Source organism: Vipera ursinii, assembly GCF_947247035.1.
Source record: "Vipera ursinii genome assembly, chromosome: 1".
Lineage (NCBI taxonomy): Eukaryota > Metazoa > Chordata > Lepidosauria > Squamata > Viperidae > Vipera > Vipera ursinii.
This window is the reverse complement of record NC_139512.1, coordinates 2,824,176-3,112,533: the sequence shown is the minus strand read 5'-3', so window position 1 is coordinate 3,112,533 and position 288,358 is coordinate 2,824,176. Positions and strand designations below refer to the sequence as shown.

General features: G+C 43.1%; 7 protein-coding genes across 13 annotated transcripts in view; 2 read left to right on the top strand and 5 right to left on the bottom strand.

Annotated features, from left to right (window-relative positions):
* Nucleotides 1-2,911: 2,911 nt before the first annotated feature.
* Nucleotides 2,912-34,210, bottom strand: YJEFN3 (YjeF N-terminal domain containing 3; the record flags this gene model as incomplete). Its single annotated transcript, XM_083350113.1, has 6 exons — nt 2,912-3,111; nt 7,114-7,264; nt 12,213-12,326; nt 18,104-18,214; nt 21,960-22,068; nt 34,146-34,210. 6 exons carry the CDS (start codon nt 34,208-34,210, stop codon nt 2,912-2,914), a joined length of 750 nt encoding a protein of 249 aa, XP_083206239.1.
* An 18,717-nt stretch (nt 34,211-52,927) lies between these two features.
* On the bottom strand, nt 52,928-95,353 carry CNN2 (calponin 2). The gene is made up of 7 exons (XM_083349980.1): nt 95,201-95,353; nt 68,466-68,587; nt 67,723-67,789; nt 64,589-64,726; nt 61,193-61,309; nt 59,011-59,157; nt 52,928-56,987 (listed from the first exon to the last, which is right to left on the bottom strand). The coding sequence occupies exons 1-7, from the start codon at nt 95,261-95,263 to the stop codon at nt 56,730-56,732; spliced, it is 912 nt and encodes a 303-aa protein (XP_083206106.1). The 5' UTR covers nt 95,264-95,353; the 3' UTR covers nt 52,928-56,729.
* Nucleotides 95,354-107,825: 12,472 nt separating this feature from the next.
* ARHGAP45 (Rho GTPase activating protein 45) lies at nt 107,826-171,862 on the top strand. Of its 3 annotated transcripts, XM_083350732.1 has the most exons (23): nt 107,826-108,082; nt 123,456-123,762; nt 133,742-133,885; nt 140,126-140,210; nt 141,942-142,014; nt 143,756-143,834; nt 145,247-145,384; nt 148,841-148,905; nt 150,072-150,182; nt 151,977-152,057; nt 154,036-154,218; nt 156,105-156,242; nt 156,638-156,828; nt 158,761-158,918; nt 163,155-163,241; nt 163,898-163,978; nt 164,899-165,062; nt 166,604-166,792; nt 167,711-167,848; nt 169,119-169,345; nt 169,807-170,056; nt 170,167-170,260; nt 170,754-171,862. In XM_083350732.1, exons 1-23 carry the CDS (start codon nt 107,993-107,995, stop codon nt 171,128-171,130), a joined length of 3,450 nt encoding a protein of 1,149 aa, XP_083206858.1. In that variant the 5' UTR covers nt 107,826-107,992; the 3' UTR covers nt 171,131-171,862. The 3 variants fall into 3 exon arrangements, with proteins under 3 accessions (XP_083206858.1, XP_083206859.1, XP_083206860.1); XM_083350733.1 differs by lacking the exon at nt 151,977-152,057; XM_083350734.1 differs by lacking the exon at nt 163,155-163,241.
* Nucleotides 171,863-175,663: 3,801 nt separating this feature from the next.
* POLR2E (RNA polymerase II, I and III subunit E) lies at nt 175,664-185,191 on the bottom strand. The gene is made up of 8 exons (XM_083350138.1): nt 185,093-185,191; nt 183,515-183,689; nt 182,202-182,317; nt 180,782-180,862; nt 180,127-180,185; nt 179,479-179,557; nt 178,709-178,793; nt 175,664-176,372 (listed from the first exon to the last, which is right to left on the bottom strand). The coding sequence occupies exons 1-7, from the start codon at nt 185,147-185,149 to the stop codon at nt 178,728-178,730; spliced, it is 633 nt and encodes a 210-aa protein (XP_083206264.1). The 5' UTR covers nt 185,150-185,191; the 3' UTR covers nt 175,664-176,372; nt 178,709-178,727.
* Nucleotides 185,192-201,891: 16,700 nt separating this feature from the next.
* FGF22 (fibroblast growth factor 22) lies at nt 201,892-211,424 on the top strand. Its single transcript, XM_083349682.1, has 3 exons — nt 201,892-202,176; nt 210,338-210,441; nt 211,220-211,424. The coding sequence occupies exons 1-3, from the start codon at nt 201,909-201,911 to the stop codon at nt 211,412-211,414; spliced, it is 567 nt and encodes a 188-aa protein (XP_083205808.1). The 5' UTR covers nt 201,892-201,908; the 3' UTR covers nt 211,415-211,424.
* Nucleotides 211,425-225,316: 13,892 nt separating this feature from the next.
* On the bottom strand, nt 225,317-260,342 carry RNF126 (ring finger protein 126). Its single transcript, XM_083349964.1, has 11 exons — nt 260,231-260,342; nt 259,401-259,509; nt 259,046-259,260; nt 248,797-248,855; nt 243,848-243,911; nt 240,278-240,522; nt 237,525-237,593; nt 237,173-237,242; nt 235,270-235,363; nt 231,244-231,359; nt 225,317-225,527 (listed from the first exon to the last, which is right to left on the bottom strand). The coding sequence occupies exons 3-11, from the start codon at nt 259,118-259,120 to the stop codon at nt 225,366-225,368; spliced, it is 954 nt and encodes a 317-aa protein (XP_083206090.1). The 5' UTR covers nt 259,121-259,260; nt 259,401-259,509; nt 260,231-260,342; the 3' UTR covers nt 225,317-225,365.
* Nucleotides 260,343-263,340: 2,998 nt separating this feature from the next.
* Nucleotides 263,341-288,358, bottom strand: part of ARID3A (AT-rich interaction domain 3A) — an 82,911-nt gene continuing 57,893 nt past the window's right edge. For 4 of the 5 annotated variants that reach the window (XM_083349763.1, XM_083349764.1, XM_083349765.1 and 1 more), the window contains 5 exons: nt 280,455-280,638; nt 277,097-277,344; nt 274,868-275,179; nt 273,463-273,552; nt 263,341-270,631 (listed from right to left, as the gene is read on the bottom strand). In XM_083349763.1, coding sequence (XP_083205889.1) covers nt 270,444-270,631; nt 273,463-273,552; nt 274,868-275,179; nt 277,097-277,344; nt 280,455-280,638 — 1,022 coding nt within the window. In that variant the 3' untranslated portion in view covers nt 263,341-270,443. The remainder of the gene's footprint in view (nt 270,632-273,462; nt 273,553-274,867; nt 275,180-277,096; nt 277,345-280,454; nt 280,639-288,358) is intronic. The other variant, XR_014490868.1, reaches the window with a different exon arrangement.

Genomic DNA, 288,358 nt, shown 5'->3' with positions numbered 1-288,358 from the left:
AATAGCTTTGTGGGGGGGGGAAACTGAACACTTTTTGAAAAGTTTGTGTCAAACTATCTGGACAGCACAGCTCCATTGTGATGAATTCTCTCTGTGTTTTGCAAGGAGGATCCCTTCTGAAATGCTTCCTATCAAATAGAAGCAATAGACATAGATGATAGACAGACAGACAGACAGATGATAGATGATAGAGAATTAAAGAAATACAGATGATAAACAGAGATGATAATAGGATAAATAAATATAGATGATATATAAAGATGTTAAAGATAGAGATACTATAGATAGGATAACTAGAGATGTTAGATGTTAGAGAGATAGATACAGATGATAAATAGAAAGGAATAACAGAGGATAGATAGATAGATAGATAGATAGATAGATAGATAGATAGATAGATAGATAGATAGATGATAGATGATAAAAATAAAGAACTACAGATGATAAACAGAGATGATAATAGGATAGAGAAATAAATATAGATGATATATATAGATGTTAAAGATAGAGATAGATAGGATAACTAGAGATGTTAGAGAGATAGATACAGATGATAGATAAATAGAAAGGACTAACAGGATAGATAGATAGATAGATAGATAGATAGATAGATAGATAGATAGATAGATAGATAGATAGAAGAGAGAACCAACATTAATATGTTACCTAAAATATAACATTATTTAATTGATGGGATCCAACTTACACCCACTGTCAGAGATAATCCAGAGAAGCAGCAGGGCAATGAATACTAGCTAAGGTCACATTAACCGAATCGTGCAAGTCTGAAAATATTTCTCCTCTCCTCTCCCTCCTTATCTCTGGAGTGTCCCTTCTGAAAGGCTTCTCACAACTCCCCTGTCTCTTTCTGTGGACTGAGATCACTTTTACATGAAAGTTGTCTAGTCTGTGGCTCTTCCCTCATCTCCCAAGATTATTCCCACGTACTGTTAGGCTCATCCTGCTGAACCAGCTGGGTAGGCAGAGACAACTGGAGATAAGCTGTCTCTCAGATAGCCCCCCACCCACCTACACCCACCCCAAGTCCAGATACAGGTAGTCCTTGACTTACAACCACAATTGGAATCAGAATTTCTGTTGCTAAGCAAGGCAGTTAAGTTACACTCAATTTTACAACTTTTTTGCCACAATGGTTAAGCAAATCACTGCTATTATAAAGTGATTCAGATGGCCATTAAGTAAATCTGGCTTCCCCCAGTGACGTTGCTTGTTAGAAGCAGGCTGGGAAGGTCGCAAATGGTGATCATGTGATCCCAAGATGCTGCAACAATCATAAATACATGATGGTTGCCAAGCACCTGAATTTCGATCACATGATTTGGAGGATGTTGTGAAGGTCATAACTGCGAAGACTGGTTGCAAGTCACTTTTTTTTCAGTGCTGTTGTAATTTTGGTCACTAAATGAATGATCTTAACTCGAGGTCTACCCCAAACTAAAGAGACATGGAGACACTATGAATCCTTATTTCATTCCTTGTTTGTTGTGAACTACTCAAATTCTCCAAATTCAGTTTTTACAATAGCTCCTTGTTCATTATCCCTCAGGAGAATAAGTGTTCTGTTACATCTATTAGTCTTACCATATTCCTCATTCTGGCATGAACTACACACAGATTTTGTACTGGTCTATTTATTACTCCATAACCCAACTTTATTATTTGTACAATTCAAGAAAGCACACGTTACATTCGCTCCAACAACAACCCTTGTAAGCTCTTGAGGAAAATTTACACTCTCTGGCTCAGTTTTGGCAGCAGCTACTCAAAGCTTGACAAAGTTGCATCTAGACAAGAATCTCTTCTGAATACCAAAATAAGCGGTTGGTTGCCTCTCTCTCTGGGAGAATGCAGTTTCTCTGTCATACTCATTTCAGTTTAAATTCAGAGCTTCCTTTTCCTACTTTTTGCACAGTTTAATGGCTTCTTGCTTTGCTCAACTTGACTTGGTGCTGGATGTTTTGTTGGTTGTGGTCTTAATCAGCCTTCCCACAGTTAAACTTCCAACTGTGCAATTCAGTAAATTCTGCACAAAAAGAAGTTTTGTTTTGTCTAAAAAAGAAGAAGAGAAGAGCTCACATCTGTGATATTTATGTTTGAAAAGCTCGCATTGGGAAAAGTTTACAAATCTGACATCAGGAACGTTTGTGTTAACAAAGTGTTTCTCTGGGAAATTCCATTACAAACCACGCACATTAAGGTTGTGTACAAAAAATATTTTGATATTTTGGGGAGAGTTACAGATGTAAACAGATGCAAATCATCCCGAGACTGCCCAACTGAAGGATATTTCTGGAAAGCCTTTTAAAACTCCAGATAAATTAGATCCTTTTAGATTACGGTATGTGCTATTTGTAAGAACTATTCTGAGAGCCTCAAATTTATTTGCAAAAAAATAAAATGATCACTAGATGGAAGCAAAAGTCTTTTTCCATCTCTTTACTTGCAGATTATAAAAAAAATTGGCTTGAATTTTACTGGGTTTCATAACAGTTGTTTGAAGAGGAATTTATGTGTGTCTTTTAATTCACGTTTTCCAGAAGGGTGCCATTAGGTGGCTCAGTTGTCTGAGCATTCCCTTTCTTCCAAATAGTTTTGCCAGATTTTTTTACAATGGATTAAACAATACTATTATACATTCCAAACCTTAGATATGGAACTAATTAATACTGGGGATCTCATTTTGATATTCAGGAGAAGCAAACCAGGGAGTTCTCAGCAGGGCCAAGATATCCAGAAGCCACAAACTGCTGGACGATTCCAAGCTCTACAGCAGGGGTGTCCAACCTTGGCAACTTTAAGAGCTGAGGACCTCAACTCCCATGGCTGGCTGGGGAATTCTGGCAATTGAAGTCCACAAGTCTTAAAGTTGCCAAGGTTGGACACCCCTGCTCTACAGAGAAACCACACACTCTGTGCCAGGGTATTCTGGCAAATTCAGTTCAAATTTTTTCTGCACATCGTAGGGGAGGAAGCGCCCAGCCACCAGGTGGTGCTTGCCCATAAATCTTGTGGCACATTGCTTTGGGGCCGCCAGGGAGACCAGAACATCGGGGCTGATGCCATCACTGCTGCCCATCTCCACATCCCAACCTGTAAAGAAAGAGCAAAAATAATGCAAAAACCAGGAACACCCCCTGATCTGAGTTCTAATTATCCAGATAGTCCTAGCGGGGGTGGGGGGGTGGGGTGGGGGGTGGGGGGGTGGGGGTGGGTTGTTCTCTATTTTTCTTTCAATAACTCATTTTACAGCTTTAATTAAAGGCAACTCTAGTTGCTAAAGTTTTGTTGTACTATTGGCCTTTGCACATCCCATGTGGGGGCAGACCTTGACAGTAACATCCGTCAGACAGTAGAATTGGTGATTGCATGGAATGGTTTCTATCCCTTCACTGGAGATTTTCAAACAGAATAGCAGGGATGGTGTAGTAAGGCGTGTTTCAATCTTGGTCATTTCCAGATGTGTGGACTTCAATTCCCAAAATTCCCCAGCCAGCTTGTTTAAAAACAGACCAAAGCTTTGTGCCGATGGATATCACATTTCTTGTTCCATTAATTTAACTTCAGTTAAATTAAGTTCTGATTATACCACTGTCAGTGGAAAGAAATTTGAACATTTAGGGGGGGGGAGAAGTTTATTCCCATTCATGTCTCGTCTGCCTGTTTGTTCTTCCACAGAAGAAATTCCTTCCCTTGATGGTGAAAGCAGGTTTCAGGCTACTGCACTCTCTAGACACAGCAAAACGTGTCTGAAGATGACATCATGTCTCATTTTAGGAAAACTGATTCCTTCTTGCAGCAAGCTCTGCCATTCAAAAGAACTGCCTCTTCAGACAGCCACCGCAGATGCCAACGAGCCAAGCTGGAACTTGGCAAAGGGATGGAAGTAAGAAGTGGAAAAGGGATTAAAATGATGATGAGGGAGAACCAGGGAATGTCATGTTTTGAAAGAACAGGGAAGTGGGGATGGTGATTGGGAAGTGGGGCAACATTAATAGAGGCTCCATGTTTGTGAAATTTATCCTCTCAAGCAGCTTTCCTCCTACCTGGTATTCAGAAGTGTTCAGACTACTTCTCAGAATCTCTAGCCAGCACTGAGCATTTTGTCTTAATTTAATTTAATTTAATTTAATTTAATTTAATTTAATTTAATTTAATTTAATTTAATTTAATTTAATTAATTTAATTATTTAATTTAATTTAATTTTTTAATTATTTAATTTAATTTAATTTAATTATTTAATTTAATTTAATTATTTAATTTAATTTAATTTAATTTAATTATGGGACTTATATGCCGCCCTATCTCCCAAAGGACTCAGGGCGGCTAACAACAATAAAACAACAATAAAAACAGTAAATACAAATATTAAAAAAGATTAAATTTACAAAGCCCCATTAATTATTTACAAAACCAATAAAATTAAAACAATATTAAAAACCCCATCTTCAGTCCAGGTCGGCCAGTTGGAAAAGGTATGTCTTTAGGTCGCGACGAAAGGACCGGAGATCTGGGGCCATCCGAAGTTCTCGGGGGAGCTGATTCCAAAGGGCAGGCGCCCCTACAAAGAAGACCCTCCCCCTGGGGGTCGCCTGCTGACATTGTCTGGCCGACGGCACCCTGAGGAGACCCTCCCTGTGTGAGCGCACTGGGCGATGGGAAGTCGTTCCTGGCAGCAGACGGTCCTGTAAATTTAAATTCTTCCACATCTATCAAATGACATTAGTGAATATGGCAAAACTGAAATTCTATGTACAGGAGTAGTCTACCATCAGTTTTCAAACATTTGGGACAAATGATATTTGTCTTCATGTCACTTTGGATTATTATAATGAGGCTACTCTTGAAGACTATCAGCTGGCCCAGAAGCAGTGGCCCAAACATTTAGGGATACCTGATGATTTTTTTTTTACTGCAATTCAAATTGTCACCTTTAAAGCTCTTTATTGTTTAGGATCTGATTACTTGCAGGACCACCTTCATCCAGTAGTTTGTGCCCAACCTGGAAGAAGGGCTTCCTTCAGCTCCTAATACATAAGCCTTTAAAGCAGGGGTCTTCAAACTTGGCCCTTTTATGACTTGTGGACTTTGACTCCCAGAATTCTTCAGCCAGCCTGGCTGAGGAATTCTGGGAGTTGAAGTCCACAAGTGATAAAAGGGCCAAGTTTGAAGACCCCTGCTTTAAACTGTTATCTTTCCATAAAATAAATAAGACTGGTTGTTTTACCTGAACTTCAGGTTCTGAAGTGTTATTCTTGTTTCTGCAGGTTATTGAATCAGTATATGAGTTATGTTCCTTGGTGTTGAATGACTTATATAGGTATATCGTACTTGTTAGCTTTTAACATTATTCTTGACTGGAAATCTGTATGCTACTTAGAGTTAGACATGAGAGGAACACCAAACAGATAGTCCTCAATCTACAACCACAGTGGGGACCAGAATTTCTGTTGCTAAACAAGGTAATTGTTAAGTGAGTGGTGCCTGATTTTTCAATTATTTTTCTTTTCAATGGTTGTTAAGGGAATCACTGCAGCTATTAACCAAACCCGGCTTCCCCCATGGACCTTGCTTGTCAGAAGCAGGCTGGGAAGGTTGCAAATGGCGATCGCATGGCTCCAGGACACTGCAATCATCGTAAATATTTGCCAGTTGCTGAATTTGGATCACGTGACTATGGAGAGGCTGCAACAGTCATAAACATGAGGACTGGTTGTAAGCCACCTTTGTCAATGGCATTGTAAGGTGAAATGATTACTAAATGGATGGTCGTAGGTAGAGGAAGATACCAGAAGATAGGCTTAAGATACAGAAGGATCTGGACAGACTCGAACACTGGGCACTATCTAACAAAATGAAATTTAATGGTGAAAAAAGTAAGGTTCTACATTTAGGCAGGAAAAATCAAATGCACAGGTATAGTATAGGTGGTACCTTGCTCAATAGTAGTAACTGTGAGAGGGATCTCGGAGTCCTAGTAGACAATCACTTCAATATGAGCCAGCAGTGTGCTGCAGCTGCCAAAAAAGCCAACACAGTGCTAGGCTGCATTAACAGAGGGATAGAATCAAGATCAAGTGAAGTACTAATACCACTTTACAATGCTTTGGTAAGGCCACACCTGGAATACTGCATCCAGTTTTGGTCACCACGATGTAAAAAAGATGTCAAGACTCTAGAAAGGGTACAGAGAAGAGCAACAAAGATGATTAGGGGGCTGGAGGCTAAAACATATAGGGAACGGTTGCTGGAATTGGGTATGTGTAGTTTAACGAAGAGAAGAGTGAGGGGTGACATGATAGCAGTGTTCCAATATCTCAGGGGCTACCACAAAGAAGAGGGAGTCAAGCTATTCTCCAAAGCACCTGAAAGCAGGACAAGAAGCAACAGAGGGAAACTAGTCAAGGAGAGAAGCAACCTAGAACTAAGGAGAAACTTCCTGACAGTTAGAACAATTAACCAGTGGAACAACCTGCCTCGAGAGGTGGTGAATGCTCCAACACTGGAGGTTTTTAAGAAGAGACTGGACAGCCATTTGCCTGAAATGGTATAAGGTTTCCTGCCTGAGCAGGGGGTTGGACTAGATGACCTACAAGGTCCCTTCCAACTGTTAGTACTTCTTCTTCTTCTTCTTCTTCTTCTTCTTCTTCTTCTTCTTCTTCTTCTTCTTCTTCTTCTTCTTCTTCTTCTTCTTCTTCTTCTTCTTCTTATTATTATTATTATTATTATTATTATTATTATTATTATTATTATTATTATTATTATTATTATTATTATTGTATAAGCCTAGCAAAATGAATGAATGAATGAATGACTATGGCAGCAAAGGGCGGGATGGGCAATTGGGACATAGCCACCTACTTCCCAAAAGACCAGCTGGATTGAACTCCAAGAATCTGAAGAGGCTTAAATGATTGTAGTACCTAAGTGGGACCCCCACCCCCTCCATTATTTAATGTCCAACAAATGGCTGCCCATCAAAAGCAGATACCTAGGCTAGTGGCTGCCTCCCGGTGCTTCATGGCAGGGCCAGCTGAATGCAAATGGCTGAGTTCAGGGGAACAAGGGGGGGATCAGAGCTCCCATCTACACACCTGATGGGACATCCAGGCTGACAAGAGGAATCCGAATTTGTTTGAGAGTGGCCAAGATTGTGCAGTAGGGCTCGGACAGTTCCCCCAGGCTGTCTTCTACGCCAAGCATGGCATCAATCACCAGGTTGTATGCATCACTGATTAGCTGAACCTGCCAGAAGGAAAGGAAAAAATTGTATTCAGTGCCATATTAGCCTTCCAAACTCTTCCATATTATTTCCTAAACAAGCTTACTCTGAATTCATTGTGCAGGGTTTTTTATATATAAAAAAATGCATCCAGTTTTATATTTAACCCTTTGCACAGGAAACTTAACATCTGTTTCTGTTTGTTTTCTTACCTTCACATTGCGTTACATTGGCTACACTACAAATAAATTCTGATGTCACTGTTAGCATTCAGCAAATTTCATTTCAGGAATGTCATCACCAAGCCAAACCTGAAATCTCTCTCTTGGGCCGTGGTATCACTATAATGTATGTCTATTGCATTGTAACATCTCATGGGGAAGGGAGACTGTGACAACTCATTACCCCAAATATCTTGAATTCCTTTGCACTGATAAGAAGATCTGAAGACAAAATGTAACTTGATCAAATGCACCCACACAGTGCAGGAAATAGCATCTCTGAATGCTTGAAGAGAACGTCTGTAATTCCTGATTACCTAAGGATCATTCTGGGTTCAGTGTTTCTCAACTTTGGCAACTTCAGCATGTATGGACTTCAAGTTTCAGAATTCAAGTTCCAGAACCTTTAAGATGTGTGGACTTCCAACTCCAGCCAGGGAATTCTGGGAGTTGAAGTCCACACATGTTAAAGTTGCCGAGGTTAAACAGCTATAGAATATAGCTGTTAAACAGCTATAGAATATAGACCCTTCATTATTTCGTAGCTCAGGCAGCCTATTTCTTAACTCAAGCAACTCACATGAGGAAAAACTTGCTCACTACACTGCCTTGAACTCTTGGAGGAAAACTGGACATGAATCCAATGAAGGAATGAACAGGGAAATGCATAAAACCAAACTAGCTTGTCAGTCAGTGAAATTAGTGCGATAAATTAGATGGCAGGAATATTTAGCAGATGCATTTCTGCAATTCTCTTTGGATAAGAGGAAAAACAGAGCAAATGTTTTGCGTAGCCTGGTATTATTTTTTACCATTACCAACAGTTGTAAACTTTTATTTGATTTAAGATCTTTGTATTCTCACAAAACTTGTTTTTCACTTGACTTCTGGGTGGCTTCTATACCACAACATTACAGAAAGGAAATTCAGTTTCATGAGGTGAAGTAAAATTGCAAAGCCAAAACCTTGAAAACAATTTTCTTCCTCTCTGCCTCCCTTTGCATGGAGGCATCCATGCCAGAATCAAGAAAACATTAGAATCCAGCAATCATTCAGAGGATAATGCTTTTGGAATGCTTTAAACTGAATCCATGGTCAAAACCATTTTTCCTGAAGTTTCTCGCCAAGAAGGCACAACTAGCAGCATTAGACAAAAGAGATTTGAAGAAGCTGGTTGGACTCTGGTTTGTTTGAGAAATCAAATAGAAATTGTTGAGTTGAAGTCGGATACATTGTTTATTTAGAAAATTTATATGGTTGCCCATTCACACTTAGTGACTCTGGGCAGCTTACAAAAATAAAAACCTAATCTATAACCATAAAAACAATAACTCGCCACTCCCCTGACAGGCTTCATCCCACTCTGGATTTGTCAGGCCCATTGGCAACATTGTTCAAGGGGGTGCCATATTTACATGGAGATGCAAAGAAATTGTAAGGATTTCCTTAACCCTTTTTGGTGGTTTCCAATGCATAATAAAATTTCAGGTCCTAAATGGACATGATTTTACCAATTATTGGAAGCAAAATATCAGGAAAAATAATAGCTTGCAAAATAATATATAAGAGAATGAATACAATATTTATAAGATAGATAGATATCCATGTGTATTTTTTAAAAGGCATGAAATGCTAATGAAGCTTTAAACGCATGAACCCAACATTGAAACTGAGTGAGTAGGCAGCCATATACAGAATTCTCTCAATACATAAATAAAAATAAAAATTAAGTGATAAGTTACAATACTCAGAAGTGTATACAGGGACACGGGCTCACTGATCACAAATACCCATTAAAATGGATGTGTTTCAATTTTACACTTTTCAGTAGCATAAATATTGAATCTGTTGGCTTAACCACAGCACAGAATAAAGGAATCAGTCATGCTAACATAATAACCCTGAATTAACAGGAGAAAGAGAAAAGATAAGAAAGCAACTGCTATTACATCCTCAAGTCTGGATATTTCACACAAAAGGCATCCATTTCTTCAAAGAATTCAGAGCAATTAACAAATTATCTACAGAGCTATAGACTACAAAGCTTACTCAGAGCAAAATAGGTCATGAAAATTCTCTCCTGATGCTAAAATCCCATACAATTTGTTTAATATTCATTTGTTTCAAGCACATTCTCCCTCTTTTTATTGGTCCCATAGCATTCAAGTTTATTAGAAGTAGAGGCGTGATAACACCAAGAAGACTTTCTATAACGGTCCTTTTCCCAGCAGATCCAGACCAGTGATAACCTGCAGGTAAGACCGGTTTTGGTATGAGAAGAACATCATGTAAAACAGACATATGGAATTAAAATCTAAGTCAGAGATAACTACTGTCAAGAAATATTTTTCAGCCTTAAGAGGTCTCAGGAAGATTCAGGTATAAATTATAGGTAGTCCTCATTTAGCAACCACAATTGGTACTGGAAACTGGATCATTAAGCAAAACAGTCACCAAGAAAACTCACGACTGTGCTTAATAACTGTAGAGATTCTCAGTCATCTAGGTCATCATTGTCTCAAAGGTGCTTTTTCAAAAGGCAACTGGACTGCCTCAAAAGCTCTCAGGGAGAGTGCTAACGATCAGATGACTGCAAAGAAATATGACCCTTCCAACCCAGCCGAATCCCCCATCCTGACAGAACTAATCCTTCCATCACCCCCACCATCCTACCAGAAGCAATGAAGCTTCTTGGATGAGAAGCGAAATGTCTTCCTCACAGAAAAAACAGTCCAGTTGCCTTTTGGAAAAAAAAACCACACCTTTGACACGACTGTGATTATGATATTATTTCAGCTTTGCTTTGCTTTGCAGATCTGCAATGGTAGTCATGCGAGGATTGGTCTCAAAATTATTTTTCATAAAGTCTTTACTGTGAACAATCACTAAGCAAGGCAGTTGCTAAATAAGGAGTATTTGTACTGCTGGTGTGTTGTGCGGTCACGCATAAAAGAGTAGATGCATTGAACAGCTTATTAATATCAGTTTCAACCTTATTATCCTCATACATCTGTACCCAACAGGAGGAATTTACTAGATTGCACACTCCAGAAGACCATCCCAAACCACACAGCCATCTAGACTAGCACAGTCAATGCCTTCAGCCTCATATTGCAAGCCATGCAAGGCATTAGCCGAAGTACTAAAGGCTTTTTCTAATTCAGCAGAAACATTTGCAACTGCCTTCCCTAAAGAAATAATTCCAATATAATCCAAACATGTATAATTTAAATCCCAGGCCAGGTATCCCATCCCTCGCCTTCCAAGGGGACACCAAAGGGCCTCCAAAATTCTGCCAATTTATCATTGTTTTTTTTTTTTCCGCAGCCCCCCTCTGCGCAGCCAGAGGGATCTTTTTTTTTTATTGAAAAGTTTTAAAGTACAGTTTTCCATTAAAAAAAACCCCCCTTCCCCCTCCCTATACCCCCCTACCTCCCCCCAACCTCCCTCCCTCCCCTCCTCCCCCCACCCCCCCTCTCCCCCCCGACTTCCCAGAGCTAAATACAAGGTATATGTATATAAAAAAGCAATCATAAACAACCATATACTAAAAACTATAGATTCTAAAATCCATCACTCTCTAGCAATAGGGTAAGATGATATACTTATTAAATGTAGAGAAAGTAATGTTGAGAATGACTTAATCTGATGAATTACTGAGAAACCAGGATAATCATAATAACTAGATTATCTGTGCTTATCCTTTAATACTTCTAAAACTAATTCTGGAAGTGACATCTTAAGGTTCCCTTGAAATCCCTTTTTGGGTATTTCTTCCACACTGCCATTTCAGGTGTGCTTTGCACTATAGATTCAGTGATGCAGAAGTGTGCACTGAAACAGCAACGATGGGATCATACGTATGATTGCACTGAGGTGAGTACTATAATTTGGGGAAATCAAACACGTGCAATGAATGCTAAAATATAACCAAAATACTCTTGAGTCAACCTCAAATTCGGATCACATGAAAACTGCAGATTGAGGTGGAAATGATGGCTCAGGACATATAACGAAGACAATGAGCTTCTATGATACACAGAAAGAGAGAAACATACTCTACATCCCCAATCTGGTGCTCTTCAACTATGTCTTACTTGCAACAGCTTTCACCTATAGGATGATGGAAACTGTAACACATCCAGAGGACAAAAGCTGGTGAGATATCCATCCTAACTTCTTTCTAATCAGAAGCTAACTACAGATCTTTTGAAAAAGAGATCTAGATCATTTTACAGGTAGTTCTTGACTTACGACCACAACTGAGCCCCAAATTTTTGTTGCTAAGCAAGACAATTGTTAAGTGAGTTTTACCCCGTTTTATGACCTTCCTTGCCAGTTTTTAAGCAAATCACTGCAGTTGTTTAGTGAATCTGGCTTCCCCATTGACTCTGCTTGTCAGGTCTCAAAAGATGCTGATGATGTGACCATGGTACATTGCAACGGTCATATATATGAGCCAGTTGCCAAACATCTGAATTTTGATCACATGACCATGGCCATGCTGCAATGGTGCTGGGGAAAAATGGCCATAAGTCACCTTTTTCCATTGCTGTTGTAACTCTGAACAGTCCTTAAAGAAATTGTTGTAAGTCAAGGACTGTGATTGCTGAGATGCTAAAATGTAAGTCTCGGCCCACATAATTCTGAAGGTAGAATAGAACCATTAATACGTGTGAAAGCTGGAAATAAGAGGATTTTTACTGTAATTGGCTTCCTTTCCCAAATGCGATTAAGTGTCTCGCCTTACCTCGGTTGGCAAGTAGGAAAGGAAAGGAATGTCAATCTTTTCACATTGTGTGGTGAAATCTCTGTAGAGAGGATTAGAAGACTTTTTGGGATAGAAAATGGTTGGCTCATATTCCTGGAACAGAAAACAAGAGATGACTGCAGATAAGCATCATGGGCAATCACTTCCCTCATTATAACCAAAGCTAATAATAATAATAATAATAATAATAATAATAATAATAATAATAATAATAATAATAATAATAATAATAATAAGAAGAAGAAGAAGAAGAAGAAGAAGAAGAAGAAGAAGAAGAAGAAGAAGAAGAAGAAGAAGAAGAAACAACAGTTGGAAGGGACCTTGTAGGTCATCTAGTCCAACCCCCTGCTCAGGCAGGAAACCCTATACCATTTCATACAAATGGCTGTCCAGTCTCTTCTTAAAAACTTCCAGTGTTGGAGCATTCACAGCTTTTGGAGGCAGGTTGTTCCACTGGTTAATTGTTCTAACTGTCAGGAAGTTTCTCCTTAGTTCTAGGTTGCTTCTCTCCTTGACTAGTTTCCATCCGATGCTTCTTGTCCTGCTTTCAGGTGCTTTGGAGAATAGCTTGACTCCCTCTTCTTTGTGGCAGCCCCTGAGATATTGGAACACTGCTATCATGACTCCCTCACCCTTCTCTTCATTAAACTACACATACCCAATTCCAGCAACCGTTCCCTATATGTTTTAGCCTCCAGTCCCCTAATCATCTTTGTTGCCCTTCTCTGTACTCTTTCTAGAGTCTCAACATCTTTTTTACATCATGGTGACCAAAACTGGATGCAGTATTCCAGGTGTGGCCTTACCAAGGCATTGTAAAGTGGTGTAATGTGAATGTGTTTAATCCCAGAAATCATTCCAATTAAATTAAAATTCAAGAGGCAGGAGACAGAAGAGAATATAGGTGAGGAAATAATGAAAGAAGAATTGCAAACTGCTACTGGGAAATTCCTAATGAGAGTTTCTTTATGCACCATCAGGTGTATTAACTGGATATCAATTCAAGCAGTTTTGTAAAAAATCCTGGAAATTATGCTCAATCCAGGAGTTGAAACTTCATAGAAACAGGATATTTTCAAGGTTCAGGATGCTATTGTTTTCAGCAGTCCTCTATAATGGTATCCAAATCATAAAACACAGAGTCAGAATCCTGTCCTTGAGAAAACATAAAAAAATTAGCTAAGTAATCAGAAAATATAAATCCACTCTAGCCTGGCAAAATTTGTACAAATTTATTTGTCCATGTCTACTCAGATATGAAATGGTGAGAAACTGGATTGACAGATTTCAAATACCAAAGACATTTAGCGCTCCCAAAAAGGAAAGATCATTCTCTTTAGTTTGTCTCAAAGAGATATTTTCCAGAGGACTGCAAAAAAGCTGATGAAGTTCCCATCTTAAAAAAAAAGAGGGGGGGGGAACGGATCCAGGAAACTACAGACTTATCAGTCTGACCTCAATACCTGGGAAAATTCTGGGAAAGATAATCAAGCAACAAATCAGCAAACACCTAGAGGCAAACAAATTCATAACCAAAAGCCAACATGGGTTTCTCAAAAACAGATCATGCCAGACAAATCTTATTGCATTCTTTGTTGTTGTTGTTAGCTGCGAAGTCATGTCCGACCCATCGCGACCCCATGGACAACGTTCCTCCAGGCCTTCCTGTCCTCTACTATCTTCTGGAGTACATTTAGGCTCACGCCTACTGCTTCAGTGACTCCATCCAGCCACCTCATTCTCTGTTGTCCCCTTCTTCTCTTGCCCTCAACCTTTCCCAGTATTAGGTCTCTTCTCCAGTGAGTCCTTCCTTCTCACTAGGTGGCCAAAGTATTTGAGTTTCAACCTCAGGATCTGGCCTTCTAAAGAGCAGTCAGGGTTGATCTCCTCTAGGACTGACCGGTTTGATTGCCTTGCAGTCCAAGGAACTCGCAGGAGTCTTCTCCAGCACCATAGTTCAAAGGCGTCAATTCTTTGGCGCTCAGCCTTTCTTATGATCCAACTTTCACAGCCATACATTGCAACTGGGAAGACCATGGCCTTGACTATACACACTTTTGTTGGCAGGGTGATGTCTCTGCTTTTTAGTGTGCTGTCTAGATTTGCCATGGCTTTCCTCCCCAGGAGCAAATGTCTTTTAATTTCTTGGCTGCAGTCCCTGTCTGCGGTGATCTTGGAGCCCAGGAAAATAAAATCTGTCACTACCTCAATTTCTTCCCCATCTATTTGCCAGGAATTGAGAGGGCCAGATGCCATGATCTTGGTTTTCTTAATGTTTAGATTCAACCTAACTTTTGCACTCTCCTTCTTCACTCGCAACAAGAGGCTCTTTAGTTCCTCTTCACTTTCTGCCATTAGAGTCGTAACATCTGCATATCTTAGGTTGTTGATATTTCTCCCGGCAATCTTAATTCCAACTTTTGATTCATCTAGCCCTGCCTTTCTCATGATGTGCTCGGCATATAAGTTAAACAGGCCGGGTGACAGTATACAGCCTTGCCGGACTCCTTTCCCAATTTTGAACCAATCAGTGGTTCCGTGTCCAGTTCTCACTGTTGCTTTTTGACCAGCATATAGGTTTCTCAAGAGACAAATAAGATGGCCTGGTACTCCCATCTCTTTAAGAACTTGCCACATTTTGTTGTGATCCACACAGTCAAATGCTTTAGCATAGTCAATGAAGCAGAAGTAGATGTTTTTCTTGAACTCCCTAGCTTTCTCCATGATCCAGCATATGTTGGCAATTTGATCTCTAGTTCCTCTGCCTCTTTGAAATCCTGCCTGTACTTCTGGTAGTTCTCGATCCACATACTGCTGGAGTCTAGCTTGTAGAGTTTTAAGCATAACTTTACTAGCATGTGAAATGAGTGTGATGGTGCGATAGTTTGAACATTCTTTGGCACTGCCTTTCTTTGGAATTGGAATGTAAACTGATCTTTTCCAATCCTGTGGCCACTGTTGAGTTTTCCAAATTTGCTGGCAAATTGAGTGTAGCACTTTTACTGCATCGTCTTTTAAGATTTTGAATAGCTCAGCTGGAATACTGTCACCTCCACTAGCTTTGTTGTTGCTCAGCTTTCCTAAGGCCCATTTCACTTCACATTCTAGGATGTCTGGCTCGAGGTCAGTGACCAGCTCATCGTGGTTATCAGGGACGTTAAGCTTGTTCTTGTATAGCTCTTCTGTGTAATTTTGCCACCTCTTCTTAATCCCTCTGTTAGGTCCCTGCCATTTTGGTCCTTTATCATGCCCATTTTTGCATGAAATGTTCCCTTCATATCTCCAATTTCTTGAAGAGATCTCTAGTCTTCCCTATTATATTGTTTTCTTCTATTTCTTTGCACTGTTCATTTAAGAAGGCATTCTTATCTCTTCTAGCTATTCTCTGGAATTCTGCATTCAATTGGGTGTATCTTTCTTTTTCTCCCTTGCCTTTTGCTTCCCTCCTGTCCTCAGCTATTTGCAAAGCTTCCTCAGACAGTATTGCTTTTCCTACTTTTATTGACTATGAAGGCTACTCCATTTCTTCTGAGGGATTCTTGCCCGCAGTAGTATACCTGATGGTCATCTGAATTACATTCACCCATTCCTGTCCATTTTAGTTCGCTGATTCCTAAGATGTCGATGTTCAGTCTTGTCATCTCTTGTTTGACCATGTCCAGCTTTTCTTGATTCATGGATCTTACATTCCAGGTTCCTATGGAGAAAAAATCTTTACAGCATCAGACTTTCCTTTCACCACCAGCTACATCCACAGCTGAGCGTCCTTTTGGCTTTGGCCCAGTCACTTCATTCTTTCTGGCGCTACTAGTACTAGCCCTCTGCTCTTCCCCAGTAGCATATTGGACGACTTCCAACCTGAGGGGCTCATCTTCCAGCGTCATATCTTTTTTCCTTTTGGTACTGTCCATGGGGTTTTCATGGCAAAGATACTGGAGTGGGTTGCCATTTCCTTCTCTAGTGGATCATGTTTTGTCAGAACTCTCTGCTATGACCTGTCCATCTTGGGAGGCCATGCACGGCCTAGCTCATAGCTTCATTGAATTACACAAGCCCCTTCGCCATGACAAGGCAGTAATCCATGAAGGGGATAACTGCTTATCTATCAACAAAGCCTTGTTTTGATAGATGAGTTTATCAATACTTTGATGATAGAACTATATATTAAGAATTCTAGCCCTGCTAGGTGACAGTATCTAAACCAGGATTTCTTAACCTTAGCAAGTATAAAATTAGTGGACTTCAACTTTCAGAATTCCTCAGCCAGCCATGTTGGCCAGGGAATTCTGGTAGTTGAAGTCCATTTGTCTAAAAGTCACTAAGGTTGAGAAACACTGATCTAAATGTTCTGGGCTAATCTCATAAATTTAAGCAGGGAAAGGTTTAATTAATATTTGGAGGAAGAGTAGCAAAAAGTGAGGGGACCACAGCAAAAATAAAATTTGATTTAATTGAAATTGTTTTACATCAGTTTCCCTGTGTATTTATTTATTTTCTTTTTGTCACATTAAAAATTTGAAATTGGTAGCATAGGAGAAGTTCAGAAGATCATTTCCAGCACTTTTATTGGTTACATAAGACCCTGAACATTTCATCTTGGTTTTAATCCAACAATCAGAAATCTATGTGTTAGATTCTGAAATATATCTGGGCCCTTTATACCGAGAAGAAGACCTCTTTGCCTCGGAAAATAAGATTCTGTAAAGACATTTAAAGCTAGGGTGTTGGTGGTGGTCTTCAGAAATTCTGTAATCCAAATTTTGTAATCTGTCCATTTAAGATATATTTTTAAATATTGTACAGGATGGCAGGAACATTTGTTTAATCCTTATTCTTAAGCAAACAAATCTAATTTTGGACTTCTGGAGTTACTAAATGCATGGGAACATCATGATCTATTCAATTGCCAAATCAATGAATTATGTGATACAATTCTTGGCTTAATAGCAACTGTACAAATGTAGGTTTTAAGGGAAATATGTACAATTAAAATAAATGTATCCTGTTTGGTCCTGAATACAGTATATGGACACCAAGGTAGTAGCAATCCTGCTAATGGGTGAGAAATGTTTGCCATTGAGCAAGTTACAAAGTTTGCTACAGCAGTCAGAAAGCCTTGGGCAAGCTTTCTCGATAGCATTGTTGGCTTCAATGCAGATAACTGCAGATAAATGATTTTGGAGGGAGTCTTGATTGGAAGAATCTGCATTTAAAAAGCTCAAGGTAGTGGGGCAGAGACTCAGCCAGGGGAACTCTTTGCAGGAATATAAATAGCTTGTGCACGGCAAGACCCATGCTGTTTGGCATCATCCATTCATTCACTGAAGCAGTAGGTGTGAGCTTAAATGGACTCCAGAAGATGGTAGAGGACAGGAAGGCCTGGAGGAACGTTGTCCATAGGGCCGCGATGGGTCGGACATGACTTCACAGCTAACAACAATTCATTCACTGGCCTAGTGGTGAAGGAACCAGGCTAGAAAAGAGGAGTCTGTGAGTTCTAGTACCACCTCAGGCAAGAAAGCTGGCTGGCTGGGTGACTTTGGGCCAATCACAAGGAGACTGTGAGTTCCAGTTCTGCCTTGGGCATGAAAGACAGTTGGGTGACTTTGGGCCAATCATCAGGAGACTGTGAGTTCTAGTTCCGTCTGAGACATGAAAGCCAACAGGATGGTCTTGGGCCAGTCACTCTCTCTCAGACCCACCTTGCAAGGATGTTGTCAGGAAAATAAGTGGAGGAAGGAGGATAGTATTAGGTATGTTCACCACCTTGAGTTATTTATAAAAATAATAAAAGCAAGATATAAATAAATCTGTTCCACGATCTATAGGTGGTTCATCCCCATGGCATTCAGAGTTAATTGGATACTTACAAATACACGCAGATGCCGGGCACATGCCAACCCGATTGCCCCATTCTGTTCACAACCACAGATCACCAGCAGTGTCGGCTGCTTCTTTGAGAGAGACTGCCGGGGAAAAACCTGAAACAAAAAAAAAAACAAAACAGCAAATGAAGGTGCACAAACCCCCCAAACCCACCCACCCCAAAAAGAAGAAGAAGAATATTGTTCAGGTTCACAGCGTTCTTAAAACTAAAGCTTAGATCAAGAAGAGGGCAGAATTACAACACAGGTCACAGCACACAAACTATATACTACATTTCTTCAACTTAGCAAATGAAAGAAGTTCATGAAATTGATAAAAAGTCTCCCAGTGTGGTAGGGAATCAGCCGGTATAACAAATTGAATTACCGGTATACAATTAAATAAACGATGATACCCAATTATACATTCTCCAATCCTGGCTAAACAGTTGATGCTGTTGCAATGCTGACTGAATACAGGTAGTCCTCCACTTACAACCATTCATTTACTGACCATTTGAAGTTATAATGGCACAGAAAAAAGTGACTTATGGCTGTTTCTCACACTTACAGCCATTGTAGCATCCCTGTGGTTATGTGATCAAAATGTGGACACTTGGCTCAACTTGTGGAACCACCTGCCTCCAGAAGCTTTGAATGCTCCAACACTGGAAATTTTTAAGCAGAGACTGGACAGGGGGTTGGACTAGATGACAGTTAGAACAATTAACCAGTGGAACAACCTGCCTCCAGAGGTGGTGAATGCTCCAACACTGGAGGTTTTTAAGAAGAGACTGGAGAGCCATTTGCCTGAAATGGTATAAGGTTTCCTGCCTGAGCAGGGGGTTGGACTAGATGACCTCCAAGGTCCCTTCCAACTTTATTATTATTATTATTATTATTATTATTATTATTATTATTATTATTATTATTATTATTATTATTATTATTAGATGACCTCTAAGGTCCCTTCCACCACCACCACCATCATCATCATCATCATATTATTATTATTATTATTATTATTATTATTATTATTATTATTATTATTAACTTACGAGCACAGCTGAACCCCAAATTTCTGTTGCTGTGTGAAATAGTTAAGTGAGCTTTGTCCCATTTTACAACCTTCCTTGCCACAGCTATTAAGTGAATCACTGCAGTTAAGTTAGTACATGGTTGCTAAGTGAATCTGGCTTTCCCCATTGACTATGCTTGTCAGAAGGTCACAAACGGTGATCAAATGACCACGGGACACTGCAACCGTCATAAGTACATGCCAAAGTCTAATCACGTGACCATGGGAATAGTGCAACGGTTGTACATGTAAAAAACAGTAATAAGCCACTTTTTTCAATGCTGTTCTGACTTCAAATGGTCACTAAATGGATGGCTATAAGCAGAGGACTACCTGTAACAGTTTCCCTACACGTCTCTTTTCTGCAAGGTGAAGCTCAGCAAATTTTTCTGATTTCTTTTAAATAGATTTTTTTTTAGTGATGCTGTCTTACCTTCCCTCCCATTTGTTTACTAACCACTGACCTAAATATTTGTACTTTACAATGGGCACTGAGCGCTGCGGGTTGCAGTGAATATCTGCTTAAATCATGTTATTTGTTATTTTTTATTGGTCTCATGACTGTCTTCTTAGAAATATTGCTCCAAATATCTCTATTTGTCTGGCTGTGTGTGGCAACTATGGGAGCTATTCATGCTTAAATTGAGTTAGCTTCTGTTATGGATATATAAACTGACAATTTTGCCATTGCTACTTGTCCTCCAATTTTGGTCTCCTGATTTTGTATTCCTCTGCAGAAGAAAACACTGTCATTCTCTGACAGGGCCAAGGCTACAGATTTCCCTGCCTCTCTCTCCAAAATCCAATAAACCCTTACCTTCCTAGGCTTCCAGAGATGCTTAAAAACAGAGATTTAAACAGTATTTGAATTAGAGATGGCTCCTTCTGGGTTTATTGCCTTTTGATGGACTGTATTATTATTATTATTTACTTTCAATTATTATTGATGGTTATAAAAATGCTTTGCAGTGGTTTGTGTTTAAGACTGTAACCTGCTGAGACTCTATCTATTGCAGGAGGTTAAATCAGGAAACAAACAAACATATAAAGAGATGGGGCTTTAATCACATTGCTGCGACCAACATCTTGCCTTTTTTGACCACCACTCCTGTGTATGCTGCTTGGAACCAGATTGGGTTTATAGAGGAAAATCTGGCAAGAGTTAGTTTGAAAATGGAGTTGATCAGCCTAGTTGAAGTGTTTCTTCAACTTGTCAACCTTAAGACATGTGGACTTCAACTCCTGCTGGGGAATTCTGGGAGTTGAAGTCCACATGTCTTAAAATTCTTAAATTTGATAAAGCCTAGCCGTGCACCTCTGTGAAAGAGGTGGTTGGGTGGTGATTTGGGATTTTGGCAATGGCTTCACTTCTAGTCGTGTGAGCAAAAGTAATAGGTGCACCCGCATTAGCAAGCACACCTACACAGATGCTACACATGCCTTGATTAGATGCTTGCAGACAAGCAATGTGTATGCATGAACCTTGATTAGGTCCTAGAAGGAAAGGTATAGGCACACGCTTACATAATCTTGTTATGCAGAAAACTGGAGAGGCCTCTTTATGGCCACTGTCGCTAAAGGGTTCAGAAAGAATTCCAGAAGTTTGGCTTGGCACACCTTGTTTTAGAATCTCAATGAGTCATTGGAAATCAATCATTTTTCATGTGTTCTTTGCTTGATGAAATTAAGGAAAATCGCAATTGCGTTGAAATGTGGCAGCAGTTTGTGTTTCCTACAGTCCTTAGATTATTTTTATCCAAGGGGGAAGGAACAAAAACTCTGCAATGGTACATAGGTTCAGAACTAGGAGGATCTACAGATAGTCCTCAACTTACAGCCATTTGTTTCGTGACCGAAGTTACACTTTTCAATAAGTCACTGGGAAAAATGACTTGGATCCAGTTCTCACACTTGCAACCAAAAAGGTTGTAAGATCACAGGCAACTCACTTAACAACTGCCTTGCTTAGCAGTGGAAATTCTGATCCCAGTTCTGGTTGTAAGTCAAGGTCTACCTATAAAAACTGATTCCCACAAAACAATCTAAATATTCTGTTCTATCTACATGCAGTCACTTTTCTCCTTAAACCTAAAACTATTTCCTCAACAACCCTGACTTGAAATCACTGTTGCTGTTTCCTAGATCTGTACTTTCCACCCTTAAAGGTAAAGGTTCCCCCGCACATGCGTGCTAGTCATTTCCGACTCTAGGGGCCGGTGCTCATCTCCGTTTCAAAGCCAAAGAGCCAGCGCTTGTCCGAGGACGTCTCCGTGGTCATGTGGCCGGCATGACTAGATGCCAAAGGCACATGGAACGCTGTTACCTTCCCACCGTAGTGGTCCCTATTTTTCCACTTGCATTTTTATGTGCTTTCGAACTGCTAGGTTGGCAGAAGCTGGGATGAGTAACAGGCGCTCACTCTGCTACACGGCACTCAGGATTCGACCCGCCAAACTGCCGACCTTCTGATTGACAAGCTCAGCGTCCTAACCCACTGAGCCACCACGTCCCTCCACCCTTACCTCCTCCTTAAAATATGTGGACTTCAGTTTCCAGAAAGGAAGTTGACCCCTGACTGGCTGGGGAATTCTGGGAGTTGAAGTCCACACTTCTTAAAGTTGCTGACATTAGGAAACTCTGGCCTAGATCCAGCTGCCCAGCTACCCTTACAGCCAGGCAGCCAACTAAGATTCTTTGAAGCAGGTCCTTCATAGTGAGGTTCCTTGCATTATATTCAGTAATCTGGAAAGCTTTCGTTAGCTATTGTGAATACTTTGAACTCACCTTGGTCACTGCCATGGCAGATGCATGACCCCAGATCTCAATTAACTGCTGATGTCCAAATTTAAACTCTTCTAGCAGCTCCTTCTCAATAGCTGTGGCTTCCGCTCTGCTGCAGAAGAAGGAAGGGTAAGGGGAACCACAGTTACATTTCTCCCGAAAATTCCATTTGCGTGTTCTTTCAAAAGCTAGGCTGTAATCAAAGCACTGGAGGAATAGTCTGATGAATTTCTTACCAAATGATCTGACAGAATGTCCACATTCAGGGATAGTTTAATTGTAAATTCCAGATATTAGGACAAACATAGGCAGTAACAGAATAACGGGAGGAATCTTGGAGGTCTTCTACTCCAACCCCCTTCTCAAACAGGAAACCCTATACCAGGGGTAGGCAACCTCAGCTCTTTTATGACTCATGGACTTCAACTCCCAGAATTCCTGAGTCAGCATAGCTGTCCATGAGTCATAAAAGAGCTGAGGTTGCCTACCTCTGCCCTATATACCATTTTAGACAAATGGCTGTCCAGTCTCTTCTTAACAACTGCCAGTGATGGTACACCCACAACTTCGAGAGGCAAGTCGTTCCATTGATTAATTGTTCTAACTGTCAGGAAATTTCTCCTTAGTTCTAGGTTGGTTCTCTCCTTGATTAGTTTCCATCCATTGTTTCTTGTTTTGCCTTCTGGTGCTTTGGAGAATAGGGTGACCCCGTCTTCTTTCTGGTAGCCCCTTAGATATTGGAACACTGCTTTCACCTCACCCCTAGTTTTCTTTTCATTAAACTAGACATACCCATTTCCTGCAACTATTCTTCGTATGTTTTAGCCTCCAGTCCCTAATCATCTTTGTTGCTCTTCTGTGCACTCTTTCTAGAGCCTCAACATCTTTTTTTCTATCATGGCAATCAAAACTGGATGCAATATTCCAAGTGTGATCTTACCAGGGCATCATAAAGTAGTATTAACACTTCATGTGATATTAATCCTGTCTTTCTGTTAAAACAGCCTAGGACCACATTAGCCTTTTTTGGCAGCTGCAACACACGGCTGGCTCATGTTTAAGTGATTGTCCACTAGAATTCCAAGATCCCTTTTGCAGTTATTACTATTGAGCCAAGTATCTCTTATTCTATATCTCTGCATATGTGGTTTTTTTTGCCCAAACGTAGGCAAGAAACATTTCTCAACATTCAATTTCATTTTATTAAATAGGGCCCATTCTTCAAGTCTGTCAAGATCCTTTTGTACCTTCTGTACCAGTTTATCTTCTGGAGTATTGGCTATTCCTGCCAGCTTCATGTCATTTACAAATTTGATGAGTTGTCCTTCTATCCCCTCTTCTAAATCATTAATGAAGATATTAAAGAGTCCTGGGCCTAAGACAGAGCCCTGGGGTATGCCATTGCATATTTCTGTCCATGTAGAATGCAGTTCCATTGAGGACAACATATTGAGTGCAGTTGGTTAGTGTTACAAATGTGGTAGTGATTTAAGTGTGGCCCACACTTAAAAAAAACTCTAAATGTTATGTTTAGTTGTTATTTTCCATATGATACAAGAAAGATTAAGTAGATTGTGAGTAATCATATTACTTGAATTTAATTCAGTTACATTTATTGACATCAGATTTAAAATAAATTTAATTACTATCGTCACTATCCTACTGACACTGGCCATTTCCTTGTCTTATCCATTTGCATCTCAACAACCAAATATGCCTCAACAACCAAATGCACTCTTTGCTTAAATTTCTGCTCTACATCAGTGTGGTAGACATTTGCGTTGGAAAGACACCACACACAAAAAAAACAACAACTTCAACATGATTTTTGTGTCTAATTGCTACCAGTGTCACCTTGTGTGCTGCTTTATGGCCCAGTGATCTGAATATGCCCACAGGTTGTCCTCAACTTACAACAGTTCCTTTAGTGACCATTCAAAGTTACAATGGCAAGGGAAAAAGTGGCTTATGACCATTTTTCACACTTATTTTTATTTTTAATTTTTATTTTAATTCCATTTATATCCCGCCCTTCTCCGAAGACTCAGGGCGGCTTACAAGCTTAGCAGTAGCCTTCATTCTATGTATATGCCTGCATATTAATTTAATTTAATTTAATTTAATAATATTTCTATACCGCCCTTCTCCCTGAGGACTCAGGGTGGTTCACAGGGCAAGAATAAAATACAAAGTTACAAATATTAAAAGGAAATTAAATAATTGCCCGATTTTAAAACAATTGATATATTACAATTATAAAACCCCAAAGATAATATTAGGGCTTTCACACACACCCCAAGCGGCATTATTACAAAGTCAGCTTATTGCCCCCAACAATCTGGGTCCTCATTTTACCTACCTCGGAAGGATGGAAGGCTGAGTCAACCTTGAGCCTGGTGGGATGCGAACCTGCACTAATTGCAGGCAGCTGGTGTTACTTAAGGAGGCATTAGCCCACTGCTCCACCAAGGCTTACAATCGTTGCAGCATCCCCATGGTCACATGATCAAAATTCAGACACTTGGCAACTGACTCATATTTATGATGGTTGCAGTGTCCCGGGGACACGTGATCACCTTTTGTGACCTTCGGCCAAGCAAAGACAATGGGGAAGCCAAATTCACTTAGCAACCGTGTCACTAACTTAAGAACTGCAGGGATTTGCTTAACAACGGTGGCAAGAAAGGACGTAAAATGAGGGGAAATTCCTTTAACAACTGTTTTGCTCAGCAAGAGAAATGTTGAGCTCAATTGTAAACGTAAGGACTACCTGTATAACGTATTTCTACACCAGCTATCCAGATGTTCACATACAGTACTATGTAATTTTGTTCAGTGAATGATAAAGTAACACAGCTGAAGACTCCCCCCCCCCTTATTAAAACAGTTGGGCATTTACCACTGGGTGAAAACGCAGCAATGGCTATCGTCCTGTATATATGCCCTCAATCTGTCATGTTTCTCTGTTCAACCTGTACAACTGACCTTTTAATTAGGCTGGCATTTAGGCAATAAAAAGCGTTTGGCTGTGTACGTGCATCTGTGTGTAATGTGTGTGTGTGTGTGAATATATTATACATATATTCATTTTAATTGCACAAGCCAAAATCAGGTCATCTGGCTTCTGGACAAAAACTGGTACAGACTGTTCCCCTCACCCCATTTCTCTTCCCTTAGAGTTAGGGAAAGCCTCTGGGCTTTCCATTTTGGAACGAGAGAAGCCACAGACAGGAATTTGTACATGGCAAAAATGGAGACAATGCTCCAATTGTTCTACTCCTGGCTCACAGCCCCCCAAATCCCTGGCAGGCAGTGTAAGGGCCGGGGTGAGGGATGGAAAGAATTGTTCATATATGTCAGTACATTCAACACAAGGGATCAAAAAGGAGAAAGGTCATATTACTAACCATCATTGTTAGGAAACAGTAACCTAAAAGGGAAAGCAAAATGAGCTGGGTCTGGAGGCAGCCTTGGGGACCCACTTCCGGAAGACTAATCTATGGGAACAGCGTTAAATAAGTGCAGAAGGATCAAATGGAAATCTGGGAGCGAAGATTATTTCATTGATCTCAAAGTGTGATCACCCAAACTGGTTGCATTTGCTTTCCTTCCGGAACTCACCGGAGAAGCCTCTGGTCCACAGGCCATCCATGCTCGAAGATTGATGTTTCTCAACCTTGGCAGCTTTAAGAGGTGCAGACTTCAACTCCCAGAGTTCAATTCTGAGACTTGAAGTCCGTACATCTTAAAGCTGCCAAGGTTGAGAAACACGGTCATACCGGTAGGTCTTCCCTATGGGACATGGGGGAGAATTGAGAAACTTTTCAAGGTGGATGCCACAAGCTTTCAAAGAGGTCCCAAGACTGGGCAATACAGAAGTCAAAGACTGTAGGAGGAAGAAACAAAAGGAGCTCACCGTGCCAGAGCTAGGAGCCTACTAGCCAGAAGAGAAGTGCTGAGATGAAATGGGAATGTAGACATGATGGTGGAAGGGCAAGGGGGCTGAAGTGGATGGAATGAAGCAGAGAAGAGGGTAGGCATGTGCATGGTGCTTTAAAATAAGAGGAGGAAGTTGATTTCTGTTTGATGTAATTTACATAGGAAAACACCTATTTAGGAATAAGTTAACCAAACCTTCAGAGATCAGAAAGGCCCAATCTTTTGTAAGGTCCTAAAAACGTGGCTGTATTCCCGTGCCTGAGCTGCTGAATGCGTTAAGGGCCCTGTTTCTTTATTGCCTCTTCTCCCCGAAACCTCCATCCCACAGTCTCTCACAAGTCTACAGTATAGTTTTCATGACGTTCTCATTCAGAACAGTAAAAAAACAAAAACACGATGCTATCAGTTTCCAGCCATCATGGTTTCAGGGAGATCTGATTGTAATGGTATGTGGGAAAGAGCATGAGAGTTGGAGAAAGAGATGATGCCTAGGGAATGAATAGACAAGAATGAGGGAGTCCTCAGCCACAGAAAGAACTCAGAGAAAAACTCAGGAAGAATCTTATCAGGCTGTGAAAAGAGTCAGTGGGAGATTTGTACTCTCAGACTTGCAAGATTCCATTAATGCAGGCTTACAATAAAGTACAGAATACAGAATAACAGAGTGGGAAGGGACCTCCGGGGTCTTCTAGTCCAACCCCGTGCAGGATTTATCTCATCTGGTTGGGTTTCTTGTCTGGTTTATCTTGGAAGGCTGACACTAATGGCTTCAACATTGGGGGTGGGGCAGGGGGAGGTGGGGCAGGCCTATAATTGCCAGTTGATCAACCCAGCCTCGCAAACTAGAGTTTGCCCGGGACGTGGAGCTGACTTTTGAACAAGGTTAGGTTTGCTTGTTTGTGAATGAGTGGCTAAGCCATAGGAAGTGCATTAATATTAAATGATTGAATGAAAACAATACATGCATGCATGTGTGAGAACAGAGAAAGCACACACACCCTCCTCCTACCCCCCCCCCTTTCTTGCCACGTACACAGCTGCTCCGTAAAGGACAACTGAGGTGGAGATAAAGGGGCAGAGCAGCAGATGACAACTGTCCATCTCCTCCTTCTCAGCTATTTACTAATGACCAACTAACAGAGTAATTGACGACTGACTGACTGACTGACTGACTATGTGCCATCAAGTCAGTGCAACTCTTAGCAACCACACAGAGAGATCTATCCCTAAGGTGGTCCCTTCAGTCTCTCAATGGTGGCCCCATTGCCACAATAACCGAGTCCATCCAATTGCCGCTGGTCATCTTCTTCTTATCCTTCCTTCCACCTTTCACAGCATCGGAACATTAGAGCACAGAAAGAAATCAGGGCTGCTGCTACAGGAACATAAGATGAAATCTTCTCTCTGCTTTAGGCTGGTTTACATTCTTCACACTGTCCAGGTGACCAGCAAGCAGTCCCTAAGCAGTAGTAGTCGTAGTAGTAGTACTAGTTGTTTTTTTTTTGTTTTTTTAAAATAAAGCTATATACATGGATGCTCTTCTCCACTATTTAGCTGAATGAGAGGAGGTAGAAGAGTTGCTGGAGGATGATTAAACATTGCAGACTTTACTGTGGTTGTTATTTCTGTGCCTGAGGCAAAACAAATTATTTATTGCATTTATAACCTGCTCACTCTCGCTTAAAACCAGCCTGCAGCAATTTAATGTTTCATTTTTTTTTTGGGAGATTATGTGTTAAGCAGGGAGTCTGTAACCATTGCCTGAATTAGGGACAAAATACATCAGAGATATGCACGTTCATCAAGACTTCCTAGAGATATAGAAGTTGACTGGGAACTTATAGTCCTCGACTTACGAGCATAACTGAGGCGGCACTTCCACTGCTGAGCGATGTGCGTGTTAAGTGAGGTGCACCTGATTTTGCGATCCTTTTGGCCACAATTAAGTACAGGTGAAACTCGAAAAATTAGAATATCGTGCAAAAGTTCATTTATTTCAGTAATGCAACTTAAAAGGGGAAACTAATATATGAGATAGACTCATTACATGCAAAGCAAGATAGTTCAAGCCGTGATTTGTCACAATTGTGATGATTATGGCGTACAGCTCATGAAAACCCCAAATCCACAATCTCAGAAAATTAGAATATTACATGCAATCAATAAAACAAGGAGTGTACATAGAACAATATCGGACCTCTGAAAAGTATAAGCATGCATATGTACTCAGTACTTGGTTTGGGCCCCTTTTGCAGCAATTACTGCCTCAGTGCGGCGTGGCATGGAAGCTATCAGCCTGTGGCACTGCTGAGGTGTTATGGAAGACCAGGATGCTTCAATAGCAGCCTTCAGCTCTTCTGCATTGTTTGGTCTCATGTCTCTCATCTTTCTCTTGGCAATGCCCTTAGATTCTCTATGGGGTTCAGGTCAGGCGAGTTTGCTGGCCAATCAAGCACAGTAATCCCACGGTTATTGAACCAGGTTTTGGTGCTTTTGGCAGTGTGGGCAGGTGCCAAGTCCTGCTGGAAAATGAAGTCAGCATCCCCATAAAGCTCGTCTGCAGAAGGAAGCATGAAGTGCTCCAAAATCTCCTGGTAGACGGCTGCGTTGACCCTGGACTTAATGAAGCACAGTGGACCAACACCAGCAGATGACATGGCTCCCCAAATCAACACAGACTGTGGAAACTTCACACTGGACTTCAAGCATCTTGCAGTGTGTGCCTCTCCATTCTTCCTCCAGACTCTGGGTCCTTGGTTTCCAAATGGGATGCAAAAGTTGCTCTCATCAAAAAAGAGGACTTTGGACCACTGAGCAACAGACCAGGTCCGTTTTTCTTTAGCCCAGGTAAGACGCTTCTGACGTTGTTTGTTGTTCAGGAGCGGCTTGACAAGAGGAATACGACATTGGAAGCCCATTTCCAGGATCCGTCTGTGTGTGGTGGCTCTTGATGCACTGACTCCAGCCTCAGTCCACTCCTTGTGAAAGTCCCCAACACTTTTGAATGGCCTTTTCCTGACAATCCTCTCCAGGCTGCGGTCATCCCTGCTGCTTGTGCACCTTTTTCTTCCACACTTTTCCCTTCCACATAACTTTCTATTAATGTGCTTTGATACAGCACTTTGGGAACATCCAACTTCTTTTGCAATTACCTTTTGAGGCTTTCCTTATGGAGGGTGTCAATGATGGTTTTCTGCGCAACTGTCAGGTCAGCAGTATTCCCCATGATTGTGATTCCTACTGAACCAGACTGAGAGACCATTTAAAGGCTCAGGAACCCTTTGCAGGTGTTATGGCTTAATTAGCTGATTAGAGTGGGACACTTTTGAGCCTAGAATATTGCACCTTTTCACAATATTCTAATTTACTGAGATTGTGGATTTGGGGTTTTCATGAGCTGTAAGCCATAATCATCACAATTATGACAAATCACGGCTTGAACTATCTTGCTTTGCATGTAATGAGTCTATCTCATATATTAGTTTCCCCTTTTAAGTTGCATTACTGAAATAAATGAACTTTTGCACGATATTCTAATTTTTCGAGTTTTACCTGTAAGTCCCACAGTTGTTAAGCAAATCCAGCTTCCTCGCTGATGTTGCTTGTCGAAAGCTCCCTGGAAAGGTCACAAATGGAGATCAGGTGACCCCAGGAGGCTGCAACGGTACTAAATACAGTCTGGTTGCCATGTGACCGATTTTTGACCATGTGACTGTAGGACTGCTGGAACAGTCAAATGAGGACCAGTCTCAAATCACTTCTTTTCAATGCCATCATAACTTTGAATGGTTTTTAAATGAACGTACCATAGGTCGAGAACTACATGTAAGCATATTTATCTTTTCTGTGCACAATATATGTCATTCCCTAGGAAAGCCAGAGGGAACGTACAGAATGTGCCAAGCTGTTAGTTGGACTATGCGTGTTGGCCGTTTAGTCAATATTCCGCCTACTCTAATATTTCTAATTAAAAAGCCTTGGGGCGGGGGGGGCTTACACAATTTTGCAAGAAATAGTAAGCTGAAAGTTGAGCAGTATGTACCTATACACACACTTCACACCAAGTCTGCCAGAACTCACTGTATCCTCCCCTCAGTGTAACTGTGTTGTCCCATGTCAAACTGTAGATCAGGGGTCGCCAACCCCATTCCATCGACCAGCACTGGTCCACGACCCACCAGGAACCAGGCCACGCAAGCAAGCAAAGCCCCATCCACGCAGGAGCGGGATCTGGGCAACACGAGAAACCACACACACACACACACCAGTCCGCAGAAAAACCAACCTCCATAGGCACTCAAAAGCTTAGGGGCTACTGCTGTAGATCACATTGTTACTGGATGTAAGCTGAGGGCATACACCGGTCCAGTATCTGATTTTTTTTTTCATATAAACGATGCTGCGCTTCAATGGTTAGATGGCCTAGACATTGGTATTTGAACATACTTTTTAATATTTACATTTTATTGTGTTTTATTAATCTAGGAGGAATCTAGCTAGTCCATGTATGATATGCCATACGCTGAACAAAATAAATAAATGTGAGATACGTTGCCCATAATTTCTTAACTATTCCTCATCATTTTCCCTTGTCTCCCTCCTAAACATTTGCCAGTCTTGTGAACCACTTATGGAGTAGCAGTGTTCCAATATCTCAGGGGCTGCCCCAAAGAAGACGGGGGTCAACCTATTCTCCAAAGCGTTTGAAGGCAGGAGAAGAAGCAACGGATGGAAACTAATCAAGGAGAGAAGCAGCCTAGAACTAAAGAGAAACTTCCTGACAGAACAATCAATCAGTGGAATGATTTGCCTCCAGGAGTTCTGGGTGCTCCAAAACTGGAAGTTTTTAAGAACAGATTGGACAACCACATGTCTGAAATGGTATAGGGTTTCTGTCTGAGCAGGGGGTTGGGCTAGAAGACCTTTAAGGTCTCTTCCAACTCTGTTATCTGCTTTCTATGACTACAAGGGGTCTTCTGTGACTCCCACATTCTCAAGTAAATTATTGTCACAGTATTGTCCTTATGATTGTCTATTTAATTTGCACATCTGTTGAGCAGGTTTCTTATTCAGGAAAGACCGGCTCCTTTGCCACAACCCTTGGGTGTTTAAGAGTTAAAGAGATGGTTGGGTGTGTGGAAAATGAAAATATTGGCTGTTGTTCTTTTATGCAAGGTTTAGGCCCAGGTAAAGTGAATCAGGCCTCATGGACAAAGTATTGAACCAGACTGTGCTATGCTTCATTTTGCACTTTGCAATTGTATTTTATTTAATATGATTTTTGCTAAGCTTGCTTGTTTCAAATATATTTCGAACATAAGGACTGGAACAGTAAGAAATAGGTAACTGAAAGTAGCTGATGGATGCGGGTTCCAATGTACACAGGTATATGTGGAAAGTTATATTCAGCAGAAGGTCAGTAAAAAGTCAGGAAAAGTCAGCGGAGCATCTGACTACAGTCTTAGAACGAGAAAGGGTATAAAGGGTTGGGACTGGACCTGATTGATTTGCCATTGGCTGTTCTTTTGGAATCTGCTATTGCCATTTTGTCCTCATTGCAATGGGTTATTAATGTAAGTGATGTTGTGTTATTATGCTTGCTATGTTCCAAATCATTAGCAAAATAAACCCCTGAATCTTAAAAGTAAGAATTATTGTTTTGTGCTGCTGTCTCTTGTCTTTTCCACTGGGTTTTTCCACGACAGGTGCATATCCATATGAATCAATGCTCATGGACTGTCAGGCATCAACTCATGCTTAGCCAGCCATGTTCATGCACTGCAGCTGATTCTGAATCACTGATAACTTCATTGATCATTGAATCTGTGGGCAAATTATGTTAAACGAATAAAAGTCGCTGTGGTTACAGAATAAACAGACAATTAGGGGGCAGGATGGAGTTTTCAAAAATTAGGGACTTCAAAATACGGTCATAACAATATGAGCATTAAAAAAAAGAATCACTGCTTTGACATGTGAAATGTTGGATGAAATGGTTACAAAAAATACAGGTAGTCCTCAATTTACAACCATTCAGTTAAGCGACTACTCAAAGTTACAATGGTGCTGAAAAAAGTGACTTATGACTGTTGCAACATCCCCACGGCTGTGTGACCAAAATTCAGGCTTTGGCAACTGGCAGCTGTATTTATGATGCTTGCAGGATCTCAGGGTCATGAGATCACCATGTATGACCTTCCTGACCAGCAAAGTCAATGGGAGAAGATGGATTTGCTTAATGACCACAACATTCACTTAACAACTTGCTTAGCAACAGCAATTCTGGTCCCAATTGTGATCATAAATCAAGGACTATTTGCACTAATGTTCATTTGTATATCATCGTCCCTTATCTGACTTTGATTCCCATAATCTCCAGCTGATGCAATTGGAAAAGAACCATCTGCACTCTTCTCTGTCACCCACTTCGCTGGAAAGCACTTCCAGAGACTTTTTTTTTTGTCTTTCTGAAAAAGAGTCCCCCCAAAACAAGTATTCCAGCTCGATAGATCTTTTGGATCTGTTGCTACAGTAACGGGGGAAACAGGAGGATTTTTTTTAAAGAGAAGTAATCCGATTCAAACAATGCAGCAGCAGTGCACAAGCAGATTCCTGATTGCTTCTGTTTGCTCTAAAGCCACTGGTTCTCTGTACCTCTGGATATCTAATCCCTGGGCTGCCCAGCATAACAGTAACACTTCATTTTTATTTTTAAAAGGAACCTTCCACCACAATGTCTCTTCCCTGAGCCCTAGAAGCTGTTTTGTAGAACTGTGAGATGTCCAGAGTGTGGTGGTGGGGGGTGTTTTCTCCCCATTTTGCTGCAAAACCAGGGAACCCTATCCTAGAATTTCTCCTAAAAAAAGATTTCTTTCTTAAGCTTCGTTGTTTGCATTTTGCTCAAGACTGTTTCAACGGCAGGGAGTTCTTGGCCCTCTTGCAAACTGCAGTCCTGCATGAAAGTGCATCTAACTGCATGGAAGTGCATCGACCTATTCTATATAAATGTGTGTGCTTTGGGGTGTCGATCCTTCTTCTTCTCCCTTGAAAGATATTTTCTTTTTGGGTTCCCCCCCCACCATTGCAGGTTTTTTTCTGGTTTGGAAACATCTTATTCTGGGAAATCCGTGGAAGACAAAATTCTAGCCAGCAGTCAAAATTAAAATCAACTCTATAAGCTTGGATTCAGAAGGATGCCAGCCTTCGCCAGCAACCAAACGGTTAAGCATTAGAAAGAAAATGCCCCCCCACCCTTCCTTGCACACCTCACCACCCACATTTCACTCATGAACGTGGCTTCCTGATGGTCACTATGGTGATCGGTGGCAAGGGGGTACACCAAGCTATTCACACAACTCTCCTGTCAAATTGCAAAGAGGGTGGAACAATTCTGGTTGCCATCCTGCTCCAGGAAATGGGGGAGGGGGGTGTTAAAAAGCCGTCTCCTCTTTTGTTTTTAGAGGTTTGGGGGATGTGTTTGTGGAGCTACTAAGCAGAGAAAGAAAACTTGCAAACAGTGACCGCTGCATCCATCTGCTCTGCACCGTGCATCGTTCATGAATGCATGTCAGGTGTGCAAAGAGACTTAACCAGTTATTTTTAGTCTGCATCCTTCCTTTCTACTCTGCTCAGCCTAGCTCGGTGGGGACAGGCCCCCCCCAAACTCAACAACAAACTTAGGGGCCAAGCGGGAAGATCCCCGGTCCTACTCGAAAATGTTAACCGCTAGCACAATAATGACACTTGCATCATGCAACTGTGTGTAAGGAAAAAAGTGGAGGGGGGGAGGGGAAAGAAGAAGGGGTCAGAGCTGATACTATCATATTTTACTGATTTGCTCATTCGTATTGGAGAAACTAACAACAATTTTGCTCTTCGTTCATCTCAACCAGTGCATTATCCCCCACTGCTCAGGGAATGACTATGCAACCCCAAAATAACATTCTCCCCATATGCAAATAGGATGCAACGTTCACCAGACTGATTTTCCTCTTGGTCCAAGCCCCGGTTTTCCATCAAGGGCTCCTCAATAACCCAGGTGGTGTCTGAACGCCCCTTTCCAGCTAGGATACTCCCATGCGGGGTTCGCCTGGGACAATGAGCATCCAAACTAAGATCATCCCTTTGAACTCAGAAAAACAGGCACAGTGACACCCCCCCTCTGCCTCCCATCCCAGAAGGCACAGGAGCCCTGCTGGGAGGGGGGGAAACAGGGCACTGGTTCACTCCTTTCAGTGCACAACCACTTACCTAAGATAATGAAGGGGCTGGATCGCCTTCTTGCTGTGAGTCGAGTTGCAAGTGGGTTTCTCCATGGCAGGAAGGCTGGCTTTCCAAGTTTACACCTGGGGAGCCTGCTCCCCCCCCGGGGCCCCCCAAAGACCCTTGACAGCTTCCTCCCTTCTCTCCTCTAGGGCTGACAGGAGATGGAGAGAAGTAATGAGAAGAGATTCGTTCCCGGCTGGCAGCTTCACCAATGTGGGCACCCCAGGAGCACAATGGCGCTTGATTGGCTGGCTTTTCCGAAGAAATCAAAGGGGGGAAAAATGCTTTGCAGTCACCCAATGGAAAAGCAGAGCTGGGGGGAGGGGAGGTAGTTAACCCTTTTTGTTCTCAAAAGGGGGGGATTAGGGTGGCTTATCTTCTGCATCCTCTGCTCTCTAACTCAGGCTGGCAAGGAAGATTTGGAAGAGAAGTTGGAGTGGCAGATGCCCAGGAGACCTCTAGTCTATGGGGTGGTCTTGGAAAGTTGCCCAGGTTTTTCAGACCATAACTTTGATGGAAATAAGATCAATTGCCACTCAGACCATTGCATAGGATCCTACGTCAGTCTAATGGTCACCCAAATGGCACTTTGAGACATAAAGAATTGATAGGGTTTTTTTAATTGGGGGCTCTACCTGTAGCAAGAACCTAGGAAATGATTTGAACGTCACCTTAAGGTGGCAGATGTGCTACACAACAGGTCTGAAAAAACTGACCCCCAAATGGAAATTTTTGATAATGTATTTTTTACTTCCCCTGGTTTAAACTTATTTATAGTAACAAAGGCATAATGTTTGTTTGAGTGTTCCACATTCTTAGACAATCTAATTAAATAGCCCTATATGTATTCTGCTTCTGTTCAGATGCTTCTTTTAGAACATCAACCTTTGCTATCATTATTATTGTTCTCGTTTCTGCTGATCAGTTTTTAACCAACTTGCTGCTTAATGAGAAGATTCAAGAAAAAGAATGAAGTAACAGTGCAATAGCGAGCAAAATGGGGGAAGCCAAGCAGCTGCGTTCAGAGAGAGAAAGATTCAGGTCAACACCACCACCACCCACACACACACACACACAGACAGTCAGCAAGCTGCAAAAATCACCAAAAAGAGATATTACAGATAATCCTCAACTCATGACTATAACTGTACCCAGAATTAGTTGTAAGCCTTTGCAGTTGTAAGTTGAGGCATCATTTTACTGCACCCATTTTTTTTTACTTTTTTTTTTGTGGTGGTGGTTAAATGCAATCAGCCATAAAGATCAACCTGTTGCAAAATGCCCCAAATGCAATGATCATGGTTAGTGGTGGGGGGAATGTGGCAGCTGTATAAGTCTGCATAAGTATTCTTCAGTCGGTATAAATCTGTGAGAACACGGTCCACAGTTCATCTGGCTTACGTGACACCTTGGTTCACTTGCAAATTGTTTTCTGACCTTGTCGATCAGAAGGTCGGCAGTTTGGCGGGTCGAATCCCGAGTGCCGCATAACAGAGTGAGCGCCTGTTACTCGTCCCAGCTTCTGCCAACCTAGCAGTTCGAAATCACGTAAAAATGCAAGCAGAAAAATAGGGACCACTATGGTGGGAAGGTAACAGCGTTCCGTGCGCCTTTGGTGTCTAGTCATGCCGGCCACATGACCACGGAGACGTCCTCAGACAAGCGCTGGCTCTTCGGCTTTGAAACGGAGATGAGCACCAGCCCCTAGAGTCGGAAACGACTAGCACGCATGTGCGGGGGAACCTTTACCTTTACCTTTTTACAGTTGATAAACTTTTTTTCTCCACTTCCACCATCTACAGGTATCCCTTATGTGTTCTTTTCACTTAAAGTGCTTATCTTTTTTTTTCTTTCTCTCTCTTTCTAGAACAAAAAACATATTTTTAAGGGCCAACCTGCATCAAAAGACAATCTGCAAGATAAAAAAGTACAAATGGCATCATAGGTCCGTGCCAATCAGAGCTGGGCAGAACATGTTCCTGCTACAAACTATGTGGATTAGTTTTCCCATGCTCAAAAAGTGCAGGGGGGGTAACCCATAAATTAGGGCTCTTGTTCAGTAATACATATGGTTTTATTCCAAACTGAGAAATCTGTTCCCTCACTTCTCTAAAATTCAATGAATGGGACACTGTCAGTCAGTTCCTACAACAGGTTGCGGACGAGGGCTTTAAAAAGGAGGGGGACTTCCTAAAATAGAAAGGTGAGGGTAATTAATCAACAGCACTGAAGGGTTTTATTCAGAAAAATCTCAGCTCTCTCTGAACAAGCAATGCTTGCAAATGTGTTCTTCCCAGCTGAATCCCAGCTCGGAGGAGACACAGACTGTGTGAGTCGCTGCTACCCATGGAGAAAGAATTGTGAATTGAGAGTGACTCCTGGTGGAAGGAAACAAGATGATTTGCACACGAGAAAAGCTTTAGAAATAATTTCTTTGAAGAGGTCAGGATGTGTGGATTTCAGCTTCCAGAATTCCCCCGTCAGTTGCAGCCTCTTGCTATCTGTGTATGTAGGCAGTTTGCAAAAGGTCTCGGGATATACATGGATGGAGTAGAGTAGAGTAGAGTAGGAATAAGAGTAAGAATAGAGCTGGAAGGGACCTTGGAGGTCTTCTAGTCCAGCCCCTTGCTCAAGCAGGAGAACCTATACCATTTCAGACAAGGGACTGTCTAGTAGTCTCTTCTTAAAAACTTGCAGTGATGGAGCGCCCACAATGTCTGAAGGCAAGCTGTTCCACTGGTTAATTGTCAATCTCTCCACAAAACATTTCATGTTCTTTATCAGAGACTTGCTCTGCTTAAAATTTATTTTAGCAATCTGCCTTTACTGTTGTGAAGCTTTTGTAATCTGTGCCCATGTCAGCCACTTCTTCCCGAGTCTGCAGGAAACAAAGATGGTCTGTACAAATCAGCCACCTGTGTTGTCTAGTTCCAGACAGGACCAAGATAAGCTCTGCTACAAGATCACAAACAACCCACAAAGAACATTGTTAGAAGATCTTAAGGGAATACACATGTGTAAAAGGGTAAAGTTTTGCTGCTTCTTCAACATGTGTGATTTCATCAGTTAAATGTAGTGAAAACCATCCTCCAGAAACTGGAGTTTCTACATTTATTCCATAACCTATAAATAGACAAGCTATTTTCTATTATCTTGATTTAACTGTCTGCAGTACATAATTGTTGGAGCCTGTTATGATCTTTAATGCATTAAATAATACACCTTGCTGCAATTACGATTTCTCTTTGTTTTTTATTATATTCTTCTTGGATTAAATTCCTTGATGCTGATGTACATGAGCAGGGACTATCCAGGATCACTTGTGCAGAATAATCTACATCTGTACCAACAGGTATCGGATTAGCCCCCATTTATCCTAGATTTTCTCTATCTTCACATATTGTGCTAACCCATCATGTTCCTTGAGTTCCAAACAAGATTGTATTGTACTGTACATCTTACGTGTTATCTGTGAATAAGATCCATCATAGTTTGCCTAAAATACCCTGGCTAAAAGAAACCATAGTTTTGCCTAACACATGAGCCTAGCCATTCCCTTCAGTGTTTGAGAGTTGACACTTAGAAAAAAGGTGTGGAAAGTATTTCCAGATCCTGAATTCAGGAGCTGCTTTTCACGATTTCTAAGGTAGGAATGGCTGTAGGAATGGCAAGCAAATTCTGCCGCACCACACTGTGGTCCAACCAAACTCTTTGAGTGCTTTTGAATATCAAGTCTAAGTTGACTCCTGGCAATTACAGACAGTCATTGTCAACTTTTCTTGTTGTAAAGTAAATGATGACATGGTGTAATATGTCATGCGTTGTTGTTCATCTGAGGTTCTATCTACCTACTTTTAAGAACTAAGGACCAGATGATTTTTACTGTGTCCTGATACATAAAATCATAGAACTCAAAGAGGGAGTACTTTCTTTTTCGTAGGACTGAAGATAGGATAATTTATTCCCAATTTGTCCTTCAGGTCTTCCAGTAGTGCATCTACTACCCCCATAATCAGTTTGCATTCCCCCTTGCTGCTGTTCATCCTCTTCTTTCCATCCTTTTTCTCAATACTATAGACTTCTCCACAGACCTAAGTCTTTGCATAATGTGTCTGAAGTAGAACAATTTTATGTCTGGTCATTTGTGCCTCTAAGTGAGAATTTTGAGTTGATTTGTTCAATGATTTGTTTTCATGACTGTCCATGATATTCTCAGGAGACTTCTCCAACATCAAAGTTCAAATGGCTCTACATTTTTCCTAAAAATAAGGATACGATTAAGCCGGAGTCCAATCCAGACTTTGTTGAATAAAACTCTTGACCACTTTGTGGTTGTTGTTAGTTGCAAAGTCGTGTCCAACCCATTGCGACCCCATGGACGACGTTCCTCCAGGCCTTCCTATCCTCTACCATCTTCTGGAGTCCGTTTAAGCTCACGCCTACTGCTTCAGTGACTCCATCCAGCCACCTCATTCTCTGTCGTCCCCTTCTTCTCTTGCCCTCAACCTTTCCCAGCATTAGGCTCTTCTCCAGTGAGTCCTTCCTTCTCATTAGGTGGCCAAAGGATTTGAGTTTCAACTTCAGGATCTGGCCTTCTAAAGAGCAGTCAGGGTTGATCTCCTCTAGGACTGACCGGTTTGATCGCCTTGCAGTCCAAGGGACTCACAGGAGTCTTCTCCAGCACCATAGTTGAACACTTGACCACTATCAAACTCTAATTGTTCCATATTTTCTTACCACACATGCCCCCAAATACTTAAAAGGGTCAAAAGCATTTCCTCAGCTATAATACAATGAATTTTGCCAGTAATACTCTAGCTCTAGATATCCCTCTAGTCTATATTAACAGAAGGGCGGGATATAAATGAGATAAAAAAAAATTCCACCAAGTGTACTATGTCAGCACAGGACTTCTTTCAAAGAAACGTCCTAGTTTATGAGGTCTCGTGGGTGTTAGCATATTCAAAAGCATTGGATAGCATCTGCTGAATCTCTCAGAAGACAGTCTTTGAAGTAAAGAGAAAGTTTACAGAAAAGATAAGTGTATCATGACAAATTCCAGATGACACCCTCATATAACTGGATCCCTATACAGTATTATTGTACAAAGTGCCCTTTCATCTTCTCTTTCATTAGTAAAGCACAGCAACACCACTGCGTGTCTTAACAAGCTACTTTAGTAAACAAAGAAAAGTCAAAGAATAAGCATCGGGGAATACAATCTATTTTGAGGGCAAGGTAGAATGAAGCGCTGGTGGAGTAAAGATAAGCAATGAGGCACCAGGGAGGAAGAAGAAGGGACTGCTCAGGAACCAGCTCAGCTCCCAGTTGGTGCCGCTGAACCCCATAATTTTCATAGCCTCCTTACAGAATAAAAGAATAACAGAATTGGAAGGGACCTTGGAGGTCTTCTAGCCCTGGGATAGGCAACGTTGGCTCTTTTATGACTCGTGGACTTCAACTCCCAGAATTTCTGAGCCAGCATGGCTCAGCTTGGAAACCTCTCCCTTTCCCCTCAGCATGGCTGGCTTAGGAATTCTGGGAGTTGAAGTCCACAAGTCAAGAGCCAAGGTTGCCTACCCCTGTTCTAGTCCAACCTCCTGCTCAAGCAGGAAACCCTATACCAGACATGTCAAACACAAGGCCCGGGGGCCGGATCCGGCCTGCGAAATGGTTTCATGTGGCCCGCGAAGCCATCCTGGAAACAGTGAGGGAACGGCCCCCACTGCCTTGGCCCTGGCCCAGAGACCCTCCTTCTGCCAGAGACCCTCAGATCTGTCCCACTCCTGCCCAGGCCCCCATAGGCACCCTTGATGCGAACGATGTAGAGCTGGCCACGCCCACCCAGTAGGCCATATGCACTCTAGCCACGCCCACCCAGTAGGCCACGCCCACCCTGGCCATACCCACCCGGCCCCCTGAGGGCAACCGCAATGCTGATGTGGCCCTCAATGAAATTGAGTTTGACACCCCTGCCCTATACCATTCCGGACAAATGGTTGTCCAATCTCTTCTTAAAAACGTCCAGCAAGTTGTTCCACTGATTAATTGTTCTAACTTTAGATGGACTTCCTTTCTCCTCAAGGACTGCCTCTTTAATGATCAATACTGCCAAACAGAACCAAGCCAAAGTCATGAAGGGGAACAGGGAACAGTTTTAAGACCTGCAAAGAGTTGCTCAACTGTGAGGTGGGCGGCATATAAATGTAATAAATAAAATACATACATACATACGGAGCTACTCATAACGGAGAACATTTGTAGCCCAGGGATGAAATGACAGGTCCTTGGTGCTCTCTGAGCTTGGATGTTTATTATCCAAATTAGATAACATTGTCAGTGCTAGTTCACAAGTTGGCACCTAGTTGCTACACAGTTGGGGTAAAGAAACGTTTGCAAGGAAACAAAGATCAGAGAGCACCAAGGTCCCCTCAAATAAGGAGCTAGATGTCTTCCAATATTTGAGGGGCAGCCGCAAAGAAGGGGTCAACCTATTCTCCAAAGCATCTGAAGGCAGGACAAGAAGCAATACATGGAAATTAGTTACAAAGAAGGAGAGATGTCCTGACAGTGAGAGCAATTAACCAATGGAACAGCTTGCCACCACAAGTTGTGGGTGCTACATCACTGGAAGTTTTTAAGAGGAGATTGGATAGGCATTTGTCTGAAATGGTACAAGATCTCTGGCTTGAGCAGGGGGGGCTGGACTAGAAACCTTCTAAGGTCTGATTTTCTGTTATCCCCCTGATAAATTAGCATGGGACCTGTGGAACCGCTTGCCGGTTGAGCTCCGGATGGCCCCCCCCGACCTTTGCTCCTTCTGGCGCGATCTAAAAACTTATTTATTCGAGCAGTCTGACCTGGTTTGATGGGTTAGGGTTGGGGTTTTAATATGTTTTTAATTAGTGTTTTAAACTTGGGCTTAATATTTAATCGTTTTTTAACTTTTGTATTCCGTTTTTATATTTATTGCCCTGTACACCGCCCTGAGTCCTTCGGGGAGAATATAATAAATAAATAAAATTAGCATGGGATAGCCGAAGGCTAGATCTCATGCAGAGGGGAGCGCCTCCCGTTCTTAAAATTAAAAATACAGAAGTCCATACAGTACTCTTTATACCTTGGACCTGTCGGGATTGTATGATAAAATACGCGTAAATATGAATATGCTTGTCCCTGCACTAGAGACGGAAGAGAACCTGGCTTAACCCACAAAATAATAACAAAAGACCGCTAAGCACACACCGAAGACCCGCACATTGGAACACGTTAGGGCAGGCGAACCCTCAGAGGTGCAGGAGAGAAAACGAGGAGGGGAGATTTTTTTTGTCCCCTTTAACTTCCTTTTAAAAAAGTGTCGTTTTAAGACGACTGTAAGCAGTGGCGTAGCGTGGGTTGTCAGCACCCGGGGCGGGGCAAGGCAACCGGAAGCGGAAATAGAGGGGCGGGCGGGTGGTGACGTCATGGCACTGCTGAAAAGACGCGCCCCGCAGCGGCGTAGACTTTCCAAGAAGAGTCGCGCGCATGCAGGATGCTTCCGGGTCCCTCTCGAGGGCGGCTGGGCGGGGCTCCGACCTGCAAGAGCCGCTGCATTCAAGCTCGCACGTGAGCCCCGCTAAATAAAGCCACGCATGCGCACGAAGCTAGGCCGGAGGCCGGCGGGTCCGTCTTCGCTCGGCCAAACCTGCCAGGGCGCCTGCGGGGCGCTTGCGGTTGGCCTGAGCCTGGGCGGAGAGTTGGGCGCTTCTATTTATTTTATTCAGTTTATGTGGCCGCCCATCTCACCTGCCGGACTCATTTCGCTTTGCAAGAAAGAGCAGCTCGAGAGCGGAGCCAAGCTGACTCTGTGCAGCCCTTGGGGCTCCCTGAGCAGCTCAGTGCGAGCGCGCCCCCCCAGATGTTGCGCCCGGTGTGGCCGGCCCCCCCTGCACCCCCCACGCTACGCCACTGACTGTAAGATGGCTTATCCTAGCGCGGCCCCGTTAACCCGAGACCTGCTTACAAAACAACCAGAGCGAATGTGAGTAGCCTCCAAGTCTTCTGACAGGCCACGCCCTTTCGCCGATCAACGACGTTCGAATTTGGAACGTTAAAGCAGCCAGCCTTCTGAGCTTACGAAGGTAACGCAAGAGGAGTTTATTAGCAGTCTAGTGACGTAGTTCGTCCCCTTCTTAAAGGAGCCGCGGCCTAACGGTAGGAGAGTTTAGTTCAGGGGGTCTTCAAACTTGGCCCTTTTATGACTTGTGGACTTCAACTCCCAAGTCCACAAGTCATAAAAGGGCCAAGTTTGAAGACCCCTGGTTTAGTTAATGAGGGAAGAGCCGTATGCATTGTTCTGGTTGAGGGGGGGGAGGAGGAGGGAGGGGGGGAGGAAGGGGGGAGGAGGAGGAGGAGGAGGGTGGGTGGGAGGAAGGGGGGGGATGATAATGACATTGCCCTTTGCTTTCTTTCCTATGTCGTTTTCAAGACAAGGGATGCACCAGTGTGCAAAAAGAATGCTAGTCTAGATTCAATCAGGGTTAGGCAACCCTGGCTCTTTTATGACTCGGGGACTTCAACTCCCAGAATTCCCGAGCCAGCCACGCTGAGGGAAAAGGGGAGAGTCTCCAAGCTGAGCCATGCCGGCTCAGGAATTCTGGGAGTTGAAGTCCACGAGTCATAAAAGAGCCAAGGTTGCCTACCCCTGCGAGTCTAGATGGATGGACCATTCAAATATGTTAAACCAAAATAAAAAAAAATCAAAACCAGGAATACATGAATACAATAAGTTATTAGCATAACTAGACTGGGCTGGAAAGATCACTGCAAAAGCTAATAAACTATAGTCAGTTTTCCATCTCTGTTTGCTGCTATCTAGTGATAGTCTGGATTTCTGCAGCCCACACATGGTAATTCTACAAAACATCAGGGCAAATCCTCCCTGCCATAACAGCTATCAAAATTCATAAAAACAACCATCCCATCCACCTTTCTGTATGCTAGTAAAATTCTGGTTCCCGTAACCCTTAACTGGGCAAAACGATGCACCATAAGGCAAATCCTTTTGAATTAAGGTACCTCACATGGGCTAATTTATAGAATGCATCCAAAATCCAGGACCCGGGACTCCTATGGAATTAAAATTTGGCTAAGTTTATAAAACTATCATAAAGCATACTATGACATAATACAAAATGTCATAAAATAGTTCCTGTGAGGATGTTTGACTGTGTTATAAAGTTCACCATGGGCTTCGTTCAATGCAGATCCATCTCTGAATATGTCTCAACTTTTTCAGTGAAGTTGCAGTACATAGGAAGTTCTGTCATTGCTGAAGGCCTTGAGGAATCTGGTAAGGAAATATCTCTGGAATGATGACTCAACAAGTCACTGGTTGTCCAGTCCAGGAGTCTCCAAGTTTGGCAACTTTAAGACTTGTGGACTTCAACTCCCTGAACTGGCTGGTTGAGGAATTCTGGGGCTGGCTGGGGAATTCTGGGAGTTGAAGTCCACAAGTAGATCAGATTTGAAGACCATTAGTAGATCAGATTCTTGTTTATAAAGTTTGTCAAATTTTAATTCCATGGGAGACGTGGGTCCTGGATTTTGGATGCATTCTGTAAATTAGCCCATTTGAGTTACTTTCCTTCAAAAGGTTTTGCCTTACGCAGGTGCACCATTTGGCCCAGTTAAAGGTTACAGGGAAAATTTTGGTAGCATATAGAAAGATAGACAGGATGTTTGTTTTTACAGATTTTGATAGCTTTTGTGGCCCTTGGTCTCCAAGATCACTGTAAAATAGGTAAGTTGGCAAATTTGGAGGCCCCTGATCTTGCCTAAGATAACTGTGTGCTGTAACCAAAGGACTACTCTGGGTTGTTACGTGAAGCTATGGCAGAGGCACTCTGCCATAATTAAAGGGTAACAACCAAGTACAGTTGATGGGAAAATCCACCTCCTTGCTTGTGTTTAAACCAGTGCTTTTTTTCTAAAAAAATAAAGGTGCTGGAACTCTCATCTTGGCGGGTGCAGGAGGCGGGGGGTGGGGGGGCGGCGCTGCTGCGGTCATAGGTGCAAAGGGTGTTGGCGGTGGGCTCCCCCCCTTGGGCCGGAGCCGGCGCGGCTGGTGCTGTGGGAGCAGCAGAGCCCGCTCTATATGGCGGGGTTGTGCGGGGCGGGCAGTGGAGGCGGTGCGGGTCAGGCGATGCAGGGCGGCCACTTAGGCACGCAGGGCCAGGCGACGGTGGCGCAGGTCCAGCACCAGGTAGGCCACCAGCCTGGCTGACACGGGTGAGCACAAGGAAGGTGTGCACATGGACTCCGCAGAACTTACCTCCCACTCCTTGTCCTCTCTTACTTACCTAGTTGAGATGGTGTAGTTGGGCAGCATGGAGGGATGCAAAGTTCCTGCCTACTTGCTTTCGCTGCAGACAACTAGCCGGTGCAACGTTTGCCAGCCAGGTCTTTTGGCGTGCTCAGCAGCAATTCCTATTGGATTTTGAAAGCCAATAGGCTTTTGAAAGCCAATAGAAAGAGTAGCATACAGTCATGGCCGAAATTGTTGGCACCCCAGAAATTTTTCCAGAAAATCAAGTATTTCTCACAGAAAAGTATTGCAGGAACACATGTTTTGCTATACACAGGTTTATTCCCTTTGTGTGTATTGGAACACAACAAAAAAGGGAGGAAAAAAAGCAAATTGGACATAATGTCAAACAAAACTCCAAAAATGGGCCGGACAAAATTATTGGCACCCTTTCAAAATTGTGGGTAAACAAGATTGTTTCAAGCATGTGATGCTCCTTTAAACTCGCCTGGGGCAAGTAACAGGTGTGGGCAATATAAAAATCACACCTGAAAGCAGATAAAAAGGAGAGAAGTTCACTTAGTCTTTGCATTGTGTGTCTGTGTGTGCCATGCTAAGCATGGACAACAGAAAGAGGAGAAGAGAACTGTCTGAGGACTTGAGAACCAAAATTGTGGACAAATATCAACAATCTCAAGGTTACAAGTCCATCTCCAGAGATCTAGATTTGCCTTTGTCTACAGTGTGTAACATTATCAAGAAGTTTGCAACCCATGGCACTGTAGCGAATCTCCCTGGTCGTGGACAGAAGAGAAAAATTGATGAAAGGTTGCAACGCAGGATAGTCCAGATGGTGGATAAGCAGCCCCAAACAAGTTCCAAAGGAATGCAAGCTGTCCTGCAGGCTCAGGGAGCATCAGTGTCAGCGCAAACTATCCGTCGACATTTAAATGAAATGAAACGCTATGGCAGGAGACCTAGGAGGACCCCACTGCTGACACAGAGATATAAAAAAGCAACATTACAGTTTGCCAAAGTGTACTTGAGTAAGCCAAAATCCTTCTGGGAAAACGTCTTGTGGACAGATGAGACCAAGATAGAGCTTTTTGGGAAAGCACATCATTCTACTGTTTACCGAAAACGAAATGAGGCCTACAAAGAAAAGAACACAGTACCTACAGTGAAATGTGGTGGAGGTTCAATGATGTTTTGGGGTTGTTTTGCTGCCTCTGGCACTGGGTGCCTTGAATGTGTGCAAGGCATCATGAAATCTGAGGATTACCAAAGGATTTTGGGTTGCATTGTAGAGCCCAGTGTCAGAAAGCTGGGTTTGCGTCCGAGAACTTGGGTCTTCCAGCAGGACAATGACCCCAAACATATGTCAAAAAGCACCCAGAAATGGATGGCAAGAAAGCGCTGGAGAGTTCTGAAGTGGCCAGCAATGAGTCCAGATCTGAATCCCATTGAACACCTGTGGAGAGATCTTAAAATTGCTGTTGGGAAAAGGCGCCCTTCCAAAAAGAGAGACCTGGAGCAGTTTGCAAAGGAAGAGTGGTCCAAAATTCCGGGTGAGAGGTGTAAGAAGCTTATTGATGGTTATAGGAAGCGACTGATTTTAGTTATGTTTTCCAAAGGGTGTGCAACCAAATATTAAGTTAAGGGTGCCAATAATTTTGTCCAGCCCATTTTTGGAGTTTTGTTTGACATTATGTCCAATTTGCTTTTTTTCCTCCCTTTTTTTGTTGTGTTCCAATACACACAAAGGGAATAAACCTGTGTATAGCAAAACATGTGTTCCTGCAATACTTTTCTGTGAGAAATACTTGATTTTCTGGAAAAATTTCTGGGGTGCCAACAATTTCGGCCATAACTGTAGCTTGTGCAAAAGCTTTTTGTGTGTGTGCAAAAAAAGGTGCCGGAACGCTATTCTGAGTGTTGTATGAGAAAAAAGCCCTGCTTTCATGTTTTAATCTTATGATTTTAAAAATATTTTTTTTCTATTGTAAGTTGCCCCAAACCTCGCCATGTGGATTGCATACAAATATTATATAATTGGTAAATAAAGGTAGATCATATGTTAAATATACATCAAATGATAATATGCTTCCCTACAAAGTCAATTCTTGCTCAATGACAGACCAAGGAGTTAACTCGGAAAGGCAAGAGGAAAATCTAGAAGAGATCTGTGCAACTTGTAAAAGGGAAAGGCCCACACTGATAAATTAAAAATCTTTGTGGTCTGCAAAGGAATGTTGGTGGGCTAATCAATGATTTGGTGACTAGAGGAGCATCTACAGTGTTGGAGCTCGTGGTCATGGTAAGCCATGGAGGCACTAGGCAACATGACTTTCAGGGCAGTGGTGGTGTTTTTATTACTTTTTTTTTAAGTCTATGCTCTGTCCAAGGGTGCTTGGTAGGCTGCATGTACAGGCCTGGTCTAGAATTTATTTTGGAGCATTCAACTATCTAGAGCAGGCATGTCAAACTCATTTTGTTTGAGGCAAATTCTTATAAAAGAATTGCCATTAATTTGTTTTAATAAAATAATTTAAATCAATTTTTCACTTGATTTCAAATTAAATTATTTATATTGGTTGACAATGAGATTATTATTTTTTTAGTACAATTGCCAAATGCAATAAACTGGTTTTAGGTATATGTTACTGGAAGGAAAAAGCAATCCCTGCTGTGTTACTGATCCCAGAGAAGCATTTGCATGTATGCAGGTATCCTTAGGGTGCCATAGTTATGGATGAGAAATATTGGTTGCAAAGTTGGCATTTCTGGATGTAATACAGATATTTTGGACTTATTTTTGTTTTTTTGCATGTTTGATATTTTTAAAAAGGCATATGCTACTGACTACGCTTATGCACATATATAACATCTTTTGCTAGGATACATGATCACTGCTTGTCCAAAATTTTAATATACAGATAATACCACCAGAAATTATTTTAGCCTTTTTAATAAATGTTGTTATTGATGTTAAGCTCACCAGGGAAAACATCATATATTGTTATGTATATACTAGGTTAATTATTTAAAGACTGAAGTGCAACATAACTAGATTCTAAATAATCTGTTTTTCAAAACACACAACAGTCCAAACAGTAAAAGTAAAGTCCAAATTAAGAATATTTCATTCTTAAGAATTGTTTAGATTCAAAATAGTTTTCAAGAGTGTACAAAAGATACTATTTTTTCTAGAATCAGCTAAATTAGACATATTACATTGAGAAAAATGTTTCTCATTTCTTTTCTGTTACCTTTGATTTCATTGCAGACACGTTAACATAAGAAATAGCTTATTTTGTTATCTAATTTTACCTTCCAAAAGACAGAAGCAGATGAAAAATGTGAGGTTCTTTCCTCTTTGGCTTTTTTGAATTAGCTGTTTTAGATTCTAAAAGTTTAGTTCCTAAAGAAGTAATCCTGTAAATAATTTTAATGTCCTCCTCTTGTGCAGGCTCTTTTATGACTCAGGGACTTCAACTCCCAGAATTCCTAAGCCAGCATGGCTCAGCTTGGAAACCTCTCCCTTTCCCCTCAGCATGGCTGGTTCAGGATTTCTGGGAGTTGAAGTCCACGAGTCATAAAAAAGGGCCAAGATTGCCTAGCCCTGCAATAGGCTTAGGAAAGCCAATAAGGGAACTGTGGGGTTTTTTTTGCAAAAAAAAAAAGGTGCCGGAACACCGTTCTGAGCGTTCTATGAGAAAAAAAGCCCTGGTTTAAACAAAGGAAATACTATTTCCCCCTGTGTTGTGTTTCTGCAAACAGGAAGCCCTTTTTTCCCATCTCAATCAGCAGGAAAAGTGAATTGTCCTTCCAAGTATACAAAACTTGGAAAAAGATACGCCATATCCTGAACGCTGCAGAAAGGCCAGCATCCATTTGATAATGACAACAAAGGGGGTTATTGGATTACTGCTGATTAGAATCTCAGTATTTTTAGATGTATTTCCCAGGCATGGATCTGTGTTCATCATGCTTTGCACAGGCATAATTGGAATACACTGAAAGAGTTTCTTCTTATCTGTTTCTCTGTGTTTTTGGAAAGCGGTTAAAATATCAGCAGTAATATGCCTCTGCTGACCATCCGGAGATGCTATCCCAATGTTGTCCCCTTTTGGAGAAGGACAAGACTTTAAAACTGTGCTTATGTTGGTTGCAGATATAGCCTATAGCTAGCGTCCAATGCAGCTATTCTGGTATAATTAAATATTTGAACTATTTTTTTTAATCCCATTTATATCCCGCCCTTCTCCGAAGACTCAGGGCGGCTTACAATTTAGGCACAAACTAATGTGCTTAGCAATAGCCTTCATTCTATGTATATGCCTGCTTATTAGGGCTTTCCCCCCCCCCAAGCAGCATTATTACAAAGTCAGCTTATTGCCCCCAACAATCTGGGTCCTCATTTTACCTACCTGGGAAGGATGGAAGGCTGAGTCAACCTTGAGCCTGGTGGGACTCGAACCTGCACTAATTGCAGGCAGCTGGTGTTACTTAAGGAGGCATTAGCCCACTGCTCCACCAAGGCTCAACAATTTTCACTTCTTGTTTCAGCACAGCATCATCCAGATGCATTGGGACTAAACCTGACTGGGAATTCTGGAAGTTGCATGTTAGAACAACTGGTACCAGGCTAGAAAAGACTAGATTCACACATGCTGCTGAGTCACAAGCTTGTTCACCCATTTATTGCTGTATATTATTTTAAACCTGTCCTGTCTGGGCTGCTGATCATCTGAATGATCACTAAAGGGCAGCAAAGTGATACAGAAAATTTGAATTCGTCCATCAGTATAGAATCCTTGGTACTCTCTGAGTATGGTTGTTTTGTGGTAGAGGTTTTATTACCCAAATAGATATCTTTGCAACTCAGATTTTAAGATCCTACATTTTACATTGCAGATCAATGTTTCTTAACCTTGGCAACTTTAAGAGCTGCTAGCTGTGGAATTCTGGGAGTTGAAGTCCAGAAATCTTAAAGTTGCCAAGGTTGACAAACCCTACCATAGACAGAAAGTCAAGTTCTAAGTCTATGTGTATATTGCCATTTTTGATTTGCAGGAAGTGGAATGTGGAATAGCAACTTGTGTCTCTGAATGTTAAGGATAATCAATTACACAATTTTCCAGTTCTCACCCAGAAGCCAATCGGGAATGTTTGAAGGTGTGATTCAAAACGCAGAGTTGACTCAAAGCATGCAAACTGATTTTTGAGGCTAAAGAATAATCAGCCTTTTCATATTGTTGCTGAGTAGGATAAACAGCAACACAGCAGAGAAATTTTGGGCTCAATTGTGTTCCTAAGTTGAGGACTACCTGTAATAGTATGTGGGAAATGATTTTAGGAGATTGATGGAAGAATTGCAGATTGCACAGTGGTCTTATTAATGAAATCTGAGTCCACAAAAGGAATGAGGGTATGGCAAACATCTCATGAGTTCCTAGTTTCCTAGTTTCATGGACTATAAAAGTGAGGAGGGAAGAGATATACTTTCAGATTTGCTAGATTCTGTTAATGTACTGTACAGAATGCGCATTAATTATCGATTAATGTGCCAACCATAAAGTTAGAGAGTTAGTAATTCTGGGTGTGTTTCTTACCTGGACTGCTTTGCAAGGCTGACAACCCAAGACTTCCATAAGTACAGCAGATTGTTCCACTGTATTAAAACTGTGTTTATACAACATAAATTTCCTGCACAGTGCAAGGATGATCTGCAAGGTCCCTTCTAATTTGCAGTTCTATAAACACATTTTTCCATGAGATAAGGCTGGCTCAATCTAATTTTCCTAGTTTGCACAACATATTGGACCATAAACCACCACCAAAGCTGGGTTCGGGCCCTTCCGTAAACTCAAACGTAGTCGGCTGAATTTGTGAACACAGTCCAGCACTGACTTTACAAGCATTGTTACAAGCCTACTGAATTAATCAACTTGGCTGAACTCATGCAACACAACCCTCCTTTTGCATAACACAGAAACTTCCCAAGCATACTTTAGCCCAGGGTGTTCAGGAAATCCCGCCTGTGTGGTTAATTTATGGCTTTGTGCGGTACAAAGCTAAGAAATTGCAGTGTTAGCATGGTGAAGCTTGTCAGGCAGAGTGCCACAAACAAACCATCATTTAGCCCAGCATGTTAGACAAATGCAGCAGGAGTAACCCCCAGTCGTTAACCAAAGTCTCTCTGCTGCTCCAATATAGAGCTGCTGAAAAACACTCCCAGGTGAATAGCTTCCAACACCTGCTTTCTTGGCTGCAAATTATGAGACAGATGCCTCTCCTGTTAAAATTTGAAAGGGTGGAGTTGCTGGCACAATTAAGCTGGAGCCTTGCCCCAGGCCTTGCCCTACTTTTAAACAGGGAGTAGGCAACAGGCAGCTGTGGCTTTCCAGGCTCCTCAAGATAAAACAGCAAGAACTATATTTTAGCAACATCAGGAGGAAAGACAGCCCAAAACATGTAATTCAGTTTAGGGCTTCAAGGAGCTATGGGAATTTAGCTGCTAGGGTTGTAAACCATGACTGATGGCTTTGTGTGCAGGCTCCATAATGCATTATTGAATAAGCCCTGGTTAAGTAAACCAGCTATGGTGGGTGGATAGCAGTTAAATGCAGGCAGTCCTTGACTTACAACCATTTGTTTAGTGACCGTTCAAAGTTACAACAGCACTGAAAAAGTGACTTACAACTGGTTCTTGCACTTATGTTCATCACGGCATCCCCATGGTCAGGTGATCAAAATTCAGGTCTTAGCCAACTGGCCTGTATTTACAATAGTTGTAGATTCCCAGGGTTATGTGATCGTCATGGCGAGGCAGAAGTTAGAATGCAATATTGCAAGCTAATTCTGCCCACTGCCAGGAGTTCAATCCCAACCTGCTGAAGGTTGACTCAGCCTTCCAAAGTTGGTAAAATGAGGACCCAGAGAGTTGGAGGAGCAATACGCTGACTCTGTAAACTGCTTAGAGAGGGCTGTAAAGCACTGTGACGTGGTATGTAAGTCTAAATGCTATTGCCATTTGTGACCTTCCCAACTAACTTCCGACAAGCAAAGTCAGTGGGGGAAGCTGGATTTATTTTATTTATTTATTAATGGGATTTATATCCCGCCCTATCTCCTGAAGGACTCAGGGCAGCTAACAACAAAACATATAATAAGTACAGAAATTAAGATAAAAATAAAATTAAAATCATCTGTGCAATAAATTAAAATTAAAAATAAAATTAAAAATTGTAAATATAATTAAAATGCCTGTCAGTCCAGGTCAGCCAGGTGGAAAAGGAGTGTTTTGAGGCCGCGGCGAAAGGACTGGAGATTTTGGGCCATCCGAAGCTCAGCGGGGAGCTGATTCCATAGGACTGGCGCTCCCACAGAGAAGGCCCTCCCCCTGGGGGTCGCCAGCCGACATTGCCTAGCTGACGGTACCCTGAGGCCTTCTCTGTGTGAGCGTACTGGGCGATGGGAATTCGTTCCCGGCAGCAGATGGTCCTGCAAGTATCCCGGGCCTAAGCCATGTAGGGCTTTAAAGGTAAGTACCAGCACCTTAAATCTCACCCGGAGGGCAACCGGTAGCCAATGCAGCTCACGCAGGAGGGGTGTAATATGGGAGTATCGGGGTGCTCCCATCACTACCCGTGCAGCTGCACTCTGCACCAGCTGAAGCCTCCGGGTGGTCTTCAAGGGCAGCCCCATGTAGAGAGCATTACAGTAGTCTATACGGGAGGTAATGAGTGCGTGGGTGACTGTACGTAGGGAGATCATTCACCAGTGCGACCAATGCCGTCTCCGTGCTATACCCGGGTCTGAAACCCGATTGCTACAGATCCAGATACTCAGGATTTGCTCAACAACTGAATGATTCACTTAAGAATTGTGGCAAAAAAAAGTGTGGCTCATTTAAAACAGCCTTGTTTAGCAAATGAAATTCTAGTTCCACTTGTCATCGTAAATCAAGATTACCTGTGTAGCAAAGTTGCTTGCGACTGCTACCAGCATTGCTTTCATGCTCAATCATGGGTTTTAAATTTCATTGAAGCTTAAAGGTAAATGGTGTGATTTGTGATTTTCATACTTTGACTCATAATGAGCCATGTGTTTGGTGTTCTGCTTATCATGTTGTCATGAACACAGACTGTTTTTATACAGCTTTTCTCAGCTGCTCTCCTCTCTCAGAATGAAACTGCCTGAATTACAAAGTGAAATGTTTCTTGGTGCACTCTTCGCTACCCTGATACACAACCTCTGCCGTTTGTGACAGCTGCCAAAAAAAAATGTTGGCAGCTGCAACCACACAACGCAAGCCCTGCCTCCTTTTTATGGCACACGTGAAAAGAGGTGGGACTTTGTATAGCTACAACAGCCAACTTTATTTCTTAAAATAAATACTCCTGTTTGCTTAATTTTGGATCCCTCCGGAAAACAAATCCCCACAAATGCACACAGGTTCTTTGCTTTTGAAGCCCTTTTATTTAAATTCAAATATTGTAGGTTCACATTTTGTCCATCAATCCTACCGCTATTTCTAAGATAAGACAGCATGCTTTCTGCCTTGGCTTCTCTGCCAGAGAAATGCATGTAGTAGCTCTATCTATATTGCTACAGAAGAGCAGATCCATTTTTTTGTTTAAAAGAAAGAACATAGAGGGAAGCTGGGTTAAAATACAGGCTTTTAAGAGATTTAAATACCTTCATTCACAAAATGCACCCCTGGGCAAGTCAAATGCCAGAGACCATTCGTACACAGACACTGTCCACAGTTAAAAGTTTTATGGCATCCAGAAAGTCTAAATTTTCTAATAAGTGTGTGCAAATTAGAGCTATCTCTACCTCTTGACCGACATATCAGCTAGGAATCAATAGAAGATAATATTTGTAGCTCAGGATTGAACTGTGGGGTCCTGGTACTCTCTCAGCTTGGTGGTTTTCTTGTAGACTTTTTATGACCCAACTAGGTAACATCATCAGTGTTAGGCACCACGAATATTGTTACCTTGTGTGGTAATGAAATGTCTGCAAAAAAACCACCAAGCTCAGAGAGCACCAAGGACCCCACACCTGGTAATCCCTATAAAACCAGAGACAGGTTTGATCAAAGAAGCATGCCTGTAGACCAAGTACTCCCATACTATAGTATCCTCCAGTACAGTTCCCATCATCCCTGCCTGCAGTGATGGGAATTGTAGTTAATAATTCCTGGCAGGCCCCAGATGGAGAAGGCTGCTTTATATCAATTAGCTCCTTGCACCAGGATAATATTCTTTGCCAAGGAACCTTTCAACTCTGAAAAAGGGAAGCCTCTTAAAAAGCAAACAAATTTGCATACATTGGCCCAATGGTTCTGATCATCCTCTTGGGAGCCCCAAATGCATCCAGAGAACTCTTACAAGTGAATTGCTGAGGAGTTCTGAACAGATGTCATGTTTGCAAGCATAGCACAGCTAGGAAGGAGGTTTCACAAAGCATTACATGTTCATCTTAACATGTTATGTAAATTCAATCTCTTATCACCACAGGCTGAAACCTAGGATAGGAAGCTAATTCATTTCTGCTAAGAAAGCTAGCATGACAAAGTGATTTCTCTTTTTTTCCAGCATATAAAAAATTAAGGCAACTATCCAATGTTTGAAAAAGCAATGAAGTTTAAATTATATCAGTCCCTAAGTATCTAGTCCCTAAGACCTTTATGTAGTATGCAGATACCTAGACTTAAAAACTTTTATTTTGGTCATGGTCCCTTGATCCGTTGTATAGCAGCAGGAGAAAAAAAATATTAAGCCCTATCAAACTCAGGAGGGGCCAGAGGAGAAAAATAGGACTTGACTTTTGAAAGTTTTTTTCAAGCTCCTAGACCTCAACAGGTTAACCCCACCCCCCCATCCTTGCAACGTGAAATCTCTACATCCCTAGGGATGTAGCCTGAGTAACAGTGATCCTTGCAGAATCAAATCTTAAAAATGAAGACGACCAATAGCTACTCGCTGTTAGTTTTCCAGTATAAGAAACAGTAAAAGAAAAAAAATCTAATCCAGCATTACCCCTGTGATATCAATAAGTAGCTAGCCTCTGAAAAAGTGGTCAACGCTCCCAGAATATAACTGAATATCAGACAATGGAGAGTTATCAAGTGGGCTCAAACTCCCTTTTGTAACAGCAGCAGGCCAAGAATGAATTAAACTAATTCATTCCCAGCTTAGGTGGCTGGGGAATTCTGGGAGTTGAAGTCCAGACATCTTAAAAGTTGCCAAGATTGAGAAAAGCTGAACCAAACCACAGAATTCTTTGAAACTTAAGTGCGATAAGTTAAAAAAAAATGATCCTTACTAGCATCTACTTTCTACACTTCCATCACCTTTGATTAAAAATCTGATACAGATTCCAAAGAGGGAGGGAATGAAGGTGAGAATGAAAAAAAAATGCCAAGGGTCTCTAGACAGAATTATGGGAATATTCTGGAAAGAAAAGCATTAGTTTGCTCACCAAACTAGTTTAAGGTAATCAGGGGTGTCCAACCGTGGCAACTTTAAGACTTGTGGACTTCAACTCCCAGAATTCCCCAGCTATGGAATTTGTTGGCTGGGGAATTCTGGGAGTTGAACTCCACAAATCTTAAAGTTGCCACGGTTGAATACCTTGAAGGTAATGAAGCTTCTACTCTCCGCTAGGCAGTTACCAACCCTTTTTCTTTCATATTCCAGTTTTATACCTTTAGTGCCATTTCCCTCCAGTCTAGTTTATTAGGCTGCAATTTACAGATTTCCCAACTGGCACAGGATTTTTCAGTTGAGCTGGCTGAGAACTGTGGGGTTTCCTATCCCAATAGTAACCAGGCTGGTGAAGGTAGCATATCCATTTCCCTTTAATAGCAGAGAAATATTTCTCAAGGAAGATTTCAGTGCTTGAATTAAAAGCCTATCAATATCCATTACATGATTTTGTTACAGCCACGAGGGCCTTAGATAAATTCAGACAGCAGTTAGACCGCAGCAAAAAGAGGAATTCCCCTTGAGCACTGGAAAAAAAAAGAATAAACTTTCCTCCTATTTCTGGATCTTATGGGTGTGAAAGCAGAATTGGAAATGTGGGGAAATGACAGTACCTTATCCCAGCTCTTGTTATGGGTCTATTCAGCCTGGTATCAACTATTCTGATTGGTTGGAAATTAAACGAGGAAAATTCTAGGCAGAACTGAATGGGAACCGTGGAAAATTTCTGGTTGTTGGAAAGGTGGTTTTATTTTCCCTTCGATGTCTCCTGATGTGACTTGGAAGAAGCAGGCTAAGGCTCCAGGTGAGATGAGGCATTACAGGTAGTCCTCGACTTACAACACTTCATTTAGTGACCGTTCAAACATACAGCGGCACTGGAAAAAAAGTGTTTTATCCCCGTTTCTCACACTTATGACCGTTGTAGCATCCCCATGTTTCTGTGATCAAAATTCAGATGATGGGCAGCTGGTTTGTATTGATGGTTGCAGTGCTCCAGGATCATGTGATCACCTTTTGTGACCATCTGACAAGCAGAGTCAGTGGGGAAGATTCATTTTACAACTGTGTTACTAACTTCAACAGCTGTAGTGATTCACTTGGCAACGGTGGAAAGAAATGGGGCAAAATTCACTTCATAACTCTCTTGTTTAGCACCAGAAATTTTGGGCTCAGTTGTGGTCGTAAGTTGAGGACTACCTGTATACAAACCCCGCCGAACCCAACAATACCAAATTTCACTCGGGTAATGCAAACTGTACAAGCCAGATGTAGGAGCATCGGAAAGTTTCCAGTGATCTCTGGCTTGTTCAACAAACCATGGTTTAAAAAAATTCTAAGCTAGGCATTGTATCCAACTACAGTTGTAAAAAAATGATTTTGAGATTTTGGAAATGGCTTCTCTTTCTGGACATAACGAGGTTAAATTTTGCAAGTCTCTCTCTTTTTTTTTTAAAGTGTGAAATCAAAACTGTATTTTTATTATTTCCAGTATCTAGAGGAAAGTTTGGGCATCAGGGAAAGTTCACACAATCTATGTCTAACCCTTGTAACATTAAAGAACAGCTTTACTCTCTTTCTTTAAAAAAAAGGATAAACACCTTTTATGTTTTCCTATCCTTGCAGGGTAGAAGGGAAATGCAGCTTGGACAACTTTTTTTTTCCTTTGAAAAAAAAGTTAAAAATACATACATGGCAGAATTGCTGGACTTTGCCAGGAATTGCCCAGCGATGGTTTTGGGAAAAGAAGAGAAAAACAGGGCAAGGGAAGGAATACATCCAAGTTCACTGGTCCTCCTGGTAGTAATAATAGTTGGCTGAGTTCTGATCCTCAATTGGGGCTGCGTTGCTTGCCACCCCAGCATTGCTTTGGGGGCAATACTTGGGGTCATAGATTTGGCGGCCCAAACCAAACACCTGGCCACTCTGGTTGGCACCCTGATTGGAGCCCATTTGGAGGGACATGGAGCTGTCATCGCATTTGTCTGTGCCCAGCTTGGAATCATAGATGTGCCGGCGAGTTCCTGGAGCCGTCATGCCCACCTGAATGGGAAGAGGAAAATAGATAAATGTTTATTGTTGTTTTCCTATATTCAGAACGGCACACATTAAAATGAAATTCGGACGCACCGCTCTCAAAAGAAGTGTTGTGATTCAGGGTCAGCCTGTGGGTTCGGCAGTTGGGTCGGACGACTCAGAGGAGGAGGGGGGTGTTGAAGACCTTGCTGAGGGGGTTGAAGATCTTGCTGATGATTGCCCTCAGGCAGGCCCCTCCCACTTGGTCACCATGGAGACCCAGCTGTGTGAGCCTGACAGTGTGGATGAAGATGACCCACAGCTGGCCCTGTTCAAGGACGCCCGACGCAGGAGGCAGTCAAGTAGGAGTAAACAGAGGAAGGCAATGGGGCTTCTCGGAAGGAGGGAGAGAGAAGCCACACCCTGAACTCTTTATAAAGGGAATGTGTGGGGAGGGCTGGTTTGCTGAAAGCAACCGCTCGGATAGTGTTTCAAAGCTCCTGTTTCTTGGTTCGTGTCTTGTTTGTTTTTGTAGTAATAAATGTGGCAGACGTTATTCCAGCCTCTTGCCGTTTGTAAAGGGGTCGTCCCTGCTTTTGTTGCAGGGCCGGGAGCAGGCTGGTACAGAACAAGAAGGAACTCCACCCACCAAACGACACCATCCCAAGGATAACTACAATAATATAATAGCAGCAGAATCCAAAAATGCCAAGTGATACCAAAACCTATATATAAAAATATTAATCACAGTCCATACCCCCAGAAATTGTGAGTGCTCCATCACTGGAAATTTTTAAGAAGAGACTAGACAATCACTTGTCTGAGATGGTACATGTTCTCCTGCTTGAGCAGGGGGCTGGACTAGAAGACCTCCAAGGTCCCTTCCAGCTCTATTCTATTCTAATTTTGAGTACATAGCAGGGGGGGGGGAAGAGTCCTGAGAGTTAAAAAGCTAAATATTATATGGTACAAAGCTATTACAGAATCTAATTGTTCTGCTTCAGGTACCACGAAGCCTACTCCCAGAAGGTAACAAGGAAAACTGGACATGGAGAGGAAGTGTACTGTCTCAGACAATGCTGCGGATCCTGGTCAAATACCGCTTATATGCCACGTCCTGGATAGAAGGATGTGAACTTCCAATAATCTTTTCCTTCACACTCACTGCTCTTTGCACAGCCTTTCAGTCTGAAGCAGTAATACTTCCAAACAATGAATGAATGAATCCATCAATCGATCGATTGGATGGATGGATGGATAAAATGAATGAATAAATGTTTATCACAACCAAAGGTAAAAGGTAAAACTGGAAACAACTAAAACATAATTAAATAAAAGTTAACTGATATAGGTAATTGTAACGCTTGAAAACAAAAAGTATGTCCCAGCTATGGGAGATCATTCATCAAGAGGAGAGAGACCAGGATTGCATTTTATTTGGAGCAGAAATGGCTGGCTTATCTGTAGTGCAAAGCCATAATGTGGTTTGCTTTTGACTTACAGTGACGTGCTAAACTATTTCAGGGAAAAGATTGTGGTTTGTCATTAGCAATTGGAAACATGGCTAGATTAGTCTACAAATTCTGGCCTGGTTGATGTCTGGGGTCAGATACCATGCTTTATTTCTGGCATGTTTTCATGTCTTGTCCAATTTTCCTAGGTAGCGTCAGCAGAAATGGAGAAAACGAAGAAATGACACAATAATTGAAAAATATTTTGCTAGTCAGAAAAACAGACATTGGGGGTTTGTGTATTGCACCAAGCCAAACCTTGGCTTGTAAACCTTGGAACAGGATTCATGGCAACATGTGAGTTTACCTGGCTCACCCAACAAACCATAATTAAATCATGGCCCAAAGCATGAAATGACCAAGCTGAGATATTCTTGTCAAGGTTTATCAAAAGGGGACAATTTGCTGATGCTGTATCTCTGCTGTAGGCATGGATCCTATAAATAACCAAGTATATCTTGGGGGGAGCCACCAACCTGCTTTAAAAAGAGTTTTAAAAAGTTGAAACAAAGATTTAAACACTTCGTAAGAGTTCTTACCTGGCTAGCACACTTATTGGTACCCATCTGCAAACTGATGGTGGAATGGTCCATTGGGGGTAGTATCTGGTTCTTGGGATCATAGAGATGTCTCCTGGTTCCATAGGCAGTCATTCCTGACTGGCTAGCGCACTTGTTGGTGCCCATCTGAAGAGAAACAGCAGCTTGATTAAGCCTTACTATGTCTGATATACTACATCTACAATAGATGTCTGGATTTCATCCACTTTGTTTTGTTTTGTTTTGTTTTGTTTTTTATTGTATTTGTATACCGCCCTTCTCCCGAAGGACTCAGGGCGGTGAACAGGGCATACATAAAAAATACAAGATACAAAAATTAAAAAAGAATTAAATAGTAGCCCAGCTAAAACAATCCGTAACAATATACAATATAAAAATCCCCATTAAAAATCCCCATTAAAACCCCAACATATCCCCATCAGGCCAGGCCGGCTTGTTCAAATAGATGGGTCTTCAGACCGCGTCGGAAGGAGCGAAGGTCAGGTGCCGTCCGGAGCTCGACCGGCAGCTGATTCCATAAAGCCGGAGCGCCCACAGAGAAGGCCCTCCCCCTGGGGGCCACCAGCCGGCATTCTCTGACCGGAGGCACCCTGAGGAGGCCCTCTCTGTGGGAACGCACAGGGCGGAGGGAAGTTGACGCCGGCAGCAGGTGGTCCCCGAGGTACTCCGGACCCATGCCATGTAGGGCCTTAAAAACCATTACCAGAACCTTGAATCTCACCTGGAAGACAACTGGCAACCAATGCAGCTCGCAGAGCAAAGGTGTAACATGGGAGTACCAGGAAACTCCCAAGACAACTCTCGCGGCTGCATTCTGTACCAGCTGAAGCCTCCGAGTGGTCTTCAAGGGAAGCCCCATGTAGAGAGCATTGCAGTAGTCCAGACGAGAGGTCACGAGCGCATGAGTGACCGTACACAGGGCATCCCGGTCTAGATAGGGCCACAACTGGTGCACCAGGTGAACCTGGGCGAAAGCCTCCCTAGTCACAGCTACTATATGATCTTCCAGAGTGAGCCGCGAATCTAGGAGGACTCCCAAGTTGCGAGCCCTATCTACGGGGGGTAAAAGCTCACCCCCCATAGAGAGAGGTGGAATATTCTGAATATCCCGGGATGCCGGAATGCACAGCCACTCAGTCTTGTCAGGGTTGAGTTGAAGTCTGTTCCTCCCCATCCAGACCCGAACTGCCTCCAGGCAACGGGACATCACGTCGAGGGTATCACTGGGGTGGTTTGGGGTCGAAATGAAAAGCTGGGTATCATCAGCGTACTGATGATACCCAACTCCAAAACCACGAATGATCTCACCCAGAGGTTTCATGTAGATGTTGAACAGGAGAGGCGAGAGGACCGACCCCTGAGGAACTCCACAAACGAGAGACCTTGGGGTCGACCTCTGCCCTCCTGCCAACACCGACTGCGAACGTCCCAGGAGATAGGAGGAGAACCACCGAAGAACTGTGCCTCCCACTCCCAATCCCCTGAGACGCCGCAGCAGGATACCATGGTCGATGGTATCGAAAGCCGCCGAGTGGTCTAATAGGACTAGGACAGAGGAATATCCCCTGTCCCGGGCCCTCCAGAGATCATTCACCAGAGCGACCAATGCCGTCTCCGTGCTGTACCCGGGCCTGAAACCCGATTGGCACTTGGTCCATAGACGTCCACAAGAGGGAAACAAGGGATGAAATATCCATCGCCCTGCAAACTCTGTCTCTTATATTCTTGCATGTGAAAGAGCAGAAGTTGTGTAATGATGCCATGACACACGTTTCTTCATTCTGGTGTCATCTAGCTTAGGAATGGACATCTATGACCAGTTCTTCAAGCTGCTAAAATTGTTTCACATTCTTCTGCAACCTGTTCCTTCTTCTAAGTCATTATGGCTCAGCAAATCTTTGGATACGTATAATATTCAAAAAGGATGCACTTGTTTTAAGGAATTGCAAACGGGTGCTACATGTTGCACGCTCTTCTGTTTTGCCTTCAAAACTAAGGTGCTTCACAACTTTACTAAGCAGTGGAAAGACTTGACAAAGGAAGCATTTTTACAATAGAAAAAGGTCTAAAAACTGATTGTGCAGCTTAGTCTTTTGGCCATATGCTACACCAGCTTAGATCTCCCATTGTTTCTCAAGAGCCACAAGGTCACGAAACTTACCTGTAGACCGATGACACAGTGTCCAGCCTTGAGTTTTTCATCGTCAAAGGCTCTCTCCTGTTTTTCTGAATATTTCACCCCAATGTCCATCCCACTTTCAATACCTTTTGTTTTTGCCTGTAACAAGAGGTTTAAAAAAACCCAACCTGAATTATTCCTGCATTCAAGTTTCAGGTCCTTCCCAATAACTTCACAGTTCTCATGATTAAGAACCACCTTACATTTCAGCTACATAAACTGGTTGAATTCCATACTCTGGTGACTGTTTCTGTCAGCTCTTTACTAAACTGTTTTGCAAAAAGAACACTGGAGAACAGAAGCACAACTCTAGATAAATCAAACATCTTGATAGCCATTGTGAAACTAGCACTCTCCAGGGGAGATCCCCATAGGGATATCTGAAAGGGAGGTAGGTGATAAAGGCAAGATGGCACCCACAATCATGGAATTAAAACCCTGCCTCCTCTCTTACGAGGCAGACAAGATTGAAGAAATCAAATGTCATGTAAATCAGTACTACTACTATTGTAACACCTATAGTGATAGAATCTTGCATGTCTGACTGCCCTTTTCCCCTCCCTCCATCTTCATGTGAACTAAGGCGGGCTTTGTCTATTTCCTCATGTTACTTAATTGGCCTGGACTCAGATCCCTTTTAACTGACTATTGCCTTGGTACAAGTAGTCTTCAACTTACGACTGTAACTGAGCCCACAATTTTTATTCTAAGTCAGGGGTCTTCAAACTTGGCCCTTTTTTGACTTGTGGACTTCAACTCCCAGAATTCCTCAGCTAGGCACAATGGCTGAGGAATTCTGGGAGTTGAAGTCCACAAGTCATTAAAGGGCCACGTTTGAAGACCCCTGTTCTAAGGCATGACAATCATACAGCAAGTCACCACATGACCAGACCTGATTTTATGGGGGTGGGGGGTTTGTGATAATTGTTAAACAAATGCAGTGGTCATCAATGTGGGCTGGTGTGCTGTCCTACTCACACACACATACACCTGTAGTTTAGTGTGCTTATTAATATTCCCCAGCAACTCCCTTCACCAAAAACCCAGACCTCCCCAATTAAGTCCAGCCACAAGCAGACCAATGCTAGTCCACAGAGCAATGGCCAATGAGTCCACAAAGCACTTGAAAGTTTCCCAATCTAAATAAACCCACCAGGCAGAATTAAATCCACAATACAAGAGGGTTCACAATGCACGATCCAAGTCAAGGCACAGCATCATTCCAAAGTGAGGCATTCCAAAGTGAGAATCACAATGACCAGAAAACACACAGCTAGGAAATGAACACATTCACAGCATCGCCTCCATCTATCTGCTGTGCTAAATAGCCAGCTCCTGGCGCAGCCCATCAAGAAGGGTGGAGCTTTCTCCTTGTGAGTAATCTGGCTGACTTTCTCTGCTCCTGCCTTTTCTCTGCCCTGTGTATTCTTGGATCAGGTACAGAAGGCAGTTCCTTTGCATTAATTGCAGCTGTGTGCTTTTCCCATCTGAAGCCTCAGGGCTGTCCTGCTGCACCTGTGCTTCAGCCAAATCCCTCTCAGACAGCTGCTTGGAGCCACTGACCAACTCTTCTCCAGACGTGCCTAGAAGTGGCTCATCCTCCTCCGAGGCAACATCTAGAGAAGTATCTGGGGAAGCACCTGGGGGAGTCATCACAGCCGGTTGCTGAGCCCACATTATGCGGTCATATGACTGCAGAGGTGGGGGGACATTGGAACTTCAAATCCAAGTCATAAGTCCCATTTTCAAGATCTGTCATAACTTGCAACTGTTGTCAAGCGACCGTTCATAAATCAAGGACTATCCATAGCAGTTCTTCCTCCTGTGCTTCAAGGTCATTCCTTCTGCCCTTTACATCACCATCTTGAACTTTTTGATGCCCCTCTGCAGATGTTCCCAATGGCAGTTCTACTTCAACCTCATCTTAAAAGATATGGAAAGGCTATACCAATCAGGGTCAGGTGTTTATATTTGTAAAGAGCACAACGTGGCTATCTGTTTCTTTTTGTTTCCCCCTTCCCCTTTCCTTCTTTCCAACTCAATGGAATGTTGGAAATATATCTGAGGGAGATGGGCAGTTAAGAAGTGTGAAATCTAAATAAATAAATAAAATTTATTAAATTGTGTATACAATTTAATATAAAAGGGACTTGGGACTCATCTTCTCCCTGCTCATCATCAGGATAACTGGATAAGCAGCAGCCATACTGGCTCAATCCAAGAGCCAAGTACACAGGAAGTCTACTTTTATCAGAAATGGCTTTAATGACAGAAACTCGTAAGTCTGATTGTACTGTGTCCCCCTGACACACACATGCAAATTAGGGAGGTGTCTGCCTGAGCCATTTATGCATGCTTCTTGCTTGTTTTGGACTTAAGCCAGGTTTTCCTCTTTGGCACTTTAGTAACGAATCTAGCCCATCTCTTGACAAAGTCATCTTTCTTACCCTCTGTGGCAGAGGTCTCCAACCTTTCTTGGCTCACGGACCGGAGGGAAGGAGAGCAGCTTTCAAATGGGTGCGTGCACACAAACAGGGACACGCACACTGGTGTGATAGTTCAAGCATGCGGCATGCACTGGCATGTGTGAACGGCCATGGCAGCTAGTGGCCCCATTCATGCATGCACAAATGGGCCATCCACACCCACCCAGTGGTAGCGGCCCCATCTGCGCCCGCACACATGCCCAAATGGGGCCGTGGGCGATAGCGCGTGGGGGGAATGCGCTATTTCCACGGCCCACTGGCCAAAAGCCCACGGCCCATAGGTTGGGGAACTCTGCTCTATGATAACTTTCCTAAAACAGAACTGGACCAAATGCATGAGAGAATGTGGCAAAAGAAAGAACGAGTCTGAAAAAAGAGCAGCTGCAGCCAATGGCTGTGGAGAAAATATCCATTAAAAAAATTTCCCCAATGTATTCTTAGGAGAGAAGCAGTATATCTTTCTTTCTGGTCATGTGACCCAGAGCAGAGCCTCTTTTTTAAAAAACAAAATGTTATTCTAATTGCAATACCAAAACACAATTTCCCTAGAGTGGCTCATTTTGAGGTTCTGCACATACCTTCTCTGTCTCCTAAATTTATTCTTGAGTAGCTGCGGCGGGGAGAAAACAGCAGGCTACATTTGGAAAAGTGAATTGGAATATAGAAGGAATTAAGCCTCCTCTCCTCTCGACGTGCCCTTGTCTTGATGAGCTGTGCATCCACACGATTACAAATTTGCCATCCTGCCCACACGGTATTCAAACCATATCATCAACAATGACAGCAGCAGCAGCCCCAACAGGCAGGCCAGTCACCTTCTGTACACATGCAGAGTTAAGATGGAGAACCAGCAGTCTGTCCACCAGGGAGGCAAGAGGATCTTTTTACTCACCATGCCTGCCAAAGCAAGGAGCGACACCTGCACCTGAGTCATGTTTCCGCTCTCGTACAGATCGTTGGCTTCAAACAGATCGACAGGCTTCAAGCCGTAGCTAAGTAGGGCCTTGATGAAGTTGGAGAGATTCTCCAGCTATGAGAAGAAAAGAGAGGAGACAGTGTTCTTGGATGAGAAGTGGAACATTTCCAAAGGAAAAAACCCAAGGAAGCCTAGTTGACTTTTGGAAAAAGCACTTTGGGGACAGTATAGACCAGGGGTAGGCAAACTTGGCTCTTTTATGACTCGTGGACTTCAACTCCCAGAATTCCCGAGCCAGCCATGCTGAGGGGAAAGGGAGAGGTTTCCAAGCTGAGCCATGCTGGCTCAGGAATTCTGGGAGTTGAAGTCCACGAGTCATAAAAGAGCCAAGGTTGCCTACCCCTGGCCTTGATGATAGTGGAACTGCCTCCAAAGGCCATCTGCTGGGAGACTATGGATTTCCTTGGGCAGTTGACAGTCCACTGTAAAAACAGACTGCTGGACTAGTTCTTATGTTGTTTAAATCTCATTTGTCCATAGCTTTGGTCTCGTGATCAATAGAGATAACAATAGCACTTAAGATTTATATACTGCTTCATAGTGCTTTTTTACAGCCTTCTCTAAGCAGTTTATAATGTTAGCATATTGCCCCCAACAATCTGGGACCTTACTTTACCAAACTCAAAAGGATGGAAGGTTGAGTGAACCTTAAGCCCCAACAGGATTGAGCTCCTGGCTGCGGACAAAATTTGCCTGCAATATTGCATTTTAACCACCGCACCGCCAGGGCTCCTAATGTGCAACCAATTTGCACACCCCAAAACCAAAACAAAACAAAACACGATGCAGTTGCTCTTTATATATGCAGAATTGCTCAGGCAACTTTTGGTAGCTGTGACCAAGTACAAAAGAATCCTCTAAAAATATGGGAAATGGTTCACATGACAGGGAGAACCTCTATCTGCAAGCAGAATCTGAATACCTGTATCCTGATGGGGTCATCTCAGTGTTTTGAATTTATCACAGAGTTTCCAAATTAGGCCAAGTTAAAAACCTTGACTGTATCAATTTGCTACTTCTGACTAGGCAGGGTGAACACTGCCTATGTTTTTTCAGACAGCTACCCCAAAGGAAATAAATAAGGATTAACCACAGGGTAAAACGAGGTTTAGATTTCAGTGGTTGTATCACAACCTTCTCTGACCTGGCACTCTCCCCCCCCCAGGTGTTGAAAGCATTCCCAGAATCCTTAGTCCCAACATAACATAGCGCACCTGTTTGGAGAAAGCTGATCTCACTCAACGAAACAAATAGACAAAAACAAATGTCTAGCTCGGTGGAAAATGCCTATTTAAAAAACCCAGAAGGCAGCCAGACCGTTGAACAAGGTTTTCAAAGGTGGGATTTCAGCATCCTCAGGAGCTAATCCTGGTCCCTCCATGAGTAGCAAAACCAGTTAGGCGGACCGGTTCAGCCCACGCCCCAGGCGTTCTCTTTTGGCTCTTGCTTACAAAAATAGCTCAGGAACCACAGAGACACACGGTAGTCTTAGAAGATTTGGCAGGGACGCTGCCTCCCAAATACAGCTTTCCTTCTCTGACAGGCCCAATTCATGAACTTGGCTGACCAATCTACAGATACATCCAGTTCAGAGTTCTGTTTCTAGTCCAATTGCCTGCAAACTTTCCAGCAAGAGCTTGAAGGCTGAAGTGGCTCTTTCCCATTTCCTGGTTTCCAGGATTTGGTTATTCAGTGATAGACTGTATCTGCTCTTGGAAGTTCCATTTAGAATTAACCACAGGCAGTCCTTGGCTTACAATCATTTGTTTAGTGACCAATCAAAGATACTAGGGCCCTGAAAAAGGTATTTATGACCAGTCCTTGCAGTTACAACCGTTGCAGCAACCCCAGGCTCACAGGATTAAAATGTGGGCCCTTGGAAACTAGCACGAATTTATGATGGTTGCAGGGTCATGAGATCACCATTTGCGCCCTTCCCAGCCATCTTCCCACAAGAAAAGTCAATGGGGGAAGTCGGGTTCACTTAATGACATGATTCACTTAACAACTGCACTGATTCGCTTACCAACCCTGACAAGAAAGGTCATAAAATTAAATTAGTGCCTCTAACTTAACCTTCAATTTGCTTAATGATGGAAATTCTGGTCCCAATTCTGCTCATGACTTCCTGTAATACCCTGTTTCCCCAAAAGTAAGGCCTACCCCCAAAATAAGTCCTAGTTTGATTTTTTGGGGGGTGGGCATAAGCCCTACCCCAAAAATAAGCCCTAGTTTTTGGACCAGGCACACATCTAAAAATCAAGCTAGGGTGGGGGGGGGGGGTGGAGTTGCCCCACCCACCAAAAGTAAGGCCTACCCCGAAAATAAGTCCTAGTTTGATTTTTTTGGGGAGTGGGCATAATATAAGCCCTACCCCAAAAATAAGCCCTAGTTTTTGGACCAGGCACACATCTAAAAATCAAGCTAGGGGGGGGGAGTTGCCCCACCTGCTCCACACCCACTTACGTTGCAGCCAGGCCTCTCCTCACTGGCCTACTTCTGCAGCGTCCCCAGACCTGCATTTCTGAGTCACAGGTCTTTCTGCAAAACCTCTGCAGCCAAGAACCGAGCTATGGATTGAATCCATAGCTAGGTACTCAGCTGCAGAGGCCTTCCGAAAAGGCCTGACTGCAAAATGCAGGCCGGAATGCAGCTGCAGAATAAAGCTGCTCCTTTGGCGCCAGAAGAAATAGACCGGCTGGGCAGGGCTTCTGGTGCTGGAGGTGAGTAAAACTTCCCCCCAAAACAAGACCTGGTGCCTCTTTTGGAGGAAATCAATCAATCAATCCCAGGGAAACATGGGTGGGCAAGTGAAACCCTCCTTGAAAGCCAGCTTATTGGACAGGATCTATTACATCCCAGGGTTGGAGTCTGCAATATATCAACATTACATTACATTACATTACACTACACTACATTACATTACATGTGTAAACACAGAGAAACATGTTTTGACTCCAAACGTGGTTGCTTAATCATGGCTTGCATCCCTTTTTTTTTAAAAATCATCATTGCAATTTAATTTCCCGTCACTGCAGGCAAGTATTTACCTGATGCCAGTTGAGAGAAGAGGTGTTGATTTTCTTTATTGAACCAGGCTGTAGTTTGTTTATTAATCTGGAGAGTAAAACACAGTTTCAGCTAGATTTAATGCAGTTTTAAAGTCACTTGCAGATATCACAATGGGAATGAAAACCATGTTTACCCTGTCACCTGTAGAATGAATTCTTTCCAACGTATGTGCAAACTACAAGGCAATTTATGTTCCAAAATCCATTCCACTCCCAAATTTTACAAGCAAGAAGGAAGAAATCATAGGAAAACCCACAAAAGTGACATTATAGGCAAACTACTTATTAAAAAAAGGACACGTAAGAAAAAGTACAAAAAGGCAGAAAGGTACATATGCTCATGTACTAATTTTTGTGTGGATTTTCCTAAAAAATAAATAAACAAACTGGTGCAGCGATGGAACGAAGCCAAGTGAAAGCAGACGAGGGGGGGAGGGAAATGAAGCAACATCAGAAACAAAACCAGAACAAAATCATTAGGCTCTGTAAATTATTTTTCCATCATATGAAACATTATGTCTTTCACCATCTCGTAACCAAATGCCACACAAGCCTTTAAGCATTCCGGGCCACTCCCTGTCTCCATAAACCCTTTTGGGAGCAGCCCACTGCCTCTTCCTGAAAAGAATACAATTTTTTAGAACACACCCCAGAAGAAGTTATGGAATAATAAACAGTAACGGTGCTTCAAGGTATACGTTTCTCTTCACTGGCCTACTTACTCGCAAAGTATGACGCCATCTTTTAGCCCCTTCTGGAAATCAGGGCCAATCTGCCTCCCGGTGAGGTTTTCTATCCATACCCGTAATTCTGCTTCCTTCTGTGGGTCATATTTTTGGGCAAGCTGAAAGGAAAAAACAGGTCCAGTTTGAAAAGAAAGCTTTATCCATGATCTTAGAAATGTATTACAGGTAGTCCTTGACTTACGACGGCAGAGGAGCACCAAATTTCCGTTGTTAAGCAAGACAGTTGTTAAATGAGGTGTGCCCTCAAGACAGTTGTTAAATGACTTTTCTTGCCACCATTGTTAAGTGAATCACTACACAGGGGTTAAGTCAGATAACACGACTGTTAAATGAATCTGGGCTTCCCCACTGACATGGCTTGTCAGGTGGTCACAAAAGGTAATCGCATGACCCCGGGACATGGCAGCCATCGTAAATATGAGCCAGTTGCCAAGAATTTGAATTCTGATGACATGACCATGGGAATTCTGCAATGATCTGAAGTATGAAAAATGGTCATCAGTCACTTTTGTCAGTGCCGTTGTAACTTCAAACGGTCAGTAAAGGAATTGTTGTAAGTTGAGGACTACTACTACTACTATTACTAATACTACTACTACTAATAATAATAAAGTTGGAAGGGACCTTGGAGGTCATCTAATCCAACCCCCTGCTCAAGCAGGAAACCCTATCCAGGGGTAGGCAACCTCGGCTCTTTTATGACTCATGGACTTCAACTCCCAGAATTCCTGAGAGCTATGCTGACTCAGGAATTCTGGGAGTTGAAGTCCATGAGTCATAAAAGAGCCAAGATTGCCTACCATTTATAATTCAACTTGATCACTTATAATTCATCTTGATCACTTGTCGAGCTATGGACCTCAAGGATAGTGGGATTAGGAAGAAGCAGCAACTGAGAAGATTCATATCTCCTGGGAGGAAGGGATGAAAGTAGTCTTGACTTATGACCAGTCACTTAGCAACCATTCAAGTTTATGCCAGACCTCCCCAGACGTATTTATGACACAGATTCAAAGTTCCGATGGTTACCTCCATCCTCCCCCCAGTCACAGGATTGCATTTTGGCTGTTGGCAATTGGCCTGTATTTACTGTTGTTTGCAACTCCCCACATGACTGCAGTTTATGTTTTGGTTTTTTTTGCCAGAAACAGAGCATTTATTTTTGCTTTTCAGCAAAAACTGCCTATTTCAGACAATAGATTATCTTAATAACACCTTGTTGTTTAACAGCTACAGAGTTTGCTTAATAACTCCTGCAAAAAAAGATGGTAAAATTGGGTCTGGTCACATGGTGGCTCACTTATCAACCAGCACAACTTACAACTGTAATTCCAGGCTTAATTACAGTCTAAGTTGAGGACTACCTGAAAATGGGGCTTTACATCAGAAGATTAAAAAAAAAAGGAAATTTTATTTATTTATTTTAATTTAATTTGTATACCGCCCTTCTCCCGAAGGACTCAGGGCGGTGTACAGGGCAATAAATACCAAAAATACAAAATACAAAAGTTAAAAACAAATTAAACAATTGTGCCCGAATACAATAAATTAATTAAAACAGTAATTAAAACCCCAAACCCATCAGGCCAGGCCAGCTTGTTCAAATAAATAAGTTTTTAGATCACGTCGGAAGGAGCGCAGGTCGGGAGCCATCCAGAGCTCAACCGGTAAATGGTTCCAAAGATCTGGCGCGCCCACAGAGAACGCCCTCCCCCTGGGGGCCATCAATCGGCATTCTCTGACCGGGGGCACCCTGAGGTGGTCCTCTCTGTGGGAGCGCACTGGGCGGAGGGAAGTTGACGCCGGCCGCAGGTGCTCCCTTAGGTACTCCGGACCCATACCATGTAGGGCTTTATAGGTCATTACCAGCACCTTGAATCTCACCCGGAAGGCAACTGGAAGTCAGTTGTAATAATTTGCACAAGGATAATGTCAGGTACTAAATAGTGATACTACCTGTGCACAATTCAATTAGGGTGAAACAGTTCCTGATTTATAGTAATTCAGATGCGGAACTATACTCATATATAAAGACTATTCCAGTGTATATTGGATTCATCAATTGCAACTGCTAAATCCAACACACTGGATTTAGAACTTGGAACTCGATTAATAGATTGTAGGAATGCTGTAGATGCAATACCCTAAACCAGACAAAGTACAGGTAGTCCTCAAGCTACAACCACAACTGAGCCCAAAAATTATGTTGCTAAACGAGAAATTTGTTAACTGAGTCATGTCCCATTTAACGACTTTTCTTGCCAAATGAATCGCAGCAGTTGTAATGTCATGGTTCTGACAGATGAAACTCTTCAAAAGAACTTTGAGGCATTGTTTACCTTAAAGGATCTTTATTCGAGTATCGAAGCCAAAAACTGAATTCCCCTCCCCTGGGCACATAGTGTCAAAGCACAATTCCCTCCTCCAATTCACGGTCATAAATCACATTCCCCAATTAGCTTGAAGCACCTGGAGGCCAATTCTTTATCAGCTCTCGAATTCAATAACCTTGATTCTCACCCTAAGTTTCAGCTGTTGTTATGTCTCTTGCTGGACTCTCATTCACATCCCCCTCCTCCCAGCATCATCTAACTCTTAAAAGGGAAAGGGGAAAAATGGCTACATTTCCATCTGTTATCAATACAAAAACATCCCATGTTAGCAGCGTTGACAGTTCAATTAGTAACACGGTTCTTAAGTGAATCTGGCTCCTCCATTGACTTTGCTGGTTGCAAAAGGTGATCGCATGACCCCGGGACACTGCAACCATCATAAATGTGAGTCAGTTGTCAAGCATCCGAATGCAAATCATGTGACCCTGGGGCTGCTGCAATGGTCGTTAAGTGTGAAAAGTGGTCGTAAGTCAGTTTTTTCAGCGTTGTTATAACTTCAAATGGATGATGGTATTACCTAGTTTGGTTAATGAAACATATGGAAGAAAACAACCACGCTCAGAGAGCACCAAGAACCCCACAAAACAATAGTGGGTCCAAAACTAAGGTAGTTGTTTTCAGGAAGAGGCAGACTAGGTCAAATTGGATGGGGAAGCCTGGATGGGCAACATATAGATCAAGTTAAGTCCTACCTATACTTAAGTCTTGCTTTTACAGCAGCAGTTTGCTGGGTCCCACCTTTTAAGAAAAGTTATTTAAGGGCTACAGGACTTACAACAGTTTGTTTAGAGACCATTTAAGGGCTACAGCCCATGCCAACACTGTAAGGCAGCTCTCCAACTATAGCTACTCAGGTTTTCTAATTCCTCTCATAAAGATATAATAGCAAAATAGTCCCAAAGATCACATATGGTGCAGAACATATAAATGCCACCTTACTGGAACTTTTCTGAAATGTATCTTAGGAGTAGATAAGTCTACCCCATCTCCAGCAATAAGGGCAGAGTTGGGTGTACCTGTACACAAAGTAATTTAGTAATTATTCAATTACTGGCTGAAGAGCCTATTTATGGACCCAGATAAGATTACCCAAGCTGTGTTTTGAAGAGCAGTTGCATAACACACATCCTCGCACTGGGGCCGCCCAACTTTCAAATGTCATCTCACAATGTGGATTCTCCATCCAGTTCATGGTCCAATCGGATCTAAAGGCCAAGGAAGCTTTCAAACAAAGCGTCATTGATGTGGCTGCGCAAGACGACATCGCAGCACTTAATTATGTCAAGTCTTTGAAGTGTCTGACTGAGCAGAAAGCAGCCTCCCAGTTAGAAAAACATTTAACAAACTGGTATGCCTCGACATTTCAGAAAAGCTTTTTTTTTTCCAGAGCTCCTTTCGAACAAGCTAGACCTCGTGGTAAGACATGGGAGGTTTCGTGGAGTCCCATTTGAAGAAAGATTGTGCATTGGTGGAGCACCAGCTGCTCAAGACAATGGATTGCAAACTGTACTCTGCAAAAAAAGGGTTATTAGATTATTATTTTAAAAAAATTGGGGCGGCCAGGAAAAACTGTCTTAGTTTTTGCAGGGAATGAAGCTGCATATCACTAGTACGAGTGAACTCCTTATATCAGGGATGGTGAACCTTTTAGAGACCGAGTGCCCAAATTACAACCCAAAACCCACTTATTTATCGCATAGTGCCAGGGGTGCATCGGCATTGTGGTACCCTCAAGGGGGGGCAGGGAGCCTCCTCTGAGTGCCGCCTCTGGCATGCAAAAACCAGGGGCACAAAAATCGGCCACCATGCTGCAAGGCATAAAAACAGCTGCCACCGCACCGCAGAATACAGATACAATGCACTGCAGCATGCAAGAATGGGGCAGGGCTAGTGAGTATCACGAAGGCAATAGCCCCAACCCCATTTGCAGCGTGTGCATGCTTGCGGCCCCATGCATGCACGCATATAAAATGCTTCCCCCTCCCCTTTTCTTCCAGTCCGCCAATCGACAATGGTTGGTGTCCTCTGCTCTACCACCTCTACTCAAGCTTGCTAGTTGGCCGCTTCGCCTCCTTTGTGCTGGGCAGGGCTTCTGCTCCGGGCGGCAGTGGCGGACTGATGGACCTGCTGCTGGCGGCAGTTGCATGCGTGCCAACAGAGAGGGCTCTGAGTGCCACCTCTGGCACGCGTGCCATAGGTTCGCCACCAGTGCCTTATATCAAAGGCCATTTTGAAGAGGACTTAGATCAGATTGGGGTTAGCTGTAGGGAATGACAATTACTATGAACATGTATTTTTTTTGCATCTATTTTTATATTTGTATTAGTTTTATGGTTTTGATATGGTTAAATAATTAAATCAATAAAAATTCCATTCTACTGTATTGAATTGTATTCCATTCCATTCTATAACAATTTGTTGTCAGCTGCGAAGCTGTGTCCGACCCATTGCGACCCCATGGACAACGTTCCTCCAGGCCTTCCTGACCTCTACCATCTTCTGGAGTCCATTTAAGCTCACGCCTACTGCTTCAGTGACTCCATCCATCCACCTCATTCTCTGTCATCCCCTTCTTCTCTTGCCCTCAATCTTTCCCAGCATTAGGCTCTTCTCCAGTGAGTCCTTCCTTCTCATTAGGTGGCCAAAGTATTTGAGTTTTAGCTTCAGGATCTGGACTTCTAAAGAGCAGTCAGGGTTGAACTATAACAATAGTGTTACAAAAACAGGCCAAAATTAACAGAACGTAGTTTTAAAGGTATAAATTCAAGGTTGTTCAGAACTCAAATGCAAAAGCATAGGATCGGATATCTATGGAGATTCCCATTCATCCAGGTCATAGTTAACCCAAAGATGCTTTTTCTTTCACGAGGCAACTGGACTTTCTTGTTTTTCTTCGAAGACGTTTCACTTCTCATCCAAGAAGCTTCTTCAGCTCTGACTGGATGGTGGGAAATTGGAAAGATTTATACTTTTGCAGACAGCTGTTCATTTGCATTCTTATAGCAAGTCGTTAAATCTACCTGGAAGCTTATCTGTGTCTTCAGGGTCACCTGATTGGTGCAAATGGGTTTGGAGCCTTCCTGGAACTGTTGAAAGGACTGTGTTGTAGACTGGAGATAGATGATGTCACATCCCTCCCCCTCTGTTGAGAGAGGGCTGTTCAATTTTAACATAGATGGCCTCTTGTACCTTCTTTAAAACCAGTGGTCCTCTCTCTCCAAAATGTGAACTTTGCTGTCTTCGAAAGAGTAAGGTAAAGGTAAAGGTTCCCCCGCACATGTGTGCTAGTCGTTTCCAAACTCTAGGGTCTGGTGCTCATCTCCATTTCAAAGCCGAAGAGCCAGCGCTTGTCCGAGGACGTCTCTGTGGTCATGTGGCTGGCATGACTAGATGCCAAAGGCGCACGGAACGCCATTACCTTCCCACTGTAGTGGTCCCTATTTTTCTACTTGCATTTTTACGTGCTTTCAAACTGCTAGGTTGGCAGAAGCTGGGACAAGTAACAGGCGCTCACTCTGTTACGCGGCACTCGGGATTCGATCCGCCAAACTGCCAACTATCTGGTCGACAAGCTCAACGTCCTAACCCACTGAGCCACCGCGTCCCTTCGAAAGAGTGGCCTTTGCCTTTTAAATGCAGATGGACTGCTGACTGCTGCAGATGGTCCTGATGGGTTTGTTCTCCTACATTGTGCCCTGCGTTTATGAAGTTGTTGTTTCGTTTCCCCAATGTACAGATCTGCACATGGCTCGCACTGTACTACATATACCACCTTGCTCAGTTTGTGTCTGGGTGTTTTATCCTTGGGGGATCAGCCTCTGCCTTAGTGTATTCTTAGGTTTGAAGTGTGCACGTAGGTTGCGTTGGTTGAAGATCAAAAAAGACCTGTCAGGAGCAGCTCAGTAACAGACGAAGAAAATAATAAACAAAGCAACGTAGTCATTCCATGCATTGCAGGAATATCTGAAAAGCTTAGGAGGATCTTCAACCAACCCAGCATAGGCTAAAAGAATGCAAATGACCAGCTGTCTGCAAGGAGTATAAATCCTTCCATTCCCCACCATCCAGTGAGAGCTGAAAAAGCTTCTTGGATGAGAAGCGAAACATCTTCAAAGAAAAGCAGGAAAGTCCAGTTGCCTCCTAAAAAAGCACCTTTGGGATGTTAGGATGGGATAAAAATCTCTGAATAGCAATTCAATTCAGTTGAATTCCAGTTGAATTCAGTCAGAATCCATTTGAAGTACAGGTAGTCCTCAACTTCCTATCATTCATTTTCATTTAGTGACTGTTCAAAGTTACAACGGCACTGGGAAAAAAAGTCACTTATGACCCCTTTTCACACTGACAACTGTGGCAGCATCCTCGTGGTCACCTGATCAAAATTTGGATGCTTGGCAACTGGCATATATTTACGACGGTTCCACTGTTCCAGGTGATCACCTGTTGCGATCTTCTGACAAGCAAAGTCAAAGGGGAAGCCAGATTCACATAACAGCCGTGTTACTAACTGAACAACTGCCATGATTCACATAACAACGGTGACAAGGAAGGTTGCAAAATGGGGCAAAACCGCCCTTTTACAACAGTCATGCTTAGGAATGGAAATTTCAAGCTCAGCTGTGGTCCTAACTCGACCCCCCCCCCCGAATTGTGTTGAGTTCTAAGCACCATCCTTTAAGAAATTCGGGGGAAGTGGAATAGCAGATAAGAGAAGGGCAATAAAAAAATGATCAGGATACTAGAAGTGGATTCTGTGCGGCAACCGCTGTAAATACAAAGAAAGATTGAAAAGAACTGGGAGTGTTTAGCCTTAAAGAGAAAAGGGGAGGATATTACAGCCCTTTGCTGATATCTGAAAGGAAGACACAGAAGGAGGGCGAGATTTATTCTCCAAAGTTCTAAATGCAGAATGCAGAATAATTTTATTTATTTATTTTATTTAATTTAATTTGTATACCGCCCTTCTCCCGAATAAAATCAGGAAGACAGGTTCTACATGTAGTCCTCGCTGAATGACCCATCACTTAGCAACTGCTCAAAGTTACGACAAACCTCCCCAGAGCTTTTTAGGACCCATTTTCAAAATTCCAACAGCCACATGCACATACACGCGCGCGCATAGACAGAGTCACGTGATTGTACTTTGGGTGCTTGGCAACGGGCTTGCTTTATGATCATTTGCAGCATCCCGCTGTCAGGCAACCATGATTTTCGGTGGGTTTTGCTGGGAAAAAAGGCCCACTGGGTATAATGGGTATGTTTGACGACCACGGTGTTCACTTAACACCTGCCATAAAAAAGGTCAGAAAATCGGGCGTGGTCACATGGTGACCTGCTTAATTAGCACCATGATTTACAATCATAATTCCAGGCTCAATTAGAATAGAATAGAGCTGGAAGGGACCTTGGAGGTCTTCTAGTCCAGGCCCCTGCTCAAGCAGGAGAACCAATACCATTTCAGACAAATGACTGTCTAGTCAGCATAGCTGACTCAGGAATTCTGGGAGTTGAAGTCCATGAGTCATAAAAGAGCCGAGGTTGCCTACCCCTGGTCTAGTCTCTTCTTAAAAACCTCCAGTGATGGAGCGCCCACAATTTCTGAAGGCAAGCTGTTCCACTGGTTAATTGTCCTCACTGTTAGGAAGTTTCTCCTTAATTCCAGGTTGCTTCTCTCTTTGGTCAGTTTCCAACCATTGTTTCTTGTCTTGCCCTCTTGGTGCTTTGGAGAATAATTTGACTCCCTCTTCTCTGTGGCAGCCCCTCAAATACTGGAATACTGCTATCATGTTGCCCGTTTCTTCTTTTATTTAGACTAGCCAAACTCAAGTCCTGCAGCAGTTCTTCATATGTTTTAGTCTCCAGGCCTTTGATCATCTTAGTTGCTCTTCTCGGAAATTTTTCCAAGGTCTCAACATCTTTTTTCTAGTATGGTGACCAAGATTGGTTGCTGTATTCCAAGTGTGGAATTAGGTTCGTAAGTCAAGAATTGTTTGTAATAGTGTCTCAGAAAACCTGCCTAAGTATAACAGCAGAGGAATCTTTTAAGAGTTAAAGAAATCTTCTGTTGGAGGTTTCTCAGTCTAGATTCCTGGACTAAATAATGAGTAAGACTTTACGGCCATGAAATAGCCTTCCAACTCTAGGAGTCTCCTCTTGATCTGAACACTCTCTTATACTTAGACAGAATGAATGTGAGAGAATAGATTTGTTAAATACAATATCCAAAGCCATCATGTGGTTGTTTGGATTTTATTCATTGAGCTGATTTATCTCCCTGCTGCCAGGAGCCAAAGACATCACATGCAGCATTTACTTCAACATTCTTCACAACAACAACAACAACAACAACAACAACGCTGTGAGAGAATTTAAGTTGCGAGATGGTGATTCAAGAGAGATCCAACTTAGAACTAAGAAGAAATTTCCTGACAGTTCCTGAACTATTAGTCAGTGGAAGGGCTTTTCCCCAGAAGTTGTGGGTGCTCCAACACTGGAGTTTTCAAGAAGAGATTGGACAGCCATTTGAGATTGGACAGCCATTTCTCTGGAATGGTATTGGGCAGGATGGCTCAGGAATTCTGGGGAGTTGAAGTCCACGAGTCATAAAAGAGCCAAGGTTGCCTACCCCTGGTATGGGTCTCCTGTTTGAACAGGGGGTTGGATTGGAAGACCTCCATGGTCCCTTCCAATCCTACTATTCTATGTTCTATGATTGGGCCCTTGCCACTCAGTGAGCTCCCAAGTCTGAAGGTGAACTAGATAATCTTGTCACAGTGCTTTGTAAACTATGATTTATGTTTAGTAACCTTCTTAAATTGTGGTTTCTTGAACAAACTGTATACCCCAGGCTCAGTCCCAAGCACTGAACATAAACACTTCCATACCACCCCCTTTTAAGACAACATCCAACAGAGGAACTAGATTTACACATCACATTAAGCCATAAACCACAGTTTACAAACTGTAACAGCTGGAGTCACCCTGCACACTAAATCAAAACCAAACATGCCATATTGTGGGTTTGCATGCTGTGCACAGTAGGTCTTTTGCTTCACAATCAAGCATTTAGTTATTGAAGCCACTTTGTTCATCAAACAAGATGCTAAGTGAGTGGCATTCCACTCACGTTGCTTTAATTACAGCAGATGCTTATTATGTCCTTAGTTTCATCTCTATTATTGTTAACTGTCTTTGGAAAAATTGAAGAGGAAAACAAAAATGCTGCAATCACAGAATAACTTGGTATATACTCTCATAGGATCTGGTGAGAAAGCTGACTTCAACCCAGGAAAGTATCATCACCTCTCAAGTGTTCACCATCAGTTCTAAAGCAACCCCCTGGAGCAACAGGGGCAGACTGGCGCTCTAGAAGGCTGACAGGTTTCAACACCCAGCTGATTTCCTGCTGACAGGACAAATACACCAGGGGTGTGTTAACTGGCTTAGTCCGATACCACTTCTCCTTCTTCCTGGTTCCCAATGCAGAGACAGAAAGAAGAAGCTGTGAGTGCAGCCTTTGGCACGTAGATTAACCAGACCTATCTCCAGCTTCAGAAAGTCTTTCCAACTTGGTTCAAAGCAAGAAATAGTAACTACTAATTATCGGTTTGCATTTTGTGCAGACTCAACTGGGCGTGCACTGGGCCATCCTTAGTTTTATAGCTCTCAAGAGGATGGCATCAAATACACTGACTCAGATCCATGCTGATCTTAGCCCTAACAGGATTTGTTTGAGACTAACTGAGCGAATTTAGGCATTGGTGTTTGTAAAACACAGAACAATCAGGAAAATTAGTTCTCAGCAAATAGACCAAAGTTTCTCAACCTTCGCAACTTTTAAGATGTGTGGTCGGCTTCAACTTCCAACATTTCTCAGCCAGCAAGTTGAAATCTACACATCTTAAAAGTTGTTATGGTTTCAAAGCACTGGACTAAAACATCTAGTATTAGTTTCTTTCTTTCTTTTTCTTTCTTTCTCTTTCTTTCTTTTTCTTTCTTTCTTTCTTTCTTTCTCTTTCTTTCTTTCTTTCTCTTTCTTTCTTTCTCTCTCTCTCTCTCCCCCTCTCCTTCTCTCTTCCTCCCTCTCTCTCTCCATATAAACCAAGTCACTCTTTTATCCCAGACATGCAATCTTTTATATTCTACAGTTATATACAATATGACATCCGTTACCATTAATGCACTGCCCATACCTTCTTAGTGACACAGGAGAGCAATTATCATTCATTTTCTCTGTTGCAGCCGCTTGCCAAACATAGCATTTTCCAGATGTGTTAGGATCTTAAAATTCCCAATCAGCATCGTGTCTGCCTAAGATGACAACTACAGTCCGTATCTATCTAGAGGGCACACCACACAGCTTCTGACACCTAAGTATTTTCCTAGCAACAAGGAAGCCAATGATCTTCCACAAGATGGAATAGGTTCTGCCGCTGTTATTTCTCCCCTCCAAATTTACCACTTATAAAAGTCTATTCCATAGAAATAAGAGCTGGTTTGGTGCAGTGGAAACTGGGAGACTATGAAGTTCTCTCTTGGGATTAAAAGCCAACTGGATGATTTTGGATCAGAGGGTTGCTTGTTGTAGGGAAAATAGGAGACAGAAGTATGATGTACAATGCCTTGAATAATACAAATAAAGGTGAATAAAGATCTAATGATAATAACAGTGATTTTGCAGATCAGCATGAGAGCTATGTGGAAAGAGTTTCAAAGATAATTAACTAGGGTTTTTTCCCATTTAATTAAAATTAGCAGATATAGAACACAGCCAGCTCTTTGGGTGCTAAAATGAGGGTGTTAAGTCATGCTGGAATCCAATGTCAACTATCAGTTAAGCATAATTCTGAATTGTATCTTGAAATATGAAGAAAGAATTTAGATTCCAAATGAATGTTGTTGTTGTTAGTTGCGAAGTTGTGTCCGACCCATCGCAACCCTATGGACAACGTTCCTCCAGGCCTTCCTGTCCTCTACCATCTTCTGGAGTCCATTTAGGCTCACACCTATTGCTTCAATGACTCCATCCAGCCACCTCATTCTCTGTCGTCCCCTTCTTCTCTTGCCCTCAACCTTTCCCAGCATTAGGCTCTTCTCCAGTGAGTCCTTCCTTCTCATTAGGTGGCCAAAGTATTTGAGTTTCAACTTCAGGATCTGGCCTTCTAAAGAGCAGTCAGGGTTGATCTCCTCTAGGACTGACCGGTTTGATCGCCTTGCAGTCCAAGGGACTCGCAGGAGTCTTCTCCAGCACCATAGTTCAAAGGCTTCAATTCTTTGGCGCTTGGCCTTTCTTGTGGTCCAACTTTCACAGCCATACAGTGCAATTGGGAAGACCATAGCCTTGACTATACGCAATGATGAATATTAGGCACTATTAAAGGCAAGTCAATAGTAGATACAATGACACTGTTCTCGTTTACTGAAATGTGTTCAAGCACATCTATCTGGGTATTTCTATTTAAATTCCTGTGATGAACAAACCATTGAATTCCCTGCCCTAAATGTTTCCTAATATTTAGTACTCAGATAGTTAGAAAATTTAGATTTAGGATTCTAGAATCCCCTTATCTAAATATTCCCTCATTACGATCTGGACGAGCCCCAAGTTAAAACTTTAGACATTTGTCTTTCAAGTATGTGGAGAATTATTCAATTTTCCCTTCTTAAGTCAAATATACCACAGAGATTTGGAGTTGACATTTTCTGCTAGAAAGCGTCTAACTCAGCCCCCTGTTCAGTTCAAGTAACTTACACATCCAGATTAAATATACTCAGCAGCTAAGAGGCAACTTTACAATGCCTGGTAAGGCCACACCTGGAATACTGCATCCAGTTTTGGTCACCACAATGTAAAAAAGATGTTGAGACTCTAGAAAGGGTACAGAGAAGGGCAACAAAGATGATTGGGGGACTGGAGGCTAAAACATATAGGGAACGGTTCCTGGAATTGGGTATGTGTAGTTTAATGAAGAGAAGGGTGAGGGGTGACATGATAGCAGTCTTCCAATATCTCAGGGGCTGCCACAAAGAAGAGGGAGCCAAGCTATTCTCCAAAGCACCTGAAAGGCAGGACAAGAAGCCACGGATGGAAACTAGTCAAGGAGATAAGCAACCTAGAACTAAGGAGAAACTTCCTGACAGTTAGAACAATTAACCAGTGGAACAACCTGCCTCCAGAAGTGGTGAATGAATTTGAATTTTATTGAATTTATATACCGCCCTTTCCCGTAGGACTCAAGGCGGTTTACAGGGCATATAAAACATCAATACAAAAATTAAGAGCAATTAAAAAGATTAAACTAAATCCCTGAAAAAATATAAAACCCCAGTTAAAACCCCAATTAAAACTCAGCCTGGGCCGGAAAGCTTGAATAGCCAGGTCTTTAGGTCTCGGCGAAATGATCGAAGGTCGGGGGCAGTCCTAAGCTCCACGGGCAGCTGGTTCCAAAGGGCAGGCGCACCCACTGAGAAGGCCCTCCCCCTGGGTGTTATCCGCCGGCATTCTTTTACCGGCGGCACCCTGAGAAGGCCCTCCCTGTAGGAGCGCACAGGATGAAGGGAACTTGATGCCGGCAGCAGGTGTTCCCTCAGGTATCCTGGACCCAAGCCATTTAGGGCTTTATAGGTCATCACCAGCACCTTGAATCTCACCCGGAGGGCAACTGGAAGCCAATGCAGCTCACGGAGCAGAGGTGTTACATGGGAGTAATGGGAAACCCCCATCACAACTCGCGCGGCTGCATTTTGCACCAGCTGAAGCCTCCGAGTGGTCCTCAAGGGCAGCCCCATGTAGAGAGCATTGCAGTAGTCTAAACGGGAGGTCACGAGCGCATGAGTGACTGTGCGTAGGGCATCTCGGTCCAGGTAGGGTCGCAACTGATGCACCAGGCGAACCTGGGCAAAAGCCCCCCTGGTCACGGCTCCTATATGGTCTTCAAAACTGAGCCGCGAATCCAGCTCCAACACTGGAAGTTTTTAAGAAGAGACTGGACAGCCATTTGCCTGAAATGGTATACGGTTTCCTGCCTGAGCAGGGGGTTGGACTAGATGACCTCCAAGGTCCCTTCCAACTTATTATTATTATTATTAACTGCACGATTTGCAATTCACACGTGGCTGCAACCGTTACCAACATCTTGGTCCATGTATTGACATGGCTTTCTAGTATTTCTCTTGAAATTCTGGTTCCCCTGAGATCTTTTAACATTAGTGGCATGTCCCAAACATTTCCAAATGGCTAAAAGAAAAAAAGAGACAAACATGCCTGCCAAAAATAGAGAACAAATCTCCTAGCTCTTTTAGAGACTTTAGCAAAAGGCCTTTGGCATACTGTACAGTATATCATAGACCAAAATCTCACAAAAAGTTGTTTACGTGGTGCTACTAAGCATTTTGCTACATGTTGTTCAGAGTTATGATTAAAGGAAATGCTGTTTGCTCATTTATTTTGAGCTATACATGATAAAAGGCTAATGAGACAACCTTTTATGTATAACCCTAAAGGACAAAAGTGCGCTTGCTGGTACACATTCTTTCACAAGTATTCAGTAACTAAAAGGAAACCACAGCACAAAATAAACTGGTCTGAAGTAGCTATTCTCCCATTTGAAGTCTTTCTCCTTCCATATTTTAATCGCTAAATACTGTACAGTATTGTAGTTCGCTTCACACACACAAAGCTGCCATTTTCATCAACTGGCTGGATTCACAACGAAATGCTAAATCTATAGTTTACAATCTATAGTAGCAGGATGGACTTACAACCTCAGTTCCGCTACTATTGTTAAGCGAATTACCCATGGTTGTTAAGTGAGACACCACATGACTCCAGCTAGTGATTTTACACCTGGCTTCTCCAAGGACTCTTGATTGTCAGAATACAGTGGTGAAGGACACAGATGGCAATCGCTAACCACGGGATGACGCAACGTTAACACTATTGAGGGAGAGGATTGGTTGTAAACTTATTTTTTCAGCACTATTGTAACTTTGAATGACCGCTAAAGAGGGTAGTTGCTAAGTGAGAGGACTACCTGTACAATTAAGTTTAATAACCAATATTCAATTTCTTCTTTCTCTTCCTACCCCACCCGCTCCTGTCATTTTTATCCAAGGGAAAGTTAATTCTCCCATTGATTTAAAACTTTTTTTAAAAAAATACCGTATTTTCCGGCGTATAAGACGACTTTTTAACTCATAAAAATCGTCTCAAAATTTGGGGGTCGTCTTATACACCGGAAAATTTTTTTCACCTGTCTGATCTTTTCTGCTGGACGGCGGGATCGCTGGGTGAATGGAGGTAGGCGATGGCGACCCGTGGTTAAGCAGCCGATGGCGAACAGGTGATGGAGGGCAAACTCTTGTCAGCTCCTGGGGCGGCTACTGCAGCCGCCGCCGTTGCTTTCTGTAGGACTGGCCATGCTGGCGCTTCCAATGCTGGCTGTCAGGTCCCCGAAAAGAGGAGGGGCAGGCGGTCCCCAGACGCGCGCTGCTCGACAGTAGGAAGGGAGCACCTTTGTTCCTGCCGAGGTACCACCTGACCCACGCCGACCGGAAGAATCGCTTGCCTGGTCACGGCGTGCGGAACAGCGGTACTTGGCACCCCTCTTGCCCGCAGACCATGCAGTGGCCCTTGCCAGCCGGCCTCAGCATGGCCGCCCCAAGCCCGGCTCTCTAGCGCGTATTCCGGGCCCGCCTGGCCAACTGTCTCCTGGGTGGGGCTTGGCTCCAGACGCGGCGGCTGCTTCGTCTGCAAATGCTATCTCAAAGCCGAATCGCGCTTGGCCGTGCAGGCTGCCAAAAGGCGGGGACTCAGAGTTCCCGCGGTGGTTGCAGCTTCTGGCGTGCTGTTTGCAGAGTCTGGCCTGGAAGAGCGCATGGCTTTGCACCATTTGCATCAGACGGGGCTGAATCTGAATTGGGCTTGTGTTGGACACTTGGCAACTGGCATGTAAGTATTTTCTGGCGTATAAGACGAAAAATCTTGAAAATCTTCTCAAAAGTCAGGGGTCGTCTTATACGCCGGGTCGTGTTATACGCCGGAAAATACGGTAATCCTTGAAACTATAGAAGAAATTACTTTTTGTCCCACCTGAATTATAGGACCTGTTTAAAAAGTGTCATGTCTCTTCCTATGCAACACTGCCTTATATTTTCTACCCAACTGACTTGGGCGAGTTTGACACAACCCTGCTAGATTACTATAACATGCTTTAATTGGAGCTGCCCTTGAAGACTTTGAAGGTGAAGATAGTCCGAAGTAGAGCAGTCTCTGCTGAGGAGGAAAAAAATTCTAACACTGCGACTCTGCCTTGAGGCTGCTGCTCTGCTTTCACAATAATAGGCTTCTGTAATTCTAGGTGCTGTTTTTAACCTTGAAAGCCCAGAGATCATGATGCCTCCCAAGCAGATATAACTCACCCTGGGCATTCCCCTCCAAAACCGCTGCTCCGGGTCCCATCCCAAGTGAAGTTAAGAGAAATGGGGAGGGGATCAGAGCCCTGACTTCTTAGAGGCAGCCCCGTTATGAACTCCTGTCTATACCATGGGACAAGGAGAGCTCCCACTTCACTTCCCTTGCATTTCCCAAAGCTGTGAAAACCACTTTGCTTTGCTGACTTGCTTGGCGTTCACAAAACATGCAACCTTGGAGGCCCTCCCACTGCTTTTTAAATTAATTTTATTCTTGTTTTAACTGCCTCCTACCAGACTACAATATGGATTCTGTATTTTATATGCATTATTATTTTTATAGTTTCAATTGTACACCACTCAGAGTAACTCTGTGAGTGAGCTAGTGAGCTAGCTGGAGAGAGAGAGAGAGAAAGAGACAGACAGACAGACAGACAGACAGACAGACAGACAGACAGACCTATTTTATTCTGAATAAAAGGTAAAGGTAAAGGTTCCCCCGCACATGCGTGCTAGTCGTTTCCAATGAAAGGGGCCGGTGCTCATCTCCGTTTCAAAGCCGAAGAGCCAGTGCTTGTCCGAGGACGTCTCCGTGGTCATGTGGCCGGCATGACTAGATGCCAAAGGCACACGAAACGCTGTTACCTTCCCACCGTAGTGGTCCCTATTTTTCTACTTGCATTTTTACGTGCTTTCGAACTGCTAGGTTAGCAGAAGCTGGGACGAGTAACAGGCGCTGACTCTGTTGCGCGGCACTTGGGATTCGACCCGCCAAACTGCCGACCTTCTGATCAACAAGCTCAGCGTCCTAACCCACTGAGCCACCACGTCCCTGCTTATTCTGAATAGCTTTGGGCAAACCTGGGTAGTTTGGGGTCACTTTGAATGCAAACATCTCCTTTTCTTCTAGGTTGCCCTGAGCTGTGAGAAGCAGAGATGGCCCGGAAATGTTGAAACAAACAACACCAAAGGTGTTGCTACTCATTAAGCTGCTACTCAATGCATGATGCAAACTTATCTAATGCAGCACAGCCCTAGCAAGCCAGTATGTTTTATTTATGTGTATAAATGAATACATTTATACATTTGATGCAGCTGCCCATCTCAAAAAACACTTGACTCTAGGCGGTGAACAAGGATTGAAAGCCAAAATAAAACATGCTACAAAAAACAAGCAGAAAGAAACTGAACACATGATTATATTAACTCTTAACTAATAGATTCACTATATGTGGTTTTATAAACTGACATTATTTTATTTTTCACCCAGTTTCAATTGTGTTTTTAATTATATCGCTGTTATATCTCATTTTTATCATGTGTAAACTGCTCAGAGTCACTTGTATAGTGAGATGGGCAATGTCTAAATCTGATTAAATAAACAAACATACTCACAAGGTCTAAATATGTTCCATCCACTTCAAGTTGTAGGACCAGAATAGAACAGATCAGACAACAGAGCTAATTTTCCCAGCCCCAAAGCTTTAGATAACAAGCAGTTTTGAATGCCTTACAAAGGGCTAAAAGAACTGGGGATATCAGAACTTTGAGGGGATATTGTGGAACCTCAAATCTGATAAACCATAGTTAACTCAAAAGCAGTAGCTTTCCAGAGATTTTCCCAGATTTGCTAACTAGCCAGGATACATATAATTGGGGCTGCTGAGAACTGAATCTTAGATTTCAAGAATTCAGAACATGTCCACAATTCCTGGAATGTGATTCTCCTTTCTCTACAAGGAAGGAATTCACTCTTATTCTGTTTTACTAAACTACTGGCACAGTTATCACCCATTTTTAAAGACACATATCCTATTTACCTTCTGAAAAAATTCTCAGCAACTGTGCCTCAAAGTTAAAAAAAAAAGCATTTATATCAGTGTTTTTCAAGCCTGCCCATTTTAAGGTGAGTGAACTTCAATGCCCAGAATTCTCCAGCCAGCATGGGCAATCTGGGAGTTGAAGTCCTCGCATCTTAAAGTTATCAAGGTTGAGAAACAATGCTCTGTCTGAAAGATTCTTGCTGGAAATTGGAAATGGAAATTCTAGAAACAGTATTGCCCTATACCAGGGTTCTCCAAAACCTGGCATTGTGGACTTCAATTCCCAGAATTCCTCAGTCAGCACAGAACTGTGACTCTGTAAGTGGATTTATAGGGACACGGTGGCTCAGTGGGTTAGGACGCTGAGCTTGTCGATCAGAAGGTCGGCAGTTTGTCAGGTCGAATCCCGAGTGCCGGGTAACAGAGTGAGTGCCTGTTACTTGTCCCAGTTTCTGCCAACCTAGCAGTTCGAAAGCACGTAAAAATGCAAGTAGAAAAATAGGGACCACTACGGTGGGAAGGTAACAGCGTTCTGTGCGCCTTTGGCGTCTAGTCATGCTGGCCACATGACCACGGAGACATCCTCGGACAAGCGCTGGCTCTTCGGCTTTGAAACGGAGATGAGCACCGGCCCCTAGAGTCAGAAATGACTAGCATGCATGTGCGGGAGAACCTTTACCTTTACTTTACCTATTAATTAAACAATACAGATAATCCTCAACTTATGATCACAATTGAGCTCAAAATTTCTGTTGCTACGTGAAATATTTGTTAAGCGAATTTTGCCCCATTTTATGAGCTTTCTTGCCATAGATTTAAGTGAATCATTGCAGTTGTTAAGTTACTAACAAGGTTAAGTGAATCTGGCTTCCCCATTGATTTTGTTTGTTAGAAGGTCGCAAAAAGTGATCACATAACCTCAGGACACCGCAATCGTCATAAATATAAGTCAGTTGCCAAGTGTCTAAATTTTGATCATGTGACCATGGAGCTGCTACAATGGTTGTAAGTATGAAAAAGGGTCATAAGTCACTTTTTTAGTGCTGTTGGAATTTTGAATAGTCACTAAACAAACCGTTCTAAGTCAAGGACTATCTGTACTAACTAGACAATCTCTACAGAAGGAAGCCCACTTCCTTCTGTAGAGATTGTCTAGTTCACGGGTCGGCAACCCGTGGCTCCGGAGCCGCATGCGGCTCTTTGAGCCGTCTCCTGCGGCTCCCAGCCGCCCGGTCTTCGAACGGGCAGTGGTGCGCGCGCACCTCTCCAAATGGAGAGTGGCACTGCCCGTTCCGAGAGGTGCACGTGTACCTTTCCGAAGGGCGGAGGTGCGCGCGCACCTCTCCAAGCCGCCGCCGTCCCGTCCGGAGACCTGCTGCACGCACTCGCCAAACCGCCGCCATCCCGTTTGCACAGCTGCCGCGTTCGTCAATGTTTGACGAACGCGGCAGGTCTCCGGATGGGACAACGCGCACCTCTCCAAAGGGGAGACCCGTCGCCGCGCAGGTGCCTCCCATTTTGCGCATGCGCAAAATGTTTTTTGCGCATGCGCGTGAGTGGACGCACGCGCGCGCAGTTTTTGCGGCTCCCACCTTTTTGTTTGTGTGATGGTACCGGTTCTGAGTGGCTCTTTTCCTTTTTCCGGTTGCCGACCCCTGGTCTAGTTAGTACAGATAGTCCTTGATTTAACAGCAATCACCAAATCATATATCACCTAAGTCTCATTAAGGTTCATGGGGAAAACCCAGATATTTTTTGCCTTTAAACTGAAAAAACTGAAATAATGGAAAACTTGAGAATTTTGGCCATTAACGACTGGAGCAGATTACAAACACCAGACTTTTTTCTGCCACCCAGATGGCCCAAGGACAAACACAGAACCAAGTTTTCCAACCTTCCTCTGAATAAGAATCTATTACTCTTGAATAAGAGGATGTTTAAATGTGGGGAAATAGAATTAAGTAAGAAGAAGGCAGGCTGTGGTTGATTAGGACAAATTTTACAGTTAAGTTGGACAGTGGATGCATTCAAGCAGACAATGTTTTAAATTGGATTCTGGCACTGAACAAAGGCTTGCATTCATCGACCAAACTATTTCCTTCCAACTTTATAATTTTTGTCCTATTCCAGCAAACTAATCTTTATATACCTTGAAAGAGTCAAGACAGAAAAGTTTCTGCAAAATAAGTATTACTTTTGATTAGCTATTATAATTAGCCGGAGCAAAGATTCACTTCTTTCTCATCCCATCGTGCAATGAAACGTTACTTCTGTATTACAAGTATGAAGCTGGGAGCACTGGGATTGTCTGTCGGAAGGAGAGAGAAGAAAGAAGAAACAGAATTACAGGAAACCATATGAAAGTTTCATTTCTTCAGTTTCTCTCTTGGGGGATAGTCTTGAACTAACATTTGAAAGAGAGAGATCTCAACTTCCGAATTGGCACACTCCTCTCCAAGCAGCTGGTGACTTTGAAATAAAAATCTTTGTGTAATGGATTTAGTTAGCATTCTTTTCTCCTTCTCCTAAGCCACAAAATTATCACTTTTCGAAACTGCAATCTGCATACAGTACATTTTTCTTCCTTCTTTATACATGTTTGCTATTGCTTTTTAAAACAAAATATGGATTCTGAGCATAGCAAATTTCCATTTTAGGAAAACCAAAACCAAAAGATGTTGGTCATTTATAGTGGCAGAACGTTTCAAAATATACAGACAGGGACAAATAATTTAGTTTATGCTCCATGTTTTGAATTCCAAAGCATTTATTTAGTGACTGTTTGAAGGTATAAAGACACTGGAAAAAATGATTTATGACTGTTTTTCACACGATCATTGTAGCATTCCCATGGACACATGATCCAAATTCGGACATTTGGCAACTGGCATCTATTCAAGCAGCGGGCAATGTAATTTGGATTCTGATGTACATTGACTAAACGGGCTCCTTCTGAAAGTGTAATAATTCCATAATTTTTGTCCTATTCCAGCAAGCCAATGCGTATATGAGGGCAATTTGGAAATAAACCTCCGTTTGGTTACCAATGACAGACACTCGAAGATGCAGAACTTTTATTATACACATTAGAAAACTACAACATTACATTACATTTTGACATAATCGCCATTCAAATTGAGGCACTTGTCGTAATGTCTTACAAGGTTTGAAATTCCTTCTGGAAAAAAAAATCTCCCATCTGAGAATGAAGCCATCCTGTAACAGCATCGGGAAGTGCACTGTCATTGTCGAAGTGGTGCGATGAGAGCCACTGTTTCATATGTGTGGCAGTTGCTCAGCGCCAAATCTGGGCTATGGGGGGTGGGTGATCAAAAACATCCCAACAGAACCGAAATTTGGGGAAAGTGTAAAGAAAGTGCAGATATCGTGAACCGACAGACTTCATAGGCCGTTTTTGTCAATTTCCTGCATGAGTTCATCGCTGACTACAGATTGGCGGCCACTTCTTCCCTCATCGTGCACGCCAGTTCATCCATCTTTAACCATGCGACACCACTGACGTACGACACCTTCACTCATCCCGTTTGATCCGTAAACATTACACGGTTCACAATGAATCAGAGTTGCCGAAAGTTTTTTCGCTCACAGGAATCGTATTACTTCACATTTGGCGGGATTTTCTATGGTAGGGTTCATTTTCAATTGATCTAGCACAGGGGTAGGCAACCTTGGCTCTTTTATGACTTGTGGACTTCAACTCCCAGAATTCCTGAGCCAAGGCTGCCTACCCCTGGCGGATGAATCAAATGCAACACAACCTTCTCCTTCCACTCACTGCCTACTGAACTACTCGCACGGTGCCACAGGATGGGCATCGCTATCCCCGCCTATTTCTCGCACATGCTCAAATGGAGGTTTGTTTCTGAATTGTCCTCGTACATCTGGCAGAATTAGAGAAGAAATGGGAAGTAAAGGCCAAAGCGATCACAGGGGTGGTAGGAGCACTTGGGGCGGTGACCCCTAAGTTGGGGGAATGGCTCCACTAGATCCCAGGAACGCCATCAGAGCTCTCTCTGTCCAGAAGAACGCAATGCTAGGGAGAGCTAAGATCCTGCACAGAACCGTCAAAACTTCCAAGCATCTGGCGGAGGACCCAAGACTGAGGAAGACACACAGCATCAATTTAAGAGTAAGAATGGAATCTTTTTCATACAGGTAGTCCTCGTCTTGCAACCACGACTGAGCCCCAAATTTCTGTTGCCAAGCGAGACAGTTAAGTGAGTTTTGCCCCATTTTACGACGTTTCTTGCCACAATCGTTAAGGGAACCACTGCAGTTCTTAAATTAGTAACAGGATTGTCGAAGTGAATCTGCCTTTCCCATTGACTTTGCTTGTCAGAAGGTTGCAAAAAGTAAAACAGAGGACCCCAGGGCACTGCAACCGTCATAACTACGATCCAAATGCTAAGTGTTTGCATTTTGATCAGATGACCATGGGAATGCGGCAAGGGTTCTGAGTGCGAAAAACGGTTTGGGTTAAACATGCTTTTGGATCAGATTCACTCTCATGCTTCAGCCTCAGCCAAGACCGTCTTTTTATCCAATTAAAACCTTAAAACTTGGGATTTTTTCTTTAACATTCAGTTCAAGCCTTCTGACAGCTGAGGAGGAAAGAAAGATCAGTGATCCCACAAGGGGATCAAAAATGTGCTCCTTACCCATCCAACCTCATTGAAGAAAGTCACCAAAAAGGGAAAACTACTCTGCATAAATTGAGGGACACTTCTTAGGTGCTCACCAAATCACTAAAAGTACAGGTAGACCTCAACTTACAGTATGAGCCCAAAATTTCTGTTAAGAGAAAAATTTGTCAAGCAGAGAAAAACCTCTATCATCTCACAGACCCAAGGAGCGTGGTTACACCATGTTCTCAGGAGTGGCTGCTCCTGGTTTAAAGCCAGGAATCAACAGAGGAAAACAAGTGCAAGCATCCAGTGGGTGAAAAGCAACAGGAAACAGAGCAAATGAAGGATTTTGGAAATAAGACAGAAATGAAGTTGGTTCAAATTTCAGAACACCGTCACCTCTTTTTCAGAGACTTAGATCAAGCCACACCTCGCTAAGATCTGGCCCTAAATTCCTTTAAGACAGATGCTATTCATAGGGGAGGGGGAAAAAAGGTTTGTGCTTAATTTTGATTTGGATTTTTTTTCCCTCTGCAAAGAAAGCTCCTGCTTTTCTCCCTTAGGGGTTCAAAACATCTTTTCATTCTCGGTGGCATCTTCCAAATTGTAGATGAAAATCCCTGTTGCTGACCATTTTTTTTTGTCTTTAGCAGTCTGAAAGTTCACTGACCCTTCCCCACATTAAGAAAGCCCAGTGGAAGGTATTCCTTCTTCAGCGGTTTGATTTATTTATTTATTTATTTATTTATTTATTTATTTATTTATTTATTTATTCCATTTATATCCCGCCCTTCTCCGAAGACTCAGGGCGGCTTACAAGCTTTTTAGTTTTAACTGAGGCATGAGAAATTGGAGAAGCTGCAAAAGTCATTGTATGTGCATGGGTAGATAGCATAAGCCTACGGATCTCTTGCTATCAAATAAATAAGCAATTGCAAAAACCCTTCTCTCCATTCTCAGTCTCTTTACTGTAAATCTTTACTGCTTTGGATGGAATTGCTTTTTCATCAGACTGAAGAAGAACACTTAGAGGGATCTCCCAAAAGCTAAGCAGGATCAAGTCCTGTTTAGTGCTTGGACAGGTGACCACTATGAAATCCCAGGCCCAGCAAGCTAGACTGGAAAGCTGACAAAACAATGCAGAAGGCAGCAGTGGAAAGCCATGTCCATATTACTGCCAAGAGGGATTTTAATTCAAAGCTTTCACTGAAAAAAGCAAGACTTTCCTGCATAGCCCTAGGACAGGGGTCTTCAAACTTGGCCCTTTTATGACTTGTGGACTTCAACTCCCAGAATTCCTCAGCCAGCGTGCTTGGCTGAGGAATTCTGGGAGTTGAAGTCCACAAGTCATAAAAGGGCCAAGTTTGAAGACCCTTGCCCTAGGAGAAAAAAAATGTGTTCAGAGATACAGGCATTAACATTCTAATGACCCGTTTTGGGATGCTCACTTGTGTCCAACCTCATAGAAGTCACCAGGAAGGGAAAGATACTCTGCATAAATTGGGGAACAATTTTTAGGTGCTGACCAAATCGCTAAAAGTACAGGTAGAACTCAACCTATGACCACGAATGAGCCCACAATTTCTGTTGTTAAGTGAGAAATTATCCCGTTTCATGACATTTCTTGCCACAGTTGTTAAGTGAATCATTGCACTTGTTAAGTTACTTAACACGGTTGTTAACTGAATCTGGCTTCCCCATTGACTGTACTTGTCAGAAAGTCGTAAAAGGTGATCACGTGACATTGAGACACTGCAAACTGTCATAAATATGAGTCAGTTGCCAAGCATCAGAATTTGCATCACGTGACCATGGAGAGGTTGCAATAGTCATAAGAGTGAAAAGGGGTTGTAAGTAGAGGATCACCTGTAGTCACATTTTGCTCATGCATTTCAAGAGGATGAAATTTATTCATTTCTGATCATTTACTGTTTCACACGTCTTAGCCAAGAATGCCTGGTTAAAGGTAATTTCTGCAAATTGCTACTCTCTCTTTCTCAGGGATTAGCTCCTTCCATCACATCTCTAAAAACAAACACACATAATAAGTCTTTTGTATGACCCACCCAGGCTCCTAAGAAAACCCAAAGTAATGGTTCTGCTTCCAAGTCTAATTTGAACCCTCTCGATATTGTGGCTTCCTATTTCTCTTAGCATTTTCCGTTTACTGTAAATAAATCTAGCCTTTGCAAAAGCCAGATTAAATATGTTGGCATCAAATATGCTAATTAGTAGATGTCAAAACATTTCTGTCACTCAAATATATTGTTCTTCTAATGGTATTGACCTTGAAACTGTGAATCATATTTTACTGCATATTGCATAAGTTTTACAAAAGTTTTTGGCAGTTTTATCTTTTTAAACTCAAGGCCAGGAAAGATATTTCTGAAAAATGTTTTATTTTCAGCTAAACATCCTAAACTTACAGGGTCAACATCCACATTTTAACTACAGCTATAAAAACAAGGCCTTTACTAATAAATTAACAGATTTTAAATGTTTTATGTAATATCTCTGGAGGTATTTAATTTGTTTATTTGTTATCTTACATCAAGCTTTTTAATCATATCTGTACTTTTTTATTTGAGACTTTCGGCTATATAATTATAACCACAACAATAATAATGTGGCTGAATCTACTGGATATTGTGGCTTTTATGTAGATGAAATAATACTGTACTATAAAAAAAACAAAAGAGAAGGTACTTTGGGATATAAAAAAACAAAAGAGAAGGTACTTTGGGAAAGTAAGATGGCTCCAGAACTAGTTTAAACACTGAATTTTAGCAGATCAACAGATCTCGAAGGACTTGAATTCTGTAAAGAAATTGTCCTTTTCAACAAAGTTTATCCAAGCCAGATGTGATCAAAATATTTCAGGATGAAAAATATGGGAAAATTATAAAACATGGGTATTCTTAGGCATTATCTATCTATCTATCTATCTATCTATCTATCTATCTATCTATCTATCTATCTATCTATCTAGACCCAATCCAGCCAGGAGTTTTGGGAGGCATGCAAAAATTATGTGCCATCAAGTCATTTTTGATTCGTAGCCACCTCACAAATTTTCTCTGTGAGGCTTGCAAAAGGAAATTAATAATAGCAAATTATCTCAGCAATTTAAAAAGCCTCAAACTACAAAGCAAAATAATTGCAACAAAATAATAGCAGAAAACAGGAGGAAACAGATATGTATCTTTACTTATTCTAAGGCTCTTAAGCCTGCTTAAATAAAATTATTTGAGTAAAAGGAAAGTACGTGAGGGGGAGAACATGTTGCATAAGTGGGAAGGCATAAAAAGGCTTGTCTGCCATTCCTAGACCTGCTGTTGGGAGGCATTTGCAGCAGGACCCCTTGCTCAAGTGTTCAAACTGGACGGGCAGCCTCAGACTGGACAAGTGGTCCTGATGCTGCCAGGTGACAAACTGCGTAAGGCTTTCTAGATGATCACCAGATGTTGGTTTTGGACTTGAAGCCAAGTAACAACAAGCACAGCAACAATAATACCAATATCACTGTTTTAATCACTAGAAAAGCAGAATATAAAAAATCTGTTGCAGGATTATCTCAATTCCACCAGCAAAAGAAAGCTCAGTGTCGCCTCCTGACCCAGCCCTTCAAATCACAGATTTCTTAAATCACACCGGTCCTCCAAAAAAAAATACAAGGTTGCCAACCATTCCGGGTTCTTTTGGGCTCCCCACAACCCAGTGAGGTCGTTTAACTGGGAGCAAGTCAAGGTTGCTCATCTGATACTGATTTTGTTGCTAGGCTCGTTTGCACTCCCTATATATACTTCGCTTCAACTTTTGTTCTCGGCAGAAGCCACCCAAGAACAGAGTTCCAACATTCCGAAATAGAACGTTCCTAAGTTTCCTGACAGAACACTTCGACCTTCAAGCTTCCAAATGAGAAAGTGGAAGGGGCGCAAGATTCCAAATTAGAAAGTGGAAGACGCGCAAGATTCCAAATGAGAAAGTGGAAGAGGCGCAAGATTCCAAATTAGAAAGTGGAAGAGGCGCAAGATTCCAAATGAGAAAGTGGAAGAGGCGCAAAATTCCAAATGAGAAAGTGGAAGGGGCGCAAGATTCCAAATGATAAAGTGAAAAGGGCGCGCCTCTTTAGCCCGCTTTTAACTGCAGACGACGCCCCCCAAACGTACGTTTCAAGCACCAGCCAGGAATTCTAGGGAGCAAATCCCCTTTGGGGCTGAGACGGCTAAACCCAGAGGGCAGGAGAGACGGCTTCTTAATTCCACCGAGCCCCCCCCCCCTTTTTTTTTTTAAATGGGATGCGCCCGGCTCCCACCCTCTCTCAGGGCGCGGCGCCACACCTCCGCCCGGGCAGCCGGAGAAGCGCCTCTCCAAAGCCGTCGCCGGGCGCTCAGGGCGCACCTTGGCCGCGGCAGGCTCCCTGCCACCAACTCTCTCACCCGATTTCTGACTTCCGCAGACAAGCCGTAGCTGGGGCCCTTGTTGAATTGGTTACTGCTCATCCTCTTCCGGAACAGGACGCAATCTCCAACGAAGGCGAGACGCGCTCCAGATCGTCTCAGCGGGCCGCCACTTTCCGCGCCTCCTTCTTCTCGCCCGAAGTTTTGGGGCCAAGAGAGCGCCGCCTCCCTCTTGCTGATTGGCCAGGAGTTGAAATAGCCTTATAAGGGCACAAAGAGCCGAATTCCTGAAGGATGGGAGTTTCCTGTGTGGGTCTTTTCCAGAAATCCCCAAGTGTCCTGAGCATCCCCTCCCTCTAAATTAAATCCAAGTGGTCGAGGCAGTTCTCTTTCTCCTCCCGTCGTTACCCGTGTTTGACCGCTTTTTCAATAGATGTGGCGATAGGCAGAGATTCAACAGGTTTCTTTCGCTGACGCCGCGCTGTTTGGGGTCCTGCACGCGGGATTTGGGCAGCTCGTTCCCCGTTTCGCCTCCATGGAGCTCCTTGTCCTGCATCCCTATAGCAGCTGCCTTAACACAAGTTATCACAAGAGTAACTGAAACATGATTTATCCAATTGACTGGGTTCACCCAACCCCGAGGACCAGAAACTAAATATAATGTGGGCTCAAACAGTGCACTAGCTATATTTGCACAATGCGCTGACACTCCAACTAGCAACTACATTTTAATCTGGTATGTTGTACAAACCCAGCCCACGGGTCTAGTGCATAGTTCTGTGGATTATCCAAATCCAGAAACTTGAATTTATTGAATAAACGTGATGCTATTATCATTGGTTGCACAATCAGCCAGATGTTTAGGCTGCGTTTGGCATTTGTATCCATCTGTCTAAGTCTTTCTCAAGGACCTATGATAAGCAGAAGTTGTTTGTAGGGTTAAAAGTTACATCCTTGCAAGTAAAGCTGCCTTTCACAATTTGTCAATACTGATGGTGTTTAAGTTCAAGGCTGAGGATTTCTGGGAGTTGATGTCCACAAATCTTAAAAGTTGCCAAGTTTGGAAACCCCTGCCATAAAGGGCTAAGAATTATGACTAAGATTCCCATGCAAACACAGCTACTAAGCCACAAACTCATTGATCACACTTTAAGTATGCAGAGCAAAAGGCTGTTTTCTAGATGCACAAACCATGAACCAATTTTCCACTGTTTGGGCATTTATTTATTTAAATGAATTTGTATCACCAGTCATCTCACAAATGTAACTCTCAGAGACTAACAGATTTAAACCTTACAAACCAACAAAGAAAGCAGTAACCAAGAACAAAGCCAACATAATGTAGCCACTGAGAAAGCCACCAACCCTCTAGAACTCACTTAGCATCCTGAACAATATGCCAGTGAAAACACCCAGGTGCTAAGCATTTTCTGAAATATTAACAATAGTTGGGCTCACTTAATCTCAGGTGGGATGGTGTTCCAAAAGGCAGATATTGTGACAGAAACTTTCTGGGTCCTGCAAGATTGCTTTGCCTAATTAATTAAAGTTGCTAACACTGAGGACAATTAACCAGTAGCTTTTTTTTTAATTCCATTTATATCCCGCCCTTCTCCGAAGACTCAGGGCGGCTTACAAGCTTAGCAGTAGCCTTCATTCTATGTATATGCCTGCTTATTAGGGCTTTCACACACACCCCAAGCGGCATTATTACAAAGTCAGCTTAATTTCCCCCAACAATCTGGGTCCTCATTTTACCTACCTGGGAAGGATGGAAGGCTGAGTCAACCTTGAGCCTGGTGCCTTCAGAAATCGTGGGTACTCCAACACTGGAGGTTTTTAAGACAGTCACTTGTTTGAGATGGTGTAGTTTCTCCTGCTTGAGCAGGGGGCTGGACTAGAAGACCTCCAAGGTTCCTTCCAACTTCTATTCTATTCTGTTCTGTTCTGTTCTGTTCTGTTCTATTCTATCCCATGGAATGACCCTCCTGCCAGATCTCATGACACAGGTAAAGGGAACTAGAGAAAGGCAATCCTCAATTAACCCAGTCCAGTGCCATGTTCCACTTTAAGTCAATATTGATTCCCAGTGACTGCAAGGATGTGGCCGTGCAGTTTTCTTGGCCACATTTACAGAAATGGTTTGCATTTACAAAAATGGTTTTCTAGGGCTGAAAAAAATGGCCCAAAGCTGCTTAACTGACTTTCTGCTTGAAGTAGGACTCAAACTCAAGATCTTATAGTTCAGGGGGCCCAACCTGTGATCTGTGGCCCACTAGTGGGCCGTGAGGGGTTTGCAATGGAGCCGTGGAAATGGCTGGTGACCGTCTGCTCACACACAGACATCCTCATTTGTGTGAGCAACGGGCAACTGCGTGCCTGCTCCATTTGCTTGAGTGGCAGGTGCACTGCATGCCACTTCTGCAAATGGAGCTGCGCACATGTGTTTGCCAGCCACTTGTGTGAACCATCCCCCTCCCCCTTGCCAGTCCGTAAAGCCAGAAAAGTTGGGAAACTCTGTTCTAGTTTATAACTCATTGCCTTTAACAACAGGTAGTCCTTGACTTATGACCATAATTGAGCCCAAAATTTCCATTGCTAAGCAAGGCAGTTGTTAAGTGAGTTTTGCCCCATTTTATGACCTTGTTTGCATAGTTGTTAAACAAAAACACTGCAGTTACTAACAGGGTTGTTAAATGACTCTGGCTTCCCCATTGACTTTACTTGTCAAAAGTACTCAAAAGGTGATCGCATGATCCAGGAACACTGCAACCGTCATAAAACTCTCATAAAGCATCAGAAGGCAAGACAAGAAAAAAAAATGGATGGAAACTGCTCAAGGAGAGAAGCAACTTGGAATTAAGGAGAAACTTCCTAGCAGTGAAGACAATTAACCAGTCCCTTCCAGCTCTGTTTGATTGATTGAAATACATGCCAGTTGCCAAGCGTCTGAATTTTGATCATATGACCATCGGGATGCTTCAATGGTCATAAATAGGAAAAACAGTCATAAGTAACTTTTTTCTGAACTGTTGTAACTTCAAATGGTTACTAAATGAATGGTTTAAGTCAAGGACTACCTGTACTACACCAAATAAGCTCCATACTTTAAATATATACATTATGATAAAATGTAAGCCATAAGTTACAAACCACAATTAAGCAAATCACATTATAGTTTAAAATGATATAGATCTACCAATCAAATAATTAGAATTCTTAATATTAGTAAAGATTAAATAGTAATATTAGTGGAAGTCAGATAAAATGCACACACATACACCCTCTTTAAAAACTTTGTATTGTGAACTATTTAATGTAATTGTATTTATTTCAGGTCTTGGTTTGGAAACATAGCTCTTATCTCTTTGGGGAAGTGTGTGGTATGCAAAACTGCTAAGGAAACAATACTTTATTTTAAATTTAAATTGAGCTTTTATGTAGTTTACCTTTTTGTATTTTGTTTTATTATATGCACCACCCGGAGTCACTATGCAAGATGGGCAGCTGTACAAATACGATAAATTTAGTTATTTGTATCCTGCCTTTATTATAAATAAATCTTGCAAGAAGTGAATTTTTTTGGGAAGTTCCTGCAGCATAAAGAGAACAGATTATATCTGAAAGAATACATCTGTGTATGTAGATGGCGATGCATTCATCAATTTTTTTCAGTCTGGGTTACAATATCTTTGTCCTTCCATGGGAAATCTTTGGAAACCGATTCCTGATCTGAGTCACTTTTGCAAGATCTTTCTTTTCCTTCTGTGTGATTTGCCTGCTTCAAATGCCACAACAGTGACATCATGTGGGTCAGGAATTCAAAGCCTCATGGTTGATGGGATGAGGTAATGGGGTGCAGGGTTGGGTGGGTGGGGGCTGTCTGGTGAGGCTAAGCCTTTTTGCACCACTCACTGCTGCCTGAGGGAAAAGTCTTTTACGCAGCTTCTGAATTCTTAAGAACTGAATGCATTTCCTTGCCGTGGTCCTCTGCAAATATATTGCACAGTTCAGGGATGTCTAACTACTCAGAAGCAGGATTTGCATATGTTTCCCCGCAATTAATCAAATGAATGTTCTGGAATGGGTGAGGCATGCACGCTGGATTTCAGCAGAGTTAATTTCAGCTAGGTTCAGAGCAGTGTTAGACAGGATTACCTGAAGAGATATCATGAAGTCAGACGGAGCACAGAAGGGGTTGAAATGTCTCGTGCAAAGGTGGATTTCAATCTACTGCATGTTAAAAGAAGGAAGGGGTAAAAGAAATGGCATTCAGTTCTTAAGAATTCAAAAGCTATGATCCCTGAGTTGGTTTACCACAAAAAGGGATGGGTGGATCCATTGCTGGAAGTTATAAGGGTACTAACAGATCCCACACAGGTAGTCCTTGACTGGGCCCAGAATTTCCACTGCTAAGCAAGACAGTTGTGAGTTTTTGTCCCATTTTACAACCTTTCTTGCCACAGTTGTTAAGTGAATCTGGTTTCCCCATTGACTTTGCTAGTCAGAAGATCTTGACTGACAGCCATTTGTTTATCAACTGTTCAAAGCTATAACAGCACTGAAAAAAGTGACTTATGATAGGTCCTTGCACTTATGACCATCACAGAATCCCCATGATCACATGATCAAAATTCAGGCACTTAACAACTAGCATGCATTTATAATGGCTGCACTGTCCCAGGGTCATGTGATCACCATTTGTGACCTTCTCAGCTAGCTTCTGAAAAGCAAAGTCAATGGGGAAGCCAAACTTGCTTAACAACCTCATGGTTTACTTAACTGCAGTGTTTGCTTAACAAACATGGCAAAAAAAGGTGTAAAATCTAGTAGAACTCACTCAATCTTTGCCCCACTCAGCAATGGAAACACAGTTGTGTTGTAAGTTGAGGATTATCTGTACATACACACAATTATGCAACTGTAGATTTTGGATTGTTCTTAATTTTGATAATTGTTTTTGTTTGTTCTCTTTCCCTTTTTATGTTTTCTAATAATATGTTCTATTATTTTTGTTCCTGTTTTCCCTCAGGTTTTATTTTTGGTAGCTTATATAAGGTTTTTTATTTCTTCCTTTTTCCTAAGTATGTACGTAGATTATTATATAATAGGCTAGAGCTTTTTTCCCTTCTAAAAAGTATATTTTATACATTTTAATGATTATATAGCTTATATAATTTACATATGTATATATAATACCTTTAAAGAAATATTATAATATTTAAATGACCTCTACAATTTATTCCAGTCAGATTGACCAAAGCAATTCTCAATTATGCTGTTTTATTCAGATAAAGGGCTGTGATATACTGTATGTAATATTTGGGTTCTGGCCTCACATGAAATATGTTTTTTCCAAAGTATGGATCCCAATGGGCAGTCCTCTAATGTGTGGTCAAAGATATCAAACTCTTTACTGTACAGTTTCCATTCAAATAATACATTGCAACAGACTCTGGAGCTCCATAAATATATTACACTTGTGGTAAAGAATTCCACACAGTATTCTACCATTGTGCTTGGTTGCTCAAAGCTAAATTTTTAAAAATGAAATCTAAAACAAAAGAATTCTTAAAAACAATTACAAATTCTCATGGAAAAATTAATTTTAACTCCAATTTCTGGATATGTTTGAACTGAGATACTACAGCTCTTTTCTGTTTAGCTATTAAAAACCTTAAAATGTGCTAGAAAATCATTATCAACCCGTACTGGTCTTTCAATATGGATAAAATAAGATATTTTCACTTGTATACCACCTGGCAGCCCAAGTGTTGCATTTTGCATCAGTTAGAATTGTGGATACCTTTCAGGGCTAGCCCCATATAGAATGTTTCGCAGTAGTCTAGCTTTGGTATAATTGAAATATGGATGGTTACTGCCTGATATGAGTGACACAGGCATATTTGCAAGTAACATACTAGATACAGTAATGTAAATATATTCCCTCATAGACCTAACCCAACAGGAAGGTATGGGATTTCAGCATCCAAATAATCCAGTCCATTGTCATTTGTCTTTAAAACTCCCAAGAAGTCCACAGATAAAAAGGATACACTCAGTGTAGACTTTCAACCAACATGGCCAAAATAATCTAAATCCTTACCCTGGCTCAAAGCTTGATTGTAATGGCTTCAGACAATCAATATTTTCCAGTTACATCTGAAGTTGTGGAGCCACCATCTTCTTGATCCCCTTGATCAGCAAAGTTATATTTGTGATAAGCTAATAATAATCCTAGCTCTCTTAGGTCACATTTTTTTTTTAAATCTTAAAGGAGTCTTAGGGAAAGGACATGTCCTACTTTGAATAAGGCAATAATCATTTCCCTTAATTGTGGGGACAAACTATAGAGACAAATCATCTAGAAGATTGATTGGCAACCTATCAGCCCTATAAATAAACAAAACTAATTTGATTTCCTCTCAAATTATTATGCTCAATCGCAGAGACCTGTAAACCTGTTGTGACCTCAGTATGGCTATCTCTAAGTTGAAGTAGAATTGATTGACATACTGCATCCCAGTAATAGCAGCCATGGCCTATTCTGTGCACAGCAACTGTGGCAGAAAAGTTGTTATTCTTTGTTGCTCTCCTCAAATGTGTTTCAGTCTGTTTTGTTTTGATGTGATTGATTGATTGATTATATTTATATGCCGCCCTTCTCCCTAAGGACTCAGGGCAGCTCACAACAATAAAAACTAAAAAAGAACATGAAGATACAAAATTTAAAAAAGAGTTAAACAGTAGATATGTTCAATGCATAGTAATTTAACCCCATAAAACCAAATTTAAAACCATAGTCAGTCCAGGACCGATTGTTGAAACATCCATGTCTTCAGGTCATGGCGAAAGGACCAAAGGTCGGGGGACATCCGCAGCTCCGGAGGCAGCTCATTCCAGAGGGTCGGCACACCCACAGAGAAGGCTCTCCCCCTAGGGGTCGCCAGCCGCCATTGCTTAACCGACGAAACTCTGAGTAGGCCGACCCTTTGGGAGCGAACCGAGGTTGACAATGGCAGCAGGTGGTCCTGGTATGTCTTTAGTTGGTACTTAAGCTGTTGTCCCACCTGCTTTTATTATCCTCAGATTCTCATTAAACTCGGGTGCTCAGCTGACTGAGAAAAGAGGATTAGAAGTGATGGTGTCTATCACATGGTCCCTTCAGCTTAGCTAAGACTTGTACCATTTCATTAACTTACAACATAGGAAATGTTCCAAGTACTTTCAGGAAACCATTAGGACATGCTTTGTTTACTCTCCACTGGTTATGATTATACACTATACTAAGTTATCTATGACTTATTAACAAGAGTTGTTAGGTTCACACAATTCGCGAAGTGTTATTGAAAGGGGTAGCATATAGTACTCTGAATAAAATCAGTCAATCATCCAAATAAACTCATATTGTGGTTTAGCACACATTGGATGAATCCAGTGTCAAGACTTATGAACAAAATTATTTTGGCTAGTTTAGTCAATTTCTGCTTGGTTTCCTCCATCTCTTTTGCAAGTACATTAGATGACGGTAAACTCCTTTATCTGAACTCCAGCTAGCTTGAAGGACACACCCATGTAGTCTTCTTAGAGACAATATAGAAGTGATTGACCTTTGTCTTCTTCTAGGTTATTTTTCCAAATTCTACAGCCGTGGCATTTCCTGGGAATCTTGAAGGGCAATTTAAATATCCAAAAATTTCTTTTCCAACCCAGCACAGATTATTAGACTACAAACTCCCATCATTCTCTTGTCCCTGTGACCAAAGAGGAACTCTGACCGAGATGGGAATTGTGACCAGAATTGGGTTAGGAAAGGACCTTTTAAGTTATAAAGCTCCGAATGGAGATATGATGAGACATAACTCTGGCAGAGAGATTGTCTGTTTGGCAAGTCTTGGTATAAATGTTTCCTGTCAATAGAGGGAAGCAAAGATCTAATTTACCTCCTTTTGGTTGATTTGCAGACAGAATTGAAAAGATACCCAAAAGTTACACTCTAATCTCATTTTAGCTAACAGAACTACATTTATGTTTTAATTTGAAGGTAGACAGCAATAAAACTAATACTGCTAATAATAACATCTATGATTAAATTCAGAAAATGTGCTACATCATTGTTGATCCAATAAGCCACAATTAACTGGGATCACACAAGATAGTAAACCATAAGCCACACTTTGCCATTTACAAGGGCTGGCTTCACATAACATGCTAAGGCAAAACCAAAGAAACTACATTGTGACTAGTTGGCACTGGGTGCATCAGATTTAAGTGATGGTTACTTATTTTGAGACAAAGACTATGTGATAAATTGTGTTTGCCTATAAAAGCCAGACTGTGTTTGAAGTTCCTTGAAGAGGCCTTTCACCCAACATCACTTTGGTACAGGGGTGTCCAACCTTGGCAACCTTAAAACTTGTGACTTCAATTCCCAGAATTCCCCAGCTAGCCATTCTGGGAGTTGTAGTCCACAAGTTTTAAAGCTGCCAATATTGGACAAACCTACTTTAGTAGGAATGCAAGAGACCTTTTGGGCAGTTTCTCCTAAAATTAGGGCCTTTCTCCATAGTCGATTAATACGTTCTCCACTTGTCCTTGAATCAGCCAAAAAACTAAAGTGGTTTAAAAATGTTGCTGTGCTCACTGCCAATCTTTATTCAGATTCTATGTTCTATATTCTGACTTAGCTGCTAGGTGTGATGTTCTGGTTTCAGAGGACAATGTGGTGGTGGTGGTCCATTGGAGGAGTTAAAAAGTGAAGAGAGAGGTCACAACTGTGCAATCAGTCATAATAGATTTAGATAACTTTTATTGTCATTTTTACTGTGGGCACAATGGTGCACATTAAAAATGGAATTTAATTGCTTGCTCTCTAAGTGTAAACATACCTAACACACATTTAAACATACCGTATTTTCCGGCGTATAAGACGACGCCCTACTTTTAAGAAGTTTTTCAAGGTTTTGTCTTATACGCCGGAAAATACTTACATGCCCTGCCCGTCACAGAGGAGGCGAAGGCCCGACTGGCCCCGCCGGCCCTCCCGCTGCTCCCGCGCTTCTCCCGGCCCCCGAGGCGCAGTGTTTACCGGGCGGCAGGCAGCGCCGGAGGGCAGCCGCCACCCCGCCACGGCCGGTGCCCCTCCTGCTTCCCCCCCCAGGCCTTGAACTTCTCCCATTGGGCGCAGGGCGGGGCAGCTCCGCCCGCAGCCTCTTTTTTAGAACTCGTGCGCTTCCCTCTCACTGTCGGCCGAGGCGCGCTCGGCCCGGGCTCCCGGTCCCTCTTCCCGGCCGGCTTCCCGCCCTGCCCCTCATGGAGCTGGACTGGGCGTGCAGCCTCTAGGTGTGGCTGCTTTTCCTGGGCAGCCTGGCGGTGCGGCTCCTCCTCCTCCTCCTTTCCCTCTCCCGCCGCCCTCTCACCTCACGAAACGGCCTCTTAGTCCGGCGCGCAGCTCCGATCCCGGCTGCCTGCTGGCTCGTCTCAGTTGCACTGATGCGCCCAAGCGGCTGCTTCTCCCGTCCTCGGCCGCTCGCACTCCTAGTTGCAGCGCATTGGAGTAAGCGGCGGCAGAGGCTGCTCTTCGGTCACCCGCCGGGAAACTTGCCAAACCGGGAGAGTGACTGCCGCGCCCACGCCCCGCCTGGGACGCCGCGCCTGCCTGCCTCTTAAAGTGCCCACCCTGCATCCCTCTGGCCAAGGCAAAGGCAGCTGATGAGGACACCGACCTCACTCCACGGGCGGCGGGAAGAGCTGCCACGTCTGGGGACTACTCCTCCTCCTTCCCCCCTCCCGCCACCCTCTCGCCTCACGAAACGGCCTCTTAGTCCGGCGTGCAGCTCCGATCCCAGCCACTAGGCTGGCTCGTCTCCGACAGCACCGCCCGGCAGAAGCGCATCCCCACGGGGGGGAGAGCGGTGCTGGTGACAGGTGAGTCCGGTGGGCGCGAGGCCCTCCCCTCGGGCCAAGAGCCAACGGGTAGCGCCGCCTTCGCGTGGGGAGAGCCGCCCGATGCTCCCGCCCAGCCATGTCCCAGAGCCGCGCCGGAGTTTTTTTTCCGGCGTGTAAGACGACCTGATGTATAAGACGACCCCCCAACTTTTGAGAAGATTTTCATGGGTTAAAAAGTCGTCTTATAAGCCGGAAAATACGGTACTGTATACAACATATGTATAGATCTACACCCTTACATACTGTATAAGCAGGGCTTTTTTGTCATAGAACACACCAGAATGGAGTTCCGGCACCTTTTTCTGACAGATTTTTCAGAGTTGCCTTGAACAAAATCCTAGTCTTTTAGATACACTAAAAATTGAAGGGTTTTTTTTTAACTACAAAGGTAAAACCTTGTAGGGTAGGCAACGTGGGTTGTATGACATGTGTGAGTTCTAGCACCTTTTTTTTACAAAAAATGTACTGCATATAAGTAACATACAAATATTATTCACTGTCCATCTTGAATACATAACGGAAGGAGGAAGCTTTATAGTTCACAAGGTTGCTACTGTATGGAATAAAACTGTGACTGAATCTAGTTGTTCTGCTTTGGACACCACAAAGCCTCCTCCCAGAAGGTAACAAGAAAAACAGGTCATGAAGAGGATGTCTAGTGTCCCAGACAATCTTAAGGACCCTGCTCAAGCAACACTTACGTGCTATGTCCTGGATGGAAGGGAGGGAACTGCCCATAATCTTTTCAGCCATCCTCCCCACTCTCTGCACCACCTTCCTGTCTGAAGCAGTGATAATATAATGCATCCAGAATGGTATGGGGTCTCCTGCTTGTGCAGGGGTTAGTCTAGAAGACCTCCAAGTTCCCTTCCAACCATATTCTGTATTCCGACAATCGTGACTCCATCTTCATGTTTTTTAAAGACTATACCCCTCTGTGAATGCCACCTGGGCGGTGCATGTTAACCAAAGCCATTGGTTAAACCTTGAGATTTCACTGCTCTCTCACTTTCTCAATATTACCAATTAGTGGGAAATTCCCAGCCAGTCTGTATTTGTGACTAGCAAATGGGTTTTATAGATGGCCCTGCTCTTTCCCCTGCTAGAAAAAAAATGGGGCCAGAGAAAAGTGCCTTGAACCAGATCTAAATGACTAATAGATGACATGGTCATCCTGTTGCTATGAGTCACCTGACTGTGGCAATGCCATCAGCTGTCATCTTAGGAAAAACGTGGTACTTTAAGACTTTAACAGAAAAGGGTGATTTAAGTTTGTTTTAATAATGGATGGAGAACAAGATGAAGATCTAGTGGTTAAGGAACCAAGCTAGAAACCAGAAGACTGTGAGTTCTAGTCCCGCCTTAAGCATGAAAGCTGGCTGGGTGATTTGGGGCCAATCCCCAGGAGACAGTGGGTTTTAGTCCCGCATTAGGCATGAAAGTTGATTGGGTAATTTTGGGCCAATTACCATTACAATTACTGAGAAGTCTAATCCCACTTTGGGCCAGTCACTCTCTCTTGGTCCAACTCACCTCACAGGGTTGTTGTTCTGGGGAAAATAGGAAGAGGAAGGAGTACAGTATTAGGTAGGCTAGTTACATTATGTATGAAAATAATAAAGGTAGGAAAACAAACAGAGACATGGAAGAATAGAGTGCATATATACCATCGTTAAGGGGGAAAATACTCTCAAACTGTGGAATTCCCTACTTAGAGAACACCCCCATACACATAGCTTTGACCTTGTTTTTACATTAGCAAGCAAAGCTTGTTTGTTTGTTGTTTGTTTGTTTGTTACATTTAAAGGTTACACAACTCCAAATTTAAACTGTTTAATTTCAGAGTTTTCCTGGAGTAAGCATTTTATTTTTAATTAGTTATGTGATTTGGATCCTTGCTTTCTTGCTCAAGTTTGTATTGCTTAATTTTGTAATGGATTGGTTTTTCATTAATTGGCTTTTATGATTAACAAACTGTTTACATTTGTGCATTATCCATTTATCTCATGAATAGGATAGGTTGGCCTCCCTGATTGCCACCTGTTTTGGAAATAAAATATAAAATAGCTTTCCCTATTTGTTGCCTGAATTAGTCTCTTTCATTCTGACTAAGTTTCTTTCATTCTGAATAATGGCGCTCAGTCAGACATGGCAGAAGTCTACTGAACAATGAACAAATTAGAAAATTCTCTGTGCCTTATAACTCTGAGACACCTATCTACAGAATCTCACTTGTAGCCTGTTCAGGATGCTGGCTGAAAATTACATCTATTTTTCAATTTAAAAATTAACAAAGAATTCCTGGCCACGAGATGTGCCCAAATAATAGGACAGATGAGAAGAAAAAACTTATGCTAAAATAGCTCCAGGTGGTTTTGCACATTAAAGAGAAAAAGGACTCCATCTCGTTTACAAGCTGGTTGGATAACACCAAAGAGGAATTTAACAAGCCCATGGCTTCCTCTTAGATTTTCAACTACAGTAGTCACACACACACACACACACACAGACAGAAACACCAGCCTTTTCCTGTGCAGTGTTTCTCTCTCTCTCTCTCTCTCTCTCTCTCTCTCTCTCTCTCTCTCTCTCTCTCTCTCTCTCTCTCTCTGTGTGTGTGTGTGTGTGTGTGTATTTCTGGCAACCCCAGCCAGGAAATAAGTTTGTAATCATGTGCTTTGAGCCCAGGCATTTTACACGCAGGCTGTCTATCGAGACTCAGAAGCTCTTCCTTGCTGAGGACATACGCAGAAAACACTTTTGCCAAACCAAGTGTTAGGAAGCCACATCCAGGAACTTGAAAAGAAAAGATGTGCCTTGGACAGCTCAGGCCCTAAGCTGGGGGAGCTACGTTGATCTGGACCCATCATCTTTTTACCGAGCACCATGTTTTCGAGGAAGAAGCGTGAGCTGATGAAAACACCCTCCATCTCCAAGAAATGCCGAGCGGGGAGCCCCGTGCCCCCAGCCTCCTTGGTAAGTAGGGTGCCTGGACCGGTGAAAATATAGATGCTCTTGGTTTACACCTACAGTTTCACAGAAGCAATTTTTAGGGTGCCGAAAGCCGGGCAGGACTGTATTGGTTGAGGCTGCATTTATTTATTTGCCTTGAACTGAACGTCCCAATTGGAAATCAGAAGGGATGGCTGTGCTTTCCTTGAAAGGGCATGTGTTTCAATGCAGAAAGTCTCAGTTTATACATTGTGCTGAGCTATGGTTCATTTAACCACAGTTTAATAAAGAACAGTTGGCTGGGTTGTATAGTTTAGACTGCCTGCTAAAGTATAAATCGTGATTTCTACATTGCAATAGCTCTTTATATATCCGAGGTTGTGTAAAATAGCTGGCTGCACTCCAACCCATAATTTGGTGTTTCAGCACATGTGCATGCGCATTGGAGACCAATAACAAAAACATTGGGAATAAGGCCTGGTGAGGCTTGCAGAGTGGCAAACAACTCCAGCAGTGAAAATGTCAAAGGTATTTTGCAGAAGCAAAATCGGGTAGTGATTTACCAAAAAGAAAGAAAAAGAGACTAAAATTACCGTAACTATGTTTTCTATCTGTTTTATTTATTTATTTACTTGCCTGAGCTTGTCCTTATGAACTTCGGCAGTAGCAGGAGGGTAGCAGGTACAGGGCATATCCAAAAGGAGGAAAAGGTAATATAGGTAGTCCTTGACTTATGACCACAATTGTGCCCCAGATTTTTGTTGCTAAGTGAAACATTTGTTAAGTGAGTTTTGCCCCGTTTTATGACTTTTTGGGCCACAGCTATTAAGTGAATCACTGCTCTTGTTAAGCTAGTAACAGGGTTGTTAAATGAGTCTGGTTCCCCCATTGACTTTGCTTGTCAGAAGGTCACAAAAGGGATCACATGACCCCCGGGACACTACAACCATCATAAACGTGAGTCGGTTGCTGAACATCTGAATTTTGATCACATGACCATGGGGATAGTACAACGGTCATAACTCATTTTTTTTCAGTGCTGTTGAACTTTGAATAGTCACTAAATGAACTTGAGAACTACTTGTAATTAAGATTACTGGAGTTTGTAAAAAATGGAAATGAATCTAGTGATAATTCTGAACATATTTTTCCCCTTTGAACTGAAAGTGGTTTCCGAAGAATTTTGAAGAAGTTTCCCATGGTACATTCAAAGTCACCTTGGGTTTTTTTTTTTTTTTGGCCAAGCGGACTCTTGAAACAATAGCCCAACCTGTTTTACTTGTGCTAGCTGAAGCCACAAAGGAGAAAACACATACAGTGCAGAGAGCGGGGCCCTTTCAAGCAACTCCCTGTTTCAAGGCAAAATAACAGCCTCTCTCCATTGACAGCCAACAACAAATACAATTAGAATGAATGCAGCAAAATCTATTTAGGTAGCCCTCAACTTACAACCACAGTTGGGACCAGAATTTCTGTTGCTAAACAAGGAGTTTATTAAGTGAGCCATGCCTGATTTTTACTACCTGTTTTGCCATGTTTGTTAAGCAAGTCACTGCAGCTGTTAAGTGAATCATTAAGAAAATCTGGCTTCCTCCATTGACTTAAGCTTAGCAGCTCCCAAACATTTCTATACCCCGCACCCCTAGAACGCTGCTGATATATTCTCACACCCCTTACAAAAGTTTGAAATAATGGCAATGAATTATACATATACACTATAATTTTGAAAATCCAAGTTTTTGCAAACCCTGGAATATCGTCTTGCACCCCTGGTTGGGAACCCCTGACTTAGCTTGTCAGAAGTTGGTGGAAAGGTCACAAATGGTGATCACATGGATATCAAGATGTTACAACCATTGTAAGTACAGCTGGTTGCCAAGCACCCACATTTTTATTCTGTATTCCTGGGGATGTTGCAACAGTCATAAGTGCAAGGACTGGTCGTAAGTCACTTCTTTAATTCTGTTGTAATTTTGAATGGTTACTAAATGAATGGTTGTAAGTCAAGGTCTGTCTATAGATTGGATAGGAGTATGTGAGTGTGAACGAAAGTAAAGGGATGTATTTTGTGTGTACAACTTATGACCACCCTGCCTGTCCCCATCCATCATGGATAGCCAAGTATTCCCTTCTGTTTTCCTACTCTGTAGCAAAGAGAAGGTCACAGTCCACCAAATTCTTTGCATGTGGTGAAATCAGGCAGTTTTTAACTACATATAGGAACTCTAGAGTCAAAGCAAAAATGCAAGACTTGTAATTGATGGGATAAAAGGCCTCTCCAGCATCCTGTTTTCCATAGAGGCCAACCAGATGTCCCAATAGAAAACTCTTGTCAATAAAGGAAATGGTACTCAGTGATAGATTTATTGGGTTCTTGATGTTCTCTGAGCTTGTTCCTCTTACTGCAGACATTTTATTATCAGGCTAGGTAACAACATGTGTGGAGAAGAAAAGCAAATTCAAAGAACACTAAGAGCCCAACAATTCAACTCTGAGCCACCTATATTCTCCATTACTGAGAGGTAGAAATTTGGTGAATAGAAAAATGATTTTTGTGGTTGTTAGGTGCAAAGTCGTATTCTCTCTCTCACTTACTTCCACTGATTTATCTAATCCTTCCTTCAAAACAATTGTGACAGTCAGCAACAAGCAACTTAAGTTACATCCCTTCGTTATCTTCTGGTTTGTCTGCAACCTCTCTCCATTCAATTTCTCTGGATGACCCCTGAATTCTAGTACTGTATTAGCAAGTGAGGAAAACCTATCTTAGGATCAATCAATTGTTTATTGCTTTGGTTACTGATCATAACAAATAAGATAAAAACTACATAAAGGTGATCAAAGACTAATAATGTTCTTTAAAATATGAGAAAATCAGTAAGAATATTAAAACATTATTATTGCAGCAGATAAAACAATAGGAAAACATCAGGAACTTTTGCTAAAATCATATTTCTACTTAGCAGCAGTCCTGGTAAAGCTTGCTAATCTCCATAGTGATATTTCTTATCTAAATTCATTAAATATTCAACCTTATGTGAATCAGGCCAAAATCAAGAGGGTCTCCAAAATTGTTCCACGTGCTAAAGTGTAAACAGAGTAGTACAATAAATAATGTATAAATCTTCTATAGTAACCTTGGAAAATGGGCTGATATGCATACAGATAATCCTTGACTTATGACCATAATTCAGCCCAAAATTTCTGTTGCTAAGTGAGACATTTGTTAAGTAATTTTTCCCCCATTTTAAGACCTTTCTTGCCACAGTAGTTAAACTGATCACTGCAGTTCTCAAGTTAGTTACCTGGTTGTTAAGTGAATCTGGCTTCCCCATTGATTTTGCTTGTCAGAAGGTCGCAAAAGGGGATCATATGAACCCAGGACACTGCACTGGTCTCTAAATGAACTGTTGTAAGTCGAGGACTACCTAAATGGGATGTTAAGAAACTGGCTGTCTCTAGTTGCCGATGCCATTTGCTGGAACCATAAACTTGTGTTTCTTGGAGGGATGGCGTTGTAACACACATCAGATAATATTTGACTTACTTTAATTTTTAATTTAATTTAATTTATTAATATTTCTATACCGCCCTTCTCCCGCTATTTCTCTAAAGAAATTATATCAATTTCTTAATTACTGTTATTGTGTGTTGTGACTTCATACATCACACAACAATGATGACTGATACATGTGTTGCAGGTTTTTTTTTTAATCTTCGGCTTTTAAGCTAATATGAATTTATTGTGATGTCTGAGCTGAAGACTCTTAATTTCTGTTTTTTTGTTTTTCTCTGCGGCTTCAAAAATATTTGACTTGGAAAAAAAGTAGATGAGATTAAACCAAAGTAGAGTTGTATAAATCATGTTCTTCTCAGGATTGCCAGACACAAAGAGTGGCACCTTTAATAATTGGAAAGGAGAGGATTTTCCACAGGTTTTAAAAGATACATCTACAAAAAAAATGTCGTTATTTTACTTACTATTAAAGATGAAGATAGATTACTGTATTTTCTCTCTGTCCATCTTAAATGGTTGGACCTTAGAGGATGCTCTTAAAAAAAAGGTGATACAGTCTGGAAGAAGCAACGCATCATAAATATACAGTATGCCATGATTTACTATGAAAATTCAATATCTTTAGATCTGAATTCAGATAACGGGTTATTACCACCTTACAGATATTAATTACCATTTTCAGTGCCGGAATGTTTTATACTTTCCAATTAGCCACTATGTATTTTACATAGATCTGATTTCTAACTAGGCTGACCCACATTGGTCTTTCTTAAGCTGTGCCTTGCAGAAGTGTTGGATTTCAATTTCCACAATGCTTAGCAATACAGCCATTATCTGTGCTGCCTTGGGATTATGGGAGTTGAAGACCAAAAGAATTCCAGGGGACTCCAAATTGAACAGAATGCTTCTAAACAAAATGTTAGCGCTTCGTTGTGATCTCCTTCCATTCTTCACTTTCCCATCTACAATTGTATGTGCGTCTGTGAGCATATGGGTTTTGTATGTGCATTCATGTGCACATAAACACACTCACACTTCTGTTAATGCAAGATAACCCTTCGTGTATCTGCTGAATCAGACTGGCACCTATATAGTGACTGGAGTTATTGGTTTTCATTGTGCTACCAAACGTGTGGTTCGTATTATGTTACTTTGAAAATGGAGTGTCCTATCTTTGGCTGTTGCAAGAATGGCTGGGTGAGTTAAGAGTTGCACATGCTTCCTTTTACGAGAGGGTGTCTCAGTTTGAAAATGTTGATTCTGTCAGTGGTTGGGGTGTAGCCACAAAAATGTTGAAACGTACAATAGGGAGCAGCTTGGAAATCTACATTCTGAAGTAATTGCTTGAAGATAAACTCTGTCGGTGAACTCTAACTATCTTACTTGTCCTTCCAATATTGTAAAATATTGTCTTTTTTATATATAATGGAGAAATAGGGCGGGGTGGAGAACATAAAGCAAAACATTAGCAGCTTCTAATCAAGATGTGTTCTTAAATATACAGTATATAATGTGGACATTGCACCTTTCAACACAGGAATGAGCTGTACACATATGGAACAAGGAAGGCCTCTTCTAAAGAGGTGGATTTTTGAAGGGGTGTCTCTTTTGTGACCAGTAAATGCATTAAAAACTTTATTTTTCCTTCAGAACCACCATTCTGTTGACATATTTAACATTTCATGCAGAAATCTAGTTATTCAGAACTAAACTCAGTGAACCCGACAAAGGGAGCACTTTGTTCAGATTCTAACGCCGTGGATTTCAAACTTGGCGACTTTAAGACTACCGGACTTCAACTTCCAGAATTCTCCAGTCCACACATCTTAAAGTTGCCAAGGCTGAAAAATATTGCTCTGAGGCTAATATTGGCTTATTTGTTTTTTGTACAGTGCAGAAAAGAGGAAGTTGTCAGATCTAACACACTCTGAGACAATTTGTGGTTTCTTTTTCTCCGCCTTTTTAGAGCAAGGAAACTGGTAGTAGGCGTTTTTCCCCTTTTCTGTTCATTTTATTATTATATTTTAAAAAACAATCCTCCTGCAGGTTTGTCAGAACTAAGATGGGCAAGAAAAAACTGCAGTTTCTGTGTCAGAGATGGAGATTTTTTTAAAAAAATTAACAGCTTTGTGGAATATACTACTTAGCAGCGTTTTCAAAACCGCTGTGTTGCCTCCTTTGCAAAAGTGGGTGGGGGTGAGGGGGGGGGGTTGCTGACTTGGCCCCTCCTGATGCTTTGCTATTGGAGGAATGCTTGGCAAGCAGATGAACAGTAAGTCTGCATACAGCCCCTATTTTGCTGAACTACGGAAGAAGGGCTCCAAAGCCGGAGGAAAAATTCTAGATTCTGTCTCCTTTCGAGCTAGTGTCTGGCTGAAGGTAGGTTGATTTTTCAAAGCAGTCCTACATAAGTCCTGTATAAGGCAAAGAGGAAGCAAAACTGAGTCCTGTGGGGTGACTTGGCATAGTTCAGCTCCAATGCTGGCATTTGGGTGGATTTGATCCTTGACATTCCTGCTCCACAGATCTAGGCTGCAAAAAGCCCGGTGGGCACTAGAAGTCAGCCAAGGGGTGGTTATCTTTCTCTTTGTTGCCATCTAGTGGTTGCTTGAGTTGTCACGATCCATATCTGACAGCCTAACTTCCAACAGGAGTCCAATCCTAAAGGTCTCACATGGACTCTTGGTGGCTCTCTTGAAACCAGAGGAACCTTATCAATTTATTTGATTTATATCTACAATGATGATACATCTTTTATTTCAGAAAGCTGCCCTTTAAATTTATTTTATTTAATGATTTATTTTCTTGATTTTACTCCTGAATTTTCCTTTGTAAAGCAAAGTTATAAACATTAACATTTTTTTAATCCCTGTGGAATGCTTTTAGATTTTCCCCCCCCTTTCAGGTTTTCCTTTTTTTCCCCCAAGAAAATATGAAATCCTAGTGAGTATTTATGACAACTGACAAAATTTTGAAACCAAAACAGAATGTAAGAAATGAAGCATTCAAATTAATCCTGAATTGTTTTGAAAAACCCTTTAAAAATCCTCTAACAGTTTAAGACATAAGGAAAGAGATGTGTCTGTACAGATTTTGTAGATACTGAGAGAGTGGGAAATAAATGAATTTTTTGAGGAGACAAGAAAGGTGGAATCTTTGGCAGACCAATTGGCTGCCAACATCAGAGGAATATCAAAGGAATAAAACTATTAATTTGTTTACTAAATTTATATGCCACCCATCCCTCTGTCAAGCCACTCTTATCAGGATCTGTCTTGATAAAATGCATCTTTCTAAGACAGGAGTCCCCAGAGCTGGCAATTTTGTGGAGTTCAACTCCCAGAATTCCTTAGTCAGCCATGCCAGCTGGAGAATTCTGGGAGTTGAAGTCCACAAGTCTTAAAATTGCCAAGTTTGGAGACCTCTGTTCCAAGAGATAACATTCCCCTATCTTGCTGGGTTAAAAAAATTCCATTTTCTTGTAGATTAACAAGTGCCTTAGGTTTAATTTATGCATTTGATGAAGAACAGGACCCATCATGACCTCTCAAATGTGATGCAATAATCAAGCAAATAAAATAAAAAAAATTGAAAGGACATGCTTCAGGCAAAGAATTAAGCCTGTAATGATCTTCCTGTCTTCAGGCTGGTCCCTCCAATTTTCATTAAAAAGGTTAGAAGCAGCATGGGCTGGAAAATTGTCCAAAAGGCCTTTGTCTCAGTGTTACCGTCTTGTGCAGTTGCAGGGCAAATATTAAAAAAAAAAGATGGACACTAGGAAAGATGTCCATGGCACTTAAAATTCATAAAAGTTATTAAATGGTCCCTATATTTGCAATATTAGATGTTCATTCCTTCAGCACACTAGGATACATCTGACTTGTGTTTCTCAAACCTCAGCAGCTTTAAGATGAGTAGACTTCAATTCCCAGAATTCTCCAGTCAGCTAGGGAATTCTGGGAGTTGAAGTCCACTCATCTCAAAGTTGCTGAGGTTGCAAAACACTGTTCTGGACTGTGGGAAGGCAGGTAATTACGGTACTTTATGGACATGACTCATAAAGGGGGCTGTTTTCGTTTCTTTTTGTAGTCCCTCAGCGTTTTTTTTTCCTTTTTTCTATTTTGCCTTCAGCCCAGGAATTGCTTAGTTTAGGCATCACAAAGGAAGGTGGGAGATTAATTAGAATTAAGTGTCTAGCAGGTACTCGGTGCCAGCTAAGACAAACGATGGAAACAATGACCTAACTGAGGTTAGAGCTAGGTTTGTTATCTCACAGCTTGCCAGGATAAATAGGAAGAGCTAGCTTGTTTAAGCAGCTGCTCTCCCAGGTGTTAATTGAAAAACGCAGGTCAGCCACAGGACATCCAATGTGGGAGGCAAACTTGAACTTGATGGGCTTGGAGGTAAAGGCATTGAGGTATTCTGCAGATGCTCAGAGGCAATTTTGGCATGCAATATGTCCAGTACTAAAAGTACATTGGAGTGAGTCTTAATTAAGCTCTTTTGGACATAAGAGGGAATATCTGAAAGCATATACCTTTTTTGCAGAAATACCAAGTGGTATTCCATAAGAAGATTTGCTGTTAAGAGAGACGAAAAACCCTCAAAAATATTAGAAAACAGCATTTTGTTTTCTAGTTTTGTTGTCAGTCAGTAATCTGGATTTTTGCAATCCGGATATGGTAGCTTTAGGCAAAGGGACTGTATGGAAGCAAATGTTTGGGGAAATATGTCTCCATTGAGATGGAATGGGAGAGCAGGGGATTCACATGCCCAACATGGTGGCCCCAGTTGGGTTCACACCTTACAGTAAACCCTCACAACACATTTTCCCAACCTCAGCAATGTTAAGATGGATGGACTTCCAAAATTCTGCACATTCTAAAGTTGCTTAGGTTGGAAAACACTGCTTTATGCAGTGTGTTTGTTTTTCTCTGTATGTATGTGTCGGCCTACCCAAGTAAATCAGACAGAAAACACAAGATGAACTAATTCTACTTTATTGAAAGGCTACATTAAGAGAATCTAAAAATCTAGAGGAGGGGTGTCAAACTGCCGGCCCACAGATTGGATGCGTCATGGTGAAACCACGCCCACCCCATTGCCAGCAATGGGAAAAAAGTCGCAATACGTCACATGACGTTGCGAGTTTGACACCCCGATCTAGAGGCAAAAACACCTCACTGTAACTTTTAACTGCTTGACCTGTTAGGGTGAGGCCTTTCTGTTTCTTCCTGACCATTAAACTATGGGTGCTCCTGGCTCCCTTGTCTGATTGTTTCCATGGCAACATCTCATCCCCCAACATCATCCACACATTCCATTACAGTATACTGTGAATCTAAGTGATTGTAATTTGTAAACAATGGTGCAATGATTTATACCTGGATAATAACCACAATAATAAATTAGATTTGTGATTTACTGCATGCAAATGCAGTCAACTGTAGTTTATTTACAAGTTGTGGCTTAGTTTTGATCCACAACTGTAATTAATGATTCTCACTGATGAAATTGTACCACCTGTTCATATGTATAAGCTTCTATGGGTTCCAGCATCCTGTGGTCTTCACATGTATTGGATTATAATTTCCATTATTCTCAACTACTGTGCTGACTGGGGATGATGGAGGTTGCAGTGCTATACAATACATATGGAGGCTCTGAATAAATTCTTTTATACAATCTCAACCTTGTTAGCAGGAAGTAAATAATAAATTGCAGCCTATTTAACTTGGTTTCTTTGAAGTGCTTTTACCTGGATGTGTATTTCATTAGTTGCTCCAGTCATCAACTGGCTGGCTTACAATTCTACTATGTACAAGCAAGATTAAAATAGCTAAATAGCTAAATAAATAAATAAAATAAATAAATAACCAGACAAATAAACAGTGCTATATTACATAATAGAATATTCCTATGCTAATGAATAATAAAAACCCTTGTAATCATAAACTACACAGGAGGAATCTTGCTCAGTTCCTCTCTCAAAAGTGTGCTGAAAAAAACAGGTTTCAATATCCTTAGCCAAAATGGCAGCACATTACAAATATAACAAAAGAATTATCCTATAACATGCTGCAGTGAAGACGGTGGTTAGTTTTAATGATTAGCTTAATCCAAAATAAAAACCTTTCTCCACGGAACCAGTCCCTGGTGCCGAAAGGTTGGGGACCTCTATAAGGCTACTGCTAAGCTTGTAAGCTTGTAAGCCGCCCTGAGTCTTCGGAGAAGGGCGGGATATAAATGGAATTAAAATTATAATAATAAAAATAATATAGTTGTAAAGATATATATTTATAATCTCTATGGCTTGGTTTTTAGGTGTCATCAGAGCCACTTTCATCAGGGCATCTGTGGGTGGGTTACAAAAGTCAGGATGGGGGCTAGGATATTGCAGTTGTGGTGCATACAGAAAGGGGTGCAGCCTTTTTCTTGACTTTTCTGAATGCCTGCAGAGACCCTGTTTTCCATTTATTTATTTATTTATTTTATTTATTTTATTTTATTTATATACCGCCCTTCTCCCGAAGGACTCAGGGCGGTGAACAGGGCAGATATATAAAAAATACAAAAATACAAAAGTTAAAAGAAAATTAAACATATGCCCAACTAAAAACAGTAAATACATATATTAAAAATGACAATAAAAACCCAACCCATCCCCCATCAGGCCAGGCCGGCTTGTTCAAATAAGAGTGTCTTCAGATCGCGACGGAAGGAGCGAAGGTCTGGCGCCATCCAGAGCTCCACCGGCAACTGATTCCATAGCTCCGGGGCGCCCACAGAGAAGGACCTCCCCCTGGGGGCCACCAGCCAACATTCTCTGACCGGTGGCACCCTGAGGAGGCCCTCTCTGTGGGAACGCACAGGGCGGAGGGAAGTTGATGCCGGCAGCAGGTGCTCCCCAAGGTACTCCGGACCCATGCCATGTAGGGCCTTAAACACCATTACCAGTACCTTGAATCTCACCCGGAAGACAACTGGTAACCAATGCAGCTCACGGAGCAGAGGTGTAACATGGGAGTATGTGTTAAAGCAACCAGTGAGCCTTGCAGGGTAAACCAGACAAAAATCACAAATAGACGAGCTAATTCTACTTTATTGTAAAACTACACAGTTAGTCCTTGACTTATGACCAAAAAATGAGCCCAAATTTTCTATTGTTAAGCGAGACATAACATGTTAAGTGAATTTTGCCACGTCATGACCTTTCTTGCCACAGTAGTTAAGTGAAGCCTTGCAGCTGTTAACTGAGTAACGCAGTTGTTAAGTGAATCTGGCTTCCCCATTGACTTTGTCAGAAGGTCTCAAAAGGTGATCACATGACCCGGGGACCCTGCAAGCCCCATAAATGCGAGCCTGTTGCCAAGCTTCTGAATTTTGATCATGTGACCACGGGGATGCTGCAACGGTTGTTAGTGTGAAAAATGGTCATAAGTCCCTTTTTTCAGTGCTGTTGTAACTTAGAATGGTCACTAAATGAACTATTGTAAGTATCGACAGAATCTTGCTAGTCTGAAAGCACAATCTCTCTTCCCCACCCCCAACCCCCATTTCCTATAGCTTGAGAAAATAGGGAGGGTTTGTTCTGAGCCTCTTCCTCCACCCACTATCCAGTTGTGGGCTACGCTGTCTCTTATTTGACCATTCCCTTGTCAGTGTCTCTGCCCAGTCTCCCAAGGTCTTTCCCACACACCATTACACAACCTGGCAAAATTTTTCCTGGGTTTGTAAGGGGAATTTGGGCAGGGACCTGGAGGCGCTACTTTTCTGTTATGGCTCCAGGCGCCTCCATTTTGGAATTGATTCCCTCTCAAGACCCAAATTAGCGCCCTCATTAGAGGCATTCCAAATATGAAAAATGTTCCCAAAGGCACGGGAGGACTGAGGAGTGATTGTCTCATTTATTATTCATTCTTGTTTTGTCTGTTGTGGTTTTATATGACTATAGTTTGCATTTTCATAGATTTATGAATGCAAGCTGCCGAGAATCTGTGTAGTTTATGACAGCATATCGTTACATTAAATCAGGGTGTCTAACCTTAGTCATTTTAAGACTTGTCGACTTCAACTCCCCGAATTCTGGCTGGCTGGGGAATTCTGGGAGTTGAGGTCCACAGGTCTTAAAGATGCCAAGGTTGGATACCCCTGTATGATATGAATGTTTATGCTCTGGACTTTAAAGTCTGGAAAGAAAAATGCAAGAATAAGAAGTGGGAAAAGAGAAGAGGAGAGAAGAGACCTAACACCAGTTCTTAAAGTTATACTATAGTCAAGTAATGGAAAGTTTCAGCAACACAGCAAGGTGGATTTGGACACATCTTGCCAGTGCATTTGATAAAATGTTCATTTTTCACTGTTACGCAAAGTCACATCATGGCTTATTTCCTTTGGGCTTTGCAGTTGTATGAGGTTAGCATCGGTGGGTCAGTGGTTAACGGTTTGTTTATTTCTTAAATGTCACCACTGAGAGCGACATCAACGTTTTGCATTTGGGCCGACCCAACCACTGGCAGCTTATTCCATAAAATGGCGATGAAGCAAATTGTGTCACATGGTCCAAAGTGTGAAGCCCATCAGGCAGTGATATTGTAGCTTTGCAGAAGGAGTGGAGGGGGAAGGGTATGTGGTTTCTCAGTTGGTGACGAAAATGCCCGTGTCTGCTGTTTACTCACTGCAACACGCTTGAGCAATTGTAGCTGAGTTCTCCACCCATATCTGAGTTGCCAAAAACAATACAATACTGGTATGACATTGTCTCTCTGTGCTGCTGATCCCCCTCCTGCCCCTATTCTTTCTCTCCCTAGTCATTATAGTCCCCTCCCTAATCTTAAAAAACATAGAAACATAGAATCGTAGTGCTGGAAGGGAACTTGAAGGTCTTCTAGTCCAGGGTTTTTCAACCCTTTCACCCATTGTACCACTTTTAGGATATGGCAACATCCGAGTACCACCAGTCGCCTAGCAAGGTGTCAAAAACTTAATGACCAAAAAAGAAAGAAAGAAAGAAAGTGATAGTACAGGTAGTCCTCAACTTACAACAGTTCGCTTAGTGACTGTTCGAAGTTACAATGGCACTGAAAAAAGTGACCCCCCAAGCCACAGCCAAGCAAGACAGCTGCCTTCCTGCCCGGCGGCGCTCTTCCTCCTGTCCAAGGTTTTCATTGTTGTGAGCATTTCTGTTGAGGATTGGCAGCGGGGGTGGAGTGGGGTGGGGTGGGTTTTTATTCCCCCCCCCCATCTGCTGGGTGGTTACAGCAGGTTTGGGTCACTTCACATGACCCTGGGACACTGTGACCGTCATAAATATGAGTCAGTTGCCAAGCATCTGAATGTAAATCACAAGACCCTGGAGATGCTGCAACATTCCAGCTGATCAACACTTCTTCTGGGCTCAGCAGAAGCGCCGGGATCAGCACCGAGCTCCAGCTGGAACCTGGCACTGATCCTGGCGCTTCCGCTGAGCCCTGACAGCCTCGAAGAAGCGCCAATCAGCTGGAAAGCAGCACTGATCCTGGCGCTTCTGCTGAGCCCTGACAGCCCTGCAGCTCCAGCCATCTCTCGCTCAGGCTTGTGCGGTGCTGCCACCGGTTCAGCTCATTCCCCTCCCCCGCTACCACTTTTCTAGGATGGCCACGTGCCACCTGCCAGGTGGCAATGTATCAAAGGTGGTACCCGTACCACTCGTTGAAAAGCCCTGTTCTAGTCCATCCCCCTGCTTAAGGCAGAAGTCCACCCATCTTCACCCAGCTGTCTAGGGATTTCTGGGAGTTGAAGTCCACTCATTTTAATGGGGCTAATGTTGAGAAACACTGATGTCATGTTTGCCTATGTGACCATAATGTCCTAGGCATCATCAAAGCCCCCTGCCTTTAAACAAAACAAAACAATTTAGAATACAGCAATAACAGTATTCTCTTCATGTATACAAAGTCCGGATTTGCACAATGCCCTCAACCACAAACTTGCCAATTACTTTTAGATACTTTGTGCATATTTATTTATTTATTTATTTTAATTCCATTTATATCCCGCCCTTCTCCGAAGACTCAGGGCGGCTTACAAGCTTAGCAGTAGCCTTCATTCTATGTATATCTAGTCCAAGTGATTATTTAATGGTTCTGCACGTCATGAAAACCCACAAATTGCTTAACTAATGAAACATTGCTTCATGTTAAAGGTGAAATGCAAACCAAAGGTTTATAGGAAGGCTGCATTGTCTGCTTTGAAGCACTGCAGCTACATTTCAAAGAGGAGAGCTTTCCCCATTTATGGAGGAGGTTAGCCCCCCTGCAATGTTGAGTAGTAATTCTATCTGCTGTACTGGAAGTTATTTGTTTGTTGCAGTTATCCATTCTTTGGTTTACTTCCCTCCTTCCTCTTTTCCTCATACTAATACAGGCAGTCCTCAACTTACAACCATTCATTTAGTGACCATTTGAAGTTACAACAGCACTGAAAAACGGGACTTATGACTGTTTTTCACACTTATGGCCATTGCACCATCCCTATGGCTATGAGATCAAAATTTAGACACTTGGCAGCCGGCATATATTTATGATATCTGCACTGTCCTGGAGTCATGTGATTACCATTTGAGCCGTGGTGCCACAGTGGTTAGAATGCAGTATTGCAGGCTAATTCTGCCGACTGCCAGCAGTTTGATTCTCACCGGCTGAATTTTTGACTCAGCCTTCCATCCTTCCAAGGTCGGTAAAATGAAGACCCAGATTGTGTGTGGGGGGGGGGGCAATATGCTGACTCTGTAAACTGCTTAGAGAGTTCTGTAAAGCACTATGAAGCGGTATATAAATTTAATGTGCTATTGCTATTGCTTTTTGTAACCTCCCTAGTATAGGGACACGGTGGCTCAGTGGGTTAGGACGCTGAGCTTGTCGATCAGAAGGTCGGCAGTTTGGCGGGTCGCGTAACAGAGTGAGCGCCTGTTACTCGTCCCAGCTTCTGCCAACCTAGCAGTTCGAAAGCACGTAAAAATGCAAATAGAAAAATAGCGACCACTATGGTGGGAAGGTAACAGCGTTCCGTGCACCTTTGGCGTCTAGTCATGCCGGTCACATGACCACGGAGACGTCCTTGGACAAGCGCTGGCTCTTCGGCTTTGAAACAAAGATGAGCACCAGCCCCTAGAGTCGAAAATGACTAGCACGCATGTGCGGGGGAAACTTTACCTTTACCTTTACCTTTACCTTAACCTCCCTAGCCAGCTTCTGACAAGCAAAGTCAATGGGGGAAATCATATTCATTTAAAGATGCCATGATTCACTTAAGAACTGCAGTGCTTTGCTTACCAACTATAGCAAAAAGGTCATAAAATGAGGCGCAACTTACTTAACAACTGCCTCACTTAGCAACAGAAATTTTGGGCTCAGTTGAGGTTGTAAGTCAAAAACTACATGTAAATTTGCAACAAAATAGTCATGATGTAACTCTGGTATAGTTGCATAATGATTGCCTTTGTTGCTTTATTGATATGTACACATATAGCCTTCCACATCAATAAAATGCAGTTTACCAAATACATATTTGCAATCCCTGCTTGGCTGCATTTTCAAAGAGAACCTTGATGCAATCCTTAATGATATGCCAGGTATGAAAGACCAGGACCACACATGAAGATCCAATTAAACTGTTTTATTGCTAGTTGCCTCTGCACAGACGTTTTTTCAACTAGCAGCTCCAGCCTGGAGTTAGATAAGAGTCCATGGAATTCAAGGGAGGTTGGACTTGATCTGCTTCTGGCTACGTAGGGATTCTAGGCTGATTCCTCTTTTAACTCCACCCCTAGGTTCTACCATTCCTTCTCGTATACCACTTTAACTCTCTCAATAATCAAAATGGCTTTGATTCTTCTCCCAGGAGCTTCCACGCCGAGATGGCCTGGATGCATCAACTTCCAGCCTGGTGGATTTTTCTTCATCGGCCAGCGCAGCTACCCTGAAGCGACCCACAAGTCTCAGCCGCCATGCCAGTGCAGCAGGATTCCCTCTGTCCCCTGCTATTCCCAGAGGTCTTGCTAAAGCTCACAAGCCCCACAGTACCTATAGTCCCAATGAAATCAGTGAAGGGAGCCTAGCAGAACCAGAGGACATTTCACAACTGCTTGCTGATGTGGCTTGTTTTGCAGAGCGCCTGGAGAAGCTGAAGGATGTTGTATTGCAGGAGGGTGAGTAATATTGCACGCGCATGTACAAATACCATGAGTTAGGGACCAAGCTCATGACTTTGAGGGTCTGAGAGCTGCTGCTATAACTTTTAGTTAATTTGTACTTTGCTTCCTCCCAACATGTGCATTTTGTTGCCAATGCACCCAACATCCTTGCCCAAATTGGTGTCTTCCAGATGTGGCATTTCACTCCCAGAATTTCCAGCAATGGTAACAGAAAGTCCCTATATTTTTATGTATTTGTATCCTGCCTTCATTATTTTTATAAATAACTCAAGGCAGTGGATATACCTAAATACTCTTTCCTATTTTCCCTATAACAACAACTGTGTGAAGTGAGTTGGGCTAGTTGTCACCTAGCCATCTTTCATGCCTAAGGCAGGACTAGAACTCACAATTTCCTGGCTTCTAGCCTGTTGCCTTAACCACTAGACAACACTGGCGCTCATGCGGGGTAGCAGGTTTGGAAAACCTAGTTTACAGTGATTAAATTCTGTAAAAATAATAACCATACTTACATAAAACAAAGTTCTTTGAGATTTTCAAACATTTTTAAGAACATAAAGTGGTCCTGAGACCAAAATGTTTGAGAACCGCTTAGTAAACCATGATTAAATATAAGGGCATTGTGTAAACATAGGTAAAAAAATTGTGATACACTGATATGCTTAGATTACACAAAGGTTGGAGGGGCTGTAGTGTTTCTTCAATACATGGTAATTTGGAAATAGTGGGATGAGAAATTAATGGACTGGAGAGACTGAAATTGTGGAAAATTTTATTGATGCATCATATTCTGTACAAAATGGAGAGTTTAAACAAGCGTGCACAAGGATATAGTTCCATAGACTTATCTATAATAATTGCAATAACCTGGCTGGTATTCTGTAAAGATCCCTACGTTGCAAGGGGCATTTGAAAAGTTCGCCCCTTGCCCAAACTATTTCTAAGGCACTTTACATACTGCTTTTACAAGCAGTCTAATTCAATGAATGCAGAGCTTCTACCTTATAAAAATTCTGCCTTTCATAATGGGGTGGAAGACCTGGGAATATCGTTTCACGAGAAAAGCCTTTACGATGGATGACATCAGCTGATTTCACAATGGTTTGCTTAGCCAGGCTCCCAAATCAGTTGTCATGTCAAAGAAGGCAGAAGGATGGGAAAATGCCATTTCCTGCCATTTCTGCCTTTTCATTTGTCTGCTTTTCCTGTTTACAGGACGCTGTGACAGCTGGCAGCGCCCTGATAAATCTTCCAGGGGTGCACCAGTGCACAGGCTTGGGTTGTTCTGTCCTTCTCTCCTTAGACTTTGTGGAGACAAAGTTTAGACTGAAACGATAGCCAAACACTGCCAAAGGGAAGGGAGTGGCAAGGAGCAGAGCCACCCATTAGGCTAATAACCGTGGATTAAATTAACCATAGCCAACTGTATTGTGCAAACCAGCTGTAGGCCTTAGTCTAATATTCAATTACCCAGTTTTGGGTGCTTCAGAATACCCTCTTTGCATTCAACTCAGACATATACTTCCTCAAAGTTGTATGGATGGAGGAGAGCAACGTGCTTTTGCAAGTTTAAAGCAGAAGCAGGATGTATTGTAAAACCCTCCCCTCTTTACCCTATCATCCCTCGAGCACTTTTTAAGAATTCCATTTTTAGAAATATGTTTTGTTTCTTACAATGAGGGGAGGAGAGGAAAGGAATGGAGGTGGTCGAATAGAGGGAGAGGGAGGGAGGGAGGGAGGGAGGGAGGAAGGAAGGAAGGAAGGAAGGAAGGAAGGAAGGAAGGAAGGAAGGAAGGAAGGAAGGAAGGAAGGAAGGAAGGAAGGAAGGAAGGTCTTACAATTTCCACCCACCTCAGCCTGTAAGGCCACCATCAGGATGTTGTGGGAGGTTCACTCCAAAATATTGGGTGGACACAGAACAAAGTATGGGTAGTCCTCAACTTATGATCACAATTGGGACCAGAATTTCTGTTACAAAGCAAGGTGCTTGTTAAGTGAGTAATGCCTGATTTTGTGACTTTTTTCGTAAAACGAATCACTGTAGTTGTGAAGTGAAACATGTGGTCATTAAGTGAATCCAGCTTCCACCATCTGACTCTGATCCTTGGAAGCTGGCTAGGAATGTGGCTAATGGCGATCGCATGACTTTAGGACATTGCAGCCTTTGTAAATATATGCCCGAATTTTGGTCCTCTGAGCTTGGGAAAGCTGTGATAGTCATAAGTGGAAGGATGGATTGTAAGTCATCGGTGCTGTTTTTTCAATGCTGTTGTCGCTTCAAGCAGTCACTAAACGAATGATTGTAAGTCGAGGACTACCTGTACTTGTTTCTGATTTGGAACTGAGATTTCTAAGGCTGCTTAACATCTCCCAACCTGGGCATGCCCTCCAATGTGTGGCGTTCTACTTCCAGAACCTTCTGGCGACTGTCCTTTGATGAGGGCTGATAAAATTAAAAAGAGAAGATTTTTCATTTTTTTTCTTCTCTATCCCTGTCACTACTGGTTTATTTACCACCTCCTTGAAGAAGAATTCTGGGAAGCTTTCATGATCTTTTGTGGCTTTGAGTTGGTCTTGTTACTTCCATGGACATGTTATCATTTGTCAACAGGACCACCTGGACTTTTTCTGGCATGATAAATGTGCTGGATTCATATGTTGCACTAAGCCTGGGCTGAACAAACTTAAGAGAAGGGATGCAATTGTCCAAATTCCCTGGTGTCAATTGTCCAAATTCCCATCCGAAAGAGTATATGGTATGCCTTAATCAAAGTTACTATAATTTTCAAACACCAGCCCCTTCCTTCTTGTAACTTTATTTTGTCTCAAAGAGTCCTTGAAAAGATGGACTGAGATACAGGTAGTCCTCAACTTACAACAGTTCATTTAGTAACCATTCCAAGTTACAACGGCACTGAAAAAAGTGACTTATGACCATTTTTCACGTGACTGTTGCAGCATCTCCATGGTCACATGATCAAAATTCAGATGCTTGGCAACTGACTCATATTTATGACGGTTTTATTTATTTATTTATTTTAATTCCTTTTTCTATCCCGCCCTTCTCCAAAGACTCAGGGCGGCTTACAAGCTTAGCAGTAGCCTTCATTCTATGTATATGCCTGCTTATTAGGGCTTTCACACACACCCCAAGCGGCATTATTACAAAGTCAGCTTATTGCCCCCAACAATCTGGGTCCTCATTTTACCTACCTCGGAAGGATGGAAGGCTGAGTCAACCTTGAGCCTGGTGGGACTCGAACCTGCACTAATTGCAGGCAGCTGAGCTGGTGTTACTTAAGGAGGCATTAGCCCACTGCTCCACCAAGGTTGCCGTATCCCGAGGTCATGTGATCACCTTTTGCAATCTTCTTACAAGCAAAGTTAATGGGGAAGCCAGATTCACTTAACAACCGTGTTACTAACTCAACAACTGTAGCGTTTCACTTAACAACTGTGGCAAGAAAGGTTGTAAAATGGGGCAAAATTCAGTTAAAAATGTTTCGCTTAGCAGCAGACGTTCTGGGCTCAATTGTGTTTGCAAGTTGAGGATCACCGGCATTAATAACCAACGTCTCGGAAAAGATGCAAATTTTAATGGATAAACTTTTAGAAGACAATGAGAAAAAAATTTGTAACAATGTAGCTGACATAAGCCTAACAGAGTTTGAAAGTATGGAAGATAACAAAATTGAGATTACTAAAATAGGAATTCAAAATACAAATTACGAAGAGCTTCTGGACATGGAACAACTAAGACAAAAAAAAAATCCTAGACAATGTTTCTTCAAGGGATTTACAAGTAGGCTGTTTAAAGCTTTGAAGTATCTTTTAAATGGCAAAAAGTCAAGAAAGATCAAACCTTGCAATGTCATTGGAATGATGCAAAGATTTTATAGTGGAAAAAGAAGGAATATAAAGTTGGACTATTTGACCAAGGTGAAACTTATTTGTTTGATATTTCTGGTGACTCCCACCGGACTTTTTGCTGAACTGGGATAGAATAGTAGACAATTTCTGGATTGGTTATAGATAAAAGTGATGCAATCAGGATTTTCTTTTTAATTTGTAAATTTAAAAGAGGATGAAAGGTTACTATATTAGCTTATGCTTGGTGTGATGAAGGGTGGAAGCCATTTTTTATTATTGTATTTGTTGTCTTTTATCTTCTACTTTGTTCTTTTTCTTCTTTTTCTGCATTCTTCTAAACTTTTATTTTTTTCTCCTTCTCGTTCATTTTTTAATTAATTTTTATTTATGATTGTAATGGAGTCTACCAGTTAGGCTCATAAACTGTGTTGGTGGTAAAAACAGGTCATCACGTGAAGGACTTTATTTTAGAACAATATTGTGGTGGTCATTAAGTGAATCACCCTGGTCATTAAATGAATCCACCATTGTTAAGAGAACGTTGTGGCCATTAAGTGAGTCCATTTTCCATAATGGGCTTTTTTTTTGCTGGAAACCAGAAGTAAACACTAGTTTCCAGCAAAAAAACATCATCAGTTGGAGTCACAGGGCCATGGGGCACTGCAAAGAGCCATAAATGAGGGCCAGTTGCTGAGGGCCCCAAACAAGATCATGTGACCATGGGGCTGGGTGGCCATTAGAACTTTGAACTGGGTCAGGGGTAGGCAACCTTGGCTCTTTTATGATTCATGGACTTCAACTGCCAGAATTCCTGAGCCAGCATGGTTAAAGTCCATGAGTCATAAAAGAGCCAAGGTTGCCTACCCTTGAACTGGGCCATAAGTACCATTTTTTGGGGGGCGGGTGTTTCATAACTTCAAACAATCACTAAGCAACCGGTCATATGTCGAGAACTACCTATACTATGTTTATTAAAAAAACATCAATAAAAATTACAATGCCTTGGTAAGGCCACACTTGGAATACTGCATCCAGTTTTGGTCACCATGATGCAAAAAAGATGTTGAGACTCTAGAAAGAGTGTAGAGAAGAGCAACAAAGATGATCAGGGGACTGGAGGCTAAAACATAAAAGGAATGGTTGCTGGAATTGGGAATGTCTAGTCTAAGAGCCTTGGTGGAGCAGTGGGCTAATGCCTCCTTAAGTAACACCAGCTGCCTGCAATTAGTGCAGGTTCGTATCCCACCAGGCTCAAGGTTGACTCAGCCTTCCATCCTTCCGAGGTAGGTAAAATGAGGACCCAGATTGTTGGGGGCAATTAAGCTGACTTTGTAATAATGCCACTTGGGGTGTGTGTGAAAGCCCTAATAAGCAGGCATATACATTTATTATTTTATTTATTTATTTTATTTAATTATATTTATATACCGCCCTATTCCCTGAGGACTCAGGGCGGTTTACAGGGAATTAAAAATCCAAAATACAAAAATTAAGAACCAAATTAAAAAAAATTAAATTAACCCTGTAGTCAGTTAAAAAAAAAAAAGAACCCCAAATTAAAAATTCCTCCTCAGTCTGGGCCCAAGAGCTCGAAGAGCCAGGTCTTCAGGCCCCGGCGGAATGATCGGAGGTCGGGGGCAGTCCTCAGCTCCACCGGCAGCTGGTTCCAGAGGGCATGCGCTCCCACCGAGAAGGCCCTATCCCTGGGTGTCACCCGCCGGCAATCTCTCACCGGCGGAACCCTGAGCAGACCCTCCCTGTGGGAGCGCACTGGGCGAAGGGCGTTTGATGCCGGCAGCAGGTGTTCCCTCAAATAACCCGGACCCAGGCCATGTAGGGCTTTATAGGTGATAACCAGCACCTTGAATTTCACCCGGAGGGCAACCGGAAGCCAATGCAGCTCGCGGAGTAGAGGTGTTACATGGGAGTATTGGGAAACCCCCATTACAACTCGCGCGGCCGCATTCTGCACCAGTTGAAGCCTCCGAGTGGTCTTCAAGGGCAGCCCCATGTAGAGAGCGTTACAGTAGTCCAAACGGGAGGTCACAAGCGCATGAGTGACTGTGCGTAGGGCGTCTCGGTCCAAATAGGGACGCAACTGGCGCACCAGGCGAACCTGTGCAAAAGCCCCCCTGGTCACGGCTCCTATATGATCTTCAAAATTGAGCGTGAATCCAGGAGGACGCCCAAGTTGCGAGCCCTATCAACGGGGGGCAACACCTCACCCCCCATCGTTAGAGGTGGAATAACATGGTTAACCCGAGACGCCAATATGCACAGCCACTCAGTCTTGGCGGGATTGAGACGAAGCCTGTTTCTCCCCATCCAGACCTGAACCGCCTCCAGGCACCGGGACATCACGGAGAGGGCATCACTGGGTTGGTTCGGGGTGGAAAGAAAAAGTTGGGTATCATCAGCGTACTGGTGATACCCCACCCCAAAACCACGAATGATCTCACCCAGCGGCTTCATGTAGATGTTGAACAGGAGAGGCGAGAGAACCGACCCCTGAGGAACTCCACAAACGAGAGACCTCGGGGCGGATCTCTGCCCTCCTGTCAACACCGACTGCGAGCGGCCCCGGAGGTAGGAGGAGAACCACCGTAAAACGGTGCCTCCCACTCCCAACCCCCTGAGACGTCGCAGCAGGATACCATGGTCGATGGTATCAAAAGCCGCTGAGAGATCTAATAGGACCAGGACAGAGGAGCAGCCCCTGTCCCTAGCCCTCCAGAGATCATTCACCAGTGCGACCAATGCCGTCTCCGTGCTGTGTCCGGGCCTGAAGCCCGATTGGTACGGGTCCAGATAATCAGTTTCCTCCAGGAACATAGGGAGCTGATGCGCCACCACACTCTCAACAACCTTCGCCAGAAAGCGAAGGTTGGAGACTGGACGATAGTTGTTTAAAACAGCCGGGTCCAAAGCAGGCTTCTTGAGGAGGGGTCTCACCACCGCCTCCTTCAGGGCGGCAGGGAAGACACCCTCCTTCAAAGAAGCAGTTATTACTGCATGGAACCAGCCTCGTGTTCCCTCCCGAGCCGCATAAGCTAGCCAGGAGGGGCACAGATCCAACAAACAGGTGGTGGAGCTCAGTCTCCCCATGATCCTGTCCACATCATCAGGGGAAACAGGGTCGAACTCAGTCCAGATAACATGCTCAAGACCGCCTGATTCCTCCACATCAGACTCTGCCCAGTCAGAGTCCAGGCCGGTCCGGATCCGAGCGATTTTGTCCGCCAGATGATGACTAAACTCCTCGGCTCGTCCCTGCAAGGGATCCTCTCTCACCTCCTGGTTAAGGAGGGAGCGAGTCACCCTAAACAGGGCGGCCGGGCGATTATCTGCGGATGCGACAAGGGCGGCAAAGTAGTTAGACTTCGCCGTCCTTATCGCCGCAAGATAAGACCTTATAAAGGTTCTTAACTGCAATCGGTCGGATTCGGATCGGCTGGATCTCCAACCGCTCTCTAGACCTCGTCTCCAACGCTTCATCTCCCGGAGCTCCACAGAGAACCATGGGGCCCAACGGGATCTGCGCCGAATCAGAGGTCGCATGGGTACAACGCAGTCGAGTGCCCTGGTGGCAGCCGTTTCCCAGGCCTCCACCAGAGCATCAACTGGGCTGTGGGTAAGGGTGATAGGTATCGGCCCAAGCGCCCTCTGGAACCGGTCCGGGTCCATTAGGCGCCTGGGGCGGAACCACCTGGTCGGTTCCGCCGCCCAGCGGCGGGGGATGGCATGACGGAAAACCAGCCTCAGGAGGTAATGATCTGACCATGACAGAGGGGTAATAGATGGAGAACCCCCTCCCAGATCATCCAACCACTGTCCAGACAGGAACACCAGGTCGAGAGTATGATCCCCCTCGTGAGTAGGGCCCTCAATAACCTGGGTCAGGCCCATGGCTGTCATGGAAGCCATGAACTCCCGAGCTAACTCCGACGACCCCTCCAGTGATGGCAGGTTGAAGTCACCCAGGACTATAAGCCTGGGGAACTCCACCGCCAACCCCGAGAGGGTGTCGAGCAGCCCAGGCAGGGCTGTTGCCACACAGCTGGGCGCCAGGTATGTGAGCAACAAGCCCAACTGAACCCGAGGACCACATCTCAAGAGAAGGGATTCACTCCCGGCCATCTGGACAATGGTGGCCTCCCGGGGACACAAGGTCTCCCGAATAACCACTGCCACCCCACCACCCCTGCCCTGAGCCCGTGGCTGGTGCAGCACCCGGAAACCTGGCGGGCATAACTCGGTGAGAGGCACCCCTCCCTCCGAACCCAACCAAGTTTCCGTGATGCACGCTAGATCCGCACATTCCTCCTCGATCAGATCACGGATGAGGGGAGCTTTGTTAACTACGGATCTAGCGTTAAAATAGACCAACCTGAGCTCAGGGGCCTGATCACCCTCATCCCCGGGTAAGAGGGTGCTAACCGGAGGGTCGGAGCGCGCCACCGCTCGGAGATAGCGGGGGCGTGATCCCAGATGTTGATATGGCCCTCCGCGCAAACACCTGCTGCCATTCCCTATCGCCGTGGGGATTTGAATGAAGGCTACTTGTAAGCCGCCCTGAGTCTTTGGAGAAGGGTGGGATATAAATGAAATTAAAAATAAAAATAAAAAAAAATGAAGAGAAGGACAAGGGTTGACATGATAGCAGTGCTCCAATATCTCAGGGGCTGCCACATAGAAGAGGGAGTCAAGCTATTCTCCAAAGCACCTGAAGGCAGGACAAGAAGCAACGGATGGAAACTAACCAAAGAGACAAGCAACCTAGAACTAAGGAGAAACTTCCTGACAGTTAGAACAATTAATCAGTGGAACAACCTGCCTCCAGAAGCTTTGAATGCTCCAACACTGGAAGTTTTTAAGAAGAGACTGGACAGCCATTTGTCTGAAATGGTATAGGGTTTCCTGCCTGAGCAGGGGTTTGGACTAGATGGCCTCCAAGATCCCTTCCAACATTGTTGTTGTTGTTGTTGTTGTTGTTAAAAATCCTTTAAAAAAAAAAAAGAATTACATCTAGAAAGCTACCAAGAACCAGTCCAGCTCTCATTAAGAGTGTTTGTTACAAGGGATTACCAAGGTGCAGCCAAGGCCATTATTATCTGCACTGTTTGCAGCTTTCAGATGGTCTTCAAGGGTAACCCCATGTACAATACTTTGTAGAAATCCAACTGGGAGATAAAGAAGGTAGGAGTGACTATTTAGAGGACACTCATTTCAGAAACAGGTGCAACTGGCATACAAGATGGAGTTCTGCAAAGGCCCTCCTGGACACTGCTGCCACCTGCTGTTCAAGAAGAGTTGTGAGTCTCAGTCACAGGCTGTGGGTGGGGTAATGCAGCCCCAATCAGAACCAACGTTGGAAATTCTCTGGATCTGTATCTTAAGGGGCCCAGACATTCAAGGCAGTCTTGCTCAGGTTGAGTTGAAATCTATTCTTCTCCATCCAGAACCATCCCAGTTTTCAGACAATGACAGAGCACTGAAACAGCATTCCTGGACCAGCCAGAGACAGCGATGAACAGTTGAGTATCATCAGGATATTGATGGCACTTAATCTCATGCTGAAAGATAAATTCTTCCAGTGGCACTCGTGTAGTAAATAGAGAATGATGCTCAGAGAAACTCCAAAAAGCAGGGGCTGAGGGTTTAGTATTTTTGTCTACCTATAGTGTCCTTTCCAAGGAACTGGGATAGACAGGTTTGTTTGATGGAGTTAAAGGTACTATTGCAGGATGTCAGCTGTTCCAAGTAAAGCTGCCTTTTGCAACTGACTGATGGAGATTTTGTCAATGCCAGTGGTGTTCAAGGGGTGCTCCAGATTTTTGGGATTGCAGCCAAGGCACCTATGATTATTGGTACTAACTTTGCTTTGTTTTGCCATACGTAGTTGTTCAGCTTCTATTGGTAGGTCTTTGTATTTTGTGATTTTCTCCCGTTCTTTCTCTTTTATTCTGTTCTGTAACATCCACTATACAGAATTTTTTGCCTTTTATGTCGACAATTGTTTTATTATTACTGTTGGTCTCGCAATCAGTCAGATGTTTTATCAAAGCCCTGTGTCTTCTCTTAATTTTTTCTTTTCTTTTTGCAGATGGCCTAGAATCTCGAAGGTCACTTGCCCACGAATGTCTTGGAGAAGCCTTAAGAATTCTTCGGCAAGTCATTAGCAAATACCCACTGCTCAACACCTTGGAGACCTTGACAGCAGCCGGGACCCTCATCTCCAGGGTCAAAGGTCAGTGAGCAGATGTTCTGATCAGGAACTTAGCTTGGTTCTGATCTGATCTTACAATGAGCCTCTTAGGAGTGTGCTCTTTAAAGCAGCGTTTTCCAACCTTAGGAACTTGAAGATGCGTGGACTTCAACTCCCAGAATTCCCCAGCCAATTCTGGGAGTTGAAGTCCACGCATCTTCAAGTTCCTAAGGTTGGAAAACGCTGCTTTAAAGAGCACACACATCTTCAAGTTCCTAAGGTTGGAAAACGCTGTAAGCATGAAAAGTAAGAATGTTCAAAGCAGTGTTCTTCAAACTTGGCAACTTTAAAATGAACGGATTTAAGTCCTAGAATTCCCCAGCCAGCTGAAATCTACACATTTTAAGGTTGCCAAGTCTGAAAAACACTTAACTTCAGTATCCCGCTCTCTTTGCTTTAGGGCACTTAGAGAGAGCAAGTAACATTATATGTGTCGTGATGTTATCCTGTAAATGATGTGAATTATATCATCTGCACAATATGACTGGTGTAAATTACGCTATTCGCATCATCCGCCCATGGAGGTCAGGATAATCATGATGTCAACATGGCGTACTTCAGATAATCTGTGAGTCCAGCGTTATGAATATATGCAGGCTTCACAACTGTCCCGAGCTATATGTGGTTTGTTTGGTTTTGATTTAATATAATGTGTGAATCCAGCTGTTGTGGCTTATAAACCACAGCTTGTGGCCTAATGTACATGCAGATGAAATAAATTATGGCCTAGTTAATAAATCATTAAATGTTAGCACATTTTGTGAACCAAATTAATAACTTCCAGAATAAATGTTCCCTTACTAATAGAAGGCCTCTGATTAATTTTTTATCAAAATTTTTTATAGGGTTAGGGAGTGGGGTGGGAGATAGGGGTTGTTTGGCTATGGGGGGTGGCCAATCAACCATGGTCCAGGCCAGACTTGGGTCCGACTGCACGGGGGGAGTACGGGGTGGCGTTGTCGCCGGGGCTCATGAGCGGGTCGTGGGATTAGCAATTCCCACGACGGGGAATGGCAGCAGGCGGATAGACAGGGGGCCGTATCGCCATCGGGAGGGCCGTCTCCGCTCCGACCCTCTGCGTCTTCCCCGAGATCCCGGGAGCGAGGATGTGCAGCCTCCTGAGCTCCGGCTGGTGTACCTGAATGCCAGGTCCGTGGTTAATAAAGCTCCCCTCGTTAGGGATTTAGTTGAGGGTGAGCATGTGGACCTGGCTTGCATCACGGAGACTTGGTTGGGCCCAGAGGGTGGGGTCCCTTTGGTTGACCTCTGCCCACCAGGCTTCCGGGTGCTACACCGGCCACGAGCTCATGGTAGGGGTGGGGGAGTGGCGGTTACTATTAGGGAGACCTTATGTCCGCGGGAGACCACCGTGTCTCAGATAGTCGGGTGTGAGTCTCTCTTTGTGAGATTTGGCTCTGGGGCGCAGTTGGGCTTGCTGCTGGTGTACATTTTGCCTAGTCGCACAGCAGCAGCCCTGCCCGAGCTGCTCGATATCCTCTCGGGTTTGGTGGTTGAGTTTCCCAAACTTATAGTTTTGGGAGACTTCAATCTACCATCCCTGGGAGGTTCATCTGAGCTAGCTCGGGAGTTCATGGCTTCCATGACGGCCATGGACCTGACGCAAGTAATTTCAGAGCCAACCCATGAGGGAGGCCACACCCTTGACCTGATTTTTTTATCTAGACGGTGGTTGGATGATCTTGGTGGGGGCGCTCCATTTATTATGCCCCTGTCATGGACCGATCATCATCTCCTGCGGCTGGTCTTCTGTTTTGCCACCCCCCGCCGTGGGGGTACGGAGCCAATTAGATGGTACCGCCCCAGACGCTTAATGGATCCTGATAGATTCCAAGCGGCGCTGGGGTCCCCACCTGCCTCCATTGCTCACAGCTCGGCGGATGCCTTAGTGGAAGCCTGGGAAAGGGCAGCCACTGAGGCACTTGACCGGGTTGTACCCTTGCGGCCCCTGACCCGGCGCAGATCCCAGCGAGCTCCATGGTTCTCCGCGGAGCTCCGGGAGATGAAGCGTCGGAAACGGGGCCTAGAGAGCTGTTGGAGGTCTAGCCGATCCGAACCCGACCGGTTGCGGTTAAGAACCTATATTAGGTCTTATCTCGCAGCGATGAGGGTGGCGAGGTGTAATTACTTCTCCACCCTCATCGCGTCTGCAGATAATCGCCCGGCCGCCCTGTTTAGGGTGACTCGCTCACTTCTTAATCAGGAGGTGAGGGAGGATCCCTTGCAGGGTCGTGCCGAGGAATTTAGCCAACATCTGTCGGATAAAATCGCTCGGATTCGGACCGGTTTGGACTCCAACTGGGCAGAGTCAGGCGATCAGGACACGGGCAGTCTTGTCAACGTTACCTGGGAGGAGTTTGATTCTGTGACCCCTGATGAAGTGGACAGGATTATGGGAAGGCTGAGCTCCTCCACATGTTTGTTGGACCCGTGCCCTTCCTGGCTGGTTTATGCAGCTAGGGAGAGGACACGAGGCTGGCTCCAGGCGGTCATATCTGCTTCCTTGAGTGAGGGCTATTTCCCCGCCGTCTTGAAGGAGGCGGTGGTGAGACCTCTCCTCAAGAAGCCTGCCTTGGACCCAGCTGTATTGAACAACTTTCGTCCAGTCTCCAACCTTCGCTTTCTTGCGAAGGTTGTCGAGAGTGTGGTGGCGCATCGGCTTCCTATGGTCCTGGATGAAGCGGATTATCTGGACCCCTACCAATCGGGTTTCAGGCCCGGGTACAGCACGGAGACGGCATTGGTCGCTCTGGTGAATGATCTCTGGAGGGCTCGGGACAGGGGACATTCCTCTGTCCTAGTCCTATTAGACCTCTCGGCGGCTTTCGATACCATCGACCATGGTATCTTGCTGCGGCATCTCAAGGGATTGGGAGTGGGAGGCACAGTTCTTCAGTGGTTCTCCTCCTATCTCCTGGGACGCTCGCAGTCGGTGTTGGCAGGGGGGCAGAGATCGGCCCCTAGGTCTCTCGTTTGTGGAGTTCCTCAGGGGTCGGTTCTCTCGCCTCTCCTGTTCAACATCTATATGAAACCGCTGGGTGAGATCATTCGTGGTTTTGGAGTTGGGTATCATCAATATGCCGATGATACCCAACTTTTCTTTTCCACCCCAAACCACCCCAGTGATGCCCTCGCTGTGATGTCCCGTTGCCTGGAGGCGGTTCGGGTCTGGATGGGGAGGAACAGACTTCAACTCAACCCTGACAAGACTGAGTGGCTGTGCATTCCGGCATCCCGGGACATTCAAAATGTTCCATCTCTTTCTATGGGGGGTGAGCTCTTACCCCCCGTGGATAGGGCTCGCAACTTGGGAGTCCTCCTAGATTCATGGCTTACCCTGGAAGATCATATAGTGGCCGTGACTAGGGGGGCTTTCGCCCAGGTTCGCCTGGTGCGCCAGTTGCGGCCCTATCTGGACCGGGATGCCTTGTGTACGGTCACTCATGCGCTCGTGACCTCTCGCCTTGACTACTGTAATGCTCTCTACATGGGGCTTCCCTTGAAGACCACTCGGAAGCTCCAACTGGTACAGAATGTGGCCGCAAGAGTTGTCTTGGGAGTTTCCCGGTACTCCCATGTTACTCCTTTGCTCCGCGAGCTGCATTGGTTACCAGTTGTCTTCCGGGTGAGGTTCAAGGTCTTGGTTATGATCTTTAAGTCCTTACATGGCATGGGTCCGGGTTATCTCGGGGACCACCTGCTGCCGGCGTCAACTCCCCTCCGCCCTGTGCGTTCCCACAGAGAGGGCCTCCTCAGGGTGCCTCCAGTCAGGGAATGCCGACTGGTGGCCCCCAGGGGGAGAGCCTTCTCTGTGGGCGCCCCGGCATTATGGAACCAACTGCCGGTGGAGCTCCGGATGGCATCAAACCTCCGAACCTTCCGTCGCGGTCTGAAGACCCATTTATTTGAATTAGCTAGTCTGGCCTGATGGGGGATTATGGGTTTTAAATTGTTGTTTTAGAATGGTATTATTGTTTTAATTGGGCATTGGTTTAATCTTTTTTTTAACTTTTGTATCGTTATTTATATATGCCCTGTGAACCGCCCTGAGTCCCCAGGGAGAAGGGCGGTATATAAATTAAATAAAACCTTAAACCTTAAACCTTACTACAGGGGTAGGCAACCTTGGCTCAGGAATTCTGGGAGTTGAAGTCCGCAAGTCATAAAAGAGCCAAGGTTGCCTACCCCTGCCTTAGTATTATAGTGTGGGTACCATAAACTGTTGAGTAGAGATGTTAGTAAATTTTTGTTTGCATTTTAATTCACTCTTCCTGGACAATACATTTATTTTTCTACAAGGAGTCCTCAACTTATGAGTACAACTGAGCTCAAAATTTCCTTTGTAAGTAAGGCAGTTGTTAAGTGAGCCACACTCCATTTTATGACCTTTTTCCCATGATTGTTAAGCGAATCAGTACAGTTAAGTGAATCAAGCAAACCTGGCTTCCCCCATTGACTTTGCTAGTCAGATGGTTCCTAGAAACGTTGCAAATGACAATCCCAGGACCCCAGGATACGGCAACCACCACAAATGCATCTGGTTGCCAAGCACCCAAAGTTTGATCACCTGACTGTGGGGATGCTGCAATAGTCATAAGTGTGACAATTGGTCATAAGTCACTTTTTCAATGCCGTTATAACTTTGAATAGTAATTTGGAAAGTTGAAGTCCAGAAATCTTAAAATGGCCAAGGTTGGACACTCCTGTTCAAAAGAATTCTGTGAATTGCCAAAATAATTGTTCAATATGGCACATACAAGTATTTATAGAACGGAGACACTTTCTTTTTTCATCTTGGGCCTCACCTCACTTTATAACATCTTGGCATCAATGGAGTTGAGTTTTTCTGTACTCTGAATCATGCCAGAGTAACTGAGGAGGAAGTGGTAGGCAGAGAATGGCAGCTTCTGCAGTTCAGCAGAAGCAAAATGTTTGTCTTGTGTTGCTGGCTTAGTTTCCTGTATCCTGAACAGTTTAACCACAACATGAGAGAAACTTCATGTTCACGGCATCTGCCATAGTGATCTTTAGAGAAAGAAAAAGCTGGGCAATTGAGTGATTGTGTATCCCTCCCCCCAAGCAAAAATTAAAGTGGGCTTCAGTTTCCCAGGGTTTATTAGTGAGGGTGAGTGTCAAAGAATGACTCGTGCAAGGATGGTTCTGCCCTAGGACCCTTTTCTGAGAGCAAAAGTTGGCATTGCATAATTAATTCTTCAGCGTGGTACAGTTGTTGCCACAGGTTCCCCCCGTAAAGATAGCCCTTGACTTATGATCCCAGTTGGGACCTGAATTTCCATGGCTAACCAAAGTGGTTGTTATGCACTGTGAACGATTTTACGACTTTTCTTTTTTTGGCACTGATGTTAAGTGGTTCGCTGCAGTTTGAATCACAATGAATCATGGCGTCATTAAGCAACTCAGACTGCCCCCATTGGCTTCCCCCATTGCTTGTTGAAAGCTGGCTGGGAAGGTTGCAAATGGCAATCGTTGATAATTACCCCAGTTTTGGTCAGGTGCTCACAGGGATGCTGCGACAGTCGTTAAGTGCAAGGACCAGTCGGAAGTCAATGTTTTCAGTAACTTCAAACGAACGGTTGTAAATCGAGGAAAACTTATAATTGTGCCTTCAGTACAGTTCTCATGCGTTAGGTATTTGAACGGCACATTTCCTGTTAGGCTGTTGCTTTGCAAAATGAAAGAATAACAAGAGGAAAACAATAATTATTCTTCCACGTTAAAAAATGGTAACTAACTAAATAAGGGGCCATTTCAGGAACTGCTGCCCCAATACAGAGGAAGCAGTTACAGAAAAACGAAAGAAGCTTTTAACAAAAGGCACAGCAGCCTGCTTTAGTTTAAATTATTATACTGAATTGACTACTAGGCCTTATTCAAGTTATTCCTTGCTTTACAGAAATAATATTTTTGTTTTATCAAATCTTCATTCTTCTTCTACTTTGCAACCATTTTTTTTTCTTTTTTCCCCCACCAAAGATGATTTTGTTGTATTATTATGAAGTGTTATCTTGCTCCTTTTCCTTTCCACCCCAACCCCCACACGGGGAGCATTGCAAAACACACAAAAATGTACAGTCTTATTGTGTGCTACAGTTCTACATTTGCGCTGTGTATCCTGTAGGATGCATTTTAAGATTGACGAGTTGGGGAGAATGTGATGGTTTCTTTTCCATCTGTGTTTTTCAGGCTTTCACTATGAATCTAACAACGAAGCTGAAAAACGTGAATTTGAAAAGGCCGTGGAGATGATTGCAGTCTCCTTCAGTAGCACGTAAGCAAAAGATCGTCTCAAAGGCAATTTTTGATGGTTACTTAATAGATTTTAGAATCACAGAATCCTAGAATTAGGGCCTCCTTGGACACCACCCAATTTGCGTTGTTCTTCACTGGCCCTAGTTGGATGTAAGCAGTTCAGTGTTAAAATATCTAAGAAATACCTCTGCTTAAAGTTCTCCATGATAGCATGTTGTCGTAACTTCTTCAGAAGAAGTTTAATCCTGTTAAACCTCTATTTACATCAACATCATGATCATAATAAGGAGCGCGGTGGCTCAGTGGGTTAGGATGCTGAGCTTGTCGATCAGATGGTTGGCAGTTTGGTGGGTTGAATCCTGAGCGCCGTGTAACAGAGTGAGCGCCTGTTACTCGTCCCAGCTTCTGCCAACCTAGCAGTTTGAAAGCACGTAAAAATGCAAGTAGAAAAATAGGGACCACTCCGGTGGGAAGGTAACAGCGTTCCGTGCGCCTTTGGCGTCTAGTCATGCCGGCCACATGACCACGGAGACGTCCTCAGACAAGTGCTGGCTCTTCGGCTTTGAAACAGAGATGAGCACCGGCCCCTAGAGTCGGAAACGACTAGCACACATGTGCGGGGGAACCTTTACCTTTACCTTTTACATGATCATAGAAAAGCAACCCACATCAAAGGGGGGAAAAAACTCAATATCAGAGATATTTAATTTGGATTTCTGCAGTGAGGAATTTAAATGACAACTTCTTATTTTTATGATTCTAAAACAGGTGTCTCCAAATTTGGCAACTTTAAGATTTGTGCACTTCAACTTCCAGAATTCCCTAGCCAACCATGCATGGTTAGGGAATTCTGGAAGTTGAAGTCCTCAGATCTTAAAGTTGCCACGTTTGGAGACTTCTGTTCCAAAAGTGCAGGTTCGCATCCCACCAGGCTCAAGGTTGACTCAGCCTTCCATCCTTCCGAGGTAGATAAAATGAGGACCCAAATTGTTTGTTGGGGGCGATTAAGCTGACTTTGTAATAATGCCTCTTGGGGGTGTGTGAAAGCCCTAATAAGCAGGCATATACATAGAATGAAGGCTACTGCTAAGCTTGTAAGCCGCCCTGAGTCTTCGGAGAAGGGCGGGATATAAATGGAATTTTAAAAGAAAGAAAGAAAGAAAGAAAAAGAAAGAAAGAAAGAAAGAAAGAAAGAAAGAAAGAAAGAAAGAGCACTAAGTATGAGTTTCTTTTTTCCCTTGAAGAGATAAAATTAATATTTTAAACATTAATGTTCAGTTTCACTACTCTAAATGATGTTTGCACATATTTGTAATAAGAAAAATGCTTCTTTGGTGAGAGTTAAAATAGTAATGCCATGGGCCTCATGTGCTGATTTTTCCATTCACTGCTATAGTGTAATGCCAAATAATATTTTCTTAGTGACTGTTTGGGTTATAATGCTGAACAGAGAATAGGTTTGATGTAACGTGTTGGACTAAAAGACCTCTAAGGTCCTGATAAATGGAACTGCAGTTCCTATCACCCCCAACCATTAGCCATTTATGATAGGGGATGATGGGAGTTGCAGTTTCAAACAGTTAAACATCATGAGAGTGGAGCAAGTGTTGTTTGTGCAATCAACACTGGCAAGTAAAAATATCACTATTTAGCCTCTTTTTGAGGCTCAGTTTTGGCTGCTGCTACTAACTTGCTAATTATTTCCTATTATATCAACCTTTTTCCTGTTTTGCTTTCTTCCCCACTCCAGTGTCTCTGAATTCCTCATGGGAGAGGTAGACAGTAGTACCATCCTTTCAATTCCTCTTTCTGATCTGAATCAGGTGAGCCCAGAAGGGACACAATCCTGCTTTGAATGAGAAAGCAGTGGGTTTAATCTCTGGTATTTCAGAAAAAAAGGGACATGGTGGCTCAGTGGGTTAGGATGCTGAGCTTGTCGATCAGAAGGTCGGCAGTTTGGCGGGTCGAATCCCGAGTGCTGCATAACTAACAGAGTGAGCGCCTGTTACTCGTCCCAGCTTCTGCCAACCTAGCAGTTCGAAAGGACGTAAAAATGCAAGTAGAAAAATAGGGACCACTACGGTGGGAAGGTAACAGCGTTCCGTGCGCCTTTGGCATCTAGTCATGCCAGCCACATGACCACGGAGACATCCTCAGACAAGCGCTGGCTCTTCAGCTTTGAAACGGAGATGAGCACCGGCCCCTTTCGTTGGAAACGACTAGCATGCATGTGCGGGGGAACCTTTACCTTTACCTTATTTCAGAAGAAAAGGATCCTGAGCTAAGAAAAAATATTTTTCCTTTGAATCCTAATTCCAAATGATTCTTAGGGCCTAAGAAACACTAAATGTTTTAGTTCTGAAATCATGATGGGGCACCTGGGCTCTCTCTAGGCATGTGTTGTGCAACCACCTCCAGAGGTTGCGAAACAAGAAAACCACTGTACATCATGGCTTGGAATAATGTGGAATTGATGTTATATTTCATAGCATGGAATTTTTATAGAATCATTTTGAGCTAAGGCTAGCACAATGCAAATAAACTTGTGTTAAGCTCTCTGGGTGTCCACAGTGTCTGGATCCTTCCTAACCATACTGGATGCTTTGGAATACAACTGCCATTATCCCTAACCAGCCTGGAAGTTATAGTATATCCAGAGAGACTATGATTGGATATGGTGGGTAGAGGTGAGCTTTCCAGAGTGGCCTCAGCCATCTGAATCGGAGACCTGCATGGAGATGACATCAGAAGAAATTAAGAAAAGCTGGGGAAGCTTATTCTGACATTCAGTTTTGTGCCACCTCCAGAGGTTGTGAAAGCTCTAACATTTGAGGTTTTTAAGAAGAGATTGGACAAGCATTGGTCTGAAATGGTGTGAGCTTTCTTGCTTGAGCAGAGGGTTGGACTAGAAGACCTCCACCGTCCCTTCCAATGCTGTTATTCTGTTTTTCATCTTTCCTTAAGCACCATCAGCAACCTTCAGAGCAGGGAATAGAAGTTGCTGGTTGAGGTACAAACCAAAGGTCCCAAATAAAAAAGGCTAGTAGAAGAAGATCCACCACTCAATTTTCTAGAAGAGAGGTCTCTGTAGTGGTGCCCATCGACTTGGTATGGGCCTCCCCCTTAATCGTTTTTCAACCATATTGCCCTTCAAGAATCTTTTGCTCTGTAATTGGCAATACTGCCATGGCAACCACTTGGGATGTGAAGGACTGGTTCTGGGACTAAGAAACTAAAAGCTACAGAAAAACGTGCGTGTGGCACTATAAACTTATTAAAAAATTTTTAAAAATGTATGATTTCTAATGTACTGATTCTGCTGTTGGATTTTAGGGTCCCTTATATTTTTCAGTATAAATTATTTCAGAAGGATAGGGCGAACAAAGAAATTGTGCCCTTTTATTTCATTCACTTTTTTACATTTGACATTTTCTAATGGAACAAGAGAACTAAGGCATTGTCTCCACAAAAAGGGCAAATTTTGGCAAGGACAAAATAAGAAAGCTGACATCACGGAGGAGTCCTTAAAGGCTCTGAGAGTAACTTTTTTTTTCTTATTTGTAGTCGGTGGAAAATCTATATGGGGGCATTACAGGTTTGGGACCAGAAGACGAGCTGAATAGTAGGGAAGATTTCAGTTCAGGTAAGAATCATTTTTATTATGATTTTTGTTCGCTTACTGGCTTCGTATGAATTATGCAGAGTTCTGCATTTATGAAACATAGAAAAATAATGTGGGTATCATTTTGATTCTTTCTCTTTTTAAAAAAAACATATTAAATTTCTATAAACAATAAAATATAAAAAGGAAAAATAGAAAAAAGAGGGAAAAGGAAAATAAAAGAATAACTTCCGGCTTTTGTCAATAATTATGAACATAAAATTCATTAACCCTTTGATCTGAAATTGAGCAACGCCCAATATTTCTATAATGCTAAGCGAGTCTAATCGTCAAATCTCAAAATTAATATAGCATTTCTTTCTGTCTCAAGCAAAGAATCCAAAAGTGATTTCCAGATAGAAACAATACGAGACGGTCTTTTCTTTAATTAAAGTAATTAGTTTCACCATCGCAGCCAATTCCAATTTTACCATCTATTGCTCCATTGTGGGGATCTGCGGATTTTTCCATCTCTGTGCACAAAAAGGTCTCATGCTGTTATCGTATATAAAAGAAAGTCCCATGTTTTTTCTCCAACTGCTTACCCATCACACCTAGAAGAAGAAAAATAATGGAAGCTCTTTCTCATGCTCCTAACTATGGCACACACTTGTCCTGGCAACCTCTTAATTCTACTTTGTTTCCATAACATCAGTTTCATCTCATTTTGAACAAGCCGGCTTGGTCTGATGGGTTTGGGGTATTAATTACTGTTTTTAAGTAATTTATTGTATTCGGGCACAATGGTTTAATCTGTTTTTAATTTTTGTATTCTCTATTTTTGGTATTTATTGCCCTGTATACCGCCCTGAGTCCTTCGGGAGAAGGGCGGTATACAAATTAAATTAAATAAATAAATTAAATAAATTTTTAGCTCATGAGTCAAACATTAGTTTAAATTATCTTTGGCCATATCAGTGTTGAAGTAAACTTTTCATCCTTACTCTGATACTGCCCAAAGGCAATTAAAATGTGCTAGGGGGCTGCATCAACCATTACCTTGGAAGCCAGCCAATTTCATGCTGCAATAGTTTTGGCTTGACTTAAGGCTGGATAGGAAATGCTACAACTCAGCTGTGCAGAAAGTTCTCTCTGATATTTTGCAATCTGGAGCTGAGGTTTTCTTTTCATTCTTCTTCCTTGCTCTCCATCAATGCTCGCACAATTAAATATTACAAAAGTAACTGTTACATTACGATGCTGTTTGTGGTATTTGGAAACCACTGCATAAAAAGAATGTTTATGTAATCACTCTTTTATCAATGCATCAAGGGTTGCTACATTAGCTGAAGGGTATATGAACTTAGCCTATTTTCAGGGCTGCACAGAGTTAGATTTTATCAATAAAAGAATAAGGTGAAGATAACTCATTTGCTACTTTTCATGCGATGCAGCACGCCTGTCGGTTGAAGAGGTGAACGTGCTCCTTCAGAAGTGTGATGGAGGGGTAGACTTTGCCCTCAAATATGCCAAGAACATATCCAAATACATGAAGGATCTTATCTACTATATGGAGAAAAGGACGGTTCTGGGTAAGCTGAGAGTGAAAGGGAATAATTAAGCCTTCGGGGGATAGGTATCTAGAGCGCCAAAGTCTGCAGTCACGGTCTACATTATTCTATTCTACTACCAGTACAGGTAGTCCTTGACCTACAACCATTCATTTAGTGACCGTTCAAAGATAAAATGGCACTGAAAAATGCACTTAACACAACTTTTCACACTGACGACTGTTTGTAGCATCCCCATGGTCATGTGATCAAAATTTGGACTCTTGGCAACTGGCATGTATTTATGATGGTTGCAATGTCCCGGGGTCATGTGATCATCTTTTGCAACCTTCTGAGAAGAAAAGTCAATGGGGAAGCCAGATTCACTTAACAACCATGTTAGTAGCTTAACAACTGCAGTGATTCATGCAGTGTATGCCTCCCAGCATACACAAAGGACAGCACAGCAGGAGGCTGATGGTGCCGATCAGCAGAGGGGTTGGACAGCTCAGGGCGATAACTGCTCACTCAGGATAAGCCTAATGAGTTAAGCTGTTGACAGCCCCAGGCATGGTCAGCCTGGTGGGGATCCAGGATCTACACCTATTGTCACCTGCACTGGCAGGAAGCCCAGGTTTGAACTGATTGGATGCCATCCACCTGGGCAGGTACAAATAGATGCCAGGTTCCCCTGTTTCCCCAGTTCGTTCTGTTCTGAATAAACTCATCGTTACCCCAGCTCTGTGTCCGCCTCTCTGTGAAGCACGCGACTTTACAATTCACCTAACAACTGTGGCAAGAAAGTTCATAAAATGGGGCAAAATTCACTTAACAACTACCTTGCTTATCAGCAGACATTTTGGGCTCAGTTATGATCGTAAGTTGAGGATTACCTATATTCCAAAATTGAAATACAGGTAGCCATAGAGTTATGATTGTAATTGAGCCCCACAATTAGGGTTGTAAGTTGTAAGGTGTAAATTTTATGACCTTTTTTGTGAGGATCATTAAGCATTGTGGTCCTAAAGTGAACACTGCACTCGTTAAGTGAATCCATCCTTTGCTGTGTGGCCATTATTGCTGGAAACTGGAAGTAAATGGTGGCTTCCCAGCAAAAACATCGTGAATTGTGCTGATGTGACTGTGGGCACCGAAATGTCCACAGACATTGGAACTTTGAAAGCAGGTCATAAGTCCCTTTTTCAGGGTCCATAATAACCTGGAATGGTCACTAATCAAGGACTACCTGTAGGAATATAAGAATACAACATTAGTTTCTAACATTCTTCATTTCCATCATTCTTTCAGTTCAACCCTGAAACTTCCAGATAAGTCTTGGCCTCACCTGTTTTTGACTGTCAGTCAGTGGTGGGATTTAGCTGGTTTGCACTGGTTCGGTAGAACCGGTAGCTAATTTTTTTTTTGACTTTGGCAAACTGGCTGATGCCCTAGCCCTTTTTCACAAGGCCCAGAACAGCCCACAGAAAGTGCATGGACACCACTTCTGGAAGTCGGTTCTCAGCCAGGGAGGCCTCCCAGGCCTAAAACAGCCCACCAGAAGTGTGTGGACACCACTTCTGGAAGTCCGTTCTGAGCCTTGGAGGCCTTGGAGAGGTCTCCCAGGCCCAGAACGGCCCACCAAAAGTGCGTGGATGCCACTTCCGGAAGTCTTTCTGAGCCGGAGAGGCCTCCAAGGCCTAGAACAACCCACCAGAAGTGTGTGGACACCACTTCTGGAAGTCCGTTCTGAGCCTTGGAGGCCTTGGGGAGGTCTCCCAGGCCCAGAATGGCCCACTGGAAGTGCATGGATACCACTTCCAGTGGGCCGTTCTGGGCCTGGGAGACCTCCACAGCTCAGTACGGACTTCTGGAAGTGGCGTCCATGCAGAGAATCGGGTGTTCAGGTATTCGAATCCCACCACTGCTGTCAGTCCTTAAGAGGCTGTGGCCCTCAAGCTAACCAACATTGCACCCTTGTGATATAATCCAGTATTGTCTATTCTGATTGGCAGCCATGATCTCAGAGACAGAAGATTTTTTTCCCTGTTATCCTCTAGATAAAGGTAAATGTAAAGGTTCCCCTGCACATGTGTGCTAGTCGTTTCCAACTCTAGGGGCCGGTGCTCATCTCCGTTTCAAAGCCGAAGAGCCAGCGCTTGTCTGAGGACGTCTCCGTGGTTATGTGGCCGGCATGACTAGACGCCAAAGGCGCACGGAACACTGTTACCTTCCCACTGTAGTGGTCCCTATTTTTCTACTTGCATTTTTACGTGCTTTCAAACTGCTAGGTTGGCAGAAGCTGGGACGAGTAACAGGCGCTCACTCTGTTACACGGCACTCGGGATTTGACCCGCCAAACTGCCAACCTTCTGATCGACAAGCTCAGCGTCATAACCCACTGAGCCACCGCATCCCTTGTTATCCTCTACATAGTCTTTTAAATTAAAGATCCCAGGACTGTGGTGGAGACCTCTAGTGTAGAAAAACAATGTGCAAAAGCACTACCTAATCTTTTAAACCAGTGTTTCTGAACCTTGACCTCTTTAAGAGGTGTGAACTTCAACTCCCAGAATTCCGCAGCCAGTTATACTGCAACTACCAGTATACAAAAAGTTGGTTTTTATCATCTACCTCAGGGGATGCCCAACCCCCGGTTCGTGGCCCAACACTAGTCCGTGGCATGCCAGCAACTGGGCCGCACAAACAAGCAAAGCCCCATCCGCAGGATGCAGGCAACACACAAAACCATGGCCCCTCTGGTCCACAGAAAAACCTCTCTCCACAGAACCAGCTCCTGGTGCCCAAAAGGTCGGGGACCTCTGATCTACCTTATACCAGTTTACAGTTTACTTTCGCTAGCAATCATTCATTATCATTTTGGGGCCTGAATCTTTCCCTGCCTACCTTAAAATGCCCAAGAATGAATGCGGATCTTTCTGCAATACGGATCAGGCGCTCCATGCCCTAAGTTAAGATCTCTCTCTACCACAAAAGTTAGAGGACAATCAACTGTACATTCAGAAATTGACCACTTCTAGCTCCATCTCATTCTCCACAGATCTGAAGAGAAATATTATGGCTCTTCAACTCTGATGGGGAATGGAAGGATTAATAGTCATCCAATCGTTAGCTCTCTGAGAGTCGTTGAAGCCATTTGGGGGTGGGTTATCTATATCCTTAGAGTCACCTGAATTACAGTGCAAATGGCTGTGGAACTGCAAAAAGTATAAATATAAATTCCCCACCATTCAATCAGAACATTTCTTGGATGAGAAGCAAAACAGTTTCAAGGAAAAAACAAGACAGTCCTGTTGCCTTTTGGAAAACAACTTTTGGACAACCATGGCTTGGATGATCCAGAATCTCCATAGACAGAATTTCGAGGCTTTACGAAAGTTGAAGGCAGAAATCTCTGAACATTTGCTTTTTAGTGTCAACCAAACTGGATCAGCATCCGTAATTTTTGTCCTTTTTGTTCCCCCTTTTTTCTCTCCTCAGAAATTGAGTTTTCCAAAGGACTTCAGAAGATAGTGAATACCTGCAAGCACACCATCACTCAAGAGGTAAGCCTAGAGCGACATGAGCATGATGTACCATTTATTCATTCTATTTAGATATCCTGAGCAGAAGAAGGGAGTAAAAATCTGGAACTTGCCTTCTGGCTCTGCGGTTATTTTATTTCATATTTTATTTTATTTTATTCAATTTGTATGGCTGCCCATCTCAGTCAAGTGACCCTGGGTGGTGGGCAACCATAAAATCAATTAGAAAATGAATAACAATCACAATACTAAAAATGAAATGCATGTATCAGCCAATAAAAACCTATAATCTATAGATGTTAAGATAACCAGGAAACAAGACCTTTCACATATTCGGGATCCCAGGCCTGGGTACATAACCAGATCTTCCAGATTATCCCAAAGGTGCCTTTCCAAAAGGCAACTGCATTTTCCTGGGTTTTTTTTTCCCCTTGAAGACGTTTCACTCATCCAAAACGTTCTAAGTGAATGATGGGGAATGGAAGGATTAATAGTCATCCAATCGTTAGCTCTCTGAGAGTCGTTGAAGCCATTTGGGGGCGGGTTATCTATATCCTTAGAGTCACCTGAATTACAGTGCAAATGGCTGTGGAACTGCAAAAAGTATAAATATAAATTCCCCACCATTCAATCAGAACATTTCTTGGATGAGAAGCGAAACAGTTTCAAGGAAAAAACGAGAGAGTCCGGTTGCCTTTTGGAAAACAACTTTTGGACAACCATGGCTTGGATGATCCAGAATCTCCATAGACAGAATTTCGAGGCTTTACGAAAGGCCAACAGGATTGAGGCCATCCTAATCTCCAGAGGGAAAGTGCTCCAGAGGGCAGGGGCTATGGCAGAAAAGGGACGCCTGTACAGTAGTGCCAGCTGACGTTTCTTGACTGAGCATGCCCATCCTGCTGGACCAGATTGGATACAAACAACTGGGAGAAGGCAGTCCCTCGGGTAACCCAGTCCCAAGCCATGAAAGGCTTTAAAGGTGACAATCAGCATCTTGAATTGCGCCCTTTGACACCTTTGCAGCTCACAAAACAGGGGTGCCTCATGCTCTGGAGTCACTGCATTCTGCAGCAGTTGAAGTGCTCTTCCTAGGGCAGCCCCATGTAGAGCACATTGCAGTTATCCAGAGTGCTTGAGCTGCTTTTCCTCTGGGTATGAATGAATTCCTGTGGTTTTCCTCTCAGCCCTCCATGCCGTTCCTCTCCATCTACTCGCTGTCCCTGGAGCAAGACATGGAATACAGTCTCAGTTCCCTGCAGGCGGCCACCACCTTGAGAAATGAAACATATATGCAGGTAAAAAGAAGACAGTGGCAAGATTGGGCGTCTGTGTGTGTGTCCTTCTTTTCTATGTTCCCAGAGCATGCTATACAGATAGTCCTCGACGTACGGCCACAACTGAGCCCAAAGTTTCTGTGGCTAAACGAGCTGAGTGAATTTTGCCCCATTTTGTGACCTTTCTTGCCACAGTTGTTAAGTGAATCACTGCAGTTGTTCAGTTAGTAACACGGTTGTTAAGCGAATCTGGATTCCCCATTGACTTTGCTTGTCAGAAGGTCGTAAAAGGTGGTCACATGACCCTGGGACACTGCAAACCGTCACAAATATGAATCAGCCAAGTATCCGAATTTTGATCATGTGACCGTGGGGATGCTGCTGTTGTAAGTGTGAAAAACAGTCATACGTCACTTTTTTCAGTCTCATCGTAACTTTGAAAGGTCACTAAAACAATGGTTGTAAGTCGAGGACTACCTGTAGTTGTAGTTATGGTGTTTGACTGCTCCTGGGGAGCCCCAGCTTCCAATCTGCCCTCCACTGCAGAAGCTCCCTGGGGGACATTGAACCAATGATTCTTGATCATCCTACCTCACAGGGTTGTTGTGAGGGAAATAATAGAATCATAGGAAGATTCTAAGTAGAAGGAGGTAGGGCAAAATTGCCACCTGGGACACCTGAAGAAATGGCAGAACATACATTCAACCAGTAAATAATAAGCAGTATCCAAATCAATAACATTAACCTACCTCTGTAGAAGACTGTTGTAAAACTTTTTCTCTAAACCAGGGGTCTCCAAACTCAGCAACTTTAAAACTCGTGGACTTCAATTCCCAGAATTCCCCAGCCAGCCATTCTGGCTGGGGAATTCTGGGAGCTGAAGTCCGCAAGACTTAAAGTTGCCAAGTTCAGAGACCCCGATCTACAGTATTAAGTTAATAGCAGTGCTAATAATAATATCCACAAAGAAGGAGCAAAAAGGCCTCTCCTCTGAGGCTTGAGGGAGGGGATTGTATCTGAACCCCCTCCCCCCCCTCTCTCTTTAAAATTGAGAAGCAGAAAGCACTGCATTACTGAAAGTTGCTGAATTTTGCTGCTAAATGTTTGTGCTGGTGACCCCTTGGTGCTCTCCGAGTTTGGTTGTTTTCTTGCAGACATTTCATTACCAGACTAACTAACATCATCAGGGCTAGTAGGGAGTGGGATTTGTTCCCATGTCAGCATTGGTAAGAGTGGTCTGGGTGGTTCTTTGATTGGACTGTTGTTTACTGTTAGCTAGCTTGGCAGTTTCCTTGACTGGGATATTGTTTGCTTCTTTTTTTAAAAAAAATATATTTTATTAGTTTTCCATTTTTACAAATCATAAGTGCTTAGTAAACAATGTGTTGTCTGGGTCCATTTGCCTTACTTAATAACACACACTGGACAGTGCAGAAACGGGCAGATTTATACTGAAGGATAAAGGAAAAGAAGACCTAGAATAATTTCAAATATGGGATGTAGTTTATTAATGGCCAGAAAACGGGGTAGAGATCAGGGTATTGTTTGCTTCTTGATTGTTGGTCTAATGTTAATCTTGGTGTTAATCTCAATTTTTTGTGCAGTTTGGTGATTCTGTAAGCAACACAGACAGGGCAGCCAGCTCTAAGCCTTGGCTCATAGCTTCTCTGTGTTCAAACAGGAGTGCGTTGGGGTTAGATCAGGGTTAGGGCTTGGCCTTTGGCCTTAGTTCCTGGACTGTCCAGGTCTTCTGAATGTAACCGTTTTCTTTCCTGTGGCAAACAGACTGACCCAGCCTTCTTTTTTCTTCCTCAGCCCCTGTCCCTGAGGCGCCTTGAGCATGAAAAGCGGCGGAAGGAGATTAAGGAGCAGTGGCATCGAGCCCAGAGGAAGCTGGTGAGATGTTCTTGGGGAGCACTGCAGGGTCCTGGTTTGTCTATCCGGGAGGTTATAACAGCTTCATACCTCTCAGGTGTTTGCAGGGGTATCCTCAGGATCTGGTCAAAGAAGTCACGATGATCACGTCCACCGTCGTGACTTTTTTTTTTACCACAACCTGCAGACATTCCTGCCCATAGAACTTTGGCCATTTAATAAATAAATACACCCACCCACCAATTTTAAAAATTAGAAATAAACAGTGGAGGTGAGGAGATAAGCAGCTGGTATTAGGGCTGGTGCCGTAACGCCACACATTTTCCATATTGGAAAAATGTAAAATAATAGCTTGGTGACCAATCTTTGTCACCTAATCATCATTAGCAAGCTTCGCAACTGGCTTGCGACAAGCAGAGTTAAAAGGAAAACCTGGCAACAAAATGATAAGCTGCCATCCCACGAAGTTTTGCTTAACGACCAAATGAGAAGTGACAGCTTGTTGATTTTCCACTTACTGACCACCGTGGAGTCGCCGGTCCCAGTTGTGAAGCCTAGCTGTATACTGGTCTGCCAAAACTGAACGAAACCAAATGTAGACATTCAAGATTCAACTGTGATATTGGACTGAAACAGCAAAGAAACCCCAGTAAATAAACAAATAAGAAAGAATTACTGTAGTGGGAGGAATTGGGGAGGGTCAGCCTTCTCAGGTGAACCAGACAGGAGACATGGCTACAGGTAGTTCTTGACTTAACAATCATTTGTTTAGTGACTGTTTGAAGTTACAACGGCACTGAAATAAGTGATTTATGACTGTTTTTCACACTTAAGATCATTGCCGTATCCCCATGATCACCTGATCAAAATTCGGATGCTTGGCAATTGGCAAATTGGCCTGTATTTATGATGGTTTCAGTGTCCCAGAATCATGTGGCCACCTTTTGTGACCTTCTGACAGACAACGTCTACAGGGAAACCAGGTTCACTTAAGAACCATGTTATTAATGTAACAGCTGCAGTAGCAAGAAAAGTTCTCAAATGGAGCAAAACTCACTTAACAACTGTCTTGCTTAGCAACAGAAATTTTGGTCATAAGTCGAGGACTACCTGGGGATGAGCTAATTCTACTTCATTGTAAAGCTGCATTGGCAGAATCTTGCAAGTATGAAAGGCCTAAACTTCCTTCCGCTACTTGTAAGTGCTTGATCCATTAGGTGGGTCCTTCCTAAGTTTCTTTCTCTAGCCCTTAAGCCACTGGGGGCTCCTGCCTCTCTTCTCTGATTATTTCCCAGGCAGCATCTCTTCCCCTTTTTCCCCAAGGCTATCCACACATTCCATTACAAGCAGGTTTTCTTCAAAGGCCACCAGTTGCAGATGCTTCTGGGAGTTGAAGTCCACAGGTCTTAAAAGTTGCCAAGTTTGGACACTCCTGTTATAGGTACTTCCACCCCAGTGTAATCTGTTGATAAACCCTAGAGCAGGGGTCTTCAAACTTGGCCCTTTTATGACTTGAGGACTTCAACTCCCAGAATTCCTCAGCCAGAGTGCCTGGCTGAGGAATTCTGGGAGTTGAAGTCCACAAGTCATAAAAGGGAAGTTTGAAGACCTCTGCCCTAGAGTATCAATATGAAAACTTACTTTTAAAGGACTAGCATCTTGCTCCTCAGCAGACATCATACTTACTCTTATTTTGTGTATATGTATGTGTGTGTGTGTGTGTGTACACACACACACACACACACACACACACACACACACACACACATATATATATATATATATATATATATATATATATATATATATATATATATATATATATATATATATATATAAATAAAAGCAAGCTTCAGGCTATCTTGATGCACACCAGACACACTTCCTCTTCTATCTGTCTGACTGTCTATCTTTATGCACTTGCACTGATGATGTTACTTAGTTTGGTAATGAAATGTTGGCAACCAAGTGGGATGGTGCTTTGTATTTCCCCCTCCAGCAAGAAGCCGAGAACAACTTGCGCAAGGCCAAGCAGATGTACATGCAGCGCTCGGAGGAGTGTGAAAAGGCCCGCCATGTGATGGCCAGAGCAGAAGAGGATCAGCTGGTGTCTAGCAACACCTCGGCCACCTTGAAGAACCTGGACAAGAAGCGACGGCTGGAAGAAGAAGCCAGGAACAAGGTGGGCAGACGAAGTCCAACGGAACCTGGAATGTGGGGGCGCTTTGGGGTGGATTGTTGTGAACTTGGTTTGGCACCGACCTTGCACTTGGAATCATGTTTTGTTCTCTCTTGATTTCATAATGGTGATGTTATCCATTCAGTGCGATTCTGTGGGCCAGGTCTCTCCACCTCTTCCCATCTTGCACTGTTTCTTTGAGTTTCTCTATGCTTTGGCTGGTGTCAGCTCTGATAGCATCCAGCCACCGTGTTCTTCGACAGCCTGGTTTCCTTTCACCGCTAACTCTTCCAAATATACTAAGTGCTTCCTCTCCAGTGAATGCCCCTGCATGACATGGCCAAAGTAAGTGAAACACAGTTTCATGATTTTGCCTTCTAGTGACATGTTTAAGAGTCTTCAAAGCAGGGGCACTCACAGGGTGTGGCAGCCATGGCAGTGGGGTCAAAGCTCCTCCTGTTTTAATTCACATCACCACATATAAAACTGTTGTGATTCAGGGTCAGCCTGTGGGTTCGGCAGTTGGGTCGGACGAGGAGGAGGAGGAGGAGGAGGGGGTGTTGAAGAGCTTGCTGATGATGGCTTTGAGGCTCCGCAGAGCCCTCAGCCAGGCCCCTCCCACCTGGTCACGACGGAGACCCAGCTGTGTGAGCCTGACAGCGTGGATGAAGATGACCCACAGCTGGCCCTGTTCAAGGACGCCCGACGCAGGAGGCAGTCAATCAGGAGTAAACAGAGGAAGGCAATGGGGCACCTCGGAAGGAGGCAGAGAGAGGCCACGCCCTGAACTGTATTTAAGGGGAATGTGTGGGAGGGCTGGTTTGCTGAAGGCAACCGCTTGGATAGTTCCTGTTTCATGGTTGGTGTCTTGTCTTGCTCTGTTTTATGTTAATAAATTTGGCAGGCTTTATTCCAGCCTCTTGCCGTTTGTAAAGGGGTTGTCCCTGCTTTTGCTGCAGGGCCGGTAGCAGGCTGGTACAGAACAAAAACAGGCTCATGTTTGATCACACCACCCTGCCAACCGACTTGACATTTTATTATCACTACCCTGTGGATATCCCTGCTTCAAAAGCTGTGACTTTCCAGCTTATAAAGTGCAAACAGCAACTGCAAAAGACTGGGGAATTCTGGGAGTCCACAGGTTTAAAAGTTGCCAAGTTTGGACACTCCTGTTATGGGTACTTCCTCCCCAGTGTAATCTGTTGATAAACTCCATAGTATCAATATGAAAACCTACTTTTAAAGGACTAGCATCTTGCTGCTCAGCAGACATCATACTTCCTCTTATTTTATGTATAGTTGTATATATATATACAAGGCAAGCTTCAGGCTATCTTGATCCACACCAGACATACTTCCTCTTATATCTGTCTGTCTATGTTGATGCTTAGTAGTCACCAACTTCCTCTTACTTTAAAATTTTAATATATTTTAATAAGTATATTAAAGCAAGCGTTGGTCTTAAAGATAATCCTTATTTCCAATTACATTTGAACCAAGAGGCTTTCTTAGAAATTAAAAAGTATAAGGGGATGTATATCACACTGCCACCCTCCCAAGAGATAAATTAAGAAACATCTTGAGGAGGCATAGGGGATAAAGAGGATCAGCTTCACCAAATAGCCTTCCAAGTGTTTTGTAACTGTTCATATCTGGAAAAAAGAAACCTTTTAGTAGTAATAACTTTCACCTTACTCTCAAATTCCATACATGAAAGGGAGAAAGTTATAAAAACAGAGGTTCTTGGGTGAAATGCCATCTAATTCCATCTTTTGGAACACTGCACTTCCTGAGGCACAAAAATTATGCCCTTGTGGGGGAGTTTAATGCTGAATCCATCTATCCTTATTACCGCGGCCCTTGCTGATTCTGTCTGTCTGCCAATTCAGGCCGAAGAAGCCATGGCAACATACCGGACCTGCATCGCAGATGCCAACACACAGAAGCAGGAGTTGGAGGACACCAAAGTGACAGCGCTTCGGCAGCTCCATGAGGTGGTCAAGCAGAGCGACCAGGTCATAAAGTCGGTGAGTTTGGCTGGGCCATCCCACCAACGTAGATCAGCGCTTTGGTCCTTAAGGAGAAGCTGCAAGCAAACTTGCATTGATCCCTGTTCTCTGAAGGACACATTTGTTGCCATCAGAACTAGAAACTTAGTTTGTGTCCCAAGTGGGAGCTAAGATTGTCACAAAGATTTTTGTGCAAAATTCTGGTAGTGGCTTTTGGTCTTTTGATAAAGATCCTTCATGCCTGCACTGTAGATCTTTTATTCATATTGATGATTGATAATATGCCCTCAAGTTGAGGTTGACTCTTAGCAACTACATAGGAAGGTTTTCCCCATGACTTCATTCATATAATTTCATCCTTCTCTCTGACATGTTTCTCTCCTTTTCTCTTTTTGTTGACTTCCCGATTCCAGGCTACCATTTCCTTCTATCAAATCATGCATATGCAGACAGCCCCACTGCCTGTCTTTTTTCAGACGTTGTGTGAGAGCAGCAAACTCTATGACCCCGGGCAACAGTATGCCTCTCACGTCAAGCGGTTGCAGCGGGGAGACGAACCTGAGACACAGTATGATTTTGAGCCCTACGTGTCAACCAACGACTGGTAGGGTTTGGCACTAATGCTAATGCTCCAAATAAATCCTAATCAGTCCTGGTGGCCTCTGTTCTGATCAGCCTTCCCTAAATGTATTGAGACCACAACTCCCAGAATTCCAAATGGCATACCCAAAGAATTATGGGAATTGAAACCCAAGTTATCCCTTCAAACTGTTTGCCAACCAACCTCTCTGAAATCAGGACTGCTTCCTACTGACCTCCACCCCCCAATTATTCCTATATAGCATATAGAGGTGAACAGGGGGAATGGCTATTAGTTTCCAGATTCCTTGCAAAAATTGTCAAGGTATTAATAATATTTAATATGGCAGAAATAGTAAATGATTAGTTATATGGGCTATAATTATGTTGCTCATTTTGGGGGGGGAAATAAAGGAGAAACTTAAGAAAGGGGCAAATCTGAAAGAAATTGATGAGGATAAAAAAAGTCATTGTTTATCACTTTGCTTAGCAAAGGAAATTTTTCAAGGGCGATACCAAGAAAAGCTTTACAGAAATGCCTATTGTAATAAAAGCATCTACAGTCGGTTAGCATATGTAAATAGAAAGTTCATTCAATTTCCATATTTTCATATGATTGTGAAAGGCTGCCGTGAAGCTGTTTCTACAGTAAAAAGTTTAATGTCCCCCCAAAAAGGACAAAACTGAAATTTTGAAAAATACATTAATCTAAAGGACCGCTTTCTGAAATAAGAGATTGTTCCTTGAAATAAAGAATGTATGGTCCCTATAGGTATGTTAACTGTGCTTCTAGAGCAGGGGTCCTCAAACCTGACCACTTTAAGACTTGTGGACTTCAACTCCCAGAATTCCCCAGCCAGCATGGCTGGCTGGGGAATTCTGGGAGTTGAAGTCCACAAGTCTTATAGTGGCCAAGTTTGAGGACCCCTGCTCTAGAGTTTAACTTGAACTGACTCAAAGGTTTTGTCCTGGTCACATCCAATTTAGTGTTCCGACGTCACCTGGCCAGGCAATCCTAGACCTGAGAATGGTTGCTAACAGATGGGTTTGCTAAAGCTGGATTGATTGGATGTCTTGTCAAAGAGCTGCCTTTGCTTCCTTTCAATTTTTTTGCAATACAGCAATGACAGTGTGTCATGACAGTCATTAGCTGAGGTAGCCACGTGATCATTAGCTGAGGTACCCAATTTTACAGCAGTTTTTGAGGTCACTAAGCAAGCATGGTGGTCCTAAAGCAAGCGCGGCCGTCCTTAAATGAACAACGTGGCCGTTAAGCATACCCATTAGAGGCAGTCCTCGACTTACGACCACAGTTGAGCACAAAATTTCTGTTGCTAAGCAGGGCAGTTATTGAGTATTGCCCCATTTTACAACCTTTTTCTCGCAGTGGATCGTCGCAGTTGTTAAATGAATCGTTAAGTGAATCTGGCTTCCCCCATTGGCTTTGCTTGCTGGAAGCCAGCTGGGAAGGTCACAAAGGTGACCAAGGCACTACAACTGTCATAAGTACATGCCAGTTGCCAAATGGGCAAATTTTGATCACGTGGCCATGAGGATGCTGCAACGGTCGTAAGTTTAAAAACTGGTCATAAGTCACATTTTTCTGCTGTAATTTTGAATGGTGACAAAACTAATGCTTGTAAGCCAAGGATTCCTCATGTCTACAATGAATGGGATTTTTTTCCGTTGGAAATTGGAAGTAAACAGCAGCTTTCAGCAAAAAAAAAATGTTGAAATTTCTGGTCATGTGACCATAAGGCACTGCAAACAGCCATAAATGCAAACCAATCACCAAGTGTCAAAGATGTAGTCACATGAACACAGGGGCAGGCAGCCATCAGATGTTTGAATCTGGGTTCTAGGTTCCCTTGTTGTGGGGGGGTGTCCAGTTTAACTTTGAATGGACATTAAGCGAGCAGTTATAAGTCAAGGACTACCTGCATTCCCTCTTCAATAGCTCTCCGTTGACTCGGGCAAGAAAAGGCAGCTATAGTACTACTGAATGCACAGGAACAAGTAGCTCTGACACCTCCAGTAAAGATGGAGCAGCCTCCGAGGGTGACACAGCCGCAGGTCGAGAGCCACAGAACCGTCCCGCCCAGCTTGAAAAACGAGGTGAGGAGACAACCTAACTTTTCTGCTAAAACTGGATTTCCGCCCCATATATGAGCCCTTGGTTTTGTAGCGTGGGCTTCCATGTGCACCCTTCTAATTCTTCTCTTGCAGAATTGCCAGGGAATTTAGTATCAATCTGCTCCCAAATGCAAAACATGTATGTATGTATGTATGTATGTATGTATGTATGTATGTATGTGATTTATTTATTTATTCATTCATTTATAATATTTAAATATTGCTTGATTCTAATTACTTTGGAGAGGGGTGTCGTGATTCATTTGGGGAAAAGGCTTACAAGAGGCATATATCTCAGATAGCAAGAGACATGTGTCTCATAAAAAGGTAAAGGTTCCCCTGCACATGCGTGCTAGTCGTTTCCAACTCTAGGGGCCAGTGCTTATCTCCGTTTCAAAGCCGAAGACCCAGCGCTTGTCCGAGGACGTCTCTGTGGACATGTGGCCGGCATGACTAGACGCCAAAGGCGCACGGAACGCTGTTACCTTCCCACCGTAGTAGTCCCCCTATTTTTCTACTTGCATTTTTACGAGGTTTCGAACTGCTAGGTTGGCAGAAGCTGGGATGAGTAACAGGCGCTCACTCTGTTACGCGGCACTCGGGATTCGACCCGCCAAACTGCCGACCTTCTGATCGACAAGCTCAGCGTCCTAACCTACTGAGCCACCGCGTCCCTTATGTGTCTCATACATTTAGGCAAAAAACCCCAAATGCACAAGTACAGTATAGGTGGTACCTCACTCAAAAGTAGTAACTGTGAGAGGGATTTTGGAGTCCTAGTGGACAATCACTTAAATGTGAGCCAGCAGTGTGCTGCCGCTGCCAAAAAAGCCAACACAGTTCTAGGCTGCATTAACAAAGGGATAGAATCAAGATTACATGAAGTGTTAATACCATTTTATAATGCCTTGGTAAAGCCACACGTGGAATCCTGCATCCAATTTTGGTCACCGTGATGTAAAAAAGATGTTGAGACTCTAGAAAGAGTCAGAGAAGAGCAACAAATATGATAAAGGGACTGGAGGCTAAAACATACAAAGAATGGTTGCTGGAATTGTGTAAGTCTACTTTAACGACGAGAAGGACTCGGGATGACACGATAGCAGTGTTCCAACATCTCAGGAGCTGCCACAAAGAAGAGGGAGTCAAGCAATTCTCTAAAGCACCTGAGGGCAGGAGAAGAAGCAACGGATGGAAACTAATCAAGGAGAGAAGCAACCTAAAATTGAGAAAAAAATTTCCTGACAATTAGAACAATTAACCAGTGGAACAGCCTGCCTCTGGAAGTTGTGACTGCTCCATCCCTGAAAGTTTTTAAGAAGAGATTGGACAACCATTTGTCTGAAATGGTATAGGGTTTCCTGCCTAAGCAGGGGGTTGGACTAGAAGACCTCTCTTCCAACTCTATTATTCTATTCTATTCTACAGTTTTAAAAAACAAATGTTGGAAAGAAATACTAGGAAGAAACACAGGACCCGTTCATGCACTGGGAGAGGTATTTGTAAATTTGCTCCTAAAGCATTGGAGGCTGCATTAGGCAGACCACTTCAGTGTTCCCATGTCTTAGAACTGTAGACTCACAGGACTGAAGGGACCTTAAGGATCTTCTAGTCCAGGGGTGCCAAACTCGCAACGTCACATGACGTGTCGTGACGTATCGCGAGTTTTTTTCCATCGCCGGCAATGGGGTGGGTGCAGTTCTGTCATGACGCATCCGGCCCGTGGGCCGGCAGTTTCACACCCCTGTTCTAGTCCAACCCCTTTTCCATACCACCCCAGACAAAGGCCTGCCTAACCCTTTTTAAGTCCTCACTTCATCCTGCCCATTAAAAAAGAAAAAAGGAAAGAACTCCATTGCTAAATTTTTTATTTTTATTTATTTTTATTCCATTTATATCCCGCCCTTCTCCGAAGACTCAGGGCGGCTTACAAGCTTAGCAGTAGCCTTCATTCTATGTATATGCCTGCTTATTAGGGCTTTCACACACACCCCAAGCGGCATTATTACAAAGTCAGCTTAATTGCCCCCAACAATCTGGGTCCTCATTTTACCTACCTCGGAAGGATGGAAGGCTGAGTCAACCTTGAGCCTGGTGGGATGCGAACCTGCACTAATTGCAGGCAGCTGGTGTTACTTAAGGAGGCATTAGCCCACTGCTAATGTATGCATTCATTTATTTAATCTGTGTGCTCCATGCTTTTTAAAATATATGTCTTCAAAGGGTTGTCCCAAAAGGTTCTTTTTCAAACGGCAACTAGACTTTCTTCATTTTTGTCGTTGTTCTTGTTCAAAAACAAAGAAAGTCCAGTTGTGTTTTGTGGGACAACCATGACCTTGGATGACTGAGAATCTTCATAGACGTTCAAAGGGCTGTAACTGGCCTTCTTGTGTCTCTGCATGTTGCTTGGATTGGATCTGGAAGGAGATAGGCCCAGATAACATACATAGCTAAACCTCTTTCTCAAAACAGGCCCTGCTGTTATGTAGCCATTTCCCCCCCCCCCCCACTAGGATCTATTTGTTGTTAGCTGGGAAGTTGTGTCCAACCCATTGTGACCCCATGGACAACGTTCCTCCAGGCCTTCCTGTCTTCTACCATCTTCTGGAGTCCATTTAAGCTCACGCCTACTGCTTCAGTGACTCCATCCAGCCACCTCATTCTCTGTCGTCATTGCCCTCGATCTTTCCCAGCATTAGGCTCTTCTCCAGTGAGTCCTTCCTCCTCATTAGGTGGCCAAAGTATTTGAGTTTCAGGATCTGGCCTTCTAAAGAGCAGTCAGGGTTGATCTCCTCTAGGACTGACCGGTTTGATCGCCTTGCAGTCCAAGGAACTCGCAGGAGTCTTCTCCAGCACCATAGTTCAAAGGCTTCAATTCTTTGGCGCTCAGCCTTTCTTAGCACAAATGAGTTCTGGCAGCATTTTTTTTCCCCCCGGCCAGGTCCCCACGAGATCACTGTCAACTAATTCCCAGCTCATGACTGAGCCTGGCTTAGATTATCTTTAGCTGTTCCAGGATTCAAATAGTATTCCTCCCATATCTCATTCTGCCAGCAATACCCTCAAGGCAAGTAGCATCTGTTACTCTTTGTCACCTGGAGGAAACTCAGAGACCAGCAGTGACTAGAAACAGAGACCATGGAGACCGAAATGGGATCTGCAACAGGAACAAGTAATTTCATGCTGGGGATTTTCCTCGGACTCAAAGATGCGTTATGACTCATTGCAGGGGAAAGCTCTTGCTTGATCTCAGAAGTGGTCATAAGCAATAGGAGCTGCTTGAAAGGAAGGCGCAAATAATAATAATAATAATAATAATAATAATAATAATAATAATAATAAGAAGAAGAAGAAGAAGAAGAAGAAGAAGAAGAAGAAGAAGAAGAAGAAGAAGAAGAAGAAGAAGAAGAAGAAGAAGAAGAAGAAGAAGAAGAAGAAGAAGAAGAAGAAGAAGAAGAAGTTGGAAGGGACCTTGGAGGTCATCTAGTCCATCCCCCTGCTCAGGCAGGAAACCCTATACCATTTCAGACAAATGGCTGTCCAGTCTCTTCTTAAAAACTTCCAGTGTTGGAGCATTCACCACTTCTGGAGGCAGGTTGTTCCACTGGTTAATTGTTCTAATTGTCAGGAAGTTTCTCCTTAGTTCTAGGTTGCTTCTCTCCTTGATTAGTTTCCATCCGTTGCTTCTTGTCCTGCTTTCAGGTGCTTTGGAGAAAAGCTTGACTCCCTCTTCTTTGTGGCAAACCCTGAGATACTGGAACACTGCTCTAAAGTAGTCCTCATCTTACGACTACAATTACAGCCCGAGTTTCCATTACTAAGCAAGCTGGTTGTTAGGTGAGTTGTGCCCAGTTTTACAATCTGGACGAAGCCAGGTTCACTTAACGACTGCAAAATCTCTTAACAACCGCAGTGATTTGCTTAACAGCTGTGGGAAAAGGTTATAAAAATGGGACAAAAACTCACTTAAGAACTGTCTTGCTTATCAGTGGAGACTCCATTGTGGTCATAAGTCGAGGACTACCTGTAGTGCGAATCAGAACAAGGCAACCACTTCATGAGATTATCTGCACTAATCAATTCCCAGCTATATTGGGAAAGTGCATGATAGGCAGATGCTTTTCCATTTCAAAGGACCGGTCAGCATTGCAAAGGCCCAACCTCTTCTCTCACTGTGCGCACGCAGGAATGAAATCTGTCTTGTCATTGGCTCCTTAGGTGGGCGAAGTCACCAGGCACACAAATCATGGCCAACAGCCATCACAGAGACCAAGGACAGTCTGGAATCCTCTGCCACAATCCCAGGTATCTTCCCGTCTTGTGACCTATGGATTGTGCAAGTTCCATTAGGATCTGAGCTGAAAATAATCTAACAAGATACCCTTATCTACCTGTATCAATATATTCCTTCCTATTTATTCATTCATTCATTCATTCATTCCATTCAATTTTTATTTGATAAATGCACCCATTCCCATGTTGGCAGCTAGGGAAAGAATAATTAAATTCAGGGAGCTTTAGGAAAACAATTTGTTTCTACCCTTCAGTCACTCAAGAAAACATTTTGAGTTGACATCTGGAAGGTAGGCTATGCTCAAAGAGGACATTTGACCTAAAATCACCAATAACATTTGTAGTTGAGACAAAAACCTGGAAATTCAGCCAGATTCTACATATTCCAATTCTCTAGATCTCCCAAAGTTTCCAAGATGCTCCCAAACTACGGAGTTTTCCTTGTGGAAAATCTCAAATGCCCAAGCTTGAACATTTGGGGTGGGGATTCTTGCAAGGTGTGGTGCAGGAACCACTCATCATGGTGTGATGGTCAAGCTCTGCTTTTTTTTGTGGTGAAACATGTTGACCTCTAGATAGGACTGTCTTTGACATCTTTGTGGTTTCCTTTTTCTGCTCTCTGGGGTCTAATTTGATAAATTCTAACATTGAGGCTTTCTCTTGGCTAGGTGAGTTTCCTCAGATGCCTTCCAATGGATCATTATCCCCTAGAGATGACTCAGATGGAAATTCACCTTCCTTCGAACAGAGTATGTATTAGTGGAATAGAATACTAGTGGTATAAATCCTCCCTGAAGAGTGGGGACGTAAGGGGAAAATCAGTAAAATGGGGATGAAATCTACAACTAGAGGCTGGAGCAAGTGTTTCCCAACCTTAGCAACTTTAAGGTTAGTGGACTTCAACTCCCAGCTCACCCATTTTAAAGTTGCTAAGATTGAGAAACACTGGGATGGAGATTCCCAGCAAAGGATAATAAGGAGCAGATCCTTATTTATTTTTTTCCTTCCAGTGGGTCAGAAATAAAAGCCTAACTCCTACATTTGCTTCGTTTTTTATTTATTTATTTATTTTATTACATTTATATACCGCCCTTTCCCGAAGGACCTAGTTCTGCATTTTGTCCCGGAATGCTATGCATTGTATACAACTCTTAACTTTTAGTTCATTTGGCTCCTCCCCCTCCAGAATCTTATAATCAGATAAAAAGACACAAAACAGAACAAAAAAGCAATTTTGATGCAATGTTACCATTCACATAGAACCATAGAGTGAGAAAGGATCTTCAGCATGGGGTGGCTGGGGAATTCTGGGAGATGAGGTCCACCCGTCTTCAAGTCGCCAAGACTGAGAGATGCAACTGAGCTAGTTTGGTGTAGTGGTTAAGATGTTTGCCTAGAAACCAGGCGACTGTGAATTCTAGTCCCACCTTACAGATGAAAGCCAGCTGGGTGACTCTGGGCCAGTCCCTCTCTTTCAGCCCAACCCACCTCACAGGGTTGTTGCTGTTGGAGGGAAAATAGGAAGAGGAAGGAGTAATAGGTATGTCTGCCACCTCGAGTGACTTATTAAAAAAAATAATAAAGGCAGGATAAAACTAACAATAAATCTAATAATAAACTGCATATTTTGATGGTGTTTCAGTATCACCTTTTTATTTCTGATTACCAGACATTAATGAAATGACTCCAGAAATCTCGACGCCCACCGGCCCTTTCCGGCATATCAGCTTGTCCAGAGCTGCCCAGACCCACCGGCTGAGGAAGCTACGGACCCCCTCCAAGTGCCGGGAGTGCAACAGCTACGTCTACTTCCAGGGAGCTGAATGTGAAGAGGTAGGACAGGCACTTGGGCTACAGAAAGTACAGGCACACCTCAGAGATACAGGTCGTCCTCAACTTACAACAGTTCGCTTAGTCACCATTCAAAGTTACAACGGCACTGAAAAAAGTGACTGTTTTTCACGCTTACGATCACTGTAGGATCTCCATGGTCACATGATTAAAATTCAGTCCCTTGGCAAGTTGACTCACATTTATGACGGTTGCAGTGTCCTGGGGTTAGGACGCTGAGCTTATCGATCAGAAGGTCGGCAGTTTGGTGGGTTGAATCCCGAGTGCCGCGTAGCAGAGTGAGCACCTGTTACTCATCCCAGCTTCTGCCAACCTAGCAGTTCGAAAGCACGTAAAAATGCAAGTAGAAAAATAGGGACCACTACGGTGGGAAGGTAACAGCGTTCCGTGCGCCTTTGGCGTCCAGTCATGCCGGCCACATGACCACGGAGATGTCCTCGGACAAGCGCTGGCTCTTAGGCTTTGAAACGGAGATGAGCACCGGCCTCTAGAGTCGGAAACGACTAGCACGCATGTGCAGGGGAACTTTTACCTTTACCTAAGTTAACAACTGCAGTGATTCACTTAACAACTGTGGCAAGAAAGATAATAAAATGAGGCAACATTCATTTAACGAGTGACTCAGCAATGGAAATTTTGGGCTCAGTCGTGGTCGTAAGTCGAGGACTATCTGTATTATAAATTCAGTTCCAGACCATCACATTAAAGCAAATATCTCAATAAAGCAAGCCATATATTTTTTGTTTATTTCCCAGTGTATACAAAACTTTACCCTACGCTGTAGCATAGTGAACCCAAAATTTCTGTTGCTAAGCAAGACAGCTGTTAAGTGAATGTTGCTCCATTTTACAACCTTTTTGCCACATTTGTTAAGTGAATCACTGAGGTTGTTTAAGATAAGCGACACAGTTTTCCATTGACTCTGCTTGTCAGAGGGTTACAAAAAAGTGTTCATACGACCCCAGGACACAGCAAATGGTCATAAATACGAGTCAATTGCCAAGTGTCCTAATTTTGCTCATGTGCCACAGGGATGCTGCAAGAGTCGCAGCTGTAGTAAATCACTTTTTCCAGTGCCATTGTAACTTTGAACGGTCACTAAACAAATGGTTGAAAGTCAAGGACTACCGTTATTAATTACAGTGTTTCTCAATCTCCGCAACTTTAAACTCGACTTCCACAATTCCCCAGTCTGCCTTGGGAAACACTACCTAACAACAAAAAAAGGGCTTGTTGATGACATATTGCCATCTAGTGGCTCTTTCTGGAACTGCACACAGTCCCTAACTAAATGAGAGATTCTCAGTCATCCAGGTCATGGTGGTCCCAAAAGTGTTTTTTTTTCAGGAGGCAACTGGACTTTCTTGTTTTTCTTTGAAGACGTTTTGCGGGAAGCAAAACATCTTCAAAGAAAAAACAAGAGAGTCCAGTTGCCTCCTGAACAAAACACCTTTGGGACAAAGTCCCTAACTGTACAGCTGTTTCACTGCCACCCTCTCTACCTCTTTCCCCCTCTTCCCCAGTGTTACTTAGCCTGTCACAAGAAATGCCTGGAGACCCTGGCCATTCAGTGCGGACACAAGAAACTTCAAGGGAAACTGCAGCTCTTCGGGCGGGACTTTGCCCAGGCTTCCCACACCGGCTCTGATGGCGTCCCCTTCATCGTCAAGAAGTGCATCAGCGAGATTGAAAGGCGGGCCATGAAAACTAAAGTAAGAGGTGGAGCACCTGTAAGGAAATAAATTTATTTGCAGAGGGGAAGACAGTCCTCTGCCTCGGAGCCTGGGAATGGTGCCATCAAGCTAGCAAACCCAGTGGTTAAGTTGATGAGCCCTCATCTTTGAAGACTAGGGTAATCAAGGACAAGCTGAAATTTCACAGCAAACAAACACTGCAAAGGAATCTGGTGGTGCTTTGCTCTGCTCTGTTTTGCTGTAAGCTGGGGTTTTCCAACCTTGGCTACGTTAAGAGGCATGGACCTCAATTCCCAGAATTCCCCAGCCAGCCATAGCTTCTGGGAGTTGAAGTCCACGTCTCTTAAAGTGGCCATGATTGGGAAACCCTGGTGAAAGACCTCCAATAGATGTGCTAAAGCAGGGGGTCTTCAAACTTGGCCCTTTTATGACTTGTGGACTTCAACTCCCAGAATTCCTCAGCCAGGCATGCTGGCTGAGGAATTCTGGGAGTTGAAGTCCACAAGTCATAAAAGGGCCAAGTTTGAAGACCCCTGTGCTAAAGAGAGTAAAAACAAGCTGTGTTTAACTGTGATCTGTCATGTGATAGGAAGGAGGAACACATGGGGAATAATTCTATGAGCCATTAAATTAAAGGGAAGCAAAGTTACTTTTTGCTCTCTTCCTGTCCACTTTTAGCATGCAACCCTGTAAAAAGGTTGCACGCTTCTGTTGTAAAAGCATGGCATCATTGTCATATTTTTTCCAAGGTGACAGAAGGGTGGGAGCGAAACTGTGTGGGACGCACATAAAAAAAACAGGCATTATAATTACTACGTTCACTTTTTCTATCTACCTCATGGACATCACTGAAACAAGCTCATCTGGGGGAGGGACAAAGGTCAAAAAAGTCAATATGGCAACACTTGATCTGGTCAATACTACTTTCTGTCTTAGGGCATCTACCGTGTTAATGGAGTGAAATCCCGCGTGGAGAAGCTCTGTCAGGCTTTTGAGAACGGGAAAGAGCTGGTTGAGCTGTCTCAGGCCTTACCACACGACATCAGCAATGTGCTGAAGCTCTACCTTCGCCAGGTGAGGCTTCCCAGAGTGATTGTAATCTTAGGGCCAAAAGGTGGAGCACCTACCTTACCATTGAAAAACCAGGAGCTTTTTAACCCAAAAGACAGAAGAGGAGGAGGAGGAGGAGGAGGAGGAGGAGGAGGAGGAGGAGGAGGAGGAGGAGGAGGAGGAGGAGGAGGAGGAGGAGAATACCCTGTTAACATAGAAATGTTGTTACATTAATGGTGTGGAAAATATGGATGGAATTTTTTTCTGACTTTCCTTTGGTTAACCAAGATTAATCTAGTGAAATGGATTCATAGGGATGTGCTAACAGCCTCCAAATGTATAAATATATTTTTCTTCCACTTTTCCCCTTACTCAGCTTAAGTTGTAAGTTAAACAAGCTGGCCAGACTGCCTCGAACTGTGATGCATGAGCATATAAATTTAATAAATAAATTCTGCATCAGACTAGCCACTCAGGACATTTGAGATACTGAGTAGAGCTGCTGCTCATAGGAGGTGATGTCTTTTAATAAAATACGTTAGCTGGAAAAAGTGCTCCCCGACTCCTTCTGAAATACATTTTGTTTATTTATTACAGGGGTCTTGAAACTTGGCCCTTTTATGACTTGTGGACTTCAACTCCCAGAATTCCTCAGCCAGGGGCGCTGGCTGAGGAATTCTGGGAGTTGAAGTCCACAAGTCATAAAAGGGCCAAGTCTGAGGACCCCTGATTTATTAGATTTTTATCCTGTCTTTATTGTTTTTATAAATAAGTGAAGGCAATGAACATACATAAGGTTCCTTCCTCCTCCTATTTTCCCCACAACAACAACAACCCTGTGTGGTCGATTGGTCTGAGGGAGAGTGACTGGCCCAAAGTCACCCAGCCGGCTTTCAGGCCTAAGGGTGGGACTAAGATTCAACGTCTCTCCTGGTTCTAGGCCAGCGCCTTAACCACTACACCAAACTGGCTCTCAGTTGGGTACGTGGGTAAACCTCAGTATGGGTAAACCTATGACATTCCCTGCCATTAGATGCCACTATGGCACCCTTTAAAAGAGAGTGAAATAATTTGCAGAAGAGTTCTATGTTTATTAGCTTTGGTGGGTCTCCCACGTTCAAAGCAGCATCGAAAACGGTGGCTTTCAAATTCAGCTGATGGGCTTCCTAAACACATCTGGGAGGTGTGAAGTGGTTTGATCCAGCAACCAGGTTCTTGGTTATTGTTTTGTAAGTAAGCTGGCATGCCATGTGATTTCTAGATGCTACTTTCCTGTGACTCTCACTCCTTTCAGCTCCCGGAACCAATCATGCCCTTCCGGATGTACAACAGCCTTATGGGGCTGGCCAAGGAGACCTTGCAGAGTCGGTCCGAGAGCAGGGCAGGGAGAAGCTCTGGGGAGCCAGTGGACACAAGCAGTGAGTCAGAGAAAGCTATGGTAACAAAGCTGAGAGAGCTGCTGAAAGAACTTCCAGCCAAGAACTTTGCCACCTTGAAGTGTATCATGCAGCACTTGAAAAGGTCAGTTGCTTTACCTTGGCAAAACTGGGTCAGGAAAACGACTGCAAGTAGTCCTCAGTTTGCAACCTCTCATTTAGTGGCCATTCAAAGTTACAAAGGCACCGGAAAAAGTGACTTACAACTGCTGTCATGCCCCTTCTTTTCTCTAGACTAGCCATACCCAGCTCCTGCAACCGTTCCTCATATGTTTTAGTCTCCAGGCCTTTAATCATCTTAGTTGCTCTTCTCTGCACTTTTTCCAAAGTCTCAACATCTGTTTTTTGCAACGTGGTGACATTACAAATATATATATATATATATATATATATATATATATATATATATATATATATATATATATATATATATATATATATATATATATATAAATGTACAAAGCAGCTGTTTGTACGATATAAAGCTTTGATATTTAAAATCAGGCAGAGAATCTGCATGCATCTCTTTGTCCAATTCTGTTCTAGGATTATAGAACTTGAAGATGACAATAAAATGTCTTCCAGCAACCTGGGAATTGTCTTTGGCCCCACGTTAATGCGTCCTCGGCCCATCCAAGCTACCATCTCCCTCTCTTCCTTGGTGGATTACCCCCACCAGGCATGCATTGTTGAGGCCCTCATAAATTTCTACGCTGCTATCTTTGAATCCAATGGCGTATCTCCGGATGGCACAGAAGAAACGATCGGGGAAGATGAAGAGCTGGTCAGGAACCAGGTGAGTAGAACCTGCTGGAGACACTGTGGTTGCCAGTGGTAACCTTTTGATCAACCTCCTCCCACCTTACAAAGTTAATCTCTCTAATGTCTTGAATTCCACATATCCAGGAGGATGAAGGAACACAACCCGACAGTGAAGTCCAGTATCTTGAAGCCACCTCTGAGCAGACAGAAGCCGCTCTTGATGAAGATTCCTTCAGAGGTGAGGTGGAATCTCACATTTTAATGTTTGACATGTTATTCTTGCAAGGGCAATGTTCTTTCAAGGCTTGTTTGGCGGGAAAGGGCGGTATACAAATCCAATTAAATAAATAGTTGAAAAGAGGCAGAAATTGCAGGGCTAAAAAGGGGTGTATGTCAGGTTCAAGCAACCAGAACAGTTCCAAGAATGGGTCAAATAGGTTTCTTTATCGTTGATCACCAAAGAATCTCGCCAGACTGTCTTCCTTCCCTTAGGAAACGGCGGGTATAGACCTAAGGGTTAAACCACAAACATTTCCTCCCCCAAAAGGGATCCTAAGCTGGAATGCTTCCACATCGGAATGTTTCTAAGCTGGAGGCCATCAGGGTCTCCTCTCCTTCAGCTAGTGGAATTTTGGCATCAAAAACCAAGATAGCGCACTATTTGTGTTACAAGGAACCGTTGAACATTCCTACTCTTGACTCAATTGGCTTCATTTTTCTTTTCTTCCTAGAACCGGACACTCCCTTTATCGATTCGGATTCGGATCCAGAAGATGGCACAGATGCAGCCATTGAAGGAATCCCACGGTCCAACTCGGGACCAGCAGCCAGTGAGACCAGTGGTGAGGAGGAGAGCCCATCTGGTGAGGACGTCAGTGAGGAAGCGGTCCTGAGGGAGAGGCCCAGGGTTGAACAATCAGAACCTGAGGATGCTTCACCTCTACATCGCCTAGGCCTAGCAGAAGGTTGCTGGGAAGCAGAAGGAGATTCTGCCTTCAGGAGCGGAGATGATGAGGAGGACAGCAACAGGAAGGTTGAAAGTCTTCTGGTAGACCTCAACACCAACCAGTCTAACAACTCACTTTTCTCACATTTGCTGATCAACTAAGAATGTGTTTTCGGTTTCCTGGCATAAAAGTGAAAACTATGTCAGTTGAGGGAAGCAGTGAGTCCTTTAAGCCTAGAGACTGACAGTGAAGAGATAGATGATCTCCAATTGCCTTCTCAAAGTCATCCTTTGGAGGCCTTCTGGTTTTCCAGACTCCTTATTTATAACTGCTTTTAATTCTTTGTAACACCAAAACGACATCTAGGGATTCTGTGGGAAAAGGCCAGGAGAGACATTATGGCCCAGAGACATTGGAAAAACTCTGCAACATCCAAACTTTCTTAAGACACTTTTCTCTAACCTAATGCTCTTCTGAAATTTTGGATCTCAGTTCCCATCTTTCTTCCTGCGTAATCCTAACCAAACAAAGCGAGGGGGGGGGGGCAGAAGATTGAGGAACGCCCTTTTAAAAGAAGAGCCACAGACAGAGTCACTTTGCACTCCCTCCCATCCTTGAGGTCCCATCCCTTTCAGGAAACGATACACCCATTGTGATCCTAGATCTTCAGATATGTTTGTTTAAACATTAGCAGATTATATTTGTTTCTAAGTAAAACCACTTCAGGACGCTATTTTTTTAAAATCAGGGTACAGACAAAATGCTTGATTGTGAGCTTGGCTGGATGATGGATTACTTGAAGGCTGAAATTCACTTGTGCAAATCCTACTGAGGTCTCAGGGCCAGCTTTGGGTTGCTGATGTGCAGTGATCCTATCAGGGAATGGGGGGAGGGGGGGCGAGTGGTGGGGGGGGAAAGGGAGATATGTTTATTGCACAGCTTTATGAAAAGTGCCAGTAGAGCAGCTGAATGGGCTGTATATTAAACCTTGCTTACTGACCACCTCATTTAGCGACCAAAGTTACAATGTCACTGAAAAAGTAACTTTATGACCAGTCCTCACATTACAACCTGAGCAACATCCCCACACTCATGTCATTCAGGCACTTTGCAACTGGGGGGAGGGGGGGAGGAAGTGTATTTTTGACTATCACAATATCCCACAGTCCTGTAGTCAACATTTGTGTGCTTTGCAACTGCCTTGCGACAAGCAGAGTCAATGCAGAAGAAGGCAGTAAAATCAGAAGTCAGTCACTTGAGATTTTACTTAACAACTGCAGTGATTTGTTTAACAACCATAGTGGAAATCAGTCCATCATGATCACATGATGTTTCACTTAGTGACCAGGCAGAGACAGAGTTGATGATCCCAGCTGTGGTCGCTAAGAGAAGGCTACCAATGGGATCTGCTGGAGAAATCCACCACAGTTTATTGCACCAGTGTTCAGATTCTGACAAGCCACTTGAGATCTATAGCAGAAATGCAAGGAATTTGTGAGGTAAATATGCTTAAGCCACCTAAACAGCTTTTGCAATCACTGTGAACAAATTTGAAGACATTTCACAATAAAGGCCTAGTGGACCTGCTAAATCACCTCTAAAAAGTCTGTTGTACATAACTGAATTATAGCATCCATCTAAAACAGTGTTTCCCAATCTTGGCCATTTTAAGACCTGTGGACTTCAACTCCCAGCCAGCAATGTTGTGGAGTTATTCTAGTTTCTTGTCAATGCAGGCTGGGAAATTTTGGGAGTTGAAGTCCACGGGTCTTAAAATGGCTAAAGTTGGGAAACCCTGATCTAAAGCAAAGGCACACAGCAAGAAGTCTTGCCTTCTGGAGAAGGCTGGAAGAGTAGCACACAGCCAAGGAAGACTTTTGGGTAGTATTTTCTTGAGGTGTGGATGAGAAAAGTGAGTGAATAAAGTTGAAGTGCAAATCTTCAACCACTGCTTGTATTTATATATAGGTATGTATGAGTAAGCTTATTTTATTGATATGCTTGTTTCCTTTTAAACTGCCTTATACACCTTTGTTTTTAATAAAAGCTATATCAAAAAATAAAGGCAACTATATTTGGAAAAGTGATATTTGAACCCAATAACTGTGTTTAGTGTCTCCTGGGTAACTCTTTGTATTAAAAATATTCTCAGAATAATAAGAGTTGGAAGGGACCTTGGAGGTGTTCTAGTCCAATCCCCTTCCTCAAGCAGGAGACTCTATACCCCATGGTTGTCTAGTCTCTTTCTTAAGAGCCTCCAATGGTGGAGCGGAGCACTCACAAATCATTCCACTGATTAATTGTTCTGTTAGGAACTTTCTCAATTCTCGGTTGGGTCTCTCCTTGATTACTTTCCACCCATTGTTTCTTGTTTTGCCTTCAGGTGCTTTGGAGAATAGCTTGTCCCCCTCTTCTTTGTGACAGCCTGAGATATTGGAACACTGCTATCATGTCATCCCTAGTTCTTCTTTTCACTAGACTAAAGGTAAAGGTAAAGGTTCCCCCACACATGCGTGCTAGTCGTTTCCAACTCTAGGGGCCGGTGCTCATCTCCATTTCAAAGCCAAAGAGCCAGCGCTTGTCCAAGGATGTCTCCGTGGTCATGTGGCCGGCATGACTAGACGCCAAAGGCGCATGGAACGCTGTTACCTTCCCACCGTAGTGGTCCCTATTTTTCTACTTGCATTTTTACGTGCTTTCGAACTGCTAGGTTGGCAGAAGCTGGGACGAGTAACAGGCGCTCACTCTGTTACGCGGCACTCGGGATTCGACCCACCAAACTGCCGACCTTCTGATCGACAAGCTCAGCGTCCTAACCCACTGAGCCACTGCGTCCCTCTAGACTGGACAAACCCAATTTCTGCAACCTTTCTTCATATATCCATAAATAAGGCTTTATGTGGGATCTTTCCTTATAATCCATAATTTTTCAAATTAGGCAACTTTAAGATGTGTAGAATTCAATTCCCAGAATTCTGGGAGTTGAATTCCACACATCTTAAAGTGCCATGTTTTAATCCTCTAGACTGCTTTTAAGTGCTGTTTTAATCCTTTAGACTGCTCCATTTCTAAACAGAGACTGGGCTCATAACGTCATATTGAATCATGCTCTGAATCATGGTTGACAGCTGGCTGAATTCACACAATATAACATCAGACTCAAACAATATTGTAGTTTGACAATAATCCAGGATCACTCCACAACTTATTGAAATGATAGTCTAAGCTACCACTTAACAGTGATTAAGAGACCAGACTAACAAATACAAGAAAACCACAGCGTCACATTTGAGTAACAAAATGTGTGTGTGTGTGTGTTTCAATTTTGGGGTCTGCGAACACTTCCTGGAGTTTTTTCGATACTTCGCATTAAAAAGAATTAAAAATCCAATGGCCTGATCAGGAATAGAGTCAGCGGACAACGAGCCTCACCCAACTGCTTTCTTTCTGTAGTTTCAGAAGAAGAGAAATGGAGCAGCCAAGATTGCCACAACCCCGTTTCAAGGCCACACCTTCCCTCCCCCTCCACATTCAGAGGTTTAGCACAGATTAAAAACCATCCATCCCTTTAATCCATCTTCAGATGATATGCAAACTAGCACCGTGGTAACTAAGCCTACAATAAACCACAGGTACAATCCGGTTAAGGAATTCTGTAACTACAGTTAAACCTATGGTCTAGGTTCACTCATCACCCTATGTCTAACCATGCTCTGACTTAGCATGTCCTCTGAATCAGAACAGTAGGTAGGAAAATGAATTGGAGATTGCTTCAGAGCAGCTCCCCTTGGCTCTCGCTGCCTGAGAACAGACGCTCAACATTTGAGAAGCTTTTCAGATAGATTTACTGTACCTGCTCACTCATTCTGAAAATAGCCGCCCTCTGGGTTTTAACAATACAGATATCCTCAATTACCAGCCACAGTTGGAACTGGTTACTTGGTCATTAAGTAAAGCAGGAGCTAAGAGACGCCACTGCTGTGCTTACGAACTCTGTTCAGCTTTACAGACCTGCAAAGATTCCAAATGCAAGGACAGGTTGCCGAGTTATTTTTCCCGTCAGTTGTTCACGGTTGCTAAATGAGGCAGTCACTAAACGACGACTTATCAGTAATTTATACTTAATCCCCTTTCTAGTAATGATTACCTTATCACAGAAATATTCATATGTCGATGATTTAGCTGTTGTGCAACCAACATCCACACACGCAAGGTGTTCAGTGAGCTGCCTACCCGTCAGAGCTCATTTTTTTTTAATTTGAAGCACTGCTGCTTCACACCTTTTACTGATGTGGCTGCCTAGCTCCATAGGAGCATCTGCTCCCGCCCACAAAACTGGACTGAAGAATTTTACGTATTTTATTCAAGTTGAGAGCACCTTTCTAACTACTTTTCAGAAAGCACCGGATATCCTTCTTCAAAAACCACCTGATTTACATAGAGATCATTCAGGGTTCCCTACTGCTCCCCTCCCTGCTTTTGTCAAGAGAAAAGAAGTCCTAGAGAGGATCAATTCTCGGACAGGCCAGCGGCAACCCTCTCAAATTAATGTGGCAACATTTGTTGTTGCTGAACTCCAAAACCACAGTCACAGGTAGAAGGACCATACTGGACAGATTGAGGGGAAATTTTCCCTCGGCAAATATGAATGGTCAGAGATTCCCAATTCATCTTAAGGCAACAATTTAAAAAAAAAGAATAAAACATATTGTTTTATTGAAATAAAAAATTCTGGACCAATGAGCAAACTCTGAGCCTTAGCAATAAGTCGGCAATAGTTAATACAACAGGAAAGGCAACGGACACCTTTCCAGGGTTTCTACAAGTCCATTTTTCAAGACAAAAGTGACCAGTCCATAATTGATTCCCAGCATCTTTATTTGCATTCCCAGATTAGCAGCCTATTTCCCCCATTTTAATTCTTAAAACCTCCACTCTTCCCCCTACAAAAGGCCACCAAAAGCCACATCCAATGGAGCCCCTCTGTCCCCCAAACCGAAAAAGGTTTTCCTATCCCTCCTCAGCCTGGTATCTATAGAAGAAACAAGGGAACTGTCCCATTTGAAGTATCCTTCATCCAGATTTGGAAAACAAACAGATGCTGCCTTAAATATTTACCCCAAACTAACCCAAATTCCAAAAATGTGGTACAAACAAATACATCCAGCTTATACAAGCAAGATGAAGTCCAGTTTGGAAAATCAGTGCAGGTTTTGCTGTGCTGCTGACGACTCCTTTCCTCTTCACATCCAATTTGATGGAAAAGACCAGAAGCTCGAAGTTCAAAATCTCAAGTAGACATATCCCCTTCACATCTCTTCAGTTTGCATTTCCTAACGCTCAAGACTGTTAAGCAAGCAGATCGGCAGTCTCCACGGTAAGGTAAGAAGAGCTTCAGCCATGCTGTAGGATAACAAAAGCAGCATTAATTTGAATTAATTAGTGCCTAATTTGAATTCTGAATACTTGTCACAATTAGCTAATTAACTACAATATCAATTAAGATATCAAAGATATGCTTGTCCTTTCTACACCAGCATTCCTCAAGCTGATGTCTTCTGAATAAATTGGACTAATATATCCATCATTCATGACTGGAGTGGCTACTGGATGAGGGAGTTATAGTCCCAACACATCCGATTTAGCAGGTTGGAGAACTGTTCATTCACACAAGCATACATAACAAACAACCTGCTACATTTCTAGTCTGGCTTTGGATAAAAATATTATTTGTCAGCAAACAATAAATACTACTGTCAACTCTACAAATGAGCATGGCTACAGCCATTTTTCTTTTCATTCTAGGTTGCCACAAAGAATGGAGGGAAAGGGGTTGCCCAGGTGCTTTGTTAGTCAAAATAATCTTTTGTCCTGTGGGAACCAAGGTCATCAGCTGCTCCTGAGACTGCAGGTTGGGCGTAAGGTAAAAAGCCCGCCAAATAATCACTTAGTTGTTTACATAGTTTTATGGATGGAACTTTTAACTTTGTATTGGGGAATTGTTACGCGTGTATCCAGACTTGGTTTACTTTTGACTGTGCCAATACTTTGTAACTAATAAACATGTTCTTTGAGGAATTTGCAAGCCTCTGAGTTCTGCTTTATTCGTCTCTGTCACACCCATGACAACTATATAATTCCTCTGCCAATCCTGTATATTGACTTCATCTCATTCCATGGCTCTCCAAAACTAGCTACAGTTCTTATCACATCCATCGGCAGGATGATTAGAGTACAGGTAGTCCTTGACTTACAACCATCTTTGAAATAACAGCACTGAAAAAGGACTTATGACTGGATTTCACACTTATGATTGTTGCAGCATCCCCATGGCCCTGTGACCAAAATTTGGGTGCCTGACAAATGGCATGTATTTATGAGAGTTGCTTTGTTCCGGGATCACGTGATCACCGTTTGTAACCTTCCCAGCCAGCTTCAGACAAAGTCAATCAGGGAAACCAGGTCCACTTAATGACCTTGTGATTCACTTAACAGCTGCAATGGTTCACTTAACAACTCTGGCAAAACTCAGTTAACAACTGTCTTGCTTAGCCACAGAAATTTTGGGCTTCGTTGTGATTCAAGGACTACCTGTAATTTGGCTGTGGATTCTGCAAGTGATTTTCCTCTTTTAGGGCAAATTTTTAATCCAAGTGAAGAGACAGACAACCCAATGAGAACATTAAGAATATAAGTAGTGTCCTGCTGGATGAGACTCTGGCCCATCTAATATGGTGGCTGAATGATGCACAAAAAAGCCTCTCAGGAGATGGCCTTTAGAGCGGTCCCAGTACCACCAGTAGTTGAAGGACCATTATGAATTGTCCCCACCCTTTATTGAAGCCAGCCAAGCTAGTAGCCAGCTTCATATCTCAAGGTAAGGAATTTCAAAGTTGAATGATGTATTAAAAAAAAGAGCCTTGGTGGAGCAGTGGGCTAATGCCTCAAGTAACACCAGCTGCCTGCAATTAGTGCAGGGTCGCATCCCACCAGGCTCAAGGTTGATTCAGCCTTCCATCTTTCCGAGGTAGGTAAAATGAGGACCCAGATTGTTGGGGCCAATAAGCTGACTTTGTAATAATGCCGCTTTGGGGGGGGGGGCGAAAGCCCTAATAAGCAGGCATATACATAGAATGAAGGCTATTGCTAAGAACATTGATTTGTGCTTTAGATTGTTCGCCGCCCTGAGTCTTCGGAGAAGGGCGGGATATAAATGGGATTAAAATAAAATAAATCCTTTTATCGGTCCTGATTCTTTCTTCTGGCTCTAGTGTTGGGGAAGGGGAAAAATGCTTCTTCTTCTTCTTCTTCATTTTATCCATACCATACCGAGTTTTGCATCTCTCAATCATGGGACAAGGATAGCATCTTGTGGTTGAGAAGAATCTAGACTCCTCTAGATTTTTCTGAACCTTTTAAATTATTGGCCATGTTGACGAGGATTTGATGGGAGTTTCAGTCCCACAACAGATGATCTCCTGACTTGCAAATGTCGTCACCCCCCTCCCCCCACCTGGGCCCTGCTCCATAGAGGAAAAGAAAACTATGGATTGTTTTTATCAGCGCTGCCAGTCAGAATGAATAACAAAGATACATAAAATCTCAAGCCCCAAATCCTGCTCCTGTTATAACCTTTGTATCCTTTGGTCAACACAAATCAGACAAAGCAGAAAGAAGCATGAAAGAGGAAGGGTTGTCTATTTTAACAACCTTTAAGATAATGAAGCATTTCAAAGTACCTTACGTGACACTTCTTGGCTACTGCACCAGCCTGTAAGTGATGTAACGCCCGGCTGTTTCACTGGGCCGAATGATCTTTACCACCTGAAGAAACCACACAAACAACAGAACAAATATTCAGATTAGTTTTTCAGATTGGTTATACAGTGAATCCCTGCGAGATGGCTGATGGACAGGATTTCATCATGCAGTCTGTTACACAGATCATACAAGTTCACCCTTCACCCAACCTGATCCCTTTCGAGTATCCTGGATTTGGCAGCTTTGGGCCAGTCACTCTCCACCCAACCTACCTCACAGGATTGTTGTTGTGGGGAAAATAAGAAGGGAGTGTGTAAGCAATGTTTGCCACCTATGGATTTAGAGGTGCAGTGAGAAAAAAAACCTGATCTAACAAAAGCCCAAATGAACTGTATTAAAAATCCATTTAATCCAAGTAGATACCTCTGAGAAATACAAAAACCAAAAAAAAAAATCCTTCTCTTTTTCTCTCTCTCCCATCATCAGGCTTCCTGAGTTTCTATTTAGATATCAAAATTTATTACCACTTATAACCTCCATATACTGTATTTATCAAAGCCAAGGGCAGGCAACCTCAGCTCTTTTATGACTTGTGGACTTCAACTCCCAGAATTCCTGAGCCAGCCTGGCTGGCTCAGGAATTCTGGGAATTGAAGTTCATGAGTCATAAAAGAGCCAAGGTTGCCTACCCCTGATCAAAGCCATTGGGAAATGACACATTCTCAGCCTCCCTTTCTCTGCTCCTTACCTGGCCTCTTTTAATTCCAAAATAGCGAGCTACAGGATCTCCAGCTTGTATTCTTGGAAGCTGATTCTCTCTTAGTTTACTGATAACAACAGTTAAAGGAAAAATTTCAAAATGTCTTTCTCTAGCAGGATCACAATATATTTTGTTTCACACAACCTGCTAGTTAAGCTAAATAAAGTTGTTAATTTATGGTTTGGGGGAACATAGAAATCCAGGGCCTGTTTTAGCATCATGAGCGAATCAAAGCTTCACTTTAAGCAATGTTATTAATTTGCACTTGATATATTGTGGAATGCATTTTGTAAAACCAGGTTTACAATCTGAACCATGAAAACTAATGCGTGTCAATGGAGCTGTTTTCAGACAACAGAATGCATGCTTGCTCATACATTGAGTTTACTTCCAAATCTGTTATGCTTCTAGTTTTATAGGCTGTATCCAAACCCAAAATCAAGAAGACCAGACTATCATTTTAACTCTATATTCATGTTTAAATCCTATACATATCTGCCTGGACATAGTTTCCTCTTAACACAGGATAATGCTATCAACCCGTCTGATATCTGAAAGACAAGAGCAATCTAACTCAGAACAAGCAGAAAACTGAGGAAGATACTCAAAACAGTAAGTACAAAGAAAAAAAGATACTATCTGGCCAGTAATTCCGTCACCTCTTCTTTGGTCATTACAACATGTTCTGGAACCAGCTGTAGTGGCAAAAAGAAAGAAAAGAATGAAAACACAATGTGGAAATAGCTAGATTTCTACTTATGCACATAAAAACTAGGGACGCGGTGGCTCAGTGGGTTAGGAAGCTGAGCTTGTCAATCAGAAGGTTGGCACTTTGGCAGGTCGAATCCCGAGTGCCGCGCAACAGAGTGAGTGCCTGTTACTCATCCCAGCTTCTGCCAACCTAGTGGTTCGAAAGCACGTAAAAAGCCAAGTAGAAAAATAGGGACCACTACGGTGGGAAGGTAACAGCGTTCTGTGCGCCTTTGGCGTCTAGTCTGCCGGCCACATGACCACGGAGTCATCCTTGGACAAACGCTGGCTCTTCAGCTTTGAAACCGAGATGAGCACCGGCCCCTAGAGTTGGAAATGACTAACACACATGTGCGGGGGAACCTTTACCCTTACATAAAAATTCTTCCAGGTAAACAACCACAGAAACAGCTTTTGTCAACTGAATGAGAATAGAGCTTATATTGTTCCTCTCAATGCACTCCTCACAGGCCCAACCAATGTCCCCAACACACACACACACACACACACACACACACACAAAAACCCCTTCCTTCGTCACCTCATGCTCAGTGATGTTGATTAGCAGTTCCTGTTGAAGGAATTGTTCAAGGATGTACTTGGGAGCCATGTCTACTAGAGACTAAGAGAGAAAGAAAGGCAGCAGTTAGGGCTGTAAATTAAGAAAGGGACTTCAGTATTTAGGAAGAGACTTGATGGGAAAAGGGGAGAGAAAGAGAGACAAAGATCGCAAACCCTCTTACTGGTACCTTAAAGCTCAAGCTCAAACTTTCTCTTTAGTTCTAGGTTGATTCTGTCCTTGATTAGTTTCCATCCATTGCTTCTTGTCCTGCTGTCAGAATCCATTTATATCACATTCATAAATGTATGTTTAAAACATTAACCCCCCCCCTTGGATTCTGCTATCTCCCGAGGAAGGAGGAACGGATGTGGATTCAGCCTGCCTTAGGTTATTTCAAAAACCAAGAGAAACCTTTTGAACTGGGGGAACAAAGGGGAGGGTTAGGGAAGAAGGCATCTGGCCTGTGTCTCCATTTGAATCTGTAAAGAAGGCAATAACCGTAAAGATCCGAAGTTCCCTTTTTCCCATGAAAGGGATGACACAAAGTAAATGATGGGGGGCTGACCAAATGGGGTTGAGGGAAGGGGGGTTGAACCGGGAACTCTTTATAAAGTTTCAATCTGTAAAACAATACCAGGTCCTGTCTTGTATTTCCACAACCAAACATGTCCCAGTAAAAATTCCTTTTGGACTAGAACTGACTCCAAGAGTTTTTGTTTTCCTAAGACGTGGATTGGGGTGGGTCCTGACACCTGCCTTCAAGTGCTTTGGAGAATAGGTTGACCCCTCTCTTCTTTGTGGCAGCCCATCAAATACTGGAACACTACTATCATGTCTCCCCTGGTCCTTCTTTTCACTAAACACGCTCAGTTCCTGCAACCATTCATGTTTTTAGCCTCAAGCCCCTAATCATCTCTGTTGCTCTTCTCTGCACTCTTTCCAGAGTCTCAACATCTTTTTTATATTGTGGTGCTCAAAACTGGATGTGGTATTCCAAGTGTGATCTAATTTATAAAGCAGTATTAATATTTTATATGATCTTGATTCTATCCCTCTATTAATGCAACCTAGGGTTGTACTGGCTTTTTTGGCTGCTGCTGAACACTGCTGGCTCACATTTAGGTGATTGTCCACTAGAACAATCCTATGCTATTTCAGATGGGCTATTCAGTGATATGCTGGCATCCATAAAGGTGAGAAATGTGCACAAATATTAAGATGGTTGAGAAACAGACTGAGAGCTTTCTCATTTCAATGACGTTCTCTATTAAAGCCCACGCTTTGGGATATAGCCTTCCCCCGATAAGAGACCACTGTTCCCTGAAAATTAAAGGTCAAAATCCCTTAGCCAGCAATGAGATTATAGCCACATCCCTTCTATCCATTTAGACTCAGGTACCTGTTTGGCAGATGGAGTCATGCCTTGTTGCACCACAATCAGGGCGCGGGTAATATTTTCCTCTTGCATTCGCTGGCAGTACATCTTGATGGTCTTGATCCCAACTTTTGGCTCCTCTGAAAAGAGATTTTTGGTTTTTTTTAAGTGGAGAATCTCCATGAGATACTTTGTTCACTAGGTCTGACATCTGCTTCAGAATTAGAATTCAAGCTCTCATTTAATATTAAATGAAAGGTTTAATAGTAAAGCAGGAAGCTTGCAACTCCCATTGTTTCAAACAAACCTAATTTCAGAGGCTGGAATCTTAGCCAAACAAAATTTCCAATAACACGATAGCTGTTTCATTGTCTTACCATATAATCAAAAACAACAGAAAGAGGATTAAGTATTTGTTAAACTGTCCAATGAAATACCATGTATTTTTATGTACTTCAAAAGCAGTTTTAGTGAAATGAGTACAGCTGTGGAAGATAAAAGTTATATCAAACCTCATATATTACTCTTATGAATATGTGAATATTTAAACCATTATGTAAGATTTTTGTTGTTGTTAGTTGCAAAGTCGTGTCCGACCCATCGCGACCCCATGGACAACATTCCTCCAGGCCTTCCTGTCCTCTACCATCTTCTGGAGTCCATTTAAGCTCACGCCTACTGCTTCAGTGACTCCATCCAGCCACCTCATTCTCTGTCGTCCCTTTCTTCTCTTGCCCTCAATCTTTCCCAGCATTAGGCTCTTCTTCAGTGAGTCCTTCCTTCTCATTAGGTGGCCAAAGTATTTGAGTTTCAACTTCAGGATCTGGCCTGCTAAAGAGCAGTCAGGGTTGATCTCCTCTAGGACTGACCGGTTTGATCGCCTTGCAGTCCAAGGGACTCGCAGGATCAAACTGTTTTCATTTCTGCCTTGCTAATAGATGACATTAGAGTAAATAAAAAGTTAATATGCCAGTTTCGCTGGTGCATCTACTGTGTATTTAAAAACAGGCAAACAACAGATTCCAAATTTACTCCATTCAACTAACTGGCATACTATAACTCAAAATGCAACAATAGAAGCCACATATATTTTCTTAAGATACGCAGATGGTAAAAGTCAGCTGGCAGAAAGAACTGTATTTGCCTGCATTTTATCTATTTGCCTTTGTAGCTTTTTGGGGTCTGCTATTCTGGTGGGAAGGGGGCTGCTTGCCTGGGGAATGTATTTTGCTTTGCTGCACTCTGTCTTGAATGAATTCAAGAAAAGAAAGAAGGAATGAAAATGCAATCAAACAGGTTCCTGGAAGTAATAACCAAATCTATTTTAGTATAATCACCTGGGAAAAAGACAAACATCTGATCAGTAGGATCATCATTGTGGGCCACCAACACTGTGAGATCAGTACGCCGAGGACGCCCTTCACTTGGCTTATCACCAAACTGGGCTTTGAACTCTTCCAGAGTCTGATCCAATTCATCCTGTGTTACCAAGTAGCCTCGATCATGACACAGCTGATTTAAGGACCAAAAAAGTCAGTTTAAATATTAATATAACACTATACTGAAGGGTGCAAGTAAATATAGTGGCAAAATAGTGAACCATTCATTTAAGAATCTATACAAAGAAGTTCTAAAGCAACTTTTGATTATAAAGCAACCTCCAAAAGTAGACTAATTTTGCCAGCAATCTAAATGTGTCAACTCTGAGATCCCCCTCACTAGTTCTTCTATGTTTCCTCCCCCTTTTTTGCCCACTCTCGTTCAAAGGAGGTAATAAAGGTAAAAGGTAAAGGTTCCCCCGCACATGTGTGCTAGTCGTTTCCGACTCTAGGGGCTGGTGCTCATCTCCGTTTCAAAGCCGAAGACCCAGCGCTTGTCCGAGGACGTCTCCGTGGTCATGTGGCTGGCATCACTAGACGCCAAAGGCGCATGGAACGCTGTTACCTTCCCACCGTAGTGGTCCCTATTTTTCTACTTGCATTTTTACGTGCTTTCGAACTGCTAGGTTGGCAGAAGCTGGGACGAGTAACAGGCGCTCACTCTGCTATGCGGCACTTGGGATTCAACCCGCCAAACTGCCGACCTTCTGATCGACAAGCTCAGCGTCCTAACCCACTGAGCCACCGCGTCCCATAAAGGAGGTAATAGTTTCCCTTAATTCATGAGTCCTGGTAAACACTATATATGGATGCATTAATGTAGGGCAACAGTATGGAAACGGTTTGTCTTCATTTAGACGGGTTTTCATTTTCCTAATCTAGCCTACAACTCTAGGATTATTTAATAGTCTTTGATCTGATTTTAGTTTTCTGAGATCTTCCAAAGTTGGCTAATGATAGATGCTACTGCTACGTTAAGACAGATTTTGAATTGCCCCATCCCAAATTTGCAACTTTATTACAAAGTTACTATCATTTCTTAACCAATACAGTAATTTTATAGCTTGGATGATGTTGTTGTTGTTAGTTGCGAAGTCGTGTCCGACCCATCGCGACCCTATGGACAATGTTCCTCCAGGCCTTCCTGTCCTCTACCATCTTCTGGAGTCCATTTAAGCTCACGCCTACTGCTTCAGTGACTCCATCCAGCCACCTCATTCTCTGTCGTCCCCTTCTTCTATTGCCCTCAATCTTTCCCAGCATTAGGCTCTTCTCCAGTGAGTCCTTTAATCGCAAATAAGCCGGAACACTTACAATTACCTATTTTAAAACAATCCAAATAAAGCAAACATTTAAACATTTTTGTATATGATTTGGGAAAACCGAAGCCAATTAAGAAAAACATAAAATAAAGGCAACGGGCATTTCTCCCTCCGTAACGTTGAAGTCAGAATGGCAAACCCTGTCATCTGTGTGTACCCACACAACCGCCCTACCTCATTCCCAGGGCCCAAACTTCTTCCTCCTTCTCCTGACCTGCATAATTGTTTTCCGGATTTTCCATAATCGATAAGTCTCTTCTTCGTCGTCCATGATGCTCCCTGACGCGACCGCTGTTCAGACGCAGAGAAAACCCTGGCCCGGCTCTGGGAGATGACGTATTAGGCACGCGGGTTGTGGACAGTATTGCGCATGTGCACAGAGAGCGAGAGCCGAAGGGGAGAGATTGCACACGCGCGGGAGAGGAGGAGGAGGAGGAGGAGGAGGAGGAGGAGGAGGAGGAGGAGGAGGAAAATTTAAAGACACAGGGCCGTAAAATAAATTCCTCGGCTCTTCCTTTCTTCCTTCACCGTGCTACTGCGCACGCGCAAGAGTTAAAGTAGGGCGGGAAAAGGGATAAGACCAAAATTTGTGCAAAGCGCAAGCGTAGTATAACTACAAGGCGCTGAGTTTGTCTTTCTCTCTCTATCCATTCTCCGCAGCTGACTTTGTTATCGTGCCGGATTTGATGAAAGGAGCATAGACTTAAGAAAAAGTAAAAAAAAAAAAAACTCTCCGAAGAGACGAAACTCAGGACCAACCTCATGTGCCTAATGTTTAGGTCTAGCTTTGGTTCATTGCAATGAAAAGATTGCCAGAAAGTTACATGTGTTAATTTTTCTGATCCACAATTAGAAACGTTTGCCTCATTGCACAGGCGGAGCGATATCTAAGTGTGGGAGGAAGGGGAGACGGCCAAATGTGGTTCGGTGGTGATGTCCCAGACAGCAGAGTTTCTGCCTGGATATTGTGGAAATTGGCCCAGGAGATTTGGGTTGGCAGTCATGCACGTGAGAAGGATTTAGGACACGTGGAGGATGGGGTATAACATCATCAACGTCATAATATTGCTATGTCAGCCATGCCCTTTTTGCAACATTACTTTGCAATGTTGCTCCATGCCCAGAAGGAGTGAAGCTTGCAACATGACAGCACAATGCTGCTTTAGTCATTTTGATGGAAGCAATGACCTCCTGCGGACACCCCTGATTTAGAAGAACAGAGACTACCAGCTGAACACCGAAAGTGATGTGATACAGCAGCTAAACAGGCCAAGGTAATATTCAGCTGCGTTAACAAATATTATATGCCATAGATCACAGGAGGTAATAATAGTTTGTTGTCCTAAGCATGGGTGAGACACTACAGTATTTGGTTACTATAGTTGTTGAAGGAAAAATCTTCATCAGGCTCCAGTCCAAGCCGGGAATAATCAAAACGGAGACTGCTTTAGAAAGAAGGTTGTAATTTATTGAAGAGGAGAGCCAGACAGAAAGATGGCTTGGGGGAAAAAAAGAGTGACCACATGTAGCAGGGAGTGGGTTTTTATATCTTCTGGGGCTCTTGAGGTTGTTTCCTGTTCCTGTTTGATGCTTTGTATTTCCTGTGGCAGGTACTTTGACCTGAGTCTGAGTGTGCCTTTCTAGCATTCTGATGGTGGTGGGTTAATCCTATTATGTTTCCTGTCCTTAGAATTTGGGTGGGGTATGTAGATTTTAAGGGTCTTTGTCTTCCTATTATGTTTCTTCAGTGTCTAGCTGGAAGGCTCCAACCTTCCTGAATGGATTATTACATGTGCATTTCTAAAAGCTGGTTTCTGCTGAGTTGTCTGGCTGGGGGGGGCATGGAGAAGTTTCTGCCTTTTCAAACGATCTTTCTCCATTATTCCTTTGGGGAAATATATTCTGCCTTTTTAATATTCCCCAAAATATTTATTTCTCTGAATTCTTCCCACATAGTCAAAGCTATGGTTTTCCCAGTAGTAATGTGTGGCTGTGAGAGTTGGACCATAAGGAAGGATGAGGGCCAAATAATTGCTGCTTTCGAATTGTGGTTCTGGAGAAGATTCTTGAGAGCCCCTTGGACTGCAAGGAGATCAAATCATTCTACCCTAAAGGAACCAAACTCCTTTGGAAGGACAGATACTGAAGCTGAAGCTCAAATACTTTGAACACCAAATGAGAAGAGGGGACTCATTGATGTTGGGAAAGATTGAAGGCAAAAAGAGAAGGGGACAAATGGCAGAGGATGAGATGGTTAGATCTCAAAATCTCTCCAGAATGTATATGGGTCAATATAAAAGAAAAAAAAGTGACATTGCCATAGAACAGGGGTAGGCAACCTTGACTCTTTTATGACTCGTGGACTTCAACTCCCAGAATTCCTGAGCCAGCCATGGAATTTTGGGAGTTGAAGTCCACGAGTCCTAAGAGAGCCAAGGTTGCCTACCCCTGCCATAGAAGAACCAATCAGAAGAAATAGATGGACTCTTTGCCAACCAGTTAACAAATGTATGTAGGAAGCATACCACAGTAGTAATGGGAGACTTCAACTCTGCGGTGAGCGGGAGATCAAACAGATTGGCTGGCTAGCAAACCGTACTCAACAAGTAGTCCTCAATGGCACCACATCCACATGGAGAGAAATAAGCAGCAGGATACCACAAGGTTCCGTCTTAGGCCCAGTACTCTTCAATATCTTCATAAAAGATGAGGGAATTGAAGGGGAACTCATCAAATTTGCAGATGACACCAAACTGACAGGAGTAGACTACACCCCAGAAGACAAACTCGGGATCCTAAAAGATCTTGACAAACATGAACAAATGAGTTTCAGTGTGGAGAAAAGCAAAGTTTTACATTTAGATAGGAAAAATCAAATGTACAAGTACAGATTGGGTGAGACCTGGCTTAAAAACAGTAATTGTGAGAGGGACCTTGGAGTCCTAGTGGACGATCACTTGACTATGAGCTAGCAGTGTACAACAGCAACCACAAAAGCTAATACAATCTTGAGTTGTATAAACAGAGGCAAAGAATCAAGATAACGCAAAGTATTAGTACTGCTTTATAAAACCCTAGTAAGACCATATCTGGAATACTGCAGCCAATTTTGGTCACCATATCACAAAAAAGATGCTGAGAGTTTGGAAAAAATTCAGAGAAGAGCAACTAAGATAATCAAAGGCCTGGAGTCAAACATACGAAGAATGGCTGCAGGACCTGGGTTTGGCTAGTCTAAAGAAAAAAAATAGGGGAGACATGTAGCAGTATTTGAGGGGCTGCTAGAAAGAAGAGGGGGTCACGTTATTCACCAAAGCACCAGAGGACAGGACAAGAAACAATGGTTGGAAAGAGAGAAGGTACCTGGAATTAAGGAGAAACTTCCTGACAGGACAATTAACCAGTGGAACAGCTTGCCTCCAGAAATCGTGGCCACTCCATCACTGGAGATTTTTAACAAGAGACTAGGCAGTCTCTTAATAATAATAATAATAATAAAGTTGGAAGGACCTTAGAGGCAGGAAACCCTATACCATTTCGGACCCTATATCATTTCTTGTCTGAGATGGTATAGGTCAGTGGTGGCGAACCTATGGCACGAGTGCCAGAGGCAGCACTTGGAGCCCTCTCTGTAGGTACCTATGCCATCACCCCAGCCCTGCCTCCCCTCACAGCCCCCTCCTCACCAGCAGCCCCCACCAGAGGAAAGCCAACCCTGGGTGTGGCCCGCACGGAGCAGCGCAGCCAAGTACATGGCAGCTGGGTAGCAGATGATGCTGTGGGGTGCGGGCGGTGGACATGGCCACCATGGTGCTGCAGGCCCACCTGGGTGATCTGCGACGGGCCGTGGATGGCCCTGAGGGTGGGCGGGGTGAAGGTAGGGGTGGGTAGGCGGAACAGGGGCAGGGTGGCTTTTGGGCACTCTAAAAGGTTCGCCATCACTGGTATAGGTTCTCCTGCTTGAGCAGGGGGCTGGACTAGAAGACCTCCAAGGTCCCTTCCAGTTCTATTCTATTTTTCCCTAGATAGTGTTATCGAAGCAATGAATATGAATTTAGGCAAGCTATGGGACACAGGGGAGGACAGGTGTGCTGTGAGCCATGGAGTTGTGAAAAGTTGGACATAATAACTCAGCAACAACTACATGTTCAATTCTGGGCACCCCACTTTAAAAGGAGATGGAGGAGATTTCCAAAATTGTTGCTAGCATAAGAGATGTGAAAATTAAGTCATTCAAAGTTGCTGGATATGTTTGGCTTGCAAGAGAGAGAAGACAGAGTGGAGATATGACAGCTACCTGCAAAAGGTAAGAGAAAGTGACACTATTTTCTGTTAAAATCAAGAGACTGAAATTAAAAAAAAAGGCTCAGCTGAACAACGTGAGGCATTTCCTGGCCTGACAAACTGTTAAGCCAGTCTTTCTCAACTTCCGCAGCTTTAAGGTGATGGACTTTAACTCCCAGAATCCCCCCAGCCAGCAACTTTAAGCAGCTTTGGACAGGAATGGATTCCCCCTCATTGGGGGCTGAATGGCTTCTTAAACATGCTTCTCTCAGAATCTCCTCTCACTTTAAAAAGTTATGAAGGACCTTCAAATAACTTTTGCTTACATTTATCTTCATCTACTGTATTAGAAATGAAAATGGATGCATTTGGTAATGCAACTCTATCTCACAATAGATGGGATTTTGATACTGTATTATTTTTTTGGCTGAGCACCAAAGAATTGAAGCCTTTGAACTATGGTGCTGGAGAAGACTCCTGCGAGTCCCTTGGACTGCAAGGCGATCAAACCAGTCAATCCTAGAGATCAACCCTAACAGCTCTTTAGAAGGGCAGATCCTGAAGTTGAAACTCAAATCCTTTGGCCACCTAATGAGAAGGAAGGACTCACTGGAGAAGAGCCTAATGCTGGGAAAGATTGAGGGCAAGAGAAGAAGGGGACGACAGAGAATGAGGTGGCTGGATGGAGTCACTGAAGCAGTAGGCGTCAGCTTAAATGGACTCCAGAAGATGGTAGAGGACAAGAAGGCCTGAAGGAACATTGTCCATGGGGTCGCGATGGGTCAGACATGACTTCGCAACTAACAACAACAACAAAGAGGGTCTTGGGGCCCCATGGGTCCTAGGATTTCTTCTAACTTAGATTTTATAGTGGAATCCATGCCTTCTGGATTTTAGGACATATGAAGACCCCCAAGGTTGAATAGGCTGCCTTTGAGTGGATTCCTAAAGGTAGACCTTGCCCTATGCCCATAATTTTTGTTGCTAAGTGAGATAGTTAAGTGAGTTTTACCCCATTTTACAACCTTTCTTGCCACAATTGTTAAGCAAATCACTGCAGTTGTTGATGTCAAACCGAACTGAAGCCATTTTCATTTTGTCTTCATTGCCACATTTTAGGTTAGAGGTTTTACATGAAGGAAAGGAGGGGAGGGGATGTAGTTCTCAGTTAGCCAAGACAATTCCTGTGTGTGAGAACCAAGGTCAGTGCTGATAACATTTTGGCGGGCTGGAGAACTGGGAGGAGAGCCCGCGTTTTGCAACAATTGGTGAATGTGCTTATGACAGCAATTTGGGGTGGGAATTGCAATAGTAACTTTGTAACAAGGGAGAGGGGATTTTTTTAGTCTTGGGTTCATCTATGTAAGTGTCGATATTTTGCTTTGCAAATAAAATGTATCTATAAGGAAGAAATTTTTGCCTTGGAAGTTCTTTTAAACTGTTTCATCTATCGCACGCATGTCAAACTGCCGGCCCGTGGGCCGGATGCGTCACAGCAAAACCGCACCCACCCCCATTGCCAGTAATGGGGGGAAAGTCCCGATACATCGCGGGATGTGACATCACGAGTTTGACATGCCTCGGAACCATGACATTTAAGTTGGTAACACAATTGTTAAGTGAACCTGCCTTCCCCTTTGACTTTGCTTGTCAGAAAGACACACATGACCCTGGCACAATGCAACCATCATAAATATGAGTCAGTTGTCAAGTGTCTGAATTTTGATCACATGACCATGGGGATGCTGCATCTGTTGTAAGTGTGAAAAATAATCAAGTCCCTTTTTTTACAAAGTGCCGCTGTAACTTCGAACAGTCACTAAATGAACTGTTGAAAGTCAAAGACTATATATTGCACTACGTTTCTCAACTTTGGCAACTTTAGGATGTGGGGCCTTCAACTCCCAGAATTCTCAGCTAAGACTAAGCTTTGGAAAGTTTTGACCACAAATTTTAAAGGAAATCACAACTAGTTGGGATTGTGCAGTTGATCAACCCAACTCAAATCCATCCCATTGAGTAGTACGATGTGAGTCCTTGGAGGCTTTTGGCAGATTGATTATGGGACATATTTTTATGAGCCAGAGTTCTTACACCCGAAAGATTATGCTGTGTTGGCAGGTTTATCTATACAATACACAGCTCAAATGTAAGCAATGAAGTCAGGTAAAAATGGAATACACAAACCACTGCCAGTTATAATTAAAGTTAAATGTATGTAGAATAGATGCAGTGATCTGACACAACAAGAATAATTGGGGATCATCCCTACTAAACCTGTGCCTTTGGAACTCCCTGCTTAGCTAGGTCAGATTAACCAGCCTAGATAAAAATCACAATTCTCTTGTGGTTAACTTTCTGCTGGTAGGAGATACATATATGTGCATAAACATACTCATGCAAACACATTCACTGCTCATAGGTGTCTAAAATAATTTGATAGGTATTGTTTTTAATTATAATTGTATTCTAAATTGTGTCTTTTAACCTTTTATTTGACCTGCTTTGGTTGTGTGTTGGAAGGAAGGTAAGGTAAAAAAAGAATAAATCCTGACTTCTCAGAGATTATTAATTTCTACTCATTTAGGATCAACTCCACCCCCGCCGTTTTCCCAATCCAGGCCTCAGTTAACAAATCCTAAAGTTGGATGGGCTATTGAAACCAAACCCCTGCTCATCTTAAGAATCTACAGGTAGTCCTCAGTTTGCAACTATATTTGGGACTGGAGTGTCCGTCGTAAATTATTGCAGCTGTAAATTGAGTCACACCAGATTTTATGACAATTTTTACAGTGGTTATTAAGTGAATCACAAGTTTGTTAATTCAATCCAGCTTCCTCAATGGGCTTTTTTTTGCTGGAAATTAGAAAAAAATGATTGCAAATCAGTCACAGGACCATAGGATGCTTCAATTAGTCATAAATGTGAGCCAATTGCAATCATGTGATAGCAGGGGTAGGACGACAATGGTAAGTATGAATTCAAGTTGTAAGTCCCTTTTTCCAAAGCCATCTTAACTTGAACCATTATTATATGAACAGTACGTAAGTCGAGGACTACCTGTATTTTAAAGCAACAAGGCAACTGTCCAGTCTTCTTGAACACATCCAGCACATGCTCTTTTTGAAATTCAGTGCCATTATGAAACTGCTCTGAAATGTTTATTAACATTTAATTGGAATCATTTAAATCCACTATTCTGTTTCCAACATTGTAGCTTTCTTTGAATTTCACCTGAGAGATAAAGCTTTCATATTTTTGATAACAACGGTAATGTGCCATCAAGATTGCCTTAATTTATAGGGAGATCTTTTTCTAGGATGATCCAATCTTCAACCATTGACCCTTCTAATCTTCTACTATTTCAGCAGAATATTTTATCTATATTTTATTGTGGCCTGGAGTTTTATTGGGGGGGATAGGTGGCAAATAAATAAATAAATTTGATCTCTCCCTGGTTATTTCAGACTGCCCCATTAGATCTGATAAAGAGAGCACACTTGTGGGTGCCATAAGCTAGGGACCCACATCTGATGGATCTGCGATGTTCCTCCTCTGCTGTGGCACCCACTATATGGAACATCCTTCCCTCCGAAATTAGGTTGGCCCCCTCCCCCTTGATTTTTCAAAAGCCCTCCCCCCAGTCCTGGCGTAGGGCTTCCAGGAAACCCAAGATTTGTCTTGATGGCCAAATTACTGGGGGGGGGGTGTATGTCATTTTTATCCTCCCTTCTCCTATGATTAATAGTTTTGCTTTTTAAAATATTTATTACTGTGGCTTTTTAGATTTTTTTAGTTTTATCTATTCTTTTGTGGCACCCAGAGTTGCCTTGGTGAGATGGGTGGCTATGTAATTTTGGTATAAATAAATAAGTTTAGCCTTGAAAAGAAGTAATAAAAAGCTTGGGAACATAAGTATTCCCTTCAGTCTTTCTTGATACATCTGAATTTTTAACTTGCTGATCCCTCTGTTATTCTATAAACTTATTCTGTGGTGCCCAAGATTGGGTCGAATTTTTAAGTGGGCACTGATTTAGACAAACTAGAATGGGATAAATCCTCTCTTTCTCTCTCTCTCTCTACTGTTTGTTGTTTATTCTACAACACACATTAGTTCCTTGACTTGCCAGTGCTGTTTACTCCACATTGGGCATTAATTTCTTGGCTTACCAGGAAGTTTGTATCATCACCAATGACTCTTGTTTTGAAGAGTTACTGTCATTATTATGCTTGTGTTTAAATCAGCCTTCTTCAGCCTCTCCCTCCCTCCGTTAACTTATTTATTTGAAGATTTAGAGCCCATCTTTCTTTCAGGAGTTCAAAGGAGATATATGGTGTTTCCTTATCTCATTTCTCCCACAAAACAACCCTACAAGGTTAGGCTGAGGGACAACATGGTTGGCCCAAAGCCACCCAGGAAGTAAGAGCTACAATATGAGGAAAATCTGGCAGAAGCAGTGTATATGACCAGATGTAGCTACTAACCAATGTTAACAGTGGCCTACCCTGCAGGGGTGTTATCCTTTCTTACTCTCAGCTTGCAGTAGGAGAAAGATAATGGTGATAACAATAACAATCCCAAAGACTTTTGAAAGCTGAGCCAGAAAGAAACAGGTAGTCCTTGAATTACAACCATTTGTTTAGCAATCGCTCAAAGTTACAACAGTACTGAAAAAAGTGACCTACAACTGATACACTTACAGTCATCACAGCATCCTCATGGTCACACGATCAGAATTCAGGTACTTAGCAATTGGCATTTGGTATTTACAACGGTTGCAGCATCTTGGGGTCATGTGATCACCTTTTGCAACTTCCCCAGCCCGCTTCCAACAAGCAAAGCCAGTGGGGGAAGCTGGATTTGCTCAACAACACTGTAATTCACTTAACTAATGATTTGCTTAACGCCCGTGGCAAAAAGAGATTGTAAAATCAAGCACAGGTCACTTAATAGCCACTTTGCTTAAGATAGGGGTCTTCAGACTTGGCCCTTTTATGACTTGTGGACTTCAACTCCCAGAATTCCTCAGCCAGCATAAAAAAGTGACTAACACTCCTCGCACTTACAACCATCAAAGCATCTCCACCGTCCTGGGATCAAAATTTGGCAGTTGGCAGGTATTTAAGATGGCTGCATGGTTGACATTGGCAACTGTCCCCAGCCAGCTTCCAACAAGCAAAGTCAGTGGGGGGGAACCAGGTTCACTCAATAGTCGCATGATTCACTTACCTGCAATGATTCACTTAATAACTGCTCTAAAATAGGCCACGACTCACTTAACAACTGCCTTGTTAGCAATGGAAATTCTGGCCCCTATTGTGGTCATGAGCGGAGGACTTCCTGTACTATTTAAGCAGAAAAGAACCGTGTAGAAAGGATTGTGGCCAATATTCTACTTTAAGCAGAAGTCATACTTAAAATACAGGCTTCTCATAGAACACCCAATAAGCTTGTTGGATAGTGACCATACTCAACCTGTATGAGATTTCCACAGGAATAATTTACAGCAGGGGTCTTCAAACGTGACCCTTTTATGACTTGTGGACTTCAGCTCCCAGAATTCCATGAGCCAGGAATTCTGGGACTCCACAAGTCATAAAAGGGCCAAGTTTGAAGACCCCTGATTTACAGCATCTTAAGCACCCTCCTGCCATTGTTGGCACAATAGACGAGGCCTGTTTTTAGTACAGTAGTTTATTTTCACAGGAATGGCTGGGTGATGCTAGATTCTCAAACATTTTGGTCTCAGCACTTTTTTATATTCTTAAAAATGCTTGAGGACCCCAAAGAGATTGGGTTTTGTGGGTCATTTCTATCAATACTGTATTCAAAATTAAAGATAAAAATTTTTAAAATATTTATTTATTTGACTTCTCAGAGTCCCCAAAAGAGTCTTGGAAACCGTGAGTGGGTTTCCGAACTGCACTTGAGGAACCACTGAACTTGAGGAAGTTATAAATGACAACCCTGATAATACAGGTAGTCCTCAACTTACAACCACAATTGAGCCCAACATTTCTGTTGCTAAGTGAAACATTTGTTTAGTGAATTTTGCCCGATTTTACGACTTTTCTTGCCACTGTTGTTAAGTAATCGCTGCCGTTGTTAAGTTAGTAACACGGTTGTTAAGTGAATCTGGCTTCCCCATTGACTTTGCTTGTCAGAAGGTCACAAAAAATGATCACATGACCCCAGGACACTGAAACCGTCATAAATATGAGCCAGTTGCCAGGTGTCTGAATTTTGATCACATGACCATGGGGATGCTGCAACGGTTGTTAAGTGTGAGAAACAGCCTTAAGTCACTTTTTTCAGTGCTGTTGTAACTTTGAACAGTCACTAAATGAACTGTCATAAGTCGAGGACTACCCATAGTGAGTAAGTATTTTTGCAAATCTCCGCATCAACACGGGAAAGACATCTCAAGTGGAAACAGTCCAGGGGATCGGTGGAGGATGGTTTGTATTAATTTATTGAATTGGGCTGTTGTATTTAATATTTCTTTTAATTTTTATATATTGTATTTTATTGTATTGCCCTGTACACCGCCCTGAGTCCTTCGGGAGAAGGGCGGTATAAAAATTAAATAAAATAAATAAATAAATAAAATAAATCTTCCCTTTTTTGTTACACCCCCATCCACCCCTCGAAGGAGCTTCGGCAAGGCGTGAGAAACATCCCAAGGAAAGAGAAACCGGTGCTGCTGATTCTTAGGGCCACCAAACAGTTTTGAAAGGAGTAATTGAAGGACAGATGTTGTGAGTCCTTCCTGTTTGTAAAACTCAACTTTTGCTGAGCCAGCTGAGGATGAGCTGGCAAAAATATGCAAAGCCCTGTTTGTCTCTTAAGTTGGTTCCTCTCCCTCCCAGGAACTGTTAGGAATGATTCAGGAAACGAATTGAAAATTTTAAAAGCAGGCACGGACAATCCTCGTGGCACTGACACCTGAACGAGGATGTTGTGGAACTGTGGAAACCTCTTTCCTTTGGACTCAAACGTCGAAGCCAAGGACCTGCTCCTCAGCGGTTGGTGGGTTTTCATGAAATGCAGAGGCATCTGGCAAGCTGACCGCTGAAAGGGGCTTGGTGTTTAATAAAAGGCCTGCCGTGATGACCGAACCAGAATCGGAATAGAGCTGGAAGGGACCTTGAAGGTCTTCTAGTCCAGTCCCCTGTTCAAGCAAGAGACCCTATACCAGTGATGGCGAACCTTTTAGAGACCGAGTGCCCAAACTGCAACCCCAAACCCACTTATGTATATTTATATTTATATTTATATTTATAATATTTTTATACCGCCCTTCTCCCAAAGGACTCAGGGCAGTGTACAGGGCAATAAATATAAAAACGGAATACAAAAGTTAAAAAACGATTAAATATTATGCCCAAGTTTAAAACAGTGATTAAAAACATATTAAAACCCCAACCCTAACCCATCAAACCAGGTCAGACTGCTCGAATAAATAAGTTTTTAGATCGCGCCGGAAGGAGCGAAGGTCGGGGGCCGTCCGGAGCTCAACGGGCAAGCGGTTCCACAGGTCTGGCACGCCCACAGAGAACGCCCTCCCCCTGGGAGCCACCAATCGGCATTCTTTGATCAGAGGCACCCTGAGGAGGCCGTCTCTGTGGGAGCGCACTGGACGGAGGGAAGTTGACGCCGGCCGCAGGTGTTGCTGTAGGTATCATTGGGTGCCAGATGGGCGTGGCCTGTTGGGTGGGTGTGGCCAATTGGTGGGCGTGGTCCATTGGGTGGGCATGGCTGCAGTGGTAACAGCAGACTGGGTGGGACTAAAAAGTTAAATCAATCAATTCCAACTTTCTGAGGACTTTCCCCCCACCCCGCAAGAATTTGAAATTAATTGATTGATTGAACCTTTTTTTTTTCTCATGGCAGCAGAGGCCTAAAGCGAAAAGGTTTTATAAAACCCAGCTGAAGGCCTAGGACTAGGGTGACGGCGCGTGTGCCCACAGAGAGGGCTCTGCGTGCCACCTGTGGCACCCATGCCATAGGTTCATCACCACGGCCCTATACCATTTTGGACAAGTGTGTACCACAAGTTAGTATGTGGCAGATTAAACCTTATCAGTGTGCAAAATCTAATATGACAAGCTGGATGCTCAGCAAGGCTAATTTATGGCACAGCTCATCCATCATCTGACAAATTTGAAGTGCTGAACCTCAGAACCTGGTAAAGTATGTTATAGTAGGGTTTCTATCTGAGAGCAGCAGGGAGGTGCAAAATTGTTCTGTGTGCCCTGAGTATTTATGCAGTAATGGCGAGATGGGCCTGTACGAATGCCTCCGTAATACAGCCGCTGGAGAAGCACGGGCTCTTGTTCTCTGTGGAGATTCTCAGTCATCCGGGCCATAGTTGCCTCAAAGGTGCTTTTTCAAAACCGCCATGACAGTTAAACGTCTCTTTTAACACGAGGAATCCTGTGTTGGACCCCTTTAGCTTAGCTTGGCGTGGGGTGAGTGCTCACACACACACACGTGCAGACTGGCAGATCTTCTAACAAAGCCGTAGACCAGGGGTCGGCAACCTCGGCTCTTTTATGACTCGTGGACTTCAACTCCCAGAATTCCTGAGCCAGCATAGCTGGCTCAGGAATTCTGGGAGTTGAAGTCCACGAGTCATAAAAGAGCCGAGGTTGCCTACCCCTGCCCTAGACAGTAGTTACGCAGCCCTTCGATAAATATGTCTGAATTCCACATAATCTGTAATAATCCCAAAGCGTAACTGGAAATAAAAATCTTTGCCTTTACATGCCAGTTTCCTCCTCCTTCTTGTTTTTAAAAAATGAAAATAAGTCTTTTTTGAAAGATCTAAAACAGACATGTCAAACACAAGGGCCGGGGGCCGGATCTGGCCTGCAAAGTGGTTTCATGCGGCCTGCGAAGCCATCCTGGAAACAGTGAGGGAACGGCCCCCGCTGGCCCAGAGACCCTCCTCCTGCCAGAGACCCTCAGATCTGTCCCACTCCTGCCCAGGCCCCCATAGGCACCCTTGATGCGAACGATGTAGAGCTGGCCACACCCACCCAGTAGGCCATACGCACTTTAGCCACGCCCACCCAGTAGGTCACGCCCACCCGGCCCCCTGAGCGCAACCGCAATGCTGATGCTGCCCTAAGTGAAATTGAGTTTGACACCCCTGATCTAAAATGTGAGTCTGATTTAAACAAGGTGCTAAAAGACCTGGTAGTTGCAGTCATGTTTCATCAAAATACCAAGCTTGATTAGGGGTGGGAGATTTTTTTGGGGGGGAACTTAGCATATTATACTAACTGAGTCTATTTGTATACTCAGTAAATACAGGTAGTCCTCGACTTACAACCATTCGTTTAGTGATTGTTCAAAGTTACAATGGCATGAAGAAAAGTGACTTGCCAACTAGTGTCCCAGGGTCATGTGGTCACCTTTTGCAACCTTCTGACAAGCAAAGTCAACGGGGACACCAGATTTAGTTAACAGCCATGTTACTAACTTAACAACTGCGGTTGTAAAATGGGGCAAAATTCACTTAACAACTGCCTTGCCTAGCAATGGAAATTTTGGGCTCAATTGTGGTCGTAAGTTGAGGCCTATCTGTAGGTCGGTTCAAAAACCAAAGAATGAGGCTGGGGGACCCTAAAGAAAATGCCCCTGATATTTAATGTCTAGAACATGTTTCTCAACCTGTACAACTTTAAGGTGTATGAACTTCAAGTCCCAGAATTCCCCAGCCAGCTTGAAAATTCCCAGAATCCCCTAGTCAGTATCCTAAGAGTTCTGGGAGTTTAAGCCTTCACATCTTTAAAAAAATGCAGAGCTTGAGAAACACTAATCCGCTCTTTAGGCACCATGGCAGGAACTCCTACCTGCCTCCTTAGCTTAGAATAAATTTTGTTTTGAAGCTGGGGGGGTGGTTGGTGAAATGGAACCAGATGGAAAATAAAAAAGTCCAGAAAAATAGCTCTGGTGAAAAACAGCCTCGGTCTTGCAACACTTGTGGGATGCCAACGAGTTAAGCAGGAGTGAGGTTGTGGTGACACAGTTCTAGGCAGGAGAAATGCAACAAGGAAGGCCAAAATAGAATATGAAATCACCACTCAGAATTGTTGCCAAATTGTTTGTAATTTTAAAGTAGGCCTGCTGGAATGTGGATAATTCTGAACTAAGCTCCATCATTCTGCAATCTAGGAGCCGATTCCCAAAACTACATCAAGAAATTTTGCTTTGATTCTAAACCCTGAGGATAAAAGGTTTGTGTGTATTTCTATAGCAGACGGGGTGGGCGGTTCACACATGCCCAGAATGACAAGTACTATAGAGTCAACGAAGTGTTCAAAGTGTTTATATCAGTAAATCCAAGAGACGTGAGTTTGGATTAAAGTAGCAGGAAGTTAAAAAGAGTTTCTGCTTCTCCTAAAATTCATGCCAAGTTTCTCTTCTGTGATAGGTTGTTTGTGAGCACTGAAATAGCAAAGAAGAAAAAACAAATACATTTTTCCCTTTCGAAATTTTGAAAGTGGGTCAGATTTAATTCATTTGCAGAACCAGTTTGATTGATGGGCTGAAAACATGCTTGCTAACGCCTTTCTTTATCATCTTCAGAAGCTGGTCATTCCCATCCAGTTCTTGTTCCCACCTTAGAAGATCTAAGATTGGATATATTAAAACATAAATTTACATTTAAGAAGTGTAGACTCCAACTACCAGAATTCCCCAGCCAGTCTTGTTAGCCAGGGAATTCTGGGAATCGAAGTCTGCACATCTTAACGGCGGAGAAACATTACGTACTATATGTGGATGAGCCATCCATACCAAAAGTACAAAATTGCCATTTTCAACATTTGGATATTGTTTCTTGGGACAGTGTAAATTCCATTTAGGCTTCTCTTTAAAAAATTCCTCTGCCAGGCTGATGCTGGAGGCTAACTGCAGCTTCAATCCAGGTTGCGTCAAAGCCCTGTAGCTTTTTTCTTTCTCCTCCCAGAAATGATTGCAAGCACAGCACGGGAGATATTTTTCCCGGGTGGTGCTCTCACCCTTCTAGGAGCAAATGGGGTCAGTGTGACCTTAAAAAAATGCGGCAGACTGGATTGGTCACATTCCAGAAAGATCGGGGTTCCTCAGCTTCCCCGCCTCCCCTTTTAAAGTGGCTCAGGAGAGAGAAATTGGGGATTTGGGTCACTGCGGTGCTCCAAGGTGTGAAACTGAGAGCTGTGATGCAGGGTCACATTGCAAAGTTGTCATAAATGACTCCATCTCAGCTCCCACTTGCAAGGTAGAGATACTAGCAAAACTACAGAAGTCTTGCTATTTTCTGTTAGTTTGTCTTGGTCTCAGCCTGAAATAAAAGAACACCAGCATCTGATTCTAAATGCAGAATTTGTCAAGCTACCCTCAAACCCCACCCACCCACCCGCCCCTGCCCCCCCGTGCCCCCCCTACAGATAGCAAAATAATGAAGCCGTTTATTAATGGATGCCTTGATATTCTTCTTTCCCCCAGGCACATAAAGCAGCATAAATATGCCTACAACAATCCTGTGAGGAAGGTTAGGCTGAGAGATTGATTGAGGAAAAATCTGATTGAGCTCATTTGCATGTGAAATCTAATTCACTCATCACATTAAGTCAGGCTTTGGTTAATCGGAGTATATTGAATAATCAACAATTGCTTATGCTGACACAACACATTAAACCATAATTCGTAATTACAGGCAGCTCTCAACGACCGTAATGGAGCCTGCCCATCATGGTCATAGGTCATGACAGTCATCACCCATGTGTGACTGACCTTTTTTTGTGGTGGTCACTAACTCTTATTTGAAAAGAAAATGTCGGTCCAAAGAGATCCATTGTGGTTTGTTTCAGGAGGCTCTTCTAACATTTGGATCATCCATATTCTGCTCATGGTATGTTTTATTTTTTTTAAAAAAACTAATCCTCTTGCAAGAATGGCTTAGCTTAGACCGTTTTTAGAGAACCCCTCCATCAGAAAGCAGAGGAGCAGACTTTGATGCACTGCAGTTAGCTGAAATCCTACAGCAGTGCTTCTCAACACACGCTAGCTGGGGAATTCTGGGAGTTGAAGTCCATCCGGGTTAACATTGGCAAGGTTGAGATACACGGTTCTGCAGTAATTGCATCTGTACCATTCACATTCATCCTTGCCTATAAGCTATGATTCCGAAAGAGTCCTATGAATGGAAGATACTCACACTTGGCTCCGCCTTTGGGTTTAGCTATTGGTTGGAGGCAGGTTCAGTCACACACCCCTTCTGGCGAGCAGGAGGAAACAAACATAGGTGTGCATTTTTCTTCTTATGTCAGTATTAAAACCGGCTAGCATGAGGTAGCACCTTCACGCCTCTCTCCGGCACAGCTGATTCAGCTGTCAGGATCCTCTTAGCCCTTCCCTGGAGCCCCTAAACTGATCTCCGCTGAAAAGCTGGGCTAAAATCACAACTTGACCATCGGAGGCAACTGTACAACCCCCTGAATGTTTGATGCTCTTCCTGTTTGCACCTGCTGAGAACTTTGACCGGACGACTGACCAGCCACCCCAACCAGCCTCCTGCCTATTTTGATAAAGACTTTCCACCATGGCCCCAGATGGAAGAGGCTCCTTGTGGTGATGGCCCTAAGACCTGTGGATTTATTCTGAGCTCCTCGCCAGCTGACACCCTGAAGCCACATGGTTGTCTTTGCCCCTCTGGAAGCTGAAGAGATTCTCCTGGCACACAGCCTAGAGGGCCATGGGTTGGTGGAACCCACTAACCAGCTGGACTTTTGGCTTCTCCTTGATGACCCTCCTGTGGGCCACATCAGCCAGGGAACCCAGAGACTCAGTTCGGCAAATAGATATCACGTGTCCCTGGCCGGATGTTCACCGGCACGCACGGAGCTACCACCACCTGGAAGGTGACGTGCGCTGGCGGCGTCTCTATTCCTCCAATCATTTCTTCCTACGCATTGGCGGTGATGGCAAAGTCGAAGGGACGCGGCGGAAAGAGAGCCTGAACAGTAAGTCGTAGTCAGCTTTCCCCAAACCCGGTACCCAACAGGGTGTATTGGACTACAGCTTCCATCACTCACACCCCCGACCAAAGATATTTGATGTTGGGAAATAACTGGGTACTTTACCAAGGATCCCTCTCTTTGTTACTCAGATGGAAAATCTTCCTACTCCTCCTTGAGCATTAGACACGTATTCTTGTTTAACATGATATCACTGGCAGATTTTATCAAAGAAGTGTTCGCTGACAAGCTTGGTACAATTTCAGTGGTTCAGGAAGTTGTGAAAGAAATGAAACCTGGAAAGTCTGTCAGATTTTTAGAGACTAATTGTGAGTGATTACTCATCAGTGAGGTCTGTCTGCATGACCTCAACTGTCCTGTTGTTACTGTCACAGTTTTTCGTATTGTAAGATTAAAACAGCAACTATGGTTCTATTATTCTAAGTGGTTTTCTTATACACTGCAGAGGGCTAGACTAGACCAGGGGTAGGCAACCTTGGCTCTTTTATGACTTGTGGACTTCAACACCCAGAATTCCTCAGTCAAGCATGGCTGGTTCAGGAATTCTGGGTATTAAAGTCCACGAGTCTTAAAAGAGCTGAGATTGCCCACCCCCTGGATTAGAGGATCCTTTTTGGACCCTTACAGCACCACTCTTGTATGTCTTTTGTGATTCTACAGGTGGTCCTAGGCTTACCACTATAACCATGAGCCTGGAATCGTGGTTGTAAATTGTATTGGTTATTAAGCGGGTCACCGTGTGACAGCGCCCAATTTTACAATATTTTTCTGGCAGTTGTTAAGTGAATGCCATGATCATAAACCAAATGCCATGGTCATTAAGTGCATGCAGCTGTCATCAAATAAATAAATGAAGGAAGGAAGGAAAGAAAGAAAGAAGAAAGAAAGAAAGAAAGAAAGAAAGAAAGAAAGAAAGAAAGAAAGAAAGAAAGAAAGGAAGAAAAGAAAGAAAGAAAGAAAGAAAAAGAAAAAAAAATCCATTATCTGCAATGGGCATTTTTTTTTTTGCTAGAAATCAGAAATAAATGCTTTCTGGTGGGAAAAAAAGTAAAGTGTGGTCACATGATTATGGGACACTGAAACAGATGTAAATCTGGGCCAGTCGCTGAATGCCCAAAGTGTGATCATGTGACTACAGAGGGGGCGGCCATCAGAACTTCGAATCCAGGTTGTACGTAGCTCTGGTGAGGTCTGTCGTAACTTTGAATGGTTGCTAAGGGACCGGCTGTAAATCAAGGAATGCCTGTATTCATAATAGGGTCTATTTCTAGAAGGAGGAAGTTCCTGCTTCAGTCCAGCTCCTACTCCTGCTTCCCAACGCATCTGTTTCTTTAGCTGCATAGTTCAGGGTCCATTCTCTCTCTACACAAATGACATCTCAGCCAGTCTTGGCCTCCTTGGGCTGTGCTTCGCCCTTTGGGCAGAAAAGCATCCTGTGTCTCCTAGTGATGCTTTTCAGTCAGCTGTCCTACCAGCTGCAAATGCCCAAGGAAGGTGGCACACATTCCAGCATGAAATTAGGTATCTGTGGATTGTAAACCTCTTACAGTGCGAATTGAACCAAGTATTCTTTCAACACTGCTTTGGATTTGGGGTTCTTGCAGACCGGAGTGTAACACCATCAGTCAAGCAAGACGTCCTCCCCCTCTCCATGCAACCACAATTGCACCAGAACCCAAATTTCCTCCTGTTTCAGGTGTAAACTACTGGGCAAAACAGGAAGAAGCTGGCATAATTGCACTTATCTGGCAATAGCCTTGTAAGAGCACCGTATGGAGGAGTATCTTCTCTCTCTCTCTCTCACAAGGGCCCATGGCTAGCCAAAGAGGGCCCTTCCCCCAGGTCCAGATCTCAACATCTCTGGGCACATCACAATTATGTATTCTGTGGCATTTTGAATATTCTTGCTTATTATATTTGCGCAAGTGGAGGACCAGGAGACTATGGAAGAATGAGAGGACTTGAGTCCTCATGGTCACTCGTGCCTTGTTTTTTCCCCCATCTGGATTATTGCCATATGCTCTACATGGGACAGCCCTTGAAGACCACCCCCCACCCCACCCCCCGGAAATTACAACTGATCCAGAATGCACTAGTGTGTGGACCTCTTATGTTCACCCATTTTTACTCTCCTATTGTGCGAGCTGTACTGTCTCCTAGTTGCTTTCTAAGTGCAATTCAAAGATGCTGGTTGTCACATTTAAAGCCCTACATTGGTATCTTCCCGTCGCGCTAGATCGGATGAGATGGGCACACTTCCCTGAAAAATCGCCATCTAGTGGGACCTAGGAAGCATGTCTTTTCCGCTGGGAGAAAAAAATGAGCTGTCGAGGGCATCCTAGGAGATGGATCAATGTGCTGGATTTTTAAGGGTTTTATTTTATTTTATTTTATTTTATTTTATTTTATTTTATTTTATTTTATTTTATTTTATTGCTATAAACTGCCCAGAGTTGTTTAAAGCTGGGCAGTCAAACAACTCTTTTAAATTAAAAATAGATAAGTGTGACATGGCAATGAAAATTTTAAAACAATGCGAGCCCCTTCATTTCAACTCTGATTCTCAAGTTTTAAGTGTAATGCAATTCTTAGACATTAATTCCCCAGGCAGGCAAAAAAATCACCGTGTCTGTTCGGACCCAAATGGATTGAATGATTTTTTCCCCATGCCAGTCTATTTTAACTGAAACGTCTTTTCAAAATTGTTTCCTCCGCTTAAGATCATTCCCCTGAGGATTTTTGTTTTTTTGCTCTGAAACCGAAAACTGCTTAAAACCAGCAGCAGAGATCTTGCAAGTTGTAGAGCAGATAGTCCTTCGTTGGTTTCTTAATAGGTTTTTTTCCATGATAGTTGTATTACATAGGAAAAGCAAAACATGCATCTAATTTTAACTGAAATTTATTTTTTGTTCTTGCTTTACTCACTCCTCTGGAGGAAGGCTCCAGGGAAAAAAAGAAGTCAGTTATGCCTCTCAGATCAAAAAAAAAAAAACCCCAACACTTATGAATTGCTTGTTAGCAAAATTTATTTTCTCCTACAGTATTTCCTTATTAGTAAAATCTATCATTTACAGAAATTCAGTTAAGGTAAGTTAGGAATTTATTTATGAAATTTCTATGCCTCCCATCTCGCTCTGCAAAGCAGAGTCCTCTTGAGGTTTTAGGGGGGGAAATTTAAATTAAATTTAAATTAAGAAAATTTTAGGAAACATTCCTCCTGAGGTTCCTGAGGAGACATATCAAAGATGAGAATTGAACATTGGGGTTTTTAAGTGATGAAGCTAATAAAAGTCAAATTATAAGCTTGGGCTTGAAGAGTGACTAGGAGGATGACGAGGGAAGTGGCAGGCACTCCAGGTTGTACACTTGTGTGTCTACAGGTAGTCCTCAACTTACAACAGTTCGTTTAGTGACTGTCCAAAGTTACAACGGAACTGAAAAAAGTGACTTATGACTGTTTTTCATACTTGTGACCGTTGCAGCATCCCCAAAATTCAGTCCCTTGACAACTGACTCATATTTATGACACTTTCAGTGTCCTGGCGTCATGTGATAACTTTGTGCGACCTTCTGACAAGCAAAATCAATGGGGAAGCTAGATTCACTGCAAAGTTACTAATAACAACTGCCCTGAGTTACTTAACAAGGAAGGTTGTAAAATGGGGCAAAACTCACTTAACAAATGTCTCGCTTAGCCACAGAAATTTTGGGCTGTTGTGTTCAGAAGTTGAGGAAAACATGTACCGTAAACCTGCTCAAGCTTTACGTGAGTCATTGGGCAAAATGTCTACTTGCTGGCAGGACTTAATCCAGGCCCTTCCGGGTGTGTTTTGGGCATTCCTGGAAGGCCCTGGATATTTGAAAGCCACTTCAACAAAGCCTCCGACTTTTGAAGCCATTCCAAGTCACTCAAGACGGGAGCTTTGAAAGGGACACAAATACCGAAATTGCTGGTTCTACAGAAGCAGAAGGAAGTCGTGTTTAAACTAACTCTATGGCTGACAGGCATGAAAAACCAGGCCAAACTGGCACAGAAGTATGGAACTTTTCCCAACTTTTTTTCTGCTTGGAAACCACCTCTGGATTTTATTTTTATTTTTTTTTTATTTTAATTCCATTTATATCCCACCCTTCTCCGAAGACTCAGGGCGGCTTACAAGCTTAGCAGTAGCCTTCATTCTATGTATATGCCTGCTTATTAGGGCTTTCACACACACCCCAAGCGGCATTATTACAAAGTCAGCTTAATTGCCCCCAACAATCTGGGTCCTCATTTTACCTACCTGGGAAGGATGGAAGGCTGAGTCAACCTTGAGCCTGGTGGGATGCGAACCTGCACTAATTGCAGGCAGCTGGTGTTCCTTAAGGAGGCATTAGCCCACTGCTCCACCAAGGCTCTTGTGCTTGAGATGGGGAAAAAAAATGAAAGTTTGACTTGGGGTTTTGCTAATTAGATAAGTTTGTTGTTATAGAAATGGCTAGTATATATTAGCATGTAAAGGTAAAAAGTTGAGACTGCAGTTATCTTATTCCACCATGCTAAAGAGTCGGAAGTCAATGCTTCTCTTTCTTTTTCCCTCTTTCCCTTATATTTTTTTCCCTTTCCTTTTTCCCCCCTCCCCATTTCCCTTTTCTTTTGTATTTTATATCTTGATAAATGTAATAATTTTTTTTAAAAAAAAGTATGGAACTTTTGATCTTGTCAGTCCACGGCTGAGTTTTCACAATATAGAAAGCTGTAAATATTGGCTAAGAAAATGTAACTTAGTTTCATCCTAATTTTAGTTAATTCTGCTTAACCAGGTTTGTTAAATTAATTCATTTTGGGGCTTGTAGAATGCACGGAACAGATTGTGTGAATGTAGCTATGTTTTTACTTGGGCTAGTTTAAGGGTGTTGTATGCACAGAGCTGTTTATGGGAAACTTAACATACCACTCTGTGCCCAGACAGATATTTTGGCACAATGTGGTGGCCTGGTTTACTCCACCTGAAGTGTTCCACAATACATTCCAATGCTCCTCTGTGGGTAGAGGGGTCCAGCATTTCAACCTGAGTCAGGCTTTACCCAACAAGCAAGACTGGAACCGGTAGGCAAGCTCACAAGAAATTCTGATAAATAATCTTTATTAAGGAAAGTTAGGAGGTCCTCTGAAAGAATCCCAAGATGATGATGATGATGATGATAATAATAATAATAATAATAATAATAATAATAATAATAATAATAATAATAATAATAAGTTGGAAGGGACCTTGGAGGTCATCTAGTCCAGCCCCCTGCTCAGGCAGGAAACCTTATACCATTTCAGACAAATGGCTGTCCAGTCTCTTCTTAAAAACACTTCCAGTGTTGGAGCATTCACCACTTCTGGAGGCAGGTTGTTCCACTGGTTAATTGTTCTAACTGTTAGGAAGTTTCTCCTTAGTTCTAGGTTGCTTCTCTCCTTGACTAGTTTCCATCCGATGCTTCTTGTCCTGCTTTCAGGTGCTTTGGAGAATAGCTTGACTCCCTCTTCTTTGTGGCAGCCCCTGAGATATTGGAACACTGCTATCATGTCACTCCTCACCCTTCTCTTCATTAGACTACACATATCCAATTCCAGCAACCGTTCCCTATAAGTTTTAGCCTCCAGTCCCCCAATCATCTTTGTTGCTCTTCTCTGTACCCTTTCTAGAGTCTCGACATCTTTTTTACATCGTGGTGACCAAAACTGGATGCAGTATTCCAGGTGTGGCCTTACCAAAGCATTGTAAAGATGGAAAGGCCTTGTCTGAGAGCATCAGTCTTTAAAGCAGGACTGCCCAACCTTGGCAACTATAAAGATCTCTAGACTTCAGCTTCAACCCAGGCTGGCTGGGGAATTTTAGGAGTTGAAGTTCACAGATCCTAAAATTGCCAAGATTGGACATCCCTGTTTTAAAGTCTCTCATATCTCTGCTTCCTGCCCTAGCTAATGAGCTGTTTCAGCCCCCCCCCCACCACCTCTTTTAAGCCAGCTTGCCTCTTTCCATCTTTCTCTTGTTTAGGCAATGATTAGATGAGATTTGCAACTAATTTTTCACTGTGTGAAAAGTAACCTTCAGTATTCGAGGTTCTGCAACCCACAGTGCTCACAATTAGGATAAGAACTTTTTCATTTCAGATTTGGGGGTCACTCTCACCTTGCCTGCTTCTTTGTCGTGAGATCGTTGGGGAACCCTTAAAGGCAACTCAGAACCTTGCAGGAAAAACCTAATCCAAATGTCTGCAGTCTTTGCTCACATTTGAGCTTAAAACTTAACAAAACGCAAATTGTATACCTTGAACATGCCTTTTTTTTTGTTGCGTTGTTCTCCTCACTTTATATTTTTCTTACCCCTTTAGTTTAACGTGGGGCCTAATGAAGAATTGTAGAAAACCGCAAAAGTGGCACTCTGGGCTGAGCTCTTGAATTAACCCACCGAAAAGGACGCCTCTATCTAAGATAATGGTTCCCAACCTTTTCTTTGCCACATATCCCTAGGAAATGTTTCATTAATGTTTGCATTCCCAAGAAAAGTAATTGTGTCTTGTGACTTGTCATTAAGGGACATAGAATAACAGAATAGCAGAGTTGGAAAGGGACTTTGCAGGGCTTCTAGTTCAATATCCTGCTCAAGCAGGAGACCCTATACCAGGGGTCTTCAAACTTGGCCTTTCTATGACTTGTGGACTTCAACTCCCAGAATTCCTCAGGCAGGCATACCATTTCAGATAGATGATTGTCCAATCTCTTATTAAAACTTTCAGGGTTGGAGCACCCACAACTTCTGGAGGCAAGTTCTATCCAAGTCCCGCTGATTAATTGTTCTGTCATGGAAATTTCTCTTTAGTTCTAAGTTGGGTCTCTCCTTAATAAGAAACTCTTTTGTCACACACACCCTGAAATTCCATCCCACAGGATGATCAGTCCAGATTGGGAAACCCTGGTTCTAAGACATGACATCACCATGGGGCCCTTGGCACAAATTCACATGAGAAAGCCCCTAGTTATTATCTATGTCACTGAGGCTGGTGATAACTGGGAACCCTACTGCCTAATGCATTTCCTTTTTCCAAGCCTGACTTTTTTAGGCTGCGTGGAAAAGTTTCTATCAGAAACTCCCTGACTAAACGAGCCTCATCATCTGGTTTGTGCACTGTGAACAATGGTTTGCTTGACCATAATTGAATAAACCACCATTGACTGACTTCACATAATGAAACAAGCACTCTACTGAAATTAAGACGGGATGTGAGTCTGTACAAATAGAAAGGAGTGTACATATTTTTGAGCTTGCAGATCTAGGGAATAAAAAGGTTTGGGCCCCATGCGCTCCCCCCCCACACACACCCCGTTGAGGTTGGGGCTTGCATGGTTCTGCAATCAGTCAGTCCTTTTAAGAAGTGTACCGGTATATGTTTTTGAGCTTCTGTTATTGAAAAACTGAGAGACCATCTTCGCGCATTTTAAGTGTACCCTACAAGCATATAATGACTTTGGAATACTTGGTGGTCTCTGAGCTTGGTTGTTTGCTTGCAGACGTTTCGATACCCAACGAGACAAAACATCATCAGTGCAAACTCCACACTCCCTGGCACTGATGATGTTACCTAATTAGGTAATGAAACATCTGCAAGCAAACGATCAAGGTCAGAGAGCACCAAGAACTCCACAGTTTGACCTGGTGCTACATATATTCTCTTCTATTGGAATGTCTTTTGAATCGAGGACCCGATTTAAGCCTTGAGAAATATGCTACAATGGGGATGAAGTGAGTAATTCAAAGCAGAAAGGGGTATATCCTGAGTAAAACAGTATATTTTTACAATCCCATCTTCTTGTTTTTATAAGTTGATCTAATTTATCAGTTGATCCCTAGGCGCTTATATTCTCCAGGTGTAAAACTCCTACATTAAAATTAAACTTCCTTATTGAAAATTGGAACAAAAGCTTGGGAAGGTGGGTGGTACAACTTCAATACATTAGGACTAGGACATGTGCAAGCAAACATGCACACACACACAAATTTGCTTATTAGAAGCAGCTGCTGGTTGTTTTAGCCACAGGCTTTGTTGCTAATAGCTTTGGAAGGTCCTTGATTTGTGTTAATAGGCCATGCCCTCTTTGCTATTTCCACCCCAGGCATTGTGGAGATCCGTTCTGTACAGGTGGGAACCGTGGCCATTCGATCCATCCACAGTGGATTCTACTTGGCAATGAACCGAAAAGGAAAAGTCTATGGAACGGTAAGTGGAATTGCATGCCTTTTGGGGGGAAATGGGAATCATAGGTCATCCTTGACTTAGAACCACAATTGGACCAGAGTTTCCATTGCTAAGCAAGGTGGTTTCTAAGTGAATCGTGCCTGATTTTACCACCTTTTTGCCATGGTTGTTAACTGAATCACTGCCATTTGTTAAGTGAATCATACCATTGTTAAGTGAATCCAGCTTGCCCCATTATCTTTGTTTAAAGGCAGCTGGAAAGGTCACAAATAGTGATCCCCTCAGCTCAAGAGCCAGGGATAGTGAAAGTTCTGCGCGAGGAATGGGAAGACTTGGGTTGAGTCTCAGCAACTGGCTGAACTCGTGTCCAGTGTTTCTCAACCTTGTATGAACTTCAATTACAAGAATTCCCCAGCCAACGTGCTAGAATAATGAAAGCCCTAGAGATTTAGATCCATGACATTGAATGCTAATAGATAGATAGATAGATAGATAGATAGATAGATAGATAGATAGATAGATAGATAGATAGATAGAGACAGACAGACAGACAGACAGACAGACAGACAGACACAAAGTGGGATAAAGGCTACGGAAATCACTTTCTTTCAGGTAGCCCTACTTCACAGAGTAACCGTGAGAGATAAAATAGAGGTGATCCCCACAGAAGCTACCTTGAGCCCAAAGGCAAGAGAAAACTAATAAGAAGCCAGATTTTCAGTTCTGCCTTTCCTTCGCAAGCCCACTCAGTGAAATCTTTGTTGTTGTTGTTTCTCTCATCCCCACCGGTCGGTTGTAGAAAGCATACAGCCCCAACTGCAAGTTCAAGGAACGTATTGAAGAGAATGGCTACAATACCTACGCCTCTTTCCATTGGCACCACGAAGGGCAACCCATGTTCCTCTCCCTCAACAGCAAAGGACTGCCACGACGAGGGACAAAGACCCGCTGGCAACATCTCTCTACCCATTTCCTGCCAATGCTCGTCTCATGATGGAGGAACACTCTGGACTACTTGCTCAACTGTACACCACTATTTTTTTTTTCTTTTTACGATCCCTGTAATCCCTTAATTCAAGGTAGAGTCGGGACAACTGGATGGAGCTGAGCGTTTCCTGGCCAGATGCCCTTCCTGAAGCCTATGTGGAGTTTGCAGCAGATATTTTTCCCTTTGTTCCCTGAGAAACATCCGTCACTACCTAGGATTGAACTCTCAACCTTCCGAGTGGGAGGCAAGCATCTTCAACCACTAGGCCACCACGCTGCTCAACCATGCACTACTATATTATGTATTTAAGAATTGTTTGGGGGGGGAGGTGGGGAGGATATATTTATTTTTTGTAAAAAAAAAAAATAAGAAAATGAAGGAAAAGCAGCTTGGAATTCAACAGAATAAAGACCATTAGGAAAGACGAAAGGTGTTAAAACATATTTGCTTTCTCTTCACTATGTATTTTACCTTTCTGCCTTCTTGAATCTGTGAGCAAAATTAATCTTGAGGGACTACCGAAGCTGGCTGGCAGTAGAGCAGCTTCCTTTTCCCTGGAAATGCCCCACCCCTGTCCCAGGGTGGAGGTCCAGTCTGCTGCCTGCTAGGCGTAGAGAATCCAAAGGCTCAAGTCTCCCTGCCTGCTTTGATCATCAACGCAAAAGTTGACAATCTTGGCAGCCAGCAACTATGAGTCTGGGGAGGGTGATGCAGAATGAGTGGGGTTGCATCACATCTGTGGGCAGGAGTAGGATTTTCTGGTTTTGCATGATCTGGGTAAAGCACATGGGAAGAAGTGTCTGGCTGTTTGTCTATATCATCTGTCTGTCTCTCTGTCCCTATCTATCCATCCCAATTTTGCCCACCTTAAGATGTGTAGACTTCAACTCCCCAAATCCCCCAGCCAGCATGGAAGTAAGTGTCTCTCTGTATCTATCATCTGTCTGTCTTCATCTATCCCTATCATCTATCTATCCATCCCAAATTTGCCCATCTTTTGCTGCCCAAAATCCCCCAGCCAGCATGCTAGCAAGTTAGGGAAAACACTCCAACTGAAACAGTAGCATCCATTTTGAACATTTGTGATTGTAGGGATTGTGCAAAAAAAAAAAAAGCATCAGATAATAGGTGATAGAAAAATAATGGAAGAGAGGGCAGAAGTCCATTTTGGCTTAATCTTCCACCCTACCAAAGTAAGCTATTATTCCAACAGTAGCAAGAAGGTGCCCCAACTCTCTTTTGAATCCAAAAGCACAAGATATTTAATTGCCTGGAAAGGAGAAGGCCTTCCCAGTCTCCTCCCATTAGGCCAGGGGTCTTCAAACTCGGCCCTTTTATGACTCATGGACTTCAACTCCCAGAATTCCTCAGCCAGCATGCCTGGCTGAGAAATTCTGGGAGTTGAAGTCCATGAGTCATAAAAGGCCGAGTTTGAAGACCTCTGCATTAGGCTCAGTCAGAAAAAGTCCAGCATGTTTTTTGAGCAGTTTGCTCAACCTTTACAACATTAAGAGGCGTGGATTTCAATTCCCAGAATTCCCTAATCAACACTGATCTGGACTCTTTGGAGGCTCAGTCTCTTAAACTTCAACTCATTAGCGCAATTATGATTGAAATAATGCTGTGTGGCATTTACACTGGCCGACCTCAAAATGTCAACCAGTCCTAATGAGGCCACCACAAAGCCTCCAAAATGTAGACTGGGAAGTAAAATATATCAACACAGAGAAAATGGAAGTGACCAAAAGGTCTTTCGTGTCATTTCTAGAAAACAAAGGAAACACAACAGGAGACGCATCTGAGGGAGACATCATTTTTTTGGGTGTCACCAAATTTTGATCACGTGACCGTGGGGATGTTGCAGCAGTCATAAGCATGGAAAAATGGTCATTAAGTGCCTTTTCTCAGTGCCACTGTAACTTTGTACAGTTAGTAAACCAATGGTTAAGCCAGGGGTCTTCAAACTTGGCCCTTTTATGACTTGTGGACTTCAACTCCCAGAATTCCTCAGCCAGCTTGGCTGGCTGAGGAATTCTGGGAGTTGAAGTCCACAAGTCATAAAAGGGCCAAGTTTGAAGACCCCTGGCTTAAGTCAAGGATTACCTCTAATGGGTCCTGGATATTTTACACATTCTTCGCAGATTTTAGGCACCTTGATTCAAAAATTGTTGAAGTGTAATGCACTTTGGGGGCTAACTTGAGATTACAAAGAGATGAAAAATCGTTTGCAAGGCCAGCACCAGTAGAGGGAGAAAGACACACAGCCACTAACATTTGCATTCCCCCCCCCAAGAGTTTCTACAGTTTAAGGCTGCAATTCTACAGGTATTTTGCCATTATTCTAAATTCAGTGGGATATAGAGAGAGCAGACAGAAATAGATACCATCGTACAGTTTTCATGGCAACAGTATGAAAGTGGTTAGCACTGCCTTTCAGAATGTTTGTTTTCAACTTCCCAAAATAGGAATGTTCCTCAGAGCTTCCAAGAGGAATAGGAAGCATGAGTGTGTGAATTCCAAGATGTAGCCCACAATTACATAGCACTGCAGATGCAGTGATGGGCTTTGATCTGAAAGAAGCATATTATTAAGACCCACTTCCCCCCTTCCAAGTATTTTTAAACTAAAGAACGGTTGTCACAGAATTGTTGAAATCTGTAGAGGGCAGGCCAAGATAAAAAATAATCCCCACAAAATACGTTGTTTTTAAGAATGTGTAAAGGATGGGTATTAGGCACAACAGGGCATTATTCTTCTGCCGGTGTAATATACACACAAGACACGGATATACCACCTTGCAATTCCTACTGAAGCAACTCCAATCAGCTTACATTATTTTGTAAAAAATAGGTGCCACCTTCTTGGCTTGAAGGAGGATGAAGTTACAAATCAACCTTCTCAGTCTGCGTTCCCTTGAGATGTTCAGGTACTCCTTGATTTAACAACCGCAATGGAGCCCAACATTTCTGTGGCTAAGCAAGACACTTTAGTGAGTGTTGCCCCATTTTACGACCATTCTTACCACAGTTGTTAAATGAGTCGGTGCAGTGGTTAAGTTAGTAACATGGTTGCTAAGTGAATCTGGCTTCCCCGTGGACTTTGCTTGTCAAAAGTTCGCAAAAGGGGATCATGTGACCCTGGGATGCTGCAACGGTTAAGTGCAAAAAACGGTCATAAGTCACTTTTTCAGTGCCGTTGTCACTAATCAAACGGTTTTAAGTCCGTATGGACTTCAGTTTCCAAAAGTCTCAGCAATGGTCTGGGACGTGGGAATTTGAAGTTGTTAAGCCCAACGTTCATGGGGGATATATGCCTCTGGATTAAAAAAAATAAAAAGGAAGAAGCAAAGGGGAGGTTTGGGATGGTGGTCGTGGTGGAGGGAATAAAGACCACAATAGGCATTTGACTTCTTGAGGTTGCTAAGTTTGGGAACAAGGTGAACTTAAAAACTTATTTAAGAGGCATTAAATCATGCTAACTGCAGTCAACATGACAGCTTTCAGCAGAACCTCCTGCCTTCATCATACTAAAAAGACGCAATTAATAACGTTTTAAGGGGCTCTGTAGCATCTGGCTGTGCTTTCCAAGGGCCTCGGAGGAGGGCCCTTCGTTACAAAAGCAAAGCCGTACCCTTGATTAACACTCCTCTGAAGTGTTTTGGGAATGTTTGAAAAGAGATTTATGCAGCAGACTCCTAAGTGGGTCACGCAGATTTACATCCCTTTGTTAAACTGGGGAAATGAATCACTGGGTCATCGGCTCCTGACCTCTTTTGTGCTGTGGGTGTACAAATTGCTGCTGCCCACACAACACACAAACCGCTTCCCCATTAAATTTGGGACTTGTTGGGGCTTACGTGTTTCCCCCTTAAGGCACATCCTGTTTACAGCAACCAAACACTGCCCAGCCCGACTAGAATACTTAAAACTGTTTCTCATTCTCATTCAAAAAAAGACACCAGTCAGACTCCCGTTACCTGAGGGCAAACTCCAGTGTTGGGCGCTTCAAAGGACACCTGGCTCTGCAGGAACAAAAATGGGACTGATCTACTGTATGAAAGATTCTGTTTATTTTACAAAGCTCCAGATCCTGCCTTCCGGGATACCAAGAGAGACTTAGAAAGGCATCTCCAACTGGCAGTGGTGGAATCCAACCTCTAATCTCCTAATCCCAACCCAGCATAGCTAAAGTAGGTGAAATCCAGCAAACTGGCGAAATCCAGCAATCGGGCTAAAAATGATTCAGGGAGATCGTAAGAAAAAAAAAAATCTACTGGATGGATATCCAGAATTGCTTGTTTGTTTGTATTCTGCCTTAATTATTTTTTACAAATAATTCAAGGTGGTGATTATATCCAAACACACCTTCCTCTTCCTATTTTCCCTACAACAACCCTGTGTGGTGGGTTGGGCTGAAAGAGAATGACTGGCCCAGCTAGCTTTCATGGCTAAGGCAGGACTTGAATTCACACTCTACTGTTTTCTAGCCTGGTGCCTTAACAACTAGACCAGGGGTCTTCAAACTTGGCCCTTTTAGGACTTCTGGACTTCAACTCCCAGAATTCCTCAGCCACATGCCTGGCTGAGGAATCCTGGGAGTTGAAGTCCACAACTCATAAAAGGGCCAAGTTTGAAGACCCCTGGACTAGACCAAACTGACTCTTGGAAGGAAAGTAGCAGTTATACGATATCTACTTTGCATGAAAAGCTCTTGCGGCTTCAATTCTTGTCAATCACCAGTGAAAAGATGTCACCTATCTAATGGTGACAGTTCCCACCCCTAAGACCAGGAACTGATTCCAGTTAAGCACCTTGAGATAAGGAAGATATTATCTGAAAGACAACACGTTCTGGCAGAGAAGACCACCCCCAATGTGGCATTCAGTAACATTGGCAGGAACAGGAGGAAAAACTCAGGATGTTGGTCATAGCAGTAGAATCAAAGCCCTGTTCCTTTTGTGTACATTTGCAGCGGTGTCATCTGGAGGGGAGGACAATGCACCCATGAACACTTTCCTTGATAATGATCCAATTTCCTGATCTTACCTATTTTAATTAAGATTCTTTTACTTTAAAATAAAGGAACAAATCAGTGAATCCACCTGAAGTCCTCAAGCTCACTTGAAGTTTTTTTTTAAAAATTCCATTTATATCCCGCCCTTCTCCGAAGACTCAGGGAGGCTTACAATCTAAAGCACAAATCAATGTGCTTAGCAGTAGCCTTCATTCTATGTATATGCCTGCTTATTAGGACTTTATTACAAAGTCAGCTTATTGCCCCCAACAATCTGGGTCCTCATTTTACCTACCTCGGAAGGATGGAAGGCTGAGTCAACCTTGAGCCTGGTGGGATGCGAACCTGCACTAATTGCAGGCAGCTGGGGTTACTTAAGGAGGCATCAGCCCACTGCTCCACCAAGGCTCAGTGCCAACTCAAGAGTCCCCATTACAGAAACCAAGATGGAAGTTGACTGCAGTTCAGAGTTTAGAGGTTTTTGCTATGTGGTCCACCATGGTAGCCATTTTGCAAGCGTACCATCACGTGCTCCCCAAATTCCAGATGTGCCAATTGAGCATGCATGACCTCTAGCATGCAACAGCTAATTGACTCCATCTTCTGAACCATTGTAGTGCCAAAGGCTCTTTTGCTTTGGCTCAACTGAGAAACTTCACGGATTCTCCCAAAGAGCCATTACAAAGTTTGTAATTCTTCTTGCTGAACTGCTCAGTTTACCTTGTATGAACCAAGACATCAGGTTAAGCCACACTAGGGCTTTGTTTGGGCATAAAGTAGCATGGTACATGAACACAGAAATTCTCCCTGGTACACCTAGCGCTTGTGTGATGGTACACCTAGCACTTGTGAGCATTTGCGCTCGGGACACCAGAGAGATATGAAGCCCATCAGGTGGTTGGCTTGATGGTTGTCGCCAGAGGGGTTATTGGGTTTTGTAGCGAGGCTTTTTTCTGTAAGTCACCCAGAGTCAACATAATAAACCAAGATAAATTGTTTTAATAAATAACATCCGTGGCTGTTGTTAAGAAATCTGTATGGATGTGTCAGGCTCCAAGGCAAACTTCCATTTTCCCCTAAAGCTGTTAAGAAGTTGTTTTTGTAAGGACATGATTTCCCTGCAAATACACGGATTGCAAATCATTTTGTTATTTATTTGAAAGGACTCTTCAGACATGAGAGGGTATTAAGGCTGATCCACCTCACAGTGGCTTAACTGTATTTTGGGAATGAAAATAAATTCTTTTAACCGGATCTCCAGGCACATGATACTTTTGTTTTACAGATATTCTTCAGCTTGCAACTGTTTAGTGACCAAGTTACAGCACTGAAAAAAGTGACTTATGACCATTTTTTTTTCACACTTAACAACTGTTGCAGCATCCCTGTGGTCACATGATCAAAATCTGGATGCTTGGCAACTGATTCATATTTTAATGACTGTTGCAGTGTCCTGGGGTCATGGGAAGAGCTTTTGTGACTTTTTGACAAGCAAAGTCAATGGGGAAGCCAGATTCACTTAACAACGGCAATGATTCACTTAACAAGAAAGGTCATAAAATAGGGAATAACTCACTTAATAACTCTCTCGTTTAGCAACATAAATTGTGGGGCTCAGTCGTCGCCGTATGTCCAGGACTACCTGCATTGTATTGTGCATTTGCTGCAGCTAAGGCGATGTATGATAAAGGCTCTGCTGGAAGAGATCTAAGGTTTCTCGTGGTTGCTATCAATTCATACCATAATCAGACAGATACCAGTGGGAAACACTTAAAAGCAATCATCATCAACTCTACAGGTAGCCCTTGACTTATGAACACAGTGGGCCCAAAATTTCTGTTGCTAAGTGAGACAACTGAGTTTTACCCCATAACTTAGCCACCTTAAGCCTTAAGCACCTCACGTGGTTATTGTGGGGAAAATAGGAGGACGAAGGAGTATTAGTTATGTTTGCCGCCTTGAGTTATTTATAAAAAATAATAAAGGAGGGATAAAAAAAATATTATTATTTTTAAGAAAGGCACCGAAAAAGGCTTCTTCCAAATTATAACCTTGGACAGTTTGAAAAGCTATATGCTGAAACTGACTCAGAAAATGGCTGTTTAGTAGCATCAAGCCAAAAGAGGAAGGCTACGAGGTTGTTTAAGCAATCTGTGACCCATTTATCCTGACATCTGCAATTTACAATCTGTAAAGATCAGACACACAGCAATTAAGGGCAAAGAAAATAAGAGGTGGTTGTGCCCAACTGTTTGAAACACCAAGTGTATAGCCTCTCCTTCTGCCCCACAGACAGAACCAGTAGAACCACAGTCCAGAAACCTTCTCCAATCTTGCACAGTTCTTAGCTTCCCAGATGTCTTCCAGTCCATCAGGTCCCTATCCAGATTCCTAAAAGATTCATTTCTCTAAGCCAGGGGTCTTCAAACTTGGCCCTTTTATGACTTGTGGACTACAGCTCCCAGAATTCCTCAGCCAGTATGCCTGGCTGAGGAATTCTGGGAATTGAAGTCCACAAGTCATAAGAGGGCCAAGTTTGAAGACCCGTGCTCTAAGCAAAGCTTTGAGAGATTCTGATGAACAGCAAAATGCCGACTGGTGGCCCCCAGGGGGAGGGCGTTCTCTGTGGGCGCGCCGGATTTATGGAACCATCTTCCGGTCGAGCTCCGGATGGCGCCTGACCTCCGCTCCTTCCGGCGCGATCTAAAAACTTACCTCTTCGAACAAGCTGGCCTGGCCTGATGGGATGGTGTTGGGTTTTATTAATGTGTTTTAAGCTACTTTTTAATGTGTTTTAACTTATTCGTGGGCATTTTGTTTAATCTTTTTTAATTTTTGTATTTTGTCTTTTAATATGTACTGCCCTGTTCACCGCCCTGAGTCCTTCGGGAGAAGGGCGGTATACTAATAAAATTAATAAAATAAATAAATAAATAATAAATAAGTAAAATAGGGAGGAGCAGTTATATTGCCAAGATTGCTGAAGATACCCCATTGGTCAAGGGGTGTATTCAGAAAGGGGTTAAGAATAAGAGAATTAAGGGGTTAAGAGTAACGGAGCTAGTTTGGTTTAGTGATTAAGGCGCTGGGCTAAAAATTGGGAGATTGTGAGTTCTAGTTCCACCTTAGCTATGAAAGCCAGCTAGGTGACCTTGGGCCACTCACTCTCTCTCAGCCAAACTCACCTCCACAGGGTGCTTGTTATGGGGAAAAATAGGACAAAGCTGTGTTGGACATGTTCACCACCTTGAGTTATTTTGTAAAAATAATAAAAGTGGCAAATAAACAAATAATATAATTACAAAAGAATCTCCCAACTCACCGACTGCAAAATTAAAACCTTTAGAGATTTTGAATTGCAAAGGGAGGTTATGTTAAAGCAGCATTTTTTCAATTGGCAACTTTTAAGATGCATGGATTTCATGCTGGTTGAGAATTCTGGAAGTTGAAATCCTTAGATCTTAAAATTGCCAATTTTGAAAAAAACTACTATGCTGCAATCTGAATCCTGATGGAAAAGGGTTTGGACAATCCATTTCCTTCAGAAGCCTCTGAAGTTACAGCCTCATCACCTTCTCTCCGACCTTCCCTAAATATAGAAAGCTGAATAGAAATTATCCAGTACTGTACAATCAAATCCAATGAAGGTTTCTTAAACAGGGGCAGAGCATCACCACACCTTAACTGAAGACAGGGCCACCCTTTCACAAAAGGAAGAATCAGTGGTGGGATTCAGCCAGTTTGCACCAGTTTGGCAGAACCGGTAGCTAATTTTTTGTTGCCCAGGCCCAGAACGGACTTCCGGAAGTGGCATCCACACAGAGAACTGGTTGTTCACATATCTGAATGCCCCCATTGGAATTAATCCCTACCTGGACCCAACCACACATCATTTTCCTGGCAGTTTTAACCAGTCTGGAAGGACATGAATCTAATACTGTATACATATGGCTAAGTTCACAATTTGGAGGGGGGCCCCTCTCCACTTCCTTGGGACCACCAAGTTCAAATTCTTCCTAGATAATACAAATAATCCTTGATTTATGACCAAAATTTCCAATGCTAAGCAAGACAGTTATTAAGTAAGTTTTGGCTGCCCTACCACCCATGAATTTACAAGGCACCTCTGATTCTGTGCCCCCAAAAGGCAAGGTAAGAGCCTTGGTGGAGCAGTGGGCTAATGCCTCCTTAAGTAACACCAGCTGCCTGCAAGTAGTGCAGGTTCGCGTCCCACCAAGGCTCAAGGTTGACTCAGCCTTCCATCCTTCTGAGGTAGGTAAAATGAGGACCCAGATTGTTGGGGGCAATTAAGCTGACTTTGTAATAATGCCGCTTGGGGGGGGGCGAAAGCCCTAATAAGCAGGCATATACATAGAATGAAGGCTATTGCTAAGCACATTGATTTATGCTTCTTAGATTGTAAGCTGCCCTGAGTCTTCGGAGAAGGGCGGGATATAAATGGGATTAAAATAAAATAAATAAAATAAAAAATTTGAAATCCCCCAACATTATTTCATCTGGGGCATTCCACCACTAACCCTGCGAAAGTGCCAAGAGTAGTCCTTAGGCAACAGGGCGATTAACATTATATTGGCACTCCCATCTGATTTTTAGAGTCCGGCAGGTCTCGGTTAGCCGCTAAATAGCACTTCTGAAAGACACCCGTCTCCTGGTTCACTGGCCACTCCTGCCCTACAGTCACTGCCCAAGCACAGAAGTCACATTACCAACAAGGACGTCCTCCCCTAATCCATGCTCAACTAAATCCTGGTGATACATGGTTTGAGCAATTGCTGAACATCTAGAATGGCTATCCTGTGGGTATTTTGAATTCTTAATTACGTATTCCTTAAATCTATTCCCAACATTTCCTCCAGGATCTCAAAGCACGAGATAGCATTTCTCCCTCTATGTTAACCTTTCCCAACTTGGCATCTTCCAACACGTGTAGACTTCAAGTCCCAGAATTCCCCAGCTCAGAAATCCACACATCTCGAAAGGTGTTATGTCTGCCGCACAACCACCGCCCTGTCAGGTACATACAGTGAACGGAGAGACGGCAACTAGCCAACTTCATCCAATGAGGTTTCATGGCAAACTTAAGACTTGATCCAAAACCTTAATTATTCCACTGTGTTGGTTCACAATCGCTATAATCCCTGATCATTGGTCTTGCTGAGATTGTGTTGTAACCCCAAAGAAGGGAGTGCCTATCCCAGATCTGATATACTGATTCAGGTAACAGGAGAAGTTTAGCATTTTAAATATACGGGATGGGACAAATGGCTACAAGTGGAATATACTGAATAGATTCCACAGAATATTTGCTTGCTTTTTAGATCACTGACCATCAACAACTTTTCTGAAAGTGGCTGGAACTAGCTTCTAACAACTCTTAATCGTTAGAAAATTGCCACAAGGTATCTCCAAATAACCCTTATAATAGATTTTAAGGCAAATTGCTTAACAGGCCAATTCTAGAACCAGAAACTACTCTCGAGACAACAACATCCATCCACCTTCTCCTTGCAGAAGCCCCAATTACACATTCCCCCACTAGCTGGCTAAATCCTGAAACCAGGGGCTCACCATCTTGTTGAATTACTTCCATAATTGCTAGAGGCCCCTCCCCTCCTCACTGGAGATTAAAGGGGAAATGGCTTCAGGAATGGATCTATGGATCCTTGCTGCCACCTATTGGTTGTCATGCAAAAAACATCCCACCAAGGATGGGAGCTTTTGCAACCATTGAACCTGCCTATGCCAAAAGGGGGCCTCTGGGACGACTGGAGAAACCTTATTTTATTTGAGAGTGGTAAACCTTCCTTTAACTTAAATTGTTCTTCAAAAGAAAGAGGAAAAAGTTTTTGCATCTTGACTCCACCCACCAGCTTGCCCTTTGCTCTGTCGACTCTACGTCGTAGCCCTACCTGCTTGGCTACTGTAGATTTTCCCACGCCAAGCCTCCTGTCTCCAATCAGGGCCAGGCTCCCTTTTTTGCAGCCCCCCCCCCGATTGCTGCCAAAGCATCCCTGTTCAGACTGAAAAAGGCCTACATTTTTTATTCTGGATTAGGCTTGTAGGGAAGGTTAGAAAGCCCCTGGGGGCTTTACGCAAAAACCTGGTTTCTAATTAAATCTGTTGCTGGCAAGGGGATGTGGTGGTCTAGTGCAGGGGTCCTCAACCTTGGTGGAGCAGTGGGCTAACGCCTCCTTAAGTAACACCAGCTGCCTGCAATTAGTGCAGGTTCGCATCCCACCAGGCTCAAGGTTGACTCAGCCTTCCATCCTTCCGAGGTAGGTAAAATGAGGACCCAGATTGTTGGGGGTAATAAGCTGACTTTGTAATAATGCCTCTTGGGGGGGGGGTGAAAGCCCTAATAAGCAGGCATATACATAGAATGAAGGCTACTGCTAAGCTTGTAAGTCGCCCTGAGTCTTTGGAGAAGGGCGGGATATAAATGGAATTTTTAAAAAAAGCTGGCTTAAAGTTGCCAGGGTTGAGGACCCCTGTTCTAGTGGTTAAGATGCTGGGCTTGCTGGCTAGAAGATTGGCAGTTTGAGACCCAAGCGTTGCATGAAGAGGTTGAGCTCCCGTTCTTGCTCCAGCTCCTGCCATTTTTGCGGGAAGGTAATGGCATACCGTTTGCTGGCGTTAATGTCTGCCAGATAACCATGTAAGCATCTTCAGACAACCGCTGGCTCCTTGGCTAGAAAATGAGAGATGAGCACTGCCCCCTAGCGTCGAACATGATTGGACAGGGGAAACCTTTACCTTTAATGGTTGCTAGTAATGATCTGGGCACGGCTGGGGTGAAGACTGCAAAAATAGAGGACAGGAGCTATTTCCCATTTTCTATGTATTAAGCTGAGGCCAGGGGACTGTGGACTCGCCCCCAAAAGCCTTCTGCACAAGAGTGGAAAAACGGTGGTCTGAACCAAGAAGTTGGACTCTGCTTACCATTTGTCTCAGCTTGCCCACCTTCTCCTTCAATGCGGCGGTCCAATGCCCTCCGATGACCAGCACTGCTTGGTGGGTGCTTTGCTGGCAAGACAGGCCTTTACAAGATACGAGCCCACTATGGTAACAGATCCTCCTCTTGCAGGCGTAGCTTGAGACAACCCAAACAGACACAAAGAGATGTGGAACAGACAACCACAGCAGCATCCATCAACTTTGTGCAGGTGGTCCTCAACAACCATTCGTTTAGTAACGGCTCAAGGTTACAACGGCACTGGAAAAAAAGTAACTTAGGACTGTCTCTCATAGCCACGTGATCAAAATTCAGATAACTGGCTCACATTTCTGACGGTTGCAGTGTCAGGCAATCATCTTTTGCAACCTTCTGACAAGCAAAATCAATGTGGAATCCGGGTTCACTTAACAACCGTGTTACTAATTTAACTGCAGTGATTCACATCAGCAACAGTGGTGAGAAAGGTTGTAAAATGGGGCAAAGCTCATTTAACAACTGTCTTGCTTAACAACAACAAAAAGTTTGGATTCAATTGGGGTTGTAGGTCAGGGACCACCTGTACAGAATAAGGGCGGGCTTCAGACGGAAGGGCAAAACCTGGGTAAAACCGCCAACCCTTGAAAGACAGGACCCCACATTTGCAGATGTTAAAACCCCTCTGGGTGAAGGACAAGCCCAGGACTTCACAGACACGAAAATGCTGATTTCTCAGAAAGAACAAGCAAGTGAATTGGCTACTGCCCACTTCTTCCAAGATTTCTTGCGACATCTTAGTTTAGTCCACAACCCTAGTTACTTCCTAGGTTTTCCCCACCCTCTTATTTATTTTATTTTTTGAGCTGTTCCATCACACAAGCGCCTTTTGCTTCATCTCATCTTCTCCTGAAGGCACAAACCCAGATGCATCACAGGCTTAGAGCTGAAATGTCCATTTATTTAACAGCAGTAATAATTTAAAATTATAAAAAAACCCTTTCTCGGTATCGACTTGTCAAAAAGGGCGGTGTTAGTATCAGGGGAGGGTGGCGGGGGAGGGGGGGGAGAGAGGGAGAAATTGTGCAGAGTCAGGAAGTGGCTCTGATTGTTAAATTCGCTCCCCACTCCTGTTCTTCCTCTTCCCCCCCACTTTTTGTTGCTGGTGCCTAAGGAAAGAGGCTCACGAGCTCCTCCAGCAGCAGAAAATCCAGAGGGAAAGAAGGGAAGGGAAGAAGGATCCCTATTGCATTTCTACTTTCAAAGGGCTGGTGTCATCAGTTCTTAAAGAGAGCTGAGAGCGGGACAGGAAGTGGGGCAAAAAGGGCAGGGGGGGGGGGAAACAAACATTTGTCAAAATTATATTAAAAAAAAAAAAAGAGAGAAAGGGATAGACCAGGGGTCGGCAACCTCGGCTCTTTTATGACTCGTGGACTTCAACTCCCAGAATTCCTGAGCCAGCTATGCTGGCTCAGGAATTCTGGGAGTTGAAGTCCACGAGTCATAAAAGAGCCGAGGTTGCCGACCCCTGGGATAGACAATCCATTTTAGAACGCCCCTTCGGAACTCCGATTTCCCTTAAATCCAGTGCTTGTTCACGTTCCGACTCTCTGCCGCTCGTCACACAGCGAGGTCGGGCCGGTTTTAAGAGTCCGCACAGCAGCAGTTTAGAGAAGAGGTTTCCCCCCACACACACACACACCCACATTGTCCCTTGGGAGAATGCAAGATTGAACACCAAACACCGGGCTGGGTGGGTGGAGGGCAGGAGGGAAGAGAGCGTGAAGTCAAGAAGGGTCCTGAAGTTATGATGGTTGTGGGGAGCGTGTGGAGATTCCCATTCCCAGCCCTCCCCACGGCTCTGGTACTGGACGTTCCCCACCCCACAGATTTCCCCCCCCCTGGTGGTTGGGGGAGAGAAACAAGGAAGGGCTTATGACATTAGAAAAAGAGCATGAGAGTGGCGACATTTTTTTTTTGCTTGTTTTTAAAGATTCATGAGTTGTTTGCGGCGTTTTCGTTACTTGGTGAACTGGAGGAGGAGGAGGAGGAGGAAGATGACGAGGAGGAAGCAAAATTCATTGCGGAGAGTCCAGGTGGGTTTGTAGCCGTGTTCTGCCCACTTAAACTTTTCCGACACACTGGGCAGGTGTCATGCTGGGGAAGCGGGTGGAGACAAAAGAGAGAGAGAGAGAGAGAGAGAGAGAGAGAGAGAGCAAAAATGTTAGAAATGAAAACAGGTATTTGGCCCACGTCTTGGTGCTTAAATACGGGCAGTCCTCCACTTACGACCATTCGTTTTGGTGAATTGCAACCATGCCAAAAAGATGGACTTACAGCTGGTCCTCGCACTTACAACGGTTAAAGCATTCCCCCATGGTCACGTGATTACCTTTTGCAACCTTACCAGCCAACTTCCGACTAGCAATTCAATTCAACGGGGAAACTGGCAAGAGAGGTTGCCGTTGCAGTCATGTGATGTCTTGCTGAACTGCAGGGATCTGCTTAATGACCGCAGCAAAATAAGATTGTAAAATTAGCTGTGGTCATCTGGTACCTTACTTAACAACAGCATCGCTGAACTACAAATTCTCTGAGTCCTACTGTGGCCGTTAAGTCAAAAACTACTCTAAAGTGAGAAAGGGGTCTCTTAAGAGCAAACACAGCCCACGTTGGCAACACCTGGAATGAGCTTCAGACGAACGCTGTCTTCCTGCCTCTGCCCACCTCTGGAATTAATTCTAATACATTGCACTGCAGTGTCCCTTTTATCAAACACGCCACACAGAGTACAGTGGTACTTCGGTACTCGAATGCTTCAAAACTCAGCGAATTTGGTACTCAGCACATTTTGATGTGAAAATGTGGTCCAGGTACTTGGCATTTGTTTAGTACTTGATACACAGCTACAGGAAGAGAGGGACGGCTGTGGAGAACAGACAGGAAGTTGGCCACGCTGGGAAGTTTATGTTTATGTTTATTGGACTTATATACTGCCCTTCTCCCGTAGGACTCAGGGCGGTTCACAAGGAATTTAAAATAACAATACAAATTACAAAAGTTAAGAACAATTAAAATAATTAAATTTAGTCCTTGAATAAAATAAAACCCCTGTTAAACTCCAGTTAAGTTCATTGCAAAAGGAGAGAGATGGCCACAGAGGGAGGGCAGGAAGTTGGCCATGCTGGGGGGGGGGTTAGTGGCATAGGAAAAGGGACATACAGAAAGTCCTTCCTGGCCAAAACAAAGGGTCACATGGTAAATCATGTAGTTTGTTTAGGACTCGTCCTTTTTAATACTCCCCCCCCAAGAGCTGAGTACCGAGTTACCACTGTTATTTCCATTGGTGGGAACTTGACATTAAGTCAGAATCTACCTGGAATGGATCCTTCAACAATTAAGAAGTTTTGGGGGAGAAAAAAAAAGTTAGAAGACCCTTGGCATTGTCAAGGGTCAGGGTGATGGAGACGGGAAAGCTAAGATGCTGGAAATGAACAGGGCCTATGCAGATGGTATTCCTGGGAAGGAAAAATCAAAGGAAAGCACATTTAATAAAAATTAAGAAAATGGGCTTGAAAGGGCAAGGCAACACTCCAAAGGCAGATGTGCTTCAGAACATCCGCAGGAGCAAATGAGGTCCCTGCCTGCAAGTCTTTAAAAAAAACAAAACACAACTTGTGTCTTTTCCCAAGTTGTGTGGGAACCTGGGCTGTCCTGTGCAACTGGCAGTGCAATCAAAGGAAAATATTGTTTGGTTTATTATACAACTACAGACTGAGATTAGTGAACCACAAGCCCCACAAAGCAAAACTGACAACAGAAGTACAACCTCTAGAAACTGTGAACTTTTTGCTGGAGGTATTTAATGGAGGCTAAACAGCCATCTGTAGGGAAAATGGCAGCAGGCGTATGGACAGAGGGCCGTATCGTTACCGGGAGGGCCGTCTCCGCTGTTTACAAGCGGTGGGGCGCTCCGACCCTCTGGTTCTTCCCCGAGGTGCCGGGAGCGTGGATGTGCAGCCTCCTGAGCTCCGGCTGGTGTACCTGAATGCCAGGTCCGTGGTTAATAAAGCTCCCCTCGTTAGGGATTTAGTTGAGGGTGAGCATGCGGACCTGGCTTGCATCACGGAGACTTGGTTGGGCCCAGAGGGTGGGGTCCCTTTGGTTGACCTTTGCCCACCAGGCTTCCGGGTGCTACACCGGCCACGAGCTCATGGAAGGGGTGGGGGAGTGGCGGTTACCATTAGGGAGACCTTATGTCCGCGGGAGACCACCGTTTCTCAGATAGTCGGGTGTGAGTCTCTCTTTATGAGATTTGGTCCTGGGGCGCAGTTGGGCTTGCTGCTGGTGTACATTTCGCCTAGTCGCACAGCGGCAGCCCTGCCCGAGCTGCTCGATATCCTCTCGGGTTTGGTGGTTGAGTTTCCCAAACTTATAGTTTTGGGAGACTTCAATCTACCATCCCTGGGAGGTTCATCTGAGCTAGCTCGGGAGTTCATGGCTTCCATGGCGGCCATGGACCTGACGCAAGTAATTTCAGAGCCAACTCATGAGGGAGGCCACACCCTTGACCTGATTTTTTTATCTAGACGGTGGTTGGATGATCTTGGTGGGGGCGCTCCATTTATTATGCCCCTGTCATGGACCGATCATCATCTCCTGCGGCTGGTCTTCCGTTTTGCCACCCCCCGCCGTGGGGGTACGGAGCCAATTAGATGGTACCGCCCCAGACGCTTAATGGATCCTGATAGATTCCAAGCGGCGCTGGGGTCCCCACCTGCCTCCACTGCTCACAGCTCGGCGGATGTCTTAGTGGAAGCCTGGGAAAGGGCAGCCACTGAGGCACTTGACCGGGTTGTACCCTTGCGGCCCCTGACCCGGTGCAGATCCCAGCGAGCTCCATGGTTTTCCGCGGAGCTCCGGGAGATGAAGCGTCGGAAACGGGGCCTAGAGAGCTGCTGGAGGTCTAGCCGATCCGAACCCGACCGGTTGCGGTTAAGAACCTATATTAGGTCTTATCTCGCAGCGATGAGGGTGGCGAGGTGTAATTACTTCTCCACCCTCATCGCGTCTGCAGATAATCGTCCGGCCGCCTTGTTTAGGGTGACTCGCTCGCTTCTTAATCAGGAGGTGAGGGAGGATCCCTTGCAGGGTCGTGCCGAGGAATTTAGTCAACATCTGTCGGATAAAATTGCTCGGATTCGGACCGGTTTGGACTCCAGCTGGGCAGAGTCAGGCGATCAGGACACGGGCGGTCTTGTCAATGTTACCTGGGAAGAGTTTGATTCTGTGACCCCTGATGAAGTGGACAGGATTATGGGGAGGCTGAGCTCCTCCACATGTTTGTTGGACCCGTGCCCTTCCTGGCTGGTTTATGCAGCTAGGGAGAGGACACGAGGCTGGCTCCAGGCGGTTATATCTGCTTCTTTGAGTGAGGGTTATTTCCCCACCGTCTTGAAGGAGGCGGTGGTGAGACCTCTCCTCAAGAAGCCTGCCTTGGACCCAGCTGTTTTGAACAACTTTCGTCCAGTCTCCAACCTTCGCTTTCTTGCGAAGGTTGTCGAGAGTGTGGTGGCGCATCAGCTCCCTCTGGTCCTGGATGAAGCGGATTATCTGGACCCCTACCAATCGGGTTTCAGGCCCGGGTACAGCACGGAGACGGCATTGGTCGCTCTGGTGAATGATCTCTGGAGGACTCGGGATAGGGGATATTCCTCTGTCCTAGTCCTATTAGACCTCTCGGCGGCCTTCGATACCATCGACCATGGTATCTTGCTGCGGCGTCTCAGGGGATTGGGAGTGGGAGGCACAGTTCTTCAGTGGTTCTCCTCCTATCTCCTGGGACGCTCGCAGTCGGTGTTGGCAGGGGGGCAGAGATCGGCCCCTAGGTCTCTCGTTTGTGGAGTTCCTCAGGGGTCGGTTCTCTCGCCTCTCCTGTTCAACATCTACATGAAACCGCTGGGTGAGATCATTCGTGGTTTTGGAGTTGGGTATCATCAGTATGCCGATGATACCCAACTTTTCTTTTCGACCCCAAACCACCCCAGTGATGCCCTCGCTGTGATGTCCCGTTGCCTGGAGGCGGTTCGGGTCTGGATGGGGAGGAACAGACTTCAACTCAACCCTGACAAGACTGAGTGGCTGTACATTCCGGCATCCCGGGACATTCAAAATGTTCCATCTCTCTCTATGGGGGGTGAGCTCTTACCCCCCGTGGATAGGGCTCGCAACTTGGGAGTCCTCCTAGATTCACGGCTTACCCTGGAAGATCATATAGTGGCCGTGACTAGGGGGGCTTTCGCCCAGGTTCGCCTGGTGCGCCAGTTGCGGCCCTATCTGAACCGGGATGCCCTGTGTACGGTCACTCATGCGCTCGTGACCTCTCGCCTCGACTACTGTAATGCTCTCTACATGGGGCTTCCCTTGAAGACCACTCGGAGGCTCCAACTGGTACAGAATGCGGCCGCGAGAGTTGTCTTGGGAGTTTCCCGGTACTCCCATGTTACACCTTTGCTCCACGAGCTGCATTGGTTACCAGTTGTCTTTCGGGTGAGGTTCAAGGTTTTGGTTACGATCTTTAAGTCCTTACATGGCATGGGTCCGGGATACCTCAGGGACCACCTGCTGCCGGCATCAACTCCCCTCCGCCCTGTGCGTTCCCACAGAGAGGGCCTCCTCAGGGTGCCGCCAGTCAGGGAATGCCGACTGGTGGCCCCCAGGGGGAGGGCCTTCTCTGTGGGCGCTCCGGCATTATGGAACCAACTGCCGGTGGAGCTCCGGATGGCATCAGACCTCCGAACTTTCCGTCGTGGCCTGAAGACCCACCTATTTGAAATAGCCAGTCTGGCCTGACGGGGGATTATGGGTTTTAATTGTTGTTTTAGATTTGTATTACTGTTTTTAACTGGGCATGGGTTTAATCTTTTTTAATTTTTGTATTGTCTTTTTTATATATACCCTGTGAACCGCCCTGAGTCCCTACCAAGGAGAAGGGCGGTATACAAATTAAATAAAACTATAAACTATAAACTATAAAATAACTACACTATTACTGAGTTTGATGAAATAGTCTCTAACTCCCTATTTCTAATTTGACACTAATTCTAGTGTAACTCCATTCCAAAGGATCCGTCCTCCTCAATCCTGATCTTCAAAAAGATTATCAAAAACTCATCTGTTTTAAATGGACTTAACTAAGACGATTTATCTAGCATGCTATAAAGCTGTTAATGCCTGGCCTTGAGACTGACTTTTCAAGTAAAAGCTTTGGGAATTATTGGGTTTTAAAAATGATTTTCAAGGGCTCTGTATTGATTTCTAGACAGGGTTTCCGCTAAAAAAAAAAGAAGAAGAAAAAAAAGTGTGGTTTATTGCAGGAACAAGCAATGTCCCAGCAGCCAAAAGCTGATATGATCACAGAAAGGAAGCGTTAGGCGTCTGAGCAAACAGGGAATCTAGCAGAAGCCTCACTTTAGGAAGGCTTGCACATTTGGAAAAGCTTTTTAAAACATTCGAAATCAGAGAGGCATATTCCTCCCTCTTAGTTCTGTTTAAAGCAAAACAACTGTTCCGCTGAAAACGAACGATCTTGTCAATCATTGACACAAGGATGAGGCAGGAAGACAGCATACAAGCCACAGACCATCACCCCCTTTGCTAGCAAACCTTCTCTTAAATGTCCTCCCCCGTTCAATTTCCAAAGACTGTCCATTATTTTCCATCACTATTAACAAGTGTCCAAATCATAGGAGGCCGACGAAAACGAGGCTTCCCTTGGGGGGCCCCGATGGACCATCTCTGGCCTCCCAAAAGCAGCAGTGGCGGACATGGGATGCTCTGCTCAGCTCCCGCAAGACTTCACCTGGCAACTAACCTGTTCCAGCCACGGGACTATGCAGCCATCATGGAAGAGGTGATTGCAGGGTAATTGTCGCACGCTCTCGCCAACTTCATAATCTTCCTTGCAGACAGGACATTCCAGCCCCGAAACTACAATTTGGGGGGGGCGGGGGGAGAAGAGAAAAAAGAACTAGGTCTGAGCGGTTTCTCCCCTGTTACAGGTAGTCCTTGTTTAGTGACTAAAACTGGGACCTGCAACTTTCTCCTGAAGTGAAGCACTTGCGAAGTAAAACAGCAACTGTGCTGATGCCCTTATTTTAACTTTGCTTTTCTTTACAAACTCGTGAAGGTTGTAAATGTTAAGGATTGGTTGCAAAGTTACTTTTTCATCGTTATCCTAATGATGAATGGTTGCTAAACAAGGAATACCTATACAGGTACTCCTCTAATTATATGACCATTTGTTTACTGACTGTTCCAAGTTACAGTGGCACTAGAAAGGCCAGGGCCGGTCCTTGTGTTCATGACTGTTGCAGCATCCCCACGGTCACATGATCAAAATCTGGGCACTTGGCATTTGGCGTGTACTTACCATGGCTAACAGGGCTGCCATCTGCAACCTTCCCAGCCAGTTTCTGACAAGGAAAGGCAACGGTGGAAGCCAGGTTCACTTAACAACCACGCGAATCACTTTAACAACTGCAGAGATTCAGTAAAAACCATAGCAAATTTTTTTTTGTAAAAATCAGGCACAACTCACTAAACTTCCCCATTGCTTGGCAATGCAAATTCCTGGTCTCATTTGTGGTCATGTGTCAAGGACCACCTGGATATTTAAAGCAACTAATGGGGGGGGGAATCAAAGAAGCGGAAAAGATAAAACGGGTTTCTGAATGACAAGGAAGGCGGAAGCAATTGGGATCTGTTAAGAATTTACTATCAGGTTCCCCGAACTTCCTTTTGTTAAGGTGCAAGTATTTTGACCCACAGGTAAAAGGTAAAGGTAAAGGTTCCCCCGCACACACATGCTAGTCGTTTCCAACTCCAGGGGCCAGTGCTCATCTCCGTTTCAAAGCGGAAGAGCCAGCGCTTGTCCGAGGACATCTCCATGGTCATGTGGCCGGCATGACTAGATGCCAAAGGCGCACGGAACACTGTTACCTTCCCACCGTAGTGGTCCCTATTTTTCTACTTGCATTTTTACGTGCTTTTGAACTGCTAGGTTGGCAGAAGCTGGGACAAGTAACAGGTGCTCACTCTGTTACACGGCACTCGGGATTCGACCTGCCAAACTGCCGACCATCTGATCGACAAGCTCAGCGTCCTAACCCACTGAGCCACCGTGTCCCACAACTGAGCCCCAAATTTCCACTGCTAATCAAGACAGTTGTTTCCTGTTTCCCCTGATGATGTGGACAGGATCATGGGGAGACTGAGCACCACCACCTGTTTGTTGGATCCGTGCCCCTCCTGGCTGGTTTATGCGGCCCAGGAGGAGACACAAGGCTGGTTCCAGGCAGTAATAACTGCTTCTTTGAAGGAGGGTGTCTTCCCCACCGCCTTGAAGGAGGCGGTGGTGAGACCCCTCCTCAAAAAGCCTGGCCTGGACCCGGCTGTTTTAAATAATTATCGTCCAGTCTCCAACCTTCGCTTTTTGGCGAAGGTTGTTGAGAGTGTGGTGGCGCATCAGCTTCCTCTGTTCCTGGAGGAAACTGATTATCTGGACCCGTACCAATCGGGTTTCAGGCCCAGACACAGCACAGAGATGGCATTGGTCGCGTTGGTGAATGATCTCTGGCGGGCTTGGGACAGGGGTTGTTCCTCTGTCCGAGTCCTATTAGATCTCTCAGCGGCTTTTGATACCATCGACCATGGTATCCTACTGCAGCATCTTAGGGGGTTGGGAGTGGGAGGCACCGTTTTACGGTGGTTCTCCTCCTATCTCCTGGGCCGCTCGCAGTCGGTGTTGATGGGAGGACAGAGATCCACCCCAAGGCCTCTTGTTTGTGGAGTTCCTCAGGGGTCGGTTCTCTCGCCGCTCCTGTTCAACATCTACATGAAGCCGCTGGGTGAGATCATTCGTGGTTTCAGGGTGGGGTATCATCAGTACACTGATGATACCCAACTTTTTCTTTCCACCCCGAACCAACCCAGCGATGCCCTCGCCGTGATGTCCTGTTGCCTGGAGGCGGTCCAGGTCTGGATGGGGAGAAACAGGCTTCGTCTCAATCCTGCCAAGACTGAGTGGCTGTGCATATCGGCATCTCGGGTTAACCAGACCATTCCACCTTTAACGATGGGGGGGTGAGGTGTTACCCCCCGTTGATAGGGCTCGCAACTTGGGCGTCCTCCTTGACTCCCGGCTCAATTTTGAAGACCATATAGGAGCCGTGACCAGGGGGGCTTTTGCCCAGGTTCACCTGGTGCGCCAGTTGCGACCCTATCTGGACCGAGATGCCCTACGCACAGTCACTCATGCGCTCGTGACCTCCCGGTTAGACTACTGCAACGCTCTCTACATGGGGCTGCCCTTGAGGACCACTCGGAGGCTTCAGCTGGTGCAGAATGCGGCCGCGCGAGTTGTGATGGGGGTTTCCCGATACTCCCATGTAACACGTCTACTCCGCGAGCTGCATTGGCTTCCAGTTGCCCTCCGGGTGAGATTCAAGGTGCTGGTGATGACCTATAAAGCCCTAAATGGCTTGGGTCCAGGATATCTGAGGGAACACCTGCTGCCAGCATCAAGTTCCCTTCGTCCAGTGCGCTCCCACAGGGAGGGTCTTCTCAGGGTGCCGCCGGTAAAAGATTGCCGGCGGGTAACACCCAGGGGGAGGGCCTTCTCAGTGGGTGCGCCTGCCCTCTGGAACCAGCTGCCCGTGAAGCTTAGGATTGCTCCCGACCTCCGTTCATTCCACCGGACCTGAAGACCTGGCTCTTCGAGCTCTCTGGCCCAGGCTGAGAATTTTAATTTTAATTTTAATTGGGGTTTTTTACTTTTTTCAGGGACTGTTGTAAGCTGAGAATTTTAATTTTAATTTTAATTGGTTTTTTTTACTTTTTTCAGGGACTGTTGTAATTATTTTTAATTGTTTTTAACTTTTGTATTTCTTGTTTTAAATTACCCTGTAAACCGCCCTGAGTCCTTCGGGAAAGGGCGGTATATAAATCCAATTAAATTAAATTAAAGTGAGCTTAGCCCATTTTATGAGCTTTCTTGCTACAGTTGTTAAGTGAATCCCTGCAGCTGTTAAGTGAGCAACACGGTTCTTTAGTGAATCCGGCTTCCCCGTTGACTTTGCTTGTCAGAAGGTTGCCGAAGGGGATCACGTGACCCCGGGACACTGCAACCGTCGCAAGTACATGCCAGTTCCCAAGTGTCTGAATTTTGATCACGTGACCATGGGGAAGTTGCAACGGTTGTTAAGTGCAAAAAAACAGTCGTAAGTCACTTTTTTTAAGTGCCGTTGTAACTAAATGGTTGCAAGTCAAGAACTGCCCCTGCCTTGCTCTCAACCTACTGACTGGGTGGCTGAAGGTATTTACGGTTCTACTCTTCTCAGACGGCCGAAACGCCGGTCTTCTTCGATCTTTCAGCTTCGTGTGCTGAACACAATACAGCACGGTAGTCAAACAAGCAAGGCTCAGCTTGAGAAATATGTCCCCATTCCATGTGAATAGGAGAGGATTAAAGAGAATGAAAGGTGATTCTGTTTTGTAGGTCCTTGGCAACAAACAAAAGCCATAATTTTCTGAAGTTTTAGGAACCAGCTTGAGATCGGTTCCAAGTTAATCTAGGCTGAGCCTAAGAAATCTTGCCTGTCTCTGGTCAGAAAGGAATTAAAGCCGCCAACCCTGAACCAGAGAATAAACCGAGGGGCAAAGGAGCGGGAGGAAAGCTGGCCAACAAAAATTTACAATAAGACAGCAGAATCTGTTAAAAAATAATAATAACGCTATTCAAATGAAACCTCTGGTTAGAGGATTCAGGTCTTTCTGAATGTATGGGGGGAGGACGAGGGGAGGGGGGAAAAGAGAGGCAGAAAAATGAGTAAGCTCTTACCGACATGTTCCTCTGTTATATGAATGGTTGGAAGGGCCTGAATCTTCTCCTTGTCTGCAGGAGGTGGGCCTGTGTTTTCAAATTGATTCAGGAGCTGAAAGAAAATAAAAAAGGGTGACAAAGGAAGGAGTGAACAGTCCCAATGCTGCTGCCAGATTGTGGCTGTAAATCAAGCTTGGAATTCCCTGGAGTCTCTAATCCAAGAATTACCCAAGCCAAATCCTTCATAACTTCCTAGCTTGGAGGTCAGCCTGCTGAAATAAATTCAGGGTTAAAATTAATTCTTGTTACAGGCTGTCCTTCCTCCCGCCTGTCCATTTGGGGGGAGGGGGGGAAGAATATCTCAACATCCCATTTGAACCCCAGGGTAGCAATCCAGGTCTAAAAACGACACCCCCACCACCCACAGTGTGTTAGGCCTGGGTACCAGGATAACCAGAGTCAGCTAAATTTGCAGCCTCCTGTTAATGCCGAGAGCAGCTAGGAGCCAGTCTAGAGGTCACAAACTTAAAAGCTCAGTTATGATCAAAAAAACCAACTGAACTCCTCAAGATGAGCCTGGACAAGCGCTAGCCAAGGATGCTTGATCAGCACAGCCACTTCCAATTTTCAGGCTAGGCTTCTGCTGTCCCGTTCAAAAGCTCATCCATTTCACTGAGCTGCTCCACAAAACCCAAGTTTCAGCCTCCTTTAAACCAGATGGACTTTCAACTCCCAGAATTCTCCAGCCAACATAGCTGGCTGGGGAATTCTGGGAGCTGAAGTCCACCTGTCTTAAAGTTGCGGAGAAACACCGCTTTAAACTATTTTTCAGAACAAGAACCCCCAACCTTTCTTAAAACCTCCCGTTCCCATCCGCTTTCTAACTCCAGATGTTTGATGGGAGACATGTACACAGTTACCGCCAAATTATTTATATATTAACCAAATGATAAGAATTATTAATACAGGTAATCCTTGACTTACGACCACGACTGAGCCCAAAATTTCTGTGCCCAAGCGGGACCGTTGTTAAACGACTTTTGCTCCATTAACACCACTTTCCTTGCCGCAGCCAAGCGAATCACTGCAGCTGTCAAGTTAGTAAGACGGCTATGAAATGAACCTGCCTTCCCTACTGACTTGCTTGTCAGAAGGTTGCAAAAGGCGATCACGTGACCCCGGGACACTGCAACCGACATAAATACATGCCTGTTGCCAAGCCTCTGAATTTTGGTCACGTGATCACGGGGATGCTGCAACGGTCGTAAGTATGAAAAATGGTCTTTTTTTTCCCCAGCGCTATCACTTCGAAGTGTCACTTAAATGAATGGTTTTGAGTCAAGGACTACCTGTAAGTAATATTAACCAAAACTAGGCATACTTGGAAGGGTCTCACCTTGGTCATGTTTATAACTGTACAGTTTTTATATACATTTGCTGCACAGACCAAGCTGGGCCCATTAGTAAACACTCTCGTTTCCTCCCTGGTTTTAGCCCCGGTACCTGCACAAACCAGGTTAAGGAGGATTTGTAGGCTACAGCCTTCCTTCTGCTGTTGGCCTCTAACTACAAGTCCTGAGCTGGATTCTTCCCTAACATGGAGTTTCCCTTTAGTTCAGGGGTCGGCAACCTTGGCTCTTTTATGACTCGCGGACTTCAACTCCCAGAATTCCCGAGCCAGCATAGCTGGCTCGGGAATTCTGGGAGTTGAAGTCCGCGAGTCATAAAAGAGCCAAGGTTGCCGACCCCTGCTTTAGTTGATGGAACGTGAGCCTCCTAGAATTAAGCTGTATCTCAGTGGGAGCCCACAGAAGAGGACGCGAGAGTCCTACGCTCTGAGCCCTCCGTATGCCACCGTTCTGCCCCCGCCCTCCCTGCCCCTCCAAAGGAAGAGATGTGCCCTACACACAGCCAGCTGTACCTGAGTAATAATGGCATCCAAGCCGTTGGCGCCCCAAGCGTAGTCCATGGGATTTGAATGCAAGACTCCCCTTTATAAATAGAAAGCATCAAAACAAAGAAAGGACAGGAGGAAACGTTAAGCCTTCAACGGAACAGGCTGGCTGCCATGAGGCAGAGGGGTCAAGGTTTATTGACTTTGGAGGATTCTTAGAATAAGCCTAAGAATTCCACTTTTTTAAAAAAAAAAAAGACGTGTGGACCAACTCCCAGAATTCCCCAGTCAAGCCAGAATTTTGGGAGTCGAAGTCCGTACTTCTTGCACTGGCTAAGCTCGAGATACATTGAGCTAAAGCACGCTCTGACCGACTCACCAAGGTCCCACTCCAAGATTCGGTATCGTGGTCGGTGCTATAATTCCATTGACCAGCTGCTGGATAATCCTGCCGAAAGGAAAACAAACAAACAAACAAATAAATAAATAAAATCTTGAGGCACTCTGGAGCAGGGAGAAGAGAATTGCTGAATGAGCTGACGGTTCCTCAATTTCTGGGTGATGGGAGGCATATGTAGACTTTTAAGAGAATACTGGTAATCCTCAACCTATAACCCTAATTGAGACTGGAATTATGGTTTTAAATTGTGCCGGTCAATTAAGTGGGTCATCATGTGATTGATCTGCCATTACGTTTTCTGTGTTAAGTAAAACACCATGGTTGCTAAGCGAATCTGCAATCGTTAAACAAGTGCTACTGTCGTTAAGCAAAACCCGTCGTTTGCAATGAGTGCTTTTTGGCTGGAAACTGAAAGCAAAAGCTGGTGGTCACATGACTGCAGGACACTGCAAATGGCTGCAGATACAGGCTGGTAGTCCAGCACCCAAAATGCAATCATGTGATCAAGGGGGGGGGAGGAGGAGAGGGGCTGGTCGTTGAAACTTCGAATCCAGGTTGTAGCCATAGCACTTAGCCTTACATACCACTTCGCAGCCCTCATAATACCTTTCTTTAGGTCTGCCGTAACTCGAAACAGTTGCTAACCGAGCAGTCGTAAGTCAAAAACTACCTGTACTAGGGGCACTATTAGGGAATGAATTCTGATTTCTATCCTGTTTTGTTTTGTTTTGTTATTTTTGTTCTGTTCTGTTCTAGTTTAGTTTGAGCCAGCAGAGTTGCTTCAACTTAGGCGACACTAAATGGAATAAAATAAACTGTCCATATAACTAACATCAGAATGGGACAAATAGGCGCAGTCAGCTCAGCGTGGCCAGCACACTGCTGCCAGCTCACCAGCACCAAGTTGCCTCTGCCAACTCACTGCTGCCAAGTCACACGGCAGGACAACTTCACACGGCCAACTCACCATGGGGACAATTCGCTGCGGGCAGCCAGAGGGAGAGGTGGGCGGGCAGGCAGATGCACAGAGCCCCAGAGTGGTGGCGGCCGGAGTCTTCTTATTTTCACATCCCCTGGGGCTGCTGCTGACCGGGGACGGCCGCGGGGGGGAGTGCGGCAGCCAAGAGCATCCCATTTTCACAGCCCCACCACTGCTGCTGTGCTGAGCTCCGTGCCGAAGAAGCCAGGTATGGTGGTGGGGACGGTGGGCAGAGCTGGCTGGCTGGCTGGGAAGATGCAGCGGCTGAGGGCATCCCAATTTCATACTCCCCACTGCTGCTGACCCCCGGCCTCTTTGCCTAGAGCTCGGCAGCAGTGGCGCTGAGGTGTGTGTGAAAATGGGACGCCTCCAGCTGCTGCTGCCTTCCTTGGTCTCTTCAACCCAGAGCTCAGGAGCAACAGCGGCCGCGGCAGTGTGTGCGTGTGTGTGTGTGTGTGTGTGTATGTGTGTGTGTGTGTGAAAATGGGAAGCCCCCAGCCACCGCTCTGCACTCTGCCTACCCACTTACTCACCCAGCTCTCCTTCCAGCCACCCGCCGCAAGTTGTCTCTGTGATAAGTTGGCTGTGCTGAGTTGTCCTGCGGCAACTTGGCACTGGTGAGTTGGCAGAAGCAACTTGGTGCTGGTGAGCTCTCAGCAGTGAGCTGTTGGCGAGGAGATGGCCGAGCCGAGTTGTCCTTGACCCAACCAACATACCACCCTCCTCCTCCTAGTCCCAGGTTTCTCTCCATCATCCCAGCTCACACTTGTCCCTTTTTTTCTGGCCAGGTGAGTGTCAGCAAAACACTCATCTATAAACTGCTTCCTGTTTTATTTTCCAAGACTTGGTATACAGTTCCCATCACTCCATCTGTCAAGTCCGAAACCAACTGGTTTGGGCCCCAAATCGTTAGCCTTTGCAACCTCCTGGATTTCCCCACACACACACACTTTGGGATTTTTAAAGGGATACACAAGCCCCGTAAGACTCTTGAACTTTAAAGCATCCATTCTGTCTTCTTCTCAACACACTTATTTTCGTTTTCAACCTGATCTGGAAAGAAGCTAGTGGATATCAAGGATGGTGCTGCTGCAGCTATTACAAAGGGGACCCCGGAATGACTCTATTATTCTTAAGTGCAGATCTTTCTAAAGCAATAGAGGATAAGCTTGCTCTTGGATAAAGCATTTCCTTCTCATATTGTTCAAAACTGCCTCTTCTAATCTCACCCTGAAGTTAACATAGGGCTCTATCACTTAAGCATTGCTGGCTGCCTTCTTAACTGCAGTGGCCATGCTGTAGTGCAGGGGTCTCCAACCTTGGCAACTTTAAGACTTGTGGACCAACTCTCAGAATTCCTCAGTCTCGTGCTGGCTGAAGAATTCTGGGAGTTGAAGTCCGTAAGTCTTAAAGTTGCCAAGGTCGGAGACTCCTGCTATAGTGACCTCCAAATGGTGGCTGGAGCAATGTGCAGTGCCCAAGTCTTCAACTCTGGGAGAAGTGCAACTTAATCTTGTAATTGCACAGGATCTTTCATCTCCAACCTGGTGTGGCCCTTCCAGTTTGTGGACAGTGCAGTTCCAACTAATTTGGCAGACCCCCACACCCACTCCCCAAACTACTGTTCTCCTACATCCAAATTGAATCAGCAGACAACATGAACCAGGAATCCGCTTCCATGGTTTTAAAGGACCTCTATTCAAAGAAGTGACACTTAGGACTTGACCATCAGAGTTGGACAAACTGTCCTCACCCTTCTAGAGTGGGGACTCCCTCGTGTCTGCCAGCCGCCCGCCGTGTGGTGAAACGAGCCCGAGGTTGCCTGGCTCCATATCGGTGCCGAGACTGATGTTCCCTCTCCCGCCTGTTCTCAGCATCACGGTTATCTTCTGTTTGTGTGTTGGACCCAAAGGCTGGGAACTCAAAACTGTCGTCGATTATCCCAAAGGCAAACTGGCCGTAGCCCTGCGGGAGGGTGAAGAGGGGCTGATCCACATTCTAGAAAGGAGAGAGAAAGAGCCAGACAGAAAAAAAAATGGAAACTGCTTAGAATAGAGAAAGATGACTTACGGAGACAGGCCAGAAGCCCAGCACAGCCTGTGATGGGGGACAAGTAAGCTGACATCGTCCCACTGTGGAATTAAAGCTCCCATAGCCCTTCACCATTATTCATCCTGTCTGAAGCTTATGGAAGTTGAAACTCCAAATGTCTGATCCGGGTGCCTCTTTCTGCTTTTCTGCCATTCAGTCTTAGCTCTGGAAAGCCACCCTGGCACCTCTGGAATTTTGGAAGCAACATAATCACAGGCACTCTCATCAAATGGCTGCCATGGCAAGACAGTGGCCCATTTACAAAATGACTGCCGGTCACAAAATATTTACCAATGATTTTTTTTTCTCTCTGCCATCTTCTCTAGGACTCTCCTTAGCAACCTAACTTCCTTTTCCTGTTTCTTCTGCATAGCTAAGTATTGAAAGCCCCGGAATGGATCCTCTTATTTCTATTTTCTGCCAGTGAGGCCCAAAGGTACGCACAGAAATAAATATAATGCTAGAGGCTTCTTCTTTGTAGGAGCTTCCTGCATTACGCTTGAAATTTTCAAAAAAGGGGATCTGATTGGGGTGCCAAGGGAGGTGTCCGTGGAGCTAGTGGTGTGTACAGTCACCAGCCTGTCTAATTTTTTTTTTTATTGAAAAGTTTTATAAAATACAATTTTCCTTTAAAAAAACCCCCCTTCCCCCTCCCTCCTCCCCTCCCTACCTCCCCCCTATCTCCCCCCCTCCCCCTCCCCCTCCTCCCTCCCCTACCTCCCCCCCTCCACTTCCCCTCCTCCCCCCTCCCCCCCCCCCGACTTCCCAGAGCAAAATACAAGGTATATATCTAAAAGGCAATCATAAACAATCATATACTAACAATTATAAACTCTAAAATCCATCACTCTCTAGCTTGTATATAGTAAACCAATCCTTAATAATACTAAATATATATAAAAAACTAAAATAAAAGAAAACTAGCATCATTCCCATCTATGTTCTTCCACAATTCACTATTACCTTAACATATTCTCATTTGCACATTAATAAATAGTTCTTACACAAATTAACCCACATTAACCCACAAAACTTTCTTCCTCTTCCTCTGTAGTAAGTTGTCCATTAATTCCAAATTAAAAAAAAAAAAATCTATTACCATACATAGCATCCCAAAACTTTTTTTTTTTAAAAAAAAAAAACACAACTACCACTTAACTATAAATATTTTGTGGAAGTTCCATAGATTTCTACTGGTCTTATTTTTTTTTCTTTTTTGAGCGTTTTAAGGCAGCACGCGTCACCCTCTGTTCTCTAAGATCATCCAAAAGAGTTGCAGCTTGAACTCCTCCTGTACCCTTCTCGTCTATCTGTGCATCTTCATCCTCTTGATGTTCTCCTTCTCCAGATCCCTCTGCAGCTTCCAGAAGTGTTGATGGGGTTACTTTCAAGACATTATTATAAAAATCATGCGCTTGCTTCACATTACTCAAACAGTACCTTTTGCCATCATACATGAAGCTCAACCCAGCTGGGATCTCCCATCTGAACCTTATATCTCTTTGCTTGAGCTCTTGCACAAGAAATATAAAATCCTTCCTTCTCTTTAAAATCTTTGGAGGAATTTCTTTTAGAACCAAAACTTGTTGACCAGCAATCACAACTTTGGTATCGTAGGCAGCTTGTATAACTTCATCTCTAATTTCCCTTTTTACAAAATAAACCACCACATCTCTAGGCAACTTTCTCTGTTTAGCAATCCACGAATTCACACGAAACACTTTGTCCATACCTTGTTTTAATTCAGATGCTGGATGGTTCAATACTCCCTCAAAAGCCTCAGAAACCAGCTGCTTTAAATCTTCCTTAATATTCTCTTTTAGGCCTCTAATTCTCACAGCAAACTGCATCTGGTAAAATTGGTCCAAGCTCTGTTCACTGTCGATTTTGTCTTTTAAATCTTCAATTTCCAATACTTTTGCTTCTAATAAAGCATTCTTTTGAATCAAATCTTGCACTTGATCATCCAGCACCTCCACACATTTAGCAACTTTTTGCACTGAGGACAAAATGTCTACCTTCATTTCTCTAAGTTTCTGTTCCATCCTTTCTTCCATTCTCTGCTCCAATTTCTCCAATTTCTCCTCCATCTGTAGAAATTTAACACCCATTGACTCCAAAATTAACTGGGTATGTTTTTCAAGATCCTTCGATGTCAATACATCAGGAGAATGCAACGCCTGCAGCAATGATTGTTGTTGCACCGGAGAATTTCCAGCACTCCGAAAAGTTCTAGGGGGAGGTTTAGCCGCCATCTTTTACTTACAATTGTGACGCACTTTCACTTTAAGTTTTAAGCAAAGTCCATCAAGCTTGAGAGTAAAATAAAATCTTCTTCATCTCTTCATCTTTCCCTCTTGTACTGCTCTGCCTGCTCTTTCCCTTTCATAGTCTCTCCTTCAAGCAGGGATGGTCGCAGACGCCTGGCTCTGCTCCATAAAGTCCGGAGCAGAGACGCTGGTCAGCTGGGAGCAGCCCAGGCTACGGGGGAGTTCAATCCTTCAGCCGCCCAAGCTCCAAGCTCAGGCGGCCCCGGAGAACTCAACCCCCACCTGGGGGCTCACCCCCTCCTCTTCTCCCGAGGAGGGGGCTTCAGATTCGCCCGAACAGCTGATCGGCGCTGTTTCGGGCGAAAAAACACCAGCTGAGCCGCGGGCAGCCCGGGAAGGCTCCCTCCGTCGCCGCGGAGCCACCGGAAGTCCCACCAGCCTGTCTAATTGTGCTGCAAATCCTGAACCAGAGTTGAAAGAACAAAACTTTTCAATCCACAATGGATGGATGATTCACTATGCCTAGCAGCCTGGCTCCAGGGAACTGAGAACACTTGGCTTGGTCTAATTCAAGTGTTTCCCAATCTTAGCAAGTTTTAAGATGTGTAGACTTCAACTCCCAGAATTCCCCAGCCAGCAGTGCTGGGAACTGAAGTGCACAGACCTCAAAAGTGGAAAAGGCTGAGAAACAGTGGTCTGACTGAAGACGATTGTAGGCACTGCACTGACTTCTCAGCAGACAAAAAGAAAACCATCCATTGACCCTAACAGATGATCTCCATTCCTTTCCCAACTGCAGGGTCTCTCTTAGGACTGGACCCTGGAATCTCTCACCCCTCTCTGAAAGGAAAAGGGGGAAGACATAAAGACCCTGGGTAAAACTTTTGTGGGTTTTCTTAATTGTCTATCAATGTATTTATACCCATTTTACTGAATGGAGATTTTATGCATAAAGAACTCACCTCAAACGGATGTCTGGCCTGGTCACTGGTCGAGGCTGAAGAGTTGGACCCATTTTCAACATTTCTGGAACAAGTTAAGAAGAAGAAAAGGGAAAAAAAAGCAAATTAGCCAAGTAAGATGGAAATTAGAATTCTTGAGAATGCTAGACAAGAACTAAAGTCAGACAACGGAAACTGTACATTTTTAGGTGCCTCTCTCTTTAAAAAAAACAAAAAACAAACCCACCACAATACAGATGAGGTCTTTTTAAAAATAGTCATTTCAATGTGTTTTCTTCTTGTTGTTGTCTGATTGTTCTATTATTTAACTTTTGTTCGTTCAAACTTCCTTTTTTTCATTGCTTATGGTTGTGAACCACCTAGAATAGCCCCGTGACAAGACAGGTGGCAAATAAATTTAATAATAATAATAATAATAATAATAATAATAATAATAATAATAATAATAATAATAATAATAATAATAATAATAGTAACTAACTTGTGTTGGGTTTACAAGAGTGATATAAACAATCTGTAATAGGTCTTACTTTTGGGGAAAAGAAAAATTGCCAATATTTATTTTTCTTTTTCCTTCTACACGTATTTTTTTTAAATCTTCCCATTTCTTCTTCATTCAGTAACCTACCTTCTCTTCAATTTCTTTGCCTTACGATTTCTTCTGCTTTTAAATAGGTGGTGAACCTGTGCAGTGGGACAGGAGGATCAGCAGCACCTAACACTATACTTATAAAAGATAAATGAGGCTGTGCTTTAAATTCCTTTTCAGGGCCCCACACATGCCAAATGTTCCTGGCAGAAAGAGAAATAAGGCTGCTGGATGAATCTTCTCTTCCCTGCTTTATGTATACTGCATGCTGTGTAATCTATTCGGAAGAAAACCCCTTCCTGCAAACAAGGAGATTTACTTTCAGTGACTTCATGATATTATTGTATCTTTTATACGGTGTAAACTGCTCTAGCGTACCTATTTGTGAAGGATACAATAGACCTGCTTTAATTAAATGCATTTAGCTACTGGGAGAGGAAGAAGGAGCAGAAGAGTATCATTTATTTTACTGCAATCTGAAACTAGTAATCCCAGGGGTTTAACCAGGTTAAAACCTGAAACCCTCCCAGCTGGGAGCAGAAGCTAATTTAAATGTCTGCATCCTCCTCCCGTATTCCCTCCTGAAATCCTTTCTGCCACCAACATTAAGACATTTTTACCTCTTCTTCTTTTGTTAGTTTTTTGCCAAACTTGCGGTCAAATTAAGTGTGTGCTTTTAGAGACTTTTGAGGTGGCCTAATACAGGACTGGTCCTAACACGGAACCGGAACAGTTGAATTTAACTTGAATAAATTCATTTTATCTGCTTTTATTTTAACAAGGAAATAAAGCAAAAAAAAAGTAGTAGACAACAAAGGAAATAGTTCTTGATTGAGAGCCTTGATATAAAATTTAACATTGCCAATGAGCACATGGCTGAATGTAGGGCTTGTTAGAATTCGTAACAGCCAAGGGGTTCATCAAAAAGTCAGGAATAGATACAAACCCTTCCATGCAATTCACTCTAAAACTGGGGGAGAACAAAGCATCCTCCTCAGATATAAGGGGGACACCCCCCAAAAAAAAATATATTTCTTGCGATATACAAGAGGATTTTGAAGAGAAGAATTTGCCAACCTTTCTAAGCTGGTGGGCACTGTTGGGAAGTCCTCACCTTCTGGGCTGCCGACAGAAGCAGCTAAAAAATTCTACATAGAATCCTCCTATGTCCTTTTCTTTAGCAAAACCCTGGGGACCAATTTGTGATTTTCTAAGAAAGTCCATGAGGCCCTCAGACATACTTAGAAATAAAGATTGCACTGGAGGATGGTGTTTATCTCTGCAGCACACCTACTTCCCCCTTTTTTTTAACTTTTAGTTTCTATTTTTGATGTAAGAATGGGACACAGTTCCTGACAAGAGATTAAAAGAGGTATCTGAAGGCTTATTATACCTCGGGGAACCACGCTGGAGACCTCCACTCTAACTGAAAAGTCCCAAAGGTGCTTTTCAAAAGAACTGAAGAAGCTTCTTGGGTGAGAAGCGAAAGACTTTCAAGGAGGAAAAAACACAAGAAAGTTCAGTTGCCTTTTGAAAAGCACCTTTGGGACAACCATGACCTAGATCAGGGCTGTCAAACTCAATTTCATTGAGGGCCGCATCAGCATTGCGGTTGCCCTCAAGGGGCCGGGTGGGTGTGGCCAGGGTGGGCGTGGCCTACTGGGTAGGCGTGGCTAAAGTGCATATGGCCTACTGGGTGGGCGTGGCCAGCTCTACATCGTTGGCATCAAGGGTGCCTATGGGGGCCTGGGCAGGAGTGGGACAGATCTGAGGGTCTCTGGCAGGAGGAGGGTCTCTGGGCCAGGGCCAAGGCAGTGGGGGCCGTTCCCTCACTGTTTCCAAGATGGCTTCGCAGGCCACATGAAACCACTTCGCGGGCCGGATCCAGCCCCCGGGCCTTGTGTTTGACATGTCTGACCTAGATGATTGAGAAGCTCCATAGACATCCAGTTGCAAAGCTACCACTAGGGCAGGCTTTATCACCACCACCATTTCTAAAGAGAGGGCATACCTGGAAAGCAGGAGGTTCCAGTGTAAAAAGGTATAAATACAGTCTTGAAAAAAATATGAGCTTAGCCCAAGTATGGGAAAGTGTGAGAAAGAAACTCAAGGTTACTCCACCTTGATTCTCTTTGGTCCAAGAGGGAAGGAAAGGGAAAAAGGCTTTCAAGATTCTACAAGTGTAGCCTATATCAGGAGAGTGTTAGCATTTCTTGTGGAGCCTCTTTCCTGACCTCCTTTACATCAAAGGGCTGATATCAAGGCCAAGTCATTTGTTGCGTTATGGATACAAGTAATCCTTGACATATGAACATAATGGAATTTGCCCATTAAGGCCATATGTCCTGATGGCCGCAAAACAGGTCAGCCATCCTATTTTAGGATATTTTTGCAATAGTCATTAAGTGAACCACCAGAGTCATAAAACAAATGACCACGGTTGTTAAGCAAACCAAAGGTTCGGTATAGGTGCAGTTTTGCTGAAAACCAGAAGTAAGAGTTTGCAGACATAAAATGCAGTCATGTGACACCAGGAGACTCCAAACACCTGCAAATGTGGACATGTTGCTGAGTGAACAAAGTTCGGTCACAGGGTCATTGAGAGGGGCCAATTGTCGGATCTTCGAATCCAGGTCATAAGTCCCCTCTTGGGGATCGGTCATAACTTTGAAAGGTTACTAAGCAACCAGCTGCATTTCAAGGACTACCCATATTAGGATCTAAACTGATCTTGGAAATTTAGCATTGCTCAAGCGTACAACTTGCACCAGATATGAGTCAGCTAATGACGTTTAATCAGCTTGTGTGCCACTCTTTCCTTGAAATATGTGTGGCAGAAACAAACTGAGGAAATACGACTGTATCACGTCCAGGGCTTTTTTTTTTAAATCATAGAACGCACTGGAACAGAGTTCCGGCACCTTTTTTTGACGGATTTTCCAGAGTTGTATTCTTTTTCTATTGTTCCCCTTCCTATCCTCGTTTGTTTTTGAAAATGCTCCGCTGGCGGTACAGTGCGAGCGGGGTCCCCTCCGGCGCTATCTGCCTCCTCTAGGAGGAGCCATGAGGCGCCGGAGCAGAACAGCCAGAGCGTGGCTTGATTGGCTGGGTCGGACCGTGTGGTGTGGAAGCCGATGGTGACGGTAGGAGACACATAGACATGGAGGCCATCTTTCCCTACAGGGTGAGTGAGCCTTTTGCCTTCCCTTACACAAGGTGGGCTGTGAGGTTAAAAAGAGGTGAAGCGAGAGGAAAAAAAGGCAGCAGGCGTGGAAGCTTGCCCGGCAGCGAAACTTTGCTGTTTTAGTTCCTTGGGTAGTTCAAAGGCTGGGATGTCTACGAAAAATCTCTTTTTAGTCTTTTATACTTTATATTCAAACTGCAGAGGGGAAGAATAAGAATAAAGCTAATGTGATTTGGAGGCATTATGATTATTAATAATAATATATATTATGTATTGTTCAGATGTAAAGGTAGACCTACAGTATGAGGTTTAATCAGATCTATTTATTAAATTGGGTTTAACTTACAAGGTAAATTAAAAGTAATCTGTTCACTGACAAAGTTTCAACTTTAATTGGTTTCAAGTCAATATCCATATTAAACTCCAAATGTAATTTTTTCCACCTTGTTTGACTTCTTCTTAAAAATAAGTCAATCTTTTACAAGTAACCAAATTTTCTTTTATTGGGCCAATTTCATTCCACATAGAAAGCTGACATTTCCACTCATTAAACTAAATGGGTACGCCAATGGTAAATGTCCCAAAAGATTAATAAAATGCCTTCTTGTAATTTAAAGCCACACAGTGCATGGTAACATTAATAGCATTAACTTACCTTGAACAAAATCCTAGTCTTTCAGATACACTAAAAATTGAAGGTTTTTTTTTTCAACTACAAAGGTAAACCTTGTAAGGTAGGCAACGCGGATTATATAATGTGTGTGAGTTCCGGCACCATTTTTTTTTTACAAAAAAGCACTGATCACGTCCAACTTCAGACATGGGAGATCATTCATGAAGGCATCTGAGGGAAGTGGGCCAGGAAGAAGGGGACAAAAGTGCTGAGAAATGAGCAGTTTTTCCTTCCTGGCCCCTGGCCAAGGATGACGGAAACAGTTATTCTAAGGAAAAGAAGATTTTGGCTAAGGACCTTCATCAGCTTTGCATATCTTCTAGTTATGGGGAGTTTTCAGTACAAAGAAACCAAGCTTCTTATCCACCAGTCACACTGATCTATATGTGGATCCACCCCCTCACATGCAGACAGAAAATAGTTCTTGGGAAATCTTGTCAACGCCTGACTCATAGCTACCCCACATACGCATTTATTTCAAAAATAAAAAAAAGGCTTGTTACCTTGGTTCTTCGGGCAGCTCTTCAATAAAACCAGATTCGCACCTTGGGCAAATGTAATCCTACAGGAGGAAATGTTGTGTGAGAATGCTTTACATTCAAAAATCCAGCAAGGAGTAAAAGATGGAGACCGCCAGGATGTCTCTGGCAAGAGCATCAGTCAATCACTGTCCAGACTTCAATGTTCCAAAATTCAACAGGCCCAGCCTTGCCTCCATTGGCAGCTAACCTTTGATGAATTAGAATCACTTGCAGCAGTGTTTCTCAACCGTAGCCATTTAAAGATGAATGGACTTTCAACTCCCAAAATTCCCCAGCCAGCAAGGTTGAGAAACACTTACAGATTTCCTACCACTTCGCTCTGGCATAGTAGTAGTGATATACGTTTTTTGCATATTTAAAAAGTTAGCAAACAAGAGCCCTCTAAACTAAAAGTGGTTCTATTTTCTAAGATACACAAGATGAGGTTCCCATAGTGCAGGGGTAGGCAACCTTGGCTCTTTTATGGCTCGTGAACTTCAGCTCCCAGAATTCCTGAGCCAGCATGGCTCAGCTTGGAAACCTCTCCCTTTCCCCTCAGCATGGCTGGCTCAGGAATTCTGGGAGTTGAAGTCCACGAGTCATAAAAGAGCGAAGGTTGCCTACCACTGCCACAGTGGATACTTGTCTCACATGCAAAATTATATTCCCAAGGAAAAAGAGAAGCAAAGCTGAATTCAAGTACAAGTAGTCCTCGACTTACAACTGTTCCTTTCGTGACCATTCAAAGCTACAGTGGCACTAAAAAAAAGTGACATGATCATTTTTCACACTCACAACCATTGCAGCATCCCCAGGGTCATGCAATCAAAATTCAGATGCTTGGCAACTGACGCTTATTTATGATGGTTGCAGTGTGGGGGGGGGGGGAAGAGAGGAGGAAATATGTGATCACCTTTTGTGACCTTCTGACAAGCAAAGCCAAGGGGGAAGCCAGATTCCTTTAACAACTGTGGCAAGACAGGTCGTAAAACTGGGAAAAACTCACGTAACAACTATCTCATTCAGCAACAGAAATTTTGGGCTCAATTGTGGCCGTGAGTCGAGAACTACTTGTATCACCTAAAAATAATTACATGTGAAGGAGGAAGCACTTGGTCTGGCTTAAGGTGATCAAACATTTTTTTTCTGAATACAGAGTGAAAGGATGGTTTGCTCTCTTTCGTTAAAGGCTGGGAGAGGAACTTCCTTGGCCAAGCTGCATGCTTGCCTTGCAACAGCAGGCTGCCATTCTGAAGAACTCTGATTTATCAGAACAAGCTGCCTGCCAGAACCTTCCTGAGTTTATGGGCACATCTGAACTTGCAGGAATGCATTGTGGGCATTCCTACAAAATGGCTACCGGGGAGACAGTGTATTCACAAAATGGCAGCCATTACTGGGAAACCGCTTCTGGACTTTGTGCTCAAAACAGCGAAAAATGAACCCTCAACGTTGGGTTTAGCTGATTAATATAGTTAGCTGATATAGAAATAGCTAGTACTTATTAAGCTGGTGAAGTAAAAAAGTTGATTTTATTCTGTACTTTATTGCGCTGAAAAAAGTTGGAGTTTTTTCTTTTTCTTTTCCCATGTACATACACCTTCCTTCCCCTTTTCTTTCCCTTCTCCACTTTCTATTATCTGTATCGTCTTCTGCATTTTACATAATTTTAATAAAATTCTTGAAACCCCTCCCCCAAATGCTAGCTATTGGGGACAGAAGGGTGGACTTGGCAAAATATTCCATCACACCTTCTCTAGCTGACCCACCATAGAATGCTCTCTACTATTATCCTCGGTGGCATGTCCTATTTTTTTAATGAAATAAAATTATTCTTGAAAGATATAAGTCAGATGTGGTTAAAAACTAGGCATGCACCTAGGGAGATGCAGCAGGCTGCAGAACCAGCACCCACCGCCAATCTGCACCTGGTTGCCTATGGTCACCAGCAAATATGGTTTAATTACTCCACAAAATGAATGCTATGGGAAACGCTTTCTGGGCCTTTTGCTAAAAACGGTAAAAATGAACTGGTGATTGATGGATCTGATGATTGGAAAGGGAAAAATATGGGGAGGAGGGAATCACCTGGTTAACTGTAAAGGCGGAGGATAGATGATAAATTTATTTCCTGTTTCTTATTCACCACTTTCCTGTATTCTTTTTTTACTTAAATTCATAATATTTTTTCTATTACGTAAAATTCCTGAATAGAAAGTATTTTTTGTAAAAAGAATATTAGGTAAAACGGGCTTGGAATTTGCAGCCTCCAAAGAAGCCAGGATTTGTAAACTAAACACTAACCTTAATTTACAATCCCTCAGACATCTTGGCTGAGATAAAATAATCAGCTTCCTTTCCCTCACTAGCTTACGTTACCATCATCCTCTGGCAGAAAAAGTGGGCTGCAAGTAACCAGCACTCCATTCTTTTCTGATAAGTCAGTTCCCCTTAGAACTCAACTTCCTGTTGTATCCAAATGTGACAATATCACCACTATTCATAGTAACCCAGGACTCATTCATTCATTCATTTCATTTCATTTCATTTATTTGATTTCTATACCGCCCTTCTCCCTAGGGACTCAGGGCGGTTCACAGGGCATATATAAATAGCTATACAAAAATTAAAAGAGAATTAAACCATGCCCAATTAAAATACAATAATAGAATAATAAAAAACCAATTAAAAAACCCATATTCCCCATCAGGCCAGACCAGCTAACTCAAACAAGTGGGTCTTCAACCCGCGATGGAAGGATCGGAGGTCCGATGCCATCCGGAGCTCAACCGGCAGTTGGTTCCATAATGCCGGAGCACCCACAGAGAAGGCCCTCCCCCTGGGGGTCATTCTTATCCTGCCTTTGGAATAAGCATGCATAGTGCTTGGCTGTTTGATTTCTTTAACTAAGGCACTGATTTACTTTTCGTGTGCAAAATAAAGTTGCTCTCCAAAGACATGTAGCTATGTGTACTTTGCCCACTTGGGATTGAACTTCCCAGCTGACTAAACTCCATGTAATGGTCTATGACGATTCTCAGTCATCCAGATCACGGTTTTCCCAAAGGTGCTTTTTTTCCAAGAGGCAACTGGACTTTGTTTTTCTTTGAAAACGTTTCGCTTCTCACCCAAGAAGCTTCTTCAGTTCTGAGCTGAAGAAGCTTCTTGGATAAGAAGTGAAGCGTCTTCAAAGAAAAACAAGAAAGTCCAGTTGCCTCTTGAAAAAAAAGCACCTTCGGGACCTCCGCGTAATGCTGCTCTTTCCACAACATCTAGGACAGACTTTTTTTCTCCTGGGAGCTCTCCAGACAAATGGACCTCAACTCCCAGAATTCTTAGCAGCCCTCATGCATTTGAAGGGCACCATCTTGGAGAAGGGTGTTCCCAGGTGATCATGAACCAGGAGAGCTCTCCGAGCAGACAAAATGCAAGTTAGGGCTTGCATTCTCAGTGTTTTATATTTATAATAATGAGAAGGCAGGTTAATAATGACAACTAAAAAAAAAAGTAAAGTGCTAAGTCTTTACCAACATTCTTCAAGTCTGACGTAGCTAAGGTTTGGCTCGGTGGCGACAGAATGCTTAAGAGGTTACCAGGAACCACAGGACGGTGAGGGATTTAAGGGGAGAAGGTAACCAACCAGCTCCAGCAAAGCAGACTTTGGGCCCACAGCCATCACTGTGACACAAAGTCTGTGACTAGTCAGGATTACACCAATAAGTGGACAGGGTGTGAAAGTGGTAAGCTGCTTGGCTACAATTAAGAACCAAACTCTAAAAAGGGCGGTGAGAGCAGCAGAACGCCGGTCTGCTTGGGGAAACTAGTTTGCCCAGACTGAACACAAGGTTTCCTTAATGAATAGATGATGATGATGATGATGATGATGATGATGATGATGATGATGATGATGATGGCAATATTTGCAAGATTCACTCAGTGTGCTGAGGTACAGTCTGCATTAACCACAGTTTGCTTACACAAGTCCTAATAGTCTTTATTCGAGATAAATTATAAAACATGGTTTAAAACCCACAAATCTGATTCAGACAAGACACTTGACTAAAACAAAGCAAGGTGTGTTATAATTTAGCACAATGTGCGAAATCAGCTTGTGGCGGGTTTTATATAGTGCTAAATCATGATTTATTTAACTATGGTTACCACATAAAACATTTTATGGAAAAGTGACCTGTGAGAAACCCAATCACTAAGTGGGCAGATAGGTGAATGCACGAGGCAAACTGTACTATACCTGTTCCTACATCATGACCTACAACTGGCTGAGTTTTAGCAATATGTTAATCCAACCTAAGCAAAGTATATCACTGACCTAAGCTTTTTAAACATTTTACATTCACAACAAAATATAAGCCATTTTGTACTTTGCCTACTTAGCATGACATTTTGTGCAGGATGACAATATGGGTTATTTGTTTTTCGGTTAGTGTCTTACATTAATCCATTCAAGTAAGAACCCAAGGTTTATAAACCACAAGCAACAGATTTAAACATGTTAAATAAAAATCTAGCAAATAATGAAATGGTTTAGCTTTAGAGTGCAAGACTCAAACTGGATTCCTACACCACTGTCTGCAATTGGCTGAGTTTGAACAACACATTAATCCAAGCTAAGCAAACATCAAGCATAGCGCAAAGTGTGAATCCACTTGTACACTGAATGAATGGGTAATATGGGTGGCATGCTGGGTTAATTTTCAATGTAACCTGTTAGATTATAGTCTGAAGATGCTTCAGTTTAGATTCCTGCACTAAATTGCAGATTTTGTTCAAGAGTCCAGTGATCCTTTTCAGCTCTCAAATTCTATGGTTCACACTGCAGTTTGCAAACCACCATATGACTTAACATGCTTTATTAATCAGGTCATGGACTCAGGTACATACAGCCTGGCTGATATTCTCAGGTATCAAAGGTTTGTGTTAGTCATATTTTCGGTACCTGCTGAAGCTAAGCTGATGTCCTTGGAAGAAAAATGAACAAGTTATTCTCTACATCTTGGTTCTCCCCTCCCCTTTTAAAAGATGTGATATTTAGGAGGAGTCGTTTAAGGACAGAGTGCTTGTCCTTAACCTAGTATTTCATGCCCCTGGTAGCTTTAAGATGAGTGGACTTCAACTCCCAGAATTCCTCAGCCAGCCATGCTAGCTAGGAAATTCTGGAAATTGAAGTCCATACATCTTAAAGTGGCCAAGATTTAAAAAATAAAAATAAAAAAAAACAAATGCCAGTCCTTCACCCAAGACATCAATTGCTGCCTCAAGATATGCTGATAGCTATCACTTAATGTGGTTTCAAAAATTATGAGGAATGCCGGGAAGTAGAAAATAGCTTATAACAGCTATATGCAAATTCAAGTTCAAGATACAGTTAGCTTCCAGACCGCAAGTGTCGGATACAACAGTAGAAGTAGACTAGTGTCCTAAAACATATAAGTTGGCTGTCTGAAAGCATCTAACTGACCAAAGTGAAAGTAGAGTGAACCACTGATCCCGTACAAGTCATAATTTTGTATTCCATGCAACACTGAACTATTAGTTGCAGCTTCAAGTCTTTTGGTTCCAAACACCTTGTTGGGCAAAGTGCCTTCCTAAGAGAAATCCCAAGGCTGGCTCCGCTACATGAAAATTCATCCTTAACACTTCTACCAAGGCCTCTGTCTCTGAAGACAATCTGGATGAGCTGCGGGTGCCTTTATCTAACTTTTCCCAATATGCAATCTGCTTGGTTGGGCACACTGATCATTGTTTGCTTAACTTATTTCATAAACTGTAGCTGGCTGGGTATACACATGCTAACTGATAGCCTATCATTACAAACCTTAATAGCAGAGTTTACATGGCACACTAAGCTGAAACTAAGTAAACTACATCAAGGTTGCCACAATGCATGAATCCAGCCAATGTGAGTTGCAATCCAACATTTACAGATAAGTATGTTGGGGGGGGGACCTAATAAATTTGGACTCATTCAATTAATCATAGTAAAAACAAAATAATGGTCTGTATAGCACAAGGGTCTTCAAACTTGGCCCTTTTATGACTTGTGGACTTCCAACTCCCAGAATTCCTCAACTGGTTAAAGAATTCTGGGAACTGAAGTCCACAAGTCATAAAAGGGCCAGGTTTGAAGACCCCTGGTATAGCATATGTAAATCTTATTGGCATGAGGGGTACTATGGGCTCTCTGAGCTTGGTTGTTTCCTTGCAGATATCATTACCCAAATTAGGTAACATCATCCAGGGTGGTAGGGAGTGGAGTTTATATTCTAGTCGCTTGCCCTGTCAGTGTTGGGTGGGACTGGTCTTAGTAGTTCTTTGATTGGGCTGTTTATTGTTAGCTTGATTGGGGTATAGTTTACTTCCTGATTGTTGTTCTGATGTTAATGTTGGTGTGAATCTCTGTTCATCTGGGTGTTGACTGCAGGTAGGGACACCTCCCACCAACAATCAACATGCAAATAAGCAGAGATTAACCGCAGAGATTAACCGCAGATTCTAGACACCCAACAAGCAGAGACTGTGCTTTCATTCTCATATTTTAAAAAAATGTTTCTTAATTGGCTTTCAAGGCCACTATCTTCCCAAGGTGTCTTACAAAACTTCAATACATATATATTTTAGTGCAGGAGTCTTCAAATCTGGCCCTACTCCCAGAATTCCTCACCCAGCTGTTTTAGTGTAACCAACTCATAACTTGCAACTAACCAATCAGTTACATTCTTAACAGAAAATACACAGGAACAGATTCAATGAAAACCTGCTAGAGAAGTAACACAATCATTTTCATCACCAGCTTGGGGAAAATATAAGACTTTAAAATCTTTCCAAACCAATGACATGCAGAGACCTTAGAATATTTTGGGAGTGTCCTGTTCCACAAAGTATCACCAGGAATGCCATCTCTTTTTCTCGTGAACATTTCTACCTAAGAACTGTCAATACTGAAAATTACTACCTTGGTTCTGGATCTGTTTTTATCTCCATTGCAACTTCTCACAGGCAGTTAGGTGGCAGCACCCGAGTAAAAAAATCCACTGTGTGGGATCAGATATTGGATTAGTATTTGAAAGGGAGACTACCAGAAGTCCCAAACTGCAAACATCCTGGAAGGAGGCAACAATACATTTCTGCACTGTTGACAAAGACACCACCCTGGTGTTGAGTTTGACTCAAAGGAGAAGATATCTATACCTATCTTCCCTTGCAATTAAGCTCCAGCCTGGCAGTTATCCTTCCCACTCAGCCTCCCGCTGCTGTTCTGCTTGCACCATTTCCACTCACAAATTCCTCTGACTCAGTTGGACCACAAGCTTAGGAACAGCTGCTGCCTTTGGTAGTGAAGATAGAACGCAGGGCCAAAGTCTATCTCTGAATGTTAAAACATTTGGGAAGAGAGAACATTTATAAAAAAATAATAATCTCTGATCTCTACAAAAGCGTCTGGCTGAAGCTAAATTAAAGGAAACAAAACTAATTTTTAGCACTATTGTTCTAAGGCTAAGTCAGTGTTTCTCAATGTTGGCAACTTTAAGATACCCGGACTTCAGTTCCCAGAATTCTCCAGTCAGCATAGGGAGTTGAAATGCATGCATTTTAAAGTTGCTAAGCTTGATAAACACTGTTCTAAGCAACAGAAGCACAGATGTAGCTTGAGTTCATCCACAACACCTGACTATCAAAGTATTTCATGCTAATTTTCTAGTCATAAACTTTACACCAGCCATCTCCATAGGACAGGGGTCTTCAAACTCGGCCCTTTTATGACTTGTGGACTTCAACTCCCAGAATTCCTCAGCCAGGAGGAATTCTGGGAATTGAAGTCCACAAGTCATAAAAGGGCCGAGTTTGAAGACCCCTGCCATAGGATGTTCTCCAGGCATTCGTAATTACAACTTCCAGAATTCCCTGACTGAAGGAATAATGCTGGAAATCAGTGTCACTCTACATGCCACACTGAGGCATGAAGCAGAAGATTGAGCACACATTATACTGCCCCATAACATGGGTTCCTTGGTTCAAATTTGGAGCAGCATATGATGGAACTTTAATCTGATCTAGAAGTCCTCTGCATATTCTTAGGAAGGACCAGGTCTTTTTATTAACAAGTAAGTGGGATAAACTAAACTGAGCCTGCTTGTTCAATAGCCTGTATATACATTCTTATATGCATGTATAAGAGCGAGCTGTAACGTTTCATGTCTGGGTTTTTGACCTCCCACTGGAATCAAGGGTTGAGCTAGATGGGCTTACCTTGCTCTGATCTACCATGGCTCTTCTTGCACTCAGATACATCCTTATGGAAGTCGAGTCCATCCACAGCCATTAGCCAACAGGCTTTTAAAAGGAAAAGGAGAGGACCACTTACCATGAAAGCTAAAGGTGGATTCAGCCTCAAATGCTGAACGTTTTAAAAAAAACCATCCTGGATAATAGGTGTAACTGAGACAACAAGCAAGAAGCCATGTTGACTGAAACCAAGATAAGCATCCTGCTTCCCACCATGGACATACAAATGCCCTAAAGCAGGCATGTCAAACTCATGATGTCATGTGACATCACATGACATATCATGACTTTTTGCAGTTTCGGCATCCAGCCCACGGACCGACAGTTTGACATGCCTGCCCTAAAGGAAGTCCATAAAATAGACCAGAAGGCAACCCTTATTCTCCATTATTTTATCCCCTCAGCAGCAAACCAGAGGTTACTTCCTCTGAAAACTACAATGCAAATGATAAGCAAGGTTGAATGGTTGAAGGGTGTTATAATACACGAAAAGCACTGAAACATCAAACAAGATGGCATTTAGGTAGCCAAGTAATTCAAGCCCCTTCTCAATACTTTCAATGAAAATTAGACCGTGCTTCTGTAGCCCATGAATTTCACTGCCACAAAGTTTTATTATTTATAGGTTCTTGGTAAAAATATGCTTCTAATTTCAACCTGCTTATCTCAATCCTGCTCTCTGGAATGACAATCTAAGTCTTGCATAACACTTTATTTCCAAACCCATCACTATCTTGATTACCTTTAATTCCATCTATGGCTTTCTTAAAAGATGGAATTCCACATGAATCTTAACACAGAAATAAAACGAAATTATTGACTATGGTCAATCAACTCAACTTAGCTAAAATAATTACACGCTCCAATGACCCATTTTCCAAAATTCTCATCAGTTTTCCTATTTTTAAACAGTAACACTTTTGGGATAAAAGCTACTGTACCTGCTTTTTGCAAAGTGATATGTACAACGACATTCTAGAGAAGTAATTGTGTTAACCTTCTGCAACCAACAAAGCATCTCATGCTTCTTAAAGTATCCGATTAATTATATACTATTGTGATGAAGCAGACAATACATACAACAACCCTGAACATACATGGATATAATATGTAAGAATATAATTAAACTTTTTATTCATCCTGACTGACTATATTTAATTAGCAGGGCATTAGACTATTGGGTTGTGTTCAATTTGTGATACATTAAGACACAACATTTTCCTATATACGTAAAAAGGTTGTCTTAGTTGCCCCACCTTTCGTTATGCTCTAGGATTTTTTCCCCCCTTTTGATACTGATGAATTTCTTAGTGGGAAGCTGGACCCAGCTCTCCTGCAGCAGCCCTCGCAGCAGTTTGGTTCTGAGAGATACCATTTTTATGAAATAAATGTCAACAGACGAGTCTCATAGCCCAAAATCCCCTGAATACGCAGCGGCAGCTCGAGCCAAGTATCTGGAGGCCTACAGACTCATCACTTCTGTTTTAACAGTGTATCAAAAGTGAAACCAGTCTCCCCCAGCCTGGCATGTTTCACATGTGCTGGATTCAAAGGCCCATTATTCCCACCAAGCAGCAGGAACAGGGGAGAGGAAGTGCATACTACCAGGGAAAAATCTGGAAAGGCAGAGACACCCAACTCCCACTTTCAGTGGATCCTCCACGCACACGGCTAGTCTACCTTAGGTTACCAAATGGGGAAATTAAAGCGGAATGAAAATCAAAAGGATTAAATCACCCTTCGGCGACCTGACGCTCTCCATATGTTTCAAAACTACAGTTCCCATCACTCTCAGCCATCAGGCTAACGGCCATGCTGGATGGGGACGGTGGGAATCGCAGTCCCACCTTACCGGGAGAACATAAAGTTGAAGACGAATCAGCTCCGGTATTACCATCACCCCCGACCCTTCCTTTCCCCTCCTCACCGGTAAGCGCGGCGCGATCTCGGCCGAGCAGCAGTGGCAAAAATACCGTCCCGGCTGCGGGGAAGCCTCCGCCATCTTGCTTCCTCCTTTTCCTCTTTCCTCCCCCCCCCCTTACAGGGGGGCGTAAGACCGCCACACGCTGCGTCAAATTACGTCAAGACGCTTGGTAACGCCAATGTCCTACGGCGGCTGTGCAGGTTCAAGAAGGCTCACCTCTAAGCAAAAGAGGAGGGGCGGGAAGTCAGAGACCATGGATTTTAAGTTTCTAGTCCTAGACCGACACTTTCCGCCGGAAAAAGGCTGAGAGGAGGCGGACTTGGGAGAGGACGCTCGGTGGGTGTTCCAAGATGGTGACCTATACAGACCGCTGGGCAAAGAGTCTTGCGTGCGATTCAGATCCGGGTGCTTGCTTTTAAAGCCACGTGACTTCTTCCTTCTTTTCTGGGTCTCGGCGTTCTCACGACCTGCGGAGTTAAAATGCGTTAGGTAGCAGGCAGGTTGACGATTTACGGCAGGGGTCTTCAAACTCAGACCTTTTATGACTCATGGACTTCAACTCCCAGAATTCCTCAGCCAATGTGTCTGGCTGAGGAATTCTGGGAGTTGAAGTCCATGAGTCATAAAAGGGCCGAGTTTGAAGACCCCTGATTTACGGTTTAAGACGACTCCGGTTTTTTTTCTTCTTCTCTGGACTTTTTACAGCCCCCCCCCCCGCGAAAGGGAGTCTACGGGCTGATAGAAAACTTCGTTAAGCTTTTCTCTCTTTTTTTTAGCCACCGAATAGCGTTTTTGCAGAACACTCTTGATTAGGGGTCTTCAAACTTGGCCCTTTTATGACTTGTGGACTTCAATTCCCAGAATTCTGGGAGTTGAAGTCCACAAGTCATAAAAGGGGCAAGTTTGAAGACCCCTGCTCTTGATCTTTAATTGACTTGGTTTAACAGGGCGTGCAGATTTGATCTGCGTCTCTACTGAAGTGCAAGCCAGAAAAATAGACTCGTATGAAAACGGTGAAGAAATGTCATTAGTTGAAACTTGAGTTTGTGGACGTCATTTAAACAAACACTAGGGGGCGCTTGCTTTCTACTGATGTATATTTGCATTCTGCATAACTATATTTTTCCATAATGTAACAATATACCAGAGTAGTTAGCCATTGATGCACATATGTGCAGTCAGTATTACCACAGAACTTTTCTCCGTGTATCTCAAGACTGCTTAGCTTTCATCAGGATTGTGTTGTCTCAAGGGCAGAAAATCTCAAAGTTTCAATTTCTGCTTATACAGGTAATCTTCATGATCACAATTGGAGCCAGAATTTCGTTGCTAAACGAGGCAGTTAAATGATTCAATCCTGAATGTACGAGTTTTGCCACAATTAAAACAAATCACTGTAGCTGTTAAGGGAATTGTGTTGTCTTTTAACTGAATTCAGCTTCCTCTATTGACTGACTGAAGCTGCCTGGGAAGGTCGCAAATGGAAATTGCATGACCCCAGGAGGCTGAAATTGTTGAAAATTTTGATCATGTGAAGTGTTAAGACTGGTTACTGGTCACTTTTTTCAATGCTGTTGTAACTTCAGCCGCTAAACAATGGCTGTAAGTCAAGGATTACGGACTACCTATTTTTATTTCAAAGGAATATGGAGGGTATTCTTTTGGGACATTTAGGATGCTGCCAGATAGAGCAGATGATGACTAGCCAAGTTATTTCAATTTTATGGCATGGTTTGTTGTGCAGTGACAATCTATTGTGGTTTCATCAGCAAACTATGGCCGAATACAGTGCCTACCACCCAGCCAATACTAGCAAGTCATTTGCATCTGATTCTAGGCTTTCCTATCCTGTTTCTAAATTACCTCAATAAATTTAACATAATTTCTGAATCTGGAGATACTTCATCATGATTACTGATAGATTTCTCTCACAATCTAGGCTGCTTCTATGTATGTATTTTATGTCTTTTGGTCAGTCTTGACTCCTGACAACTACACAAACAATGTGGTGTTGGGGGCTTTTTCTCTCCTTTTGACAGTATCTTTCAGAAGTGGCTTGCCACTGGCTCCTTCCTAGGAAAAAGAGGGTGTCCAAAGTCACCCAACTGGCTTCTGTGCCGAAAGCAACATTAGAACTCATTCTCCTTTCTTCAAGCCCACAATGCCTTTAATCATTTCGCCAAACTGGTTCTCATTTTTACAGTATCCTATAACACAAAAGTTATGGTAAGTGGTTTTGAATTGTGGTAGCTAAATAAAGAGACTCACACAAAAGGTTTAGACTGGGGGGAGGGGAAGCAATCTGTTACAGCAGCTAGAGTTTCTTGTTGCTAAATTTGTATTCTGCTGTTCTGTAAAAATAACATGCTGAGCAACTAATGCTATAGTAGGTAAAAACAGGATTAGAAACATTAATAACAATTAAAAATAATCAGTGAAGCAGCTTTACTGTAACTCGCCAATTAAAATCTATTTCAGTAATATCATCTTAAAGCCTATGGGCTTGCCTGAATAAAAACATGTTTACCTGTCAATGGAAGGACAAACAAAGCTAGCCTTCTGTGGGTTAACCCAGAGGCAGTGTAGATAATAGACTGCATATTGATGAAAAGTAGATTGCAGTAGGTAGGATGTGCAAAAGCATAGCAAAATGCATTTGAGATTTTAGATGGAAAGAAGAAACTATCCAGACTCGTTGGATGCATTCACCCATTACATTAAATCAGAATGGTGGTGGTAAGTGAAACCAATTACTGTACATAACCACTATGGCTGTATTATGGTTCCCAATCTTATGACTTGGTTAATGAACTGTGGTTAAAACACAGGACAGTATGGATATTACTCAATGATATGTCATCTCTTAAAGAGTACCAGTCAAACGAGCAAATGAACATCTTTATTAAGATGGAAGAAATTTTTTAGAAATGTGCAGGTTTCATAAAGTCTCCCTTTAGTTTTATTTTTAAAGAAAAGTTTATCTGAACTACTCACCCTTCCCCCACCCCATTATTTTTCAAAAAAGTCAAGTTATTAACATGATCAAAACAAAGGTAGACCTAAGAAAACCCAAAATCCATGGTTAGACGATATTTTACTCAAAGAAGGGTGTAGAACCATCTGAAAATTTTCCAGAATTTTTCCTCAGGCTAAGTAGAAAAACACTAAAAGTTGCTTAAGCCAGGGATCCCGCTGCAGCTTGTTCGGAACCGGGTCACAGAAGCGGCGGGCGAACACATGCAGCTCCACCTGTGTGAGCAGCTCACACACATAGCTCCGTTAGAGCTGCACCCACATGCGTGCTCACCCACGTAACCATTTCCCGCCCCCAGTCCACAAAGCTGGAAAGGCTGGGGATTGGTGGCTTAAGCTGAAATAAAGATGTCTGCTTCAAGACTGCCTCTACCAGCCTTCATTCATGCCTATTTTTAGATAATCCATATTTTCAATTTTTTTACACAGCATGATACAGTGCTGTTGTCACTATAGAGAACTACTGTGTATTTCCATTTCTCACATAACAGAGGCCATTACCAAACCTGTTCCCTTTGCTAATTAAACTTTTCTTACTATGGATAATATTGAAGATGTCTATAGTCATTTCACAGTGTACGTCCCACATTATTTTGCAGAGGGATCTGAATCCAAGTGCTTTATTATTTTATATATTCAAAATAATTTGAGGAGTAATAGTGATTCAAATTTGGAATTTAAATATCAGAACCTTCCAATAAATTTGGCAACATGTGAGGTGAAGAGCCTTTTTTCCTGTGAATCAATGAATATTGCTAAACCAAGGTTGAAAGATGTAACTCAGCTTTCTGCTTCTACTTTGCAGCCTTCTCAGCAGTCCAAAAAGGTAAGTCAGTATTAATATCCCTGTATGGCAGATGGGAGAGCTTAAGAACATAAGAAGGTACATTATGACAGGCCAGATTATTTATCCATTTAGCATCCTGTGAGCAAAAGTAATTAGTTCACCCATCCCTGATTGAATTTTTGTCATGTAAAAAAATCAGAGGCTGCCATACTTTTTAAAGAAAGAGAATGAAGAAAAACTGATGAATATTACCTTTATCCTCATTTCAATTTAGGCACCATATTCACATGTTCACACAGATATGCACACCCTCCCACACACACACACACACACACACACACACACACATGGATGGCATACACCTTTGAAAGTAACTTTTTCTTCTTTTTTAATATTTCTTAAACTTTACAAGGTTACAATCATCTTAAATATTTCTGAAGTTTAAATACAATCTGTAATAATGTTATAAAATGTAAACTTTTCAGTGTTTTTATTTCTTTATTAAGTCACAAAGGTTAATACCTGAATGTTTTGCGAAAAAGTGATTTAAAAAAAAAACAAAAGCAAAAACAAAAACAAAATACAGAGGCCAGGAGACAAAAGGCAGCCCCAGGCCTACTGTTTTCAGAGGTAGAATGTGGTTTCTTTTACGATTTTTATTTCTTATTACCTGAGTCAAACAAACTACATACGCTGTACAGATTGCATATCCTTGCTGTATTCAATTTTTTTCCATTCAAAATCCCCAGAGAAAAACTGGAATTACATCTTATTTTTATGCTGATATGCAAAGGAGAGTGGGGGAGAGTATTATCAAGACCTCCCCTCAACACAGTGTTTGTACAAATGCAAGAACAAAACACCCTTTTACTAACTAAAGCCATCCCTTACCCCTTTTGCAAGAATAAAAGTAAGCCAATAAACTCCCCCCAAGACAAAACTTGATTGTGGGTTGAGCAAGCTGGAGAGGTTGAGGTCTGTTAAAAAAAAGGTGGTGGATTTAAAATGCTAAATGTGTTATAATATGTGCTATTAAATAAGAGTAGAACAGGAAGAATTATTACCCAAAGAGACTGAGTGACCTTGCATCACCACTTTTAACTCAAGTCTCCCTTCTTTTTACCCTACACCCTTGTCTTGGAAGGCCTCTGCCTTTAGAGAAACAACAAAGCGGAAACTGGAACAATTTGAACAATGTTTTTTATGAGTATCCATTTTTCTCTCAACTGCCTGCTTACAACTCCTCCAAGGCGCTAATGCAACTTTTCCAAAATCATTAAAGAATTTGGAATGTTCCTTGAGAATTGGGTATATAATTAAACTCACACAACTGGAAACACCAAAGCCAATGCTGGGGCTCAGCTCTTTTGAAAGTTTAAAAACAAGCAGAACGCATTTTTTAAACCCACCACCACCACCTAAATCACAGCCACAGCAAGCAAATCTGAGCATTTTTTAACCTGCCCTTGTTCCGAGGCCCTTCGCCCTACCCGCCTCCCCCGATACAATCAAGATCTAGACAGCAGGTTCAATTCCCCTGAGTTACAAATCCAATCCTTAGTCAAAAGCTTGGACTGAAAAATAAATTTTATACGTTTCTTAGACACACACGCACACATGCACACAATTACACTCAAAAAGGGAAAAAGACACAAACATACACACTCATTATATATATATATATATATATTTATATAAATTTAGTTATAGAATCTTCTCCACCCACCTGCACACTAGAAGCCTCTTTCATCATGTTTATGGGGAAAATGCCAAGACCCACCTACTGATAATGAACAGAGTCGTATACTCAGTGGACAAAACCACTGAGGTTGGGAGGGTCTCTCACGCAAAATTGGCAGAGATTTAAATTACTCTGATTGAGACCACTAAATTCCAAAGAAGGAGCTACCAAAATGAGGAACCAAGAGGGATAACGTACACTTTGTAGCTCCTGAAACCTGTCACTAAAGGTTTGGCCACATTTGGACAATTTTATGGCTGAAGAACTACACACACACTTTTTGCCAAGCCTCACAATCTCTTTGTCACATAAAGCAAAGCAAACAAAAAGTTGTCTACTTAACCAGCTTCCCTGTCATTTGAACTGCTCGTCAAAAGCTGGAATACTCTGGGACATTAAAGCATTATTTGAAGCTGGGTTAATATCCTAGTTTAATCCAAAGCTAATAACCGCTGTTTTCCTTATTCAAGTGAAATAGGAAATGGTTAATTACTTGAACTGCAGCTCCTACAATGGAACAGCAAACACAAGAAAGACACTTATGCGTGTGTTCCATTACTAAAGGAAGGTAAGAGGGCCTTTGTCTTGCTACAAGCTGCCAACAGAAGTTGGAGCAGTGCTTGGCCTAAAATTTCACAAAATGGCTACCTCAATTGCCTCTTTGTTAAATCCTCTCTATGCTGCTGGAAGTACATGGTCCATCCAGAAGTTAGGTCCCCATTGGGGATGAAAGAGGAGGAGAAGAAGAATTCATAAGTCACAACAAAAAGGCTTGCTTTCACTCATTTTAACCAATCTAGCAAAGGCATATTTGGAAAGCAGGGGCAAAGAACAGACAATATCTCAATAGGCTCACCTTATTTCACAGAGCAATTCCTCCCCTCTCTCTGCCCTGTGAGAGATGTTTTTACCTACTCGATAGCCAATATATTCCGCACACAGATATACTCCTGTTATTTATCTCCTACCTACAGCTAAGGTTAAACCAGGGATCTTGCTTAAGAAAAGAATGCAGCAGAACAATTTTGCACAATAACTCTATCCTGGGCAATGATTGTAGGGATATAGGTCTTGAGCCAAATTCAGGCAACCATTTTAAGAACTGTAAAATACAGGGTTTGTGGGGTTTTTAAAAATAGTTGTGATATGAAACAATCAGACTCGTACAGCAGATGAAACAAACAAAAATAGAAAATGCTGCCTATGTGGCAGAGAGTATAGATACTGACAGACCTTACTGGCAATTAGAGTTCAAGGGTTTTTTGGGAAGGAACTAGTGGTTTCTTCACTGCCACTTTTATAAAACCCGCCTCAGATACAAAATCTAGAAAACGGCTTGTTTTAGCCATTTTACACGATGACATTTCAATAAGTGTTGAGAACTCTGCTTTTTAAAGCCCAATGAGGCATATTCTCAAGTAGTCTGCTTCTGCAGAAAAAGTCTCAGATACTTTCAGCTGGCTCCACCCAGTGAGATATGCAAGTAGACTGGATCAGAAAAACTAAGGGGCATAAAAGTTTCCAGATCTCACAGAAACTCTAGAGACCAAGTCTTCCTTAGCTGGACACCCGCCAACAGTCATAGCACCGCAGTTCCCAGAATTCCTAGAGTGACCTTACACCACATTGGGCATTCTGGGAGTTGCAGTCCTATCACATTTGAAGAGAATCGTGTTGGGTAACGCTGATTCGGCAAACAACACAAGAAAACAAGAACTGTGGTAAAGGCACGAGGGGAAAGGCTCCAATTTCATAGTTAGTCTTCAAAGAAAGTCTTCAAGTGTCGGAGCATTCCAGGGAGAGGAATGCTTCCAGATTGGGATATGATACCACCCCGTTATCAAACCAATGGAGCACAGATGAAATTATGAGGGACACCTTGTCCCAATGCTCTCCTCCTTTTGGCTACCTACAGGTCACAGACAGCCCCTCTGGCAATGACCACAAGTGGAAAGAGAAATGTGTCTCTTCCTCCTCCAACCCAGTCAGCATCTAAGAGGGAAATCCTTTTTCGTAAGCGTGCCTGACGACAGCCATGTTTCCCCTCTTTTTGCATTCCCCTACCTGTGTCAACAGAGTCCTGGAAACAGAGAGAGAGAAACGGAGAGTGTCTGTTTGGTACCATCTAAAAAGGGCTAGATTCAGCAATTCCACTTTTAAGAGTACTTTTCTTCTTCTCCCTTTCATATTTAAGCCACTTTGCAGTTCCTCTATACCCCCTTAGAAACCAATCTCCTGGATTTCACTTTCTGAAGACGGTCTTTTTCCTCTATGAGATACTCGGCAATCCTGAGAATGGAAAAATCCCCTGTGTATGGCAGCTTGTGGGGCTCAGAGCACTCCATTCCTCTCAAAAAGTGAACCCATGTTCCTTTTTCACCATTTAGAGACAACATGCCTTGCCCCATGTTTCTAGATCTGGAAGCATTGTGGCCAAGAGGTTTCACCTTACCTGGCATTAGAGGGGAGGGGGCTGCAATGCTGAAAAGCTGTACTACAATAAAAGGGCCCAATATAAAGTGAAGCGCCTGAGATCTGTTAACTGTGGGAAATGGTTCAGCTTGGCCAGGACACACTGCTTCCCAAGATGAAGTGCACTCCTTTGGGCATTTGTGGATGCTGAAGATAAGCTGAATTTTCCCATTCTTAGCATGCCCAAAAGCTGCTAGATCCACAACTGTGAATTCTCCACATTAGCCCTTGCTACTTTGGTATCCGATCAGAAGTATAGGACTCCATTTTCCAATGTCTGGGTCACCCAATTGGCTGAAATGGGTTATTCAATGAGGCTGAAAAATGTCTCTTGCTTGAAAACACTGACATCGAACTCAATTACTTTCTGTTATGCTGAATCAATTACAGTATCTCAGAATCCAACTTAAAAGAACCAGTCCTAAGGGAAAGGGTTACCGCATGTCAGTCTATTGTATGATGCAACTAAGTGATAGCATTAAAATCCCAGCAATGAAGAGACAGAAAGAATATATGCCTGCTTAAAACCCCATAAAATTCTCAGAACTTACTCAGGCTCACTACACAGAAAATTAAAACCTGTCAAAATGAAATCTTGCCTCTACAGTATGTGATTAACTTGGGAGGACGTCAATGATAAAATAACACCTTCTAACTGTGTCTCTGCCTAATTTTCAAGGTTCTGTCTCATATCCCGGTAAATAAACCAATAGGGTCTCTCTTACAAAGGCCCTGTTTCTTTGAAAGAGGCCCTGTTTGTTCCTTTAACTGCACAGGCTGAGATAAATTACACTTTCAGAAGGCACAAAGGGAGTGAGTTGGAGTGCATATACCTAGGAGAATTGAAACAGGGAATTAACCAAATTGCTCACCAGGATCCACTTCCCTCAGCAGCAAATTAAAATGTGGGAGGAAAAAGCCATCAAAATAGGCACAGGGCCCTTGCAAAAGGTGATTGAAGAGTATCTTGCTGATATTATTGGGATTCACTGGTCTTTTGGAATGAAAATGCTGAACTCCCAAGGAAATTTGTTTTCCTAAAATGCATTAAAGGAAGAGGTAAGAAGGAAAAGAAAATCTGAAAATGGGGCCCTTAAAAAACGGTGGTTTTTGAAATGGCGAATATCTTGTTTCTAAACTACCTGTCTAAACTTTGCAGAGGACCTACGGACCAAGCTGTTCCTGTCACATTCTTTGTTACTGAAAAAAGCGGCGGGGGGGGGGAGAATTAGGTAAATGCCTCTCACACAGCTATTCTAAAACAAACCCAAATATCAAAGTCAAAGAAAGGATGCAAGAAGAGTGAGCAAAGGGGCAAAAATGGAGTGATCTCTGCTAGAAATAATGGAGGTTGTATGTCCTGCAAGACCCTTTGATTCCTTGTAAATGAAATTATAAATATGGCAGGAGTGATTCTGGAGTACCATGAAGATCCCAACAGCACAGGAATCCCACCCAACCCTGTATAATATTCAGGCAAGTTTTGCTAAAACTACCTTTGGAGGCACATGACAACCTGTGGCAAGGTTCTAATTTCCCTGTTCCAAACATATCTGAGCGCTGGCAAGGAAGCAAATCTTAACACAGTTTGAGGAGTTTAAAGCTCTTTCTGACAAATCATGGTCTTCAAAGAAAAAAAAAAGGGAAGGGGGGGAGGGTAAATATATTAGTAGCTGCAAGTTGATTGAGAACTGTGTTTGGGGATTCTGGGTTTATAATTTCCACCAGCCTGAGAGAAGTCATGGTGACTATGCCACTCTCATCTGTTTTCTAAATAGGTGTGCTTGGAAAAGCAGCTTAGACAAAAGCAGCTTTGCAGGAGATTATGCCACAGGTAAATGCTACTATTTAAATTGTTTTTAAGAAACCGCTGAAGTAATCAGCCACTCTGATCATATGACAGATGGAATCTCCTGTAGGTTAAGATAAAGAATTAGAAGAGAGCCAACAAATAAACAGCTGGCAGGCTGCTCCTTTCAGTCCTCATTCTCACAAAGGTACAATCCATACATGGGGGTGGGGTAGCTCTGTATAAAAATATTTTATCCCATGAAATGCTACCATAGCCCCCCTCAAACCCCACCCACTCCACACACAAAAAAACTACCTGAGCAACCTCAAAGCCCTACCCAGATCTGGGGGGAGAGAGGAAGAATGACAGCTCCAAAGAGTTATCATCACAAGAAAAGAAAAAAAAGAAACCTATTTTAGAGGTGCTTTCCTTAACAAATACAAAGACATGAAGCTTGCTTATGGGTCTGATTTAGGGGAGGAGAGAGAGAGAGATCGCTATTGGAAATAAACACTGTATTTACACCCTCCCTTTCATTTTCCTTAAACAGTTTGACAGCAGTTTTTTAAAAAAAGGCAAGGAATAAAACTTTCCCCAAATTATCCTCAATCTGTGAAATCCTTGATATCTGTATTTTTTATTATTATTATTATTGTTATTATTATTATTTAGGGTTCCATTTCGAAGCAAGCCTGTGAGAGTGGAGGCACACCTACTGCTATTGCTGCCACCGCTATTTGTCTGGAGGTATCCCAAAGAATAATTTAAAAAAACAAAATCAAAATCAAAAGGACACACAGTGCAAAGTGTGGATTTGCATGAGGTAAGGAGTTATGGATCTACAATGCATCACGTCAAAAAGCTAGTCTGCACAGTATTGCTCCGGCTCAGAATTTAACAGCACCCCTCCAACCCCACTTAGCTTTTGTGTGGTTGTTCTTTCCAGCCTTCCCTCAAATTGCTGTCCTCTTTTGAGTAGGTAGGGACTGCAATGCCCAGGACCCCATGAAGCACAACCCTAAACACAGAATACTAAGTGGGTAAAGAATGCTTTAAAGGGGAGGAAGGGGGGAAGGAATATGCAAGAGAGGAGGGAGGACAAGAGAAAACCATCATTCCAGGTACTCCGTTTCCCCTGAATTTTGTTTGGTGTTTGGGTTTCAGCTACATTGGGGGGGGGGGGGAATGCACTTTGTTTTCTGAATCTTTGTCCCATCCTGGGACAGTACCATCCCTGAACACCTTGCTGCCCAGGTGGGGAGGGGGGAGTTTGCACCTTTAGAAACCACCTGCACAATTCTTGTTGCCCCTCAATGTCCATGGCTGGATGCCATGTGTAGTTAGGTTCATCACAGATTCTACCCCCATATCCTGCCCCGAAATCCAAGAAAACCCCATCCAAATGTATCGCGCAGGCCCTGATGCCTGGGGGGTATCGGAGGGTGGGGAAGGCACAATTTCACTCCCCCACTGCACACGGGGGAAACAGGGAAGGGGACGGCTGGTCTCAAAACGTCCTGTCCAAACAGAGAGTCTTCATTTTGGCGGGATGGAGGAGGAAGGAGAGGTGGTGGTTTTAAGGCGATAAGGAGTTGGTTGAGGTAGAAGTCGGTGCAGGGGCCACACCAACTTGTGAACCTGCGGCCGTGCCACCTGTTGCACCCCCACCACCACCACCGCCAGTGCTGCTGGAACTCCGCCCGCTGTTGGTGCTTCCTTTATTGTGAGAAGACGAGGCTCCTGGAGTTTGGGCAAACAATACTCCTGGAGAGAAACAGGGAACAAAAATGGACAGGGCAGGTTCACAATGGCTGTAACTCTTCTTCTCCCCTAGCCCGTCATTTTGAACCTCCCTATAATAATCGAAGCTAGAGTAAAACTAGAGTAACACCTTTCAAGCAATGTACAGTAGTGGCCAAAATTGTGGAAACCTTTTGGGAAAAAGTGCACATTTGAGGTTTGATGGCTAATAACACCACTTTTCTTTTAGAATAGTACCATCAAATTATATATCAACAGAAAGATAATTTAATCAAGAATGTAATGCAACAAAGTTTGTTCAATTATCTGTATCTATGAAAAGTTACAGCCAAATAACCAGAAAAAGGAAGCACAACTTGCTTAGGTTGATATCAGGTAGTTTTCCTTCATCTGATTGCAGCCAATGAGCATGAGTGTTTAGAGAGCCAATTGGGGGTCATCTTGTATTTATTTATTTATTTATTTATTTATTTATTTATTTATTTATTTATTTATTTATTTGGATTTGTATACCGCCCTTTCCCGAAGGACTCAGGGCTGTTAACAGGGTAATTAAAACAAGAAATACAAAAATTAAAAACAATTAAAAAGATTATAACAGTCCCTGAAAAAGTAAAAAAACCCAATTAAAATTAGAATTAAAATTCTCAGCCTGGGCCAGAGAATTTGGCAATGAGCCAATCAGATCAAAGTAGAATTCAGTTATTGATGTCATGTATTGAAGCTGAGAGGATGACATTTGTCAGTGTGTTATGTGATCGCTATCAAGTTGGTTGGGCTTTTTTCTTTCATTTAGTGAGCTTGTAAAACGTAATAAAATTAAAGTAATGGTGCAAAGACTTGACTGGTCGCCCAGAAAGTGATGTAAAAAGGTATTATTAAGTGAACAAGGCTACAGTTATAAAGAAATTAGAAGAAAAAATGGTGGAAACTTAACCAAAGGTGGCATTTCTAAGTTTTTGAAGAGGTATAAGGAGACTCAAAGTCACTAGAAAACCATACTGGTAAAGGCAGAAAAAGGTGCACAACAGCAAGTGATGATAGAAGAATTAAGAGACTGTGCCTACGTGTCAGAAGAAAATCATCTGGGTGTATAGAAGATGAAATGACGCAATGCAATGTGAAGTTGAGTGCAAGGACTGCTTGGCGCAGACTGTAGGAATTTGGTCTAAAATCTAGAATTCCATGAAAAAAGCCACTTTTATCTCTCAAACTAAGGTTGAAAAGATTAAACTGAGCTAAAACGCATGTTACCTGGACAGAGGAACAATGGGACAAGATCTCCCTGTTTGGTAGTGATGGCATAAAATACGTAAAGAGAAAAATCGGAGAAGATTTGCATCCTGATTGCATTACATGTACCGTGAAACACCCAGTCAGTGTTATGATCAGGGGTTGTATGACATCAAAAAGTGTGGGCAGAATTTGTGTGATTAATGGGAATATAAATGGCCAAAAATACATTAATGAAATACCTGAACCCAAACTGAAGCCTTCCGCACATGATCTTTTCCAAGACAATGAAGCATTTATATTTCAACAGGATTCAGCTCCATGTCCTGTTGCTGCTGTATGCAAAAAGTGGTTTCAAGATAATCATATTCCACTGCTGGAATGGCCTGGCAGTAGCCCAGACCTTAACCCAATTGAAAATCTATGGAGCCGACTAAAAAAACTTGTTAGTCAGAAGCGACCCAGCAATAAAACCCTTTTAATAGAAGCAAATCATTCAGTCTTGGTGTCACATCATAACAGCTGCAGAACTAAAGGGCTTGGTTCACTCCATGGGAAGCTGTTGTAAGGCTGTAATTCATGCTAAAGGTTACCCAACTAAGTATTAACTGACACGGTGATAATTTTTCTATATCTCGTTTTTTCTAGGTGTTTCACTTTTCTTCTTTATAACTGCTATTCTAATAGCAAATCCTTCATAAAGGTTATTGCATTACATTCTTGATTAAATTATCTTTCCATTGATATATAATTTTATGGTACTACTGCAAAAAAAGTGGTGTTAGTAGCCATCAAACCTCAAATGTACACTTTTCCCAAAAGGTTTCCACAATTTTGGCCACTACTGTAACCCAAGTGGATTAATATGCCAAGGTTAACTAAAGAGGGCAGTACTTTAGAGTAAGCACATTAGTTCTTACATCTTAACGCAGAGATGTCACTCTAGCTAGCAGGAGCTAGTCAATCTTGGCTGATTGTGAAAAGCTAAGTAGAGCCTAATCTAGTTAAAACTTGGACGGGAGCCCACTAGTAAATCCCACACCTTTAGTCTGGATTGGAAAGTCAAATAAGCACCCCCATCCCCCAATGAAGCAATGGCAAAGTAGTTCAGTAATATTGCCAGGAGAATGACATGAAGTCATCCCAAGCCAAGATGAACTTGAGAGTTTCTCTATTAATACGGTGGGGGTGGGGGGGGGGGAACCTCCAGTTTATGATCTGCTGCATATACTCCCTGGAGTACTCAAGGGTTTTCTGCCTTTTTTACAGAATTAAAATCAGCACAATAAGTTTCTGTTAACACCCTTCTTTTGCCTTCAAAAGCATGCATTAAAAATGCATGCCCTCTCCCCCTCTCTAGTGATATATCACTGTGTCACTGCCATACACTCTGCAGAATGAATAAATAAATAAATACCCCCAAGCTGCAGCCCTCCCCCTTTCTTGTTCGATTAGGAACTCGATGCTCACCATCCACCTGCAAATTTGCCACCTTTTTCTAAGTTAACAGTACGTGACACGGTTTACAGAACGATCAACTCTCGCCTCAAGTGGGCATGGCCAACCATTTTCTCTAAGTCCCAACTGCATTTTCCCCTTACCTGCATACACGATGCCGTTAATCTCGACTGACATGCTAATGCTACTGGTGCCGTTGGCAGCCAGGTTCATGGAAGAGTCTTGGCGGTTTTCTGCAAAAGAATCAAGAGGGCTCTTTTTCAGATTCAAAAACCAATCTTTGTATGGTGAGAGATTAGCTTAAAGCAGCAATACATTAACTCTGGGGCTACACATTGTAAGCTGGAAATTAAATGTGTAAGCCTGAAAATAAGGACATGTAAATATTGTAAATGGAAAACCAAGGCAATCGCTCAGCCACTTGGATCTTCTGAATTATGTTGAAAACTTGGTTAAAAAAAAGGAAGATCCTGACAGCTTGCATTTTTAATGGTATCATCAAAAGACACCGAATTCAATTTTCACTGAATTGGGGATGGGATTTGTAGACTTATAAAAATGTCAGTGATTACTTTCTAGTCTGAGCGCTCAGTGATCAATCCAAGCCTAGTTAAAGCAGGATAAAATGATGCAGAAAAAATACAGCTGGCAGAAATGAAAGAAATAATGCAAACTTGTTTGATACACATCATTTACAGAGATTTTAAAAATCTATCCTTTTTTATTTTTATTCATCACATTTGCAAGTCGCCCTCATCTTATGACTGTAGTTGAGCCTCGAATTACAATAATAAATCATTGTGGTTGTAAATCAAGTAATCATGTAACTAGACTTGATTTTTTTTACATTTTTTTTCCAACAGGTGTTAAGCGAACGCTGTAGTCGTTAAGCAAATGCTTAACGACTACTCCCGTGTAACACCTCTTCTCCGCGAGCTGCATAGGCTTCCAGTCACCCTCTGTGTGAGATTCAAGGTGCTGGTGATGACCTATAAAGCCCTAAATGGCTTGGGTTCGGATTATCTCAGGGAGCACCTGCTGCCAGCATCAACTTCCCATCGTCCTGTGCGCTCCCACAGGGAGGGCCTCCTCAGGGTCCCGCCGGTCAGGGAATGCCGGCAGGTGATCCCCAGGGGGAGGGCGTTCTCTGTGGGCACGCCTGCCCTATGGAATCAATTGCTGGTGGAACTCCGGATCGCCCCCGACCTTTGTTCATTTCGCCGGGACCTAAAAACCTGGCTTTTTGAGTTAGCTGGCCTGGACTGAGGGGTTTTAAGGTTTTTAAATTCTAATTTTAAATTTTGGGGCTATTGATTTAATCTTATTTTAATTTTTATATTGTATTGTTTTAATTTTGCCCTGTAAACCACCCTGAGTCCTTCGGGAAAAGGGCGGTATATAAATTGAATTAAATAAATAAATAAATAAATAAATAAATCCTGAACAACCCTTGGGCTAGGGTGCGTGGCTTCCATCCATCTCTACCTCAAGTCTACTATGACTATCAATCTTTGAGGAAAGGGAGCGAATATCCAGTAACCCACCAACCTGGTGAGCGGGCCCCTTGACTGTTGATCCGGATGCTCATCGGCAGCTGAGCGGTCATGGCGAGCAAGTTTTGTTGGATTGCCCGTTGCATCAGTCGCTGCTGTTCGTCTGTCACAAGTGCCATCTTCTTTTCTGGGGGCTCCCCCGATTCCAGCTTCTCCCGTAGCTGTTCCAACGCTGCAGCCTGAGCAGCTACAGCAGCTTGGGCAGCGGCCGCTTGCACAGCTGCAGCCTGCGCTGCGACGACAGGATGGCTTGCTAGTGAGACAGGTAGGCGGGTGGGCACCGCAATAGGAATTGCAGAATCTTCCTCTGGTGTGTGTGTGGGGGGGAAAGTGATGAGAGAGGTGACTACAATGGTTCTAGGGTTTCTTTTTTTCTTTTTAGAAAACAAGTATGTAAAATAGGTGCAGCTGGTAAAATTATAGCCTCTCTAGGAGACTGCTCCCATAATCTGAGGAAGATAGTGTTAACAGAAGTAATTAAACTTAAATTAATGCAATACGTAAAGTAGTTGCAGCTGCTTTTAAAGCTTACATGAAAAAGTACAAAAAAAGATTGGGCTTTTTTTAAAATGAATAATAGAGCTGCTGTACTTCTGCAAGATCTGTAGTCCTTCTTCCAAAATCATTTTTGAAGGGAGCACAGTCCTATTCCTTACACGCTCAAGCCTTTCCATCTGGCCCATTTTCGCTTTTTTCCACGGGAAAGGGACTCTTAAACTCTCGTGTTCATTTAATGTTTCCCTCTGCAACATCTTCCTTAGCAAGATTTAGATTTTCCGAGCCCAAACCCAGTCTGCAGAATTTCATTATGCATCAACTTTTAGACTCGGCACCAAATCTGGGGGTAGACATTAGCTGATTCAGGCAGTGCTCTTACAGGTAGAAGTCGTCCACCCAAAAAAAGAATAAGGAGCTTCTTTATTATACCGCAGCACTGCCTGACTGCAGCCTTTTATCCTTGACTGAAGTTCTCTGCTGCTTGAGCAATTGTATTGCCTGAATGAAGCTGCCTATGTTAAACAAGCAACATTTTTATTGATGCATGCAACCCACTTAGAACAAACACTCTTGGTCTGGCCACTGTGAACTTTAGAACCGTATTTCTAGCTGTGGAGAATGAGGAAAGCTACTATAAAGAGCAAAAAATATGCTATAACATTTTGAAGTTAACTACAAAAGGCAGGGCCTGACAGGATTTTTTTTCCTCGAAGTTCTGAGAAGCCCAGGAGCAAAACATTCATTCCTACCACCCCAAACAAATCCGTTTTTCTCACAGCATTTTATGTTGATGGTATCTTTATGTCATTGTTTTTTATTAACATGAATTAAGTCAATGATCCAGTAAATGAGAATGTGCAATTCTAGATTATATTTTAACTGATTACTTTTCACTCAAGGCAATGAAAGACATTAGTCACGTCCTCGTTTCAAATTCTTTGGATGGGCTACCTATGTGAGGCCCAAGTCAACTGCCTTTCTCCCAAGGTCCTTGTACAGGTAGTCCTCACTTAAAAACAGGACCCCAAATTTCACTACCATGCAATACAGTGGTAAAGCATGATATCACATGACTGTGCCACTTAGCAACAGGAATTCTAGCACTTCTGTTGCTATTGTTCAGTGCATTGCCATGGGTCATTAAGCCAGGCACCATGTAGTTGCCATTTGCAACCTCCTGCTGACTTATCATTGACTTGTTTGGACTGTAGAAAGCCAGCAAAGGAGGTAGAAAATAGCAATTGTGTGATTGCAGGACACTGTGAGCATCTCAAGTACAAGGGCCGGTTGTGAGCACTTGTTTAGCACCATCCTAAGTTCAAATGGTGACTGAACAAGTGGTTTAAGTGAGGACCACCTGTATACCATCGTTTTAAGGAAACGGCATTCAAGGGCTCTAATAGAACTTTTAATGACTACTCTGAGGTGCAAGAAAGCCTCTCCCCCACTAATTTTCCCATTATATTCGATGTGAAAAGCCCCACCTGCTAATTAAGAGATCAGCATACTAAATTCACTGCAACTCAGCACCACTTAATTACACCTGCAGTACTTAAATGAAGATATAAAAGTAATTCCATAACCTGGTACCCTCCAGTCTTTGAACTTCTCCTCCCACAATCTTTAGAACCAGCACAGCCCCTAGGGATTGTGGGAGTGGAAGCCACCAGGAAGACTCCTTGAAATGTTCAACACATCTTTCTCAGGAGAGGGTGCAAAGAGTTACCTTTCTTGATTTTTGGAACAGGGGCAATGGGGTTGCCATTAGTGGTTGAGGTCAGTCCCAAGGTTGGTACTTGAAGCTTGGGTGATGACAACATGGTATGAGTGCCACTGGGAGAATAAGTAAAGATTGAACCACTGAATCCTTGCCGACGGCCTTCTCGCCGGTTGCTGTCAATGGCTGCTTGGAGTTCATTGGGGTTACTCAGCCCTCTTTTCTCGCACTCGTATGGATATAAGTACTTCATGTATCTTTTGGAGACAAAAAAGAGATACACAAAAATCATGGCTGCTTAATTTAATAGACTCCAACAAACAGCAGCAATTTTTTTATTATTGTATTTTGAATCTGCCAATGTATTACACTGGTGAATTTATATAGTTTGGTGTACCAGACCAAAATAGGTAGTCCTTGCTTAGCGACTGCTTGTTCAGCAACCGTTCAGTTACAATAGCACTGAAAAAGTAGGTTTACAACTGTCCCTCAAACTTGCAGCCACTGTATTGTCTCCATGGTCATGTGATTGTGATATGGGTAACTGGCAACCAGAGTGCTTTTACAGTAGTCATTGTGTCCTGTGGTCACAGAGTCACCACTGGCAACCTTCACAGCTGACTTCCCACAAGCAGTCAGTGGGAAAGCCAGCAGGAGATCGCAAGTCACGATCATGAGACACTGCATTTAACAATTATGGATGATTCACTTAACACAACTGTATCCAGAATTGATGATGTAAGTTTGCACAGTCCTGTGACATTTTACTTTATAACAGAATCACTTAGCAACAGAGTTGCTGGTCCCAAGTGAGGACAAGCTGTATTGGTATAGTGCAGGGGTAGGCAACCTCGGCTCTTTTATGACTCATGGACTTCAACTCCCAGAATTCCTGAGCCAGCCATGCTGGCTGAGGAATTCTGGGAGCTGAAGTCCATGAGTCATAAAAGAGCCAAGGTTGCCTACCCCTGGTATAGTGGAATGGCCTGGGTTGTTGGTTTTTTTTTTTTTTTGAGAAAATAATAGTTTAGCATAATCCAAAGCAGCAAATATGACTCTTAGGACAGGTAGTCCTTGATTTTTGACCACAATTGAGCCCAAATGTTTTGTTGCTAAGTGAGACATTTGTTGAGCGAATTTTGCCCCACATTATGATCTTTCTTGCCATAGTTGTTAAGTGAATTATTGCAGTTAGTAACATGGTTGTTAAGTGAATCTGGCTTTCCCATTGACCTTGCTTGTCAGGTCTCAAAAGGTAACCACATGACCCTGGGACACTGGGATGGTCATGTGAGTCGGTTGCCTAGCATCTGAATGTTAATCACATGACCATGGGGATTCTGTAATGGTCATAAGTGTGAAAAATGATCATAAGTCACTTTTTTCAGTTGTAACTTCGAACAATCACTAAATGAACTGCTGTAAGTCGAGGACAACCTGTACTTTGAATCCAGGTTCCTCAACTGACTTTGCTTGTCAGAAGCTAGCTGGGAGGTTGCAAATGGCAATCACATGGCACCAGAACACTCCAACCATCATAAATACATGCCGGTTGCCAAGTGCCTTTGATCTCATCACCATGGAGATACCATGACGGTTTTAAGTGCAAGTATGGGTTGTAAGTCACTTTTGTCAGTGCCACTCTAACTTCGAACTGTTGTTAAATGAATGGTTGAAGTCAACAACTACCTGTACTGGCTTAACACCACATTCTTGAACATTTATATAGGTATTAATAGTGATCTCCATTACAGGTTTGTTATAACAACTGTAAGAAATGCATGACTTGCTATTCAGAAACCTTGTATGATTGCTATGTGAGTCCTTGATCTGGCTTTCAGGCCTAAGGCAGGACTATAACTTGTCTCCTGATTTCTAGCCTGGTGCCTTCACTACTAGATTCTGCCCTTCTGATACATCAGGCAAATTTTGATTTGCTGATTCCTCCATCATGGACTGGGAATCTTAACTGAAATGCTATGTAACATACACAGCTATGCTGATAAGAAACCTAGTTGTTAATAAAAACAGAATATTCTCATTCCATCCACATTGGCTTTTCTCCCTTTTCACCAGGAGACTGTGAGTTCTAGTTCACCTTAGGCAGGAAAGCAAAGTGGGTGACTTTGAACCAGTCACTCACTCTCAGCCCAACTCATCTCGTAGGCTTGTTGTTATGGGGAAAATAGGAAAAGGAGGAAGAAGTATTAAATGTGTTCACCACCTTGAGTTATTTATTAAAAAAGGTGGATATAAACAAACAAACAATCCAATATCAAGGATATGGATGCGTCCAATTCATTGTTCTGGAAACTATTCAGGGAACCTATTAAACTGAGGAGCAGAGGAAGGATGTTTCAAGTAAAATATTTTAGATCAATATTCCCTGTTTACCAGATGCCCGGGATAATATGCTGCAAAATCCAGAAACTTCCATTTCCAAGAGCCACATGAGTGGTGAAAAAAATGCTGGTGTTCTTTTAAAGGCTCCCGGCTTTTAAAAAGTTAATAGCTCTCCTTCTCCTCCTCCCCCACCATCCCAAATCCCCTTCCGCCACCTGGTTTTCTGAATTCCAGAGTAATTAACTTTATTGTTGATTAAGGTGGATGAAAAAGATGGGGGAAGGGAACTGAAAGAAGTCAGGGAAAAAAGAAAGGAAGGGCAGAACAAGGTGGAAGGCTCCTATTTTCTGATTCTACTTCCCAAAATAGAATAATGGTTCTCAGGACACACTATTCCAAAATCCTTTTAATGTTTTGGAACTGATCACTTTTCTATAGAGATTTAAATTCTGGGGAAATTTAGGAAATTTAGCTGGTTTTCTCTATAGACTGCAGTCTGAAATGCAAGCCTTTTCAGCCTGGTACCATCCATCCATATTGGATACAACTTCCATTATCTCAAATCAGCATGGTCATTCCCCAGTCTGGGGAATTTCCTGCAGGTCAGTTGCACAGGATAACAAAAAATAATCTTTTTCTTGAGGGGTCCTTTGTGCTCTCTGAGCTTGGTTGCTTTCTTGCAGATGTTTCATTACCCATCAATGTAACGATGATGTTACCTACTTTGGGTCATGAAGCCTTTGCAAGAAGACAACCAAACTCAGAGAGCATCAAGCACCCCTCATTTCAACCCTGAGCTACAAATATTCTCCTTTGTTGGAATCTTTTTCTTACTCGACCGAGTGGGAGAGATTCCTCCATTCATTCTTGTGTACTTTTCATGCATGACATAATCTGCCCAGTCATTTTTCCACTAAAACAAATTCTTCCCTTTTCCCTATACAAATAATTGCTCCATAAATGCCTGGCCCGACCTGAAGTCAAATTGGGGAAGGCACCTCCTGAATGTCCTTCTGTGACTTACTGGGTACGCAGTGTGAAGGCAGCACTGGTGATGGAGGTGGGCAAGTTCAGACCCTTGGTGATCTCCCTCCACAGCTTCTTGTTGATCACTTCCACCAAGCCTCCCTTCTCGGTCACCAGAACATAGAGCATATAAAGATCCAGCACCTGCTTGGCCATGATTGGGATTCGGTTCACAGGGGTCCCTATGTTGGGGAAAAAGTGGAAAGGAGGAAAAGGTGTTGGCCAAAGCAACAATCACTGGGATGGTGACTTCAGACATCAACCAGGATCCAGATTTTTATTTGTTAAATAGTTTTCTCATGATAACAATACTTGTGTACCATTCCTGCTTCTATGAAGTACATCACACACAGTTCTCAAGTTGGAAGAATACAGAAAATTACTCTGAAGGGAAAACCATTATTATGCCTGTGTTACAGCTTAGGGAAACAAAAAACACATTAATGAAAGGCTACCAAGGCAACTTGTGGCAGAGTTAAAATTCAAATTTCTTCTCTGGAAGGTGATCCAGAAGTAGCCCTCTTCCGTTCGCTGAGGTTAAAATTGTTGGGTGTTGAACAGCCGGACAAAATTGCCACAACTAATGGCGCAGGTTTCAGTCTCATATCCTAGAGCCGTGGTGGCGAACCTATGGCATGGGTACCACAGGTGGCACACAGAGCGCTCTCTGTGGGCACGCGTGCTGTTGCCCCAGTCCTAGGCCTTCAGCTGGGTTTTATAAAACCTTTTTGCTTTAAGCCTCCGCTGCCATGTGCAAAAAAAAAAAGATTCAATCAATCAATCAATTTCAACTTCTTGCAGGAAAAAAAGATCTCGGAAAGTTGGAATTGATTGAACTTTTTAGTCCCACCCAGTCTGCCATTACCACGCCCACCCAATGGGCCACACCCACCCAATGGGCCACGCCCACCCAATACCCGACGATACATAAGTGGGTTTTGGATTGCAGCTTGGGCACTCGGTCTCCAAAAGGTTCGCCATCACTGTCGTAGATATTATTCAGAAGCCCTGTGGTGGTGAACACCATGCCCTGAAAGTCCTCTGGATACTTTTAATAAGATTTGCTTCTCCTAATGCATGTTGCTTAGAAAGAATGTCAGACAGGACAACTAACCCTTCACAGATTCTCCTTCTGTTCCACTCACTTGGCCTCCAATCCCAGTATAGGCCAGTACTGCCTCAGAGACACCCAAGAATTCAGAATACAGCCTTGTCTTGGAATGCAAAGAAATACATACTAAAAATGGAGTGGGGGAGGGAATGAGGGAGAAGTGATTACAGAGAAAGGATGTATTTCTAGCAGTCTGTTCTTGCCTGCAATTTTGCAAAACTATAGCAATGGAGCTCTTCACGTTATTAATACTCCTTTCTAAAATAAAACCACAGTTCTGACTGCCCATACCAAAGAAAATGCCACTTCCTTTTCTGCATCACAGGTGGACCCCTGCGACACCTGGCTAGCCTTGCACAATTTTGAAAAGGCTGCTTCATTTAAAGCAACTGTTCAGTAGAAACAAGAATCTCCACTATCTCCATGTTTGGGATTGTTCTTAAAGTGTGGCTAGGCTCCATGTTCTCTATGAAGTTCCATGCATTTACCAGCAGAATCTTTTTTGCTTAAGTATGCATTAATTAAAAAAAATCAAGGAACCCACAATGAGCAACAAACAAGGACAGGTGAACTTTGCAAATTTGTGGAAATTATGCAAGTTACAAAACTTGTTTCATGCTTTAAATTTAAGGACAGGCACTGGCCTGGGGAGGCTTTGAAGCCTTGCCAATAAACCTTGATATTACTCAATTCCTTCTTCTCCCTTCACCTTATCCATGCTTTCAAGCATGCATGAGGATACTTTTTTAAAAAAATGGTTGCACAGTAATCCTTGTGGGGGAAACTAAAAGTTGAACCCTCAGGTAACTTTTTGTAGTTGAGTTAACCCCATCTTTATGGACAAATTCCTATCCAATCAGTTCTGGAGTACAGGCTGGCTGTGCAGAATAGGAAGAGCTCACTTTCCAAGGATTCAGATGGGGTTTATTTTATTTTTTATTTTGGTGTCTTTGAGAGATTTTCTACCCAATTAAGTCAGTTGCCTAGCAAAGAGCCTAGTCCAGTTCAGCAGCAAGCCATCTTTTGTGCAGTACACCAAGTGAATGGGGTCAGATCTGGTTAGGGGCCGAGTTTTAATGGGTAAGATCCTTAAATCCCTCCGAAGCACAAGGCCTTTGTTAGGTAGATGACTATGGCCTAACCGGTTGGGTTGGCAATATATATAAACTATGATTGTATTGTTGTAATAGAAACTGTATTGCATCACTTTAAATGTGTGATGATTGGCCACTGTTTTTCCAACGGCCATAAGAGGGAGCTAGAGACATAGCTTCTCTCTCTCTCTGTTATTCTGTTAGGTTTGCTGTTACTTGCTGATTATTGTGGTTTGTGGGTTTGCTACTGTTTTGCTAAACCAGTAGAACTGTGTTTTGACTTATGGACTGGTAAGAAGACTCTGTATTGGATAATCCTTGGAGTACTGTTATTTGCTATCATCTCTTTACTCGTGTATGACCTGGACTGATTTTTTCTTGGACTGTGCTATTGTATTATTCCACAAGTAAACCTTTTTAGACACCTCAGTGTATATGTGTGGTTGCTGCGTAAACTTGCCTACTCTCAGTATCCTCTTTTTCTGTGCAAGCTCTTGTTAGCTCAAGAGGTACTCTGCACATCCTTATCATTGGTTATGGGCCAAGTGACATACTGAGAGCTAGTGTACGCAGTATCATATTAGGACAGCTGAGTTTGTGTTATCTGTTCAACTGAAAAATGGCACAAGAACAGTCAACAAGTATCTCCTGGATAACCCGGTTAGATGGAACAAACTACATTTCCTGGTCCACGAAATGTTACTTGCTCCTGCGCAAGGAAGGACTATGGGCTGTAGTTAATGATCCACCGAATGTGACTGCTTGGGATCCAGCAGATAAGGAAGATGCAAAGAAGATAGTTACATTTAACCAAGATAACAAAAGAGCTCTTTTCATAATTGGACTAACACTGAATGACCAGCAGCTTGTCCATATTCGTGGTGAGGAGTCTGCTGCTAGGTGTTGGGACACTTTGAGACGAATTTATGTTCGTGATAGTGTGGGTGCACATGTTATTCTCAACCTTGGCAACTTTAAGACATGTAGACTTCCACTCCCAGAATTCTCCAGCCAGCCTTCAGGAGCTTGACAACTGGCATGTCTTTATGAAGGCTTCAGAGTCTCAGATTCTTGTGATCGCTGTTTGCCACTTTCCCAGCTGGCTTCCTACAACCAAAGTCAATGGAGGAAGCCAGATTCGTTTAATGACTGCATGATTCACTTAACTGACGTGGCATGTTTAACCACCATGACAAAAAAAGGTAATAAAATCAGGCACAAATCACTTAAGAACCATCTTGCTCAGCAATGGAAATTCTGGTCCCAATTGTGGTTGTACACTGAGGACTACCTGGGTAAAAATGGGCTGGATCTTTGATTAACCAGGCTCTCTTCCAAACCCATTGAAGGGTGTGAACAATGGAAAGGATGTGACAATGTTTCTTGGGTGTGATCCCTCAAGATTTCTGGAAACCTTTTCTGTCAGAAATGAGCCACCTGTAAGATGTTAAAACATTTATTCCAGCCTGCACTGGGATGGTTTCATCCCAGTGTATTTTAAAACGAAGAGTCTATATATATTGCTGCCACATACCCTTTTTTTTAAAAAAGGTAAAAAAATACATTGAACACTGATTGTCTGCCTTTATTATCAGCTTTGTGGTAGTTTTACTCAGCAAATGGAACTTAGTTGAATGGATTATTTTTTTAAACTCCACATCAACAGGATTCCAATGCATACCTTGAAATGCTCAGGATTTCAAGAGTTTTAGGGATGAACCCCGTGGATCTGACAAAAGTACAGGCATGGCAGTTTGGGCCCATAATGATCTGGCCTCATAAGCTTTCTGATTATTTAGGGGGGGGGAGAGAGGAGGGAGTGCTGCTTCATGGGCAGCAGAGAAGAGAAGACCCAGCAAAGATCCAGACAAAAGGTACAATGGTTTTTCAGAAATTTTGTTTGCTTCTCATTCTCACTTTTTTCCTTAATTGATTTCTCCTTTTATTGATTTATTGCTTCCTTAAAACAAAAAGGAACAATTTTGAACAGGGGAAAAGTGGGTGGGTGGGGAGGGAGAAAAACACCTTATTGTGCAGCATAGTTTTACTGCAGGAAGGCATGGCACACTTTCCGGGAGTAAAATCTATTTCAGCCAGGGCAGCTGGGGCTCAAATCCTAGGAGGTATTTCTGAGTGAAGGAATTTCCTTCCTATTTCAGTCTGCAGAATGGGACCAGCAGCAGGGCTCCACTCCTTGCTGGGAAACACAGCAGACAGAAATCCGGCCACTGCCCCCTCACCATGGAAAAAGGCATCTGACAATCCTCACATTTGCAAAACATACCCAAAATAATAGAGTTGCTTTGAGAGTCAATTTCCCCCCCCCCCATACACACACACTAGCTTTTTAGAAAACTCCACCAACTGGTTTTATGCTTGTCCTGCTGTTAACACTACCTAGATTCACATTTGCTGATTGTTGAGTTGGCCCTACATGCTTATACTGTAAGCAGGGGGGGGGGAAAGCAAGAATCAGTGGAACAACCTGCCTCCAGAAGTTGTGAATGCTCCAACACTGGAAGTTTGTGTGAAATGGTATAGGGTTTCCTGCCTGAGAAGTGGGTTGGACTAGATAACCTCCAAGGTCTCCTCTTCCTCCTCCTCCTCCTCCTCCTGATGATGGTGGTGGTGATGATGATGATGCAAAATGTATATGCCTGGCAGAGACCTTGGGCAATTTTAGTCTAATCTAGTGTGTTTTGCAACCCTAGGGAATACAGTGAAATTTGTTTTTCTGGTTTCAGGACTGCTATTTGTAAAAGCAACTTTTTTCTGTCATTGGGGTTGTCTGGAGGAAGCATCTTTGAGGTTGCTTGGTAGTCCAGTGAACCAGGATTTTTTTTTCAGTTTGGCAGTTTCCCAGTATGTTGGTTAATATAGTGGTTAAAGCACAGGGCTAGAAATCAGGAGACGGTGAGTTCTCTTTCTGTCTTAAGGCATAAAAGCCAGCTGGGTAACTTTGGGCCAAGCACTCTCTCCGAGCTGAACTCACCTCACAGGTTTGTTCTTATGGGGAAAATAGGAGGAGGGAGAACTATTCGGTATGTTCGCTGCCTTGAGTTATTTATAAAAAGTAATAAAAGTTGGATATAGATAATATTAAAAATAAATTAAAAAAAATAAAAAAATCTCCAGTCACTACCCCCAAAGGAAATGGAAATAGGGGTCTATGAGGAATGCTATGAGGAAGAAAGGGGGCCTAAGGCTTAGCACTGTGCTAATTGTTATTTGTTGTTTTGACCCGTTTGTCGAATAACCCTTAGTAGCTGGCTCATACATCATGCTGTGCCATGAACTGTAATATATCAAATGCAATGGCTATATTCATACCTATGACAAAGCCAAACTATCTTATGGCTCGTGAACCCAGCTTACGGTGCCACCAGTCCTCTGCTGAATTCCATTTGATGCCTTCACTTAGAAATGGGTTTTGATTCTGTCCCACTAATACATCAAAACTCCACAGTGCAAGCTGCAAATTGCTAAACACCCCTTGCTTTGGGATGTGGAAGGCGTTGGGACGCGGAACGCCGCACAGAAAGAGTCTTTGCTCTTGTGTAACTCACGAGCATCGGGTGCTCTGGAATCATCACCATCATCCCTCCTCCTCCTGCTGCAGGATTTAAACTGCCTCACAGCTATATCCTCCAGGAATTCCAGCCATTTAGCTTAGTGCTCCTTTCCTGCTTCAAAAACATGTTGACAATTGTTCATGCGGCCATTCTATGTGTCCCCCCCCCCCGGGTGTGCCCCTCCCTTTCCCCATTAAATACAGCCCAGGAACATACTAGACTACCTCACCATTGTTTGCTTAGATGGCCTGGTGCTGGGTGGGCGAGCCCCTCAAAGGATATTAAGCCTCCAAAAAACATCCCTGTAATTTCCTTTCCCTGCTCTCCCACCCCCTTTTGTGACTTCTTACATTCCACACAAAGAATCCCCCTCCCCCACTTTCTCTGGGCTGGCCAAGGCCATCTGCTTCCCCCCACCCCAACCAGATTCCTTGACTTAGGGCAATCTTTCCCCTCCCCACCTTTATCAACACATTTGAGAATCCTCTTTCTGGCATTACCAGTTGCATTTTGTTGATCAGCTCAACTAAGATCTATCAGAGAAAATATTCAGGGTCTTTTTTTTTTTACTGGGATTATACACTGTGGTTTGGCATAAGCTGTTCTCTGCAAACCTACCTATTGTGGCTTATAAACTAAGGGTAATGGCCTAGGTTATGCAAAGGAAGTTACTATGACTTGTTCATTAAGCATGCTTAGTGGGTTAGTATCAGATGGCCAAGCCTTTTTTCAAAATCTATACAACAGCCAAGGATTACACTATCAAATAGCTGAGGGCAAATTACTGTACTGAGTAAAAGTAGCTCAATAAAACTTTAAAAATAATAATAATAATAATAATGAAATAAGTATGCTATTTACTTGATCCCACCAAGAGAGGAGAAAGTATCTTAAGTTTTCCCTTTCCACTTGTAGTCCTGTTATGATGACCCTGTAACTCTAAAAGGATTGTGTGCCATCAAGGCAATGTCAACTCTTAGCACATAGATTTTCTATGAAGCAAATTTTAAAGAATGAGGCCTATGACAGTAACATAAAGAACCGTTCAGTCCTAATTTAGCATAATATCTGAAGGCAGCCCAGTGGAGACTGTGATATCACTAGTGTACTCGGCCCTGAAAGGCCATCTTTTGCAATGGACCGTTAGTTTCTAACAAGATGGGGAAGAAGCCTTTGTTTTAAAGATGCTCAATTCCAACAGCTGCTCTGCCCAATCAGATTCTCTCTTCTGCTGCTGCCTTCTCTGCTTTTGGCCCAATTCTCCTGAGTCCCAAGGTTCAAAGGCAAACAAGTTTAAAGAGTCCTATCGCTTTACATGTTAACTCTAATAAGAATAATAACAGGTTTCTGTAATTGGAATACACATGTAGGCTGTACTCATGACAACAACTAAGCAATGGTGATGAAACAAGGAAGGGAGACCCAGTGAAACCCCAGATTTGCTTCAGGCACACCTATAACAGTGTACTACAACAAGGTGATTTTCAACTCCCATCATCCCCTGCAAGCAAACCCTTTGGGCTCGACTGTCTAGCAATTCTGGGATCCAGCACACCTGCAGGGCCTCAGGCTAGAGAATATTCTTGGATTCCAATAATGGGACTTCCTTGGCACTCAACTGGGAGACAATTTTCCCTCCAACTATCTAGGTACTTCTCTTTATATTTAACTTGGGGGGGGGGAAATCAGAACTATACTTAACATTAACGTTTAAATTTCAATTTTTCCAGATCTGTGAGCCAAGAGCCCTGCCCCTCTCGACTCCGGCATCCCCTCAGTCTCACATGCCCAAGGGGCCCCCATCTTCCAATTAGTGCTGGAGCCAGCTGCAAGCCATTGCTGGCATTTATATTTTCAAATGCAGAAGGACCATTATGTCTTCCAGCATGCTTTGCTGCAACCAGAGACCTTTTTAAGATTAGGCCCAAACCTAATTTAATTAAGTCTGCAAAATGCTTCCTGTATCCTTATCCCAAAGACTGTAACAAGCTGCAGACAAGGGTTCTTTCCAGTGGCCCTGCCATCTCCAATCGTCTCCTTCCTTTAACATGAAGCCCGTAAATGACTCATTATTTCTGATCAAGAAAACCTGCTCATTATTTCTGCAATCTTTCAAAGGAAGCAT

What these genes read in the sequence shown, in the direction of transcription:
- CNN2 (XM_083349980.1), bottom strand. Translation starts at nt 95,263, where the DNA reads ATGAGCAGTAACCAATTCAACAAGGGCCCCAGCTACGGCTTGTCTGCG. An exon ending in CTGCGGAAGTCAGAAATCGG is followed by an intron (nt 68,588 to 95,200) that starts GTGAGAGAGTTG and finishes TTTTCCTTTCAG; the next exon opens with CTTGCCCAAAAATATGACCC. An exon ending in TCCTTGCTTTGGCAGGCATG is followed by an intron (nt 61,310 to 64,588) that starts GTGAGTAAAAAG and finishes CTCTTGTTACAG; the next exon opens with GCAAAAACAAAAGGTATTGA.
- ARHGAP45 (XM_083350732.1), top strand. Translation starts at nt 107,993, where the DNA reads ATGTTTTCGAGGAAGAAGCGTGAGCTGATGAAAACACCCTCCATCTCC. An exon ending in CCTCATCTCCAGGGTCAAAG is followed by an intron (nt 133,886 to 140,125) that starts GTCAGTGAGCAG and finishes TGTGTTTTTCAG; the next exon opens with GCTTTCACTATGAATCTAAC. An exon ending in TTCACCTTCCTTCGAACAGA is followed by an intron (nt 163,979 to 164,898) that starts GTATGTATTAGT and finishes TCTGATTACCAG; the next exon opens with ACATTAATGAAATGACTCCA.
- POLR2E (XM_083350138.1), bottom strand. Translation starts at nt 185,149, where the DNA reads ATGGACGACGAAGAAGAGACTTATCGATTATGGAAAATCCGGAAAACA. An exon ending in TCCGGAAAACAATTATGCAG is followed by an intron (nt 183,690 to 185,092) that starts GTCAGGAGAAGG and finishes TCCTTAAATCAG; the next exon opens with CTGTGTCATGATCGAGGCTA. An exon ending in GATGTTTGTCTTTTTCCCAG is followed by an intron (nt 182,318 to 183,514) that starts GTGATTATACTA and finishes ATCTCTTTTCAG; the next exon opens with AGGAGCCAAAAGTTGGGATC.
- FGF22 (XM_083349682.1), top strand. Translation starts at nt 201,909, where the DNA reads ATGGGTTGGTGGAACCCACTAACCAGCTGGACTTTTGGCTTCTCCTTG. An exon ending in GCGGAAAGAGAGCCTGAACA is followed by an intron (nt 202,177 to 210,337) that starts GTAAGTCGTAGT and finishes TTTCCACCCCAG; the next exon opens with GCATTGTGGAGATCCGTTCT. An exon ending in AAGGAAAAGTCTATGGAACG is followed by an intron (nt 210,442 to 211,219) that starts GTAAGTGGAATT and finishes GGTCGGTTGTAG; the next exon opens with AAAGCATACAGCCCCAACTG.
- RNF126 (XM_083349964.1), bottom strand. Translation starts at nt 259,120, where the DNA reads ATGGCGGAGGCTTCCCCGCAGCCGGGACGGTATTTTTGCCACTGCTGC. An exon ending in AGATCGCGCCGCGCTTACCG is followed by an intron (nt 248,856 to 259,045) that starts GTGAGGAGGGGA and finishes TTCCTCCTGTAG; the next exon opens with GATTACATTTGCCCAAGGTG. An exon ending in GAGCTGCCCGAAGAACCAAG is followed by an intron (nt 243,912 to 248,796) that starts GTAACAAGCCTT and finishes AACTTGTTCCAG; the next exon opens with AAATGTTGAAAATGGGTCCA.